The sequence below is a fragment of the Zootoca vivipara genome, chromosome W (assembly GCF_963506605.1).
Source record: "Zootoca vivipara chromosome W, rZooViv1.1, whole genome shotgun sequence".
In the NCBI taxonomy this organism is placed as follows: domain Eukaryota; kingdom Metazoa; phylum Chordata; class Lepidosauria; order Squamata; family Lacertidae; genus Zootoca; species Zootoca vivipara.
This window is the reverse complement of record NC_083293.1, coordinates 2,445,602-2,733,959: the sequence shown is the minus strand read 5'-3', so window position 1 is coordinate 2,733,959 and position 288,358 is coordinate 2,445,602. Positions and strand designations below refer to the sequence as shown.

Here is a 288,358-nt window from a genome sequence, read left to right as displayed (position 1 = left end):
CTTTGTTGAGATATCACCATTGGGAGGTCCAGCCGGCAGCCTCCTCTTCCTTTGTCCCGGTGATTCCCATGGAACACGACTCAAGGTCTTTGTGACCTGAGCACGCAATCAGCAGAGCTCATCTCCAGCGTTAGCGTGGTGTGGCAGCAGCAGCAGCAGCAGAAGGAATACTCAGAGAGAAGTCCTTGCATATTTACAAGCGTTTATTATAAAGCATCTAAAGCATCTCGGAAGATAGACCAAACGTGTCTGTCTCCATCCTCAAAGCGAAAGCAAGACTAACTAACAGCATTTCAATAGTACAACCCACGGAAATATATATCATGTGATACATTCAACATCCTCTGCCAAGCCTGTTCCTATTTAAGGTGGAACAGAATCTACTATGAAATCCTAACAAAAAGTACACATAGCTGAAGAAGTTGGGGCTTGTTCCTGGGGGGGACTTTGAGGAGTCCTGTGGAAAAACCTACAAATTTTCTTTAAAATCAACAGAAGTGGTGACTCATTAGAGGAAAGGAAAGGAGGCAAAAGTTTGTGTCTTAGAGGAACACTGAGGAGGCTTAGTAAGATAACCTGAGGTGTCCACAGGTTGCCAGCGTGAAAAGGGGCAAACTTTTACAGTAAGGGGGAATCAGGCTGAGAGGGACCCTTACTGGTGGCAGGAGGTTATTCTTTCACACAGCCTAGAGCAGGGGTCCCCAGACTACGGCCCCCGGGCCGGATGCGGCCCAATTGGCCTCCCAATCCGGCCCGCGACGACCCCCGCCGCCCGCTGCCGCCGCCCGCTCTTGCGACACGCTACGCGGCGGCGCGCTTCCAGATCCGGAAAAAATCGCCGAAAATCGTTTCTGTGCATGCGTATGGGCCTCTCCCGACCCAGAAGAGGTCATTTCCGGTGCACTTCGGGGTCGGGGGAGGTGCACTTCCGGGTCGGGGGAGGCCCATACGCATGCGCACAAACAATTTTCGGCAAATTTTCCGGCCTGGAAGCGCGCCACCGCGCCTGTAAATGGGTGTGCGCATGCGCACTGGCGCGCACTCCCCCACCCTCCGGCCCGAAGGCGGGTAAGTCTGGGGACCCCTGGCCTAGAGGTTTTTTTTGGATACTGGGCCACGAGCGCTGGAAGGTGTGTCTCTTTATTTACAAACTCCCAAGTATAAAGTGGTTTATTTGGGAGGCGGCGGGATTCCTGTGTCGCGTTTTAGTAATAGAGAGAGAGACATTCGTTACATTTTACATCGCTGTAGCTGATGTCTTGAATGACTGTAAAAGTGTCTGGATGGGACCCAGGTGGCGCTGTGGGTTAAACCACTGAGCCTAGGGCTTGCTGATCAGAAGGTCGGCGGTTCGAATCCCTGTGGCGGGGTGAGCTCCCGTTGCTCGGTCCCAGCTCCTGCCAACCTAGCAGTTTGAAAGCACGTCAAAATGCAAGTAGATAAATATGAACCGCTACAGCGGGAAGGTAAACGGCGTTTCCGTTTGCTGCTCTGCTTCGCCAGAAGTGGCTTTGTCATGCTGGCCACATGACCCGGAAGCTGTACGCTGGCTCCCTCGGACAATAATGCGAGATGAGTGCACAACCACAGAGTCGGTCACAACTGGACCTAATGGTCAGGGGTCCCTTTACCTTTAAAAGTGTCCGGTCTTGGAAATGATCAAAGACTTTCTGGGTGATGTGGAGGGCTGAAATGAGAGGCTCCTTCCCAGCTGCCCACCCTTGTCTCCTCCTGCTTTCGGTGCTGAGGAGGCTCTCCAGCCCAGAATATGAAACCCAATCTAGAACATGATTTGCTTCATGAAGGGATGAGCATGCATCGCATGTCCTTCTTTGCAAATGGTTCATGAAGTGCAGAAAACTGGTTGCAGCCTCCAGTTGTGGCTCCATAGAAGGGATGATGCTCCTGTCCCCACTGGAGAAGGATCCAGAATTGGCCTCCACTGTCAAAATGTGTTTAAGGAAGAGAATCTTACTTGGCTACAAGGGATCGCTGCTGCTGCTGCTGAAGAAGAAGTTTCTCCAACATGAGGCAAAGGTTATTTCTGCAGCAAAATCTGGCATTTCCAGCCTGTGGCAACGTAGGGAAGGCGGGAACCTCACACACAGAGGAGCCTAGGGAAGGAAAGGAGGACAGTTTAGGGAGAATGGGAGGCAGGATGCCCACTTGAGGCTTCCACTAGACCAGTGGTTCCCAACTGGGGGTCCGCGAGCTATGCCAGAGGGGTCCGCAAGATGCTATTAGAATAAAAAATATATTAAATATATTTCGTATGATAACATTTTTTTGTTTTGGCCGCTTCCTGCATGAGCAGAGTCTAGCGCAAAACTAGAATTAGATAGAGGCAGTAGTTCTGCTGTATGCCGTTAGGTGGCGCTTTACAAACACTCCTGTTTTGCAAAGAGGCAGCGCGCGCATTCTACTAACGCTCACCTCCCCAAGATGCTTTGCGCGCGTCGGCTTCATTTGTGCGCTACTGCGCAGGTACCCTGTCTTCTCCATTCCCCTCCCTCCTCCCTGGCGCGCGCTGCCTCTTTGCAAAACAGTAGTGTTTGTAAACAAAGCGTTGTTTTTCGCGGAAGCTACAGTTCGTGTAGTTAAAAATGGACCGTTGGTTAAAAAGTGGTTCGTTAAAACGACAAAGGCCTACAGATGAAGAGGAAGATAATGCATTTGATGTTCAAACAAGTAAGTCAGTGACTCTCGAACCGATCTTGTCAGTGTCCATTGAACCTAAATCGTCGGCGTCCCTTGAACCTAACCCTTCCAAGATCAGTGTTAATCTTACTGGAAAAATTAGATTAGGAATTAGGAATTAGATTTAGGATTAGGAATTAATGGGGGTCCTTGTCACAATAGCGGCTCGATGAGGGGTCCTCGAGAAAATTTTGTTGGGAACCCCTGCACTAGACCTTGTGAATCTGCTTAGCAATTGCAAAACTTAGAGAGGTGTATGCTAAATCTGTCTGCACCACCCCCAAACAATCTTTTTGCCATTGCTCTGCACCTGGGCCACTCGCCGAGGCTAGTCTGCCTTAATTGGTGACAATTAAGTGAGGAGGCAAAAACATGTATGCTATCCAGAGCTCCATTGAGAATATAGGGGCAATAATACGCCGGCTCCCTCGACCAATAATGTGAGATGAGCGGGCAACCCCAGAGTCGGTCACGACTGGACCTAATGGTCAGGGGTCCCTTTACCTTTACCTAATAAACCATAAATAAATATTGAGTCAACATGCTGCCTTCAAGGAAGGGCCCCCAATGTCATTTGGCACCCTCCCAAAAGCTCTGTGAGCTTTTGCGGTGAAGCTGCCCTCTGGACTTGGCTTTCCTAGGTGCAAAGCCAGGAAGGGACCCTGCGAACCCACCCCGGCATCCCTGACAGTGTGCTGTCATGCAGCATTTCATAGCATTTCATGAGGTGTGCATCTCATGCAGCATTTCATAGATGTGTGCAACACACAAGCAACAAGCTGGGACAGGCCAGAAGGTCATGCCAGAATTAAAGGACACATTTGTGGCTGCGAATGATAGAGGCATGGCAGTGTGTGCAACCTTTTTTTTTTTTACAATGGATTGGTCTGTCTGGACTGCAGTGAAACTCTGCTGGCTATGACTACTACCGTGTTTCTCCTATTTTAAGACACGTCTTATATTTATTTTACTCAAGAAAATACCGCATATGGCTTATTTTCAAGGGGTGTCTTAAAATACACTGGGGGAAGACTGGGGGAAGAAGGCGAAAGGCTGTAGCAGGTAAACAGGGCTGGTGAAGAAATCTCAGCCTTTTACCAGGGGACGCTGTGGCTTTAAACCACTCCAAGAAGTGATCGGGTGGGTTTCCTCCCCGCCCTGCTTGAACAAACGTCCCCTCCCTGCTCCGTTGCCTCGCTCACCCGGGCTCCGGTGTCTGATTAAATGAGAAGGAAGTGTGGGAGTGAAGCTCTCCCTTTAAGAGGCAGCCTGCAAAGGCAATTTCAACAATTCGTCATTGCAGGCTGCCTTTGAAAGGGAGAGCTTCGCAGCCTCCACTCCCAAACTTCCTTCTCGTTTAATCAGACATCGGAGTGCAGGTGGGGGGGGGCAGGGAGGAAAAGAGGATCGCTGAAAAGGGGAGGGGGAGGAAGAAAGAAGGACGGGTCGGGGGAGGTTCGCGGAGGTGAGAAAGCGAGCGAGGCAACAGAGCAGGGAGCGGAAATGACAATGGCAATTTCAACATTGCAGGGTGGCATTCCACAGCTCTCGCTCTTCCCCTCTTGTTCACATCGGCAGACTGGGGATGCCGCCACCGCCGCCGCAGCCAAACACCCATTAAAATCGGAGAGGGAGGAGGGGGAACCTTGAGAATCTGGGACCTTTCTCCCACCCCCTGACCAGCAAGGGAGGGCTTGTTTTCTCCTCCTCCTCTCTTTCTCCCCCCCCTCTCTCTCTCTCTCACACACACACACATTCACTCACTCACTCTGCCGTCCGCCTCTCCAAACCAACTCTTCAACCCAGAAATCAAGGGGACGGAGGAAGCCAGCGAGATCCTCGGACTCGCTGCTGCTGGCTCCTGGAGGCAGCCTGCCAGGTCGGCGCGCAGCAGCGCCACGCAGAGCTCCCCAAGCCTCCTGGAGCCAGCAGCAGCAACAGGGCAGGAGGCTTGGGGCGCTCCGCGTAGCGCTGCTGGGCACCGACCCGGCAGGCCTCCTCCTCCTCCTGCCGCGGCCGTCGTGCTTGGTCCCGCTGGCTGGCTGGGGCGCTTGGCGGTCTCGCCCCGCACAGCTCATGGGTGTGGCTTATTTTTGGGGTATGTCTTATATTTTTTTGCCTCTAGAAAATTGTGCCCTGGCTTATTTTATAGGCACGTCTTAAAATGGGAGAAACACGGTAAGGACACCTTTGCGAATTTCACACACAGAAAAGGAAGAGCATTTCCTATGAAGCGTTAGGACTCCCAGTTGCTCAGGGATGTTCTCGGAGCTTGCGAATCAATGCCCCAAGAGACGCTGCAGCCAGAACCTTCATTAACGCTTGAATAGTCCCTCCTTCCTCCAAGGGAGAACAAACAGGTGGACATAACAACATGTTATGGAGACAAGTGGTCACTTTAATGTCTGAAGGCAATCGTGTGATTTTCAGCTCTTTTTGACGCATCTAAGGATATTCAAATGTTTGTTCCATTTCAAGGGACAGAAAAAAGAGACTCTGGACCCATCCACACTGCAAACTTAAAGCACATGGCTCCCCGCAAGAATCCTGGGAACTCTAGTCTACCCCCATGGAGCTACAGTTTCTGGGAACATTCACAAACTACAGTTCCCAGTATTCTTTGGGAAAGCGAAGACATTTTGAATATGTGGAAGGGGCATAAGCTCATTTCTGGTGTCCTTGTTGCCTTGGGGCTGTCACTCCAGTTGTGAACCTGATCAGAATTTGCTTTACCATGTTTGCTTCCTATTCCAGCACACACACACACCTTTTCTCCCCCCTCCAGCATCTGCCCAAGCTGGTATTGATCTGATTGCACTGCTGCTAATCACCCAAATCTCTGTGTGGTGCAAGATGCCAATGGTTCTAGGCAATCAACCAGAGATTGTGTTTCCTTCAGACTGAAGTGACTGTGGTGTCTTTATGATACGTAGCTTGTTCCCTTCTCTATCAGAGCCAAGGGCCATCCAGTCCAACCCCCTGCCAAGCAGGAAACACCATCAAAGCATCCTTGACATATGGCTGTCAAGTCTCTGCTTAAAGACGGGTCAGGGTAAAACGCGGATCCAGATGATTTTAAACGGATCCTCATGAATTCATATGATTTTTTCTTTCAAATAAAAAAACAACACCATGATACTGTAGAGTATGTCTTAGTCTGTAGGCAGCACCAAAAAAATCACGGGAAGAAGGTAAAACGCGGATCTACACGGATCCTCATGGATCCTCCACTTTTTAAATACTAACTCCAACAAATCCAGTGTCATATCACATCTGGAAGCCACGACTACAGACTGGACTATAAAAAATGTGGATCCAAAACGTTGCTGCCCTGCAGCACCACAAAAACTTGTTTCCGAGGCACGGATCCTCATGAATTCATATGAATTTTTTATTCAAATTAAAAAAAAACACCATGATACCGGAAACCATGTCTTAGTCTGTAGGCAGCACCAAAAAAATCACGCACCCACTCTTTCGTGGGGTCGCAATGGCCCAAAAACGTGGTTTTGAAGCACGGATCCTCGCGAATCTTCACCTATTTGCATGGGGCCCCCCAAATTCACCCTTAAATCACATATCATGCCCATGGGTACAGCCTGTACCACAAAAATCAAGGATCCACAGCTTCCTGGTGACACCGTGGCCCAAAAACGTGGTTTTGAAGCACGGATCCTCGCGAATCTTCACCTATTTGCATGGGGGCCCCCCAAATTCACCCTCAAATCACATATCATGCCCAGGGGTACAGCCTTTACCACAAAAATCAAGGACCCACAGCTTCCTGGCGAAACCGTGGCCCAAAAACGTGGTTTTGAACCACGGATCCTCACGAATCTTCACCTTTTTGCATGGCCCCCCAAAAACTCACCCTCAAATCACATATCATGCCCAGGGGTACAGCCTGCACCACAAAAATCAAGGATCCACAGCTTCCTGGCGACACCGTGGCCCAAAAGCGTGGTTTTGAAGCACGGATCCTCACGAATCTTCACCTATTTGCATGGCCCCCCCCAAATTCACCCTCAAATCACATATCATGCCCATGGGTACAGCCTGTACCACAAAAATCAAGGATCCACAGCTTCCTGGCGACACCGTGGCCCAAAAGCGTGGTTTTGAAGCACGGATCCTCGCGAATCTTCACCTATTTGCATGGGGCCCCCCAAATTCACCCTCAAATCACATATCATGCCCATGGGTACAGCCTGTACCACAAAAATCAAGGATCCACAGCTTCCTGGCGACACCGTGGCCCAGAAACGTGGTTTTGAAGCACGGATCCTCGCGAATCTTCACCTTTTTGCATGGGGCCCCCCCAAAGTCACCCTCAAATCACATATCATGCCCAGGGGTACAGCCCGCACCACAAAAATCAAGGACCCACAGCTTCCTGGCGACACCCTGGCCCAAAAACGTGGTTTTGAAGCACGGATCCTCACGAATCTTCACCTATTTGCATGCCCCCCCCCAAATTTACCCTCAAATCACATATCATGCCCAGGGGTACAGCCTGCACCACAAAAATCAAGGACCCACAGCTTCCTGGCGACACCGTGGCCCAAAAAGGTGGTTTTGAAGCACGGATCCTCACGAATCTTCACCTTTTTGCATGGCCCCCCAAAAAACTCACCCTCAAATCACATATCATGCCCAGGGGTACAGCCTGCACCATAAAAATCAAGGATCCACAGCTTCTTGGCGACACCGTGGCCCAAAAGTGTGGTTTTGAAGCACGGATCCTCGCGAATCTTCACCTATTTGCATGCCCCCCCCCAATTTTACCCTCAAATCACATATCATGGCCAGGGGTACAGCCTGCACCACAAAAATCAAGGATCCACAGCTTCCTGGCGACACCATGCCCCAAAAACGTGGTTTTGAAGCACGGATCCTCGCGAATCTTCACCTATTTGCATGGGGCCCCCCAAATTCACCCTCAAATCACATATCATGCCCATGGGTACAGCCTGTACCACAAAAATCAAGGATCCACAGCTTCCTGGTGACACCGTGGCCCAAAAACGTGGTTTTGAAGCACGGATCCTCGCGAATCTTCACCTATGTGCATGGGGGCCCCCCAAAGTAACCCTCAAATCACATATCATGCCCAGAGGTACAGCCTGCACCACAAAAATCAAGGATCCACAGCTTCCTCGAGACACCGTGGCCCAAACACGTGGTTTTGAAGCACGGATCCTCGCGAATCTTCACCTTTTTGCATGGGCCCCCCTAAAACTCAGCCTCAAATCACATATCATGTCCAGGGGTACAGCCTGCACCACAAAAATCAAGGATCCACAGCTTCCTGGCGACACCGTGGCCCAAAAATGTGGTTTTGAAGCACGGATCCTCACGAATCTTCACCTTTTTGCATGGCCCCCCAAAAAACTCACCCTCAAATCACATATCATGCCCAGGGGTACAGCCTGCACCATAAAAATCAAGGATCCACAGCTTCCTGGCGACACCATGGCCCAAAAACGTGGTTTTGAAGCACGGATCCTCGCGAATCTTCACCTATTTGCATGGGGGCCCCCCAAAGTAACCCTCAAATCACATATCATGCCCAGAGGTACAGCCTGCACCACAAAAATCAAGGATCCACAGCTTCCTCGCGACACCGTGGCCCAAACACGTGGTTTTGAAGCACGGATCCTCGCGAATCTTCACCTTTTTGCATGGCCCCCCCAAAAAAACTCACCCTCAAATCACATATCATGGCCAGGGGTGCAGCCTGCACCACAAAAATCAAGGATCCACAGTTTCCTGGCAACATCATGGCCCAAAAAACGTGGTTTTGAAGCACGGATCCTCACGGATCGTCACCTTTTTGCATGGGCCCCCCTAAAACTCACCCTCAAATCACATATCATGTCCAGGGGTACAGCCTGCACCACAAAAATCAAGGATCCACAGCTTCCTGGCGACACCGTGGCCCAAAAATGTGGTTTTGAAGCACGGATCCTCACGGATCCTCACGGATCGTCACCTTGTTGCATGGGTCCCCCTAAAACTCACCCTCAAATCACATATCATGTCCAGGGGTACATCCTGCACCACAAAAATCAAGGTTCCACAGCTTCCTGGTGACACCGTGGCCCAAAAACGTGGTTTTGAAGCACGGATCCTCACGAATCTTCACCTTTTTGCATGGCCCCCCAACAAACTCGCCCTCAAATCACATATCATGCCCAGGGGTACAGCCTGCACCACAAAAATCAAGGATACACAGCTTCTTGGCGACACCGTGGCCCAAAAGCGTGGTTTTGAAGCACGGATCCTCACGAATCTTCACCTATTTGCACGGGGCCCCCCCAAATTCACCCTCAAATCACATATAATGCCCAGGGGTACAGCCTGCACCACAAAAATCAAGGATCCACAGCTTCCTGGCGACACCATGGCTCAAAAACGTGGTTTTGAAGCACGGATCCTCACGAATCTTCACCTATTTGCATGGGGGCCCCCAAATTCACCCTCAAATCACATATCATGCCCATGGGTACAGCCTGTACCACAAAAATCAAGGATCCACAGCTTCCTGGTGACACCGTGGCCCAAAAACGTGGTTTTGAAGCACGGATCCTCGCGAATCTTCACCTTTTTGCATGCCCCCCCAAATTTACCCTCAAATCACATATCATGGCCAGGGGTACAGCCTGCACCACAAAAATCAAGGATCCACAGTTTCCTGGCAACATCGTGGCCCAAAAAACGTGGTTTTGAAGCACGGATCCTCACGGATCCTCACGGATCGTCACCTTTTTTCATGGGCCCCCCTAAAACTCACCCTCAAATCACATATCGTGTCGAGGGGTACAGCCTGCACCACAAAAATCAAGGATCCACAGCTTCCTGGCAACACCGTGGCCCAAAAATGTGGTATTGAAGCACGGATCCTTGCGAATCTTCACCTATTTGCATGGGGCCCCCCCAAATTCACCCTCAAATCACATATCATGCCCATGGGTACAGCCTGTACCACAAAAATCAAGGATCCACAGCTTCCTGGTGACACCGTGGCCCAAAAACGTGGTTTTGAAGCACGGATCCTCACGAATCTTCACCTATTTGCATGCCCCCCCCAAATTCACCTCAAATCACATATCATGCCCAGGGGTACAGCCTGCACCACAAAAATCAAGGATCCAAAGCTTCCTCGCGACACCGTGGCCCAAAAACGTGGTTTTCAAGCACGGATCCTCACGAATCTTCACCTATTTGCATGGGGGGCCCCCAAATTTACCCTCAAATCACATATCATGGCCAGGGGTACAGCCTGTACCACAAAAATCAAGGATCCACAGCTTCCTGGTGACACCGTGGCCCAAAAACGTGGTTTTGAAGCACGGATCCTCGCAAATCTTCACCTATTTGCATGGGGGCCCCCCAAATTCACCCTCAAATCACATATCATGCCCAGGGGTACAGCCTGCACCACAAAAATCAAGGATCCAAAACTTCCTCGCGACACTGTGGCCCAAAAACGTGTTTTTGAAGCACGGATCCTCACGAATCTTCACCTATTTGCATGCCCCCCCCCAAATTCACCCTCAAATCACATATCATGGCCAGGGGTACAGCCTGCACCACAAAAATCAAGGATCCACAGTTTCCTGGCAACATCGTGGCCCAAAAAACGTGGTTTTGAAGCACGGATCCTCACGGATCCTCACGGATCGTCACCTTTTTGCATGGGCCCCCCTAAAACTCACCCTCAAATCACATATCGTGTCCAGGGGTACAGCCTGCACCACAAAAATCAAGGATCCACAGCTTCCTGGCAACACCGTGGCCCAAAAATGTGGTATTGAAGCACGGATCCTCGCGAATCTTCACCTATTTGCATGGGGGCCCCCCAAATTCACCCTCAAATCACATATCATGCCCAGGGGTACAGCCTGTACCACAAAAATCAAGGATCCACAGCTTCCTGGTGAAACCGTGGCCCAAAAACGTGGTTTTGAAGCACGGATCCTCGCGAATCTTCACCTATTTGCATGGGGGCCCCCCAAATTCACCCTCAAATCACATATCATGCCCAGGGGATCAGCCTGCACCACAAAAATCAATGATCCAAAACTTCCTCGCGACACCGTGGCCCAAAAACGTGGTTTTGAAGCACGGATCCTCACGAATCTTCACCTATTTGCATGCCCCCCCCCCAAAATTCACCCTCAAATCACATATCATGCCCTGGGGTACAGCCTGCACCACAAAAATCAAGGTTCCACAGCTTCCTGGCGACACCGTGGCCCAAAACGTGGTTTTGAAGCACGGATCCTCACGAATCTTCACCTTTTTGCATGGCCCCCCAAAAAACTCACCCTCAAATCACATATCATGACCAGGGGTACAGCCTGCACCACAAAAATCAAGGATCCACAGTTTCCTGGCGACATCGTGGCCCAAAAAACGTGGTTTTGAAGCATGGATCCTCAGGGATCCTCACGGATCGTCACCTTTTTGCATGGGGCCCCCCAAACTCACCCTCAAATCACATATCATGTCCAGGGGTACATCCTGCACCACAAAAATCAAGGTTCCACAGCTTCCTGGTGACACCGTGGCCCAAAAACGTGGTTTTGAAGCACGGATCCTCACGGATCGTCACCTTTTTGCATGGAGCCGCCACTAACTCACACATCATGCCCAGGGCACAGCCTGCAACACAAAAACCAAGGATCCACAGCTTCCTGGTGATACCAGGGCGCAAAAACATGAACGGCAGAAGATGAAAATATTGACAGATCAAGTATGGATGTTGGTGATCGGACACTAAGTAAAAGCGAACCGAAAGAAGTGCCATGGTCAGATCACTACCTGGTGCAACTGGACTTCTCCACGACTCTTCCCCTCTCCAGGGAGGTGGGACCAATTCGGACTTGGGGGTTATGTTTCTGCGGTTTTTAGAAACAGAGTTTGGGCATTGGTGACGGAGCGTACTGGGCGAGTATTTTTGGTACGTCTGCAACGCAGCTAAGAATTTGTTCGTAGGCAGATAGATTTCTCTGCTATCTTTCTTTCTCACAAAGCTGTGTTATCGATAATTAGCCAATTACGGGCTATTAATCTAAACAGCCGATTCCCTGGTGGCCCGCTGGAATGTCGAGTTGACCAGGGCTGTTGACTGTTTGGCTCCGAAGCGCCCTCTACAATTGCATGGAGCCCGGACAGCCCTGTGGTTCTCCATGGATCTGAGGGCAATGAAACAATCGTTGAGACGGCTAGAGCGCCGGTGGTGGATAACTCATTCTGAAGCTGACCAGACACTGGTTAGAGCTCAATGTCAAGCCTCCCAATTGGTGGTAGCGACGGCGAAGAAGACTTTCTTCACCGCCTCTATTGCATCTGCGGAAAACAGCAGCAGGAGACTTTTTCGGGTGGTTCGCAGTTTAGTGAAACCACCTGCTCCATTGGGGCCCAGTACGGGCCCCATGATCCCCTGCAACGAGTTTGCAAAAAAAAAATGCAGATAAAGTCGCTCAGATTCGGGAAGAGGTAAACTCCACCGTGGGAGCAGGGCTGGGGCGGGGGAGCGCTGGAGGTCTGTCTGGTCCAGTTGCGTGGGATCAATTCCAATCTGTTACCTCCAAGGATGTGGACAGGCTGCTTGGACGAGTGAAACCAGCCACCTGTCTCTTTGATCCTTGCCCATCCTGGCTTATAAAAGCTAGCCGGGAAGGGCTGGGCGATGGGCTTTGCGGGTTGGTGAATGCTTCTCTCTGTGAGGGAGTATTCCCAGACCCGCTGAAAGAGGCAGTTATTAAACCGCTTCTCAAAAAAACATCTTTAGATGCGGCCAATATGGCCAACTATCGCCCAGTCTCAAATCTTCCATTCTTGGGCAAGGTGATTAAGCGAGTGGTTGCTGAACAATTCCAGGCACACCTGGAAGAAGCGGACCATTTGGATCCCTTCCAGTCGGGATTCAGGCCTCATCATGGGACTGAAACTGCCTTGGTTGCACTGCTTGATGATCTCCGGCGGGCTAGGGACAAAGGTGAGAGCTGTTTCCTAGTTCTGCTGGATCTCTCAGTGGCTTTTGACACCATCGACCATAACATACTTCTGGACCGTCTAGAGGGGTTGGGAGCTGGGGGCACTGTCATACAGTGGTTCCGCTCCTTCCTCCTGGGCCGTGTTCAGAGAGTGGTGGTGGGGGATGAGTGTTTGGACCCCTGGGCTCTCACTTGTGGGGTGCCTCAGGGCTCTGTCCTCTCCCCCATGCTTTTTAACATCTATATGCAGCCGCTTGGAGAAATCATCAGGGTGTTTGGGCTGGGTGTTCATCAGTATGCGGATGATACCCTGCTCTACCTCTCTTTCAAATCAGAACCAGTGAAGGCGGTGAAGGTCCTGTGTGAGTGCTTGGAGGCGGTTGGAGGATGGATGGCGGCTAACAGATTGAGGTTGAATCCTGACAAGACAGAAGTACTGTTTGTGGGGGACAGGAGGCGGGCAGGTGTGGAGGACTCCCTGGTCCTGAATGGGGCAACTGTGCCCCTGAAGGACCAGGTGTGCAGCCTGGGAGTCATTTTGGACTCACAGCTGTCCATGGAGGCGCAGGTCAATTCTGTGTCCAGGGCAGCTGTCTATCAGCTCCATCTGGTACGCAGGCTGAAACCCTACCTGCCTGCAGACTGTCTTGCCAGAGTGGTACATGCTCTAGTTATCTCTCGCTTGGACTACTGCAATGTGCTCTACGTGGGGCTACCTTTGAAGGTGACCCGGAAACTACAACTAATCCAGAATGCGGCAACTAGACTGGTGAATGGAAGCGGCCGCTGAGACCACATAACACCGGTCTTGAAAGATCTACATTGGCTCCCAGTACGTTCCCGAGCACAATTCAAAATGTTGGTTGTTGTTGTTGTTGTTGTTGTTGTTGTTGTTGTTTTTAATTTTTTTTAAAATAAATCTTTATTGATTATTTCAGATAAAAACACACATGAACAATTGCACAAACGTACTCATAGACAGATGTTTGTAAGTTATGTTTCAAAACATTAATAACAAAAACATCTTTGATCGAAAAAGAAAAATATATAGACAATTTAAATAAAGAAACTCGGAAAAATAGAGATAAATAAATAGATAAGCAAGAGAGAAAGAAAGGAAAAGAAGAGAAATGAAAAGAAGGAGTGAAGGGCAGATAGATTAGAGGAAGCAGAAAGAAGTAGAGAAGAAGGCAAAGATTAAGAAGAAAAGAAAAAAAAGAGAAAAGAAAAAAATAGTAATATTGACTTCCACCGCTTCATCGTACAGTAAGTAAATTAATACATTCTTAACTTAACTGTCTTTTTGTCCTTTTGTCGACACTAAAATAATTTTTTCTTATTTTCATCCTATAAACATCTCATTTCATCAACGACAGGGTTAGTCCAAGCATAGCCAGATTTTAGTTCCCAGACCTTGTTTACCTAGGTAATCATTTAAATATCCCCATTGTTTCCTTATCAAGGCTTTAGGTTTATTATTAATTACATCCGTCAATTTTGCTAATTCCAGATACTCGCAAATTTTATTAATCCATTCACCCTCTGTCGGGATGTCTGTGCTTTTCCATTTACTCGCGACTAGCATCCTGGCGGCAGTTGAAGCGTACATAAAAATATTCCTCCTTTCGCTAGGAATTTCATTGTACAAAATGCCCAATAAATACATTTCGGCCTTTTTGGGAGGAGACATTTTAATCAGTTTTTTAATCTCTTCATGGATTAGTTCCCAAAAAAATTTGATTTTGGGACAAGTCCACCATATATGAAAGAAATTGCCCACTGCATTATCACATCTCCAGCATTTATCACTACACGAGTTGTTCATTTTTGCCAATTTGCTGGGCACCATATACCACCGATGGTGCATCTTCATATAATTTTCCTTTAAAGTAATGCTGGCGGTAAAATTTATACCCTTTGTCCAAAATTTACTCCAATTCTCGAGTGCAATTTCATAACCCAAGTCTTGCTCCCATTTCAACATCCATTTTCCTTTTGCTTCTTCTTCCAATTCTGTGGGGCCTAATAATTTGTACATTTTGGCTATTATTTTTTCATTACTTAACAAAACCTCTTTTTCAAATTTAGTTATTTTAATTCCAATTCCATTACGTTTAATATCTTTCTCATATGTCGCTTTTAACTGAAAGAATTCTAGCCAGCTTATTCCTCTTGTTTTTAATATTTCATAGTCTTTTAATTTTAAAGTATCATTTTTTCCCTCGATCATATCTCTATAAGTTGGCCAGACTTCTTTTTTGTTGACTCTCAGAGTGGCATTTGCTTCTATCGGGGAAGCCCAACCGGGTGTTCTATCTATGATTTTATCTTTAGTTCGATCCCATACCTCTAGTAACACTTTCCTTACAAGATGGTTCTTAAAGCCATTATGCATTGGGACTTTTCCATAAAATAGATAACCATGCCATCCAAACAATTTATCCCATCCTTCTAAATTTAGAATTTCTGTGTCTTTCAAAATTAGCCACTCCTTAATCCAACTCCAGCATGCTGCCTCATAATATCTTCTCAGTTCTGGGAGTGCAAATCCGCCATTTTCTCTTGGTTTTATCAGATTCTCCATTTTTATCCTGGCCTTCTTCCCCTGCCAGATGAAGTCGGCTAGATCTTTTTGCCAATTCTTAAAGTGTCTCAATCCTATCACTACTGGAATGTTTTGAAAAAGGAACATCATTTTCGGTAATATCATCATTTTGACCATTGCAATTCTACCACATATTGTTAATTTTAGTTTTTCCCATTTTCCCATGCTCTCTTTGATTTCTTTCCATTTTTTGATATAATTATCTTTAAACAAATTAGAATTATTATTCGTGATCCAAATTCCTAAATAATTCACTTTATTTTCAATTTTGATTCCTGTTAGTTTAGCCAATTTTTCCTTATTCTTCCCTCTCAGATTTTTCACCAATAACTTGGATTTTTCTTTATTTAATTTAAAGCCCGATACTTTACCGAATTCTTTCATTTTTTCTAATGCTTTAATAATACTTTCCATGGGGTTTTCAGTTATTATGATCAGATCATCAGCGAATGCTTTTGTCTTGTAGCAAATTGGTCCTAGATTTACTCCACTGATTTCTTTATCTTTTCTTAGTGCTATTAAAAGCGTTTCAAGTGTTAAGATAAATAACAAGGGGGACAGAGGACAACCTTGTCTTGTCCCCCTTTCGATGTTAAAGTCCTTTGAGATCTCATTATTGATAATTAATTTTGCTTTCTGTTGTTTGTAGATGGCCCGAATTCCGTTCAATATTTTACTCCCCATATTCAGACTTTCGCAGGTCTTAATCATAAATTGCCAAGACACGCTATCAAACGCTTTTTCTGCGTCCACTAAAAGCATTGACATCTCTATACTTGGATTCATTTCCACATACTCTATTATGTCTATGATTGTTCTCATATTATCTTTTATTTGTCTTCCTGGTAGGAAGCCAGCTTGATCTTTTTTGATTATTCTATGTAGAACGACTTTTAATCTATTCGCTAATATGCCTGTGAATATTTTATAATCTATATTAAGTAGCGAAATTGGTCTATAATTCTTTATTAAATTCAAATCTGCTTCTTTTTTGGGAATCAACGTAATAAACGCCTCCTGCCAAGAATTCGGAATCTCACCCTTCTCTAATATTTCATTCATTAATATCCTTAATTTTGGTATTAGTATTTCCTCTAGTTTCTTGTAGTAACTCACCGAAATCCCATCGGGACCAGGAGATTTCCCTTCTTTTAAATTTTTAATAACCTTTTTTATTTCATCTTCTTTAATGTCCGCATTTAGTAATTCATATTCTTTCGCATTAATTTCTGGTATATTATTTTCCAATAAATATTTATTAATTTCATTTTTATCCACGCATTCTTCTTTATATAATCGTTTATAATAACTTACAAATCTATCTTTAATTTGGTCTATCTCGGTTATTTCATTTCCCTCTTCAACAATTTTATTAATTATCCTTTCAATTTGCTTTTCTTTTACTGACCAGGCTAACAATCTTCCCGGTTTATTTGCCTGTTCGAAATATCTTTGCTTCGTCCATATAATTTTATTTTCCACCTCTTTATTAATCAAATCCTCTAGGTGTGTTTGTAACCTTTTGATCTGTTGTTGAATCTCCACATTCTTTGGGCTTTTGACTAATTCCTTCTCTTTCCCTCTAATTTGTTCATTTATTTCCATAATATTTTTCTTTTTTTCTTTTTTAATCCTGGCCATTTGTTGCATTGCAAACCCCCTCATATACGCTTTGCTTGTCTCCCAAATCACATTTTTATCTGTACCTTGACCCTCATTTATTTCAAAAAATTTTTTTAATAACTCTTTGGCTTTATTTACCCTTTGTTCTTCTCTCCATATTTCGTCGTTGAGTCTCCATCTCCCTTTGGTTTTATTCCTAAATTTTATTTCAATTGTCACCGGGTTGTGATCCGAAATTGATTTGTTTAATATATCAGCCTTATCTAAATATAACATTAATTTTCTTGATAGCCAAATGGCATCTGACCTGCCGCCTGATTTCTGCGCGTCTGAGTAATGGGTTATGTCTCTCACACTGGGGTTTTTTGTTCTCCATGTATCATGCAAGTCAAAACTTTCCACCAACTGAAAGAAGGATTGTGGTAGTCTGCCTGAGTTGTTTGTTCTATCCCTTTCTGTTCTGTCCATTTCTGTGGACACTACCCCATTCCAATCCCCCATAATCATTATATTCTCTCTTACTTGGTCCCATAATATCTCCTCTACCTTTTTATAGAATTCTTCTTTTTTATTATTTGGGGCATATATGCCCACCACCGTTATTTTCCCTTCACAAGTGTTTATTTCGATTCCCAGAATTCTGCCTTCGTCATCTTTAAATATCAGTTTTGGTTTCAATTTTTCATTTATGTAAAAGACTATTCCTCTTTTCTTTTCATCTCCCGAGGATATAAATTCCAAGCCCAACCTGCTGTTTTCTAGTACTCTAGCATGATTTTTGGTTATATGTGTTTCTTGTAAACAAATGATATCGTATTTTCCCTTTTTCAATATGCATTCAACTCTGTTCCTTTTGTGTTTGCTGTTTAGCCCATTGACATTCCACGAAATACACTTCATTATAATTGCCCTTTATTATTAAAAGATAAAAAAAGAGAATGTGAAAGGAAAGGCAAATGGCTCCCTTTGAACCCTCCCAAAATTGTTTGTGGGAGAAGACAAAGAGAGTCTTTAAGAAAGAGAAAAAAAAACATCAATTCATAGAAAATAAGAAGAAAAACACAAGCCCCAGTCCAATTTATACATTCGGGTACTAGCTGATTTTCGTTCCTGCACTTATTACTTACTTCCCCCCCCCCGCCTCAGGCAGTTTTTCTCCCCCCAGCTCCTCCCAATATTTCCTCCGAAAACTTCGTGTGTCATCAACCGATCTGAATGTTCTTTTCCTGTCCCTATAGGTAAAAGTTAGCCCCTCCGGGAACTCCCATTTAAATCTTATGTTGTTCTTCCATAGCGCCACAGTCATAAATTTATAATTTTCCCTTTTCTTTAGAATTCTTGATGGGATTTCTTTCATTATCTCCACTGTTGATCCATCAATGATGAGTGGATTAGATCTACCTTTCATGAGGAGTTTATCTTTGAGCAGTCTTGAGTTGAGGAACATCAGGCAGTCTCCTGGCCCTTTCCTAGTTTTATTTTTACTTGAACGTATTCGGAATATTTTTTCGATGTCTAGTTGTAAATCTTCTTCTTCCACTCCCAGCCAATCTGCGATAGCCTTTGTCAACTTTTCTGCGATGTCCTCGTCATGATTTTCCTTGACTCCCCTCACGCGGAGAATTAGATCTTTCTGTTTCATTTCCAAAACTGCCATAGCGTCATATATTTCTTCTTTCATTTTCTTTAATTCATCAATCTCCTCTTTGTTTTTCTCCTGGAATCTTTTTAAATCCCTTTGATCTTGTTGCATTTTTTTCATTTGCTCTTCATGTTTCTGGGTTTTGACTTTGACTTCTTGTACAGTAGTTTCCATCTCTTTGTTTTTGACAGTCAGTTGATTTATTTGTTCCGAGAGGTCTACAATTAGTTTTGAGTTCTTTTCTATTTCAGAACCCATATTGCCCATTTTATTATCGAGTGTCTTTATGTTTCCGTCCATCGTTGTAATTTTATCTGTTATGTTCTTTTCCATCCTCTCCATGAAGGCTATGAGCTCCTTTGTATCCATATTGCTTTCAGGCTCTAAAGTTGTAGATGTTCTGCGTTGGTTGCCTGTAGCAGTGTTCAAACCGCCTGTTAGACCTTTTCTTGATCCCATTGAAGATTATTTCTGGCAGTCTTTTAGTATCTTATCTCTCTTTGTGACGGTCTTTATATGTTAGGGAATTCCCTTCTGAGTCGTTTTTATTTGTCCATTTTAATTATCTATTTAAAAAATAGAAGTCTATTTAACAGTTGGCTTCTCACGACAGTCTTTGGTGTGTAAATCTAATTTTCCAATTCTTTTTTTATTTTTGTTTTATTTTTGTTATTATTATTATTATTTTATTTTTTGGCAAGCTGGTAAATTATTTTGTCAAATTATTTTCACTTGCCTTTCTCTTTTTAGCCTGAAGATGGCGTTTGTCTCGATAGCCTGTGTATCTTCCTATTCTCTATGTTGTCTTTACTCCAGCTGACCACCTGTGTCGCTGTTCTTAGCTGCTGTTACTGCTAGCTCCTCCTGGTTCTCTCTTTGTTATTCCTCTCCTCACCCTCTCTTCCGTTTTGCTCCCTAAGAGCTTCCGGCAATGGCGGGCGCCTTGTTGATTTATTTATTTATTTCTTCGGCTGCCGCTCCCCTGGCGTTTAGGTAAGTCAGAGTTTTATTTTTAGCCAGTTGTGCTCGTATACGTTATGTTGTTTCGCTAGGTGGTTTCTCACACCGTGTCGTTTAGGCTGACAGACAGCCGCTGTACTTTGAAGCGATCCCCCTTTTCGTTTTAAAACCGCACTCTGAATGAATTGCAATTAAAATTCCTTCCGTCACTTCTCCCCCACAGGCTCCGCTTCCACTGCTCGGAGTCTGTTTTAAGTTAATTTTAAGTTGGTAAAAGCGTCCTTAGTTTCGTGGGAGGGACGGTTTAATTTTATCAGTTTTTTCTCGGAGAGTATAGCGCTTCCTCGCCGGGGTGTAGAGCGTTGGCGCTGGGAGTTTAGCTGCCCTTAAGCGCGGAGGCCTCCCTCTTGTCCCTCTCTCGCCCTCCGGTTTGAGCGTGGCTTTGAGGGGACCCCTTGATGCGCAGCTTTGGGTTCACGCCCCCAGAATCCCCCCCTGGGGTTGGGAAAACTCACGCTTAGTTTCCCGTTGTTTTTTTTTCTTCCTCTCACCAGCGTCGGTCTGCCTCAAGATAGCAGGAGCGCAGACCTCCTCCCGGTCTTCGGAGCGCCATTCCGGAAGTCCGCCCTGTTGTTGTTGTTGTTGTTTAGTCGTTTAGTTGTGTCCGACTCTTCGTGACCCCATGGACCATAGCACGCCAGGCACTCCGGTCTTGCACTGCCTCCCGCAGTTTGGTCAAACTCATGTTCATAGCTTCGAGAACACTGTCCAACCATCTTGTCCTCTGTCGTCCCCTTCTCCTAGTGCCCTCAATCTTTCCCAACATCAGGGTCTTTTCCAAGGATTCTTCTCTTCTCATGAGGTGGCCAAAGTATTGGAGCCTCAGCTTCACGATCTGTCCTTCCAGTGAGCACTCAGGGCTGATTTCCTTAAGAATTGATAGGTTTGATCTTCTTGCGGTCCATGGGACTCTCAAGAGTCTCTTTTTTTTTTTTGAACATACTTTTTATTAATTTTACAAAATACAAAAAAACCAAAAAAAAAAACGGTACATACCCAAACCCCCTCTCCACCTCCTTCCCACCCACCCACATGGGTCCTCCCCTGCCACAGAAGCACCCCATGCATGTGAACAGTCAGAGATGGTCCATCCCATGCCCGGATTTCTGTCCTCCCCCCCCTCCCCTGACCCCAAAGCCCCCCCCTGCCACCAGGGAGCTCCAGCAAACCAGGGCAGTACGCAGGAGGACATCTATCCAACCATCTATTATCATACCAAAAAAAGAGAGAAAAATAGATATAAGAAAAAAGGGAAAAAAGAAAGAGCGAAAAAAGAAAGAAAAAAAACAATACAAAACAGAAAAATTTTCTTGCATTCATAGTTGTAAAACCATATTTTGTGGGCTTCCCCTCCCCCCCCCTTCCCCGGTTTTCATCCCTTTTTTATCATCTGCAACAGTTTCTTACTTTATAAAAATACACCTTTGTATCTTATACAACTTATAAATCAATTGTTAGCATTTTCATCTAATATTCAAATCACTGAAAAATCAAACTCCCATTTTCTCTTCCCGTGCCTAATTTTTTTCCCCTCCCTCTATAAGCCTCCATATTTTCACATTTTCCAAAATCCATTCACTTTTAAAACTATAACTATTCTCAATTTAACCTTACATCCCCGGTTACCGGCTCCACCCCCCCAATCCAGCAAATTCCAAAGTCAGCAGACCAGTTATAAACCTATTAATCCATCCTTATAATCAACAACATCACTTTCCCTTCACCCCACCCCCTGTTTACAGTCTTTTGCCATCCAGGCCACCATACAGGACCCCTGGATTTCTTCTCTTCTCTGCATATTTTTTCCTTCTTCCCTGTGGGTGTTCTGGAATTCCAATAATACCAATCGTGCCCCCCTCAAAAGCAGGGCACTCCATCCAACTTTTTGTAGAGTAGAGTCATCATTTTTTCCGTGGTGTGCTTCATTTGGTGTTAAATCGTCACAGTCCTCATCCTCATCTTTTCCTTCTCCATCATTGTCATTCTCACATTCATCTTTTTCAGTGTCAAAAGCTTCATCTCCTAAAAAATCATATTCCGCCATCACCTCCTGGAATTTTTGCTGTAACACTTGCCGTCGTGTCTCCTCTTGACATAGCTCTATTCTTGTTTCCCACATTAAGGTCAAAACAGACCGCTGGAACTCAGGGGAACACTTTTTTGTTGACATATTTCAGTCCTGCCAAGGTCAAAACTTGTCACGTGGGGTGGAATATGATCACAGTTTATTTTCTCGACTCCATTTTAACAAGCTGGCTGCATTCTTCAAGTCTTATTAACAATAAAGTTCGAACTCACATTTCACAAGCACTTAAGTCAAAAAAGAAATTCCACAAAGTCCAGAAATACAAAGTGAAGTAAAGATTGACTTATAAATCCTGATCAACTCACTGGGTTGTCTGGGCTGCCGGCTCCCAAGGGAAAGAGAGGTTTTTCTTAGGCTTACCTCTTGCTGCAGGGCAGTCATAAACCACAGTCTCTCTCCCCTTTTCACCCTGCATCAAAGGGGAGATTCTCTTTGATGCCTTTGAGGGATCCTTTTGAATTACAAATCTTCTGTTTATGGCTTCGGGTTTCTATTTACTGTCTCTTTGTTACCGTGGGGGGGGGTGGCTTCCTCTTTTCTCCCCTCTCTCCCAGATCCAAATTGTGTTTTATAATCCAAATCGTGAGATTACTTACAGTCTTTTCTAATCGTTTTATTTTCGGAAGAATCCAGCGCTCTCCGCCTTCGGCTTGAAGCTTCTCCCTGCTAGAATAACGTTGCCGCTCAAAATGGCCCCCGCGACTTCTACCCTCCTCACTCCGGAGCTCTTATTAGAGCTAGCCGAAGAGTTGGGGAGTCCGGATTGGGTCTGTGCTGAGCAAATTGCCCTCGGGACGCCCTTCCCGAGGTTCTAAGGGGCGCAGCGTCGCTCTCGCTGCCCTCCCCACTCCTAGCAGAGACGGGCCGTCTCGGAGACGAGACGAAACCCCGCCGATCGACGCTGGCGCTGAACCCGGAAGCCTCAAGAGTCTCCTCCAGCACCATAATTAAAAAGCATCAATTCTTCGGCGATCAGCCTTCTTTATGGTCCAGCTCTCACTTCCATACATCACTACTGGGAAAACCATAGCTTTAACTATACGGACCTTTGTCGGCAAGGTGATGTCTCTGCTTTTTAAGATGCTGTCTAGGTTTGTCATTGCTTTTCTCCCAAGAAGCAGGCGTCTTTTAATTTCGTGACTGCTGTCACCATCTGCAGTGATCAAGGAGCCCAAGAAAGTAAAATCTCTCACTGCCTCCATTTCTTCCCCTTCTATTTGCCAGGAGGTGATGGGACCAGTGGCCATGATCTTGGTTTTTTTGATGTTGAGCTTCAGACCATATTTTGCGCTCTCCTCTTTCACCCTCATTAAAAGGTTCTTGAATTCCTCCTCACTTTCTGCCATCAAGGTTGTGTCATCTGCATATCTGAGGTTGTTGATATTTCTTCCGGCAATCTTAATTCCGGCTTGGGATTCATCTAGTCCAGCCTTTCGCATGATGAATTCTGCATATAAGTTAAATAAGCAGGGAGACAATATACAACCTTGTCGTACTCCTTTCCCAATTTTGAACCAATCAGTTGTTCCATATCCAGTTCTAACTGTAGCTTCTTGTCCCACATAGAGATTTCTCAGGAGACAGATGAGGTGATCAGGCAATCCCATTTCTTTAAGAACTTGCCATAGTTTGCTGTGGTCGACACAGTCAAAGGCTTTTGCATAGTCAATGAAGCAGACGTATATGTCTTTCTGGAACTCTCTAGCTTTCTCCATAATCCAGCGCATGTTTGCTATTTGGTCTCTGGTTCCTCTGCCCCTTCGAAATCCAGCTTGCACTTCTGGGAGTTCTCGGTCCACCTACTGCCTAAGCCTGCCTTGTAGAATTTTAAGCATAACCTTGCTAGCGTGTGAAATGAGCGCAATTGTGCGGTAGTTGCAGCATTCTTTGGCACTGCCCTTCTTTGGAATTGGGATGTAGACTGATCTTCTCCAATCCTCTGGCCATTGCTGAGTTTTCCAAACTTGCTGGCATATTGGGTGTAGCACCTTAACAGCATCATCTTTTAAAATTTTAAACAGTTCAGCTGGAATATCATCACTTCCACTGGCCTTGTTATTAGCAGTGCTTTCTAAGGCCCATTTGACTTCACTCTCCAAGATGTCTGGCTCAAGGTCAGCAACCACACTACCTGAGGTGTACGAGACCTCCATATCTTTCTGGTATAATTCCTCTGTGTATTCTTGCCACCTCTTCTTGATGTCTTCTGCTTCTGTTAGGTCCCTACCACTTTTGTCCTTGATTATGGTAATCTTTGTACGAAATGTTCCTTTCATATCTCCAATTTTCTTGAACAGATCTCTGGTTTTCCCCATTCTATTGTTTTCCTCTATTTCTTTGCATTGCTCATTTAAGAAGACCCTCTTGTCTCTCCTTGCTGTTTTTTGGAAATCTGCATTCAGTTTCCTGTATCTTTCCCTATCTCCCTTGCATTTTGCTTGCCTCCTCTCCTCCGCTATTTGTAAGGCCTCGTTGGACAGCCATTTTGCTTTCTTGCATTTCCTTTTCCTTGTAATGGTTTTCGTTGCTGCCTCCTGTATAATGTTACGAGCCTCCATCCATAGTTCTTCAGGCACTCTGTCCACCAAATCTAAATCCTTAAACCTGTTCCTCACTTCCACTGTGTATTCATAAGGGATTTGATTCAGATTGTATCTTACTGGCCCAGTGGTTTTTCCTACTTTCTTCAGTTTAAGCTGGAATTTTTCTATAAGAAGCTGATGATCTGAGTTACAGTCAGATCCTGGTCTTGTTTTTGCTGACTGTATAGAGCTTCTCCATCTTTGGCTGCAGAGAATATAATCAATCTGATTTCGATGCTGCCCATTTGGTGATATCCATGTGTAGAGTCGTCTCTTGTGTTGTTGGAAGAGAGTGTTTGTGATGACCAGCTTGTTCTCTTGACAGAACTCTATTAGCCTTTGCCCTGCTTCATTTTGAACTCCAAGGCCAAACTTGCCAGTTGTTCCTTTTATCTCTTGATTCCCTACTTTAGCATTCCAGTCCCCTGTAATGAGAAGAACATCCTTCTTTGGTGTCATTTCTAGAAGGTGTTGTAGGTCTTCATAGAATTGGTCAATTTCACTTTCTTCAGCACCGGTAGTTTGTGCATAAACTTGGATTACTGTGATGTTAAAAGGTCTGCCTTGGATTCGTATCGAGATCATTCTGTCATTTTTGAGATTGCATCCCATTACAGCTTTTGCCACTCTTTTGTTGACTATGAGGGCCACTCCATTTCTGCTACAGGATTCTTGCCCACAGTAGTAGATATGATAGTCATCCGAACTGAATTCGCCCATTCCCTTCCATTTTAGTTCACTGATGCCCAGGATGTCGATATTTATTCTCGTCATCTCATTTTTGACCACATCCAGCTTACCGCCATTCATGGTTCTTACATTCCAGGTTCCTATGCAATATTTTTCTTTACAGCATCGGACTTTCCTTTCGCTTCCAGGCATATCTGCAACTGAGCGTCCTTTCGGCTTTGGCCCAGCCGCTTCATCAGCTCTGAATCTACTTGTACTTGTCCTCCGCTCTTCCTCAGTAGCATGTTGGACGCCTTCCGACCTGAGGGGCTCATCTTCCAGCGTCATAACTTTTATATGCCTGTTGTCTTTGTCCATGGAGTTTTCTTGGCAGGGATACTGGAGTGGCTTGCCAGTTCCTTCTCCAGGTGGATCACGTTTAGTCAAAACTCTCCACTATGACCTGTCCATCTTGGGTGGCCCTGCATGGCATAGCTCATAGCTTCTCTGAGTTATTCAAGCCCCTTCGCCACGACAAGGCATTGATCCATGAAGGGGTCAAAATGTTGGTGCTGACCTTTAAAGCCCTAAATGGCCTCAGTCCAGTATACCTGAAGGAGTGTCTCCACCCCCATGGTTCTGCCCGGACTTTGAGGTCCAGTACCGAGGGCCTTCTGGCAGTTCCCTCGTAGCAAGAAGCCAAGTTGCAGGGAACCAGGCAGAGGGCCTTCTCGGTGGTGGCACCCACCCTGTGGAACGCCCTCCCATCAGATGTCAAAGAGAAAAACAGCTACCAGAAGACATCTGAGGGCAGCCCTGTTTAGGGAGGCTTTTAATGTTTAATTGATTGTTTTATTTCATTTCTCTGTTGGAAGCCGCCCAGAGTGGCTGGGGAAACCCAGCCAGATGGGCGGGGTATAAATAATAAATTATTTATTATTATTATTATTATTATTATTAATATTAAGTACAGTGGTACCTCACAAGACGAATGCCTCGCGCAACAAAAAACCCGCAAGACGAAAGCGTTTTGCTTTGCACAAGGTATTCGCAAGACTACGAGGTTTTCTATGAACGCCGCTTCATCTTGCGAAGCGCAGCCATAGAAAGACGAAGCAGCAGCGAGTGGCAAAAAAAAGGGGAACCAGCTGTAGCGTGGTAAGAAGGCAAAGGAAGATCAGCTGTCATGATCTTTGCCCGGGCTGGGAGTCTGAAAGGGAGGGAGAGGAAGAACGGGAGTGAGGAGACGTGACAATAAGCACAACTGAGAGGCTGGAAGGCGGTAACAACGGCCAGCGAACAGCGCCTAATTAACAAACAGGAGATTATCAGGCAGCCGGTTGCCAGGCAACGTGCTTTGCTGGTTGCAGTGGACGCGATCTGAAGGCAAGCTTAAGCAGACTCTGAATGCGCTCCCTCCCCCAGTCTCTCCTAGCCTCCCCTAATCGCATTTTACGACTTTTCAGCTGGCTAAAACATTAAAGATGATCCACTAAAGGCCAGGAAGGGGACTCCCACAAGAGGAAAGCAGGACTTGGTCGCGGTACAGCGAGACTGAAACCAATCAGAGTATGCCTTTAAAAAAATATAAGGATCAACAAGGGAATTCAGCAACGATGGCTGGGAACCAACAAAGAAGACAGTCATTGTCAAACCCTAATGGCAATGACGCTCTAGCAGATATAAAGGAATTAATAACGGAGATGAATAAATCTCTAAATGAAAAACTGGACTCTGTAGAATCTAACCTAGAATCTAAGATGGAAGGGAATTCCAAAATGATTGTAGAATTGACGGGCCAAATGAAAGAACTGGCTGGTAAAAACAAGGAGCTAGACAAAGCAGTTAAGGATCTGGGAGCTAAGATGGTGAAACAAGATGAGGCAATAAAGAAAATTACCTTAGAGAATAAAGAAATAAAAGCAGCAAAAGGGAAAGAAGATGAAGAGAAACAAAAAATGAAAAAAATGCAAGAGGACCTAGCGGATCAGATCGCCCTTCTTGAAATGAAACAAAGAGAGCTGGTTCTACGGATGCGCGGAGTTCCGGAGACGGCGAATGAACAGATAGATGAAAAAATAATTAAAGGTCTGGCGAATTGGTTACAGGTTAAAGAAGAAGATCTGGCTTTGGATGTGGATAAAATCTACAGAGTTCGTTTGGACAGAGCAAAAAACATTAAAGGGCCTGGAGATTGCATGCTGTTCCTGAATTCTCTGTTTTTGAAGGATAAGATTCTGCAAAAGAAAAAACATGAGAACTTAACAATTGAAGGAAAATCGATAGCTATATTTAAAGAAATTCCGAGAAGGTTTAGACTCAAAAGACAGGCATATAAGAATGTGACCGAGGCCCTGACTAAGCATGGGATTTGGTTTGTTTGGGAGTTTCCTGAGGGGCTCACTTTTGAATTTAAAGGAAGAAAGAAGACTTTCAGAACGGCGGAAGAAGCAGAAAAATTCTGTACCAGAAATAAAAAAGAATTGTTTAGAGAGGAGGAGGGAAAGAAAGACGAATTAGAATAATTGTTGAATGTACATATTGATCAAGCAATATCTGAGGGTTGGGGGTCCTTTCTTCTCTTAAGTAGAAACAAAACAGCCATAGAAATTTGATTGATAGTGTGTTCCTCTCTTCCTGTAACTTGTGGTGGTTTAGACGGAACCTAATGCGATTTATGCCTCTACCACCTCCTCTTTGATGGTTAAATTCATTTTTGAAGTTGGTATTTAGAAATCAAGTCCGGGATAATTTAATAAAGTTATGGATTTTAATATTATTTCATGGAACATCAATGGTTTAAATGATAAATGTAAACGTAATAAGATTGAACGCTTATTGAAGAAAAATTCATGGAATATTATTGGTTTACAGGAAACGCATATTTCCCAGAAACATGAAAGATTATTGCTTAATAATAGATTGGGGGCGGAGTTTATCTCATCGAATAAGAAAAAAAAAGGAGGGGTGGTCATTTATGTTAAGTCAAGCATTAAATCTGAAAAATTATTCCAGGATGATGAGGGAAGGATGGTAGGGGTGCGCTTATATTTGCCAGAGGGGAATGTAGTAGTGATTAACATCTACGCCCCCAATGGATGTAAGAAAGAATTCTTTAAAAAATTGGGAGAGAAAATGGGGGAACACATAATTGATGAGGAAATAATTCTATTTGGAGACTTCAATGGGGTAATACAACCAGAATTGGATAGATCAAAAAATGGAAAGAAAGGAAGAGGGAGATTGCCGGAGGTTTTTCTAAATTTATCACGGAATTATGAATTAGTTGATATTTGGCGAAGAGATAATCCAAAAGAGGAAAATTTTACATATTACTCAGAGGCTAAAAAAGCAGCATCGAGAATTGATATGATCTGGTTAACACCCGGTATATTACAGAGGGTAGAAAAAAGTGAAATCCTGCCAAAATCTATTACTGATCATAATCCAATAATGACCAAAATTAGAGGATCAAAGAGGAGATTTAACAGATGGAGGATGGATGAGAAAATATTGAATGATGAAGTATTTGTAAAAAAAGTGAAGGAGCTTTTAAAGGAATTTTATAGAAATAACATCTCAGAAGGGGTAGAGCTTACAACGACATGGGAGGCGGGTAAGGCTTTCGTACGGGGTCTGTATATCCAACAAAAGAGCAGAGTAAAAAGAGAAAAAGAAAAAAACCTGGAGAAAATTAAGGAGGAAATTAAGGAGAAAGAAAAGGAGCTAGCAAGAAACCCCAGGGATGAGGAAGTGGGATTGAGAATAAAAATCCTACAAAAGGAGATATCAGCTATAGTAGGCCAGGAGATAGAAAATAAAATTAGATGGGCTAGACAAAAAACATTTGAATGGGGAGGCAAGGCAGGGAAGCTTTTAGCCTGGAAATTAAGGAAAGCACAAAAGGAGAGGCTGATTACAGGAATAATGGATAAGGGTAGAATATTAACCAAAGGAGAGGATATCCAGAAATCCCTTACTCTCTTTTACCAAAAATTATATGAAAAAAGGGAAATAAATGAAGGAGAATTAGAAAAGTTTTTTGCTAAAAGAAAGAGGAGAAAGATAAGTGAAGAGGAAAATGATATGCTCAATAAACAAGTATCAATGCAAGAAATTTATGATTCCATCAGAAGATTAAAATTGGGAAAATCACCCGGGACAGATGGTTTATCTAGTTTACATTATAAAGTTTTTAAAGACGAATTGGGAAGTGCTTATCAAAAATTAGTAAATGGCATTATGGAGGGAGGGGCTGTTCCACGATCTTGGCAAGAAGCTTATATTACATTAATTCCGAAGGACAATGAAGAAATCAAACAACCAGGAAATTTTAGACCAATTTCACTCCTCAACGTTGACTACAAAATATTTGCAGACATTTTAGCTAATAGGTTAAAGAAGATATTAAATAGAATCATAGGTCAGAGTCAACAGGGGTTTCTTCCAGGAAGGAAGATGGCGAGAAATATAAGGATCCTTTTAGATTTAATAGAATACCTAGATTGGACACCAGGTAAAAAAGCGGCCTTCGTATTTTTGGATATAGAAAAAGCGTTTGATTCGTTGGTGTGGACATTCATGAAAAAATCATTAATGGAATTCGGCTTTAAAGGGGAATTCATGAAGGGGATTAATTCAATTTATAATAGACAATTTGCAAAACTAATTCTAAATGGGGATGTGATGGATGAATTCGAGTTATACAAGGGGACGAGGCAGGGGTGTCCTCTCTCTCCATTATTATTCATTTTGGCTTTGGAACCCTTACTAATCGAAATTAAGGAGGATGAAGAAATTAAGGGAATCCAAGTAAGAGACAAAATATATAAAATCAACGCTTTTGCTGATGATATGTTAGTTCTAGTGGAAGACCCAGAGGAATCCATGGGCAATTTGAAAAGAACATTGGGAACATTTGAAAAAATTTCGGGACTCAAAATTAATGAGAAGAAAACTAAGGTAATAGTGAAAAATATAATGAGGAAAGATATTATAAAAATGAGAAGCATAACAAATTGGGAAGTAGTGAAGAGAATTAAATATTTAGGTATTGAAATTAGTGGTAAAAATATAGATCTTTTCGAAAATAATTACGGGAAAGTATGGAAAGAGATAAGAAAGGAAATGGAAAGATGGAATGATTTAAATTTGACCCTTTCAGGCAGAACGGCCGCAATCAAGATGGTTGTTCTACCTAAGATATTGTTTTTATTTCAAATGCTTCCCATTGTGTGGAAGAAAGAGGTATTTGAAAATTGGAAAAAGGACCTGTGCAAATTCATCTGGGGGGGTAAGAAAGCAAGGATTCAGTATAAGCTACTTACCGACGTTAAAGAAAGAGGAGGTTGGGGGGTCCCGGACCTTAGAATTTATCATGCCTCTGCATGTCTTTGTTGGCTCAAGGAATGGCTGTTATTGGAGGACGAAGAGATCTTAGTGTTAGAAGGATTTAGAAATATTACCGGGTGGCATACCTATTTATTACAAGAGGAGAGAGGGGGGTACAAACAATTCTCAGATCATATATTCAAAAAAACAATTCTTAAAACCTGGTTAGAAGTCAAAGATTTAATTGAGCCAAAAACACCTTGGTGGGCCTCCCCCCTAGAAATGACGGCAATGGGGGGAAGATGCAAGAAGGGAACATGGCTTACTTACCAAGATGTAATAGTCAAAGAAAACGAGGAGTTAAAATTGAAACCTTATGATCAGATCAAAACTAGTTGTTCCAGCTGGTTTCATTATGTGCAAATGCAAAGCCTATTTAAAAAGCATAAGGAGACAGGTTTTTCGGAAGGGAAGTCGAAGGTCCAAGAATTAATAATTGAAAATGATTCCAAAATGTTATCCAAAATTTACAGATATCTCTTAGAATGGGAGTTAAAAGATGAGGCGATAAAAAGTACTATGATTAAATGGGCCCAAGACCTGGGAAGGCCAATATATAAAGTCCAATGGGACAGATTATGCAAAAAAACATTAAGATTTACGGCCTGTACCGGGATAAAGGAGAACATGATGAAGATGTTATATAGGTGGCACCTGACTCCGGAAAAATTAGGCAAAATTTATAAAAGAGAAGACAGAAACTGCTGGAAATGCAAAAATAAGGTAGGAGACTATTTACATTGTTGGTGGAGGTGCGAAGGGATATCTAAATTTTGGGGGGAGGTGTACGAGGAATTGAAAAAGATGCTGAAATTTACGTTTAAGAAAAACCCAGAATATTTTTTGCTAAGTTTAATTCCTGAAAACTTTCCAGAGGATAGGGAGAGCATTTTTCTTTATGCGTGCGCAGCAGCTAGGCTGTTGATAGGACAAAAATGGAAAAAAGCAGAGGTTCCTACATTACAAGATTGGCAGATTAAATTAATTGATTTTATGAGTATGGATAGAATGACCGCAGCAATTAGGAATAAACCGAAACAATTAGTAAGTAAGAAATGGGAACTTGTAGAGGATTATTTTAAGAAAAAGGACATTAAAACGGAGCTAAGGATCTGTTTACTTTGAAGTAGCGCGGAGAAAATTAGAGGAAGTGATGTGGAGGGAAGAAATATATTATAGGTTTGAATTGTGAAATGACTGTGAATGATTAAGAACGCAAGAAATTGGAGTATAGTATAGCTAAGCGGTGTGGGCTAGTTGGGAAGTTAATTTTAGTTAATAATAAACAGAGATAAGAATGCAAATGTAATAATTTTTTTTGTGTAAAGTTATGTATTTGGGAAATGTTTTATTTTATGTTGTATTCGATTTTTAAATGTTATAATAAAGTATTTTTTTAAACCAAAAAAAAAAAAAGGAAGATCAGCTGTCAGTGCGGGAAGCTGATCTTCCTTTGCCTTCCTTTCGCCCTACAGCTGGTTCCCCTTTTTTTGCCACTCGCTGCTGCTTCGTCTTTCTATGGCTGCGCTTCGCAAGATGAAGCGGCGTTCATAGAAAACCTCGTAGTCTTGCGAATACCTTGTGCAAAGCAAAACGCTTTCGTCTTGCGGGTTTTTTGTTGCGCGAGGCATTCGTCTTGTGAGGCGTTGTATCATGCAAGTCAAAACTTTCCACCAACTGAAAGAAGGATTGTGGTAGTCTGCCTGAGTTGTTTGTTCTATCCCTTTCTGTTCTGTCCATTTCTGTGGACACTACCCCATTCCAATCCCCCATAATCATTATATTCTCTCTTACTTGGTCCCATAATATCTCCTCTACCTTTTTATAGAATTCTTCTTTTTTATTATTTGGGGCATATATGCCCACCACCGTTATTTTCCCTTCACAAGTGTTTATTTCGATTCCCAGAATTCTGCCTTCGTCATCTTTAAATATCAGTTTTGGTTTCAATTTTTCATTTATGTAAAAGACTATTCCTCTTTTCTTTTCATCTCCCGAGGATATAAATTCCAAGCCCAACCTGCTGTTTTCTAGTACTCTAGCATGATTTTTGGTTATATGTGTTTCTTGTAAACAAATGATATCGTATTTTCCCTTTTTCAATATGCATTCAACTCTGTTCCTTTTGTGTTTGCTGTTTAGCCCATTGACATTCCACGAAATACACTTCATTATAATTGCCCTTTATTATTAAAAGATAAAAAAAGAGAATGTGAAAGGAAAGGCAAATGGCTCCCTTTGAACCCTCCCAAAATTGTTTGTGGGAGAAGACAAAGAGAGTCTTTAAGAAAGAGAAAAAAAAACATCAATTCATAGAAAATAAGAAGAAAAACACAAGCCCCAGTCCAATTTATACATTCGGGTACTAGCTGATTTTCGTTCCTGCACTTATTACTTACTTCCCCCCCCCCCCGCCTCAGGCAGTTTTTCTCCCCCCAGCTCCTCCCAATATTTCCTCCGAAAACTTCGTGTGTCATCAACCGATCTGAATGTTCTTTTCCTGTCCCTATAGGTAAAAGTTAGCCCCTCCGGGAACTCCCATTTAAATCTTATGTTGTTCTTCCATAGCGCCACAGTCATAAATTTATAATTTTCCCTTTTCTTTAGAATTCTTGATGGGATTTCTTTCATTATCTCCACTGTTGATCCATCAATGATGAGTGGATTAGATCTACCTTTCATGAGGAGTTTATCTTTGAGCAGTCTTGAGTTGAGGAACATCAGGCAGTCTCCTGGCCCTTTCCTAGTTTTATTTTTACTTGAACGTATTCGGAATATTTTTTCGATGTCTAGTTGTAAATCTTCTTCTTCCACTCCCAGCCAATCTGCGATAGCCTTTGTCAACTTTTCTGCGATGTCCTCGTCATGATTTTCCTTGACTCCCCTCACGCGGAGAATTAGATCTTTCTGTTTCATTTCCAAAACTGCCATAGCGTCATATATTTCTTCTTTCATTTTCTTTAATTCATCAATCTCCTCTTTGTTTTTCTCCTGGAATCTTTTTAAATCCCTTTGATCTTGTTGCATTTTTTTCATTTGCTCTTCATGTTTCTGGGTTTTGACTTTGACTTCTTGTACAGTAGTTTCCATCTCTTTGTTTTTGACAGTCAGTTGATTTATTTGTTCCGAGAGGTCTACAATTAGTTTTGAGTTCTTTTCTATTTCAGAACCCATATTGCCCATTTTATTATCGAGTGTCTTTATGTTTCCGTCCATCGTTGTAATTTTATCTGTTATGTTCTTTTCCATCCTCTCCATGAAGGCTATGAGCTCCTTTGTATCCATATTGCTTTCAGGCTCTAAAGTTGTAGATGTTCTGCGTTGGTTGCCTGTAGCAGTGTTCAAACCGCCTGTTAGACCTTTTCTTGATCCCATTGAAGATTATTTCTGGCAGTCTTTTAGTATCTTATCTCTCTTTGTGACGGTCTTTATATGTTAGGGAATTCCCTTCTGAGTCGTTTTTATTTGTCCATTTTAATTATCTATTTAAAAAATAGAAGTCTATTTAACAGTTGGCTTCTCACGACAGTCTTTGGTGTGTAAATCTAATTTTCCAATTCTTTTTTTATTTTTGTTTTATTTTTGTTATTATTATTATTATTTTATTTTTTGGCAAGCTGGTAAATTATTTTGTCAAATTATTTTCACTTGCCTTTCTCTTTTTAGCCTGAAGATGGCGTTTGTCTCGATAGCCTGTGTATCTTCCTATTCTCTATGTTGTCTTTACTCCAGCTGACCACCTGTGTCGCTGTTCTTAGCTGCTGTTACTGCTAGCTCCTCCTGGTTCTCTCTTTGTTATTCCTCTCCTCACCCTCTCTTCCGTTTTGCTCCCTAAGAGCTTCCGGCAATGGCGGGCGCCTTGTTGATTTATTTATTTATTTCTTCGGCTGCCGCTCCCCTGGCGTTTAGGTAAGTCAGAGTTTTATTTTTAGCCAGTTGTGCTCGTATACGTTATGTTGTTTCGCTAGGTGGTTTCTCACACCGTGTCGTTTAGGCTGACAGACAGCCGCTGTACTTTGAAGCGATCCCCCTTTTCGTTTTAAAACCGCACTCTGAATGAATTGCAATTAAAATTCCTTCCGTCACTTCTCCCCCACAGGCTCCGCTTCCACTGCTCGGAGTCTGTTTTAAGTTAATTTTAAGTTGGTAAAAGCGTCCTTAGTTTCGTGGGAGGGACGGTTTAATTTTATCAGTTTTTTCTCGGAGAGTATAGCGCTTCCTCGCCGGGGTGTAGAGCGTTGGCGCTGGGAGTTTAGCTGCCCTTAAGCGCGGAGGCCTCCCTCTTGTCCCTCTCTCGCCCTCCGGTTTGAGCGTGGCTTTGAGGGGACCCCTTGATGCGCAGCTTTGGGTTCACGCCCCCAGAATCCCCCCCTGGGGTTGGGAAAACTCACGCTTAGTTTCCCGTTGTTTTTTTTTCTTCCTCTCACCAGCGTCGGTCTGCCTCAAGATAGCAGGAGCGCAGACCTCCTCCCGGTCTTCGGAGCGCCATTCCGGAAGTCCGCCCTGTTGTTGTTGTTGTTGTTTAGTCGTTTAGTTGTGTCCGACTCTTCGTGACCCCATGGACCATAGCACGCCAGGCACTCCGGTCTTGCACTGCCTCCCGCAGTTTGGTCAAACTCATGTTCATAGCTTCGAGAACACTGTCCAACCATCTTGTCCTCTGTCGTCCCCTTCTCCTAGTGCCCTCAATCTTTCCCAACATCAGGGTCTTTTCCAAGGATTCTTCTCTTCTCATGAGGTGGCCAAAGTATTGGAGCCTCAGCTTCACGATCTGTCCTTCCAGTGAGCACTCAGGGCTGATTTCCTTAAGAATTGATAGGTTTGATCTTCTTGCGGTCCATGGGACTCTCAAGAGTCTCCTCCAGCACCATAATTAAAAAGCATCAATTCTTCGGCGATCAGCCTTCTTTATGGTCCAGCTCTCACTTCCATACATCACTACTGGGAAAACCATAGCTTTAACTATACGGACCTTTGTCGGCAAGGTGATGTCTCTGCTTTTTAAGATGCTGTCTAGGTTTGTCATTGCTTTTCTCCCAAGAAGCAGGCGTCTTTTAATTTCGTGACTGCTGTCACCATCTGCAGTGATCATTTTGGTATGAGCTTTCGTGTGCATGCACACTTCTTCAGATACCAAACTTAGTTGGTCTTTAAGGTGCTACTGAAGGAATTTTTTTATTTTACTTCGATCCAGACCAACACGGCTACCTACCTGCAGTGATCAAGGAGCCCAAGAAAGTAAAATCTCTCACTGCCTCCATTTCTTCCCCTTCTATTTGCCAGGAGGTGATGGGACCAGTGGCCATGATCTTGGTTTTTTTGATGTTGAGCTTCAGACCATATTTTGCGCTCTCCTCTTTCACCCTCATTAAAAGGTTCTTGAATTCCTCCTCACTTTCTGCCATCAAGGTTGTGTCATCTGCATATCTGAGGTTGTTGATATTTCTTCCGGCAATCTTAATTCCGGCTTGGGATTCATCTAGTCCAGCCTTTCGCATGATGAATTCTGCATATAAGTTAAATAAGCAGGGAGACAATATACAACCTTGTCGTACTCCTTTCCCAATTTTGAACCAATCAGTTGTTCCATATCCAGTTCTAACTGTAGCTTCTTGTCCCACATAGAGATTTCTCAGGAGACAGATGAGGTGATCAGGCAATCCCATTTCTTTAAGAACTTGCCATAGTTTGCTGTGGTCGACACAGTCAAAGGCTTTTGCATAGTCAATGAAGCAGACGTATATGTCTTTCTGGAACTCTCTAGCTTTCTCCATAATCCAGCGCATGTTTGCTATTTGGTCTCTGGTTCCTCTGCCCCTTCGAAATCCAGCTTGCACTTCTGGGAGTTCTCGGTCCACCTACTGCCTAAGCCTGCCTTGTAGAATTTTAAGCATAACCTTGCTAGCGTGTGAAATGAGCGCAATTGTGCGGTAGTTGCAGCATTCTTTGGCATTGCCCTTCTTTGGAATTGGGATGTAGACTGATCTTCTCCAATCCTCTGGCCATTGCTGAGTTTTCCAAACTTGCTGGCATATTGGGTGTAGCACCTTAACAGCATCATCTTTTAAAATTTTAAACAGTTCAGCTGGAATATCATCACTTCCACTGGCCTTGTTATTAGCAGTGCTTTCTAAGGCCCATTTGACTTCACTCTCCAAGATGTCTGGCTCAAGGTCAGCAACCACACTACCTGAGGTGTACGAGACCTCCATATCTTTCTGGTATAATTCCTCTGTGTATTCTTGCCACCTCTTCTTGATGTCTTCTGCTTCTGTTAGGTCCCTACCACTTTTGTCCTTGATTATGGTAATCTTTGTACGAAATGTTCCTTTCATATCTCCAATTTTCTTGAACAGATCTCTGGTTTTCCCCATTCTATTGTTTTCCTCTATTTCTTTGCATTGCTCATTTAAGAAGACCCTCTTGTCTCTCCTTGCTGTTTTTTGGAAATCTGCATTCAGTTTCCTGTATCTTTCCCTATCTCCCTTGCATTTTGCTTGCCTCCTCTCCTCCGCTATTTGTAAGGCCTCGTTGGACAGCCATTTTGCTTTCTTGCATTTCCTTTTCCTTGTAATGGTTTTCGTTGCTGCCTCCTGTATAATGTTACGAGCCTCCATCCATAGTTCTTCAGGCACTCTGTCCACCAAATCTAAATCCTTAAACCTGTTCCTCACTTCCACTGTGTATTCATAAGGGATTTGATTCAGATTGTATCTTACTGGCCCAGTGGTTTTTCCTACTTTCTTCAGTTTAAGCTGGAATTTTGCTATAAGAAGCTGATGATCTGAGTTACAGTCAGCTCCTGGTCTTGTTTTTGCTGACTGTATAGAGCTTCTCCATCTTTGGCTGCAGAGAATATAATCAATCTGATTTCGATGCTTTCCATTTGGTGATATCCATGTGTAGAGTCGTCTCTTGTGTTGTTGGAAGAGAGTGTTTGTGATGACCAGCTTGTTCTCTTGACAGAACTCTATTAGCCTTTGCCCTGCTTCATTTTGAACTCCAAGGCCAAACTTGCCAGTTGTTCCTTTTATCTCTTGATTCCCTACTTTAGCATTCCAATCCCCTGTAATGAGAAGAACATCCTTCTTTGGTGTCATTTCTAGAAGGTGTTGTAGGTCTTCATAGAATTGGTCAATTTCACTTTCTTCAGCACCGGTAGTTTGTGCATAAACTTGGATTACTGTGATGTTAAAAGGTCTGCCTTGGATTCGTATCGAGATCATTCTGTCATTTTTGAGATTGCATCCCATTACAGCTTTTGCCACTCTTTTGTTGACTATGAGGGCCACTCCATTTCTGCTACAGGATTTATGCCCACAGTAGTAGATATGATAGTCATCCGAACTGAATTCGCCCATTCCCTTCCATTTTAGTTCACTGATGCCCAGGATGTCGATATTTATTCTCGTCATCTCATTTTTGACCACATCCAGCTTACCGCCATTCATGGTTCTTACATTCCAGGTTCCTATGCAATATTTTTCTTTACAGCATCGGACTTTCCTTTCGCTTCCAGGCATATCTGCAACTGAGCGTCCTTTCGGCTTTGGCCCAGCCGCTTCATCAGCTCTGAATCTACTTGTACTTGTCCTCCGCTCTTCCTCAGTAGCATGTTGGATGCCTTCCGACCTGAGGGGCTCATCTTCCAGCGTCATAACTTTTATATGCCTGTTGTCTTTGTCCATGGAGTTTTCTTGGCAGGGATACTGGAGTGGCTTGCCAGTTCCTTCTCCAGGTGGATCACGTTTAGTCAAAACTCTCCACTATGACCTGTCCATCTTGGGTGGCCCTGCATGGCATAGCTCATAGCTTCTCTGAGTTATTCAAGCCCCTTCGCCACGACAAGGCATTGATCCATGAAGGGGTCAAAATGTTGGTGCTGACCTTTAAAGCCCTAAATGGCCTCAGTCCAGTATACCTGAAGGAGTGTCTCCACCCCCATGGTTCTGCCCGGACTTTGAGGTCCAGTACCGAGGGCCTTCTGGCAGTTCCCTCGTAGCAAGAAGCCAAGTTGCAGGGAACCAGGCAGAGGGCCTTCTCGGTGGTGGCACCCACCCTGTGGAACGCCCTCCCATCAGATGTCAAAGAGAAAAACAGCTACCAGAAGACATCTGAGGGCAGCCCTGTTTAGGGAGGCTTTTAATGTTTAATTGATTGTTTTATTTCATTTCTCTGTTGGAAGCCGCCCAGAGTGGCTGGGGAAACCCAGCCAGATGGGCGGGGTATAAATAATAAATTATTTATTATTATTATTATTATTATTAATATTAAGTACAGTGGTACCTCACAAGACGAATGCCTCGCGCAACAAAAAACCCGCAAGACGAAAGCGTTTTGCTTTGCACAAGGTATTCGCAAGACTACGAGGTTTTCTATGAACGCCGCTTCATCTTGCGAAGCGCAGCCATAGAAAGACGAAGCAGCAGCGAGTGGCAAAAAAAGGGGAACCAGCTGTAGCGTGGTAAGAAGGCAAAGGAAGATCAGCTGTCAGTGCGGGAAGCTGATCTTCCTTTGCCTTCCTTTCGCCCTACAGCTGGTTCTCCTTTGTGTTCTGCTGGTCTCTGCCAGTTGCCACAAGCGGTGAGCGGCAACCGGCGGAGACCAGCGTAACGCAAAGGGGAACCAGCTGTAGCTCGGCAAGAAGGCTGACAGCTGATCTTCTTTGTCTTTTTTGCCGCGCTACAGCTGTCAAATCACTTATAATGCCCAGGGGCACAGCCAATGTAGGTCTTTCAAGACCGGTGGTACGTGGTCTCAGTGGCCACTCCCAGTCACCAGTTTAGCCAGGGCCGTCTTAAGCATATCCAGCGCTGTAGTGCAAAGATCCCTCCAGCGCCCCACCCCCTCTGTTTCCCAGAGTTGTCGACCCAGCAAGGTCAGGTGGTACCCGGTGCAGATTTTTTTTGTCACACCCCCCATTGAAATTATTAAAATAAGGAAAAATAAGATACTTACAGTTGCAAGTGTTATTTTCTTATTCTTTTTCTTTTTACATTGTGAGCATGAGCACTTAAAAAACCCTTTTCCTAAAATCAAGATGCATATATTTTTAAGTTCTACTTATTATGGACATGTAAGAAATGGTGCTGAATTTCTAAAGCGACCTCTTTCGGTTTAAGCGCACCTATACATGCCTCTCCCAAAAGCCGTTCCCTTTAAGCTCAGATGTGCAGAGGCTGGTTGTAGCCGTTCAGCACTCTGCCCATGCACAAAGAAACTCTCATTCCTCATTCCTTCGCATGTCCCAGGGTCAAACCCTGACACTGAAAAAAATGGTTCTGGCTGAGTCCTGAAGTCACATTAAATCCCAGTTCAAAGTATTGCCATTTGTCCATAAGAGGTTTTCCTGTTCTGGTCCAGTAAAATGCTTCTGCTGCGCTGCACAGACCAGAAACAGTTCTCTTTGCAGAGCATTAAGCACAGCGGCTGGATTCTTCTTGTGGTAAAATCCTTGCAGCTTTGCAGCAGAAACGACCCACGGAAGCCCAACTTTCGAAGACAGTTTTATTGCAGACAGATAACAGAAACATCTCCAGAGCTTTCAGATATGACTGCTCCACACCCCACAAGCAAACAAAACAAACGCTCTATATATACTGAGCATCTTAACAACAACGACTTAACAACTTAAGTCACATGACCTTGCTAATTTGCCAGCGTCTTAGGTTTAAAGTCCTAACAGTCCAGAGGCGAGCAAGTCCGTTTTGCCTTCCTCTTGATTATCAGCCAATATTTAGTGTATGAATAACTGTATGAATAACCCTTCATGGATCAATGCCTTGTCGTGGCGAAGGGGCTTGAATAACTCAGAGAAGCTATGAGCTATGCCATGCAGGGCCACCCAAGATGGACAGGTCATAGTGGAGAGTTTTGACTAAACGTGATCCACCTGGAGTAGGAACTGGCAAGCCACTCCAGTATCCCTGCCAAGAAAACTCCATGGACAAAGACAACAGGCATATAAAAGTTATGACGCTGGAAGATGAGCCCCTCAGGTCGGAAGGCATCCAACATGCTACTGAGGAAGAGCGGAGGACAAGTACAAGTAGATTCATGCACAAACTACCGGTGCTGAAGAAAGTGAAATTGACCAATTCTATGAAGACCTACAACACCTTCTAGAAATGACACCAAAGAAGGATGTTCTTCTCATTACAGGGGATTGGAATGCTAAAGTAGGGAATCAAGAGATAAAAGGAACAACTGGCAAGTTTGGCCTTGGAGTTCAAAATGAAGCAGGGCAAAGGCTAATAGAGTTCTGTCAAGAGAACAAGCTGGTCATCACAAACACTCTCTTCCAACAACACAAGAGACGACTCTACACATGGATATCACCAAATGGGCAGCATCGAAATCAGATTGATTATATTCTCTGCAGCCAAAGATGGAGAAGCTCTATACAGTCAGCAAAAACAAGACCTGGAGCTGACTGTAACTCAGATCATCAGCTTCTTATAGCAAAATTCCAGCTTAAACTGAAGAAAGTAGGAAAAACCACTGGGCCAGTAAGATACAATCTGAATCAAATCCCTTATGAATACACAGTGGAAGTGAGGAACAGGTTTAAGGATTTAGATTTGGTGGACAGAGTGCCTGAAGAACTATGGATGGAGGCTCGTAACATTATACAGGAGGCAGCAACGAAAACCATTCCAAGGAAAAGGAAATGCAAGAAAGCAAAATGGCTGTCCAACGAGGCCTTACAAATAGCGGAGGAGAGGAGGCAAGCAAAATGCAAGGGAGATAGGGAAAGATACAGGAAACTGAATGCGGATTTCCAAAAAACAGCAAGGAGAGACAAGAGGGTCTTCTTAAATGAGCAATGCAAAGAAATAGAGGAAAACAATAGAATGGGGAAAACCAGAGATCTGTTCAAGAAAATTGGAGATATGAAAGGAACATTTCGTACAAAGATTACCATAATCAAGGACAAAAGTGGTAAGGACCTAACAGAAGCAGAAGACATCAAGAAGAGGTGGCAAGAATACACAGAGGAATTATACCAGAAAGATATGGAGGTCTCGTACACCCCAGATAGTGTGGTTGCTGACCTTGAGCCAGACATCTTGGAGAGTGAAGTCAAATGGGCCTTAGAAAGCACTGCCAATAACAAGGCCAGTGGAAGTGATGATATTCCAGCTGAACTATTTAAAATTTTAAAAGATGATGCTGTTAAGGTGCTACACCCAATATGCCAGCAAGTTTGGAAAACTCAGCAATGGCCAGAGGATTGGAGAAGATCAGTCTACATCCCAATTCCAAAGAAGGGCAGTGCCAAAGAATGCTGCAACTACCGCACAATTGCGCTCATTTCACACGCTAGCAAGGTTATGCTTAAAATTCTACAAGGCAGGCTTAGGCAGTATGTGGACCGAGAACTCCCAGAAGTGCAAACTGGATTTCGAAAGGGCAGAGGAACCAGAGACCAAATAGCAAACATGCGCTGGATTATGGAGAAAGCTAGAGAGTTCCAGAAAAACGTCTACTTCTGCTTCATTGACTATGCAAAAGCCTTTGACTGTGTCGACCACAGCAAACTATGGCAAGTTCTTAAAGAAATGGGAGTGCCTGATCACCTCATCTGTCTCCTGAGAAATCTCTATGTGGGACAAGAAGCTACAGTTAGAACTGGATATGGAACAACTGATTGGTTCAAAATTGGGAAAGGAGTACGACAAGGTTGTATATTGTCTCCCTGCTTATTTAACTTATATGCAGAATTCATCATGCGAAAGGCTGGACTAGATGAATCCCAAGCCGGAATTAAGATTGCCGGAAGAAATATCAACAACCTCAGATATGCAGATGACACAACCTTGATGGCAGAAAGTGAGGAGGAATTAAAGAACCTTTTAATGAGGGTGAAAGAGGAGAGCGCAAAATATGGTCTGAAGCTGAACATCAAAAAAACCAAGATCATGGCCACTGGTCCCATCACCTCCTGGCAAATAGAAGGGGAAGAAATGGAGGCAGTGAGAGATTTTACTTTCCTGGGCTCCTTGATCACTGCAGATGGTGACAGCAGTCACGAAATTAAAAGACGCCTGCTTCTTGGGAGAAAAGCAATGACAAACCTAGACAGCATCTTAAAAGGCAGAGACATCACCTTGCCTACAAAGGTCCTGTGAGGGGGAAAGGGTACAGAGAGCCCCCCCCCATCCTGAGCTCTTCCACCAGCAGTAGCGTCAGCGGGGAGGGGGAAGAGTCCAGTGAGGAAGGAGGAAGGAGGAGACGGGGCTCTAGCAGCATAGGAGAGCCCCTGCTGCACGTGGGACAGGGAGAGAGAGAGGGGGAAGAGGGGGAGAAGGAAAACATGGAAAAGAGACCTTTTTCCCCTCCGGTTCTGGAATTACGCAGAAGGAAACGCAGGAGGAGATTTGGGGTGCCCCGACTCTTATGTTGGAAGAGGACGCGGAGCGCGCCATTCCAGGGTTCTGGGTCAGACTGAGCGGATGTATCCTGTATAGCTCTAGCACTGTAAATAGCCTGCACTTAATAAAAGCATGGAAAAGGCAAAGGACTGGAGAGTCGTTACTCTAGAGTAGTCACAACCCATCGCCTGTGACAGGTCCGTATAGTTAAAGCTATGGTTTTCCCAGTAGTGATGTATGGAAGTGAGAGCTGGACCATAAAGAAGGCTGATCGCCGAAGAATTGATGCTTTTGAATTATGGTGCTGGAGGAGACTCTTGAGAGTCCCATGGACTGCAAGAAGATCAAACCTATCCATTCTGAAGGAAGTCAGCCGTCAGTGCTCACTGGAAGGACAGATCATGAAGCTGAGGCTCCAATACTTTGGCCACCTCATGAGAAGAGAAGAATCCTTGGAAAAGACCCTGATGTTGGGAAAGATTGAGGGCACAGGGAGAAGGGGACGACAGAGGACGAGATGGTTGGACAGTGTTCTCGAAGCTACGAACATGAGTTTGACCAAACTGCGGGAGGCAGTGCAAGATAGGAGTGCCTGGCGTGCTATGGTCCATGGGGTCACGAAGAGTTGGACACGACTAAATGACTAAACAACAACAAAGGTACCCCTGACAGTTAGGTCCAGTCGTGGACAACTCTGGAGTTGCACTCTCATCTCGCTCTATAGGCTGAGAGAGCCTGTGTTTGTCTGGACAGCTTCCTGGTCATGTGGCTAGCATGACTAACATGGGCGTAGGCAGGGGGCAGGAGGGGGCAGTTGCCCCCCCTAGAAGCAGGGCCTCTGGCCAGCCTGCCCCGCTGCCCGCCCGGTGCCGTCTCCCTTCTCCCTGGCTGGCTGTGGGGCGGGTGGAGGAAAATCCCCACAGCCGCGCAAAGCAGTTGCCTGGCTTTCCCTCCGCCCGCCCCACAGCCAGCCAGGGAGAAGGGAGACGTCCCTTCTAGCAATCCGCGCAAAGCTGTTGCCTGGCTTTCCCTCCGCCCGCCCCACAGCCAGCCAGGGAGAAGGGAGACGTCCCTTCTAGCCGGCTGGCTGTGGGGCGGGCGGAGGGAAAGCCAGGCAACCGCTTTGCACGGCTCTGGGGCTTCCCCTCCACCCGTTCCGGTGCCCCCTCACCCCTGCCGATCACGGAGGGGGAGGAGGGAGTCGGAGCAGCCCGATTTCGGGCTGATCCTGGCGCCCCCCAATTTCGGGCTGATGCTGGCGCCCCCTCGCCCTTGCTGGTCGAGGAGGGGGAGGAGGGGGTCGGAGCAGCCTGAAATCGGGCTGCTCTGATCCCCTCCTCCCCCTCCGCGATCGCCGGGGCGGGTGGAGGGAAAGCTGGCTTTCCCTCCACCCGCCCCACAACCAGCAAGGGAGAAGGGAGACATCCCTTCTTCCTGGCTGGCTGTAGGGCGGGTGGAGGGACAGCCCCAGAGCCGCGCAAAGCGGTTGCCTGGCTTTCCCTCCGCCCACCCCACAGCCAGCAAGGGAGAAGGGAGCTTTCCTTGCCCCACTGTGGCCCCTCCCGCCGCCCCCTGGCCCTGCCCCTTGGCACCGCCCCTTGCCCCCCCTAATTTTCATCCTGGCTACGCCCCTGATGACTAAGCCGCTTCTGGCACACCAGAGCAGCACACGGAAACACCGTTTACTTTCCCTGTCTCATAGTCAGTTGGTGATCTGTTTTTTAGGAGTCCAACTTCTCAGCAGCCTGCACTGAATCAGATGCTGGAGCTACTGTTCTATTTTCCTTCAGTCTGAGGAACTTTCTTCCCGATCTACTCTTCTGCCTTTTATTTCGCTTCAACTGTGTGAGCTGCAACCGGTGAGGCTTCCCTGGTTCTGGTGGCATGCCAATAGATTTTTTTGGCAGCTATAATATGGTAGCAAGTCCTGGATGATGGGCAAGAGCAGTTCTCTTTGGGGAAAAGGCAGACAACATAATGCTTTTCTTTACTAACCCTTACCACAAATACACCAAGCTGTGGACAAACATCTATTAAATTGTTCATTACCATGAAGGATCATGGTACCATTTGACAAACTGATGGTGCCTTCTCATAGCTTTCATCTTTCTTAGGCCACAGAAGTTATCCATGATTTGTGATGGATCACAAGCTATATGAGGAAAGACTGTATCTTCTGGTTATTTCAGGGCCGGCTCTAGGTAGACTCCCGGTGGTGCGGTGTGCCAGGGCGCCGGGCTGGTAGGTGGGGCGCTGCGCGACGAAGCTGCGCGGAAACCATGCTGCGCCCTGCGAGGTCGGGAGCGCCGGAGCGATCTCCGCTACTCAGTGCCAGGGCGCCCGACCTGCTCGAGACTGCCCTGGGTGATCTTGAGTGTCTGACAAACTGAGACCGCAAATGAAAGTTTCCAGTGTTACACAGTCCACGCAAAGTTTCTCTCCAGTCAAATTTTTGCATTGCATGTAAGGATAACACCATTGCTTCCACCGTCAATTCTTTCCATTGTCAAAGTATTTTTAGAACTGCATGAAAACTCTCAGAGACATTTGTGGTGATTCCACTTTTTTCATTATATATGTCCAGTCTCTTTAGAATCCAGGCCCCAGCATGCTTTATTATTGTTTGGTGCAGGTCTGCCTTAAAGTAGTCTAAGAACGCTTTGCTCCAATTTATACTGAGTTCATCAAATTTGAATCTGTAGTCTTGCTCAGAATTTGACCTGAGAAGATCAAAAAAGTCAGCAAGGTATAGCTTGGTATCTTCTGAACTGGCCCCATGTTTTTTTCAACCAAAACATGATGTCTCTGCGGATGTGATTCCAGCATACCGCTCTGTGGCTCTTGAGCAAAAGATGCTCCAAAGCATTTTAAATTCCTTTTTCTCTGTCAGACACTATGACAACTTTATCTGAATTGAGCAATGGACACTGTTTTGAAAGGTTTCAAAAAATCTCCTGTGATTGTCCTCTCGCCTGCTGTCATGTATCATGAACATTACAGAAATCAGTGGTGATTCAGCGAAAAGCCTCTCCCCCATGCTTTTCAACATCTACATGAAGCTGCTGGGAGAGATCATCAGGGGGTTTGGGCTGGGTGTTCATCATAGAATCATAGAGTTGGAAGAGACCTCAAGGGCCATCCAGTCCAACCCCCTGCCAAGCAGGAAACACCATCAAAGCATTCTTGACACATGCCTGTCAAGCCTCCGCTTAAAGACCTCCAAAGAAGGAGACTCCACCACACTCCTTGGCAGCAAATTCCACTGCCGAACAGCTCTTACTGTCAGGAAGTTCTTCCTAATGTTTAGGTGGAATCTTCTTTCTTGTAGTTTGAATCCATTGTTCCGTGTCCGCTTCTCTGGAGCAGCAGGAAACAACCTTTCTCCCTCCTCTATATGACATCCTTTTATAGATTTGAACATGGCTATCATATCACCCCTTAACCTTCTCTTCTCCAGGCTAAACATACTCAGCTCCCTAAGCCGTTCTTCATAAGGCATTGTTTCCAGGCCTTTGACCATTTTGGTTGCCCTCTTCTGGACACATTCCAGCTTGTCAGTATCCTTCTTGAACTGTGGTGCCCAGAACAGGACACAGTACCCCAGGTGAGGTCTGACCAGAGCATGAGTATGCAGATGATACCCAGCTCTACCTCTCTTTCAAATCAGAACCAGTGAAGGCAGTGAAGTTCCTGTGTGAGTGCTTGGAGGCGGTTGGAGGATGGATGGTGGCTAACAGATTGAGGTTGAATCCTGACAAGACAGAAGTACTGTGTTGGGGGGACAGGAGGCGGGCAGGTGTGGAGGACTCCCTGGTCCTGAATGGGGCAACTGTGCCCCTGAAGGACCAGGGGCGCAGTCTGGGAATCATTTTGGACCCACAGCTGTCCATGGAGGCTCAGGTTAATTCTGTGTCCAGGGCAGCTGTCTACCAGCTCCATCTGGTACGCAGGCTGAGACCCTACCTGCCTGCAGACTGCCTCACCAGAGTGGTGCATGCTCTAGTTATCTCTCGCTTGGAATACTGCAATGCACTCTATGTGGGGCTACCTTTGAAGGTGACCCGGAAACTACAACTAATCCAGAATGTGGCAGCTAGACTCAGGGGCGTCTTTCCCCTTGGGCTGAGTGGCACCCTGGGCCATGTTGCCTGCCCAGCAGGGGCGCATTGAGGAGGCACACGGAACCACCCGTGTGTCCGCTTCCCCCGCTTCACTCCTTTCCCGGTGGCGGTGGTGGTGGCAGAGCTGCCTCCGTCAAGGGGCTGTGCCCCCACCTGCTCAGCGCAGCCCAGCCGCCTGACGCTGCGCGCTCCTTGGGGTGCAGATTGCTGTGCCTCCGACAAAGCCACCTCGAAGGCAGGGAGGGGCACCTGGAACCATAGTTTTTGGTCTGTTTTTTTTTAATCCTGGTACATCGCTCATGCAAATAAAAGATCCTGCACTGCGTGTCTCAGGCCTGATCGATCAACTTTGGCAGACGCAGTAAGGCTGTTGTTTAAAGAGAAAGTACCATAAACAGAGAAGCAACTCCACACGAGGCAGGCTTTGGAAGGTGAAATAGCAAAAGGTTTATTTGGTAACTGTCACAGTGGCCTGGGTGGGCTACTTCAGAGTAACGACTCCACACAGCTCTGCATTTTATCCTTTTATTGGTGCTGTGTATTTACAGTGCTAAAGGCAGTGCTATTTACAGAGATTGACACATCTTATCGGTCTCCTTCAGTACCTCCGAATGGAGGTTGGCGCGTTCTCCTCCAGCAAAAAAGCTTGGGGAGACCCAGCCTCTTCCCCCGAAGTTTCTTGCGCAATTCCGGAGTCGGTGGGATTGGCCTTCCCCCCTTGCTCCCCCCTTCCTGTCCCACCTTGGGCAGTGGCTCTGCTACCTTGCCTGAGCCTCGGACACCACTTCCTGCTTCTCCACTTGAGTCGGAACTCTCCCTGCTTTCCCCAGCGCTCGGAGATGGGCTGGATCTCAAGATGGGAGGGACCTCCCGATATCCCCTGTCCCTCACAGTAACGCTCTGTCGGAATGCCACTTGATTCGCAAGGACACGTCAATTGCAGCATTTTCATTTTAAACCGTTCTCTCAAAGTGAGGCTCCACTTTTCCAAATGCCCCTGCGAGGCAGGGACAACCACCCACCCACCCACCAGCCTGGGAAAACCAAGACTATGGACCACAGCATGTTCTGGTCAGGGCCCGCCTGTCAGAGCCAGTGTCATATGCCATTGGTTTGCCTGGGTGTCGAGGACATACCCATCCATCCGCAGCCCTTGTATGCAAGAAAATGAATCATGTGATATAGAAAAATATGGGGGAGAAATATCCATTGTGCAAAGCACAACCTGCCCGCATCCTTCACTTCCCTAACTTTGCCTATGGGGGCCGCTATTTTCAAGGGTTGCCCAACTGGGCCGTTGAGCAGAGATGAGTCGGAAGGCACGGTGGTCTCTGTTTCGAAACATAGAATTGTAGAATTGGAGGGGACCATTAGAGTCATCTAATCCAACCCGGAATCTTGCCCAACATGAGGCTCGAACCCATGACCCTGAGATTAAGGGTCTCATGCTCTACCAACTGAGCTATCCAGCAACAGAGGCTGTAATTTTGGAGCTGGCAGTCCTTCAGTCTTGATTACCTATGCCAGTTTCCCCCAACTTGGTGCCCTCCAGACTCCAGCTCCCATCTTCTTCCCAAAGTTCAGGGATGGTGGGAGTTGCAATCCCAAACATCTGGAAGGCAACGAGGTTGAGGAAAGCTGTACTTGAAGGGAGGCCAGCACTGTTTGTGTGAATCTGGTCATTATAATGAAGACAACACCCTCAGCAGCAAGGCACCCACCAAACCAAAATAACAACATTTATTTATTGTGACATTGGCGCTCGGCTGTCAAGGAACCATTTTGTTAGCACCAACGTGGTGAACCTTTAGCCCGCCAGACATTGATGAACCACAACTACCATCAGCCCCAGCAAGCAGAGCCAGCGACCAGGGATGACGGGATGACGGGAGTTGTAGTGCAGTAACATGAGGAGGTTCCCCATACCTGAGTTCAGGGATGTTCTTGATGGATTTCATCATTTTATTAAGGGGTGTCCTTGTGGGGTTTTCTCTTGCTTGCTGTTCTTTGATCCCTTGACTACCTTGTCAGTCCTTGAGAGTGTTCCTGCCCTTTTAAGAGTTCTATGGAAGGAAGTTTTCTTTTTCTGGGATACGTGAGACTTTTCCCAGAAGAGTGCTATACTCATGGAAGAAGTTACAGTGGTACCTCGGTTTATGAACACAATTGGTTCCGGAAGTCTGTTCATAAACTGAAGCGTTCATAAACTGAAGCGAACTTTCCCATTGAAAGTTAAGGAAAGTGGATTAATCTGTTCCATACGGGTCCGCGGAGTACTCAACCTGAAGCGTACTTAACCCGAAGCATGTGTGTAATTGGTTCCGGAAGTCTGTTCATAAACTGAAGCGTTCATAAACTGAAGTGAACTTTCCCATTGAAAGTAATGGAAAGTGAATTAATCCGTTCCACATGGGTCTGCGGCATTCGTAAACTGAAAATTCGTAAACCGAGGTTCCACTGTACACCTAATGGCCTGGCTTCTTCCATGTCCATCGTCAAGGGACAGCAGCTCTCTCAAGTTCTGGCCCTATGGATGGGATTTATACCTACCCCTCCATCTCTGTTCAGCTTTCCTTCAACTGACACCAACTCCTGACAAATCATTGAAAATCCACATGCAGGTTAGTCCTTTGGTAACTCGATTGAGTTACACTAAATATTACACTAAATATTGGCTGATAATCAAGAGGAAGGCAAAACGGACGTGCTCGCCTATGGACAAATGGCATGGCTTTGAACTGGGATTTAATGTGACTTCAGGACTCAGCCAGAACCATTTTTTTCAGTGTCAGGGTTTGACCCTGGGTCATGCGAAGGAATGAGGAATGAGAGTTTCTTTGTGCATGGGCAGAGTGCTGAACGGCTACAACCAGCCTCTGCACATCTGAGCTTAAAGGGAACGGCTTTTGGGAGAGGCATTTATAGGTGCGCTTAAACCGAAAGAGGTCTCTTTAGAAATTCAGCACCATTTCTTACATGTTCATAATAAGTAGAACTTAAAAATATATGCATCTTGATTTTAGGAAAAGGGGTTTTTAAGTGCTCATGCTCACAATGTAAAAAGAAAAGAAAAAGAAAATAACACTTGCAACTGTAAGTATCTTATTTTTCCTTATTTTAATAATTTCAATGGGGGGTGTGACAAAAAAAATCCGCACCGGGTACCACCTGACCTTGCTGGGTCGACAACTCTGGGAAACAGAGGGGGGGGGCTGGAGGGATCTTTGCACTACAGCCCTGGATATGCTTAAGACGGCCCTGGCTAAACTGGTGACTGGGAGTGGCCACTGAGACCACGTACCACCGGTCTTGAAAGACCTACATTGGCTGTGCCCCTGGGCATTATAAGTGATTTGACAGCTGTAGCGCGGCAAAAAAGGCAAAGAAGATCAGCTGTCAGCCTTCTTGCCGAGCTACAGCTGGTTCCCCTTTGCGTTATGCTGGTCTCCGCTGGTTGCCCCTCACCGCTCACGGCAACTGGCAGAGACCAGCGGAACACAAAGGAGAACCAGCTGTAGAGCGGCTGAAAGGCAAAGGAAGATCAGCTTCCCGCGCTGACAGCTGATCTTCCTTTGCCTTCTTACCACGCTACAGCTGGTTCCCCTTTTTTTGCCACTCGCCGCCACTTCGTCTTTCTATGGCTGCGCTTCGCAAGATGAAGCGGCGTTCATAGAAAAACTTGTCGTCTTGCGAGTCCCTCGTGCAAAGCAAAAATCTTTCGGCTTGCGAGTTTTTTGTTGCACGAGGCATTCATCTTGCGAGGTACCACTGTACTTAAAATAATAATAATAATAATAATAATAATAATAATAATAATAATAATAATAATAATTTATTATTTATACCCCGCCTATCTGGCTGGGTTTCCCCAGCCACTCTAGGTGGCTTCCAACAGGGGTCCAAACACTCATCCCCCACCACCACTCTCTGAACACGGCCCAGGAGGAAGGAGCGGAACCACTGTATGACAGTGCCCCCAGCTCCCAACCCCTCTAGACAGTCCAGAAGGATGTTATGGTTGATGGTGTCAAAAGCCGCTGAGAGATCCAGGAAACTAGGAAACAGCTCTCACCTTTGTCCCTAGCCCGCTGGAGATCATCAACCAGTGCGACCAAGGCAGTTTCAGTCCCATGATGAGGCCTGAATCCCGACTGGAAGGGATCCAAATGGTCCGCTTCTTCCAGGTGTGCCTGGAATTGTTCAGCAACCACTCGCTCAATCACCTTGCCCAAGAATGGAAGATTTGAGACTGGGCGATAGTTGTCCATATTGGCCGCATCTAAAGATGGTTTTTTAAGAAGCGGTTTAATAACCGCCTCTTTCAGTGGGCCTGGGAAGGCTCCCTCACAGAGAGAAGCATTCACCAACCCGCAAAGCCCATCGCCCAGCCCTTCCCGGCTAGCTTTTATAAGCCAGGATGGGCAAGGATCAAGGAGACAGGTGGCTGGTTTCACTCGTCCAAGCAGCCTGTCCACATCCTTGGAGGTAACAGATTGGAATTGATCCCACGCAACTGGACTAGACAGGACTCTAGCACTCTCCCGCCCCGGCCCTGCTCCCACGGTGGAATTTACCTCTTCCCGAATCTGAGCGACTTTATCTGCAAAAAAACTTTGCAAAATCGTTGCAGGAGATCATGCGGCCCGTACTGGGCCCCGATGGAGCAGGTGGTTCCACTAAACTGCGAACCACCTGAAAAAGTCTCCTGCTGCTGTTTTCTGCAGGTGCAATAGAGGCGGTGGAGAAAGTCTTCTTCGCCGTCGCTACCGCCACTTGGTAGGCTCGACATTGAGCTCTAACCTGTGTCCGGTCAGCTTCATAATGCGTTATCCGCCACCGGCGCTCTAACCGTCTCAACGATTGTTTCATTGCCCTCAGATCCATGGAGAACCACGGGGCTGTCCGGGCTCCATGCAATTGGAGAGGGCGCTTCGGAGCCAAACAGTCAATAGCCCTGGTTAACTCTACATTCCATCAGGCCACTAGGGAATCGGCTGAAAGGCCATCAACATGGCATAAAACATCCCCTACCACTCTCTGGAAACCATTTGGATCCATTAAGTGGCGGGGGCGGACCATCCAAATTGGTCCACCTCCATAGAGAGGGGAAGAGTTGTGGAGAAGTCCAGTTGCACCAGGTAGTGATCTGACCATGGCACTTCTTTAGTTTCGCTTTTACTTAGTGTCAGATCACCAACATCCATACCGTGTTTCTCACATTTTAAGACGTGCCTATAAAATAAGCCATGGCACGATTTTCTCAAGGCAATAAAATATAAGGCATCCCCCCAAAATAAGACATGCTGGGGTACCGGTACTATACTGTGCTGGGAGCAGGTCCAGATGGCGCTTCCGTAAGGAACAGGAAAAGGAAGATGCCAGTCCTTGCCGGAAGCGGATGTGCAACGTGCGCTGCGTGGAGCTCAGATGCAGCGGGAGCCGGCAGAAGCTGCAGCATGCCCCGCGCCGAGCCCCGACCCAGCAGGACCCAGCGTGACCCGCAGCGTGCACCGCGCCAAATCCCGACCCAGCGGGACCCGGCAAGAGCAGCAGCACGCGCTTTGCCGAGCCCCGACTGAGTGCAAGGTCCCGCTGGGTCGGGAGCCGACGGAGCGGGAGCCTGCAAAGGCAGCAGTGCGCGCTTTGCCGAGCTCCAACCCGGCGGCGGGACGTGGCAAGAGCTGCAGCACGCGCCGCGCCACGCCCCGAACCCGGGGGTGGGACCTGGCAAAAGCCGCAGCGTGCACTGCTTGGAGCCCCGACCCAGCGGGACCCAGCAGCGTGCCCTGCTGAAGCGCCAACAAAGCGACCAGCAGTGCAGCTGCAGCAGCAGCAGCAGCCAGCTCCGGGCGCCAAGCCGCAACAGGAAGAGGAGGTAATTTTTAAAAAATAAGACACCCAAAAAAATAAGCCATAAGCTTATTTTCTTAAGTAAAAGAAATTTAAGACAGTGTCTTAAAATGTGAGAAACACGGTACTTAATCTGTCAATATTTTCATCTTCTGCCGTTCGCGTTTTTTAACCCTGGTGTCGCCAGAAAGCTGTGGATCCTTGATTTTTGTGGTGCAGGCTGTACCCCTGGGCATGATATGTGATTTCAGGGTGAATTTGGGGGGGGGCATGCAAAAAGGTGAAGATTCGTGAGGATCCGTGAGGATCCGTGCTTCAAAACCACGTTTTTGGGCCACGGTGTCGCCAGGAAGCTGTGGATCCTTGATTTTTGTAGTGCAGGCTGTACCCCTGGGCATGATATGTGATTTGAGGGTGAATTTGGGGGGGGGCATGCAAAAAGGTGAAGATTCGTGAGGATCCATGAGGATCCGTGCTTCAAAACCACGTTTTTGGGCCACAGTGTCGCCAGGAAGCTGTGGATCCTTGATTTTTGTGGTGCAGGCTGTACCCCTGGGCATGATATGTGATTTGAGGGTGAATTTGGGGGGGGGGGCATGCAAAAAGGTGAAGATTCGTGAGGATCCATGAGGATCCGTACTTCAAAACTATGTTTTTGGGCCACGGTGTCGCCAGGAAGCTGTGGATCCTTGATTTTTTTGGTGCAGGTTGTACCCCTGGGCATGATATGTGATTTGAGGGTGAATTTGGGGGGGGCATGCAAAATGGTGAAGATTCGTGAGGATCCGCGAGGATCCGTGCTTCAAAACCTCGTTTTTGGGCCACGGTGTCGCCAGGAAGCTGTGGGTCCTTGATTTTTGTGGTGCAGGCTGTACCCCTGGGCATGATATGTGATTTGAGGGTGAATTTGGGGGGGGCATGCAAAAAGGTGAAGATTCGCGAGGATCCGTGCTTCAAAACCTCGTTTTTGGGCCACGGTGTCGCCAGGAAGCTGTGGGTCCTTGATTTTTGTGGTGCAGGCTGTACCCCTGGGCATGATATGTGATTTGAGGGTGAATTTGGGGGGGCATGCAAAAAGGTGAAGATTCGCGAGGATCCGTGCTTCAAAACCTCGTTTTTGGGCCACGGTGTCGCCAGGAAGCTGTGGGTCCTTGATTTTTGTGGTGCAGGCTGTACCCCTGGGCATGATATGTGATTTGAGGGTGAATTTTGGGGGGGGCATGCAAATAGGTGAAGATTCGTGAGGATCCGTGCTTCAAAACCACGTTTTTGGGCTACGGTGTCGCCAGGAAGCTGTGGATCCTTGATTTATGTGGTGCAGGCTGTACCCCTGGGCATGATATGTGATTTGAGGGTGAATTTGGGGGGGGGGCATGCAAAAAGGTGAAGATTCGTGAGGATCCATGAGGATCCGTACTTCAAAACTATGTTTTTGGGCCACGGTGTCGCCAGGAAGCTGTGGATCCTTGATTTTTGTGGTGCAGGCTGTACCCCTGGGCATGATATGTGATTTGAGGGTGAATTTGGGGGGGCCATGCTAAAAGGTGAAGATTCGTGAGGATCCGTGCTTCAAAACCACGTTTTTGGGCCACGGTGTCGCCAGGAAGCTGTGGATCCTTGATTTTGGTGGTGCAGGCTGTACCCCTGGCCATGATATGTGATTTGAGGGTGAATTTGGGGGGCCATGCAAAAAGGTGAAGATTTGTGAGGATCCGTGAGGATCCGTGCTTCAAAACCACGTTTTTGGGCCACGGTGTCGTCTAGTTCAAAAACTAGAACCCTCCTGCCAGCAGGCTGCTGGGATGCTGCTGGGTTATTACTCCTGGGAGTAATAGAAGATGTTGACATTTCAGTCTGATGTTCCAGAATTAAATGTCAAGTTATTCCTGTTCAGAATGTAACATTTGCATTTCTCCCCCTCCAATACTTCATTGCAGCCATATTTTTACATGCTTGGCTGCTCAGGGAGGGTGAGGGTAGTTGTGGCCAGTAGGTGGAGAGGCAGACTTTTCAGAGGAGCCAGGCCAGCTGATGTGTAGAGAAGCAGCGCCTATATTGTGGCTGCTCCTGTTCTGTGGAATAGCATCCCCGCTGAGATACAACAGGCACCCACTACCTGCAATTTCCAGAAGCTGTAGGAAACATTTTTGCTCCAGTGTACTTTCCATGCTGCATGGATGCATCTTGGGTGTGCATTTCTTGGTTGTCATTTTCTGTGCTGTTTTTATTATATCACCTTGAGACATTTATGTAGAAGTAATTTAGTTAACTAATAACACAGGAAGACTTTGCCTCACTAGACGAGTACCTTATTTATTTACTTTAGAATTTATAAATCGTTCTGCATTTAAAAATACTGATGAGGCACTGAGGCATTTAGAGAAAAGTTTTGAAAGAGATGAAACAATAGAAGTTTACAAAAGTTTGCATACAATGGAGAAAATGGAGAAAGAAATGTTATCCCCACCCCCCACGCCTAATGCTAGAATGTATGGACATGCAAGGAAACTGAATGTTGGAAAATTTTGTTGTTGTTTAGTCGTTTGGTCGTGTCCGACTCTTTGTGACCCCATGGACCAGAGCACGCCAGGCACTCCTGTCTTGCACTGCCTCCCGCAGTTTGGTCAAACTCATGTTCGTAGCTTCGAGAACACTGTCCAACCATCTCGTCCTCTGTCGTCCCCTTCTCCTTGTGCCCTCCATCTTTCCCAACATCAGGGTCTTTTCCAAGGATTCTTCTCTTCTCATGAGGTGGCCAAAGTATTGGAGCCTCAGCTTCAGGATCTGTCCTTCCTGTGAGCACTCAGGGCCGATTTCCTTCAGAATGGATAGGTTTGATCTTCTTGCAGTCCATGGGACTCTCAAGAGTCTCCTCCAGCACCATAATTCAAAAGCATCAATTCTTCGGCGATCAGCCTTCTTGATGGTCCAGCTCTCACTTCCATACATCACTACTGGGGAAACCATAGCTTTAACTATACGGACCTTTGTCGGCAAGGTGATGTCTCTGCTTTTTAAGATGCTGTCTAGGTTTGTCATTGCTTTTCTCCCAAGAAGCAGGCGTCTTTTAATTTTGTGACTGCTGTCACCATCTGCAGTGATCAAGGAGCCCAAGAAAGTAAAATCTCTCACTGCCTCCATTTCTTCCCCTTCTATTTGCCAGGAGGTGATGGGACCAGTGGCCATGATCTTGGTTTTTTTATGTTGAGCTTCAGACCATATTTTGTGCTCTCCTCTTTCACCCTCATTAAAAGGTTCTTTAATTCCTCCTCACTTTCTGCCATCAAGGTTGTGTCATCTGCATATCTGAGGTTGTTGATATTTCTTCCGGCAATCTTAATTCTTTAAGAACTTGCCATAGTTTGCTGTGGTCGACACAGTCAAAGGCTTTTGCATAGTCAATGAAGCAGAAGTAAACGTTTTTCTGGAACTCTCTAGCTTTCTCCATAATCCAGCGCATGTTTGCTATTTGGTCTCTGGTTCCTCTGCCCCTTCGAAATCCAGCTTGCACTTCTGGGAGTTCTCGGTCCACATACTGCCTAAGCCTGCCTTGTAGAATTTTATGCATAACCTTGCTAGTGTGTGAAATGAGCACAATTGTGCAGTAGTTGGAGCATTCTTTGGCACTGCCCTTCTTTGGAATTGGGATGTAGACTGATCTTCTCCAATCCTCTGGCCATTGTTGAGTTTTCCAAACTTGCTGGCATATTGGGTGTAGCACCTTAACAGCATCATCTTTTAAAATTTTAAATAGTTCAGCTGGAATATCATCACTTCCACTGGCCTTGTTATTGGCAGTGCTTTCTAAGGCCCATTTGACTTCACTCTCCAAGATGTCTGGCTCAAGGTCAGCAACCACACTTACCTCTCCAAGATGTCTGGCTCAAGGTCAGCAACCCACTCACTATCTCTGACATACCGTATCTTTAGTTGTCAGGCAAAAGCATTCCTCTTCTCCCAGGCCTCATAAACTGTGGGAGGGTTGTATTGTTGCGTTTACTATATTATGCATTTTGTGTTTTTATACTGTAAACCACCCTTCGCTCCTCACTATTTAATATAAAAACAAAAACCATCTAGAAGGCAGTTGGTTTCTATGTGTAAATGTGGCCAAAGTCGTTGCAGTTCTATAATACACCCAAATACTTCCTTTTCATGTTTTAAATCCTAATTTAATTTTTTTTTGTTTGTTTGTTTATCATTTCCCCTTCCTTCACCCCAAGGTACTAGGGCAGGTGACAATAATTAAAACACAGTATCAGAAACAGTCCAAAGCAATGTGAAACAAGGTGGGCCCTGAAAATAGGGTAAAGGGGCACATCTTCAGCCTCTGCAGGGAGGAAGAGACTCAGGGGGTACTATGCAGTCAGCAGCGAGGAAGGGGGGAAAGGACAGGTGAGAGTACCTGCCTGCATCTCCTTATCCCACAACTGCATATTTAATTAGGGTTTAAAATGGCCACCCACTTTGACAGTGGCAGATTTTCCCAGGTGCATCCAACCCAAGAATGCCTCAAACCCATTCCAAGCAAACCCCGGATCAGCCTGATTTGGGATCTGGGATTTTCCTCAGCTGTTGCTAAGCTCTATTGCACATGTTCACACGTAGTTGCTTCTGCATATGTTTCTTTCCGCTCACCCCTCTCAAAGAAATAAAGAAATAATAGAAACATGAGAAGAGCCTGCTGGATCAGGCCAGTGGCATGCCTGGCTCAGCATCCTGCTCTCCCGATGGCCAGCCAGATGCCCCAACGGGAAACCAGCAAGCTGGCCCTAAGCTCCCCTCCTGCAGGTTCTAGTTACTGGTATTCAGAAGCAGAACTGCTTCCCACTGTAGAGCAAATGGTCTGTAAAAACTGGAAGGAGAACTCACCGTCGCTGACAGCTTCCCAGCATTCTTCTGCATGTACGTGATGGCATCTTGTATCAAGGAGGAGAGACTGAGAAGCACATGCTCCATGTTGTAGATGCCCCTCATGCCTCTCGTCAGCCCTTCCAGAGAACAGAGGTACTCCTGCCAATAGCTATCTATCTCCACCATGCTGGCCAGGCACCCCTGCAGCACAGAGCCACAGAACCCAGCACATGGCTGCACCATCATAAGGTCTTGGCAATGGGCACAGTACCACATCTTCAGCAGGGCCCTCCCACAGTCCTTGCTGAACTTCAAGTGGTCAGTGGTGTTCACCACCTCAATGCCAAGGTTGAGCGCCTGGAGGAAGACTCGCGTCACCTGGAGAGACTTGGACACCTGTGTCATCATGATTTTGGGAAAGTTCCCAAACACCTTCAGGTCTCGCTGGGCAAGTCGGAGGCACTCGGTCATTTCCAGCGAAGGATCCAGTGAGCCCGGCTTCACCAGGCGTGGGTAGACCAATGGGAACAAGCTGTCAAAGAATTCATTTATCATGTCATTGACGTTGATGTCTGAGCCCATGATGTACAAGGATATGTCTGTAAAAAACTCCCCCACCAATTTAGAAGCTCTGGCAGCTATATTGCGATAATAGTTTCTGAACATGGAGTTGGTGTAGTTTCTCGCATGCCGCACTACAATTTCAAAGGCTTCTGGAAAAAAAAGAAAGGAGGAGGGGTCAGTGAATCCTGTTTCCAGAAAGCAGAAACAGGGGAGCGAGAGGTGGGTCTTCTTCTACGAGGAGGGTCTTCAACTATGGAATCCATGTTGACAGCCAATCAAAAGCAACCCTGAAGAAATGTGTAACTCTCCCCAACTGGAAATAATTTCACACCCCCTGCCTACCCAACCAACTAGCAACTCTCCCTAGACAGAAGATAAATCAGAGCATTACTGAAGCATGTTTGGAGGACATGAGGCCTTTCCTTTCCACTCCCATTTCTTTAAGAACGTGCCATAGTTTGCTGTGGTCGACACAGTCAAAGGCTTTTGCATAGTCAATGAAGCAGAAGTAGACGTTTTTCTGGAACTCTCTAGCTTTCTCCATAATCCAGCGCATGTTTGCTATTTGGTCTCTGGTTCCTCTGCCCTTTCGAAATCCAGTTTGCACTTCTGGGAGTTCTCGGTCCACATACTGCCTAAGCCTGCCTTGTAGAATTTTAAGCATAACCTTGCTAGCGTGTGAAATGAGCGCAATTGTGCGGTAGTTGGAGCATTCTTTGGCACTGCCCTTCTTTGGAATTGGGATGTAGACTGATCTCCTCCAATCCTCTGGCCATTGCTGAGTTTTCCAAACTTGCTGGCATATTGGGTGTAGCACCTTAACAGCATCATCTTTTAAAATTTTAAATAGTTCAGCTGGAATATCATCACTTCCACTGGCCTTGTTATTGGCAGTGCTTTCTAAGGCCCATTTGACTTCACTCTCCAAGATGTCTGGCTCAAGGTCAGCAACCACACTACCTGGGGTGTACGAGACCTCCATATCTTTCTGGTATAATTCCTCTGTGTATTCTTGCCACCTCTTCTTGATGTCTTCTGCTTCTGTTAGGTCCTTACCACTTTTGCCCTTTATTATGGTAATCTTTGTACGAAATGTTCCTTTCATATCTCCAATTTTCTTGAACAGATCTCTGGTTTTCCCCATTCTATTGTTTTCCTCTATTTCTTTGCATTGCTCGTTTAAGAAGACCCTCTTGTCTCTCCTTGCTATTTTTTGGAAATCTGCATTCAGTTTCCTGTATCTTTCCCTATCTCCCTTGCATTTTGCTTGCCTCCTCTCCCCCGTTATTTGTAAGGCCTCGTTGGACAGCCGTTTTGCTTTCTTGCATTTTCTTTTCCTTGGGATGGTTTTCGACATCCACGGAAACTGAATGTTGGAAAATTTAGGACACATAAAAGAAAGAGGAAATATAAAAAATAAATAAAATGACATCTTCACTCAGCACATGGTTAAAATATGGAACTCCCTCCCACAGGAGGCAGTGATGGCTGCCAGCCTAGATGACTTTAAAAGAGAAGTAAACAAATTCATGGAGGATAAGACCATCAGTGTCTACAAACCATGATGGCTCGGCTCTGCCTCCACAGCTGGAGGCAACAATTCTTCTGAATGCCCATCTCTGGAAGCCAAAGGAGAGGAGAGTTGCTTTTGTGCTCTGGTCCTGCTTGTGGGCTCCCATTGGCATCTGGTTGGCACCTGTGAGAAGAGGATTCTGGACTAGATGAGCTCCCTTGGGACTGATCCAGCAAGCTCTTTACAGGCTGTTTCCCTGACTAGTCTTCTCCAGCCTTGTTTTCCTGCGGCTGCTGTCAATTGAAAAGTGCTACGTGCGCAGTGCAGCCACACACTTCAGAGGAATGTCCAACCATTCCGTCAATCAAAAGTGGCTGGACACCGTTCTTCTGTCTCCTGAAGTCCACCACGAGCTCCTTTGTATTTATGAGCAAGTTATTAACTCTGCACCACTCTGTCAGCCGCTCCACCTCATCTCTATAGTCCGTTTCGCCCTCCTTATCAGAGATGAGCCCGATCACGGTTGTGTCATCTGCAAATTTGACAACCCTGTTACTAGAGTAAGCAGCGACACAATCATACGTGTAGTGAGCATAAAGGAGCGGACTAAGTACGCATCCCTGTGGTGTTCCTGTGTTAGTCCTAAGCATATTAGAGGTGTAATAATAATAATAGTTTATTATTTATACCCCGCCCATCTGGCTGAGTCTCCCCAGCCACTCTGGGCGGCTCCCAATCAAATATTAAAACAATACAGCATCCTATATAATAATATGCAAGTGTCTCTGCGTCCAGTTTCCCCGTGTGTCCCTGGGTTACTGCGCATGTGCCCCTGGGACACAGGGATTGGACGGAGAGACTGCACGCTCTCTCTCTCCCCCCCTGCCTCCTCCAACCGCCGCTCCCGGCCGGACATCGCCTCACTGCAGGGCACGTCAGGGAAGCGAGGCTGGAGGCCGGCGGAGGCCTCCTCCTCACAACCCTCCCTGGCCCGTGAGAGGAGCGGCGGCAGGCCGCGAAGCAGCGGCGGCGAGATAGGTGTTTGTGTCCCGTGTCCTTTCTGTCGGCGGCTGGAGGAGAGGAAGGAAGGAGGAGAAAGCAGCGCTTTCTTCTCCTCCGTTCCTGTCCCCCTGCCGCCGACAGCAAGGACAGGTCCCAGGGTTTGGAGAAGCGCTGCGCAAGGGGCCGGATGCATCCCAATCACCTTCTGAATCCGGCCCGCGGACAGTCTGGGAATCAGCATGTTTTTACATGAGTAGAATGTGTCCTTTTATTTAAAATGCATCTCTGTGTTATTTGTGGGGCATAGGAATTCGTTCATATTTTTTCCCCAAAATATATTCCGGCCCCCCACAAGGTCTGAGGGACAGTGGACCAGCCCCCTGCTGAAAAAGGTTTGCTGACCCCTGTTTTACACCCCAGGTTTACATGGAACATCTGAGGTGAGTTGATTGTAATTGAGCTGTGACTTTGCTGGGTCTCCTTTATGGCGAATCCCTTCCCATTGGAACAGGCTTTACAATATCTGTGTAACATTTAAGAATAAGTGAAATGCACACTCAGGCGTGGAAATAAACATAGCCCAGAGCAGGCCTTGTTTACCCACAGCTGTAAATCAGCCCATAAATTTGAGGTGCGCCTTTGGCTTAATATTGAGGTGGGATACAGAAACCTTTCCCTGCTGTGCTTCAGGCACACCACTGTGTACTAAATAACATAGATATATAGGAATCGGAAGGTTGTGTAAAGGCAAAACAATGTGTCTGGTCACACCATGACTCTATGGGATGCATTGAATTAACCACTGTATTCTGCTCTGGTCAGACCTCACCTGGTGTACGGTGTCCAGTTCTGGGCACCACAGTTCAAGAAGGATACTGACAAGCTGGAATGTGTCCAGAAGAGGGCAACCAAAATGGTCAAAGGCCTGGAAACGATGCCTTATGAGGAACGGCTTAGGGAGCTGGGTATGTTTAGCCTGGAGAAGAGAAGGTTAAGGGGTGATATGATAGCCATGTTCAAATATATGAAAGGATGTCATATGGAGGAGGGAGAAAGATTGTTTTCTGCTGCTCCAGAGAAGCGGACACGGAGCAATGGATTCAAACTTCAAGAAAGAAGATTCCACCTCAACATGAGGAAGAACTTCCTGACAGTAAGAGCTGTTCGGCAGTGGAATTTGCTACCAAGGAGTGTGGTGGAGTCTCCTTCTTTGGAGGTCTTTAAGCAGAGGCTTGACAGGCATATGTCAAGAATGCTTTGATGGTATTTCCTGCTTGGCAGGGGGTTGGACTGGATGGCCCTTGTGGTCTCTTCTAACTCTATGATTCTACTAGTGGATTTCAGCCCGTTCAATAACGGGCGCTAAAATCCTGGGGTTTGGAGAAGCGCTTGCGCTGCTGTCCAATCCCTGTGTCCCTGGGGCCCATGCACAGTGACCCAGGGACACACGGGAAAACTTGGACGCAGGGACACTTGGACTTTATTATATAGGATGATTCTATGATTCTAAGTTCTGCTTTGTAGACCCATTGGCATTAATAGACCTACATTAGTCATGTCCATTAATTTTAGCTGGCCGTTAAGTAAGCAAGTTATTATGTATTATTTAATTAATTAATGAAATTTGTATACTGCCCATCATCCGCAGAACTCAGTGTGAGTTGCTGTACATTGAACTACGTAGCTATCGGAGTAACATTGGATGTGTCATTTTGCCAATGCACACATTATTGCAAATAAGTTCATGAATACAAAATCGTTTTTGTATGTTATATCATAAAACATACCCATTTTGTATCTGTTTTCGACTTGGAGAAATGCATCACAAAATTCAGGAAAGTGGAGATTTCAAAGGGTGACTTTTTGGGTTTGGAAATTGTAAAGTAAGTAGATCTGCCTTGTGAGGCAAACCAAACAATTGTCTGCAATGAGGAGGGGAATGCTGCAGTTTTTACAAGTGAGTTTCAGCCCTGTGTACAAGAAATGTTCCAAGTTTGCATTCATGTCAACCTTCATTTAAACACCCCCTGTTAATATGAAGATGGATACTTGCCTATATGTTCTGAAATGCTAACAAGAAGGTACTTGTCACCTCATGCTCCCCACCGCTTTCCCCACCAGAATGCTAACAGCAAACACTGCACAATACAGACAGAAAAGAAAAAGACTGATATTAGGCTAACATGGCATGCTGAAATTCCAGGTGCTTGTTTGAAAAGAAGTCTCCATGCAAACTGTGTGATGAAAGACGATAGCTTTGTAACCTAGATCAGGAATGTCCAACTGGACGTCTGTGGTAGATCACCGGTAGATCAGTGGCTCCCACCCAAAAAGCTAAAAACTTTGGCTGCCCTAAAAAAAAGCTCAACATCTTTGCCCTGCACCCTTAAAATGACCTGAACCCCCCAAAACAGGGCTTTCCTTCTTAAAAAAAGCTCAACAACTTTGACCTGAGCCCCCAGTTTTTAACTGGCCTAATCACTACCAGTTTTTAACTGTGAGTAGATTGCTGTCTCTTGGAAGTTGGCCACTCCTGCCCTAGATCAATGGTTCTCAAACTTTTTTCACAGGGCCAAACTTTCAGAATAAAAATTTGCTCACACCACACTAAATTTTTTACTGGTAAATAATACATTGGAAAACAAAAAGAAACAACTCCCAGCAGTACTTGCTTTTGAAAAAAAATAAAAAAAATTCCTTCAGTAGCACCTTAAAGACCAACTAAGTTTTTATTTTGGTATGAGCTTTCATGTGCATGCACACTTCTTCAGATACAGTGAAATAGGAGTCCCCAGGCACTTATGTAGAGAAGGGGTGGGGAGGGGGTGGGGATGGGGAGGGGAGGGGGGATCACTCAGAAGGGTGGTGGAAGTGGGTGATTGACTGACTGATAGCTGTTGATGACCGAAAACGACTGCAAATGGTTTTGCATGAAAAAGCAAGGGTTGAGATGGCTGAAGATCGCTTATCATGTATAATGGGATAAGAATCCGATATCTCTGTTCAAACCAGGTCCTTCCATGGTTTTGAGCTTGGTGATAAGTTGTAATTTAGCAACTTCTCTTTCCAGTCTATTTCTGAAATTCTTTTGTAGTAAGACAGCTACTTTGAGATCTTGTATAGAATGTCCTGGGAGATTGAAGTGTTCTCCTACTGGTTTTTCTGTCTTCTGGTTCCTGATGTCAGATTTATGTCCATTTATCCTTTGGCGTAGGGTTTGGCCTGTTTGTCCAATATAGAGAGCTGAAGGGCACTGTTGGCATTTGAAAAGATATCTATCCATATTCTGCAAATAAAAAAAATATTTCCTTATTTATTTATTTATTTATTTATTATTATTATTAATAAAAATAAAAAGATGAATTCTTTAAAAAGGTAGAAGAGATATTATGGGACTATGGAGGAGAGAATATAATAATTATGGGAGACTTGAATGGGGTGGTGTCCATAGAAATGGACAGAACAGAAAGAGATAGAATAAATAAATCAGGAAGACTACCACAGACATTCTTCCAGTTGGTAGAGAATTTCGATCTACACAATACATGGAGAATGAAAAATCCCAATGTGAGAGATATTACTCATTATTCAGACGCACAAAAATCGGGTGGAAGGATAGACGCTATTTGGATATCAAGGAAATTAATGCTATACTTAGATAAAGCCGATATTCTAAATAAATCAATTTCTGATCACAACCCTGTAACAATACAAATAAAATTGAAGAACAATACCAAAGGGAGATGGAGAATGAATGACGAAATATGGAGAGAAGATCAAAGGGTAACCAAAGCAAAATAGACACTCAATGAGTTTTTTGAAATTAATGAGGGCCAAGGAACGGATAAAAATATAATATGGGAAACAAGCAAAGCATATATGAGAGGGTTTGGAATACAACAAATGGGTAGGATAAGAAGGGGGGAAAAGAAAAACATTATGGAAATAAACAAACAGATTAGGGGAAAAGAGAAAGAATTAGTTAAGTACCCAAAAAACGAAGAAATCCAACAACAGATTAAAAGGTTACAAGCACATTTGGCAGATCAGATCAATAAGGAGGTTGAAAATAAAATTGTCTGGATGAAACAAAGATATTTCGAACAGGCAAATAAACCAGGAAGAATGCTAGCCTGGTCAGTTAAAGAAAGGCAAACCAGAAGAATAATAAATAAAATTCTTGATGAGGGGAAAGAAATTACTGATGTAGACCAAATTAAAGATAGCTTCGTGAATTATTATAAGCAACTATATAGAGAAGAACCCGTAGACAAGAAGGAAATTATAAACTATTTAGCAGAGAATTACTTACCAGAAATTAATGAGAAAGACTATGAGTTATTAAATGTAGATATTGAAGAGGAAGAAATAAGAAAAGTTATAAGGAATCTGAAAGAAGGAAAATCTCCAGGGCCCGACGGGATCTCAGTGAGTTATTATAAGAAACTAGAGGAAATAATAGTACCAAAATTAAAAGTATTAATGAATGAAACATTAGAAAAGGGAGAGATACCGAAATCGTGGCAGGAGGCATTTATAACACTAATTCCCAAAAAAGGAGCAGATTTAAATTTAACAAAAAATTACAGACCAATTTCACTACTTAACATAGATTACAAAATATTCAAAGGGATATTAGCAAACAGGATGAAGGTTGTTTTAAACAGAATAATTAAAAAAGATCAGGCCGGCTTCCTCCCAGGAAGGCAGATAAAAGACAATGTGAGGATAAATATAGATTTATTGGAATATGTGGAAATGAACCCATGTATGGAAATGACAATGCTACTAGTGGATGCCAAAAAAGCGTTCGACAGCGTGTCCTGGACCTTCATGATCAACACCTGCGAAAGTCTGAACATGGGGAACAAAATACTGAATGGAATTCGGGCTATTTATAAAGAACAGAAAGCCAAACTAATTATTAATAATGAGATCTCGAAAGAATTCAACATTGAAAGGGGGACAAGACAAGGTTGTCCTCTGTCCCACTTGCTGTTTATCTTAATACTTGAAACGCTTCTAATAGCTTTAAGAAAAGATAAAGACTACTGTGTCCAATTCTGGGCACTACAATTTAAGAAGGGGTTGACCGGCTGGAACGTGATCAAGGTTTGGGAAGCAAAGCCTTATGAGGAATGGTTGAAGGACCAGAGTATGGCTATCCCTGACCAGGACTGACTGTAGTTGAAGCTCTAGATATACTGTACAGGAATATCCCCAAGCTGCACACTGGCTCCTTCAGAGGGAGGGCAACTGCATCCAGAACAGGTAACCAGACAAAATAAAAAAATCCCTTCAGTAGCACCTTAAAGACCAACTAAGTTTTGCTTGTGTGTTGCACATCATCTATGAAATGCTGCATGAGATGCACACCTCATGAAATGCTATGAAATGCTGCATGACATTTCAAATACTAGCTTAAAAACGGATCTGTAATTAGTTCTGAAATGAGCCTTAAAAAAAGAAAAGGTGTTTTGTTAAGGATTGCAGAAGGGGATTCTAGGTGACCTAGAGGGCAGAATGTCCAGGAAGCATTACTTTCCCCGGGGGGAGCCCAGGCCAGCTCTCCACATCACCCAGAGCCCCAGTTCAACACCTGTAAGAATAGGGGCTCAAGGAGTCAGAACCTCAAAAGGAATATGCCCTTGATCATGTGGAACTCAGCATCAATATCTTCCATTTATCTGAATACCACTTTCCCACAAAATTGTGATCACTCTGTACAACATTTCAGGGAGAAAATGCAAATAAGCTAACCTAATTGTAATGGCTTACAAGTAAACAGGAGAGAGAACAATGCCAAACCCAGGAATAAAATGGTAATGTGCAGAACTGGAGGTGAGGATGGTGGGTGAGTGTTCCAAAAGGCATTTCTCAGTTGACTTGCATGAGCTGGATGGTGGCTACACTCAGCTCTCACCTGGGTCTCCTCTCTGTTACTTCCCCAACTCTACCTGGGGAGGTAAATGCTGCCATTCCTCCTTCAAGCCCCACATCTACCCACTGTTTCCTTTTTAAGGACCTAAGAACAGCCTGCTGCATCAGGCCAAATGCCCACCTTGTCTAGGTTGATGGCCACCCACCACTGTTTCTTGTGGGAGGGAGTGCCAACAGGTTAACTATGCGCTTTGTTACACAAAGTCTGTTGTGCACAAACTCTGCTCCAAGTTGTGACACTCCTGTAAGGTAGGCCAGTATCTGTGTGGATTACTCCCCTCTTACGGTGGCAGCATACATGGTTCTCTTCCCCATTCCATCCTCACAACAACCCTGTGAGGCAGGTTAGCCTAAGAGATGGTGACTGACTCCAAGGTCACCCAGGGAGCTTCATAGCTGAGTGGGGATTCAAACCCTGGTTTCCCAGATCACAGCCAACACTCTTGTAACCATTACGCTGCACTGGCTCTCAATTCACAAGCCACCCACTCACCCCCTTCTCTTTAGGACTGCTTTGTATCTGCACCAGGTTATTTCAATCAGAAAATGCTCATTTTCTGCCAAGCCTTGCAAGAAAACTTCTTTGAAGTTCATAACAGATGTACGTACACGCAACTGGAGGCAGGAGGTGAAGAGGGGGGTGGATCAGACTATTTTTCTCAAATGAGAAATGAAAGAAGACTGGGAGAGAAAGAGAGGGAGTAATAAACTGGGAGCCAGAGCTCAACGACCCCCCCCCCCCCAGAATGACTCTTCCCCGAGTCCTGAGATTTATGTAGTCAGTTCTGGAAAGTAGAACTGTTATGTACTGAGCTGAATCCTAGAACAATAGGATTCAGAATCAGCGGGAGCTACCCAATCCAACTCCAGGTGGAAGTGAATCCGCAACCTGATTGGCCTGCGGGAGCAGCCAATCAGGCGGCTGGCAGAAGTGAATCTGCTACCTGATTGGCCTGTAGGAGCAGCCAATCAGGCTGCAGGCAGAAGTCAATCCACAATATAATTGGCCCACAGGTGTAGCCCTGAAGTAGCCAATCACGCAAGGCCCATTGTGTAAATAATGTATATAAGCAGATGGTTTTGGGAAAAGAGCATTCGTCTTCTCTTCTTCTCCCTGATGAATATGAGCTGAATAAAGAGCATGAAATTCACTCTCGACTCCGAGTATATTTCACTGGCGACGAAGGTGGGATCCTGTTGAGCTGACCGCCACCACGCACTGCACCGCAGCACCGCCACCTGCTGCACCGCTGCATCGCACCGTGCATCCAGGCTTCAGCTCCAGGACCCAAGGAACCCAGAATGGCAACCGACAGCAGCTTCTTGCCATTCAAACCAGCATCAGGAGACTGGGAAGGGTACGCCGCCCGTTTCAACTTCCTCCTGCAAGCAAAAGAAGTCACCAACGATGCCATGAAGAGGGCGACATTCTTCAGCGTCTGTGGAGAGGAGACGTTTGAAATCGCCCGGGCTCTCCTTGCACCTAGAGATGTCGCTACCGTCTCTTACAAAACAATAATGGAACGGCTGAAGGAGCACTTTTCACCACAGCCCTCGGTGGTAGCTTGCCGAAATGCCTTCTACGCAAAGCGGCAAGCCCCGGGGGAAACCATAACTAGGTTTGTGACCTCCCTCCGCCAAGCCGCCCGGTTATGCAACTTCTCAGAGTTGGAGAACATGCTTCGTGACCGCCTCGTCGGTGGCCTGAGGGACGAGATGTTGCAACGACGCCTCTACGCAAAAAAAGACCTCACGTTCCAGATTGCTCTGGAGGAAGCCCTGGCAACCGAAGCCGCCGAGAGGTCAACGCAAGAGGCACGACCGGCCCCGCCATCCCAACCGAGGGTCTACCACGAAGACCTCACCGACGAATCCGAATATATTTCAAGAACCATAGAGTTGGAAGAGGGCCATTCAGTCCAACCCCCTGCCAAGCAGGAAATACCATCAAAGCATTCCTGACAGGTGGCTGTCAAGCCTCTGCTTAAAGACCTCCAAAGAAGGAGACTCCACCACACTCCTTGGTAGCAAATTCCACTGTCCAACAGCTCTTACTGACAGGAAGTTCTTCCTAATGTTTAGGTGGAATCTTCTTTCTTGTAGTTTGAATCCATTGCTCCGTGTCCGCTTCTCTGGAGCAGCAGAAAACAATCTTTCTCCCTCCTCCTTATGACATCCTTTCATATATTTGAACATGGCTATCATTTCGCCCCTTAACCTTCTCTTCTCCAGGCTAAACATACCCAGTTCCCTAAGCCGTTCCTTATAAGGCATTGTTTCCAGGCCTTTGACCATTTTGGTTGCCCTCCTCTGGACACATTCCAGCTTGTCAGTATCCTTCTTGAACTGTGGTGCCCAGAACTGGACACAGTACTCCAGGTGAGGTCTGACCAGAGCAGAGTACAGTGGTACTATTACTTCCCTAGATCTAGATGCTATACTCCTATTGATGCAGCCCAGAATTGCATTGGCTTTTTTAGCTGCTGCATCACACTGTTGACTCATGTCAAGTTTGTGGTCTACCAAGACTCCTAGATCCTTTTCACATGCACTGCTCTCAAGCCAAGTGTCACCCATCCTGTATTTGTGCCTTTCATTTTTTTTGCCCAAGTGTAGTACTTTCCATTTCTCCTTGTTCAAATTCATCTTGTTTGCTTTGGCCCAGTTGTCTAATCTGTTCAGGTCATTTTGAAGTATGATCCTGTCCTCTGGGGTATTAGCCACACCTCCCAATTTGGTGTCATCTCCAAACTTGCTCCAAACAAGCCCATCATCCAAGTCATTGATAAAGATGTTGAATAAGACTGGGCCCAAGACAGAACCCTGTGGTTCTTCCCACTAGTCACCACTCTCCAGGATGAGGAGGACTTCCTTTGCTCTGTGCAGCTGTTTGGCTCGTGAGTTGTGGTTGAGCTGTTTCAGGCAGTCACAAGCCATGGGGATGTTGCCTTGGGGCAAGAGGTTTTGCTCAGTGGTACCGGTACGTCTGCTCTGTCCAGCTTCGCTCATCTTTGTTATGACTTTGATTAATAAGGGCAGGCTGGTTGGTGTTTGGTCTGTGGCTTGCAGCTGTGAAAATGGGCACACTTTCCCCCAAGTGTTGTATTACTAGAACTGAGGGTGGGTTCCGTTCTCAGAGGGGGTTGCCAATGAGATAGTTGCAAATAAGGGGGTGTTTTGGGAGACTGCCAACCTAGCAGTTCGAAAGCACGTCAGAATGCAAGTAGATAAATAGGAACCGCTACAGCGGGAAGGTAAACAGCGTTTCCATGTGCTGCTCTGGTTTGCCAGAAGCGGCTTTGTCATGCTGGCCACATGACCTGGAAGCTGTACGCCGGCTCCCTTGGCCAATAACGCGAGATGAGCGCCGCAACCCCAGAGTCGGTCACGACTGGACCTAATGGTCAGGTCTCCCTTTACCTTTACTTTGGGAGACTGACAAGACACAGAGAGATACAGTGGCTTTGAGATGCCCTCCCTACCAACTGTGGGATGTGTCAGTCAACTCCAACATTTCAAGAAGGACCAACTGTCATCTCTGTGCCAGTTTGTTTGGACTGTTGAACAGTTAAGCTGCTGCTGCTGGTAGATGCTATGAAGGAGTTGTTAAGACTCATAGAATCCTAGAGTTGGAAGAGACCACAAGGGCCATCCAGTCCAACCCCCTGCCAAGCAGGAAACACCACCAAAGCATTCTTGACATATGCCTGTCAAGCCTCTGCTTAAAGACCTCCAAAGAAGGAGAGTCCACCACACTCCTTGGCAGCAAATTCCACTGTCGAACAGCTCTTACTGTCAGGAAGTTCATAGAATCATAGAGTTGGAAGAGACCCCAAGGGCCATCCAGTCCAACCCCCTGCCAAGCAAGAAACACCACCAAAGCATTCTTGACTTATGCCTGTCAAGCCTCTGCTTAAAGACCTCCAAAGAAGGAGAGTCCACCACACTCCTTGGCAGCAAATTCCACTGTCGAACAGCTCTTACTGTCAGGAAGTTCATAGAATCATAGAGTTGGAAGAGACCCCAAGGGCCATCCAGTCCAACCCCCTGCCAAGCAGGAAACACCACCAAAGCATTCTTGACATATGCCTGTCAAGCCTCTGCTTAAAGACCTCCAAAGAAGACTCTAACAAGTCAGCAAGCCGTTTTGCTGCTGTGCAGACCTCAGTAAGGAAACGTTTGACTCTGAAACTAAACTAAAGTATATTATAAACCAGGCATCCCCAAACTTCGGCCCTCCAGATGTTTTGGACTACAATTCCCATCATCCCTGACCACTGGTCCTGTTAGCTAGGGATCATGGGAGTTGTAGGCCAAAACATCTGGAGGGCCGCAGTTTGGGGATACCTGTTATAAGCATTCCTCCACCAACCACCTGAAAACAGATCAGAAGATAAAAGCAATCTTTAGGCTAAGGGCAAATAAATTACCGTATATACTTTAGTATAAGCTGACTTTTTCAGCACATTTTTAATGCTGAAAAAGCCCCCCCTGGCTTATACTTGAGTGAGGCAGGCGGTGGCCCCACCTCTCGCAAGGGCTCCTTTCGGGCTGCTCGTCCCTCTGCCACCGCCTCTCACAAGGGCAGGCACAGGGGCCGCGGTTGGGAAAGGTACAGCACAGCGCATCTCCCAACTGTGGCTCCTATGCTTGCTCTTGTGAGCGGCAGAGGCAGAGGTGGAGGAACGAGCAGCGTGAAAGGAGCCCTTTCGGGCTGCTCCTTCCTGCTCCTCCGCTTTTGCCGCTGTTGGCGGAGGAGGAGCGAACAGCCTGACGCAACCCTTTCAGGCCGCTCCTTCCTCCTCCGCCAGTTTGTGGTGTGGTGAACCGGCTTATACTCGAGACAATAAGTTTTCCCAGTTGGGGGGGGGGGTGAAAATTAGGTGCCTCGTCTTATATTTGTCTCGGCTTATATTCGAGTGTATACGATTCGGGTCAGCTTATAGAATCATAGAATCATAGAGTTGGAAGAGACCACAAGGGCCATCCAGTCCAACCCCCTGCCAAGCAGGAAACACCATCAAAGCATTCTTGACATATGGCTGTCAAGCCTCCGCTTAAAGACCTCCAAAGAAGGAGACTCCACCACACTCCTTGATAGCAAATTCCACTGCCGAACAGCTCTTACTGTCAGGAAGAAAACCTCACAGTAGAGCTGCTATGAAGGGGTTCCTGTTCCACCCCCTTCCTCTCTGGGGTCCAGATGCAATGTGCAGCTTGATTGGTGGAAAGAGAGGAAACAGCACAAATATTCCAACCACAGACCAGAGCTCGTCAGTATTCCTTTACCAAAGCACCCAGAGTCTCTGAACATCCCCGGTCCCTGCCTGTTTGAAGACCTGCTCTGTGCTAATGGGATGCTCCCTGATGTTCTGCCCACAGGATCAGATTTGCAGGTATGCCTCCCCAGAGGCCCGACATGCTGCTCCTGGAAAATGGAGGAGAAATACCAAGTCATGGCCCGTTCCGACATGGAGCAGCTCCTGCAGTCGGCCAGCATGAAGCTGAAGTTCCTCATCATCCGGAACGCGGCGACATTACAAGGTAGGTGGCAGCATTGCGTGGGATGGCCACTGGCTGGGGTTAGCCAGGCATGCCAGGCAGGGTATCTTCAGAGGGTCAGGGAGTAAGCCCCCCACCCTTTTTCCTGAGTTTATGAAACATGGCTAAACTGCAACGATGAGAGCTGCAGGTACCCAGCGAGCTGCTCAGGAATTGAGCTTCAGATTGGCACAGTTCATTTTGGGATCTCCTGGTGGAGATCCAATTTGTTGCTGTAGTGCAGAAAACCGGCACTTCCCCTGCCCATAGTTGCCAAGTCTCCTGTTTTTCGTGGGAAACCCCCGTATTTTAAACCGTTTCCCGTTGGCAGCCCGGAATGGAAGAAAATCCCGTAAATCCCCCGGATTTCAGTACCTGCCAGGGAGGTTCCTTCTGCGAATGTCTGGACATGCGCAGAACCGATTTCGGGTGCTCTGCCATGTCTGGGCACCGGAAATCAGGCAGCGCAGTCTCCTTTTCCTTTGCTTTTGCCTAAGAGGCAAGAGCACCTGGCCCCGCCCCTCTCCCCTCCCTGCATTTTCTCCTGATCTCTGGAATGGAAGACAGAGTTTTTGCTGTTTAGGATGGTTTGGAGGTCATCCTCTGAGCGTGCGCACACTACGTTTTCATCAGCACACTGAAGCTCTATGATGGAAGTTACAGTAACCTTACTTTTTGCTTTCAGCCTGCTCAGATTGAAGAGCTTTCCATCTGTTCGATATATGATTTCTACTCCAGTAGGGAGTTTCCCGTCGACAAAGTGTAGGATCATGCCAATGAAAATAATGAATAGAGTTGGGGCAAGAACACAACCCTGTTTAACACCTGATCCCACTGTGAATGGTTCACTTTGAGAGCCACTGTTATCTGCAATTGTTGCTGTCATGTTATCATGGAGGAGCTGAATGATGTTTACAAATTTATCTGGGCAGCCAATTTTCAGAAGGGCAATCCACAGGGCATTTCGATTTATGGTGTTGAAAGCCTTAATCAGGTCAATAAACGCCATATACGGAGGTTGGTTTTGCTCTCTGCATTTTTCTTGAAGCTGTTGAGCGGTGAAAATCATGTCCACTGTCCCCCTAGAATGCCGAAAACCATTTTGGGATTCAGGAACGGTCACCTCGGATATTGTTACCAGACGGTTTGCTAAGATCCTTAGAGAAATGCCTTGATAGTTTTCACAATCAGTTCTGTCAGCGAGCGTGGAGCGTATTAGTCGGTGATCTGTCCAGCAGTCGTCAGTGCTCGTTATAGCTCTGGAAAGGAGCACATCACAGCCATCTTTAGCATGGACAATAACATAGTCTAAGAGGTGCCAGTGGTTTTACCAAGGATGCACCCATGAAGTTTTAAGTCTATTTTTCTGTCAAAAGAGTGTGTTGGTAATAACAAGGTTGTGTGCTGCACATATCATTAAAAGTAAGATTCCGTTCTGGTTTTTGTTGCCAACTCCTTCTTTCCCAATAGTTCCAGGCCACAGAGTGAAATCTCGCCCAACTCTTGCATTAAAATCACCCAGGAGGATAATTTTATCTTCCTTAGGTGTCTGAAATAGCACAGTTCCCAGCTGACAAATTGAAATGAAACAGACAAATTGTAAAATAAAATTAAGTCCAAATCATAAATACATAAGGATAACATAACTTTAAATCATATGTATAATAATAATAATAATAATAATAATAATCAGAAGTAACATATAACAAAAATATCCTAAGATTAAACAACTCTAAAAAAGGCTTCACCCCACACACCCACACACCCCTCCACCACTTGTGACTTCTAGCCTCTCCTATATGCTGATTTATATTACCTTGATATATTGCATACTTTATTCTACTTTTCTTTTATCTTTTGCTTTTTGTTTTTATGCCCTTCATATCTCTGCTACAAGATTCGCTTTCTCTACCTGTTTCTTTAAATATAATTTGAATAATTTCCAATCCTTCCCTGCTTTCTCTTCACTTAACCCTTTCAATATTCCCACTTTTAACTGCTGAATTTTGATAATTTGTTAATTTGGTTAGCCAATCTTCTATATTTGGAATATAAAATATGGAGACCTTTATTCAAAGGGTTGAGAGTCGCTCATTAATGCCGGTAGGAACGTCTGACAGGAGCGTCACAAGGTCGTTTTTGATAGTGAAGCCTACCCCATGTATTTGATGTTCTTGTTCAGATAGACCTTTCCAGAAGAATGTGTAGCCTCCTTTTTCTTCCTTCAGTTGTCCCTCGCCCGCTCTTCGAGTCTCTTGAAGCGCTACAATATCGATGTTAAAATGCCACAGCTCTCTTGCAATGATGGCAGTTCTGCGTTCAGGACGCTCGCTGTCTGCGTTATCTGACAAAGTCCGTATAGTCCATGTTCCAAAGTTCAATTGTCTTTTACGACTGCTAGGTGGTGACCCCACTGGGTGCGGTAATCCGGTCAGGGGGAAAGGGAGGCAGACTATGTTTAGGGCACCTTTTCTAGCCCCTCCCCCTTCTTGGGGTGAGCAGAGTGGATCCTAAAAAGGGCTGCTCAGTCAATCAATCAGTCAATCACTCAATCAATCAATATACTTTATTCGACCGATAGTCAGAAACAAAAAAAACATTTCTCAATACAAAGATAAACATATAAAACTGAAGGCATCAGAGGGATACATAAAAATATAAAAATATAAAACTGAAGGCATCAGAGGGATACATAAATGGGGTATGACCGCGCTACAGATAACCCACATCAAGACATTCGATTATACGTTTCCGACACTTGAGCGCCAGGAAGAGGAATTTAGCCACTGAGAAGGTTATTTTCCCAGTGGGCTTGTTGAGCAAATATGCTGCCTGCCGTTCTCTTGGTCGGGAACTAAACTGAGATAAATACGGGTCTATAAGATATTGCCTTAAATCATTATAAAAGGGACAACTCAGTAGAATGTGTTCTGTGGACTCTACCTCACCCAAGGCACAGTGGCACATTCTGTGACCGTATGGGACTCCTCCAAATCTTCCCCTCAAAACCGCCGAATCAAGGACATTCAGTCTAGCCGCAGTAATTAGTCTGCGGTATTCCACGTAGTGGATATCCGCCAGGTAACGGGCTGGTGCAGACCGATACACCTGCTCCCCTAAAAACATCCCAGATTTCACGCGGGCTATGTCCTCCTGTCTGGCGATATCCCCCAATCTCTGAGCGATCATCGCTTTAGCGCGGCTGTATGTCATGGACTCAATATAAAGGGAGGACAGACCGCACTTTTGCACTTCCTCTATCACTTCCCTTTCCCATGGAGATTTAAAATTATCCCTCAGAATCAGGGGGGCCAAACCCATCGGTCTGAAACATAGTTTGAGCCATAGCCATAATTTCGCTTTCTTTTTTTTTCTTTTCATTTGTAGCATTTAATCTTTTTTTTTCATATTATTTTTTATTGATTTTACAACTGTATACAATAACGGATCACATAAAAAGAAAGAAAAAGCTGTACCAATCACAAAAGTAAAAAAAAAAAATATCCCACAGGTATCCATTTACAATTTACATTTCTCATATAAAATTATCATTTTATACATATTGTCAACCTGGGTTTATATCTCAAGTTATTGCATTTTTCTTCTTGCTCTATGTTTTTCTCTTCACCCCACCTTCCCCAACTCGACTTCCTCCTCTCTCTCTTTCGGTTTTATTTCCGTCCGATTAATTTTGTCCCATTATATGTTTTACCAGATACCCTTTTCCTTTTAGTTTCTTAACTATACGCTTACGTCCTGGTTACATGCCCTCTTGTTGCATTTTGTAATAGCCATCTACTAGTTTTCCCTTTTTCCATTTTGTTTTTTTTCCTTGGTTTTTCTTTACTTAAATTTTACAATAATCTTTCCTATAAGTTATAAATTTTTCCCATTCTTTTTGGAACTTTTGTTGTTTTTGATCTCTGATTCTCCCCGTTAACCTCGCTAGCTCTGAATATTCTATCAACTTCTCTCTCCAGTCTTCTATCGTTGGCACTTCCGTTGTTCTCCACTTTTGCGCTAGAATAACTCTTGCGGCCGTGGTGGCGTACATGAAAAGTTTGTAGTCTCCTTTCTTTATACTTCTACTTAGTATTCCTAATAACATTTCCTCAGGTCTTTTTGGGAACGTGTATCGCAACAATCTTTTAAATTCATTATAAATTTGCTCCCAATAGATTTTTACCTTTTCACAAAGCCACCACATGTGGTAATAATCTCCTTCTTTGATGTTACACTTCCAGCATTTTTTATTGTTAGACTTGTTGATTTTTGCAAGTTTGACCGGCGTAAGATGCCATCTAAACATCATTTTCATGATGTTTTCTTTTAAAAGAGTGCAGGCTGTGAATTTAATTTGGTGTTTCCATAAGTTCTGCCATTGATCAATACTAATGTTGTAACCTAGATCTGTCGCCCATTTGATCATGCACTCTTTAGTAGCTTCATCTTTCGTGTTCCAGTCTAGGAGGAGGTCATACATTTTAGTTAACAATTTTTCTTTACCTTCCAATATTTCTAATTGGAATTTAGATTTTTTATTCTCAAATCCGTGATTTTTATTATCTTGTTTGAACAAATCCTGTATCTGGTAGTACTGTAACCAGCCTACACCCCTTTCTTTCAGTTGTTCGTAGGATAAGATTTTCCATCCCTCTTCAGCTTCTACAAGAATGTCTTCATAACATAACCAATTTGTTTCCATGTTCGTTTTTTTAATTGTTAAAATTTCTGTTGGCGACAGCCACCTTGGAGTTCTCCTTTCTATTAAGTTTTTGATTCTACTCCAGACTTCATACAGTGGCCTCCTAAACACATGTGATAGGAAGCCTCTATGCGATTTTACTTTTTCATGCCAGAGGTAGCTGTGCCAAGTAAACCTATTATTAAATCCTTCCAGATCCAAAAGATCGGGGTCACTTAAAGTTGCCCATTCTTTTAACCATACCATGCATGAGGCCTCATAATAGATTTTGAGATCTGGCAGTGAAAACCCCCCCTCTCTTTTCTATCTGTTAGAATCTTGTACCTTATTTGTGGGGGTTTCCCCTGCCATATATATCTAGAAATTTCCTTTCTCCACTCCTCAAATATGCTGACACCTTTTACTACCGGAATCATTTGGAATAAAAATAAAAGCCTTGGTAGTATATTCATTTTCACTGTGGCAATCCTACCCCACAGTGAGAGATATAATTTTTTCCATGTTTCTAAATCCTTTTTGATGTCATTCCAGATTTTTATATAATTATCATTAAACAAATTTATATTTCTTTCTGATAACCATACTCCTAAGTATTTTACTTTCTTTACTATTTCAATACCATATTTTCTTTGCAGATCTTCCCTTTCCTTCTTTCAGGGCCACATACGTAAAGGCTTGGCAACCGGTCTCCAATCTCATGATCGCACCCGCAACAGAAGGGGGGATCCTGAGAATGGCCCTGAGGAATTGTGATTGGATAGATTCCAATCTTACAAAGTCCCTACGCGAACCCAAGGCAATGCTCCTTGGTAGCAAATTCCACTGCCGAACAGCTCTTACTGTCAGGAAGTTCTTCCTAATGTTTAGGTGGAATCTTCTTTCTTGAAGTTTGAATCCATTGCTCCGTGTCCGCTTCTCTGGAGCAGCAAAAAACAACCTTTCTCCCTCCTCCATATGACATCCTTTCATATATTTGAACATGGCTATCATATCACCCCTTAACCTTCTCTTCTCCAGGCTAAACATACCCAGCTCCCTAAGCCGTTCCTCATAAGGCATCGTTTCCAGGCCTTTGACCATTTTGGTTGACCTCCTCTGGACACGTTCCAGCTTGTCAGTATCCTTCTTGAACTGTGGTGCCCAGAACTGGACACAGTACTCCAGGTGAGGTCTGACCAGAGCAGAATACAGTGCTACTATTACTTCCCTAGATCTAGATGTTATATTCCTATTGATGCAGCCCAGAATTGCATTGGCTTTTTGAGCTGCTGCATCACACTGCTGACTCATGTCAAGTCTGTGGTCTACCAAGACTCCTAGGTCCTTTTCACATGTACTGCATGTATTTCACATGTATTTTCCAGTGTTGTTTATTTCAATATTTTCCCATACTGCTTAATACTTACAACACTCTCTTAGTGTATTGTTATAAGTATAATGAAATGTATTATTTTTCTCCCCACTTATGTTCAAATTTTCATTGTTTAGGAAACGCTCCTCCCCTCAAAATAAAAAGCAATGGTGAGACAGCACCAATGTGTCAGAACCATATGGCAATACTAAAGGCTTTACCTGAGCTTTAGGAGAAAAATATTTTGTAAAGGAAAAAAAGGCAGGAAAATAAGTCCTGAAGCCTCTTTGGCCTGTTGTGGGTGGAAGGGAGGAGTCTGCTGCCTTGTGATTTCAAAAATGCATCTTTGTTCCTTCATTGAGTGTAAATACTGCAATACAAGAGAAAACATTGTGCCTATGAAGCATCTCTCTAAAATGCTGCATAAAGGACTTCCGAAACAGTGCTCTGAGGATCGGGTGGGGATCTGCGCTTCTGCTATCTTGAGGCAGACCCGACACTGGGAGAAGGGGAAAAGGGGGGGGGGGACAAGGAGTAAGTTGCCCAGCCCCGACCTCAGAATATTAGACGTAGAAATATATACAAAAGAAGGGAAAATAATCTGTAGTGGGCATTTACGCACTGAACAATAAGAAGGATGAGTTTTTCAGGAAGGTAGAAGAAAAATTATGGGATTATGTGGGTGAAAACCTAATAATTATGGGGGATTTAAACGGGCTGACTTCCAAAGAAATGGATAGAACGCAAAGAGACAGAACAAGAAAACAGGTAGACTCCCTTCTTCCTTTTTCTGGTTAATTGAAAATTTTCATTTGTATGATGCTTGGAGAACGAAAAACCCAACCGTGAAGGAAATTACTCATTATCCGGATGCGAAAAAATCATGGGATAGAATAGATGCAATTTGGCTATCAATAATAATAATAATAATAATAATAATAATATTTATACCCGGCCACTCTGGGCAGCTTCCAACAGAAAAATAAAATGCAATAATCTATTAAACATTAAAAGCCTCCCTAAACAGGGCTGCCTTCAGATGTCTTCTAAAAATCTGGTAGCTGTTTTTCCCTTTGACATCTGGTGGGAGGGCATTCCACAGGGTGGGTGCCACTACCGAGAAGGCCCTCTGCCTGGTTCCCTGTAACTTGGCTTCTCGTAGTGAGGGAACCGCCAGAAGGCCCTCGGTGCTGGACCTCAGTGTCCAGGCAGAACAATGGGGGTGGAGACGCTCCTTCAGGTATACCGGACCGAGGCCGTTTAGGGCTTTAAAGGTCAACACCAACACTTTGAATTGTGCTCGGAAACGTACTGGGAGCCAATGTAGGTCTTTCAGGACCGGTGTTATGTGGTCTCGGCGGCCGCTCCCAGTCACCAGTCTAGCTGCCGCATTCTGGATTAGTTGTAGTTTCCGGGTCACCTTCAAAGGTAGCCCCACGTAGAGCGCATTGCAGTAGTCCAAGCGAGAGATAACTAGAGCATGCACCACTCTGGAGAGACAGTCAGCGGGCAGGTAGGGACTCAGCCTGCGTACCAGATGGAGCTGATAAACAGCTGCCTTGGACACAGAGTTGACCTGTGCCTCCATGGACAGCTGTGAGTCTAAGATGACTCCCAGGCTGCGCACCTGGTCTTTCAGGGGCACAGTTACCCCAATCAGGACCAGGGAGTCCTCCACACCCGCCCGCCTCCTGTCCCCCACAAACAGTACTTCTGTCTTGTCAGGATTCAATCTCAATCTGTTAGCCGCCATCCATCCTCCAACCGCCTTCAAGCACTCACACAGGACCTTCACCGCCTTCACTGGTTCTGATTTAAAAGAGAGGTAGAGCTGGGTATCATCAGCATACTGATGGACACCCAGCCCAAACCCCCTGATGATCTCTCCCAGCGGCTGCATATAGATGTTAAAAAGCATGGGGGAGAGGACAGAACCCTGAGGCACCCCACAAGTGAGAGCCCAGGGGTCTGAACACTCATCCCCCCCCACCACTTTCTGAACACGGCCCAGGAGGAAGGACACTGCATGACAGTGCCCCCAGCCCCCAGCTCCCAACCCCTCTAGATGGGCCAGAAGGATGTTATGGCCGATGGTGTCAAAAGCCGCTGAGAGATCCAGCAGAACAAGGAAACAGCTGTTACCTTTGTCCCTAGCCCGCCGGGACAACAACAATTACCAGACCTTTAGAAGGCATCTCAAGGCAGCCCTGTTTAGGGAAGCTTTTAATGTTTGATGGATTTCTGTATTTTAATGTTTGATGGATTTCTGTATTTTAGAATTTCTGTTTTGTTGGAAGCCGCCCAGAGTGGCTGGGGGAACCCGGCCAGATGGGCGGGGTATAAATAATAAATTATTATTATTATTATTATCAGATCATAATCCGGTTATGATACATATGAAATTCAAAAATAGCACAAAGGAGAGATGGAGAATGAATAATGAGGTATGGAGAGAGGAGTCAAGGGTAGTAAAAGCAAAGGAAGTATTGAAAGAATTTTTTGAATTAAATGGAAGTCAAGATTTGAATAGGGATTTGATATGGGAAACACTTAAGGGATACATGAGACAATATGGAATACAGCAAATAGGGAGAATAAAAAGGGAGAAAGAGAAAAATATTATGGAAATAAACAGGCAGATAAGAGAAAAAGAGAAAGAATTAGTTAAAAACCCAAGAAATGATGAATTAGTACAACAGATTAAAAGACTGCAGGCCCATCTCTCGGATTTAATAAATATAGAGGTCAGAAATAAAATTTAATGGACAAAACAAAGATATTTTGAACAGGCAAATAAACCGGGAAGAATGTTAGTTTGGCTTAATAAAGAAAGGAAAATTGAAAGAGTAATAAATAGAATTATAGATGAGGGAGAAGAAGTATTAGATCCAGAACAGATTAAAGATAGATTTGTAAACTACTATAAAAAAATTGTATAAAGAAGAACAGAAAGAAGAAGGGAAAATTCAAAGAAATCTATCAGAAAATAGATTACCAGAAATCAATGAAATAGAATATGCCATTCTAAATGCAAGTATTCAAGAAGAAATTTAAACGTAATAAGAGGTATGAAAGAAGGGAAATCTCTGGGCCCTGATGGAATATCAGTATTAGAGGAAATAATTGTATCCAAACTCAAAGCAGTTATGAATGACATACTAGAAAAGGGAGAAATACCAAAGTCTTGGCAAGAAGCCTTAATAACGCTACTCCCCAAACAAGGGTCAGATTTGAATTTAGTGAAAAATTACAGACCAATTCTTTATTAAATATTGATTATAAAATATTTACGGTAATTATAGCAAATAGAATGCAAATTTCCCTAAATGGAATAATAAAAAGAGACCAAGCTGGATTCCTTCCGGGAAGGCACATAAAAAATAATACAAGGATAATTATAGATCTATTAGAGTATGCGGAAATGAAGCCTAGTATGAAAATAGCAATGTTGTTGGTGGACGCCGAAAAAGCTTTGACAGTGTTTCATGGAGGTTCTTAATCAAAACATGTGAAAGTCTATATTTAGGGAATAGAATTATGAATGGAATTCAAGCAATCTATAGAGAACAAAAAGCAAAATTTATTATAAACAATGAAATCACAGAGGGATTTAATATTGAAAGGGGGACAAGACAAGGCTGCCCCCTGTCACCACTTTTGTTCATTATGGTACTGGAAATGTTATTAATTGCATTAAGAAAAGATAATGAAATAAGGGGTATAAATTTGGAAAAATTATGTTATAAAGTTAAAGTGTTCGTCGATGACGTGATTATAACAACAGAAACACCAGAAGTAAGTATTCAGAAGGCACTAGGTAAAATGAAAGAATTGGGTGAGGTCTCAGGATTTAAATTGAATAAGGAGAAGTCAAAAATGTTGATTAAAAAATATGAGAGCGAAAGATGAATTAGAGCTGGAAAAGATGACAGGAGTTAAGATAGAAAACAAGGTAAATTATTCGGGGATACAGTTTACAAATAATAACAATACAAACTTATTTAAAGATAACTACATCAAGAAGTGGAAAGAAATTAAGGGAAGTATTGAAAAGTGGAAGAGTTTGAAAATTTCTCTATGGGGAAGAATACCAATGATAAAAATGTTGGCGTTATGGAAAAATTTATTTCTTTTTCAAAACATCCCAACTGTGATCGAAACAAAACATTTTAAGGATTGGCAAAAAGATCTTGCCGATTTCATCTGGCAAGGGAAAAAAGCAAGAATAAAAACAGAAGTAATGACGGGACCAAAAGAAATTGGAGAATTTACAGTTCCAGACCAGAGAAGATATTACGAAGCTGCGTGTTGGAGTTGGTTGAGGGAGTGGTTGCTTTTATAAAATACTGAATTACTAGAACTGGAAGGATGGGATAAAATCTTTGGCTGGCACAGGTATCTGATGTATGGGAAAATACAAATGCATAAGGGATTTAAGAATCATCTGGTAAGAAAAGCTCTATTTGAAGTATGGGAAAGAACAAAAGAGAAAATAATAGATAAAACTCCATGGTGGATGTCTCTAATAGAGGCAAATTCTACATTAAAAATTAATAGGAGAAAAAATTGGCCAGTTTATAGAGATTTGATAGAAGGATCAAGTCGAAATTATAAAGGGGGGGGGGAACATATGAGTTGATATGATTGCACGATTAATCACAAAAATGGGCAGTTTTACTGGCTATAATTGGGGAGGGGGGACGTTCTTACAGATTCTGCAGATATCATAAAGCAAGGGAAATGTGTAAAATACAAAGCATTATGCATAGTACTAATGCATTCCTTTAAAATAAATAAGAAGAATTAAAAATATTGTCCTCCATGACAGCTGGATACTGTAACTTCATTTGTTTCTTTTCTGGCTTCAAGCATACATTGCAGGCGACTGCTTAGTCAGCTGCATAACTAACAAAAATATATCTCACATTGTCCAGCCACATTGCTGGTTTGTATACTAGCCAACACATATATGACTAATGCAAATCATTGGACAATTTATTTCTGTTCCACTTCAGTTTGTTTGCATTTGGCTTTCACGTGCCAGAAGCCTCTTTTCTTTATGGAGGAAAGTGAGTCTTCCTCTGGATTCCCAACAGTTTTGGTTAGTGCACATTAATAGGAATTAAGTGCGAGAGGCATGTAAATTTTAAGTGTATTGTAGCTGAACCCCTCTAAGGGGATATTACGGTAGCAAAATCAGGTGGCAATTGAAGTTGTTCCACAAAATTCCCTAGTTCATGTGCCTTCCCTTCACTTCCCTTCCCTAAGACATTAGAATAGAATAGAATAGAATAGATACTTTATTGTCATTGTACAACAAAATTGAATGCCATCCCATAAAAAACAAAATAAAAACGCAATTGCAGCCACACACATACATACATACACACCCATTCCAACTCCCCGGGATCATATTATTTAGTTACAGCATTTAAGATGGTTATAGCTCTTGGATAGAAACTGTTTTTTAATCTATTTGTTCTTGATCTAATTGTTCTGTATCTCTTGCCCGAAGGCAATGGTAACATTGCAGTCTAGTGGGTGAACTGTGGTTTGGCGACAGATGAACTATGGATTGATGCTCACACTCCCCTCCTCTCCCTTTGCTGGTTAGTGACACCTGTGGTTTATTGTAGTGTCTGAATTGACATAAGCCTTATCATTGCCAACTTTTGTTTTGCTTTCAAACTGGAGTGTCAAACCAGGAGCTCTAATCTCGGGTGTTTATTTTAATTAAAAGTGGATCATTTGTCAGAATAAGCTATTTTTAAGGGACCCAGGTGGCGCTGTGGGCTAAACCACTGAGCCTAGGGCTTGCTGATCAGAAGGTCGGCGGTTCGAATCCCTGTGACGGGGTGAGCTCCCGTTGCTTGGTCCCAGCTCCTGCCAACCTAGCAGTTCGAAAGCACGTCAAAATGCAAGTAGATAAATAGGAACCGCTATAGCGGGAAGGTAAACGGCGTTTCCATGTGCTGCTCTGGTTTGCCAGAAGCGGCTTTGTCATGCTGGCCACATGACCTGGAAGCTGTACGCCGGCTCCCTCGGCCAATAATGCGAGATGAGCGCGCAACCCCAAAGTCGGTCATGACTGGACCTAATGGTCAGGGGTCCCTTTATGAGCTAATTAAGCTTAAGCTGAAAGTGAAACCACTCATTGGAGTCTAAATCTTGGTCCAAAGTAAACAAGATTTTTCCTGGAGAGTTCTGGATGGCTGCACCTTAACTTATCTACTCCCCTGTGTGTTTTAGATATCTCTGGGGAAAGGACTCTTCAAAAGGGGCAGGTTCCATGCCTTCAACTTGGCTGGCCCATTCCCAGTGCCTCCGTTGGGCTTCTCCTTCCTCTTCACTTTCTCTGGTCGGCTCTGTCTCCCCACCTGGACGTCTTTCTTTCCATCAAGGAGATGAATTAAGAGTGGCTGCATGGCAGCTGCTTCTTCCACAAGCTAGAGCTTCCAGGCTATGTCCGAACAGTCTTCTCAGCAGCCATTGCTTAGCTTGGTTTCCCTCTTTTTGAGAGATGACTTTGTTGTGCAGCATCAGGAGGAAATTGGGGGTGGAGAAAACAGAGGGAAGGCAGAGGGACAAGTTTGCAATCAATTTCATAAAGATTTGCAAGAGTTTAACTTCTAGGATTTTACGTCACCCAGAATTGTATGTTGAGTTCAAATTTCCAAACAGATAGAACAATGCTGCTGTTCCCCTCACCCCATTTTAATCTTTTTGCTGCCACAGCAGCAAAATTCATGAGTCTAAACATTTTAATAATGGAGATGTATATTTAAGAGTCTTCAATAATATATTCTCTGTTGGTTTCTGCATGTAAACATTATGAAATATGTATTCATAGTGTGGGGATGATTACATCTCAACTCTACTTTTGATAGCATGTTTTCATCTTCCAACCCCTTTCCTTATTCCAAAGCACCTTGATATAATTTATTTATAAATCAGACGTTCTCTTGATCTTTGAAACCTGGCTTCTGCAGACTTTCATGAGCTGTGTCTCCATCAGCAGAAACTCTGCAATTCTGGCAAGTCCTCCTCCTTGAAGAAAGTCAGTGTGGGTTTTTAATTGCCTGAAAACTCTTTCTAAACTATCTTGCATGTTCAAAAAATATTATCAGATCCCATTGCATTTTTAGCTCGCCATCTTATTTTATTTAATTTTGTAGTGTAACAATAATAAAAATGAATTTCTTCATTTTTATTATTGTTACACTACAAAATTAAATAAAATTCCCAGGGATAACATGGCAGAAACTGCTACTGGAAGTTTGTCCTCATATTTCCTGTGAATATAGTGTCTGCTTGTGTTTGCAGAGTAAAACAATTTCTGCTAAACTGTCATTTGTTGTGGTAAGCTTAACCACTTGACAGAATTTTCATGCACATCCACAACACCCGATAACTATGGCATTGAGGTCCATCCTTTGGAAATTAAATGATTGTCTAGCCTTGCATAATCTTTTTACCTGGCAGACATGTTTGAGCAGTCCCTAAGGTCAAGGTTAGCTACTCTCCAAGCATCTACCTGTATTTCTTGGCATCCATCTGTCTTGAGAGACAATGGAGTGCGCCTTCGGGGGTGAAGTCAAACCGCTGCATAGCAGCACCGATGTGAGCTCTCTGGGGTGCAAGCTTGGGCTGTGTGTCTGGAGGTCCAGGTGACAAGACCCCCCTCTTGGCCTCACTGATGTGATCCAAAGGAAAGCAGAGCAATACTTTTGGCACCAGCTTGGCTGCAGGAGTTGCCGGAAGGAGGTGTACAAGGCACCATGCAACCATCTTAGGGACTCCACTCTGGATTTGTGTCGGGTTTACTCCTTAGCCTTTTCTTCTCCCAAAGATACCTCACAAGGCAGCAGAGGTTTAGGACCAGAGTTTTCCTTCTCCCTTCTCAGGTGGATGAGCCCCACCTTCCCTCACTTCCCTCTACGGCACATGCAGGAACTGCCAACTTTACTGTTGGACCCACTCTTGGTCTTGCCCACTCCAACCGCTGGAGCCTGTTTTTGCATTCATGGTGTGTGTGTGTGTGTGTGTGTGTGTGTGTGTGTGTGTGTGTGTATCCTATATAATAAAGTCCCTGTGTCTCTGCGTCCAGATTCCGTGTGTCCCTGGGTTACTGCGCATGTGCCCCAGGGACACAGGGATTGGAGGCAGAGACAACCGCCAACCGCCGCTCCGCCAACGGGGGGGGGGGGGGAGCTTGGGCTTGGGCTGCTCTGCATGCCTTGGCTGCTGCCAGCCCAAGGGGGGGGGAGGCGCAAATAACAAAGGAATAACAACAATGTCCCTTGGGGGTTCTTCTGCTTTAGGTTTTGGACATGCCATAGATTCTTTCAATTGTTTCAAACTCCAGAGCAATATCATGAAGCATTTCATTAATACTGCAAAAGCTTCCCATCAAGTTGATTCTGCAAAGTGCTCTGGTGCTCCACAGATACAGACGTTAAGGCAGTGGTCTCTATCCTGTGCATTTCTCAACAGTAATTTGATGTCTGCCTGCATTATTTTGATTCATTTGATTGCAGGCCAGTTTTTCAGCCTGAGCTCCATAGCTTTGTTTGCTGCTATCACAACACCTGCAACTGTTTGAATACATTCGGACGTGAGGTTTTTGCCCAATCTTGGGGCAACTCCTTCCAGAGGGGCTAACACTGTTGCATCAAGTGACTTTTCTTCTCATTCTGAATTATTTTTGCCAATCCTTTGAGGCTGTGCTGCTGTAGTGGGACTGCCGCATTCCCGTTCCAGCGGTTCTCTGCTGGTCTGAGAAAGAGTCAAAAACCAGTCGTCCAGTGTGGTGTTATTTGGGAGTTTTCAGCTTCTACAGTGCAGAGCCCTTAGCTGTCAAGTATCCCGTTTTTCATGGGAAACTCCCGGATTTTAATCCGTTTCCCACTGTTCTCCCGAATGGAGAAAAATCCCGGAAACCCCCCCCCCCGGATTTCCTACCTGCCATTGAGCCTACATTTTGGGTGCTGCTCTGACCATATGTGGGCACCGGAAATAGGGCAGAGCGGCACCGGAAGTCACTTCTACGCATGCTCAGCGGCCATCTTGGTGGTGGCCGCATGCTTCTACACAACTTCCGGTGGCCGCACTGCTGCTGATCCCGCATTTTTCAGCAGGAGACTTGGCAGGTATGTGGGGGGGGCGTGGCACAGTTTAAAGCAAATTTAATTTAATTTAATTTAATTTAATTTAATTAAAGCAGACTGTGCTTCTAATTGCCTTCAGGGTGAGAGGGAGTCATGGTTTAAGATGCCCTTTTCACTCCGTGATGTAACCACTCCCCTTTAATAGTTTTCAGTTTTGACTTCTTTTTCTCCTTGTGTGGTTCTGCAGATGTGCCTTCAGAAGGCATGGGAGATGAATCTATACATTGCCTGAAACTGGTTTAAAGTTAAAGTTGCAAGAGCGATTTTGTTGTTGTTTAGTCGTTTAGTCGTGTCCGACTCTTCGTGACCCTATGGACCATAGCACGCCAGGCACTCCTGTCTTCCACTGCCTCCCGCAGTTTGGTCACACTCATGTTCGTAGCTTCAAGAACACTGTCCAACCATCTCGTCCTCTGTCGTCCCCTTCTCCTAGTGCCCTCAATCTTTCCCAACATCAGGGTCTTTTCCAAGGATTCTTCTCTTCTCATGAGGTGGCCAAAGTATTGGAGCCTCAGCTTCACGATCTGTCCTTCCAGTGAGCACTCAGGGCTGATTTCCTTAAGAATGGAAAGATTTGATCTTCTTGCAGTCCATGGGACTCTCAAGAGTCTTCTCCAGCACCATAGTTCAAAAGTATCAATTCTTCGGCGATCAGCCTTCTTTATGGTCCAGCTCTCACTTCCATACATCACTACTGGGAAAACCATAGCTTTAACTATATGGACCTTTGTCGGCAAGGTGATGTCTCTGCTTTTTAAGATGCTGTCTAGGTTTGTCATTGCTTTTCTCCCAAGAAGCAGGCGTCTTTTAATTTTGTGACTGCTGTCACCATCTGCAGTGATCAAGGAGCCCAAGAAAGTAAAATCTCTCACTGCCTCCGTTTCTTCCCCTTCTATTTGCCAGAGCGATTTTAGAATTTCTAATTAGGCAGTGTATTCCCGCAAATTCCTGCCCCACTCGCTGCCAGCATTACACATGTCAAACAAGCCCTTGATGGGTGCCTGGTGCTCCCTCCCTCCCTCCCTTCCCTCTCAGCCCAGCCACCAGCCTTGGGGGTGGGGTTTGCTTGTTAGTTTGGCCCAGTTCTCCAATCGGATTCTGTATTCTGCGGCTTCAGCTACCCCCTTCAGTTTGGTGTTGCCTGCAGATTTAGCGAGCACCACCTCTATCTCTTCATCCAAGTCATGTATAAAGAAGTTGGACAACAACAGGTCCAGGACAGATTCCTGTGGCACCCCACTTGCCATTTCCCTCCAGGACGACAACCACTCTTTGGGTTTTGGTCAAATCCACCTAACTGTGGCATTTCCTAGCCTTTCTGCAAGAGTATCATGGTTAACTTTGCTAAAAGTATTAAAGCAAAAAACTCTTGTTTGTTAGCCTGTAATTTATAGGCAGTTATTCCTTTCAGCTTCCTAAGCGACTTAATGCAAGGTTCTGGCTGCTGTTGCAAGCTCTGTTGCAAAGGCTCCCATAACTCTCTCTCTCTTCAGCCATAATTTGAGCAAGGGGCCGTGGGCAGGATTGGGAGGAGACATGAAACCTTATGCTTTTGAAACTTTAATAGATATATAGATATATATGTTTAATATTTCATGTGAATCATTTTCATGCCTGCTGCATCCATTTCCCCCTCCCCCACATTCCCAGGGTGGCAGAATAGAAAGCTGTTACTCCATTTGGATCCCTTCCAGTCAGGATTCAGGCCTCATCATGGGACTGAAACTGCCTTGGTCGCACTGGTCGATGATCTCCGGCGGGCTAGGGACAAAGGTGAGAGCTGTTTCCTAGTTCTGCTGGATCTCTCAGCGGCTTTTGACACCATCGACCATAACATCCTTCTGGACCGTCTAGAGGGGCTGGGAGCTGGGGGCACTGTCATACAGTGGTTCCGCTCCTTCCTCCTGGGCCGTGTTCAGAAAGTGGTGGTGGGGGATGAGTGTTCAGAGCCCTGGGCTCTCACTTGTGGGGTGCCTCAGGGTTCTGTCCTCTCCCCCATGCTTTTTAACATCTACATGCAGCCACTGGGAGAGATCATCAGGGGGTTTGGGCTTGGTGTCCATCAGTATGCTGATGATACCCAGCTCTACCTCTCTTTTAAATCAGAACCAGTGAAGGCGGTGAAGGTCCTGTGTGAGTGTCTGGAGGCGGTTGGAGGATGGATGGCGGCTAACAGATTGAGGTTGAATCCTGACAAGACAGAAGTACTGTTTGTGGGGGACAGGAGGCAGGCGGGTGTGGAGGACTCCCTGGTCCTGAATGGGGTAACTGTGCCCCTGAAAGACCAGGTGCGCAGCCTGGGAGTCATTTTAGACTCACAGCTGTCCATGGAGGTGCAGGTCAATTCTGTGTCCAGGGCAGCTGTCTATCAGCTCCATCTGGTACGCAGGCTGAGACCCTACCTGCCTGCAGACTGTCTAGCCGGAGTGGTGCATGCTCTAGTTATCTCCCACTTGGACTACTGCAATGCGCTCTACGTGGGGCTACCTTTGAAGGTGACTCGAAAACTACAACTATTCCAGAATGCAGCAGCTAGACTGGTGACTGGGAGCGGTCGCCTGAAAGACCTACATTGGCTCCCAGTACGTTTCCGAGCACAATTCAAAGTGTTGGTGTTGACCTTTAAAGCCCTAAACAGCCTCGGTCCGGTATACCTGAAGGAGCGTCTCCACCCCCATTGTTCTGCCCGGACACTGAGGTCCAGCTCCGAGGGCCTTCTGGCGGTTCCCTCACTACGAGAAGCCAAGTTACAGGGAACCAGGCAGAGGGCCTTCTCGGTAGTGGCACCCACCCTGTGGAATTGCCCTCCCACTAGAGGTCAAAGAACCCGGGGAACCCGGCCAGATGGGCGGGGTATAAATAATAAATTATTATTATTATTATTATTATTATTATTATTATTACCTGTGAACTGCAAGGGCTGTTTGTGACTTTGCCATCACTTTATTAAGGGTGCCCTCGAGAGCTGAGCAGCCATGGAGCTGTGTGGTTATTTAGCATTAGAAAGAATATAATATGTATCTGTCATGATAAGCCTCCCCTCTTTTAACATGTTCCTTTTATGTCTTGGTGGGTAGAAAGAGTTTGTCATTTCGTGTCTCCTGAGCAGGGAAGTTCTGCATGACTCTGGGTGCAGAATTATACAACTGGGCCAAAATCTATGAGAAATGTGCATGTGCTTTTTCCATCTAGAGGTTTTTTTTGGGGGTTCCATAGGCTTCACTTGCTTCAGTTTGACTCAATTCAATGTGCTTACTTCCTGTGGATGTCACAAGGGACTTCAAAGCAGTTTACATATAAAAATAGAATAAATAATAAAATTACAAATCACAGAATGCAGTTAAGGTATCAAAAAAAGGTTCCAGCAACATCAATATCAACAGGCACAAAATTTGTTCTATAAAAGCAAATGGGCTCAAGGCTGGAAAACAGTCTTAACAATAGACTCCATAAGCCGGAAAGAAGCAAGGAAATTTCCATAGAGGAATGAACTCCCAATAACCATCCAGAAGGTTTGTGTTCCAGAACTGGGGGGCTACCGCTGTGCCAAAGCCATTGGGTTCTTCGTCTCCTCCATCTCTGTACATAGACTGCTTGAATTAATAGTCCCTTAATTTCCTCCTTCACCAGAAGCGGCTTAGTCATGCTGGCCACATGACCCAGAAGCTGTATGCCGGCTCCCTCGGCCTGTAAAGCAAGATGAGCGCCGCAACCCGAGAGTCGTTTGCAACTGGACTTAACTGTCAAGGGTACCTTTACCTTTACCTAATGTCCTCTCCATCTTAGGGGCCAACTGCTCAGCCTCAAGTGAGAGCCCCAGGGTGAGACCCTTTGGGTTGGGCACCAGCTTTACATGGGACCTGGGAAGGTGGGAGAAGGAGAAGAAACAGTTCTTCTGAATCAACCCACTTGGCACACACTTGACCCTTGCTTGACAGGAGCTGCTGGTCCAATATGGCTCAACAGAAGGGGAAGAGGTCATGGCAGCAATTGGATACAGTGGTACCTCTACTTACGAATTTAATGCGTTCCGAACACACATTTGTAAGTCGAAAAAAATTGTAAGTCGAATCCCATAGGAATGCATTGGGAGAAAAAATTCGTAAGTCGAAGCAACCCTATCTAAAAATTCATAAGTAGAAAAAATCCTATCTAAACCGCATCCAAGATGGCGGACGGAGCTCCATGTATTGTGATCTGGCTCCATTAATGTAACTAGGGTAGCATTATTGTGACTCTTTCTCCAATCTGTGTGAAGATGCCAGGTAGACCCCAAAGGTGATATTACCTAATATTGATCCTCTCAAATGATGTTAAATGCTCTTTTTTTAAAAATGCAAAATGCTAAATTTCCATAAAGGGACAGCTTTCCAAAATATTACTCTTTCATTAAATGTGTAATAAATACATAAGCATATGTCTGTGGTTACATGTTAAAAATTAAAATGATGCTTTAACCTAGGATAGAGTATAACATTTCAATTTAGTAAAAACAAAATGCAGAATTTAAAAACTCTATGTTAACTAGAGTGGATTCAGCATATTTAACAGCATCATTATTAAAATGATTCCAAGTTACAAGAAATGAGATATTGACTAAACATTTGGAAAAACTTTCTGACAGTAAGAGCTGTTCAGCAGTGGAACAGACTCCCACAAGAGGTGGTGGACTCTCCTTCCTTGGAGGTTTTTAAGCAGAAGTTGGATGGCCGTCTGTCATGGATGCTTTAGCTGAGATTCCTGCATTGCAGGGGGTGGACTAGATGACCCCTGGGGACCCCTTCCAACTCTATGATTCTAAAAATGACCAAAGTCCACGATACCCTATTGGTCAGCAAAAAAAGAAAGGGAAAAAGCAAAGCCACATACCTGTGTTGGAGCATATTGGCATATATTAAATGTAGAGTGGAAAGGAAAGGCCTCATGTCCTCCAAACATGCTTCAGTAATGCTCTGATTTATCTTCTGTCTAGGGAGAGTTGCTAGTTGGTTGGGTAGGCAGGGGGTGTGAAATTATTTCCAGTTGGGGAGAGTTACACATTTCTTCAGGGTTGCTTTTGATTGGCTGTCAACATGGATTCCATAGTTGAAGACCCTCCTCGTAGAAGAAGACCCACCTCTCGCTCCCCTGTTTCTGCTTTCTGGAAACAGGATTCACTGACCCCTCCTCCTTTCTTTTTTTTCCAGAAGCCTTTGAAATTGTAGTGCGGCATGCGAGAAACTACACCAACTCCATGTTCAGAAACTATTATCGCAATATAGCTGCCAGAGCTTCTAAATTGGTGGGGGAGTTTTTTACAGACATATCCTTGTACATCATGGGCTCAGACATCAACGTCAATGACATGATAAATGAATTCTTTGACAGCTTGTTCCCATTGGTCTACCCACGCCTGGTGAAGCCGGGCTCACTGGATCCTTCGCTGGAAATGACCGAGTGCCTCCGACTTGCCCAGCGAGACCTGAAGGTGTTTGGGAACTTTCCCAAAATCATGATGACACAGGTGTCCAAGTCTCTCCAGGTGACGCGAGTCTTCCTCCAGGCGCTCAACCTTGGCATTGAGGTGGTGAACACCACTGACCACTTGAAGTTCAGCAAGGACTGTGGGAGGGCCCTGCTGAAGATGTGGTACTGTGCCCATTGCCAAGACCTTATGATGGTGCAGCCATGTGCTGGGTTCTGTGGCTCTGTGCTGCAGGGGTGCCTGGCCAGCATGGTGGAGATAGATAGCTATTGGCAGGAGTACCTCTGTTCTCTGGAAGGGCTGACGAGAGGCATGAGGGGCATCTACAACATGGAGCATGTGCTTCTCAGTCTCTCCTCCTTGATACAAGATGCCATCACGTACATGCAGAAGAATGCTGGGAAGCTGTCAGCGACGGTGAGTTCTCCTTCCAGTTTTTACAGACCATTTGCTCTACAGTGGGAAGCAGTTCTGCTTCTGAATACCAGTAACTAGAACCTGCAGGAGGGGAGCTTAGGGCCAGCTTGCTGGTTTCCCGTTGGGGCATCTGGCTGGCCATCGGGAGAGCAGGATGCTGAGCCAGGCATGCCACTGGCCTGATCCAGCAGGCTCTTCTCATGTTTCTATTATTTCTTTATTTCTTTGAGAGGGGTGAGCGGAAAGAAACATATGCAGAAGCAACTACGTGTGAACATGTGCAATAGAGCTTAGCAACAGCTGAGGAAAATCCCAGATCCCAAATCAGGCTGATCCGGGGTTTGCTTGGAATGGGTTTGAGGCATTCTTGGGTTGGATGCACCTGGGAAAATCTGCCACTGTCAAAGTGGGTGGCCATTTTAAACCCTAATTAAATATGCAGTTGTGGGATAAGGAGATGCAGGCAGGTACTCTCACCTGTCCTTTCCCCCCTTCCTCGCTGCTGACTGCATAGTACCCCCTGAGTCTCTTCCTCCCTGCAGAGGCTGAAGATGTGCCCCTTTACCCTATTTTCAGGGCCCACCTTGTTTCACATTGCTTTGGACTGTTTCTGATACTGTGTTTTAATTATTGTCACCTGCCCTAGTACCTTGGGGTGAAGGAAGGGGAAATGATAAACAAACAAACAAACAAAAAATTAAATTAGGATTTAAAACATGAAAAGGAAGTATTTGGGTGTATTATAGAACTGCAACGACTTTGGCCACATTTACACATAGAAACCAACTGCCTTCTAGATGGTTTTTGTTTTTATATTAAATAGTGAGGAGCGAAGGGTGGTTTACAGTATAAAAACACAAAATGCATAATTTAGTAAACGCAACAATACAACCCTCCCACAGTTTATGAGGCCTGGGAGAAGAGGAATGCTTTTGCCTGACAACTAAAGATACGGTATGTCAGAGATAGTGAGTGGGTTGCTGATCTTGAGCCAGACATCTTGGAGAGTGAAGTCAAATGGGCCTTAGAAAGCACTGCTAATAACAAGGCCAGTGGAAGTGATGATATTCCAGCTGAACTATTTAAAATTTTAAAAGATGATGCTGTTAAGGTGCTACACCCAATATGCCAGCAAGTTTGGAAAACTCAGCAATGGCCAGAGGATTGGAGAAGATCAGTCTACATCCTAATTCCAAAGAAGGGCAGTGCCAAAGAATGCTCCAACTACCGCACAATTGCGCTCATTTCGCACGCTAGCAAGGTTATGCTTAAAATTCTACAAGGCAGGCTTAGGCAGTATGTGGACCGAGAACTCCCAGAAGTGCAAGCTGGATTTCGAAAGGGCAGAGGAACCAGAGACCAAATAGCAAACATGCGCTGGATTATGGAGAAAGCTAGAGAGTTCCAGAAAAACATCTACTTCTGCTTCATTGACTATGCAAAAGCCTTTGACTGTGTCGACCACAGCAAACTATGGCAAGTTCTTAAAGAAATGGGAGTGCCTGATCACCTCATCTGTCTCCTGAGAAATCTCTATGTGGGACAAGAAGCTACAGTTAGAACTGGATATGGAACAACTGATTGGTTCAAAATTGGGAAAGGAGTATGACAAGGTTGTATATTGTCTCCCTGCTTATTTAACTTATATGCAGAATTCATCATGCGAAAGGCTGGACTAGATGAATCCCAAGCCGGAATTAAGATTGCCGGAAGAAATATCAACAACCTCAGATATGCAGATGACACAACCTTGATGGCAGAAAGCGAGGAGGAATTAAAGAACCTTTTAATGAGGGTGAAAGAGGAGAGCGCAAAATATGGTCTGAAGCTCAACATCAAAAAAACCAAGATCATGGCCACTGGTCCCATCACCTCCTGGCAAATAGAAGGGGAAGAAATGGAGGCAGTGAGAGATTTTACTTTCTTGGGCTCCTTGATCACTGCAGATGGTGACAGCAGTCACGAAATTAAAAGACGCCTGCTTCTTGGGAGAAAAGCAATGACAAACCTAGACAGCATCCTAAAAAGCAGAGACATCACCTTGCCCACAAAGGTCCGTATAGTTAAAGCTATGGTTTTCCCAGTAGTGATGTATGGAAGTGAGAGCTGGACCATAAAGAAGGCTGATCGCCGAAGAATTGATGCTTTTGAATTATGGTGCTGGAGGAGACTCTTGAGAGTCCCATGGACTGCAAGAAGATCAAACCTCTCCATTCTTAAGGAAATCAGCCCTGAGTGCTCCCTGGAAGGACAGATCGTGAAGCTGAGGCTCCAATACTTTGGCCACCTCATGAGAAGAGAAGAATCCTTGGAAAAGACCGTGATGCTGGGAAAGATTGAGGGCACTAGGAGAAGGGGACGACAGAGGACAAGATGGTTGGACAGTGTTCTCGAAGCTACGAACATGAGTTTGACCAAACTGCGGGAGGCAGTGGAAGACAGGAGTGCCTGGCGTGCTATGGTCCATGGGGTCACGAAGAGTCGGACACGACTAAACGACTAAACAACAACAACAAATGTCAGAGATGGGCAACCTTTTGAGCTTGGTGTGTCAAAATTCGCCAAAAAACAGAGCATAACTCGGGTGGTGTGTCACTTCGAGAAAAAACACCATAATTTCATGATATTTATAGTTTAAATAACAAAAACGTATACTTGTAATATATAACTGTATTTAATAAACAAAAAACTAATTATTTAAGCAAACCAAACCTAAACCCCCTTATTTATCACAAAGTGCCCAGAGTTGTTGAGCTTTTGGGGGGGGGAGCTGCTGACCAAAGTTTTGGAGGTTTTTATGTGGGGTGCCCCAAAGCTGCTGCGCTTTGGGGGGGGGGGGGAGAGAACAGAAATAAATGACGCATAATACCTTCGCTGGAACTAACACGCAGCACCAACATAGTCTGCCAAAGCGCCAAAAAAACCAGCACAGAACTGGTTAAAAAATGGATGGCCCTTGGGGTCTCTTCCAACTCTAGAATTCTATGATTCTACTATATCCATTCTTTGCTTCTTTAGATGTGAAGTGTGCTGTGATCTTTGTAACGCAGACATTTATTACTCTAAACCAGGGGTGGTGGCTCTCTCACCCTCCTGGTTTTAAAATAAAAAAATTCCTTCAGTAGCACCTTAAAGACCAACTAAGTTTTTATTTTGGTATGAGCTTTCGTGTGCATGCACACTCCTGGTTTTGTTGAACTCCCACTGGCATGGAAACCGGTCAGGGATGATTTGTTGTTGATTTTACTTGCCACATTTATATCTTGCATTACCTTCAGGGAGCTCAAGGTGGCATGTGTTGTTCTCTTCCTCCTCATTTCATTCCTCACAACATCCCTGTTTGGCTGAGAGACCTGAGTGGACCAAGGTCACCCAGGGAGCTTGATGGCTGAGGATATATTCAAACCCTAGTCTACCAGGCCAGTACTCTGATTACTACATTGCACTGTAGTCCAACAACTGGACCACACAAGCCATAAACACTGGATGCATTCAGGTAGCATGGGAGTCAACATAGAATCATAGAATCATAGAATCCTAGAGTTGGAAGAGACCCCAAGGGCCATCCAGTCCAACCCACTGCCAAGCAGGAAACACCATCAAAGCATTCTTGAAATATGCCTGTCAAGCCTCTGCTTAAAGACCTCCAAAGAAGGAGACTCCACCACACTCCTTGGTAGCAAATTCCACTGCCGAACAGCTCTTACTGTCAGGAAGTTTTTCCTAATGTTTAGGTGGAATCTTCTTTCTTGTAGTTTGAATCCATTGCTCCATGTCCGCTTCTCTGGAGCAGCAGGAAACAATCTTTCTCCCTCCTCCATATGACATCCTTTCATATATTTTAACATGGCTAGCATATCACCCTTAACCTTCTCTTCTCCAGGCTAAACATACCCAGCTCCCTAAGCCGTTCCTCATAAGGCATCGTTTCCAGGCCTTTGACCATTTTGGTTGCCCTCTTCTGGACACGTTCCAGCTTGTCAGTATCCTTCTTGAACTGTGGTGCCCAGAACTGGACACAGTACTCCAGGTGAGGTCTGACCAGAGCAGAATACAGTGGTACTATTACTTCCCTTGATCTAGATGCTATACTCCTATTGATGCAGCCCAGAATTGCATTGGCTTTTTTAACATGACAGCTAAGAATATCCATCTGTTTAAAAACAATTATGAAAAGTTGTGGAATGAAATTAAGAGGGACCTAGATATACGGACACGATTGAAATTGTCGTTGCTAGGTCGCATTTCAGTGATAGATAGATAGATAGATAGATAGATAGTTTATTACGGCCATAGGCCCATATTCAATACCAATATACATTGTACAACAAAGCAAATATGACAAAATAAAATTAAAAAATTAAAATACATATCTAAAATCATAAATTTCTAAATTCCATTAAAATAAGAGCCATACAGCACTTAAAATATCAGATTATCACTATAAATCAGTATTATTTAAACGAGATCAATAATCATAAAGTAATCCATTTTTTCTCTTATAAGCTAAAACTGTAATCAGAAACCTGGCAACAAAATGGGACCTACTCGGATCAGAATCTTGCAGTAAATGTGTTAACTGTGTTTCCAAGGAGTCACCCGAGGTTTCCAATAATAAAGGGGACAAAAATCTGGTCCGAGAAACTGAATACAGTGGACAGCAAAATAGTATATGTTGTAAGGATTCAATAGATCTATTATCACATACACACACAGCTGAAATCTGACCTTTGGAAAATCTATTGTTCATAACATTAGAAGGAAAGGCATTAAATCTTGCCTTAATAAAGGCGTATCTGTGGACCGCTACAGACAAGGAAGTCAAATAAGATGGTATCTGCTGGGAAGGCACTATGCCAAGATTTAGTGGTGAGCAAGTGCCACTACCCAGAATGGTGTTTTGTTGGATGTCAATCTCCTCAAGTTTTTGAATGAGGGTTCTTTTAGCCGTGGCTAGGTCCAGTTTTAATAGTTCTGATGGGGACAATCCATAGATCACTACTTTAGAATGGATCTCTCTTGCCCATGGGCTGGGAAAATCATCCCTCCAAAGACATTGAATCAGGTACAGATTCGGGAGCCTATGCCATAAGGACAACCAATAACAAAGGCTGCGCCTCCAAAGAGTATTTTCTAAAGATGTAGTTTTCAATTCTAAGCGAATAGCCGCATTGCTAACGCACTGAGGGAGTTTTAACAGCCGTCTTAGGAATTGGTTTTGAATAACCTCCCAGGGCATCAAATTTACTGCGGTCCCCCATAAAGGGACAGCATATGCCAGTGTCGCGATCACTTTGGCTTTAAATACCTTCAGGGCGGATGGCACATGAAGAGCCCCATTGGAAAAGAAAAAGCGCAAGAGCGCAAAAGAAAGGACTTTAGCCTTATTTGAAATATATGCAATATGCGCCTTCCAACCCAGATTGTATTGGAGAAAAACTCCCAAATATTGAAATTTATAAACCTGTTCAATAGGTTTTCCATCTAATTGCCACTTATAGGATTTTCGACTTTTTGAGAAAATTAGTACTTTTGATTTAGATTGATTTATAGTGAGGGAATTGGTTTTACAGTATGAAACAAAGATTTTAAGTGCTCTCCTGAGGCCAATTCTTGAAAAGGACAAAATTACTGCATCATCAGCATAGAGTAGTAATGGGCATCGATAGTTTGCAAGACGGGGGGCATGAATGGTTGTCTGAGATTCAGCCAATGGTATCCTCATGTCACTAATAAATAAATTGAAAAGAAAAGGAGCTAGGATACAACCTTGACGGACTCCTCTGTTGATGGGCACAGAGTTTGTGAGATCGCCGGCTGGGGTTATTCTCACCCTAGCAGCCGACCCCTCATGCAGCTGAGTTATTAGCCACAGAAGTCTTCTGTCAATTCCCCATCGAACCAACTTTTCCCAGAGTAACCTTCTGGGTATGCTGTCAAATGCAGCCTTAAGGTCGATAAAAGCCGCACAGAGTTGGCCTTGGTTTGAAGAAGAATATTTTCGGGCTAGATGGTGCAAAACTAACACATGGTCCGTTGTTGACTGGTTCGGTCTGAATCCTGCTTGCTCAGGGCCTATCAGTTTCTTTTCTTCAGCCCATTGAGTAAGTCTACTCAACAGAAAACGTGCGGATATCTTTCCAATTATTGACAATAGGCTAATATTCCTGTAATTCTCCGGATCATCTGGGGAGCCTTTTTTATATATAGGAATTATAATAGCATCCTTCCATATTTTTGGTACCCTTCCAGTTGCATTAATGGCATCGAAGGTAACAGCCAGGATTTTTGCCCACCAGTCAGAATGTAGTTTTATGGCTTCCGCCGGAACCAAATCTGGCCCGGGGGCTTTGCCAATTTTAAGTTTAGAAATTAGATCCAAGATTTCGTCAGGATCAATAGGGGACCAGATGGGGAGATGCTCAAATACATCATCAAGAGTGTTGGTATTGGGTTCTGTTGATGCAAAATATTTCCTTAGGAAGGATTCCCAGACTGGGGCAGGAATAATTGTTAGGGGGTACCTCTTTGATCTTCTATTAACCAATTGCCAAAATCGCCGTGAACTATGTGAACTAGAGGCGACTATGAGCGCCTGCCAGCAATTTTGTTGCCACTCTTGTTTAGCCATTCTCTGGGCTTCCTTATATGCTATTTTTGCTTGTTGGTAATTTCTAGGTAATACTAAAGCACCAGAAGATTTATATTCTTTGTAAATGGCACAAAGATGCTGCCTAGCTTGTTTGCAATGTAAGTTAAACCAGGGGGCACCGGTCTTGAAATGGGCCCAATTTACCTGAATAGCTGGTACTGTAAAAAAGGACATAAGATCTTCCGTAAGCAGAGAGAATGAATTAATAATTTGTTCATACCCATACAGATCTAAATCTAAAACAGCATGGGTTTGAACTATCTCTTGTTGGAAAAATTCAATATATTTCTGGGTTTGAGTTACAGACCATTTTGTTCCTCTCACTTGTTCTGCAGCATTTATTCCCATATATATGGGGTGCCTAGACTTGACTGGCTGCCAGTCTAGGGAGAGCTTGGCACTCAAGGGAAGATGGTCGCTCATTTGAACGTTTTCTATTTTAAAATAAGAAAAATTTGGAAATAAATCTCTGGAGACAATAAAATAATCAAGAACACTATTTGTATGTGTGCTCAAATGAGTAAATTCACCCGGAATATCCGGGGGGCAGTTCCCGTTTAAAATTATTAAATTCATACGTAAAATCAGCTGATAAAGGAGGGTGCCCGCTTCATTGACCCTATTATCTTTCGATTTTCTTTGTACGTGGGGGGATAAATCCAAGTTCTGGTGATCAGGGGGGACCCACCATTTGGCCTTGCCTAACGCTTCCCAGTTTGCAGCTGTACGAGCATTGAAATCACCTCCCAAGACTGACGAGGTATTTGGATAGCAGAAAGCTAGATGTTCTTCAAGTGCTTCCCATTTGGAGTGGAGGTCTGCTGCTTGCCCCCCAGGGGGGAAATAAACATTTGTTACCAATAATTCAAATTTCCCTCCTGAAATCAAGCCTGTAATCGCGTAAGGAGGGAGTGATTTCACAAGTGTAAGTTTTGCTTGCAGTTTGAGGGAAATGGCTATCGCCAAACCTCCTCTGGGGCGTCCACCTTTAAGAGAGGGACAAGCTGGAAGTAAAATAATATCATATCCGTTTATATCAATCACCTCCTCTTCCCAAGTTTCTTGTAAAAGAATTACTTGGAATAAGTTAACAAATTTTAAGAAGTCTGGATCGAGTTTCTTCCCCCTCCATCCCGCAATATTCCAGCATAGAAATGACATGAAATGGTGACTAGGTTGGTCGTTAGGTAGTCAAATTGAGTGGGAATGGGATTCTGAATTTGGGGGAGTTTCAGCTTCAAAAAATTCAGTTATTTTTCTTTGAGAAGGTGGCAATCATGTTATACATCCCAATCGTTTAGATTTACTGGGATGGTTTGACTGTAAAATCGAGCCACTCGTCTCACTAAAGGCAGATTTTAGGCCTAAAATAGTCGGCTTTTCAGAGCCAGATGGTAGAATTAGAGGGGTATTACTTAGGGAGAGAGAAATTAAGTCAACAGAAGTAGTGCCACTAGTTGGATTTTCATTAATTGTTTGAGTAATTTTGTTAATACGACCCGTTGGGTCTTCAACCAGATCACTCTTCGGGGCTGAGAATAAAATAGGGTCGTCTCTCATTTGTTGAGCTGGTTCAGGTGGTTCTGTTACCAGTTCGATGATATCTATGGATGTATTCAGCTTGCTCACGTTGGAAGAGAGTGGGTTAATAAAGTTGCAAGTAAGCGCACCCATATAGGGCACTTTATATGGAGAGCCCAATTCGGATTCATTAAGTTCTCTCATTTTATCCCAGGCAGATGTTGTGGCCCTATTTGCCTCAGAGGGGGGTTGTGTGGTGCATGAGTCTGGTGGAGAGGTTTTTGCCTCCAGATTATGGAAGAGTGGGTTCATCTCAGCAACAACCTGTTGGCTGGAAGGGGTGGGTTCCTTCCCAACCCACAAGTCCAGCTCTTGGTGGTATAAGAATGGAGCAGAATCTGAAACACAGTCAGGCATGTTTTGTTTAGGTAGTCTCAGCTGTTCCTTCATCACTTTTGTCAGGCAGAGGCGGAGAGTGTCCATTTTATGGAGTATTTCTTTCTGAGCTTCTTGTGGGAGAGCACTATAAGAATGGAGTAAGTTATTTTCAAAGCTGTCAAGGACGATTCCCTGATTCACCGCATATGAGTGCCCAGGGGAGTCCATCTTTTGAGGGTCCTTGACAACCAGACCAGTAGGGTGATTAAAGGTGTCATCCATAGAGTTTATGTCAATTAGAACATGTTGGTCAATCTTATGTTGGAGAGTTTTTGGCAAAATTACAGTATGGGGGATAAGTGGAATTGGGGGTGCTTCATTTTTAAAGTACCTTGAGATTCTTACGCCACTTGTCTTCAGGTGTTCTCGACATTTGTACACCAGTTTTGCCAGTCTCCCGTCATAAAATGAGACCACCGCTCTGGCAAGGAATCCACTTGGGCCAAGTCAGTAGGGTTATTAAGGATACCTGGCATATAGATCTTTAGAAAGTTCAATAGATGGGCTTTACGCTCTTCTTGTGACGAGTCCTGGGGGTTTAGGATAACGAGCTTGTTTCGGTACAGCACCAGATTCCAGTTATTATTTGTCAGATTCCTCTTCTTAGAGGGATTGGTTTTATCTGCAGATAAAACGTGAGACCATGGATCTTGGATCAAAAGGTCTTGCTTGGAGTTAGGTGTTGGGGTAGGCGTTAGGGGTTCCAAGCGTTCCAATGCAGCATCAGGGCAAGGGTTTATAGAAAGTTCTTGCTTAGAAGGCTTCCTGGCAGGAAGTTTCTTGGTGTTCCCACTGATCCCGGATATTGAGGAACTCTTGAGGAGTTTAAAGAGCTTTTTAAAATCCATTTTTTTGTAACGCACTGCCTTAAAATTTTTAACATTTTTGCTCTTTTTTGCACTTATGGGCCTCCTTTTCAAGGCGATGGCCCTGCTGGATCTCTTGGCCTTCCTTGGTGATCTATTTTTGCAGGTGGTAGGAGGGAAGTTGTTGTTACTTTCCAATTCTGCAGTCACTCCGCCAGGTTCCCTGCAGAGGATTTTACAAGTGTCCATCATTATAGTGAGGATTTTTGTACAGGTGTCCAGGTAGGATTTTATATGTTCAATATCCTCAGTTAAAAGCACAAGCCATTTGATTACGGATAAATCATCACCATTTGTTTCATGGGATTGGAAGCAAAAATCTTTTGATGTTTTAGAGTTTCCCGAAGACAGCTCTGCAATTTGTTTTAACATTAGTTCCTCCACTTCTCGGTCTTGGGATGGTTCAGGAGAAGCTAGGGATTTAAATCTCTGTTTCGGGAGTACTTCGGTGTCTGTACCAGTTATGTTTGAAATTACTTTGAGCTTTCTTGGCCCTTTGTTGTGGCATTCCTCCGCACAATCCTCTCTCTGCACTGCCGGCCCTTCGTTGTGGCTGGCAGAGGACTCGGTGCAGAGGGGGGAAGTTTCAATTTTCTGCTGATTCTCAATCAGCTCCACTTTACCCCTATTCTTATAGGGCCGAGTGATTTTTGTTTGTGCTTCCTTTAGAGTGGCTCTTTTAGAGAGAGGTCTTAGATTACTCCGAGGAAAGCCTGAGGTTTTACAGCCATTCCGGGTCGTCACCATTATTTATTTGGTAAAGTTCAAGTTGGTAAAAGTCTCGCTTCAGTTCATTTGCTTGGATAGCAGAATGGTAGAGCAGGGAGTAAATGCAGGGAGATAACGATAAGAGCAGTCACAACTTGAAAGGTTTCTTCTTTAAATACCGCTGAGGCCCAGACGCTCCCCCAAGTGAAGGTCAGGAAGACTTTAAACAACTCCCTACTGTACTTTAATTCCTTAAAACCTATGACTAAAACTTAAAACTTAAAACTGAGCTAAATTAAGTAGATAAGAATAAAACGAAGATAAAATATAAACACGGTATAAAACAGTAAAAAACTAAAAAAAAACAGACCAGTAAAGTACGGAGGTCAGAAGGGAGGATGTTAATACTCCGCCATCTTGAAAGGTCCCTTCTTTCAGTGATAAAAATGAATGTATTGCCAAAAATGCTATTTTTGTTTCAAGCGTTACCTATTGTAGAGAAATCTGGGTGTTTTAAAGAATGGCAGAAGGTCCTATCAAGATTTATCTGGCAGGGAAAGAAACCTAGAATTAGATATAAACTATTAACTGATGTTAAAGAAAGAGGAGGCTTCTCCCTGCCAGACTTAAAGATATATTTAGAAGCTGCGGCATTTTGCTGGATGAAATAATGGTTTATGCTTGATAACACTGATGTTTTAGATTTGGAAGGCTTTGATAACGCATTTGGTTGGTGTGAGGGGCAAGGGGTATCGCGAAGCCCCTCCCCTCCTGAGTTCCAGCCCAGCCCAGAGCACGACTGAGAGCAGGGAAAGCTCCAGCTCCAGTGGGGAAACAGGAAGTGGGGTGCAAGGCTCTGGCAGGGTAGAAGAGCCAGCGTCCCAGGTGGGACAGGAAGGAGGAAAGAGGGGGGGCAGACCCATCCCCCCAACTCCGGAACTTCGCAGAAAGCGTCGGGGGAAGAGGATGGGGCTCCCCAAGTTGTTATGCTGGCGCAAGACGCGCCAAAAGCCATTCGGAGGTTCTGATGAAAGCTGAAAAGATGTGTCTCTGTAAATAGCTCTACCTTTAGCACTGTAAATACGCAGCACCAATAAAAAGATAAAATGCAGAGCGGTGGAGAGTCGTTACTCTGAAGTAGTCCCATCCGACCACTGTGACAGCAACCTCCGAATCTTTTTTGGGCTACTTTGGAGTTGCAGGGATGAGCGCGCCAGAAGCGGAGACATGGCGGCAGATCGCGGAGAAAGCCCAGCAGGACCTGCAGGAACTGGCGTTGCAGGCACAGGGGGAATTAAAGGCGGCGAAGCAAGAAACGGAGAAAATTAAAGAGGACAGGCACAACCTTGCTGAACAGGTGAGAGCACTTCAGGAGAAAGAGCAGCAGTTAAGGGCGGTAGCCGTGGACCTCCAAAACAAGTTGGATGCAGAGAGAAACAAGGGAGGAGGGGGAGCCCAACTCCAAGTGCTGCCAGGAAGGAGAGCAGGGACCCTAGTAAGCAAGTTCAATGGAGACCCGAGGGAATATCATGGCTTTGAGACTGAGATCGTGTATGCTCTTGAGCTGCACCATGATGAGTTCCCTGATGATGGGCACAGGGTAGCGTTTATTGTGGAACACCTTACCGGGGCAGCCAGGGAGTGGCTCAGACCGTTAATCGCGACAAAAAATCCTTGCATGAAGAATGTCAAACTATTTTTGGAGGCTTTAAAAACCATGTATGCGTCCGATAGCCATATGGACCAGACCAAAGAGGAACTGCATAATTTAAGACAAAGAACAATGACAGTTCGCGAATATTGGTCGAGATTCACCATGCTGGTGCACAGACTGGGGTGGGAACTGCACTCGCCTCCGATGGAAGCGGCGTTCTACCTGGGGTTGAATGAGGATGTGAAAGATGAGCTCTCGAGAGGTCCAAAGCCCAGTAATATGGATCAGCTGAGCAAAGCGGCTCTGGCGGTGGGGGTGAGACAGGAATCCCGGTGGAACGACAAGCAAGCAACGCGCGCAAAGCGGGCTTGGTTCCCACGGTCGCAGGAGAAGCCACTCCCCCAACAGCCATCTCACGCCATGCCAGGGGCCAGCCAAGACCAGGAACCCATGCAAATTGATAGCGCGCGCGCGGGCTTTTCAAACCCCAGCGGCGCCAAGACGCAAGGAGGGAAGAGGCGGGAATTGCTTTCTCTGCAACTCCCCTCAGCATCTCGTCAGAGACTGCCCACATCGCAGGGAATGGCAAGGAAAGGCGGGAACGGTTGTGCCCTCCCCCACTGACGCAGCACCACAGCAGGGAAACGAGACAGCCTGGCTGCAGGAGACAAGGGGCAGCAGCCAGGCGCCGTCAGCACACAACAGCCCCAACCCACCCGCCCGCACAGCGAGGAGCAGCGCCAGCCCACCCCCCCCCCCAGAGCAGGGGTGGTTCTAGAAGTGACGCTAACGCTCCCTAATGGGTATCCCCTGACGGTCCTCGCGTTAATCGATTCGGGGGCGTCGGCCAACTTCTTTTCGAGAAACTTTGCAGAAGCGCACCAGATCCAACTTCTGCAGCTGGATTTTCCCCTGCACGTCTCCACCATTGACGGCAGGGAGTTGCTGGGAGGGGCCATCACCCACCAGACCCCCCCCATGAGAATGACGGTGGGGCGACACTCAGAGACACTGGCATTCAACGTCACCACCATCTCAGACCCCCCCATCGTCTTGGGCATGAGCTGGCTGGCGCGCCATGACCCCTCCATCAGTTGGCACCAGAGATGCATCACGTTTGGCTCAGACTATTGTCGGGAGCATTGCATGCAACACCAACCAGGGGAGGGGCCTCCAATAGCCACGGTGGCCACCATGCACGTCAAGGGGGGTGAGGCGATACCCAAGCAGTACTGGGACCTGCAGGAGGTCTTCAGTGAAGCGGAATCCGACCACCTGCCCCCGCACAGGTCATTTGACTGCCAGATCAACCTGGTGCCGGGGGCCACGCTACCCCCAGGCAAGCTGTACTCCATGTCAGATCAGGAGCTGGAGGATCTGCGTGCGTTTATAGACAAGAACCTCAAGAGGGGGTTCATCAGAGAAAGCAAGGCAGCAGGGGGCAGCCCGGTCTTCTGGGTGGACAAGAAAGACACGCAACAGCGCCGTCTGGTGGTGGATTTCAGGCGCCTGAACAACATGACAGAACCGGTGGCTTTCCCGATGCCCAGAGTGGACGATCTGCTGACAGCGGCACGCAGGGGCAAGATCTTCACCAAGCTCGACCTGAGGGGGGCGTACAACTTGATCAGGATCCGGGAAGGCGATGAGTGGAAGACCACGATGTTCACGCCTCTCGGCTCTTTTGAATATCTGGTGATGCCCTTCGGTTTGCAAGGGGGCTCAGCATGCTTCCAGGCCTTCATGCACCACGTCCTGGGGTCCCTCCTCTTCAAGAAATGCCTGGTCTTCTTGGATGACATCCTTATTTACTCCAATGACCGAGAGCAGCATGTGAAGGATGTCAGAGAGGTGTTGCAGCGCCTGAAGGAGCACCACCTGTATGTGAAGCTGGAGAAGTGTAAGTTTCACACCAAGGAGGTGGACTTCCTGGGCTACAAGCTGTCCGACAAGGGGCTAGCGATGGACAAGGACAAGGTGCAGGCCATCCTGGACTGGCACAGCCCCAGGACGCGCAAGGATGCCCAACGCCTACTAGGCTTCGCCAACTTCTACAGGAAGTTCATCAAGAACTTCTCTCGCGTTACGGCTCCCATCACGGACTGCCTGAGAGGCAAGCAGAAGTTCAGGTGGACACAGGAAGCGCAAGCAGCGTTCGAAAGCCTCAAGAGGGTGTTCGCTTCCGACCAGAACCTGTTCCACATGGTGCAGGATGCGCCCCTACGCGTTGAGACCTATGCTTCAGACAGAGTTTTGGGAGCGATCCTGTTGCAACTGGATGCCAACAGAGAGTGGAGACCCTGTGCCTTTTTCTCCAGAAAGCTGACACAGCCAGAACGCAACTACACGGTGTTTGATAAGGAACTTCTCGCGATCCACGCTGCGTTTAAACACTGGAGACATTTCTTGGTGGGCGCCAAGCACCCCATTCAGGTGTGCACGGACCACAAGAACCTGGAGTTCTGGAGAACGGCCAGGGTGCTCAACCAGCGGCAGATACGGTGGGCAGAGTTCTTCTCGCACTTCAACTTCTCCATCCACTACATACTGGGGGAGCAGAACGTCAGGGCGGATGCCCTATCCCGCAAGCCAGAGTACATGGAGGAGGAGTTGCCACCAGCACCCCGACACATTTTCCCCCCATCAGCATGGTCCTGCGGAGCAGCAGTGGTGAGCGAGGCAGAACTCACAGCACTGACAGCAGCCGATGAGTTTGCCACCCGCATCTTCAGAGAGCTGCGAGGGGGGAGGGAACCGGCAAAAGACTTTGAGGAAAGGAGGGGGTTGCTTTTTTACAGGGGAGCCCTGTACCTGCCCACCAACCAGCTCCGAGGTAAGGTCCTCAAGCAGATGCACGACAACCCGACGGCGGGTCATTTTGGAAGGGACAAAACCACTCACCTAGTCATGAGACACTTCTGGTGGCCAGGGGTGCGGGAGGATGTTCGAGACTATGTACGGGGCTGTGACACCTGCCAGCGGGCAAAGGTAGTCAGAGCAGCACCAGCAGGGTTGCTGGAGCCATTAGCCACCCCGCACAGGCCGTGGGAAGTAGTGTCAATGGACTTCATCACAGACCTGCCGTCGTCCAGGGGCAAGACCGCAGTGTTGGTGGTGGTGGACCTTATGTCCAAAATGTGCCATTTTATACCGTGTGCCAGGGCGGTCTCTGCAGAAGAGACAGCCAAACTGTTTGTTGACCACGTATTCAGACTGCATGGATTACCTTTAAGAGTTATTTCGGATAGAGGCCGCCAATTTGTTTCCAGGTTCTGGAGGCGGCTCATGAACCTCCTGCAGGTGGAGGTCAGCTTGTCGACGGCTCGGCACCCGCAGACCAATGGACAGGCGGAGAGGGTCAACGCCATTCTGCAGCAGTACCTGAGATGTTACGTCAGCCAGAGGCAAACGGACTGGGTGGATCGCCTGCCAGTGGCAGAATTTGCCTACAACAATGCGGTGCACGTCTCCACAGGGGTGTCGCCCTTTAAGGCCAACTACGGGCGCGACCTCAGATCTTTCCCGGAGAGGGAGGGGGAGGAGGAGGAGGAGGGCCCGCAGGCAGAGGATTGGGCAGAGGAGCTGGAGACGGTGCACCAGCAGCTCAGAGAACACTTGGAGAGGGCCAAGGAAGCGTACAAGAAGGGGGCAGATCGCCACAGGCGACCGGGGGAGGTCATCAGGGTGGGGGACAAGGTTTGGCTGTCCTCGGAGGGCCTTCCCACCAGAGGGAGGTGCAAGAAGCTGGCACCCAGAAGGTTGGGCCCCTTCACGGTCACGCAGCAGGTAAACCCGGTGGCATACAGGCTGGCACTGCCAGAGGACATGAGGGTGCACCCAGTGTTTCATAGATCGCTGCTGTCTCCGTACAGGGAAAGTAGCAGATTCCGAGACAGCGCACAGACCCCCGAGGGAGGGGGGGAGAGAGGAGGCAGGGAGCCACTCAATGAAGCAACAGCCATCCTCGATTCACGAAGGGGGGTGGGGGGCCTGGAGTACCTAATGGCATGGGAGGACGCCCCGCCATCCCAAAATGAATGGGTCCCAGCCACCCAGATACAGGAGGAATTCTTAGTGGAAGAATTCCACGCCCTCTTCCCACACAGGCCCAAGCCCTGGCACATGGAAAGGGAGGGGGAGGAGGAGGAAGCACAGGAGGGGGAAAGCAGTTCACCATGGAGATGGGAAGCAGAGTTTGAGGACACGGAGGAGGAGATGTGGGTATCTCCGAGGTCCACTCAGTCAGGAGAAGACGTGGACTGGCAGCAGATTTTCACCCCCACCAGCTCTGAGGCCACGGACTTTTTGGGCTTTCCCTCTTCCCAGGAGGAAGGAGGGGGCCAAGGGAACTGGGGGGAGGTGTTCACACCAACTGGCTCGGACAGCACGGAGTTTATAGGCTTTCAGTCACCACCAACACCCGTGCAGCCGCCCGGGAGGGAGGAAGGGGGGCCTGGGAGGGGGATGGATGTGAGGGGCAAGGGGTATCGCGAAGCCCCTCCCCTCCTGAGTTCCAGCCCAGCCCAGAGCACGACTGAGAGCAGGGAAAGCTCCAGCTCCAGTGGGGAAACAGGAAGTGGGGTCCAAGGCTCTGGCAGGGTAGAAGAGCCAGCGTCCCAGGTGGGACAGGAAGGAGGAAAGAGGGGGGGCAGACCCATCCCCCCAACTCCGGAACTTCGCAGAAAGCGTCGGGGGAAGAGGATGGGGCTCCCCAAGTTGTTATGCTGGCGCAAGACGCGCCAAAAGCCATTCGGAGGTTCTGATGAAAGCTGAAAAGATGTGTCTCTGTAAATAGCTCTACCTTTAGCACTGTAAATACGCAGCACCAATAAAAAGATAAAATGCAGAGCGGTGGAGAGTCGTTACTCTGAAGTAGTCCCATCCGACCACTGTGACAGTTGGCATGCTTATTTATGGTATGATAAGGTCAAGGTTCATAGAGGTTTTAAATGCCATATTATAAGGAAATCACTGTTTAATGTTTGGGTTAGATATAAAGATCTTTTGGCGAGGAAAACACCCAGGTGGATATCGCCTTTAGAGTCAAAAGTCAAGAAAAAGTTGAATATGGAAGATAAATGGCTAAAATATAAGGATATATTGATAGAAGTAAACGATCAGATGAAGTTGAAACCATATGATCAGATGAAAAACCAATTGAGTGATTGGCTGCAGTATCACCAGATTAATGAAATTTATAAAATGGATAAAAAAAGTGGTTTTCAATTTGAGAAATCAAAGTTGGAAACAGAATTAATAGAACCAAAAGTCAAAAATCTTTCAAGAATGTATAAGTTATTGTTGGAATGGCATACGAAAGATGAACAAACAAAATCAGTAATGATTGAGTGGGCAAAGGATTTAGGACATAATATTATTGTCAGAGGGCCTGGTATGGCTACTCTAGAGTAACGACTCCAGCATGGTCTTTTAAGGCTTTTATTAAGTGCTGATTATTTACAGTGTTCAGAGCAGTAAAAATGCATCCTTAAGGTGAGGTGTCAGAACTCCCGAATGGCGATTGGCGCGTTTTCTTCCAGCACCACAGCTTTGGCAGACCCAACCTCTTCCCCCTACGTTTGCGTCGCAATTCGGGAGTTGGGGGGATTGGCCTCCCCCCCGTGCGTCCAACTTCCTGTCCCACCTGCGGCCTGGGCTCCACAACCTTGCCTGAGCCTCGGACACCACTTCCTGACTCTCCGCTGGAGGCAGAGCTCTCCTTACTCTCTCCAGCGCTTGGGGATGGGCTGGAACTTAAGATGGGAGGGACTTCCCTGTATCCCTTGTCCCTCACATCCACCCCCCTCCCAGGCTCCTCTCCCCCCCTCCCTAGTGGCTCTCTGCTTGCTGGGGACGAGTGAAACCCCAAGAAGTCTGTGGCATCCGAGCCTGTGGGTGTAAAAATTTCCCCCCAATCCTGCGATCTTTCTCCTTCCCCCTGAGAAGACGGGAATCCCAAGAAGTCAGTGGCGTCAGAGCTGGTGGGAGTAAAAATGTTCTGCCAGTCCTCTCCTGCCTCTGACGTCGTCGACCTCGGTGAAACCCACACCTCTTCTTCCGTGTCCTCAAATTCCGCTTCCCATCTCCATGGAGAGCTGCTGCCTGCTATCCCTTCCTCCTGCCCCTCCCCCTCTCCCTCCCTTTCCATGTGCCAGGGCTTGGGCCTGTGGGGGAACAGGGCGTGGAACTCTTCCACTAAAAATTCCTCAGGTACTTCCGTGGCCGGTATCCACTCATTGTGGGACGGCGGAGTGTCCTCCCATGCTATCAGGTACTCCAGCCCTCTCACCCCTCTCCTTGAGTCTAAAATCTCAGTTGCCTCATTGAGCTGTCGGGCGTCTCCCGTCTCCCCCCCTCCCTCTGGAGGCTGATCGCTGTCCCTGAACCTGGTACTTTCCCTGTACGGCGACAGCAGTGATCTATGAAACACTGGGTGCACTCTCATGTCCTCCGGCAGTGCTAGCCTGAAGGCTACCGGGTTGACCTGTTGCGTGACCGTGAAGGGGCCCAGCCTCCTGGGTGCTAACTTTTTGCATCGCCCCCTGGTGGGAAGACCTTCCGAGGATAACCAAACCTTGTCCCCCACCCTGATGACCTCTCCCGGTCGCCTGTGGCGATCTGCCCCCTTCTTGTACGCTTCCTTGGCCCTCTCCAAGTGTTCTCTGAGCTGCTGGTGCACCGTCTCCAGGTCCTCTGCCCAATCCTCTGCCTGTGGGCCCTCTTCCTCCTCCTCCCCCTCCCTCTCCGGGAAAGATCTGAGGTCGCGCCCGTAGTTGGCCTTAAAGGGCGACACCCCTGTGGAGACGTGCACCGCATTGTTGTAGGCAAATTCTGCCAGTGGCAGGCGATCCACCCAGTCCGTTTGCCTCTGGCTGACGTAACATCTCAGGTACTGCTGCAGAATGGCGTTGACCCGCTCCGCCTGTCCATTGGTCTGCGGGTGCCGAGCCGTAGACAAACTGACCTCCACCTGCAGGAGGTTCATTAGCCGCCGCCAGAAACTGGAAACAAATTGGCGGCCACGATCCGAAATAACTCTTAAAGGCAATCCATGCAGTCTGAATACGTGGTCAACAAACAGTTTGGCCGTCTCTTCTGCCGAGACCGCCCTGGCACACGGTATAAAGTGGCACATTTTGGACATGAGGTCCACCACCACCAACACTGCGGTCTTGCCCCTGGACGACGGCAGGTCTGTGATGAAGTCCATGGACACTACTTCCCACGGCCTGTGCGGTGTGGCTAATGGCTCCAGCAAACCTGCTGGTGGCGCTCTGACCACCTTTGCTCGCTGGCAGGTGTCACATCCCCTTACATAATCCCGAACATCCTCCCGCACCCCTGGCCACCAGAAGTGTCTCATGACTAGGTGAGTGGTTTTGTCCCTTCCAAAATGACCCGCCGTTGGGTTGTCGTGCATCTGCTTGAGGGCCTTACCTCTCAGCTGTTTGGTTGGCAGGTACAGGGCTCCCCTGTAGCTGTCAGAGGGCCTGGTATGGCTACTCTAGAGTAACGACTCCAGCATGGTCTTTTAAGGCTTTTATTAAGTGCTGATTATTTACAGTGTTCAGAGCAGTAAAAATGCATCCTTAAGGTGAGGTGTCAGAACTCCCGAATGGCGATTGGCGCGTTTTCTTCCAGCACCACAGCTTTGGCAGACCCAACCTCTTCCCCCTACGTTTGCGTCGCAATTCGGGAGTTGGGGGGATTGGCCTCCCCCCCGTGCGTCCAACTTCCTGTCCCACCTGCGGCCTGGGCTCCACAACCTTGCCTGAGCCTCGGACACCACTTCCTGACTCTCCGCTGGAGGCAGAGCTCTCCTTACTCTCTCCAGCGCTTGGGGATGGGCTGGAACTTAAGATGGGAGGGACTTCCCTGTATCCCTTGTCCCTCACAATTATGATTGAAGATTGGGAAAGGTTATGGAAAAGTAATATGAAGTTGTTATAAAAAATTATATGGGGGGAGAGCAGGACACCATTATTAATGAACAGAGAGGGGTGACAGAATTTGACAGCTGCAACTACCCAGAATCCTGTTGGAAATGCAAAGAATCGGAAGGGATCTTTTACCACATGTAGTGGTCTTGTCCCCGAGTAAAGAGCTTCTGGGATAAGATTTCATAATGAGTTGAAGAAAGTGTTTAAAAACACGTTTGTTAAGAAACCAGAAGCTTTCTTACTCGGAATTACAAGGAAAGAATTGCCAAAGAAAGATGTTACTTTTTTTCTGTATGCCACAGCAGCAGCAAGGATTCTATTAGCAAAGAATTGGAAATCTGAAGATCTACCGTTCCTCCGGTGCCGGCTCGGAGCTTCACTCTGTGACGGTAGCGATTTGCTCGAAAATGGCGCCCGCAACTCTGCACTCTGCTCGCTCTCAGGGTTCTTAAAAGAGCTTACCGGGCAGCAGAGGAGTCATTTCTGGGTGCAGCCAAAGTCTCCTGTCCCCAGAAAGCTCGATCTGGTTTTTTTTGGGGGGTCTGCGGCGCTCTTGCGGCTCCCCCTACCCCACAGTGCCAGGAACCTCAGAGCTCGAGGATTCCTCGAGGAAGTCGCTCTCTGTGCACTTTAGACTAGTTCAGCTGGAGTTACACTCCTCTGGGTGCACTCTGGTTTGTCAGTGTCCTTCTTGAAATGTGACACCCAGAATTCGGTGCTCCAGATGTGTTCCAGATGTGGTCTGACCAGCACAGCATAGAGTAGAAGCACAGCTCCTTGCAATCTTGACACTGTGCTTCTGTTAATACAGCCAAAGATGTAAGGGTGGTCCATGGGGTCGCGAAGAGTCGGATACGACTAAACGACGAAACAATAACAAGATGTAAGGGGCAATGCTAAGATAAATTGCTGATCCAGGCATCCCAGGTGTGACTCATGGGATGCAATCAGCCTTCCTCCACCTGGTGCCTTCTAGGTCTTTTGAACAACAATGCACACCAGCCCCAGGCAGTATGGCCAATGGTCAGAGATTACCGGTATGTGAGTTATGGTCCAAAGCATATTGAGTGCACTGGGGGTGTGGGGGTGGAGGAGGCTGTCACTTCCTACCCTGTAAGCCCCCATTTTGTGACTGGTGAGCGAGGTCCTTGCACAAAAAGTATACTCTGCATGCTGGAAATCTGCTCATGCATGGTTTAGGAACAGCTGTATGCATTGCTTTTAGCGAAAGGCATTTCCCAAATGTACAATGCAGTCAATAAAAAAATACAAAGTGGTACAAAATATAAAGGGGACGCGGGTGGCGCTGTGGGTTAAACCACAGAGCCTAGGGCTTGCCGATCAAAAGGTCGGCGGTTCGAATCCCTGTGACGGGGTGAGCTCCCGTTGCTCAGTCCCAGCTCCTGCCAACCCAGCAGTTTGAAAGCACGTCAAAGTGCAAGTAGATAAATAGGAACCGCTACAGTGGGAAGGTAAACGGCGTTTCCATGTGCTGCTCTGGTTTGCCAGAAGCGGCTTTGTCATGCTGGCCACATGACCTGGAAGCTGTACGCTGGCTCCCTCAGCCAATAACGCAAGATGAGTGCCGCAACCCCAGAGTCGGTCATGACTGGACCTAATGGTCAGGGGTCCCTTTACCTTTACCTTTTACAAAATATGAAATACAAGTTCTTTAAAATTAGGTTCTTGCCATTTGCTCTCACCAGTTTCAGACAGGAAACAAAATTATATTTATTGGGTGAAGACACCCCTTGCACAGTTAACAGGTCCTTTTGCTAAATCAATTTTTTCATTGAGGAATATCAGAATAATAGTATGGGAAACAGCCTTACTAGAAAAATTAACCAATAAGCTAAAACTGACACAGGGACGAATAAAAGAAGATGGCTTCACCCCGGTATGACTCCCCTTTATCACATACACAGTCCAACAAGACAGCGACAAAAATCCACCAACAGCATACAAATCTATATGGCTAACCTGATCCAAAACACTCACCCACCCCACTCACCCATGAAACAAAGAACACCACAGCCAACCACAAATGAACAACCATATCCTAGGCCAACCCCAACATCTCTCACCACCAAAGGAACACAAGCGAACAGCAGAGAATCTACACAAGCGATGCTGACAAAAACCCCCACATATACTAAGCAAAATAGAAACACCACCACCTGATCCCTCACCCACCTACCTCTTTTTCCCCTTTCTTCCCAATGTCTCAACAAATGAAACTGATTTGTAAAAACATTATGAGAGACATTGCACATATTTTTGTAAATCAAGAAAATCTGTAATAAATAAAATAAAATAAAATAAAGAAGCTGCCTCATAGTAGAACCCAAACTCCATTTCCATCTAGTCCAGTGATGGGCAACCTTTTGAGCTTGGTGTGTCAAAATTCGCCAAGAAACCGAGCATAACTCAGGTGGTGTGTCACTTCGAGAAAAAAAAACATAATTTGGTGATATTTATAGTTTAAATAACAAAAATGTATAATTGTAATATATAACTGTATTTAATAAACCAAAAATGAATTATTTAACCAAACCAAACCAAAAACCCCTTATTTATCACAAAGTGCCCAGACTTGTTGAGCTTTTTTGGGGGAGCTACTGACCAAAGTTTTGGAGGTTTTTGGGGGTGTGTGTGTGCAAAAGTTGCTTTGCTTTTTGGGGGGGATGCCCCAAAGCTGCTGCACTTTTTTGGGGGGAAAGAGAACAGAAACAAATGACGAATAATACCTTCGCTGGAACTAACACGCAGCACCGACATAGTCTGCCAAAGCGCCAAAAAACCAGCACAGAACGGGTTAAAAAATGAGCGCTGTTACACCCAATTATAGTTTGCCAAAGTGCCAGAAAAAACAGCACAGGAAGGGTTAAAAAACCAATCTCTGGCTACCAGCAACAACAACAACAAAAAAGGATCCGGGTTTTAACAGCAGAGACAAGCTCTAGCGGAGACAAGCTGTAGGAGGAGCGGGAGAACAAATGGGGGGGGGGGGCAACAACAAGAACAGCGCGAATGGGCCGATGGGGTGCGTGCCAGCAGTGAGGGCTCTGCATATCATGTCTGACACGTGTGTCATAGGTTCGCCATCACTGATCTAGTCTGACTGACCATGATTCCTCTTCCCCAGGCATTCCTGGAGATTGAGCCTGGGACCTTCTGCATGCAAAGCAGATGATCTGTCTTGGAGCTACATCCCCTCTCCATAGTTGTAATCCAGTAAAAGTCACAGCTCTCTTCGATGTGCGTCAGAATTGCATCTGGCTCCATTTCTGCTTTGTATCGTTGTTGGCACATTTGACATCACTGGCTGACTTGAGTGTCCGTAATCCTGCTGCGTACACACACACACACCAGCCTTCTCCCTCCCCCAATGCTGACACCTTTCTGTGATTTTTACTTGCTGCTGAAGACAGCTTCCTAATGGGTTGTTTCTGTTCTGCACTTAACCTTTCTAATTCTCTTGCAGCAGCCTCATGCCATGTCTGCTGGTATGCAAATGCTTAGAGTCTGCTAATAAGCAATTGAATATGATTTGCATAGGAGGGTGGGCTCAGCACAGCAGGTCTGCTAAATCTCAGCCGCCACCCCCCCCCCTTCAAGCATTGCTAATTACTTGCTAGAATGTAAATTGCTCACAAGCAAAGAGAATCCTGTTGCTTTCATTGAGGCAGATTTGCAAGGCCTGAAGAATGAATGGACTCCTGTCTCCTCAAGCAGCTCATACCTGAGACTGCCTGTGTGTGCACACACTCACATGTGTCTGCATGCACCATTGGTCCAGTAGGGTCCAATATTACGGAGGTCTGGCTGGGCAGAAACATTGCAGAATCTGAGCCAGGGAAAAAATGTAGGCTGTAGTTCAGTGGAAGAGCGGCTCCTTTGTAAAGTCCATTACACTCATAGAGTGTAGTGGCGTTTGCGGGCAAGCCTGAGAGAAATCTGGGAGGGGGTGGGCTGTGAGCTAGGAGGAGTCACGGGGCGTGACTAGGGTTTGATTGACAGTCACTTCCAATTTAACGATCCACACTCCTTTCGGTTTCTCATTCTTGAAAAAGCTCGCGAATTCCCGCCTGCCCTCCGCTGCTTTTAGGCTTAGCTGGCACTGCTTGCCCGACTAGCGGGGATCGCCTGTATTCAGGGGCCCCAGTAGGAATTTTGCCACTTGGCTGATTGGCTGTTGCCTTGTGGTTTTTGCCTACTGTCAAGCAATTGTCACAACTTGTTAGGATGGCCGTTAGGCTTTGGTTAAATTGGTATAGGAGGGGCATGGCTTAAAATGCCTACCCCCCCCCTTAATTGCTCCTTATAGAAGTATTCCGTTAAAGGAATCCTGGGGCTCAGGGACTCTAGTCCATCATCCTGCCATAGGCAGGGTTGGTGTGTCCATTACAGAGCCGAGCCTTGGGGAACACTCCTAGGGGGAAGGAGAGTACAGCAAAACCGTACCTCCAAACCCTTGGGGTGTTTACTTGACTTACCAACCCCTAGGTAAGTCAGAGCTGGTCCTGACCCAAATGGTCAGATGGAATTGGTCCTGCCCAACTGGGCAGATGGTATGGTCCTGATCCAATGGTCAGATGGAAATGGTCCTGTCCCTTAGAGTGGACAGAAGGATTAACCAAAGCCTAAGCCAACACTCAAAATTAATTTGTATTTTAAATAAAGTTGTGGCCAAAATTAATGCCCAAAAACCAAACCAAAAATATTGTGTCAGTTGTGAGTTATTGGGATTTCTTGGGGCTTTGTCACGCAAGTGAAAGGTCCCAGGCGCCATGATTCCTATGGAGCTGGCTTGGAGGGGAGGGTCAGATCAGGACAAGGGGTGAGAGGAGCCCAAAGAGAGGGAGGCTGGCAGCCCAGGGATCCAAGTAGGCTGGGGAGGACATGATGGGTGGTGAGTCAGATCCCAGGGAGAAACCTAGTGGACGGTCACACTGAGCCAGCCCATGCAAGCCTCTCCAGAAGCCCCCGTTCTGCTGCCTGTGCCATTAGATCCTTCCTCCCTGCCCACTTCAGCTGAGACATCTTTGCCTAAAGAGGAAGTGACAGGAGTCTGGCTCCCTGGAAGGAAGTGCTGGCTTTCTTCCCATCACCTGGGACACGGACAGTCTGGTGCAAACAGTGGTGCAGCCCCAGCCCACCAGAAGGAGTTCCATTTTGCTTGCCCAGCCCAGAGAAGCACCCTGAGCAGCATGCTAAAGCCATGCCCTCCCTGCTCCTGTATAACAGGAGTCTGAGGGTGTGTCAATGTCTTTGCTTGCTTAGCTATGTATTATACCTGCTGGTGTGACGGATTGGTCTGGTTGGCAATAGAACCCCAGGGTGTAAAGAGTTAAAACCCCAACCTCCTAGATAAATGACGCATTCCATTCCTGAGGGGCGGGACTGCCAGGAGTTTAAAAGGGATGGGAGGCAGTTTGTTGGGGGGGGGGATTAGGAGAGGGTTGTGGGAGTGAAGAGGGAGCGAGTGGGTAGGAGTAGGAGATCTTAGAGCAGGTGTGTCAAACTCAAATTCATCGGGGGCCGCATCAGCAGTTTGGTCACCCTCAAAGGGCCGGTTCTATCTGTAGGACTATGTGTCCACTCTTTATTATCATAAATTATTGTCACTGCATTCAATTATTACTGTTTTTTGTAATAATGTAAGTAATAACTAGCTCTGAAAGCAGAAACATAGTCAGAATAATGGCAAGTAGATATTCAAATGTACAATTATTGTACAATTTATTGAAAAATGATCTTTGGTAACTGCACTGGGTGGTGGAGGCTCGCTAGGGTTTCATGCAGGACCTTTGCAGAGCTACTAGTACCTGGAGATGCTGGGGTCCTTCTGCATGCAGGACAGATGTTCTGCCAGTGAGCCACCACCCTTCACCAAAGGGACTGGCTGAGGTTGACTCACTGGAGCTGCTCTCCTGGTTCTAGGGTTTAAGGGCCAGAAGTATAAAGCAGCATCCTATGTTTCTGAGGAGAGGGAGAGGGGAGGGGAGGGGAGGGGAGGGAGGAAGAAAAGAGGCAGTGGGAGGGAGAGAGGAAGGAAGGAAAGAGGGGAGAGAAAGAAGAGTAGGAAATAAGGAAGGGAATAAAGAAGGAAAGAAAAAGAAAGAGGGAGAGAAGACGGAAAGGGAGAAATAAGGAAGGAAGTAGAGGGAAAGAAGGATTAAGAATGAGGGAGAGGAAGAAAGATGGGAAGGACAGAAGGAAGAAAGAAAGAAAGAAAGAAAAGAGGGAGCAGGAGGGAGAGAGGAAGGAAAGAGGTGAGAGAAAGAAGAGTAGGAAAGAAGGAATAAAGAAGGAAAGAAAAAGAAAGAGGGAGAGAAGACAGAGATAAAGAAGGAAGGAAGGAGAGGGAAAGAAAGAATAAGAACGAGAGAGAGGAAGAAAGAAAGGGAAGGGGGGGTCGCCGCCTTGATTCAGCGCCAGAAAAGAGCGCGAAGGGACCCAGGGGCAAAAAGCATTTCCTGTGCAGCGTGAGGCAGCGGGTGTCCGTTTTAGGAGAAGTGCGTAAAGCCTCAGAGTTGCACGTTCGTGAGGCTGAGCCGCGGCAGGAGGAGGAGGAGGTGAGGCAAGAGGAGGAGGAGGAGGCGGCTTGCCGGGTCGGTGCCCGGCAGCGCCGTGCGGAGAGTCCCGAGCCTCTGGGATGCAGCAGTGCACTGTAGCACCTTGAATCCTCCTCCTCCTCCACGCGGCGCTGCTGGGTGCTTTGTCTGTGCTTCAGCAGCAGCAGCAACAGCAGCCGTTTCCAGGCGCCGAGCCGTGGCAGGAGGAGGATTCAAAGTGCTACAGAGCACTGCTGCGCCGCAGAGGCTCGGGACTCTCCATGCGGCGCTGCTCCGGCCGCCTTTCTACCCCCCCCGCCCCCAGCTGTTTGTCAGCGCTTTGTCGGCATGGCGCTTCAGCAGCAAGGTCCCGCTGCTGGGTCCCGCTGGCTGGGGCGCTCGGCGGGCCACATGACGAGGTCTGGCGGGCCGGATTTGGCCCCCGGGCCTTGTGTTTGACACCCGTGTCTTAGAGTGTTCTGAGGAGTTTAATTGAATTATATTATCTAGCCATTGTTAAATGAAACTAAGAATATGATCTAAGAGCCTGTACACATGAAACCATTACGCGTTTAAAAGTCCTCTAGTTTGAATAAAGCTTTCTTGAATGTTATATTAAAAAGTGGATGTTCCGGGTTATTCCAGCTGGGTATCAAAACTCACAGAGGTGGTGGCTCAATAGAGGACAAAACCTACCTCGGGAATAGAGGCGACGGTTTGTGTCTTAGAGTTACACTGAGGAGGCTTAGGAGGATAACCTGGGGTGCCACAAAGTTGCCAGAGTGGAAAGGGCAAACTTTTGCAGTGGGGAATCAAACTGAGTGAGACCCTTTACTGTAGGCAGGAGGTTATTCCGTCAAACAGCCTAGAGTTTCTCAAGATACCAGGCCACGTAAGCTGGAAGACACTCTTTACTAAGAAACCCACAAGTACAAGGGGTTTATTTTAAGGCGGCAGGAGAAGAGGGAGGGTGGTTTCACCCCTGGATTCCTGTGTCACATTTTTAGTAATAGAGAGGGAGGACATTTCGTCACATAATTGGTGGCAGCGGATCCTCGAAAGTTTAGTGACAACGCCGGGACTGGGTTTGTCGCATATTAATTGGTGGCAAAGTCCTTGGGTTCGTCACATTATTGGTGGCAGCACGATTCCTGGAATTATGTGGAAGTGAGGAACAGGTTTAAGGATTTAGATTTGGTGGACAGAGTGCCTGAAGAACTATGGATGGAGGCTCGTAACATTATACAGGAGGCAGCAACGAAAACCATCCCAAGGAAAAGGAAATGCAAGAAAGCAAAATGGCTGTCCAACGAGGCCTTACAGATAGCGGAGGAGAGGAGGCAAGGAAAATGCAAGGGAGATAGGGAAAGATACAGGAAACTGAATGCAGATTTCCAAAAAACAGCAAGGAGAGACAAGAGGGTCTTCTTAAATGAGCAATGCAAAGAAATAGAGGAAAACAATAGAATGGGGAAAACCAGAGATCTGTTCAAGAAAATTGGAGATATGAAAGGAACATTTCGTACAAAGATTACCATAATAAAGGACAAAAGTGGTAAGGACCTAACAGAAGCAGAAGACATCAAGAAGAGGTGGCAAGAATACACAGAGGAATTATACCAGAAAGATATGGAGGTCTCGTACACCCCAGGTAGTGTGGTTGCTGACCTTGAGCCAGACATCTTGGAGAGTGAAGTCAAATGGGCCTTAGAAAGCACTGCTAATAACAAGGCCAGTGGAAGTGATGATATTCCAGCTGAACTGTTTAAAATTTTAAAAGATGATGCTGTTAAGGTGCTACACCCAATATGCCAGCAAGTTTGGAAAACTCAGCAATGGCCAGAGGATTGGAGAAGATCAGTCTACATCCCAATTCCAAAGAAGGGCAGTGCCAAAGAATGCTCCAACTACCGCACAATTGCGCTCATTTCGCACGCTAGCAAGGTTATGCTTAAAATTCTACAAGGCAGGCTTAGGCAGTATGTGGACCGAGAACTCCCAGAAGTGCAAGCTGGATTTCGAAAGGGCAGAGGAACCAGAGACCAAATAGCAAACATGCGCTGGATTATGGAGAAAGCTAGAGAGTTCCAGAAAAACGTCTACTTCTGCTTCATTGACTATGCAAAAGCCTTTGACTGTGTCGACCACAGCAAACTATGGCAAGTTCTTAAAGAAATGGGAGTGCCTGATCACCTCATCTGTCTCCTGAGAAATCTCTATGTGGGACAAGAAGCTACAGTTAGAACTGGATATGGAACAACTGATTGGTTCAAAATTGGGAAAGGAGTACGACAAGGTTGTATATTGTCTCCCTGCTTATTTAATTTATATGCAGAATTCATCATGCGAAAGGCTGGACTAGATGAATCCCAAGCCGGAATTAAGATTGCCGGAAGAAATATCAACAACCTCAGATATGCAGATGACACAACCTTGATGGCAGAAAGCGAGGAGGAATTAAAGAACCTTTTAATGAGGGTGAAAGAGGAGAGCACAAAATATGGTCTGAAGCTCAACATCAAAAAAACCAAGATCATGGCCACTGGTCCCATCACCTCCTGGCAAATAGAAGGGGAAGAAATGGAGGCAGTGAGAGATTTTACTTTCTTGGGCTCCTTGATCACTGCAGATGGTGACAGCAGTCACAAAATTAAAAGACGCCTGCTTCTTGGGAGAAAAGCAATGACAAACCTAGACAGCATCTTAAAAAGCAGAGACATCACCTTGCCGACAAAGGTCCGTATAGTTCAAGCTATGGTTTTCCCAGTAGTGATGTATGGAAGTGAGAGCTGGACCATAAAGAAGGCTGATCGCCGAAGAATTGATGCTTTTGAATTATGGTGCTGGAGGAGACTCTTGAGAGTCCCATGGACTGCAAGAAGATCAAACCTCTCCATTCTTAAGGAAATCAGCCCTGAGTGCTCCCTGGAAGGACAGATCGTGAAGCTGAGGCTCCAATACTTTGGCCACCTCATGAGAAGAGACGAATCCTTGGAAAAGACCCTGATGTTGGGAAAGATTGAGGGCACTAGGAGAAGGGGACGACAGAGGACAAGATGGTTGGACAGTGTTCTCGAAGCTACGAACATGAGTTTGACCAAACTGCAGGAGGCAGTGGAAGACAGGAGTGCCTGGCGTGCTATGGTCCATGGGGTCATGAAGAGTCGGACACGACTAAACGACTAAACAACAAGATTCCTGGATTCCCCAAGTACCATGCTGATTTGAGCATGCTTGGTGGGGGCGCAGGAAAGGGCTGCTCCCAGGCTTTGGAACTGCCTTCCTGGAGAAGTCAGGCTGGCTCCTGTCCTTCAGCCAGTTTTGACCGTGATCTCTCTGGAGGCAGAGTCCAAGGGTACCTCCCCCTGCTGCCATCACACTCTTCTACTTCTAGGAAGTGTTAACCCTTTCCTGGGTGCCGCACTCTCTGCTGACCAGAATCAAATACCCCTTATTTATCACAAAGTGCCCAGAGTTGTTGAGCTTTTTGGGGGGAGCTGCTGACCAAAGTTTCGGAGGTTTTTTGGGGGTGTGTGCAAAAGTTGCTTTGCTTTTTTGGGGAGGATGCCCCAAAGCTGCTGTGCTTTTTTTGGGGGAAAGAGAACAGAAATAAATGACGAATAATACCTTCGCTGGAACTAACACGCAGCACTGACATAGTCTGCCAAAGCACAGAAAAACAGCACTGGACGGGTTAAAAACCAATCTCTGGCTACCAGCAACAACAGCAACCCAAAAAAGGATCCAGGGTTTAACAGTGGAGACAAGCTGTAGGAGGAGCGGGAGAACAAATGGGGGGGGGACCAACAACAACAGCATGAATGGGTCGGTGGGGCGCGTGCCAGCAGTGAGGGCTCTGCGTGTCATGTCTGACATGCGTGTCATAGGTTCGCCATCACTGCCCTGAAGCAAAGTTCTTAACCCGAGGTACTGTTTCTGGGTTAGCGGAGTCTGTAACCTGAGGTCCCACTGTAGTTCCATTGCCCTTCAGCTTGCAGGAAGCAGCATTCCTCTGAATGCCAGTTGCTGGGGTTCAAAGGTGGGAAGAGTGTCGCTGCTGCCCACAGGTCCTGCTTGTGGGCTTGTCCACAATGAGAACAGGATCCTGTGCTAGGTGGCCTCAGTGGCGTAGCATGGGGGGTGCAGGGGGGGCCGGCCGCACCGGGCGCAACATCTGGGGGGGCGCGCTCGCGCTCGCAGCTCTCTGCCCCTGCCTGGCTCACTCTCTCTCTCTCACTGCAGTGCTGGCAGGGCCTCCCGATGTTTCTGGCCTCGCCCCTCGCTTCTTCCTGGTGGGGCAGAGGCAAGGGGCGGGCCAGAGAGCAGCGTCAGCAGCGGCTGCTGATGCCCCCGCCACTCCGCCTCCGCCTGAGTAGGAAGAAGACAAAGCGCGTGGCAAGCCGATCCATAGCGCGCTTTGTCTTCTTCCTACTCGGGAGGAGGCGGAGCGGCGAGGGGCGTCAGCGTAGATGCCCCTCGCCGCTCCGCCTGAGTAGGAAGAAGCACACGTGTGGTCCAGCGCCCGGATCCGAGGCACCTGGCAACCCGCTCCGTAGCGTGACATGTGCGTCGTGCCGTGTGCGTCAAGACACGTGACGCGTGCGCGCGATGGACGCCCCGTCCCCTTTGGGGGTGCCTTCTGGATTGCCGCCCCGGGCAGCCAGAAGGCTAGCGACGCCCCCGGGTGGCCTTTTGGCCTGATCCAGTGGGCTCCCCCCCCCCCCACACACTTACTTTTTTAAAGTACTAGAATTGAACCACTTAATAGATTTTCTGCCGCCACCCCCTGCCCGCTCTGTGTGTCTAATTCTGTATTACTGCCACACCACTTAACCCAATGCTGGCATCTGTTGTGGTCGTGGCCATGATGTCAGTAGCGTGTTTTTCAGGAGAGAGTGTTAAAACTGCTGTGACAAAGACTGTGTTATTCAAAGCATTTATCTTTTGATGCTTTGACATGTTTTGACAATGAATTATTGAAAGCTCTTGCATTATTGAACTGTCTGCTAGGCACAGGGTGTGTTTCCTTCTCCTGTGGCATGTGAGGTCATGTCAGAAGGACTTAAATTTTAAAAGTTGCTTTTACATAACTTTGTCCGATTCACTGCCTTTCAAATCAAATCAAATCAAAAATTTTATTGCATTAGCCGGTTGGCCATAGCACATAACACATAAAACATTAAAAAATCCTAGCGGTAACCTACCGCTATTATACAGAGCGTGTATCTAAAGCACTTACAAAACATCAGATATAAAAACATGCGATATAAAACAGAATTTGGTAAAAACTAGGGTGCATCATGTGTGTTTTGTCCATTGGAGAATGTTTAGTGAAATCTGCGTCTAGAGAGAATTAGCCAGTCGAAAGAGCTCAGAGTTTCAGGGGCTGCAAGATATAAATGGCCACTCCGCGGGTAACCCTGGGGTTAGCGTCCACCAATAGAAATTTCATGCAGTCGTCTTCCAAGGCGATAAGCGAAGGAATTAGTTTGAGGAGCCTCGGTCTTATTGCGTCGTATAGGGGGCAGTGAAAGAAAAAATGGATAAAATCCTCCATCTTTCCCTTGTTGAATGGGCAGAGTCGGAGATCGGGGGGAAGGGGAGTGTTGGAAAATATACCCTGTAAAAATGCTGTGGGAATGGAATGGAAGCGGGCAAGTGAAGGGTTCTTTGTGAAGGGTTCGTCAGGTCGCTCAAATAGTGAGCCATAGTTCTTACTGCCTTCACGCGAGGATACCACGTGGATAGGTTGGCCGCATTAGATAGGGCCAGGTCCAGCGCTTCGTCCCTATCTAGAATCCATTTACGGATTTTATCATTGTCCCAAGCGATCAGAGTGGAGAAAGCTGGGAGGGAATAGCGTTCACAGATGGCCTCCATGCCTTTTGACCAAATGCGGCTGCCAGTAAAGGCTTGTTTGGCAAGAAGCGAGTTGGGGGCTTCTGCAAGAGATTTATAATAAGTGATTATCCTGATGTGAGCTCTTGCCACAATAGATGGCAGGCCCAGTTCCATTCTTAATTGGGCGGGGATGGTCCTGTTGGGGAGACCCAAGATCTTTCTTACCAGGAGGTTTTGCAGGGTCTCCAGGCGTTGGAGTGCTTTCAAATTCCACCCCCATTTTTCCACCCCGTATAGCAACATTGGAGGGATTTTGCTGATATAGACCTTTCTTATTGGCACCACCAGCTGACCTCCTTTGGCATAGAAAATTTTTACCAGGGCCTCCATGGTTCGGCGGCCGGCCAAAATGATCGTGTTTAGGTGAGCTGACCACGATAGCCTATGATGGAAAGTAATGCCCAAGTATTTAAATACTGGGCATTGTTCTATGGTGTTGCCCTCGAGAGTCCACACAGGACTCGGTTTACGCGTGCCAAAGGGTATGATTTTGGTTTTGGAATAATTGATTTTCAAGGAGTTTTCCTCACAAAATTGCATAAGCCCTTTCAACATGTTATTAAGTCCTAGCTTTGTTAACAAGCGGACTGCCATATCATCAGCATAGAGTAAAATGGGGACTTTAGCCTGATTAAAAGATGGGGCAGGTTGGTTAAGGGCTTTTATAACTGGTACAATATCGTTTGTATAAAAATTGAACAAAAAGGGAGCCAAAAGGCAGCCTTGTCCATCTCAACTTGGGGGACTTTTGTCAACCTATCTTACCTAGAGGTTATTCAAAATCAGTTTCTAAGAAGGATATTGAAACTGCCCAACTGTGTAAGTAATATAGCGTTACGCATGGAACTTAACACTGTATCCCTGGAAAACGCCCTGTGGAAGCACATATTTTGTCACTGGTTATCACTATGGCACAATCTCCCAAACCTGTATTTGATACAATGTATGTGGAGAGATGATTTCCAGAGCCCATGGGTAAAAATTTTACAACTGAAAATTACGGCAATGGGAATCTCCTCATCTAAATTACTAGAGCAGGACATAGTTCCAGCTAAAAAAATAGTAACCTGTAAACTAGAGGAGATGGACTTGCAGCAGAAAATGGTGTTGGGCAATGGTACCTGCTCACCTCTAAACCTTGGTTTATTACCCCCTTTAAAGCTCCCAAATTATTTGAATTCCTTAACTTCTTCAGCTCAAAGATACGCCTTTATAAAGGCAAGATTCAACACCTTCCCATCGAACGTGCTGAGAAATAGATTTTCCAATGGACAGATATCGCTCTTATGTGATTGTAATTGTGGGACACCGGAATCGTTGCATCACATAATCCTTGATTGTGCTCTTCTCTCATTGGCCAGGAGCAAGTTTCTTGCTCCATATCTAAAGGGAATCGCCGATGATTCGAATGAAGCCAAACTTTGATATCTACTAAATGATGAAGACCCCTTAAGATCACTCACGGTTGCCAGATTCTTGATCAGCGTCCTATCCCTAAAGAAGAAAAATGGACTCCTGTGCGGCTCGGATAACCCTTTTAAACCATGATTTATGTTTTAGGATGTAATTAGGTGAAATTTTATGAAACAAATAAATATGTAGCTGGATTTAAAAAAACAACGTTCAAAAGGCCTGTCTGAACCTACAGTTCATTTTTTAAGAGATGCCATTAAAAAAAGCAGTCTGACTCTTGCTGGACGTCTGTTGGCAATGAGTTCCACAGGGCAGGGTTTGACAAAGGTCAGTTGAAACTCAGGGGTGTCGGGAACCACCAGTGGTGCCAAATCATGAGATCTCAGTGTTTAATGCAGAGCATAGAAAATTGGGGGTCCTTGTAAGTGATGCAGTCCAATCAGGACAGTCCCCCTCAAAAAGGATATTTTGCAGAGCTCAAAATGGTTGAGAAATAATTGAGGGGAAACAGAGAAAAGGCAAGCAAGAGGGTACATGATGGGGTGCATAATACGGTATTATGCATGATTCTAAGGATGTGGATGAAGGAAAGGTTTTCTCATGCATAATGCTAGAACTTGTGGACATACAATGATGTGATGCAGCAGCTAAAAAAGCCAATGCAATTCTGGGCTGCATCAATAGGAGTATCGCATCTAGATCTAGGGAAGTAATAGTACCACTGTATTCTGCTCTGGTCAGACCTCACCTGGAGTACTGTGTCCAGTTCTGGGCACCACAGTTCAAGAAGGAGACTGACAAGCTGGAACGTGTCCAGAAGAGGGCAACCAAAATGGTCAAAGGCCTGGAAACGATGCCTTATGAGGAACGGCTTAGGGAGCTGGGTATGTTTAGCCTGGAGAAGAGAAGGTTAAGGGGTGATATGATAGCCATGTTCAAATATATGAAAGGATGTCATATGGAGGAGGGAGAAAGATTGTTTTCTGCTGCTCCAGAGAAGCGGACACGGAGCAATGGATTCAAACTTCAAGAAAGAAGATTCCACCTAAACATTAGGAAGAACTTCCTGACAGTAAGAGCTGTTTGGCAGTGGAATTTGCTGCCAAGGAGTGTGGTGGAGTCTCCTTCTTTGGAGGTCTTTAAGCGGAGGCTTGACAGGCATGTGTCAAGAATGCTTTTTTGGTGTTTCCTGCTTGGCAGGGGGTTGGACTGGATGGCCCTTGTGGTCTCTTCCAACTCTATGATTCTATGATTCTGGTATTCTGCTCTCAGGCTTCCACTCTTCCAGCTGGCCTGTTTAAGTGATTTGGGCCACTAGTCCAGGCAAAGTGTTCCTTTTTCTGGTGTTTTTAAAGAAGCGTTAGCATGAATTTTCTTACTTTTCCCATAAGTCCCCCAACCCAAGGTAGGAAGAAGTGGGGGAGGAGCACGATTCCTCTTGCTCCCTCTCTTTATGAAAAAAAAATGTGTATAATGATGACAGGCGTGCAACAATAAGAGGGTGATTTGAGGTGGGGGCAGTGAGAAGTTTATTCACTTTGGTCTTAATCAGTATTCGCTGGGGAGAAGAGCCTTTGCAGAAAGCGATGCAATCCATTGAGAATCCTGGCAGATTTAAATCTGCAATAAAAGCCCTGGGGAAATTAAGAAGACAAAACATTAACCACAGACTAAACATTAACATATATTAGCATTTTTATTACACCTGTAGAAGTGTTAAATGGAGCTGGTTACTACTTGTTATGTACTGAGCTGAATCCTAGAACAATAGGATTCAGAATCAGCGGGAGCTACCCAATCCAACTCCAGGTGGAAGTGAATCCGCAACCTGATTGGCCTGCTGGAGCAGCCAATCAGGCGGCTGGCAGAAGTGAATCTGCTACCTGATTGGCCTGTAGGACCAGCCAATCAGGCTGCAGGCAGAAGTCAATCCACAATATAATTGGCCCACAGGTGTAGCCCTGAAGTAGCCAATCACGCAAGGCCCATTGTGTAAATAATGTATATAAGCAGATGGTTTTGGGAAAAGAGCCATTCGTCTTCTCTTCTTCTCCTTGATGAATATGAGCTGAATAAAGAGCATGAAATTCACTCTCGACTCCGAGTATATTTCACTGGCGACGAGGATGGGATCCTGCTGAGCTGACCGCCACCACGCACTGCACCGCAGCACCGCCACCTGCTGCACCGCTGCATCGCACCGTGCATCCAGGCTTCAGCTCCAGGACCCAAGGAACCCAGAATGGCAACCGACAGCAGCTTCTTGCCATTCAAACCAGCATCAGGAGACTGGGAAGGGTACGCCGCCCGTTTCAACTTCCTCCTGCAAGCGAAAGAAGTCACCAACGATGCCATGAAGAGGGCGACATTCTTCAGCGTCTGTGGAGAGGACGGCGACGATTCCCAGGAGGAACCCGGGAGGAGAGCGGGACAGAGGGGTCCCAAGGGGACAGCAGGGCAGTGAGGCCTGTAGAGCGAGAGGGGTGGGCAGGGGAAGCAGAAGCAGTAGGCACAGAGGGGCGCCCCGAGGCTGGAAGGACACCGGAACCAGAGTCACAACCTAGTGGTTCAGTGGCGCCAGACCAGACAGCCCCGGCACAGCCAGCAGCCTCGGAACACGAGCCAGAACCAGAACCCCTGACCAAGGAACACCCCAGGCCACAACGCACACGGAGGCGGCCAGCAGACCTTGGGGACTACGAATGCAACTTCCCGGGCAGGACTGGAACTTAGAGGGGAGGGGTGTTATGTACTGAGCTGAATCCTAGAACAATAGGATTCAGAATCAGCGGGAGCTACCCAATCCAACTCCAGGTGGAAGTGAATCCGCAACCTGATTGGCCTGCTGGAGCAGCCAATCAGGCGGCTGGCAGAAGTGAATCTGCTACCTGATTGGCCTGTAGGAGCAGCCAATCAGGCTGCAGGCAGAAGTCAATCCACAATATAATTGGCCCACAGGTGTAGCCCTGAAGTAGCCAATCACGCAAGGCCCATTGTGTAAATAATGTATATAAGCAGATGGTTTTGGGAAAAGAGCCATTCGTCTTCTCTTCTTCTCCTTGATGAATATGAGCTGAATAAAGAGCATGAAATTCACTCTCGACTCCGAGTATATTTCACTACTATTAAAAAACTTTATGCTCTACACCCCATCGTTCCAATGTATGTTTTAAACATTTCCCTTAAAAAAAAAAAGAGAGGGGAATTTAATTAAACTGACTTTTATAGCAGTAAGTGCTTAATGGAGTTGAGGGTCACCTTATGGTAACTTTAAATGGAAGAAAGGCACTTACAGTATTTGCACTGCAGAGCATTCTGCTAACAGGCATGGTCAACAGGTAGATCAGGATCTACCGGTAGATCCCCAGGATGTTTCTGGTAGATCCCGGGTAGATTGTGGGTTCCTTAGTGATCGCCAGCCTAAAAGAAAATAAAGAGCTCTCCCCCTAAAAAAAACCCCTCAAGAACTCTTGTCTCTCCCCCACAAAAAAGCTCAATAACCATGGGCAATTGCAGGGAGAGCTCCTTCCCTCTTCCCGATACTGAGCTTCCCAGTATGTGTGTGACTGTGTTAGTGCGTTGCACAGAATGGCTGGATTGCTCCCTGCCCCTCTTGCCTGCCTAGAGCTCCCCTGCTCCTCCTCCCTCATCAGCTAGCGAGAGAGGGGTGGGTGGGTGCCCCTAGCTGAGGGAGAGCGAGAGCGAGAGCGAGAGCGAGAGCGAGAGCGAGAGCGAGAGCGAGAGAGGTTGGATGGATGCCCCTAGCTGAGGGGGTGGGGGAGAGAGAGAGAGGTGGATGGGTGCCCCTAGCTGAGGGGGTGGGAGAGAGAGAGAGAGAGAGAGAGAGAGAGAGAGAGAGAGAGAGAGAGAGAGAGAGAGAGAGAGAGAGAGAGAGAGAGAGAGAGAGTGGATGGGTGCCCTTAGCTGAGGGGGTGGGGGAGAGAGAGAGAGAGAGGTGGATGGGTGCCCCTAGCTGAGGGGGTGGGGTAGAAAGAGGGGGGTGGATGGGTGCCCCTAGCTGAGGGGGTGGGAGAGAGAGAGAGAGAGAGAGAGAGAGGTCGTGACCGACTCTGGGGTTGCGCGCTCATCTTGCATTATTGGGTGAGGGAGCCGATTTACAGCTTCCAGGTCATGTGGCCAGCATGACAAAGCCGCTTCTGGCGAACCAGAGCAGCACACGGAAACGCCATTTACCTTCCCGCCGGAGCGGTTCCTATTTATCTACTTGCACTTTGATGTGCTTTCAAACTGCTAGGTTGGCAGGAGCTGGGACCGAGCAACAGGAGCTCACCCCGTCACAGGGATTCGAACCGCCAACCTTCTGATCAGCAAGCCCTAGGCTCAGTGGTTTAACCCACAGCGCCACCTGGGTCCCCAAACTTACAGTTAGGGACAGGCAAATCTTCCGGTTCCGGTTTCCCTGTTTTTCATTTTAATAATAATAATAATAATAATAATAATAATAATAATAATAATTTATTATTTATACCCCGCCCATCTAGCTGGGTTTCCCCAGCCACTCTGGGCGGCTTCCAACAGAAATATTAAAATACACTACTTTCTTAAAGATTAAAAGCTTCCCTAAACAGGGCTGCCTTCAGATGTCCTCTAAAAGTCTGGTAGTTATTTTTCTTTTTGACATCTGGTGGGAGGGTGTTCCACAGGGCGAGTGCCACTACCGAGAAGGCCCTCTGCCTGGTTCCCTGTAACTTGGCTTCTCGCAGCGAGGGAACCGCCAGAAGGCCCTCGGCGCTGGATCTCAGTGTCCGGGCAGAGCGATTCTTAAATCATTAAATACAATTTAAATTCCATTCTTAAATCAAGTTCTTCACCATTCTGCAGAAATTTGCAATGCTTAAAAAGAAAAGAAAAAGAAAATACCACACAAGGGCCAGTGTCATAGCTAGGCGGTGGGGGCGGTGGTTTTTTTTTGCCCCGGGTGAACCCAGGCAGGACACTGAAATAGTCCTTGAGATATTTCTCAGCTGATACAAACAGGCTGATGGAAGACTCAGTGGTCAGGCTCCTCTTCTTTGTTTGAAGGTCTTTCAAGATGATAGTCTCATTTTAAGCGTAATTTGTATATTATGTTCTTATTTTAAACACTTGTGTGTTCTACACTCTCATGCCTTTTTATTATTTGTATTTGATTTTGCAGTCGGTTGTCTTGAAATATTTTCAGAGTTGTAATGTGAATTTCTCCTCATAAACACACTTTTGTGTGTATTTTAAACTAGTGTGCACATTTTGTCAAGCTGTTCCCACTAATATAATGTAATTAGTGAAACTGGTGGGGGAAATTGACCTTCTTTGGTAGAATCATAGAATCGTAGAGTTGGAAGAGACCACAAGCGCCATCCAGTCCAACCCCCTGCCGAGCAGGAAACACCATCAAAGCATTGACATATGGCTGTCAAGCCTCTACTTAAAGACCTCCAAAGAAGGAGACTCCACCACACTCCTTGGCAGCAAATTCCACTGCCGAACAGCTCTTACTGTCAGGAAGTTCTTCCTAATGTTTAAGTGGAATCTTTCCCTTGATCTAGATCAGGCATGTCAAACATGCGACCCTCCAGATGTTTTGGCCTACAACTCCCATGATACTCCTATTGATGCAGCCCAGAATTGCATTGGCTTTTTGAGCTGCTGCATCACACTGCTGACTCATGTCAAGTTTGTGGTCTACCAAGACTCCTAGATCCTTTTCACATGTACTGCTCTCAAGCCAGGTGTCTCCCATCCTGTATTTGTGCCCTACTGTGTTCTGGTGGTTGCCAGAACACAGTAGGGCTTATTTAGCAATTTCCTTGCCTGTGACTTGGTAGCAGGAATGGGGGGGGGGAGATGGCATGTTGAGGAGAAGAATTACAGAGAGAGTTGGATAAAAGAAAGAAAGGAAGGAAGAAATGATTGCAGAGAAACTGAAAAAGCAAAAGCTGCTGTGGAGTGGAAGCTGTTTCATAGAGGATGGTTTCAGGTGCCGAGGAGCTTGTTGCTAGCCAGCTGAGATCTAACTAGTAATAAAAATAATAAAAAATAATAATTTTTTATTTATACCCCGCCCTCGCCAGCCAAGGCCGGGCTCAGAGCGGCTAACACCAAATATTTTGTTGTTTAGTCGTTTAGTCGTGTCCGACTCTTCGTGACCCCATGGACCAGAGCACGCCAGGCACTCCTGTCTTGCACTGCCTCCCGCAGTTTGGTCAAACTCATGTTCGTAGCTTCGAGAACACTGTCCAACCATCTTGTCCTCTGTCGTCCCCTTCTCCTAGTGCCCTCAATCTTTCCCAACATCAGGGTCTTTTCCAAGGATTCTTCTCTTCTCATGAGGTGGCCAAAGTATTGGAGCCTCAGCTTCACGATCTGTCCTTCCAGGGAGCACTCAGGGCTGATTTCCTTAAGAATGGATAGGTTTGATCTTCTTGCAGTCCATGGGACTCTCAAGAGTCTCCTCCAGCACCATAATTCAAAAGCATCAATTCTTCGGCGATCAGCCTTCTTTATGGTCCAACTCTCACTTCCATACATCACTACTGGGAAAACCATAGCTTTAACTATACGGACCTTTGTCGGCAAGGTGATGTCTCTGCTTTTTAAGATGCTGTCTAGGTTTGTCATTGCTTTTCTCCCAAGAAGCAGGCGTCTTTTAATTTCGTGACTGCTGTCACCATCTGCAGTGATCAAGGAGCCCAAGAAAGTAAAATCTCTCACTGCCTCCATTTCTTCCCCTTCTATTTGCCAGGAGGTGATGGGACCAGTGGCCATGATCTTGGTTTTTTTGATGTTGAGCTTCAGACCATATTTTGCGCTCTCCTCTTTCACCCTCATTAAAAGGTTCTTTAATTCCTCCTCGCTTTCTGCCATCAAGGTTGTGTCATCTGCATATCTGAGGTTGTTGATATTTCTTCCAGCAATCTTAATTCCGGCTTGGGATTCATCTAGTCCAGCCTTTCGCATGATGAATTCTGCATATAAGTTAAATAAGCAGGGAGACAATATACAACCTTGTCGTACTCCTTTCCCAATTTTGAACCAATCAGTTGTTCCATATCCAGTTCTAACTGTAGCTTCTTGTCCCACATAGAGATTTCTCAGGAGACAGATGAGGTGATCAGGCACTCCCATTTCTTTAAGAACTTGCCATAGTTTGCTGTGGTCGACACAGTCAAAGGCTTTTGCATAGTCAATGAAGCAGAAGTAGACGTTTTTCTGGAACTCTCTAGCTTTCTGCATAATCCAGCGCATGTTTGCTATTTGGTCTCTGGTTCCTCTGCCCTTTCGAAATCCAGCTTGCACTTCTGGGAGTTCTCGGTCCACATACTGCCTAAGCCTGCCTTGTAGAATTTTAAGCATAACCTTGCTAGCGTGCGAAATGAGCGCAATTGTGCGGTAGTTGCAGCATTCTTTGGCACTGCCCTTCTTTGGAATTGGGATGTAGACTGATCTTCTCCAATCCTCTGGCCATTGCTGAGTTTTCCAAACTTGCTGGCATATTGGGTGTAGCACCTTAACAGCATCATCTTTTAAAATTTTAAACAGTTCAGCTGGAATATCATCACTTCCACTGGCCTTGTTATTAGCAATGCTTTCTAAGGCCCATTTGACTTCACTCTCCAAGATGTCTGGCTCAAGGTCAGCAACCACACTACCTGAGGTGTACGAGACCTCCATATCTTTCTGGTATAATTCCTCTGTGTATTCTTGCCACCTCTTCTTGATGTCTTCTGCTTCTGTTAGGTCCTTACCACTTTTGTCCTTGATTATGGTAATCTTTGTACGAAATGTTCCTTTCATATCTCCAATTTTTTTGAACAGATCTCTGGTTTTCCCCATTCTATTGTTTTCCTCTATTTCTTTGCATTGCTCATTTAAGAAGACCCTCTTGTCTCTCCTTGCTGTTTTTTGGAAATCTGCATTCAGTTTCCTGTATCTTTCCCTATCTCCCTTGCATTTAGCTTGCCTCCTCTCCTCCGCTATTTGTAAGGCCTCGTTGGACAGCCATTTTGCTTTCTTGCATTTCCTTTTCCTTGGGATGGTTTTCATTGCTGCCTCCTGTATAATGTTACGAGCCTCCATCCATAGTTCTTCAGGCACTCTGTCCACCAAATCTAAATCCTTAAACCTGTTCCTCACTTCCACTGTGTATTCATAAGGGATTTGATTCAGATTGTATCTTACTGGCCCAGTGGTTTTTCCTACTTTCTTCAGTTTAAGCTGGAATTTTGCTATAAGAAGCTGATGATCTGAGTTACAGTCAGCTCCAGGTCTTGTTTTTGCTGACTGTATAGAGCTTCTCCATCTTTGGCTGCAGAGAATATAATCAATCTGATTTCGATGCTGTCCATTTGGTGATATCCATGTGTAGAGTCGTCTCTTGTGTTGTTGGAATAGAGTGTTTGTGATGACCAGCTTGTTCTCTTGACAGAACTCTATTAGCCTTTGCCCTGCTTCATTTTGAACTCCAAGGCCAAACTTGCCAGTTGTTCCTTTTATCTCTTGATTCCCTACTTTAGCATTCCAGTCCCCTGTAATGAGAAGAACATCCTTCTTTGGTGTCATTTCTAGAAGGTGTTGTAGGTCTTCATAGAATTGGTCACTTTCACTTTCTTCAGCACCGGTAGTTGGTGCATAAACTTGGATTACTGTGATGTTAAAAGGTCTGCCTTGGATTCGTATCGAGATCATTCTGTCATTTTTGAGATTGCATCCCATTACAGCTTTTGCCATTCTTTTGTTGACTATGAGGGCCACTCCATTTCTGCTACAGGATTCTTGCCCACAGTAGTAGATATGATAGTCATCCGAACTGAATTCGCCCATTCCCTTCCATTTTAGTTCACTGATGCCCAGGATGTCGATATTTATTCTTGTCATCTCATTTTTGACCACATCCAGCTTACCTCCACTCATGGTTCTTACATTCCAGGTTCCTATGCAATATTTTTCTTTACAGCATCGGACTTTCCTTTCGCTTCCAGGCATATCCGCAACTGAGCGTCCTTTCGGCTTTGGCCCAGCCACTTCATCAGCTCTGAATCTACTTGTACTTGTCCTCCGCTCTTCCTCAGTAGCATGTTGGACGCCTTCCGACCTGAGGGGCTCATCTTCCAGCGTCATAACTTTTGTCTGAGGGGCTCATCTTCCAGCGTCATAACTTTTTGCCTGTTGTCTTTGTCCATGGAGTTTTCTTGGCAGGGATACTGGAGTGGCTTGCCAGTTCCTTCTCCAGGTGGATCACATTTAGTCAAAACTCTCCACTATGACCTGTCCATCTTGGGTGGCCCTGCATGGCATAGCTCATAGCTTCTCTGAGTTATTCAAGCCCCTTCGCCACGACAAGGCATTGATCCATGAATTTATCCAGGATATATTTATCCAGCCCAATATATAGCCTAGTTACCAATAAGATGCTTGTCTTGCCTGTTTAGTCCCCTGTCGCTTTTCGTGGGAATTCCCCAGGCAGAGTCCTTATCCCAGCATTAAAGCAATATCTAGCTCAGAAATAATAATTCCAACAGTGTAGTCTTTGCTCCCACTCCAGTCTTTAATAACCACTTTCAGCTAAGTGAGGAATAGAGGATCCAGATGGCTTCGTGCCCACTAGATGTCGCCGCCTGGTGAGTGCCTAAGTAGGTATGTCTCTCCACTTCCGTGAAGACGGAGGAAACCATGATATTACTGAGTCATGGAGAGGGATTCCTCCATTTTGCTCCCCCTTTTCAATGTACTCATTCCTTTCTTATGGGTGAATTCCCCTTGCAAATCTGTGGCGTTATTTCCAGTTTGTTTTAACTTAGTCCACTCCTTGGGGGATAGCTGCTCTTCCTACTCGACCCCGCTTTATTATCCCTTTGTTCTCCCTTTAGTCACCTCCTCCTCCTCCTCCTCCGTCCCCGTCTCTGGCTTCCAACCTCCGGGCGAAATGCTTTGATTCGTTCTCTCTCTCCAACAAGCTGTTATTTTGAAACAGTCACTCCTCCCGATACAGAGTATCTCTCTGATTTCGCTCTCCTCCCCCGTGTTTTAAAAACTCTCAGTAACAAAGTCTCAACGTCTTTGGTGGAACTCTGATGGAACTTTACAAGGTCTCCCCTTTTTTCCACGGGGGGGGGGGGCTTTCGCTATCACTCCTTTCAATCAGAGGGTCCCAGACGCTTACCAGGCAAGCTCTTGGGCGTCGCGACGGTAGGTTTAGGGGTGTAGAGCGTGGGCTCCTCTCCGCTGCCTCTCACAGCTTCACTGTGCCAGCGCGGAGTTCCGCCCTTCTTCGCTGCTTTCCCTTATCTTCTGGCAAAAAGCCCCGTGCTTTTGCCTTTCCTGGGGGGTGAATTTGACGCTGAACACCCCCCCCCCCCGTTTTTTCTAGCCGATACCGTCTTTGCGCAGAGCACACGGAGCTCGCGTTTTTGCGGCTTGCTCCCAGCACGTCTGACCCGGAAGTCCTTTCCCCCATTTGTTCTCCCGCTCCTCCTACAGCTTGTCTCTGCTGTTAAAACCCCGGATCCTTTTTTGTTGTTGTTGCTGCTGGTAGCCAGAGATTGGTTTTTAACCCTTTCTGTGCTGTTTTTTCTGGCGCTTTGGCAGACTATGTCGGTGCTGCATGATAATTCCAGTGAAGGTATTATTCGTCATTTATTTCTGTTCTCTTCCCCCCCCCCAAAAAAGCGCAGCAGCTTTGGGGCACCCCCCCAAAAAAGCAAAGCAACTTTTGCACCCCCAAAAAAACCTCCAAAACTTTGGTCAGCAGCTCCCCCCAAAAAGCTCAACAACTCTGGGCACTTTGTGATAAATAAGGGTTTTTTGGTTTGGTTTGGTTAAATAATTAGTTTTTGGTTTATTAAATACAGTTACCAGTATATATTACAATTATACATTTTTGTTATTTAAACTATAAATATCACAAAATTATGTTTTTTTCTCTCAAAGTGACACACCACCCGAGTTATGCTCGGTTTTTTGGCGAATTTTGACACACCAGACTCAAAAAGTTGCCCATCACTGGTCTAAAATTATGTGTGATGTAGGGGAGAGTGGAAGATGATTTCTTTTTGTGTGTGTTAAATAATGGAACTCAGGGTCACCCAGCGAAATCAGTGGGCAGGAGGTTCAGAGCTGACATGAGAAAGTACTCTATGTAACACGCGTAATTTATGGAATGCACTGCCACAAGCTGTGGCGACAGCATCTGGCATAGATGGCTCCAAAACATGGCTGGTCACGTTAGAGTTCCACCAAGGAGGAGAGAGATCTATCCATGGCTAATGATCGTGACAGCTGAATGGAGCCTCCACATGTTCAGAGGCAGAATACACCTGGGAGTGACAAGGAGAGCTCGGTGTCTTGCTTGTGGACTCCCTGGAGGAATCTGGTTGGCCACCACAGGAAGCAATGATGCTAGACTAGACTTCAAACTATGGTGTAAGATCCTGGCAAACCTAGTTTCCTGGTTTGGACGCAATGAGAAACCATGGCCAACTGCACCCAGGAGGTGTTGAACTGCAGCAAGCCAATAAAGAATGAGAGAACAGGCAGCAAGGGTGAAAGGCTCACATAACCTTGGCTTAATAAATTGAAAAGGATTTTTTTATTATTTTGTTTTGACTGGACCATAGTTTAGTGTTACACATACCATTTTTTTCAAGCATCAGGCTCAAGTGCTACCTCCCACCCACACCATAGCTGCAAAGTACCCCGTTTCCCCCGGGAAACCCCCGTTTTTACTTAAGTTTTCCCGGTGGTCCCCCGTATCACTTCGTCTCCCGTTTTTCTTTGTTATTTTCTCCTGCCGGCAGCCATTTTTTTTCTTTCCGATTTGCCCTTCTATGGGCACCAAAAATGGCCGCCGCCGGCTTCAAAAGTCGCACCGACGCATGTCCGGAAGTGCGTAGACGCAACTTCCGGTGTCGGCGGCGGCCATTTTTGGTGCCCATAGATGGGCGGAGCGACACCGGGTGTTGCGTTGACGCACTTCCTGACATGCGTCGGTGCGACTTTTGAAGCCGGCGGCTCCGTATAGTTCAGGTCCGTATAGTTAAAGCTATGGTTTTCCCAGTAGTGATGTATGGAAGTGAGAGCTGGACCATAAAGAAGGCTGATCGCTGAAGAATTGATGCTTTTGAATTATGGTGCTGGAGGAGACTCTTGAGAGTCCCATGGACTGCAAGAAGATCAAACCTATCCATTCTTAAGGAAATCAGCCCTGAGTGCTCCCTGGAAGGACAGATCGTGAAGCTGAGGCTCCAATACTTTGGCCACCTCATGAGAAGAGAAGAATCCTTGGAAAAGACCCTGATGTTGGGAAAGATTGAGGGCACTAGGAGAAGGGGACGACAGAGGACAAGATGGTTGGACAGTGTTCTCGAAGCTACGAACATGAGTTTGACCAAACTGCGGGAGGCAGTGCAAGACAGGAGTGCCTGGCGTGCTATGGTCCATGGGGTCACGAAGAGTCGGACACGACTAAACGACTAAACAACAACAACAACAAATATCCTTTCTTTTGGCAACTGGACTGCATACAATATAATGGGATCAAGAGCAAGAGCAAACACTGCAATGGCAAGGAGACAATCAACATCTAACCCCAACGACAATGACCAACTGGGGGACATCAGAGACTTGATAACGGAAATGAACAAGTCGTTGAATGATAAGCTGGACTTAATGGAGACTAAAATGGACTCAATGGAGACCAAAATGGACTCAATGGAGACTAAAATGGAGAACAATTCTAAAATTATCATGGAAATGACCAGACAGATCAAGGACCTATACGGCAGAAACAAAGAGGTTGAAAAATCAATAAAAGACTTAAATGTTAAGGTTAATAAACAGGAGGAAAATGTAAATAGACTAATAAATGAAAGTAAAGAAGGAAGGAAACTGAGGGCAGAAGAAGAGAAAGAAAGACAGGAGATAAGGAAAATGCAAGAGGATTTAGCAGACCAACTTGCCCTAGTAGAAATGAGGCAGAAAGCTCTGGTGCTGAAGTTGAGGGGTGTGCCGGAAAGGTCTAATGAAAGGATAGAAGAAAAACTATTTAAGGAATTGGCGAATTGGTTAAAGGTAAAAGAGGATGATTTGATGATGGATGTAGACAGAATTTATAGAATCAGAGGAGAGAAATCAAAGAAATCAAAGAAATTTAAAGGCCCAGGAGATTGTGTGCTGGTCCTAAATTGAGGTTTATTGAAGGATAAAATTTTGCAGAAAAAGAAGCAGGAGAGCCTAGTAATTGATGGTAAAGCCATAGCTATTTTTAAAGAAATCCCAAAAAGATTCTTGTTTAAAAGGCAGAAGTACAAGAAATTGACGGATGTCCTGATAAAGGAAGGAATATGGTTTGTGTGGGAATTCCCGGAGGGCTTGACATTTACTTTTAAGGACAAACGAAAAACAATTAAGTCAGCTGAAGAGCTGGACAGTTTTTTCGAAAGGTTTGGGGAGGAGTTGCTGGGGGTAAAGGCAGTGGGGGAATAGATAAAGAGAATAAGCCATCCAAACAAACTTTGCTTAAAATTTCTGGGAAATCTTTAATCTATTTAATTACTTCATAAAATAACATTTTCCCACCTCACCTCCTACCCCCCTTTTTTCCTTCTTTCCCTTTTTTTAAAATTTTATTTTCTTTTCTCCCTCCTGCCTTCCCTTCACCCCTACCCCCCCTTCCCCATCCCCCTTCCCTCCCTTTCTCTCTCTTTTTTTTCTTTTTTCTTCCCCTCCTGCCTTTCCTTTACCCCTACCCCCCCTTCCCCCATCCCTCTTCCCTCCCCCTTCCCTTTTTTTCCTTTTCTTTTCTTCTTTTAATAAAAAACACATACAAACACACACACCTTTGCCTCCCCCCCGACCTACTTGAGGAATTGTGTTTAGAGTTTTGGTGAACCAGAGTGTTGGTGAAAGCATATTAGCGAATTTTTAAGGAGTTTATTTTGGCTAGAGTCTAGAGTCAAACGAGTTATCTGTTTTGAGCTGATCTGAGATAATAAAGAGATGGAACTTAATATAATCTCATGGAACATCAATGGGTTGAATTGTAAATTGAAAAGAAACAGGGTTGAACACATTCTGAAGAAAGATAAGTGGGATGTAATTTGCCTACAGGAGACGCATGTGACCCAGAAACATAAAAGAGTCTTGAAAAATAATAGGTTAGGAACTGAATACATATCGGCAGACATAAAGAAAAGGAGTGGTCACATACGTGAAAAATTATCTGAAAGCTGAAAAAGCCTTCCAAGATGAGGAAGGGAGGATAATAGGAGTAAGGATACATACGTTAAAAGGGAAGGTCATGGTGGTGAATGTGTATGCTCCGAATGGCTGTAAAACCATTTAAAAAAAAAATGGAAAGAATCCTAAATGAATGTATTGAGAGTGAAGAGATTATCCTGGCAGGAGATTTTAACGGAGTGGTTTTACCCAAGATAGATAGATCAGATGGGGCCAGGAAAGAAGGAGGGAAGCTACCCGGGAGTTTTTTTCGATTAGTTGTGTGAGGGACAGGGGATACCGGGAGGTCCCTCCCATCTTAAGTTCCAGCCCATCCCCAAGCGCTGGGAAGAGCAGGGAGGGCTCTGCCTCCAGCGGAGAATCAGGAAGTGGTGCCCGAGGCTCAGGCAAGGTTGTGGAGCCACTGACCCAGGTGGGACAGGAAGGGGGGAGCCCGGGGGGAAGGCCAATTCCCCCGACTCCGGAATTGCGCAGAAAACGTCGGGGGAAGAGGCTGGGTCTCCCAAAGCTTCTTTGCTGGAAGAAAACGCGCCAACCTCCATTCGGAGGTACTGACACCTGACCGAAAGCATGTATATAGATCGCTCTGAGCACTGTAAATAATCAGCACTTAATAAAATTCTTTGAGGACTATGCTGCGAGGAGTCGTTACTCTAGAGTAGCCGCATCAGCGCCTTTGACAGCTACCTCCGAATCTTCCTGGCTACTTTGGAGTTGCCGCGATGAGCGCGCAAGAGGTTGAGCATTGGAGGCTGGAGGCCGAAGCAGCGAAGCAGGAGATACGGAACCTGACAGCGCAGGCCCAGCAGCAACAAGCTGGTGGAGCAGGTGAGGACGAAAGATGAGACCGAGAAGCAGCTAAGGGTGATGGTGTTGGAGCTACAGAAAAAGTTGGATGATGAAAGAGCCGCGAGAGGTGGGGGGGCGTCCCAGCAACAGCTAGTCCAAGTGAGAAGGGGGCAGACCCTAGCCACCAAGTTTAGCGGCGACCCTAGGGAGTACCTAGGATTTGAGACGGAAATAAACTATGCACTGGAATTGCATGAGGTGGAATTCCCAGATGACGCGCACAGAGTCTCCTTTATTATAGAGCATTTGACAGGGGCCGCCCGCGAATGGGTCAGACCGCTAATCGCGCAAAAAAATGAGTGCATGAAGAACGTAAAATTATTTTTAGAAGCTTTAAAAATAATGTACGCTAGTGACAGTGAAATGGAAGCCACAAAAGAGGAACTTCATAACTTGACACAAGGGAAATTAACAGTCAGAGAATACTGGGCAAGATTCACCATGCTGGTGCACAAACTGGGGTGGGACCTGCACAGTGATCCAGTGAAATCAGCTTTCTATCTGGGCTTGCACCCAGACGTTAAGGATGAGCTTGCGAGAGGTCCGAAACCGCGGACTATGGATGAGTTGAGTAAAGCAGCGCTAGCGGTGGGGGTGAGACAGGAATCCAGATGGAACGACAAACAAACGACGCGCGCCGCAAAACCTTGGTTCCCACGCTCCCAGGACAGACCTCATCACCAAACCCTACCCCAGGGCCCACCCCAAGCCCCGCCCAGACCAGGCCCAGAGCCGGAACCGATGGAGATCGGAGGAGCGCGCGCGGGGGCTTTTCAAACCCCGGCGCCACAGAAACGCAAGGAGGGGAGGGGAGGAAACTGCTTTTTGTGCCACTCCCCCAGCCACCTCGTCAAGAATTGTCCGCATCGCAGGGAATGGCAGGGAAGGGCGGGAACTGTTATGCCCGCCCCCACAGACTCAACGCAACAGCAGGGAAACGAGACAGCCTGGCTGCAGGAGACAAGGGGCAGCAGCCAGGCGCAATCGACGGAAACCAGCCCCCTCCCACCCTCCCTTCCACAGAGGGGCAGCGCCAGCCCACACCCCCCAGAGCAGGGGTGGTTCTAGAAGTGACTCTGACACTCCCTAATGGGTACCCACTGACGGTTTTAGCGCTAATCGACTCGGGTGCCTCTGCCAACTTTTTTTCGAGAGATTTTGCAGAAGCACACCAGATCCAACTGCTGCAGCTGGACTTTCCCCTGCACGTCTCCACCATTGACGGCAGGGAGTTACTGGGAGGGGCCATCACCCACCAGACCCCCCCCATGAGAATGACAGTGGGAAGGCACTCAGAGACACTGGCTTTAAACGTCACCACCATCTCAGACCCCCCCATCGTGCTGGGAATGAGCTGGCTAGCACGCCACGACCCGTCCATAAGTTGGCACCAGAGATGCATTATGTTTGGGTCTGACTTTTGTCTGGAACATTGCATGCAGCGCCAACCAGGGGAGGGGCCACCGATAGCCAAGGTAGCCACCATGCACGTTAAGGGGGGAGAGGCGATTCCCTAACAGTATTGGGACCTACAGGAGGTCTTCAGCGAAGCAGAGTCCGACCACCTGCCCCCACACAGGTCCTTTGATTGTCAGATCAACCTGGTACCAGGGGCAACGCTACCCCCAGCCAAGCTGTACTCCATGTCAGATCAGGAACTGGAGGATCTGCGGGCGTTCATCGACAAGAACCTCAAGCGGGGGTTCATCAGAGAAAGCAAGGCAGCAGGGGGCAGCCCGGTCTTCTGGGTGGACAAGAAAGACATGCAACAGCGCCGTCTGGTGGTGGATTTTCGGCGGCTGAACAGCATGACGGAACCAGTGGCGTTTCCAATGCCCAGAGTGGACGATCTGCTGACAGCAGCGTGCAGGGGCAAGATCTTCACCAAGCTCGATCTACGGGGAGCGTACAACTTAATCAGTATCAGGGAAGGCGATGAGTGGAAGACCACGATGTTCACGCCGCTGGGCTCTTTTGAATACCTGGTGATGCCCTTTGGTTTGCAAGGGGGCTCAGCATGCTTCCAGGCCTTCATGCACCACGTCCTAGGCTCACTCCTCTTCAAGAACTGCTTGGTCTTCCTAGATGACATCCTTATCTACTCCAATGACCCAGTACAGCACGTGAAGGATGTCAGGGAGGTCTTGCAGCGCCTAAAGGAGCACCACCTGTATGTGAAGCTGGAGAAGTGCAGGTTTCACACCAAGGAGGTGGACTTCCTGGGCTACAAGCTGTCAGACAAGGGGCTAGCGATGGACAAGGACAAGGTGCAGGCCATCCTGGACTGGCACAGCCCCAGGACGCGCAAAGATGCCCAACGCCTACTAGGCTTCGCCAACTTCTACAGGAAGTTCATCAAGAACTTCTCTCGCGTTAGGGCCCCCATCACTGACTGCCTGAGAGGCAAGCAGAAGTTCAGATGGACACCAGAGGCGCAAGGCCTCAAGAGGGTGTTCGCCTCAGACCAGAACCTGTTCCACGTGGTACAGCACGCGCCCCTACGCGTCGAGACCGACGCTTTGGATCGAGCGGTGGGCGCCATTTTACTGCAACTGGATGCCAACAGAGAGTGGAGACCCTGTGCCTTTTTCTCCAGAAAGCTGACCCAGCCAGAGCGCAACTACACGGTGTTTGATAAGGAACTTTTGGCGATCCATTCGGCGTTTAAACACTGGAGACACTTCCTGGTGGGCGCCAAGCACCCCATCCAGGTGTGCACGGACCACAAGAACCTGGAGTTCTGGAGAACAGCCAGGGTGCTCAACCAGCGGCAGATACGGTGGGCAGAGTTCTTCTCACACTTCAACTTCTCCATCCACTACATACCGGGAGAGCAGAATGTCAGGGCGGATGCCCTCTCCCGCAAGCCAGAGTACATGGAGGAGGAGTTGCCACCAGCACCCCGACACGTGTTTCCCCCGTCGGCATGGTCTTGTGGAGCAGCAGTGGTGAGCGAGGCAGAACTCACAGCACTGACGGCAGCAGATGAGTTCGCCACCCGCATCTTCAGAGATCTGCGAGGGGGGAGGGAGCAAGCAACAGACTTTGCAGAACGAAGGGGGTTGCTTTTTTACAGGGGAGCCCTGTACCTGCCCACCGCACAGCTCAGAGGTATGGTCCTCAAGCAGATGCACGACAACCCAACGGCGGGTCATTTTGGAAGGGACAAGACCACTCACTTGGTCATGAGACACTTCTGGTAGCCAGGGGTGCGGGAGGATGTTCGGGACTATGTAAGGGGCTGTGACACCTGCCAGCGAGCAACGGTAGTCAGAGCAGCACCAGCAGGGTTGCTGGAGCCATTAGCCACACCGCACAGGCCGTGGGAAGTAGTGTCCATGGACTTCATCACAGACCTGCCTTCTTCCAGGGGCAAGACCGCAGTGTTGGTCGTGGTAGACCTCATGTCCAAAATGTGCCATTTTATACCGTGTGCCAGGGCGGTCTCTGCAGAAGAGACAGCCAAACTGTTCGTGGACCACGTATTCAGACTGCATGGGTTACCCTTAAGGGTTATTTCGGACCGAGGCCGACAATTTGTTTCCAGGTTCTGGCGGCGGCTCATGAACCTCCTGCAGGTGGAGGTCAGCTTGTCGACGGCTCGGCACCTGCAGACCAATGGACAGGCGGAGAGGGTCAACGCCATTCTGCAGCAGTACCTGAGATGCTACGTCAGCCAGAGGCAAACGGACTGGGTGGATCGCCTGCCACTGTCAGAATTTGCCTACAACAATGCAGTGCACATCTCCACAGGGGTGTCGCCCTTTAAGGCCAACTATGGGCGCGACCTCAGATCTTTCCCAGAGAGGGAGGGGGAGGAGGAGGAGGAGGGCCCACAGGCAGAGGATTGGGCGGAGGAATTGGAGACGGTGCACCAGCAGCTCAGGGAGCAATTGGAGAGGGCCAAGGAAGCGTACAAGAAAGGGGCAGATCGCCACAGACGACCGGGGGAGGTCATCAGGGTGGGGGACAAGGTTTGGTTGTCCTCGGAGGGCCTTCCCACCAGAGGGAGGTGCAAAAAGTTGGCGCCCAGAAGGTTGGGCCCCTTCACGGTCACGCAACAGGTAAATCCGGTAGCCTTCAGGCTGGAACTGCCGGAAGACATGAGGGTACACCCAGTGTTTCATAGATCGCTGCTGTCGCTGTACAGGGAAAGCACCAGGTTCAGAGACAGCGATCAGCCCCCCGAGGGAGGGGGGGAGAGGGGAGACACCCAGCAACTCAACGTGGCCACTGAGATTCTGGATTTGAGAAGAGGTGTGAGAGGGCTGGAGTATCTCATGGCATGGGAAGACACTCCGCCGTCCCACAATGAGTGGATACCAGCCACGGAAGTACAAGAGGAATTCTTAGTGGAAGAATTCCACGCCCTTTTCCCCCACAGGCCCAAGCCCTGGCACATGGAAAGGGAGGGAGAGGGGGAGGGGCCGGAGGAAGGGGTCGCAGAAAGCAGCTCTCCATGGAGGTGGGAAGCGGAATTTGAGGATACTGAAGAAGAGGTGTGGGTTTCTCCGAGGTCGACCACGTCAGAGGCAGGAGAGGACTGGCAGCACATTTTTACTCCCACCAGCTCTGACGCCACAGACTTTTTGGGCTTCCCGTCTTCTCAGGGGGAGGGGGAACGATCGCCGGATTGGGGGAAAATTTTCACACCCACGGACTCTGACAACACGGACTTTTTAGGTTTTCAGTCGTCCCTGGCACCCTTGGAGCCCCTAGGGAGGGGGGAAGGGGGGCCTGGGAGGGGGGTGGATGTGAGGGACAGGGGATACCGGGAGGTCCCTCCCATCTTAAGTTCCAGCCCATCCCCAAGCGCTGGGGAGAGCAGGGAGAGCTCTGCCTCCAGCGGAGAATCAGGAAGTGGTGCCCGAGGCTCAGGCAAGGTTGCGGAGCCACTGACCCAGGTGGGACAGGAAGGGGGGAGCCCGGGGGGAAGGCCAATTCCCCCGACTCCGGAATTGTGCAGAAAACGTCGGGGGAAGAGGCTGGGTCTCCCAAAGCTTCTTTGCTGGAAGAAAACGCGCCAACCTCCATTCGGAGGTACTGACACCTGACCGAAAGCATGTATATAGATCGCTCTGAGCACTGTAAATAATCAGCACTTAATAAAAGTCTAAAAGGACTATGCTGCGAGGAGTCGTTACTCTAGAGTAGCCGCATCAGCGCCTTTGACAAGTTGATATTTATGAGCTAAAAGATGTGTGGAGACTGAGGAACCCATCAGAGAGAAAATATACATTCTACTCTGGAGCGAGAAACTCTGCTTCGAGAATTGATTCAATTTGGCTCACAGGGGGCTTAGTAGCGATGACTAGGAAATGTGAGATCTTGGCAAAGTCCATTACGGACCATAATGCGATTACGGTCAGGCTAAAGGAGAATACCCTAGACAGAAGAAAGTGGCGTTTAGATGATAGAGTATTGGAGGACGAATTATTTGTAGGCAAGATGAAGGAATTGATGAATGAGTTTTTCCAACTCAATGTATCTCATGAGATGGAACTGTCAACCGTCTGGGATGCGAGCAAGGCATATGTTAGGGGAATATATATTCAACAGAAAAGTAGAATTAAAAGAGAGAGGGGGGAAAGGCTAGAGAGGATAAAGAAGGAAATAGAGGAAAAGGAAAAGGAATTGGGGAAGAAACCCAAGGACAGGGATCTAACAACACAATTAAAAATATTACAGGAAAGGCTGACTCAGGTATTGGATGAGGAAATAGTAAATAGAATCAAATGGTCCAAGCAAAGGACATTTGAATATGGAGGCAAAGCAGGGAAGTTACTGGCTTGGAAATTGAGCAAACAACAAAGTGAAAGATTAATAACAGTGGTGAATGAAGGGGGAAAGAGATGGACTAATTTCGAAGATATACAAAATTGCTTCGTCAAATATTATAAGAAATTGTACAAGGGGAGAGAGTTAAATGAAAAGAAATTGGAGGATTATTTTAGAAAGTTTAAAGGGAACCCCATTACCTCAGAAGAAAATGAGATATTAAACAAAGCGGTGTCGAGGCAAGAGATAGAAGAAGCCATAGCCAAAATCAAACTGGGAAAATCACCGGGGCCGGATGGCCTTACCGGCAGCCATTATAAAACCTTCAAGAATGAGTTAACAGGGATATATCAAAAACTAATAAATGAAATATTGGAAAAGGGGACACTCCCAAAGACATGGCAGGAAGCATTTGTAACCTTAATTCCCAAGGATAAAGGGGGGAAGGAGGAGGTAGGAAATTATAGGCCTATATCACTGTTAAATGTTGATTATAAAATTTTCACGGATATCTTAGCCACCAGAATAAAAGGAATATTAAATAGACTCATAGGACATGAACAACAGGGTTTTTTACCCAAAAGGAAAATGCATAATAATCTAAGAATTCTCCTAAATTTATTCGAATATATAGATTGGAACCCCAGCAAAAAAACTGCATTCATTTTTTTAGATGCCGAAAAGGCTTTCGATAACTTAGAATGGGGATTTATGAAAAGAGCATTAGGAAAATTGGGAATAGGGGGTAAATTTATGAAAGCAATTGAGGCAATCTATAGTATACAATCGGCTAGACTGATCATTCATGGAAAGCTATCGGAGGAATTTGGAATATTCAAAGGGACACGCCAAGGGTGCCCCCTATCGCCGCTATTATTCATCGCAGCATTAGAATTTCTAATCTGCGATATTAGGATTTTTTTTTAAAAAAAATACATTTTATTCCAATTTTCCAAATTCAACAAATTAACAAAACCAATCTTTTATACAAAATCTTATATTCACATCTTTTACCTTGCTCCGCCGAGCTATGACTTCCCCCCCTCCCTTCATGCGGGTTTCTTGTTAATTCCTTTTTTTGCAGTTCCTTTTTTAACATATTGGTCAATTCGTAAGGTTTATTTTAATCCTGCGAGAGTTTTTAATGATCTACAGTTTTTCTCCATATAGTCCACATATTTACTCCAGTCCTTTTGAAACCTTGTCTCCCCCTGGTCACGAATCTTGCATGTCAATCTAGCAAGTTCAGCATAGTCCATCATTTTTATCTGCCACTCCACAATTGTAGGTAATTCCTGTAATTTCCATTTTTGGGCTAACAAAGTCCTAGCCGCGGTTGTTGCATACATAAACAGTGTTTGATCTTCTTTTCTAATCTCTCCTCAATCTGCGATATTAGGATTGATGAGGAATTTAAAGGCATCTCAGTAGGGAAAAGGATTTTTAAATTAAGAGCGTTTGCTGATGACATTATTGTAATGATGGAAGATCCAATTGACATGATGGGAAAGCTAGAACAGAAATTGTTAAATTATGGAGAATTAGCGGGATTTAGAGTAAATGGGGAAAAAACTAAAATAATGACAAAAAATTTGAAGAAAGATGAACTGGACAAATTGAAGAGTATTACTGAGTGGGAAATAACGAACAAAATAAAATACCTGGGAATAGTAGTAACACCAAATAATGTTAACCTATTCGAAGACAATTATGTTAAAATTTGGAAAGCAATTAGAGAAGATTTGGACAAATGGGGAGGCTTAAATTTGACCTTTCCAGGGAGAATTGCGGCGATCAAAATGATGATTTTACCCAAAATTTTATTTTTATTTCAAATGATACCAATTAGAATTAAAAAAGAGACATTTGACACGTGGCAAAAATATATTAGCAGATTTATTTGGCAAAAGAAAAAAGCTAGGGTCCAATATAGGCTGTTGACAGATGCTAAAGAGAGGGGAGGATGGGGGGTCCCCAATTTGAAGATCTATCACGCAGCAGCGTGCATATGCTGGATGAGAGAGTGGTTTTTACTAGAGGATCGGGATCTACTGAACTTGGAAGGCTTCAGGAATACACGGGGATGGCACTCGTACCTGTTAAAAGGAAAAATAGGAGATTACAATTCCTTCTCAGATCACGTCTTTAAAAGATCTCTATACAATGCCTGGAATGAATATAGGGAATTATTAGAACCAAAAGTCCCTTGGTGGACCTCCCCTTTGGAGATGGTCTCAATGAGTAAAGAGCCCAAAGGAGGAAGGTGGGTAACATACAAAGAATTAGTAGACAAGGTTAACGACCAATATGTACTAAAACCTTACCATCAAATAGAACAATACTGTCTGAGCTGGCTACATTACTGCCAGGTGTCAAGCATCTTTAGTAAACACAAAGTGGTCGGATTCGTTGAAAATAGGTCAAAACTACAGGAATTACTATTAGATAACCCCATAAAACCTTTGGCAAAAATTTATAAATACTTACTTGAATGGGATATGAAAGATGAGATGACCAAACACGTGATGATAAGATGGGCACAGGACGTTGGAAGAACGATTTATAGCTCTCAGTGGGATAAATTGTGGGGGGAGGATATTAATTTCACGGCTTGTATGGGGATAAAGGAAAACATATGGAAAATGGTATTCAGGTGGCATCTGACACCGGCCAAACTAGCTAAGATATATAAAAAGGAATCTGACAGATGTTGGAAGTGCAAAGTGGAAGCAGGAGACTATCTCCATTGCTGGTGGAATTGTAGTAAAGTGAGCATATTTTGGAATAACGTATATGAGAAATTAAAAACAATGCTGAAGTGGACATTCCCCAAAAAACCGGAGATCTTTCTCTTAAGTCTACTACCTGAGAATACCCCCAAGGATAGGAGAAGTATTCTCCTATACGCATGTGCAGCGGCAAGAATAGTGCTAGCCAAAAACTGGAAAGGAGATAAAGTCCCATTAATCGAAGATTGGCATTTAAAACTAGTAGAATATATGAACCTAGCCAGAATTACAGCAATAATTAGGAAAACTTCTAAACAAAAATTAAAAACAGAATGGAGCTATGCAATAGATTATTTTCACAAAGAGGGATTAAGCCCAAAATGGGTGATATGCCTAGAATAAAACCAACAAGTCATCAGACAGATATTCAAATTAAGGAAGATGGAAGTGAACAAAGATATAAAGATAATATATTTGAGGAACATATAATTATTAAAAAGAACCATATTGAGGAAGAAACACAGCGATGTAGGAATGGTGAAAGGGAACCGATTTCATTATCTGGAAGTTTCTTTTTATTGTGGGATATTTTTTCTTTTTTTCATTGTACTTTGAATTTGTACTTTCTTTTCTTTCTTTTTTCTTTCCTTCCTTTTTTTTTCTTTTTTGCATTTTGTATGTTTTGCGCCTTTGATCTGCTTGTCATCATTTTACCTTTTTACTTTTTGATTTGACCATTATATGTAAATTACTGTTATCTTACATATCATCTTTTGTATGACCTTTTAAAGAAGAAATAAAGATGTTTTTAAATCAAAAAAATAAATAAAAAATAAATAAAAATGGGGGAAAAACAACAGCAACAAGAGCGCGAATGGGCCAATGGGGCGTGTGCCAGCAGTGAGGGCTCTGTGTGTTTTAGACGGTTGATGGCCTAACCTTAATTGTTGCCCTGTTTTCCTTTGTAAACTAATAAGAAACAAAATAAGCTTCTCTTTGGGAAAAAAATGGGGGCTCCAGCCTCTGAAGGAAGGCCGCAAATGAGGTTTTAGCAAGTGTTTCACAGTGCGCTGCTTGTTTGTATGTCTCTTTCCCTTGAGCTCAGCAACCTAGAAAAAGGTTCAGATAAATAGAGACTGTTGATTGATAGCATTGACATCTCCCTTTAACATCAATTCACTGCAGTGCTCCTCAGGAACAGCTGGACACAGCCAGCTGGCTGGGCCAAGAACATAAAAATTCAGTAATGCCATTCACTATCTGTAAAAACAACAACAACCCTGCTCTTGTGGATGAATGAACCATCAGAGTGCAGCCAGTGGCATGCCGTGATTTAAGTCCCCGGAGCCTAACAGGTGGTTGCACACAACATGCTGTGGACAGCATTAATACAGGAGAGGTTGTGCACCTCGCAAGACAAGCTCTGTCAGTTGGGGTTGTTTATAGCAAATAGAGCCCTCCCTGCCCAGTGCCCCTGCTCTTTCTGACTGACTTGGGCTGTCAAATACTTAAACTGATGTGCTGCTTTAAAGTAAAGGCTAAAGGGACCCCTGACCATTAGGTCCAGTCGTGACCGACTCTGGGGTTGCGGTGCTCATCTCGCGTTATTGGCCGAGGGAGCCGGCGTATAGCTTCCAGGTCATGTGGCCAGCATGACAAAGCCGCTTTTGGCGAACCAGAGCAGCACACGGAAATGCTGTTTACCTTCCCGCCGGAGCGGTACCTATTTATCTACTTGCACTTTGACGTGCTTTTGAACTGCTAGGTTGGCAGGAGCTGGGACCAAGCAACGGGAGCTCACCCTGTCGTGGGGATCCGACGGGTTTATTCCACCCATAATGGTTGAAATCCAAGGATACATTTAATGTTGCAAAATATTGGACCTACGTGTCACGGATCAGCCTGTTCCCCATGATTGGCCATGCACAGAGGGCCTGGGAGAGGGTGTCTATGAAGCCAGGGGATGCAGGGGCACCACGGAGGAGGAGGAGGAAACTGACACTGATGGTGAGGATCACCGTTTGATGCTCTCCTTGAAGGATCGCTGGCAACGGAGAAAGGTACTGTGTTCCGGTGTACTGAGACCCGAAAAGAGGATCTCTAGGTCACGTGCAGCGCTTAAATAGTGGTCCCTCTAATTCTTTGACTGGCATGCCCATAGCCCAATTGCTCCCCGTTAGAGGGACCACCAATAGGGTGGTGTGGCTGCTCCAGTTGTCCCCGCCCCAACACCTAGGCCTGATGGCCGGGTCCCACCGCAACACGTGTCCTCTCTTGCAGGGAGGACCCGATTTAACATTACACTAGAAAAAGAAGTGTCAATTAGGAGAGTACTTTCCATCTTTTTAAGTACAGCATCTTAAACAATTTAAGATCAATGGGGCATAGACAGGTTTGGGGAAACGTAAGACCTGTCTATAGGGCAAAATCCTAGGGGAAACATAACAAAATAAAGATTTAGGTTATTCACGTTCACACAGTTAATGTCATGTCTAGCTTGACCCAATTTTTGTTTCTTTTTATCATTTTTACCCTGCATTCTTTCTCAAAAGGTTTACTCAAGGTGGCTTCCATCCTTCAACAGATGCCAAGCACCCCTACAGAAACCTGATATATGTATAGCTCAGGTAGAACACAATTTCCGGTCCCTTTAAAACAAAGCCTTCAACAGGTAGGATCTGTCCATAATAGTAGTGCCTAGACCCACTGGGAGAGAGAGTTATAGCTCCTTTCCCCTAGAATTATAGTATTGTAGAGTTGGAAGGGACCCTGTTGAGGATCATCTAGTCCAACCCTCTGCAATGCAGGAATATGCAGCTGTCCCATCCTTTTACATTTGCTGTCAGCCCTCATTTGCCATCCTCCTGCTGTGTAAATTTACATCTCTCTCTCTCTCTCTCTCTCTCTCTCTCTCTCTCTCTCTCTCACACACACACACACACACACACACACACACACACACACACACACAGGTTGCCTCGGATGCTAGTCCTACTCAGAGTAGACTCACTGAAATGAATTAAAAATCCAAACATTAATTTCAAAGGGTCTGCCCTAAGTAGGATTTAGCTGGATGTAGCCTGGCAAATAGAAGAGGAAGAAATGGAGGCAGTGAGAGATTTGACTTTCTTGGGCTCCTTGATCACTGCAGATGGTGACAGCAGTCACGAAATTAAAAGACGCCTGCTTCTTGGGAGAAAAGCAATGACAAACCTAGACAGCATCTTTAAAAGCAGAGACATCACCTTGCCAAAAAGCTCTGTATAGTTAAAGCTATGGTTTTCCCAGTAGTGATGTATGGAAGGGAGAGCTGGACCATAAAGAAGGCTGATCGCCGAAGAATTGATGCTTTTGAATTCTGGTGCTGGAGGAGACTCTTGAGAGTCCCATGGACTGCAAGAAGATCATAGAATCATAGAGTTGGAAGAGACCACAAGGGCCATCCAGTCCAACCCCCTGCCAAGCAGGAAACACCATCAAAGCATTCCTGACAGATCAAACCTATCCATTCTTAAGGAAATCAGCCCTGAGTGGTCTCTGGAAGGACAGATCCTGAAGCTGAGGCTCCAATACTTTGGCCACCTCATGAGAAGAGAAGACTCCCTGGAAAAGACCCTGATGTTGGGAAAGATTGAGGGCACAAGGAGAAGGGGACAACAGAGGATGAGATGGTTGGACAGTGTTCTTGAAGCTACCAACATGAGTCTGACCAAACTGCGGGAGGCAGTGGAAGACAGGAGTGCCTGGTGTGCTCTGGACCATGGGGTCACGAAGAGTCGGACACGACTAAACAACAACAACAAAGCCTCTTATTATGACTGAAGTATCTTACCCAATAAAATCTGCACGAACCAGTTTATCTGAGTGCATTATTCTCAGGGTGGGGACTCATTTATTTATAATTGTTTAATCATATGGGACTAAACTGTGTTATGTTGTAAGGACCTTTTTATTAAATCTTAGAATTGTAAAGTTGGAAGGGACCCAAGGGTCATCTAGTCCAACCCACTGCAATGCCTGGAACCTGGCATTGGGCTGCAAGAATGTACTGTAACTATCACATTTTCAAAATGTCTGCTAGCCAAGTTCCACTACTTTTCACAGGCTGGGAGTAGTGGCTCCCTCGGATTGTAACCACTTTGAATTAGACTTGAAAAGAAAGTTTGCTTCTGTTTCTGGAAACAGAAAGAAATGCCTAACATATTGGAATGGCAGGAGAAGCTATTAAGTTAATTTGGATCTAGATAATTTGACTAATTCAATTAAAGGGCACACTAATAAAAAATTTCAGCAAAATTGGGAAAAATTTGGGGAGTACATGAAGGGACAGTGCCCCATGGTAAAGTCTTGGGTCTATTTCTAGTATTCTGTATCGAGCCACAGGGAAGTAAAACATATGGAGATAAGGGAAAAGAGAGATTTATTCCTCTATTTTATTACATTTTGTCTTACAGCCTAATGGTTAATTGAGCTTATATTTTTATGTGATGATTTTTGGAGATATTTATTTAATTATTTTGGGAATGCAGTAACAGGGAAGAATATTTAAGGAAATCTGGGAATAGAGATAAGTGGGAGTCTTTAGTGGAAGGAACATAGGTATGAGATCGAGATCTTTGATGAATTTAGAGGATACTTGTCACAGTGGCCGGAGTGGGCTACTTCAGAGTAACGACTCTACACAGCTCTGCATTTTATCTTTTTATTGGTGCTGCGTATTTACAGTGCTAAAGGCAGTGCTATTTACAGAGACACATCTTATCCGCTTGAATCAGAACCTCCGAATGGCGTTTGGCGCGTTTTTCTCCAACATAACAACTTGGGGAGACCCATCCTCTTCCCCCTACGTTTTCTGCGCAATTCCGGAGTTGGGGGGACAGGTCTGCCCCCCTTGCTTCCCCCTTCCTGTCCCACCTGGGACGCTGGCTCCGCTACCCTGTCTGAGCCTCGGACCCCACTTCCTGCTTCCCCACTTGAGACGGAACTCTCCCTGCTTTCCCCTGAGCTCGGGGATGGGCTGGAACTCAGGAGGGGAGGGACTTCGCGATATCCCCTGTCCCTCACAATACTGTTATTGGTTGTTTTTGGACGTGAATGATGAGATAAATGTATGTTTTTCTCTTTTTTCTTTTTTTCTTCTTCTTTTTCTTTCTTTCTTTCTTTTTTCTTTCTTTATGTTCTGGAATATTATGTTTACTATATGATTTATATGATTTTGTATATTATGATTTATATACGGTATGATTTATATATGAATTTGTGTTGGTTCGGTATGATTGTGGTCTTCGAGTATGCATGGATTGTATTTTAACCTAAATCTTAATAAAGTTTATTTTTAAAATTAAAAAAGAAAAAAGAAAAGAAAAGAAAGTTTGTGTTGGGGCTATGCTACTTCCCTAGTTTACTTGACGTGGTTCAGACTATCCAATGCATTGTTTTCAGTGACAGTCTGTAGCAGTTGAAGCTGTGGAATGTGCTAGGGGCAAGCATTTTGGTGGTGTGAATTCTACTGATGTTAACAATGTTTTCTGACCAGTAGTATGCAAAATCTCTTAACTGGGATTTGAAGCATACAGCATGTGCTAATGAGATGAAAGCAAACTAACCGTGGCTCCAATTGAAAAAATGTTTGATATAGCTACAGTGGTACCTTGGTTTATGAACACAATTGGTTCCGGAAGTCTGTTCATAAACTGAAGCGTTCATAAACTGAAGCGAACTTTCCCATTGAAAGTAATGGAAAGTGGATTAATCTGTTCCAGACGGTCCGCAGAGTACTTAAACTGAAGCGTTCATAAACTGAAACAAACTTTCCCATTGAAAGTAATGGAAAGTGGATTAATCCGTTCCAGATGGGTCTGCGGAGTACTCAACCTGAAGCGTACTTAACCCGAAGCATGGGTGTAATTGGTTACGGAAGTCTGTTCATAAACTGAAGCGTTCATAAACTGAAGAGAACTTTTCCATTGAAAGTAATGGAAAGTGAGTTAATCCGTTCCAGATGGGTCCGCGGCGTTCGTAAACCGAAAATTCGTAAACCGAGGTGTTCATAAACCGAGGTTCCACTGTACTGTACATTGACTTTTAGTGACTTTTTGTGGGTTGATTCATTTTCCACATTGAACTCTGGGGAACCTTTCCTTAAAAAGGCCAACAACTCTGGGAAAGGGGGGGCGCCCGAGGGATCTTTGCACCACGGTGCCAGATATGCTTAAGACTGCCCTGGGGTGGGTGGCTCCAGCTAGAGAACCCCCAAGGGCCGCCCCAGAACAGGAAGGCTCAGAGCCAGGGAGATGGTGGTGGGACACGGAAGACAGGTCAGAGGATGAAGGAGAAGGTTAAGGGGTGATATGATAGGCATGTTCAACTATATGAAAGGATATCATATGGAGGAGGGAGAAATATTGTTTTCTGCTGCTCCAGAGAAGCGGACACGGAGCAATGGATTCAAACTATGGAGCAATGGATTCAAACGACAAGAAAGAAGATTCCACTTAAACATTAGGAAGAACTTCCTGACAGTAAGAGCTGTTCGGCAGTGGAATTTGCTGCCAAGGAGTGTGGTGGAGTCTCTTCTTTGGAGGTCTTTAAGCAGAGGCTTGACAGGCATATGTCAAGAATGCTTTGATGGTGTTTCCTGCTTGGCAGGGGGTTGGACTGGATGGCCCTTGTGGTCTCTTCCAACTCTATGATTCTATGATTCTATGATTCTATGAAGCGGGGGCAGAATGGTTGGATGCTGAACAAGCAAGAAGCTTGAGTGACAGAGATGTATCTGCTAGGTATCCTGAATAATTGTATACCCAGCGAAAAAGTTAGTGTTTATATGTACGCTTCAACGGCTGCAAGACTTTTAATAGCCAGCAATTGGAAAAGCTCCAATATTCCAACAAGAGGAGAATGGGTTGATAAACTCTGTGAGTATTTAGAATTGGCTAAGCTGACTGATATAATCCATCAAAAACCAAAGGATAAAATTGAAAAACAATGGGAGTGTCTAAATGAGTATTTAGGGAAACAAGACACGGGAGCAAAAATCCGGTTATGTTTAGAATAACTTTGTCGGAAATAGAGAATAGATAGTGTTTGAATGTACAATGCTGAATAGCTTTAAAACAACAATCATGGAAAGACAGGAATATATATGTTAAATAACAACTGTATGAAGTAGCGGCGGAAGTTGCAACTTACCTTAGAGGACTCCATATAATGTCCTCGTTTCTTCTTCTCTCTTTCTTTCCTCTTTTCTCCTTTGTTTTCTTCCTATTTCCTTTTATTTCTCTCTTCTTTTCATCTTTTTTCTTCTTCTTTTCTTTTTCTTTACTGTTTTATTTTCCTATTCTCTTTTATCTATTTTCATTTCAGGTATTTAGGTAAAAAGCAAGTGTGTAACAAGTCACAAAGTTACAATGGCTTATGTTTAGTTTAATCTTTATGCAATAATGTTTTGTTTTGTACTGTTTTGTATCGACGCTTTCTGTTTCGTTTTTAAAGAGAATTTATCAATAAATAAAAAGAAGGAGAAGAAGCTTGAGTGTGAGAGAGTAAGATGAGGCAGAAAGCACTCTAGGACAGGCAGAAAGTAGAACAAGCAGCTTCACAAGGAGCCTGGTCCTAATGGATCCAGCTGCCCTCCTCCCTTGTCTCCATGGGCCGGGAGGACCTTGCATCTAGGAGAACAAAGAGCACCTGCCAAGTCTCCCGCTGAAAAATGCGGGATCAGCAGCAGTGCGGCACCGGAAGTTGCCTAGAAGCAACTTCCGGGGCTACTCTTCCCATGTGTGGGCATCGGAAATAGGGCAGAGCGGCACCAGAAGTCGCTTCTACGCATGCCTGGCGGCCATCTTAGTGGTGGCCGCATGGCGGCGGCCATCTTGGTGTCTAAGATGGCCGCCAGGCATGCGTAGAAGCGACTTCCGGTGCCGCTCTGCCCTATTTCCAATGCCCACACATGGGCAGAGCGGCAGCCAAAATGGAGGCTCCCCGGCAGGTAGGAAATCCGGGGGATTTCCGGGATTTTTCTCCATTCAGGACAACAGTGGGAAACGGATTAAAATCCGGGGGTTTCCCCGCGAAAAATGGGATACCTGGCAGTTAAGACAGGGGGCCTCTCCCTGATGGAGTTCAAGGTAAAAACATCTGGTTCAGGAGACGTAGAGGGAAGTGGGAGGCACAGATCGTCAGTTCTGGCAACTGCTTTACTAGGAGACAGTATTGCCGATGGGTTTCTCTCTATTCTGTTTCCTAGAACAATGAATCAACTTTATTGCTTGTCCTTGAGTCTCTATGCAGCTGAACCAGCCCTGACAATCGCTAGCATTTCAGCAACTATATCAGGGAGGGAGAGAGGTTCATGGTTCTTCGGTTTTATTATTTTTTTCCAGATTGGCAAGCTATGCATCCCTTCTCAGAAGAGGCATTCCCGGTCAGCTTGGTATCCTGAGGACCTTTTCGTTGAGGAGAAGATGACACGGGTTGCTCCTGTGGAACATGAAGAAACTTTGTCCACTAGAAGGAGGTGAGAAAGCCAATGTCAGTCATCTTCGTAAGATTCCCATTTATTTTCAATATGTACGTATTATATTTTTATCCCCACCCCCTTCCTGTAAGAAGCTCTGGACTGTGTGCATAGAATCATAGAATCCTAGAGTTGGAAGAGACCACAAGGGGCATCCAGTCCAACCCCCTGCCAAGCAGGAAACACCATCAAAGCATTCCTGACATATGGCTGTCAAGCCTTCGCTTAAAGAACTCCAAAGAAGGAGACTCCACCACACTCCTTGGCAGCAAATTCCACTGTCGAAAAGCTCTTACTGTCAGGAAGTTCTTCCTAATGTTTAGGTGGAATCTTCTTTCTTGCAGTTTGAATCCATTGCTCCGTGTCCGCTTCTCTGGAGCAGCAGAAAACAACCTTTCTCCCTCCTCTATATGACACCCTTTGATATATTTGAACATGGCTATCATATCACCCCTTAACCTTCTCTTCTCCAGGCTAAACATACCCAGCTCCCTAAGCCATTCCTCATAAGGCATTGTTTCCAGGCCTTTGACCATTTTGGTTGCCCTCTTCTGGACACGTTCCAGCTTGTCAGTATCCTGCTTGAACTGTGGTGCCCAGAACTGGACACAGTACTCCAGGTGAGGTCTGACCAGAGCAGAATACAGTTGTACTGGGCTTCCGGTCCGTCGCGCCGGTGGAATAGGACGCAGGGACTTCGCGCTACGAAGTCCCTGGCTTCGTGGAGGGGGGGGAAGTCCGTAGAGTGAGCGGACTCCCCGAAAAAACACCGGGTAGAGAGTCCCGGTGACATAGCCGCCCAGCTGTTTGCTCCAGACGCGATTCCTCCGCTGCCTGAGAGCTCCGTAGAGCGATCGAGAGCCAGCGGAGTGGAGTCGCGGGAGCCATTTTTTGGGTATCATCTTACCTCCTTGAAGTGAAGCTCCGAGTCCTTAGCCTGCAAGCGGCGGATTCTTCCAAGAAAACAAAAGATTTCTATAAAGTAAGTCAAATCTTTATTTGGACTTTAAAAATATCAATTTTGAAGATAGGAAGAGATTCCAAAATAACGGAAGCCGATCTCTTCCAAATGGCTAATCGGGAGGCGCATTAAATATTCTCAAGCCGAAAGGGGAAAAGTTTTCCAGATTGTGGACCCGAGAGAAAGAAAGACTTTTTCAAACCTTCCCAGCCCCCGGTGTCGGTACCCCTTGAGGTTCAGCATTAATAAGGGGGAAGGTGCCTTGACAGCTGTCAAAAGCTGTCAAACTGCTAAAAGACTAAGAAAATCGATTTTATTGTTGTGGATTGTAAAAACTGGTTGAAGATGATTCAGAAGTAATTTAATTGGAATTCAAATTTGATTTGTGATGAAGTTAAAGACAAAGGAGAAGATCAGCCAAGATGGAGCCGACAACGTGGTAGAGAGGAATTTTCCAGTACCCTTTGGCCCTTATCTCCTGTCTGCCTGTGGTTAAGTGAAGTATGAAAACAAAGTTTTCTCGAGCCTTCCAGGAGGCTGTGTTGAACTATCTACAAATATGGGAAGACATTTACAAGGAACGGCAATATTTGAATCCAACAGTAACGGAGATTGAGGTGCAAGACCAAGATTTAGAGGACAATTTTGATTTTGAGACTGTGTGTGAGGAGCAACAATTTCATGATAATTTGGAGACTGATTTGGACCAAAAAAAATATGTGTTGGATGATGAAAAACAAAGATTTGAACAAGGAGACGAGGCCGACAAGGAGAAGCAAAGTGAAATAAAGATTGATGGAAATGAGGACCCTGGAGGGACTGAAATGTGGAGTGGTGTTAGTGAGGGAAGGGAAAGGCAGAGAGAGGGGGGAATAAAGGCCTGGAATTGGAAGTGGGAAAGAATTGGTGTGGGGTGAAAACTTTAGTTAAAGGTGTTTTTTTTTTGGCTGGTGAATAACGGTTTCTGAAATCTTGGCTAGCTAAAGGAAATGCTGATCCAATTGGGGGAAAAGACATTGGGAGGGGGGGAAGGAGAGTGTCTTATAAGTTTAGGGTTAGGAGTTTTCTGGAGGGATTAGAAGAATGGTTGAGGAAATATTTTAGAGTTTTGTTTCTAATATTTTTTGTGTTAAGAGAGGTGTTTGGGTAGAGAGCTGCCTGTCTCCCTCTCTTTACTCTTTGCACCCAGTGGCAGGGGGTGCTCTGAGGGGAGAGGGAGGGGTAGAAGGAAACCCAGACACAAAAATGGAACCTTTAGAGTGCTGAGCCCCTCGGGTTATCCTCGTGGCAGGAGGGGACTCGGGGGGGGGGGAGCAGCATGAAGAAGGAGGAGGATTAAGTTATTATGATAAGAATAAGATTTTGAATTAGAATAGAAAACCCGCCATAATCAATCAAAGAAGTCAGGGAAACCAGGAGGAAGAGAATCGAGGAAGCCACAAACATATTGTTAAGAAAATAAGATTTGAGAACTTATAATTTTTTATTTTTTATTTTTCTTTTTTCTTGTTTTTTCTTTCTTTTTTCTTTTGTTGTTTTTTTGTTAAGTAGATTGTTATGTTGAAGAATTAGCTGGGGGAAAAAAAACAAACCTCAGAGAACCTCCGCCTCTGTCCTCTCAGTGGCAGGGGGGGGATGGGGGTGGAGGAGGGAGGGGGGAGGTCAAACCCAGCTTAAAATGGACCCCTTTGTTTCTCAATGCCCATGGGTACCACTGGTGGCAGAAGTGGTCTTGGGGGTGGAGGGAAAATGAAGGGACAGAGTTTATTTTGTATGTTTTGTCTGTCTTGTTTCTATAAAAACTAATAAAAATTATTATATAAAAAAAGAATACAGTTGTACTATTACTTCCCTTGATCTAGATGCTATAGTCCTATTGATGCAGCCCAGAATTGCATTGGCTTTTTTAGCTGCTGCATCACACTGTTGACCAGGGCCGTCTCTCATCCTGTATTTGTTCCTGTCCTCCCCTCCCCCCCAAGTGTAGTACTTTACATTTCTCCCTGTTAAAATTCATCTTGTTTGCTTTGGCCCAGTTGTCTAATCTGTTATGGTCATTTTGAAGTGTGATCCTGTCCTCTGGGGTATTAGCCACCCTTCCCAATTTGGTGTCATCTGCAAACTTGCTCAGGATGCCCTCAAGCCCATCATCTAAGTCATTGATGAAGATGTTGAATAAGACTGGGCCCAAGACAGAACCCTGTGGCACCCCACTAGTCACTACTCTCCAGGATGAGGAGGAGCCATTGATGAGCACCCTTTGGGTTCGGTCAGCCAGCCAGTTAAAAATCCACTGAATGGTAGCATTGTCTAACCCGCATTTTACCAGCTTCTTTACAAGAATATCATGGGGCACCTTGTCAAAGGCCTTGCTGAAATCAAGATAGGCTACATCCACAGCGTTCCCTTCATCTACCAGGTTTGTAATTCTGTAATTTTTAGTTCTTTCAACAAGAAAAAAAATGTTTCATCATGAGTACAACCAGGTAAACAAGAAAGCACTGGTCCAGTTACAAGTCTTATTTTCTGTGCCTTTAAGGTCCAGCCCACACTGTAACTATCACATGCAAAATCCTGAGATTTACTAACTTTTAACATATCCTGTCCACGTCAAAGGTTGGGTAGCAGGTGGAGGCAGATTGTTCTCGCTTGCATTGATGCGTGAAAGAAAAAGAAGCCAGGCTCCAGCAAAAGCGTCTTATTCTGAGGAGCCTCTTACAAGTCTTCCTTGTCACATAAGTGCTGCAAACAATTTGAGCTAGCAAGGCAAACATACTTGGTACACTTTGACCTGTGAATCTTTGCTGACGAAGAATAGTCGAAACAGGGCCTTGTCCTGATTTTTACTGGAATTTATCTTTATTTGCCTTCAACATTGGGATTGATTCCCATTTAAACTCCACATCACATCAATAAAACCTTGTGAAGATTTTTTTTAAATCCATCTTCTTTTGGCCTGAGTTCTTGCAATTTATCATTTATTTCCTTGTCACATAAGGCATTCTGAGCATTGAATAGTAACTTTTTTTAGAGTTCCATTGTTGCACTATCACCAAGTGGGGAGCAGATCATAGGAAGCTGACCAGCTCCCTGTGCTGCAGAACTGAATTGATATTAATGTCCAATGACAAAAGTGTTAACACTTGATCCAACTTAATAGATTGCTCTGTAACATTAGAAATGGGTTCAAATACCATGTTTCCCCTTTTTTTAATACGTAGTCACAAAGTAAGCTATGGCAGGATTTGTAAGCATTTGCGAAGTGTAAGACATACCCCGAAAATAAGACATACCTTGTTGCTTTTCTTTAGAGCCTCGGAGAGGCTTGAGACCAGGTGGGAGGGGGTGCATGAATTGAGCGCGTCGCCAGGCGAGCCCTGCTGGGAGCCTCCCCCCTCTTGCCAGGACTTTTTTCCACTCGGGCCGAGCGCCTGGACGGGGAAACCCCTCGGCGTCAGGAGGCCTGCTGGCCCCTTCCGCACTGCCGGAGCATCGTGGGCTGCATGGCCCGAGGCTGAGCAGCGGCGGGAGCGCTGCTGGCCCTTTCCGCACCGCCGGAGCATCGTGGGCTGCGTGGCCCGAGGCTGAGTGGTGGCGGGAGGCCCGCGGGCCCTTCTGTGCTGCCGGGGCGACGGACAGCGGCAGGAGTGCCGCTGGCCCCTTCCGCGCCGCCAGAATTTTGTGGGTTGCATGGCCCGAGGCAGAGCGGCAGTGGGAGGCCCGTGGGCCCTTCCGTGCCACCGGGGCGACGGACAGCGGTGGGAGCACTGCTGGCCCTTTCCGCACCGCCGGAATGTTGTGGGAGGCCCGCTGCCCCTTCCCCAGCCAGCCAGCGGGACACAGCACACCGGCTGTGGCAGCAGCAGCAGGAGGAGACCTGCCAGCTCAGACTGGAACTGGCTGCTGCTGCTGCTGCTGCTGCGAGCGCGTGGAGCACCCAGCAGCGTTGTGCAGAGCGCCCGAGACAATGGCCTTGCCTCTTCCTGGCCCGGCCAAGGAGGCCTGCTGCCCCGCCGCCCGGAACTGGCGGCTGCAGTGCGGAGTGGAGCACCTGAACCAGCGGCCTCGCCTCCGCCTGGCCCGGCCGAGGAGGCCTGCCGCCTCGGCGCCTGGAACCGGCAGCTGCTGCAGTGCCAAGTGCTTGGAGAGTCCAGCAGAGCCGCGTGGAGCACCCAGCAGCTCCCCGAGCCAGCGGCCTGGCCCAGCCGAGGAGGCTGTAAAACCTAATAAAAAAATTAAGACATCCCCTGAAAATAAGCCACCTTGTGTGTTTTTGAGGGGAAAAGTTATAAGACGGTGTCATAAAAAAGGGGAAACACGGGTATGTGAGATAGTTCCCCCTCTTTATCCTTGCAGCATCTCTTGTGTGAAATGAGCTCTGTTATGAGTAAAAAACTGCCCCTTTTTCCCTTATGGGGTACCCAAGAGCCCATATAGAGTCCTTTTGTAGGTTCTCTATCGGTAGGGGAAAATAACAGAGACCAACAGAGAATATTTAGAAGCAAAGCAGCTAGTAAGCCTGATCTTTATTAAAGCTGTTGCAACAGGGTGCTCCCTCACAGGCAGGATAAGGAGGAGGACCCAGAACCATAGCTGCGGAGTCTCCCGTTTTCCCCGCGAAACCCCCATTTTTAAAGCCATTTCCCGCTGTCATCCCGAATGGGGAAATATTCCGTAATTCCCCTGGATTTTTTCCCCCCAAACAGAGCCAGGAAGTGTGCCAGGGGTCCCCAAACTAAGGCCCCGGGGCCAGATGCGGCCCAATCGCCTTCTAAATCCAGCCCGCGGACGGCCTGGGAATCAGCATGTTTTTACATGAGTAGAATGTGTCCTTTTATTTGAAATGCATCTCTAGGTTATTTCTTGGGCCTGCCTGGTGTTTTTACATGAGTAGAATGTGTCCTTTTATTTAAAATGCACCTCTGGGTTATTTGTGGGGCATAGGAATTTGTTCATATATTTTTTTTCAAAATATAGTCCGGCCCCCCACAAGGTCTGAGGGACAGTGGACCGGCCCCCTGCTGAAAAAGTTTGCTGACCCCTGATATAGACGTTTAAAATTGCCCACCCTCAAACTCCAGACCACCCCCAGAAACATCATACATACATCACAGAAGGGGTGTATCCCAGGACCACCTCCCCCATTGCATTATACCTACATCACAGGAGGGGCGGACTAGAACAGAAATCTGAGTGCGTTGTATTTTTCTCTTGTCTGCTAAGTTGCTTTATTGGATTACCTGGGCATCCTGGCCACTCTTTTGTTATTCAATTCCTGAATCCAGGTCACAGGCTCACACCCTATTCATATCTTAAATGTGCCCTTCAGACAGGATTTGTGAAAGAGACAATGGGGAGATTTCCCATTTCCTTGGATCTTGCAGAGAAATATTTGAGGTCATTTTGGGAGAGAGAAAATGGTTTCAGGACTTTTCTGTGGGTTTCAGACATGTAGTTTACATATTTGTATGTGTTTGCTTGGTACATTTATGAACATCTATTTTATATATATAAGGCCTTAAAATTCTTATAACAGCTCCTTCTCCTCAGTTCTGTTCCAGGGAAGCCATGCCGCAAACCCAGCCTGTTACGAGTTTTGTGCAAGGTTCCTGTTGGTGTTGCGGGCAAGTCACCCTGAAGTAATCTTAGATCTCATGATTGCATAGTGGCAGATTACAAGGACCCACAAGGACCAAAAGCAAACCATTTCCTCTGCCTGTTTGAAAGGGGCATTTAAGTGGACAGCCACATTCCCCTCTGGGTCACTTTCAGTTTATAGTCTCTCAGTGACAGATGAAGATGAAGGCATGGCTAGCATTATACAGTCATACCTCGGTTTACGAACCGCTCGGGTTGCGAACAGTTCGGGTTACGAACTCCACAAACCCGGAAGTGTTTTCGGCACTCGGTTTGCGACCATTTCGGGTTACGAACTGCGACCCGACCCGGAACAGATCGCGTTCGTAACCCGAGGTACTACTGTACTCAGATTAGAAAAGCGCTAGCTTAGGAAAACTAATGAAAACTAATAAAAATTCGAATGCCACTCATTAACTGAATTTTGTTTACTGCTGGAGATGTGTAGCAGCTCCGCGCATTACCCTCCATGAATGGGTTGCCTTACTCCTACATAAAAATAGTAGATCCATATTTCATTTTCTCTCTGTGGCTTTTTTTTATTGCAAAGTCTGTGTGCAGTCTGCCAGAATCTGATTGTAGTGGGGGAACCTGGGTGGCTTATTTAAAGAGGGGGGAACAAATTGAGAGAGAGATGAGAACTCCCACTGGTAGCATTGCAAAGCTTTGTGTTTGTTAAGGCTGCCCCCAGCTGGGTGCTTCACAGCTCACAACTAATCTGCATAGGAGTTTCCTTCAGCCTGAAGAGGATATACTGCCTCAAGCTGTCTCTTTAAGCAAATAGCTGAAAATACCAGGAAGCAAACAGCAGCCATAGTTTATGCATGTTGCCAGAAAGTCCATGAGTGAAAAGAGTCCTCCTCCTCTTCTTTTGCTTTTGGGAACTCTACAAAGCAGGTAATTGTGGCAGGTGCCACAATTGTACAATTCAGTACAATTCAGTACAATTCAGCCACGCTGGGGGGAAGCTGCACTGTGTGGAAATCCTCACCCCATCTTCCAAAATTGGGCTAGTTCAAGGTGGTGTGGCCATAGGGGAGGATGCGTAAGCCTTCGACAGCCAGGGAGCCAGCCAGGGCAGAGAATGTTTCAATGGGCAACTTGATTTCTGATCATTAAACAGTTGGGGGGGGGCAGGAGCCTTTCTGATACAGCGCAAAGCACCTAGAGATCTTTCATCATCATCATCATCATCATCATCATCATTTTTATTATTTATTATTTATCCCTCGGCGCTGGATCTCAGTGTCCGGGCAGAATGATGGGGATGGGGACGCTCCTTCAGGTATACTGGACCAAGGCCGTTTAAAGGTCAGCACCAACACTTTGAATTGTGCTCAGAAACGTACTGGGAGCCAATGTAGGTCTCTTAGGACCGGTGTTATGTGGTCTCGGCGGCTGCTCCCAGTCACCAGTCTAGCTGCCACATTCTGGATTAATTGCAGTTTCCGGGTCACCTTCAAAGGTAGCCCCACGTAGAGCGCATTGCAGTAGTTCAAGCAGGAGATAACTAGAAATGGACCACTCTGGTGAGACAGTCCGCGGGCAGGTAGGGACTCAGCCTGCGTACCAGATGGAGCTGGTAGATAGCCGCCCTGGACACAGAATTGACCTGCGCCTCCATGGACAGCTGTGAGTCCAAAATGACTCCCAGGCTGTGCACCTGGTCCTCCAAGGGCACAGTTATCCCATTCAGGACCAGGGAGTCCCCCACACCCGCCCGTCCCCTGTCCCCCAAAAACAGTACTTCTGTCTTTTCAGGATTCAACCTCAATCTGTTAGCCGCCATCCATCCTCCAACCGCCTCCAGACACTCACACAGGACCTTCACCGCCTTCACTGGTTCTGATTTAAAAGAGAGATAGAGTTGGGTGTCATCCACATACTGATGAACACCCAGCCCAAACCCCCTGATGATCTCTCCCAGCGGCTGCATGTAGATGTTAAAAAGCATGGGGGAGAGGACGGAACCCTGAGGCACCCCACAAGTGAGAGCCCAGGGGTCTGAACACTCATCCCCCACCACCACTTTCTGAACACAGCCCAGGAGGAAGGAGTGGAACCACTGTATGACAGTGCCCCCAGCTCCCAACCCCTCTAGATGGTCCAGAAGGATGTTATGGTTGATTGTATCAAAGGCCGCTGAGAGATCCAGCAGAACTAGGAAACAGCTCTCACCTTTGTCCCTAGCCCGCTGGAGATCATCAACCAGTGCGACCAAGGCAGTTTCAGTCCCATGATGAGGCCTGAACCCCAACTGGAAGGGATCCAAGTGGTCCGCTTCTTCCAGGCGTGCCTTGTTAGGCAACTACTCGCTCAATCAATCACCTTGCCCAAGAATGGAAGATTTGAGACTGGGCGATAGTTGGCCATATTGGCCGCATCTAAATATGATTTTTTTTTTTAAAGAACTGGTTTAATAACTGCCTCTTTCAGCGGGTCTGGGAAGGCTCCCTCATAGAGGGAAGCATTCACCAACCCGTGAAGCCCATCGCCCAGCCCTTCCCGGCTCGCAAGGGTCAAGGAGACAGGTGGTTGGTTTCACTCGTCCAAGAAGCCTGTCCACATCCTCGGAGGTAACAGATTGAAATTGATCCCATGAAACATGACTAGACAGGGCTCCAGCACTCTCCCGCCCCGGCCCTGCTCCCACGGTGGCGTCTACCTCCCTCCGAATCTGAGCGACTTTATCTGCAAAAAACTTTGCAAAAGCATTGCAGGAGATATCGGGGTCCCTACCAGGCCCCGATGACGAAGGTGGTTCGGATAAATTGCTGCTGTTTTCTGCAGATGCGATAGAAACGGTGAAGAAGGTCCTCTTCGCCGTCGCTATTGCCACTTGGTAGGCTCGAAGTTGAGCTCTAGCCCGTGTCCAGTCTGATTCAGAATGAGTTTTCCGCCACCGGCGCTCTAGCCGTCTCAGCGACTGTTTCATCGCCCTCAGCTCCGGGGAAAACCACCGGGCTGTCCGGGCTCCATGCAATCGGAGAGGGTGCTTCGGAGCCAGACAGTCAATAGCCCTGGTTAACTCCACATTCCAGCGGACCACCAGGGAATCAGCTGAAAGGCCATCGACATGGGATAAAACATCTCCTACCACTCTCTGGAAGCCAATTGGATCCATTAAGTAGCAGGGGCGGACCATCCGAATCAGTCCCACCTCCCTGCAGAGGGGAAGGTGGGATCATGATCAGTAGATCATGACATTTTAGGGGTGTTTGTGCGTGCAGCAGAATCCCTGTCTCCAGCATTCTGGAGCCACATAGTCAGCAGGAAAGGGGAGCTTTTCAGCCCCAAGAAGAAGACAGTTCACCCTTTGTGCATATAGCAACCCATCAAGGGGGAAGGAGGTGAGTTGGCCATGAAGGATGGGCATTGAAGGTCACTCTCTGGAGAAAGCAAACAAGATGAATTTTAACAAGGAGAAATGTAAGGTACTACACTTGGGCAGAAAAAATGAAAGGCACAAATACAGGATGGGTGACACCTGGCTTGAGAGCAGTACATGTGAAAAGGATTTAGGAGTCTTGGTAGACCACAAACTTGACATGAGTCAGCAGTGTGATGCAGCAGCTAAAAAAGCCAATGCAATTCTGGGCTGCATCAATAGGAGTATAGCGTCTAGATCTAGGGAAGTAATAGTACCACTGTATTCTGCTCTGGTCAGACCTCACCTGGAGTACTGTGTCCAGTTCTGGGCACCACAGTTCAAGAAGGATACTGACAAACTGGAACGTGTCCAGAGGAGGGCAGCCAAAATGGTCAAAGGCCTGGAAACAGTGCCTTATGAGGAACGGCTTAGGGAGCTGGGTATGTTTAGCCTGGAGAAGAGAAGGTGAAGGGGTGATATGATAGCCATGTTCAAATATATGAAAGGATGTCATATGGAGGAGGGAGAAAGGTTGTTTTCTGCTGCTCCAGAGAAGCGGACACGGAGCAGTGGATTCAAACTACAAGAAAGAAGATTCCACCTAAACATTAGGAAGAACTTCCTGACAGTAAGAGCTGTTCGGCAGTGGGATTTGCTACCAAGGAGTGTGGTGGAGTCTCCTTCTTTGGAGGTCTTTAAGCAGAGGCTTGACAGGCATATTTCAAGAATGCTTTGATGGTGTTTCCTGCTTGACAGGGGGTTGGACTGGATGGCCCTTGTGGTCTCTTCCAACTCTATGATTCTATGATTCTAGGGGCATGGGAAGAACACCGAGGAGCAGTTTTCTCCATGTGCTCCACAACTAAGGATTTTGGGACACTGTAAAGAGAAGTGGCTTAAGTTTCCAGAGCATAGTGTGCAAGTTCCATTACGAACCCTGGAAGTTCAAGGAAAACCCAACTGAAGTCACTGCAAAAGAAGACATTGGAGCGAGCCAAATCATTTGCCTATGCACACACACACACACACACACACACACACACACACACACACACACAGGAAGCAGTAGGTCCAGCTCAAAGGCAACACATGGAGATCTGTATTGGATTGTCTCAGTGCATCCCTAATCAGTATTATTGAATAGTTACAAAATTATTGGATCATCTTAAAAGGTTGTATATCTTCCGCCCCGCCCCCCCTGGGGCAGATAGCGCATTCCACATGCAGGCTCATTCCCTGGCAGCATCTGCACTGAGATAGATCTGGGTGTTGGGGAAGGGAAGGAGCCTCTTCCCATAACCGGGAGGGTGGCCTCTGCCCAAAAGCAGATCATTCTGGTCTGGATGCACAAATAGCACCATCTGGGATAAGGCAGCAGCTTTATGAGCAGGCTGTGTGTGCCATAACAAATGTGTTGGTCTTCGGGGTGCTGTGGGGCGCTGTGTGGGTTCTGCTGCAACAGGGAAACTTTTTCTGTAGTTGACATTTGCTATGTGCTTAATGCTACTTTTCTGCATACTCTGCCTATTGCAGAAGCCAAAACTGCTGCATTCCTCCAGCAGCACCTAGCGGCAGAGGAAAACATTACAGCGTCATGTTTAAATATTGGTCAAAGCCAGGGGTAGGCAACCTAAGGCCCGTGGGCCGGATGCGGCCCAATCGCCTTCTCAATCCGGCCCACAGACGGTCCGGGAATCAGTGTGTTTTTACATGAGTAGAATATGTCTTTTTATTGAAAATGCACCTCTGGTTTATTTGTGGGGCATAGGGAAATAATAGTCTGGCCCACCACATGGTCTAAGGGACGGTGGACCGGCCCACGGCTGAAAAAGGTTGCAGACCCCTGGTCAAAGCTGTTGCAGGAGGAATCCCCAAAGCATCTCTGTAGGATTTCAGTCCACTAAGCCACACAGAGACTGTAAACCACTTAAGGTAAAGGTAAAGGGACCCCTGACCATTAGGTCCAGTCGTGACCGACTCTGGGGTTGCGCGCTCATCTCGCATTATTGGCCGAGGGAGCCGGCGTATAGCTTCCAGGTCATGTGGCCAGCATGACAAAGCCACTTCTGGCAAACCAGAGCAGCACATGGAAACGCCGTTTACCTTCCCGCTGGTGCGGTTCCTATTTATCTACTTGCATTTTGATGTGCTTTCGAACTGCTAGGTTGGCAGGAGCTGGGACCAAGCAACGGGAGCTCTCCCCGTCACAGGGATTCGAACCGCCGACCTTCTGATCAGCAAGCCCTAGGCTCAGTGGTTTAACCACAGCGCCACCTGGGTCCCACTTAAATCACCATGCAAATCCAAGGAACCAAACACTGGAGGACAAGCATATGAACTCATTGTATGTTTGCGTCTGCTAAATGCTTTCTGTTGTGATTCAAGACTGGTTTGTGAACTAGTTTAAAACAATAGCATTCCTTGTTTAAGCCTTTAGTTTCAATTTTGGCACCTCTGCTTTGTTTCAGGGAACTTATCACAAAACTCAGAGCCCACAGTGGTTTCTACAGCAGTTTGCCAGAATACATCTGCAGCCACAGCTCCACTGCACAGAATAATACCCATTGCTGGAATGGCCAAGAAGTTGTAGAAAGGTAAAATGAATCCATTTCTTTTGTTTCCTTCTCCATTAGTGATCCTGCATTTCTGAGATGTTGTTGTTGTTGTTGTTGTTATGCTTGACATTCTTAGTAGTAGTATCATGCTGTCCATCTGCAGCAGATTTTCCGTGTGTCTTTGGACCATAGCTGTCAAGTTTTCCCTTTTCTCGCGAGGAAGCCTATTCAGCATAAGGGAATTTCCCTTTTAAAAAGGGAGAACTCGAAGGATGAAGTTGATGGAATATATGGAATTGTCTGAACTGACTGGGAGAATCCGCGAAAAGGGAAAGAAGACGGTGGAAGAAGACTGGAAGAAATTTAAGATTTATTTGGAAAAGAATTATAAATTAAAAAATGGACAATAAGGGTTGTGGAAGTACAAAGATGCCATAGAAGCAATAGTTTAAAGAAGTAAGGAGTAAGATTTGTGACTTTTAGAGTACAAGAGCTAATGTATAAATGCATAGATTTAAAATAAGAATTGGGTTGATAATAGTTGTAAAAAGTTTGGTATTAGAAAAAGTGAAGAATGTTGAAAACGTTAGCGCTGAAATAGCAACTATTAGAAACGTGGATGGGGGGATGGAGGAAGTCACTGATACAAGAATTACAATAGTAAATGATGTCTGGAATTTTTTGTTTTTCTTTATTCTTTCTTATTTTTTTCTTGTTGTATTTTTCTTTTTGTTTGTGTATTTTTCTATTTCTATTTTGTATCTTTTTTTGAAAAACTTAATAAAAATAATCATAAAAAAATAAATAAAAAGGGAGAACTTGACAGCTATGCTTTGGACTCCAAATCCGATCATGAGAAGAGCTTGGATGCTGGATGAGGCGTTCAGCGAGAAGCAGGGTCAGCGGAGGAGATGCTGGCTGGCTCTTCCCCACCAGCTCCGTTTGCAAAAACAAGTCTGCTTCTGCTAACGGAGGTGGTGGGGAGGAGCCAGCAAGCATCTCCTTCGCCGCCTCCCCCGTGTTCAGCGAGAAGTGCCTGCTGTCAACGGCAAAAGCGGGGGGGGGGAGGGATGAGTGGAGCCGCTTGCAAGAGCAAGCACAGGACCCGTCTCAGGGTTCGGAGAGGCGCATGCCACTGACAGCGACATGGGGGGGAGGTCCTCCCCCTTTGCTCCTGTGTAAGCAGCTCCCACTCCGCTCGCTTTACAGGGAGCCGGGAGGAGGGGTCCCGTCTCCCGGTTCCCTGTAAAGCGAGCAGAGCAAGAGCCACTTACACGGGAGCCCCTTCCGACCTTCCTCCAAGCTTCCACCCTTCTTTCCATCCTTCCTTCCTTCCTTCTCCCTCTTTCTTTCACTCTCTGTCAGGGTGGATTTGATTTAAATCAAACTCATTTAAATCACGATTTAAATCACGATTTAAATCACTAGTCAGTAAGGCTTGATTTAAATCATAGTTTTCTACATAAAGACTAATTCTTGCTGGTATAACTTTAATATGCAAGTAGATGAAGATTTTTAGAATAACAACTTTTCATATTAGTTTTTTATCCCCAGTTTAATGGGTTATTCATATTTGGACAACTTTACTGTTGTACTTAGGAAGGAGAAAAATAATCATTACCTTAATAATAATAATTTAAATAGATTTATTCAACTGAAACAATAACATTACAACATATGTTATTTGCTTAAACAAACATCCATGTTTGTTAACTAATTTGGCTAAACAAAAACAATATATATATATTTTAAGAAACTTAGACTGTCAGCCCAGCCTATACATGAAAAACCTAAATACTGTCCACTCCAAACAATCAGAAAAATATTGTTTCTATTCTATTCACTGAACTTCTTGAAACTTAGCACTGAAGGGGTTGTTTCTGTATTCATAGGTTTGTTGAACAATAGGATTAAGGTCTTTTTCTCAACTCTGTTCATGTTATAACATTTTTGCTGTGAAGAAGAGGCATGTGATCTCTGTTGAGTCAAATTCAGTTTTGAGAACTGCAAAAGTAAACCAAGCATCTGTGATAATATCTTGTAGGCAGAGAAACTGCCCAATAATCTTACAAAAACCTCTGGAAGAGCATGACATTGTGAATGGATTAATGGAATTTATTTACCCCAAAGATTAAACATATACAACCTTATTCTACATAATTAAAAAACTAATCTTTATTTCATGATGGAATAACCTTTGGATGGTAATATATTTTCCTCAAACAGCATTTTATTTAAAAAAAATCCAATTTAAATCAAAAAAATCGATTTAAATCCGTTTTTTTTATTTTTTAAAAAAAATCATTGATTTTTATCCACCCTGCTCTCTGTCACCCCTTCCCTCCCTCCCTCCCCCCTTCCCTCTCTCTTCTTCTCTCTCTTGTTTGTGTGACTTGTTTGTGAGGATTTTTCAGTTTTTTGGCTGTGACTTGTTCTTCATTTTATGGGACTGACTTGTGACTTGTTTTTGTGACTGTGTGGAACCCAGTTCAGCTACTGGTTGATTGTGTGACTGCAGAAATGGATAAAAGCCCCCCATCCAAACTGACTATCATCAGTGCACATAAGAAAAAACAAATACATGTTAAAAAAATTTCATCTAAAATACTGTCTTCTTTATTTTATAGTACAGTACATTGATTATTGCTGTCATTTTATGGATCAATGGTCTCATTAGACAGTAAAATTCATGTTTTTTTTTTAAGATTAAAAAGAATTTTATTAGTTTCCATTTAAAAGATCACAATGAACAACAACATTACAAAAGCAATAATCACCACATATATCTATCCCAGATGAATCTAAAGAAAAGAAAAAATACATAGTCACAATAAAAAAATACAAACAAATAAAAGCATATACCTCATCTAACGGGCTCAGAAAAGACGAGAAAAAGAAGAGAAAAAAGGTAAAGATAAACAGAAGGGAAAAAGCAAAAAAGAAAAAAGAAAAAAAAGGAAGGAAAAAAAAGAAAAAAAATGGAAAATTGAGGTTTGACTTCCAGTTACCTCTCTGTACCTCATAAATTACATTCTATTTCATGGCACGATTCTTAATTTATTTACATCATTATTCCTCAAATAATCTATTTTGGGCTCAGGTACGCTCTGCTGGTTGGCTTAATTATTTAATTTGATTCTAAGTATTCATAAAATAACCTCCATTCCTTTTTAATTTTTTGTTTCGTCTGTCCTCTAATTCTTCCTGTAAATTTTGCTAGCTGTGCATATTCTTTCATTAATAGTTGCCACTCAAGTTTGCTGGCTATGTTGTTACTTTTCCAAATTCTCGCTAACAGAATTCTTGCCGCTACTATTCCGTACATCATCAACGTTCTGTTAGCGCTTTTTACATTTTCGGGAATTATATTCAATTAGAAAACCTCTGGTTTCTTTTTAAATGTTGTTTTTGTCATTTTCTTGAGTTCCTCATAGATCACGCTCCAATACTTATTTATCATGGAACATTTCCACCACATATGTATTTGTGTACCTGTTTCTGTTCCACACCTCCAGCATTTATCTGATTGATTTTTGTATATTTTGGCTAATCTATCTGGTGTTTGATACCACCTGTACATCATTTTTAAGATGTTCTCTTTTAGATTGTAGCAGGCGGTAAACTTCAAGTCCTGTCTCCACAGCCTCTCCCATTGCTCCATGAGGATGTTATACCCAAAGTCTTGGGCCCATCTCACCATTGATGATTTGGTTTGTTCTTCTATAAGGTCCCACTCAAGCAATAGATCGTATATATGTGAGATATATTTCCCCTCTTTATTCATTAAGATTTTTTCAAATTTAGATTTTTCTTTAGCAATACCCAATTTTTTGTCGTCATTAAATCTTTGATTTATTTCGAAGTATTGGAGCCAGACCGAAAGGTGATCTTTGATTTCATCATATTGTTTCAATTTAATTTCATTTTGGTTGATTTCCAATAGATCATGGTAGGTAGCTAATTTCTCATCCATATTTATTTTTTTAACTGTTATCATATTTATTGGAGAGGCCCACAGGGGTATTTTTGTTTCTAAAATTCCTTTATATTTTGTCCAAATTGCATATAAAGATTTTCTTACCAAATGGTTTAAGAAACCCCTGTGGGCTTTAACCTTCTCATGTAGCAGATAAGAGTGCCATCCAAAACGGTTATCAACTCCCTCCAAGTCTAGAAGTTCTGGATTTTCCAAGGTTATCCATTCTTTCACCCATACCAAACCTGCTGCTGCGTGATATAGCTCAAGGTTAGGTAGCGCGAAGCCCCCCCCTTTCTTTTTTATCGGTGAGTAGTTGATATTTAATACGGGGTCTCTTACCACTCCAAATAAATTTCGTTATATCTTTATGCCAATCTACAAAGCATTTCATTCCTCCCAGTATTGGTATTACCTGAAATAAATACATTAGCCTAGGGAGTACATTCATTTTAATTACTGATATTCTGCCCCATAATGATAGTTGTAGCTTACTCCATTGCTCCATATCCTTTTTTATCTCATTCCACACTTTTTTATAGTTGTTTTCATATAGGTTTAGGCTCTTTGCTGTAATCCAGACCCCCAGATATTTAACTTTCTTTCTTATTTCTAGACTTGTTAGTTGTTGTAATTCCTCCTTTTCTTTTTTATCCAGATTTTTTGTTAATAACATAGTTTTCTTATAATTCATTTTTAGACCTGCTACCTTCCCATATTCGTTAATGATTTCTAGTACTTTCGGAATACATTTAATAGGGTCCTGTGATGTTATTATTATGTCGTCCGCGAAGGCACGAACCTTGTATGTCCTTTTGCCGACCGTTATGCCCTTTACCATCTCCTCATTTCTGATGTTGTTTAGTAATACTTCTAATACCATTATAAATAGCAGGGGGGATAGTGGGCACCCCTGTCGTGTGCCCTTTGTTATCAAGAAGCTGTCCGTCACACTTCCGTTCAATATTAGCCTGGCTTTTTGTTGGTTGTAGATAGCTCCTATGGCATTTTGCATTTTTTCCTTAAACCCCATCATCTCTGTTTGTTTCCTTAAGAACTCCCAGGAGACATTATCAAATGCCTTCTCGGCGTCTAATAACAATAATGCTGCTTTTTTATCAATTTTAAATTCCAGGTATTCTAAAATATCAATTACATTTCTTGTATTGCTCGCTATCTGCCTCCCTGGTAAAAATCCTGCCTGGTTTGGATGTATTACTTCTTTAAGGATGTTTTTTACTCTTTGCGCTATTATCCCTGTGAAAATTTTATAGTCGCTGTTTAAAAGGGATATCGGTCGGTAGTTTGCTATTATTTCTGTGTCTGTATCTGTTTTTGGTAGTAACGTAATATATGCTTCCTTCCACGACTCTGGTGTTAGTCCCTTTTCTAGTGTCTGGTTCATTAGGTCTTTTAGCGGATTAAGGAGAATGCCTTCCAATTTTTTATAATACTCTACCGGAAGCCCATCTGGACCCGGCGATTTTCCTGGTTTGCTTTTCTTCATTATGTTTTTTATTTCCTGTATTGTGATTGGGCTTTCTATCTCTTTTGTTTTTTCTTCTATATTTACTTTCAATCTATGTATCTCTAGATATTGTTTTATTTCTTCCCTATCCTCCTCTTTTTGCTTATATAATTCTCCATTATCTCCTGTGGTTTGTCTATTATCTTTCCCCCTTCTCTTATTCTATTTATCATTTTCTCACTTTTTCTTTTCTTTAATTGCCAGGCCAGATATTTACTAGGCTTATTAGCAAATTCAAAGGTGTTCTGTTTCCATAGTCTTATCTTCCAATCCATTTCTTGTTCTATTTTAGCTTTATAATCTACTCGTAACATATTAATTTCTTTCTTTAATCTTTCGTTATTCGGATTTTTATTTAGATCTTTCTCTTTTTTCTCTAGCTCTTCTATTATTTTCTTTTTTTCTTTTTCTTTTTCTTTATTTACTATGGCATTTTGTTTTATAAAGTAACCCCTGATTACTGCCTTACTGGCGTCCCAAACAGTTCTATTTTCCACTTCTTTGTTGTTATTCAATTCAAAAAATTCACAAGTTTTATTTATTTATTTACTCGTTTATTTATTGGTTTAACTTTTAAAAAAAACGGGGAAAAAACAGTTGGAACTCTTCTTTCTATTCAATTTCTTCACTTTCCTCCCCTTCCTCTTTTTCCTGATCGGTTTCTCCTTCTATTGGGATTTTTTCTCCACCTAGTTGTGATCTGTATCTCCTATAAAATAGATCAGCGTCTTCAGGGGTTACAAATTTTCTCCACCTCCCTTTATAACTAAATGATAAACCCTGAGGGTATTCCCACTTAAAAAAGATAGAATTGGCTTTGAGTACTTTAGCAAGGAACTGATATTTCTCCCTCTTTTTCAAAAAGCGGGGAGGCACCTCCTTCATCACTATAATTCTTTGTCCTCCAATTTTTAGTTTCCTCTCCTTTTTTTCTGCAGCATTCTATTTCTCAATCTTTTTGTGTAGAAGGTGATTAAACAATCCCCTGGCCAGTTATTTTCCTTAGCTTTCTTTGAATTCACTCTAAAGAGTGACTCAACATTTCCTGTCACTACTTCTTCTTCTATTTCTAACCATGCCGCTATTTCTTTTATAATTACCTCTTGCAAGTTCCCCTCTAACTCTTCTGGGACACCCCTCAATCTGAGCGATTTCTCCTGGGCCTGCATCTGTAGCATTGCCAACGCATCCCATGTAGCTTCCTGACGTATCCTTTGTTCCTCTCTTTCTTTCCTAGCTTTTTCCCACTCTTTTTTTACCATCCCTTACTTCTTTCAAGGTTTTTTTTTGTCAAGTCATCCACCTGCTGCACCTTATCTTTATTCTCTTGAGTTGTCTTCCCCAACTCTTTATTTTCTTCCTCTATTTTTTTAACCTGTGTTTCCAATTCTCTTATAGACTTTGAATTCCCTTCTATTTTTTCATTCACTTTACCCAATTTTTCCTCCAACCCCCTCATCTTCTCATTTACATCTAATTTAAGTTCACCAAATTCTTTTCTCATCTCCATTATATCTCCCTTCAAGCTTAGGATCAGTTCTTTCACCTCCATATCTCCTCCTTGCCCGGAGTTCCTTCTTCCTTGTTGCAGGGTAAGCAATGTGCTTTGGTTAAGTTTTTTACTTCCCATTTTAAACCTCCCCCACTTCCACACGACCTGGTTGATACAGTTCCGACTTGACTTCTGATATCGTTGCTCCTCCTTTTTTAAAGTTTTAAGTCCCTTTGCAGTTCTTCCTGTCACTTTATTCCCTTTGGTAACACTCTTGTTGCAATTCCGGCTATGGTCACTGATGTCGCTGCTCTGCTCTCCCGTCGTTTCACCTTTCTACACAATCTTTCTCTTCCCCGCAGTTCCTCTTTACGCCTCTGATGTCGCTGCTCTGCTCTCCCGTCGTTTCGCCTTTCTACACAGTCTCTCTTCCCCGCCGTTCCTCTCTCCGCCTCTGACGTCGCAGTCCTTTGTTAGTCCCTTAGTTCCCTGTTTGTTCTAGTAGTCTCCGCCCATCCCTGTCCCACGCTGCTCCATTTTGTCTCAGGTAACGCTTTTAGCTTTTCCCTCGTTCTTAAATTAACTTTGCAGTTTTAGTAGCTCTCCATTCTAAATCCCACACAGTCTATCTCCGTCGCTGTGAGGGGCCCTTTCTTTATTATTGCAACTTACAGGCGATACGCTGTGCATTCGTCTACAGCAATCACAAATAGTTCGTTAACAGCAGTCTGTGCTCTCCAAATTTAAGCTCTAATCCAGAGAGTCTTTCTCTTTTCGACCTTCAAACAGAAACTGAGCCTCTGGTTTTCGTGCCCGGTTGTTTTATATACAGAGAGAGTAAGCTCCTTTAACAATCGCTATCCCCCGATTTTAAAAATCTTTCTTCTCAGCTCAGCACCGCTTGTTTTATCCTTTCCTTCCCTTTTATGCACTCCAGTTTTCCTCCATATTTCTTCACCACCCTTATTATTTCTCAGTGCTGAGTACGCGTCACGGGTTTAATATTAAAAGGGGTTTTTTACCGCTCTCACGCCGATTCAGGCTTAGGGGCTTCTTGCTGAGAGGTGTTTGATTCCCTTTTGCGTCTGGGTCTCTTCGCTCTCTTGCCGCTGGCTGGAGAATGCCAAGAGTCCCGTCCAACGCCGCTGGAAACGATCAACCAAGAGTCACCCCCTTGGCCTTTTTTGGGGTCGTGCAGCCCTCATTACCCCCAAAAATCCTCTCTCAGCAATCACCCTGTTGTGGAGCTCGCAAAGGGTGCTGCTGTCTCGGTGGCGATAGAAACCGGAAATTCATGTTAAATTACAGTGGTACCTCGGGTTACGAACACAATCCATTCCGGGACGCATTTCGTAACCCGAAATGGTTGTAACCCAAAGTACCATTTTGCGCATGCGCAAAGCGCAATTTCCGTGATTTTCGTGCTTTGCACATGCGCAAACCGCGCGCGCCGCTTCTGTGCATGCGCAGAACGCACATGCGGTGAAAATACTTCCGGGTTTGCGGAGTTCGTAACCCGAGGTACGACTGTACTGTTTTAGAGTGTGTTTTTCATCGTCTGCAACGGATTAATCCACTTTCCATTACTTTCCATTACTTACAATGGGAAAGTTCACTTCAGGTTAAGTACGCTTCAGGACTTCAGGGACCAATTAAGTACTTAACCTGAGGTACCACTGTACTTCAAGCACAAGAGCGCCATCTAGCGACTTAATTAAGGTACTGACATTGAATGTAAAAGGGCTTGGAAGCCTGGTTAAAGGGCAGGAATCGAAGCGTTTCCAAAATAATAATAACCGGAAACTGTTTCTTCAGGAAACTGAGCAAAAGATAAATTCTGGGTAGAGAACCTCAAGGGAAGGTGGCTAGAATCACAAATAGGTGGAGCTGGCACATCAAAAGCAAGAGGGGTGACAGTTATTATTACCCAGAAAAGCTCCTTTGTAATGCAGTATACAGTACCATCACAGATCTTAATGGCAGATTCGCCTTTCTTAAAATGGATGTTTTTGTAAAGGGGATGCTTCAGCCTCTCCGGTGCTCGTGGGCCTGCCTTCCGTGAGCTCCTCCTTTAAAGCAAGCGCTTTGCTTGCTTTATGAATTGGGAATGTGACACCCGGGAGAAGTATATATTGCCAACATTTTGCCATCAACGGAGAACATCTTTTGTAAACACAGCCCTGTTACTTTTCACCCCTCCAGATGAGTTTCTCCAACAATTCTGCAATTTCACAGCCAAGAGCCTCTACACCCTACAGAGATTTGAAGAGAATGTATATACAAAGGCTGGGACGCGGGTGGCGCTGTGGGTTAAACTACTGAGCCTAGGGCTTGCCGATCAGAAGGTCGGCGGTTCAAATCCCCGCAATGGGGTGAGCTCCCGTTGCTCGGTCCCAGCTCCTGCCAACCTAGCAGTTCGAAAGCACGTCAAAGTGCAAGTAGATAAATAGGTACCACTCCGGTGGGAAGGTAGCTGCTCTGGTTCGCCAGAAGCGGCTTTGTCATGCTGGCCACATGACCTGGAAGCTGTACGCCGGCTCCCTCGGCCAGTAAAGCAAGATGAGCGCCACAACCCCAGAGTCGGTCACGACTGGACCTAATGGTCAGGGGTCCCTTTACCTTTACTTTTATACAAAGGTTATTAGGCTTGGAGAATTCTTTGCTAACTGAAGGATTTTACACAGTGCCAGGGTTTTCCCAGTTCTTAAATCTCAAATCCTAATATGTGTTCATATTCACAAAGTTTCATAAGCTTCTTAGTGGTGGTTTATTCTTGGAATTCTCTCCTGAATAAGATGACAGACACAGTTCCCTTTTCAAAACAACTTTCCCCCCAAGCGCATTGTGAGAATGGGCTGCTGTTACCAAACAGTAAAGAAGAGAATTGGATCCTGCATAAATATAATTGATCTTAAATTTTCCCTTTTATCAGTTTATCCCCTCATCACTTAAAAGACTTCAACCACTTCCCTAAACTCCTTCTGCTTTGCTCCTGGAGATGAATTCGTTTCCAATTTTGCTTTTGTTGCCAACATATTGTGTGAGGGTTTTATATATACAAATCATAAGCAAACAAGGCAGAAGTGGAGGTGGGTTCCCTGGAGCTTGGCAGACACTCTGTCCTCTTCTCTTTGTTTCCTTTCCATTTCCCCTCCCATCTTCAGGGATTCGAAGCCAAATTCAGCTGCATATGGTGGCCCACCAGAGGCTCAGGCAAGCTGTACACAGGGCCGGCCCTACGGCCAGGCTGGGTAGCACAGGGCACCTTCTTTGGAGGTCTTTAAGCAGAGGTTTGACAGCCATCTGTCAAGAATGCTTTGATGGTGTTTCCTGCTCGGCTGGGGGTTGGACTGTATGGCCCTTGTGGTCTCTTCCAACTCTAGGATTCTATGATTCTAAGGGTAGAAATGGCTCTGTTGCTCTTAGAATTCGTATGGTATCTTATTACCTGCTGCTCTGGCTGTGTGGTTTATAAATCTGTAGAATGAAATAAATAATGAAGCACCGGGGACCCAAATGGGCCTATTTTCCCTCTTGCCAACTTTGCCAACTGTTCACAACCAAAGAAGAAGCCCACTTGGTGCCAACTATTTGTGAATGTGGGTGTGGCGATTCGCCACCTAGACAAGACCCAGCGTGTAAGGGGTTAAGCTTGGAGCAGATAGAACCCTCGGGGGCGGGCTCAGCCCAGGGATAAAAACCCCTCCCGAGTGGCAGTTAGTCGGTGGAGGGCAGTTGGAGTTAGAGGTGGAGTTGAGACAGTGAGTGAGCTAGTGAGTCAGAGTTGGTTAGTTAGTGAGAGGCAGAGAGAGCTAGGTGGTGTATTGGAGGGTAGGAACATACAGACGGGATACAGAGTTGTGAGCTTATCCTATATAATAATATGCAAGTGTCTCTGCGTCCAAGTTTTCCCGTGTGTCCCTGGGTTACTGCGCATGTGCCCCAGGGATACAGGGATTGGACGGAGAGACAACCAGGGACACAGGGATTGGACGCGCGCGCTCTCCCCACCCCCCCACCTCTCTGCCAACTGCTGCTCCCGGCTGGACAAGCACCTCACTGCAGTTGCGCTAAAGCGTGAGGAGGAGAAGGGTGCTTTTCCCCCCTCCTACGCTCCCCGCCGCCCGGCGACCAGCAGCAAGTCCCCCCACCCCTCTGCCTACCGTTTCGTCGGCGGAACTGCCTCCGTCAAGGGACAGTGCCCCCACCCACCCACTCAGCCAGCCCAGCCGCCTAACACCGTGCGCTCCTCGGGACGCAGATCGCTGTGCCTCTGACAAAGCCGTCTTGAAGGTGGGGAGGGCCACCGTGGATGTAGCCGGGATGGTGCCGCTGCCCACCGGGTTCACAATGGGGCGAAAGCGGGTGACTGCTCCTGGGAAAGTCAGCATCTCAGGGTGTGAAGGAGGGAGGGAGGCTCATCCCTCCAAGACAAAACAAACTTCGCCGTCGTACTGGAGGTGGGGGAAGAGAGACACCTTTCTCCCATGAGCGCGGCTCGCCTCAAGTGCAGAAAAGATACCCGCTCCGTTGCCACCGTCCCAGAAAGCCCCTGTTTGCCTTTGTAATTGTTATCGCCACTCATTATGGTAGTACCTTACAGTATTTGTCTCAAGCCTCACACACTGACGAGGTGTGGAAGCCCCGCCTAGGAGCAGGCAGGACCCTGCCCGCTTCTCCCCTGCCCTCTGCCCCGCCCAACCCTCTCCTGATTTCAACCTCCCAACCAGCAGCTGCGCACGCACGCTCCTGTGTCCTGCTCCGAGATTTCAAGTAAGGATTCAGTGAGATGGGTCACGGAGCAGCACGTGCGCCTGCGCGGAAACACGCCGATTCCCTCCGCTCTCACTCTCCCCCAACCTCCCAACTGTCATGGTCCGGTCGGCGGGCGTCAGGACCAGAGGCAAGATGGTGGTGAAGAAGCAGGAACAGGTGCAGGGCTGAGGGTCCAGCAGCAGGCAGTTGCAGGGTCAAGGAACAAGGCAGAGACGAAGGTCCAAGGGTCGAGGAGCAAGGCGAAGGCAAAGCAAGGGTCCCAGGAGCAAGGAGCAAGGCGAAGGATCAAGGAACAAGAAGCAAGGCGAAGGTCCAAGGAACAGGAAGCAAGGCGAAGGTCCAAGGGTCGAGGAGCAAGCGAAGGCAAAGCAAGGGTCCCAGGAGCAAGGAGCAAGGCGAAGGATCAAGGACCAAGAAGCAAGGCGAAGGTCCAGGGAACAGGAAGCAAGGCGAAGGTCCAGGGAACAGGAAGCAAGGCAAAGGTCCAGGGAACAGGAAGCAAGGCAAAGGTCCAGGGAACAGGAAGCAAGGCAAAGGTCCAGGGAACAGGAAGCAAGGCAAAGGTCCAAGGAACAAGAAGCAAGGCGAAGGTCCAAGGAACAAGAAGCAAGGCGAAGGTCCAAGGGTCGAGGAGCAAGGCGTCGACAAGGCAAGGGTCCAAGGAGCAAGGCGTCAACAAGGCAAGGGTCCAAGGAGCAGGAGGCCAGATGCAACCAGGCAGGGATAGCGTTGCTGTGGCAACAAGCTGAAGGGAAATGCTGGGCTTTTATCCCTCCCAGCTCCTGCCACCAGGTGCAGTGAGATCTCAAGTGGCCTCACCTGGGTGACTACTCCTTGCCTCTCCAGCACAAGCTGATGTCTTCACCTGTGTGGCCACGCCTTGCTTCTCCAGCACAAGCTGAGGCAGGCCCCAGTCCTGCAAGGCACTACAGGCCCCAGAGCCCGACTCCTGCCCATACTCCTGACACCAACCAGCAGCCGCGCGCGCATGCTCTCGCGTCCTGCTCCGAGATTTCAAGTAAGGATTCAGTGAGATGGGTCACCTCTCACATATCCTCTAGTGCCCGCTTTCTAAACGGGCTGAACAACACTAGTTAATAAATATTTACTTAGTTGACTTTAGCGGTAATAGGCCGGTAATTTATAATTAGAGGTAATAGGCCGGTATAGGTAACATTTCAAGTTCATGTACAAGATTCTCAATCCAGTAACCGCACGCTTATGTAACAATCAATAAACTAAACTTGTTGTGTTTAAATCACATCCTGGTCTGTGTCCTTTGAGAAGGGAATAGCAAGTATCCAGCTGGCAGTCTGAGAGGAGCTGCAGCCTGGGATACAACGTGTCATTGGTGCAGCACCAATCGATCTTGAAAACATCCAGGGGTGCTGTACAGGCCCAGGCAGGGCCGTGACAGTGGGTGCCATTTCTTATGTGAGAAATGGAAGATCTGAAATACTATCTATACCTTTATGTGATGAAATAGTTGTAAAGTGATCACAATTTAAATCACTAGTCAGTAAGGCTTGATTTAAATCATAGTTTTCTACATAAAGACTAATTCTTGCTGGTATAACTTTAATATGCAAGTAGATGAAGATTTTTAGAATAACAACTTTTCATATTAGTTTTTTATCCCCAGTTTAATAGGTTAATCATTCATATTTGGACAACTTTACTGTTGTACTTAGGAAGGAGAAAAATAATCATTACCTTAATAATAACAATTTAAATAGATTTATTCAACTGAAACAATAACATTACAGCGTATGTTATTTGCTTAAACAAACATCCATGCTTGTTAACTAATTTGGCTAAACAAAAACAATATATATAAATTTTAAGAAATTTAGACTGTCAGCCCAGCCTACACATGAAAAACCTAAATACTATCCACTCCAAACAATCAGAAAAATATTGTTTCTATTCTATTCACTTAACTTCTTGAAACTTAGCACTGAAGGGGTTGTTTCTGTATTCATAGGTTTGTTGAACAATAGGATTAAGGACTTTTTCTCAACTCTGTTCATGTTATAACATTTTTGCTGTGAGGAAGAGGCATGTGATCTCTGTTGAGTCAAATTCAGTTTTGAGAACTGCAAAAGTAAACCAAGCATCTGTGATAATATCTTGTAGGCAGAGAAACTGCCCAATAATCTTACAAAAACCTCTGGAATAGCATGGCATTGTGAATGGATTAATGGAATTTATTTACCCCAAAGATTAAACATATACAACCTTATTCTACATAATTAAAAAACTAATCTTTATTTCATGATGGAATAACCTTTGGATGGTAATATATTTTCCTCAAACAGCATTTTATTTAAAAAAAATCCAATTTAAATCAAAAAAATAGATTTAAATCAAAAAAATCCGATTTAAATCAAAAAAATCCGTTTTTTTATTTTTTATTTTAAAAATCATTGATTTTTATCCACCCTGTTTTTAACTGCCTTGAATCTTCCAACATGCATTCCTCTTCATTGGATGCCCTTGGGTTCAATGAGAGAGAGAAACTTTTTCTCTCTCCACTTTCTCCATGCCATGCATAATGTTACGAAGGTCTTATCATGTCACCTCTTCCTTGTTTTTTCTCTAAACTATAAAGTCCCAGGTGCTGTAACTTTTCCTTGAGGGGAATTACTCCATCCTCTTGGTCATTCTGTTTTGCATGTTGCTCTGCTCACTCCCACCCCCACATACTTTTGCTGTTATTGTTTTAATTTAATGAGGGTATTTGCTAAAAATAGGTGTGTTCCGAGCTGACCTTTTCTTGCCTGCCTTTGCTGCTGCAAAAAAAGATGAAAAGATGAATTTTAACAAGGAGAAATGTAAAATACTACACTTGGGCAAAAAAAAATGAAAGGCACAAATACAGGATGGGAGACACCTGGCTTGAGAGCAGTACATGTGAAAAGGATCTAGGAGTCTTGGTAGACCACAAACTTGACATGAGTCAGCAGTGTGATGCAGCAGCTAAAAAAGCCAATGCAATTCTGGGCTGCATCAATAGGAGTATAGCGTCTAGAATCAAGGGAAGTAATAGTACCACTGTATTCTGCTCTGGTCAGTCCTCACCGGGAGTACTGTGTCCAGTTCTGGGCACCACAGTTCAAGAAGGATACTGACAAGCTGGAACGTGTCCAGAAGAGAGCAACCAAAATGGTCAAAGGCCTGGAAACGATGCCTTATGAGGAACGGCTTAGGGAGCTGGGTATGTTTAGCCTGGAGAAGAGAAGGTTAAGGGGTGATATGATAGCCATGTTCAAATATATAAAAGGATGTCATATAGAGGAGGGAGAAAGGTTGTTTTCTGCTGCTCCAGAGAAGCGGACACGGAGCAATGGATTCAAACTTCAAGAAAGAAGATTCCACCTAAACATTAGGAAGAACTTCCTGACAGTAAGAGCTGTTTGGCAGTGGAATTTGCTGCCAAGGAGTGTGGTGGAGTCTCCTTCTTTGGAGGTCTTTAAGCAGAGGCTTGACAGGCATATGTCAAGAATGCTTTGATGGTGTTTCCTGCTTGGCAGGGGGTTGGACTGGATGGCCCTTGGGGTCTCTTCCAACTCTATGATTCTATGATTCTAAAAGCAACAGGAACAGAGCACTTACAGATTACTGTACTCAAAGCATAAGACACCTGCACCGGGTGCCATGCACTGTGGCTGTTGTTCCACAAGATGGAACCAAGGGAATTGTTACCTATCAAGACTCGGAAACAGCAAAGGGAACTTGGGTAACTCAGAAAACGAAGGTTCTCCCCAAATCCCAACTTCACTGCTCAATTTCTGCCTCTTCAAGAAACCTTTGGACAATCTGCCTTACTCTTGGGGAGGGGCATTCCTTCTGGGACCCTCAAACTCAGCATCTTCTTATGTCTTGTTTCTTGCACACCATTTGTGTTGCTCATGCTTGTCATGCCCTTGCAGGTACACCCCCAAGGCGGTGAGGAACGGAGGGAAGGCCCAGCTCAGCAACCATGAAGTCAAGGTGAAAGGACCTGAGCCTGTCATTAGCCAGATCATTGATAAGCTGAAACACATTAATCAGGTAAGCTCATGGACGGTACTCTCTCTTAGATGCTTATGGCTGAATCATTGATGAACACTGAATGTTCAGAATGACCCAGTTGTCCGACTTAGTAAATCTGCATTCACAAACCCACGGAGAGACATTGTTCCCTGTTTAGAAATTATGAGGAACAGCTTAGGGAGCTGCGTATGTTTAGCCTGGAGAAGAGAAGGTTAAGGGGTGATATGATAGCCATGTTCAAATATATAAAAGGATGTCATATGGAGGAGGGAGAAAGGTTGTTTTCTGCTGCTCCAGAGAAGCGGACACGGAGCAATGGATTCAAACTTCAAGAAAGAAGATTCCACCTCAACATTAGGAAGAACTTCCTGACAGTAAGAGCTGTTCGGCAGTGGAATTTGCTGCCAAGGAGTGTGGTGGAGTCTCCTTCTTTGGAGGTCTTTAAGCAGAGGCTTGACAGGCATATGTCAAGAATGCTTTGATGGTGTTTCCTGCTTGGCAGGGGGTTGGACTGGATGGCCCTTGTGGTCTCTTCCAACTCTATGATTCTATGATTCTATGATTCTATGAAATTATCCCATACTGGAAGCCAGAACTGTGCATAGCTGAGGCCAGGGTTGGCTGTGGCTGTACCTGAATCTAGACCTGAAGAGTGTATTTTTCCAGGTCAGATGCTGAGGCTAAATGCTGTTCCTTGAGGAACTGTTCAGTACTTAAGAGATTTTGAGTCAGGGGAGACCTTGTTGAGATATATGAATGTATGGAGTAAGAGACCACAGACATGATGGTGTAGAGCTGGTTGTGTTGCTCCTAATAGGAATGTGTAATGCAACAGCACCATCTGTTGCTGTTGAGGAAGGTAGTGATGTAAGCCTTAGGAGCTTTAAGTCACATTCCTTTTAAGGTGTCTTCCCAATAGATTTCCTTCTTATTTCTTCCACATGATGTTAACATATTTGTAGAAAGGCCAGGACTCCTTCCTCAACTCATAAATTCATAGTAGGAAGGTAAAAACAGGACTCCTTCCTCAACTCATAAATTCATAGTAGGAAGGTAAAAACAGTGGTGGGTGGGTGCAAAACAGAGGTTGGAAGAGAAGAAAATTGTGGCATTTGGATCAGCCATGGAACAAAGCGCTCTTCCGGTGTAATTTCCAAACAGTTATGCTTAAGGTCTCTGCCAAAGAAATGTCCATACTCTCTATAGCAGGGGTGGCCAACTCCCAAGAGACTGTGATCTACTTTCAGAATTAAAATTTGGCGGTGATCTACCCCCATTTTGGGGGGTTCGGCTCAAAGTTGTTGAGCTTTTTTTAGGGAGAAGGAAAGGGGGATGACTCAGATTTTTGGGGGGAGCACTGCCCAAATACTTTTCTTACGGGGGACAACAGAAACTTTAAGAGATTTCTTGGGAGAGAATGGCATAAAAGCACTCACAAAACTGTACACCGCACAAACTCTTTTACCCACTCCATTAACCTACCTATCAAGATTTCTTAAAAAATACATGCCTTCATCCATTGTTAGTGTGACACCTGCATCACCATTTTGGTAACCAACTGTTCGATATCAGGCGAGTACTGTGTCAGGGCCAGCTTCAGGGAATCCTTAAGGAGCTCATCTGTCATGTTTGAACGTTGCGCTCTCTCTCTCTCTCTCTCTCTCCCACCCCCTCAGCTAGGGGCACCCATCCACCCCCCTCTTTCTACCCCACCCCCTCAGCTAGGGGCACCCATCCACCTCTCTCTCTCTCTCCCCCACCCCCTCAGCTAGGGGCACCCATCCACCTCTCTCTCTCTCTCTCTCTCTCTCTCTCCCACCCCCTCAGCTAGGGGCACCCATCCACCCCCCTCTTTCTACCCCACCCCCTCAGCTAGGGGCACCCATCCACCTCTCTCTCTCTCTCCCCCACCCCCTCAGCTAGGGGCACCCATCCACCTCTCTCTCTCTCTCTCTCTCTCTCTCTCTCTCTCTCTCTCTCTCTCTCTCTCTCTCTTTCTCCCCCACCCCCTCAGCTAGGGGCACCTATCCACCTCTCTCTCCCCCCCTCTCTCCCCCCTCTCTCTCTCCCCCACCCCCTCAGCTAGAGGCACCCATCCACCTCTCTCTCTCTCTCTCTCTCTCTCTCTCTCTCTCTCTCTCTCTCTCTCTCTCTCTCTCTTTTTCTCCCCCACCCCCTCAGCTAGGGGCACCCATCCACCTCTCTCTCTCCCCCCCCTCTCTCCCCCCCCTCTCTCTCCCCCACCCCCTCAGCTAGAGGCACCCATCCACCTCTCTCTCTCTCTCTCTCTCTCTCTCTCTCTGGCTCCCAGTGGCTCAAAGAGACAGGGACAGGGGGGAAATCCCTCTGTGAGTCGCAGCTCCCGCTTTCCTCCCACGCACGCAAACTCACACACACCCCTCCCTCTCTGCCGGCATGAGGGAGGAGGAGACGGGGAGCTCTAGGCAGGCAAGAGGGACAGGAAGCAATCCAGCCATTCTGTGCAACACACTAACACAGTCACACACATACTGGTAAGCTCAGTATCGGGAAGAGGGAAGGAGCTCTCCCTGCAATTGCTCACGGTTATTGAGCTTTTTTGTGGGGAAGAGACAAGAGTTCTTAAGGTTTTTTTTTTAGGGGGGGAGCTCTTTCTTTTCTTTTCTTTTAGGCTGGCGATCACTAAGGAACCCACAATCTACCCGTGATCTACCAGAAACGTCCTGGCGATCTACCAGTAGATCACGATCTACCTGTTGGCCATGCCTGCTCTATAGTATTAGACAATTAAGTTCCAGAGGCTACTTTCCTGCAAAAGGCAAAGCATTTGTTTCAAATGTGGACCCCATTCCCTAATTATCAGCCTTGAAGACAGCAATTAAAACATCAGAGGGTAATCGAAGAGCGAGTGTGTCTTTATTCAGTTCCCGAGCTTGAAGCTGGAGGTGGTAAAGGGGGGGAGCAGAGAGGGAGGGAGGGAGGGAGTTATAGTCAAATGCCTATTGCTGTGATCAAATGCACAGTTTCCATAATTTATAATTCATCAGTCAACTTAAGGCTGTGACTCTGGAAAAGAAATTGCATCGGGCAGGCCAGGATCATTAGCAGGTTGAAAGGCTTTTAGAAGGGAAATGGTTTCTCTTCCAGAGGTTATGGTGCAGCCGATGGTTGGAAATATTTCAGGCCTACCATATCTTGACAGATCTTTGGAATGCACATGAACCAAATTATAACTTAGTTTGCAGAATCAGCCTTTCACTTAAGGAAGGGGGGTGAGGGGGTGGAATGGCTTTTTCAGTCTCCAATGTTCTTGAGGGATAAGGGGCGCAAACAGCATGGGAACCCAAAACCTGGCAAGAAGTTTGCGCAAGTGCTGCGAAGCTGATAAGCCGCAAGTGTATCCTGGTCCAGCAGCACCTTCAAGACTAATTAATTTTCTTAATGGAGCATAAGCTGCCATGAGCTTATTGGCTACTTCTTCAGAAAACCAGAGGGACGTTTGTTAATAGCATGGCTATTCCTTCCTTGATTTTAAAGTATTGCACCCTCTGATACTCCTGGGGCATTGGCTGTGCTGACTGGAGCTGATCAGAATTGCAGGCGTGTAGCGTAGGGGGCGGGCTGCCCCTAGCTCCAGTCTGGCAGGGGCAGCACCCCCGGCCCACCCCTCACCTCCGCCGCCCTCGCTGCTGCTGCCCTCGCCGCCACCACCACTGCCCGCTTATTTCTCTCCTCATGCGCGACGGCTCTTCTCGCTCCCTCAGTCGTTGTCGTGGAGGGAGGGAGGGAGGGCTGCAAAGGCCAGGCGCCCCACCGCTCTCCCACTGTGGTGCCCTCACGGCAGCAGCGGCAGGCAGACCCGAAAGACGACACCAGCCAATCAGGAGCTCCACTTTCCCTATTGACTGGAGGCAGCCTTTTTCACCACGAGTGCCCGTCTCCAGAGCGGCCTGGCAAGCGCAGGGCGGTGGCGGTGGCGGTGGCAGTGGCGGGGGGGGGGGGAGAGAAAGAGAGGACGTGGGCTCAGTTGCACAGGCCAGTGGCCCTCGCTCCCTTGTGTTTATGTAGTACAGTGGTACCTCGGTTTATGAACACAATTGGTTCCGGAGGTCTGTTCATAAACTGAAGCGTTCATAAACTGAAGCGAACTTTCCCATTGAAAGTAATGGAAAGTGGATTAATCTGTTCCAGACGGTACGCGGAGTACTTAAACTGAAGCGTTCATAAACTGAAGTGAACTTTCCCATTGAAAGTAATGGAAAGTGGATTAATCCGTTCCAGACGGGTCTGCAGAGTACTCAACCTGAAGTGTACTTAACCCGAAGCATGGGTGTAATTGGTTCCGGAAGTCTGTTCATAAACTGAAGCGTTCATAAACTGAAGCGAACTTTCCCATTGAAAGTAATGGAAAGTGAATTAATCCATTCCAGATGGGTCCGCGGCATTCGTAAACCGAAAATTCGTAAAGCGAGGTGTTCATAAACCGAGGTTCCACTGTATTGCACTCTAGGGCACGCCCCAGAAGCTGCCCCCTTTTAACCCAGCAGCCGAGGGAGCCACACGTTGTTCTCCTCCCGCCCACCAGCAGACTCTCCTTCGCTTTCAAAGCCTCCTTCGCCACCCCCACCAGCTCCGGAGGGCAGATGCTGCTTGGTGCGGGGAGGGGGGGGGTCTCTGAGGGCTTTGTGGGGGCTTTGCTGTGACGAGGAAGGGGCGGGACGCAGTTTGGCTTCAACCCTCGAGCAAGAGGGCCGCGGCGGCCCTGTGTCGCTCTTCTGCCGATTGAGGGGCTGGCGCTCTCTGGCACCGATCCGGCTGTGCGTTTTCCTCGCTGTGTTCGAGGTGCAGCAGGAAGAGATGATTATCTCAGCAAGATTATATCTTTGTGATCGAAACAGCGGAGGAAACCCGGTATTGTTCCCGCACCGTGACGGTGAGGTGCTGCAGAAAGCTTGCAGGGCACGGCAACCGGTATCCTCGTGCTGCTCACAGAGAAAGGAATGCCCTTGTTTTGAAGTTTTGAAGCCTCGAGATTTAACTGATGTCTGCACTCACCCCAACTCTGTGTGCAGGCGGCTGAGGCCAAAACTGCACCGAGTGCGCCAGCCAAGCAGAGCAGCAGTGCCAAGGCTGGGCTCGTCCTGGCACGTGCATCGTGCGTCATGACGCCCCGCCCCAGGGGGTGCTGCCCCAGGCAGCCAAGGAGCACCGTTCGCCACTGGGGAATTGTAGTCTAAAGCATCTGGAAGGCACCAGGAGGGCTGTGTAGTAGAGCTTGTCGGCAATAAGTGCTAGGAAGAAGGTGCATTTCTCAGAACCTAGAAAGGTGATCCACAGAAATTCCCCCCAGAGGTATGTCAGTGAATTCCAGTCTAGTTTCTGCCTATCCTGTGCTAAGATTACTATAAAATGGCATGAGGCAAATTTGTGGAGGGCAGGTCTGTCAGCAACCATTAATGGTTAAAGACAAAACTCCATGCTGAGATGCAGACAACCTGTTGCCGAAGGTGGAAGAGCCGTTGCTTTTAAGCCCGCCTGGTGGGTATCTCACTAGGGCATCTGACTGCCAGTTCTGGGGAAATTGGATGCTATAATGGTCCAGGTTCCAAGACCCATGACTATTTCTGTAGCAGGATCCCGAAAGGGTCCCTGTCATCAACAACCTAGAGCCACCCAGTCAGTAGGAAGGAGACCCTTTTATTTTTATTTTTTTAAATGTACTTATTGGCGCTGTGGTCTAAACCATTGAGCCTAGGGCTTTCCGATCAGAAGGTCGGCGGTTCGAATCCCCGCGACGGGGTGAGCTCCTGTTGCTCAGTCCCAGCTCCTGCCCACCTAGCAGTTCAAAGGCACATAATAAGTGATTTTTTAAATAAATGTATATTTCAACATCTTTTTCATCTCATTATATCATTTCTCAGAAGCTTTTCACCTTCTTACATTCCCACCACAAGTGATAAAAAGTACCTCCGTTTTCCTTACATTTCCAACATTTAATAATTATTTTATACATTTTAGCTAATTTCACTGGTGTAATATACCATCTGTACATCATGTTCATCGCATTTTATTTCAAAGCATTGCATGCTGTGAATTTTATTCCTACTTTCCACAATTTCTCCTAGGAAGAATTTTCTGATGGTAAGAGCTGTTTGACGGTGGTCGGCGGTTCGAATCCCCGCGACGGGGTGAGCTCCCGTTGCTCGGTCCCAGCTCCTGCCAACCTAGCAGTTTGAAAGCATGTCAAAGTGCAAGTAGATAAATAGGTACCAATACAGCGGGAAGGTAAACGGTGTTTCCGTGCGCTTCTGTGGTTCGCTAGAAGTGGCTTTGTCATGCTGGCCAGGTGACTCGGAAGCTGTCTGCGGACAAACACCGGCTCCCTTGGCCTATAGAGCGAGATGAGCGCCGCAACCCCAGAGTCGTCTGTGACTGGACCTAACGGTCAGGGGTACCTTTACCTTTACTTCTTCATACAGCATGAAGTCAGACGATGGAATTCCCTCAGACTGAAGGCAGTGAGAGCCACTTACTTCGATGGCTTTAGAAGAGCATTGGACCAATTCATGGAGGAGGAGAGAGCTATCTGAGGCTACTAGCCGGAATGCCTTATGCTCCGTCTAATAATGCTTCTGAATGCCAGTTGCTGGAAACCACAGAAAGAGAAAGTGCTGCTCTTGTGCTCGGATCCCATGGGCATCCGGTTGGCCACTGTAAGAAAAGGATGTCAGGCCAGATGTGGGATACCGTACACCAAATAAGAATGTAAGAAGTGCCCATTTCTGTGAGGGTGGAGGGATGATGGTGGCCATTTGAATTGAACACAGCTTATTATTGCTGCATATTGAATATATCCCTGTTCAAGCTCAGAGAGGAACCAAGTAAAAGGCTGACTTAGGAATCCCAAAGCGGGGCCTGACTCATAGTCCCTTTCACCCTGTGTTATGCCAGAGGCCCCAATGAAGTAAAAGCCTTGAGAAAGAGACATTGCAGGAAGACAGAGCAGCCTTGCCAGAGGAAAACATTCCTAGCAAAAGGATTCCCTTATCAGAAGGGAATGATGCGCTAAGCTGCCCCAGACAGGGAACATGCCCAAGGGCACAGGGAGAAAGTCAGAGATAAGTAACTGACGGCATGCACAGATGATGTGGAGGAAGGGGAAAGGATGCACAGACCACCATAGTGCGTCTATGTTCTATGTTTCTGACCTTTTGCCTTTACGTGGACGCTTTAGACCCTGCGTCTGTGTCTTAAGAAATCATAGCAAGGGCGTACCCACCATGCGGCAAGTTAGGGCAGCTGCCCTACTCTAGAAGCAGAGCTGGTGGGCAGAGGCGGAGCACAGCCCGGCGGAGCGCGAGTTCGCCATTCCCGCCGCACCGCGCCGCACCCTCCCTCCAGCTCCCCGGCGCGCCCTCAGGCAAGGCCAAGCGCGGCGGGGAACCAGGGAGCGCGGCGCGGTGGGCGGGAACGCCGAACTCGCGCTCCGCTGGGCTGGGCTCCGCCTCCGCCCACCAGCCCTGCTGCTAGGGAGGGGCACAGCCCGGCGGAGCGCGAGTTCGCCGTTCCCGCCCGCCGCGCTGCGCCCTCCCTCCAGCTCCCCGTCACGCCCTCTGGCAAGGCCAAGCGCGGCGGGGAACCAGAGAGCGCGGCGCGGCGGGCAGGAACGCTGAACTCGCGCTCCGCTGGGCTGGGCTCCGCCTCCGCCCACCAGCCCTGCTGCTAGGGAGGGGCACAGCCCGGCGGAGCGCGAGTTCGCCGTTCCCGCCCGCCGCGCTGCGCCCTCCCTCCAGCTCCCCGTCACGCCCTCTGGCAAGGCCAAGCGCGGCAGGGAACCAGAGAGCGCGGCGCGGCGGGCGGGAACGCTGAACTCGCGCTCCGCTGGGCTGGGCTCCGCCTCCGCCTCCGCCCACCAGCCCTGCTTCTAGGGAGGGGCACAGCCCGGCGGAGCGCGAGTTCGCTGTTCCCGCCCACTTTGTGGCCCCTCCCCTTCCGTGCCTTGGCCCCTCCCCTTGCCCCCCCCTAGTTTTGATCCTGGGTACGCCCATGAATCATAGTCAGAAAAAGGTATAAGAACTGAGTTCGAAAAACCATTCTTTGTACTTGCTTTGTGAGTTGTTACTTGCCAAGTACCTTATTTGCAAATAAAAGGCCTTTCTCCTTTAAAGAGAAACCCCAGAGTCTCCATTGGCTGCTTCCTGTCATTTTCTTACTGGGTGCAACACAGAACCCGGAGACAGCAATAAGGCTGCAAGGGCAGAAGGGCATGGCAATGCACCTGGGACACAGCCAAAAACAGGTTTCTGGCTCCTTATGGATAGTCAGGGTGGGCAACGCATGCCGAAAAGTCAGAAGCCAGGGTAATGGCTGCTGGGTCAGATTTGCAGAGTTGGAACTACAGTGTCTCCATGTGCATCGTTGCCTGTGGAAATTAGGCAGAACTGTTAGGGATGTCTCCAGACTTTTCTTGTTGATTTTGCTGCAGCAAACAAATACAGCTAGTTCTTTGAGAATGTTCTCATCAGTATTTTATATTCTGCCCTTTCTCCCTGAAGGAGCCCAGGGTGGCGAACACAGGCACAATTTAAATACAAAAACAAAGCAAAAAAACCCATTATAAAGCAGTTTTAAACATTGCATTTCAAAACATTTGAAAGCAGTTGCAGTCAAAAACTTTCTAAAAGCAATTGCAATTTGAAACATTTTTCCATCCTATGATCTTAGAGTTGCCAGGAGCAGTATTCTTTAGCCACCAAATTCCTGGGTAAAGGAATTCCTCCGGTCACATTCCTCCTGAAAGTTAAAGATAGTGGCAGGCATGTCTCATTTGGGAGGGCATTCCACAACCAAGGAACCACCACTGAAAAGTCCCTGCCACAGGTCAGCCAGCCAGGCAGCCCCCAATGGTTGCACCACCAACAAGGCCTACTAATTGTGGGTTCTGACGTGGCTGATATTCGGGAAGGAACTGTTTGAGGTGCTTGAGTGCCAAGCTATTTAGGGCTTTGTATGCCAGTAGTACGGTAGCACCTTGATTTTTGACAAGCTGGGTCTGGAAACCAAGGCTTATGAGGAATGGTTGAGGGCATTAGGTAAGCTTAGCCTGGCTCCTGAGAGGAGATCATAAAATCATAGAGTTGGAGGAGACCCTAGGGCCATCCAGTCCAACCCCCTGCCAAGCAGGAAACACCATCAAAGCATTCTTGACATATGGCTGTCAAGCCTCTGCTTAAAGACCTCCAAAGAAGGAGACTCCACCACACTCCTTGGTAGCAAATTCCACTGCCGAACAGCTCTTACTGTCAGGAAGTAAGATAAAAGAGCCATCTTCAAATAGCTCAATGGCTGACACATGGAAGATGGAGCCAGCTTGTTTTCTGCTGCTCCTGAGTGTTGGACTCAAGCCACTGTATTCAAGTGACAATAAAGGAGATTCTGACTCAACATCAGGAAGAATTTTAGTTTTTCTTTATATTTTTATTAGTTTTTATATATTTTTTTCCAAACAGAACATAACATCTCCTTTCATCTTATACAAAATTTTGGCTGTAGGCCTAGGACTTCCATCAACCACATCTAATGATTTTCAACCTTTCTCATTTAACCATACATTTCATCATTTTCACTATTACTTTTAATAGTCCATAACGTATAAGCCATTATCATAAATTTTCCCTGCAATATTTTGTATCGTTCTCCTTACAAAACGTCTTGTAGTCCTACAAGCATAGTCAATTGATTACAATTGTTTTTCAAATAGTTTGCATATTTACTCCATTCTTCCAAGAATTTCTGGTCTCGCTGGTTTCGAATTCTCTCTGTCATCTTATCCAGTTCTGCACATAGTCCATTAGTTTCATTTGCCATTCCTCTTTCGTCAGTAGTTCTTCCTGCTTCCATTTTTGTGCCAATAGTACTCTTGCTGCCGTTGTCACATATAAGAACAGTTTACTATCTTGTCTGTTAATATCCTTGCCCACAATACCAAGTAGAAATGCTTCTGGGTTTTTTTTTTAAATAAATGTATATTTCAACATCTTTTTCATCTCATTATACAGTACTAGTGTATTTTAGCCCGTTCAATAAACGGGAGAGAGAGAGAGAGAGAGAGAGAGAGAGAGAGAGAGAGAGAGAGAGAGAGAAGCGAGCGGGGTTTCTCCGGGACGCGTTGCCTGCGCGAGCGAAGGGGAAAAGAATCAGCCGTGAGAGGGGAAAGTTGCGGCTGCGTTTCCCTCTAGTGACTGCCTGAGGTGGTTTGCTGTGGCGGCGGGCGGGCGGTTTGTGTGTGTGTGTGTGCGCGCGAGAGAGAGAGAGAAAGAGAGAGAGAAGCGCACGGGTCTATCTCGCAGCCTCCTCCTCCTCGCACTGCTGCTTAGAAGCGAGTGGTTGGCGGCTGCAGGTAGGTAAATGGTAGGCAGAGGGGTTGGGGGGGAGAGCGCGCGTTCCAAGTCTCTGGTCCAATCCCTGTGTCCATGGGGCACATGCGCAGTAGCGCGGAAACGGGACACAGGGAATCTGGACGCAGAGACACAGGGACTTTATTATATAGGATATCATTTCTCAGAAGCTTTTCACCTTCTTACATTCCCACCACAAGTGATAAAAAGTACCTTCTTTTTCCTTACATTTCCAACATTTATTACTTACTGTATTTTATACATTTTAGCTAATTTCACTGGTGTATTATACCATCTGTACATCATGTTCATCACATTTCATTTCAAAGCATTGCATGCTGTGAACTTTATTCCTTCTTTCCACAATTTCTCCCAGGAAGAATTTTCTGATGGTAAGAGCTGTTTGACAGTGGAATGGTCTCCCTCAAGAGCTGGCGGAATCTATTTCCTCGGATGTTTTAAAGCAGAGATTGGGTGGCCACCTGTCAGATACTTTAGCTGAGATTCCTGCATTGCAGGGGGTTGGACTAGATGACCCTTGGGGTCCCTTCCAAGCCTACAATCCTGATTCCCTGGCCACATAACATTGTGATGCTGAAGCAGAATGAAACCAGTTCAGTGTGAACAGTAAGGAAGGGCAGATCACTCGAATCAGATGGAACCACAGAGATATTGTTTGCAGAAGACCCAATATGCATTAAATCAGGGGTGGCTAATGCCTGGACAGAGAAACTGACCTGGCTCTCTATAAACATTTCCCCCAGACCTCAATGCCCAAACAATTTGGGACTGACAAAAAGCGGGGTGGGGGTGCTGCTGGAGGGACTACACTGGGGGATAAAGAATCATCTCCTCCCTTGCCAGGCGATGGGTGATCTGCACTCACCTTCTCAGTGGATCTGCACAGATCAGCTTAGGGAGGAGGTTTTTTTGTCCTTGCATGGGAGGGCATCTCAGCAATGGCCAGAGGATTGGAGAAGATCAGTCTACATCCCAATTCCAAAGAAGGGCAGTGCCAAAGAATGCTCCAACTACCGCACAATTGCGCTCATTTCACACGCTAGCAAGGTTATGCTTAAAATTCTACAAGGCAGGCTTAGGCAGTATGTGGACCGAGAACTCCCAGAAGTGCAAGCTGGATTTCGAAAGGGCAGAGGAACCAAAGACCAAATAGCAAACATGCGCTGGATTATGGAGAAAGCTAGAGAGTTCCAGAAAAACGTCTACTTCTGCTTCATTGACTATGCAAAAGCCTTTGACTGTGTTGACCACAGCAAACTATGGCAAGTTCTTAAAGAAATGGGAGTGCCTGATCACCTCATCTGTCTCCTGAGAAATCTCTATGTGGGACAAGAAGCTACAGTTAGGGGAGTGCTCGGAGGGGTGAGGAGGGGATATAATGGAACCTTGGAAATGCTGTGCCCTACAGGTTCCTCTTGTGGCAGGAGGGGGCCTGTGGGAGGGCAGCATGGAAAAGGAGGAGGATTGAGTTAATATTATAAGAAAAGGATTTTAAACTGAAATAGAAAACCCGCTGTCACAGTGGCCGGATTGGACTACTCCAGAGTAACGACGCTACGCAGCTCTGCATTTTATTCTTTTATTGGTGCTGCGTATTTACAGTGCTCAAGTCATTGCTATTTACACGGAGCGATGTTGTCAGTCGGTTTCAGAACCTCCTAATGGCTTTTGGCGCGTCTTTCTCCAACACAAAAGCTTTGGCAGACCCATCCTCTTGCCCCTCCTCTTCCTGCGTAATTCTGGAGTTGGGGGGATGGGTCTTCCCCCCTTGCTTGCCCCTTCCTGTCCCACCTGGGACCTTGGCTCCTCTACCTTGCCTGAGCCTCGGACACGACTTCCTGCTTCCCCACTGGAATCGGAACTCTCTCTGCTTTCCCCTTTGCTCGGGGACGGGCTTGAACTCAGGAGGGGAGGGACTTCGCGATATCCCCTGTCCCTCACATCCACCCCCCTCCCAAGCTCTCCTTCACCCCTCCCCAGGCCCCCCCCAGGTGTCGGTGACGACTGGAAGCCTAAAAACTCGGTGCTCTCCGAGCCCGTTGGTGTGAACACCTCCCCCCAGTCCTGCGAGCCCCCCCCTTCCGCCTGGGAGGACGGGAATCCCAAAAAGTCCGTGGCGTCAGAGCTGGTGGGGGTAAAAATGTTTTGCCAATCTGCTCCTTCCTCTGACTGGGTGGATCTTGGCGACACCCATACCTCATCCTCTGGTTCCTCAAACTCCGCTTCCCAGCGCCATGGTGAGCTGTTCTCCCGTGCCTCCTCCTCCTCCCCCTCCCTTTCCATGTGCCAGGGCTTGGGTCTGTGGGGAAAGAGGGCGTGAAATTCTTCCACCAAGAATTCTTCCTGTATCTGAGTGGCGGGGACCCATTCATTCTGGGACGGTGGAGCATCCTCCCATGCCATGAGGTACTCCAGGCCCCCCACCCCCCACCTTGAATCCAGGATGGCCGTGGCCTCATTGAGTTGCTCCCTGCCTTCCCTCTCCCCCCCTCCCTCGGGGGTTTGTTCGCTGTCTCGGAGCCTGCTGCTTTCCCTGTACGGCGACAGCAGCGATCTATGAAACACTGGATGCACCCTCATGTCCTCTGGCAGTGCCAGCCTGTATGCCACCGGGTTGACCTGTTGCGTGACCGTGAAGGGGCCCAGCCATTTGGGTGCCAGCTTTTTGCACCTCCCTCTGGTGGGAAGGCCCTCCGAGGACAACCACACCTTGTCCCCCACCCTGATGACCTCCCCTTGTCGCCTGTGGCGATCTGCCCCCTTTTTGTACGCTTCCTTGGCCCTCTCCAAGTGTTCTCTGAGCTGCTGGTGCACCGTCTCCAGTTCCTTTGCCCAATCCTCAGCCTGCGGGCCCTCCTCCTCCTCCTCCCCCTCCCTCTCTGGGAAAGATCTGAGGTCGCGCCCGTAATTGGCCTTAAAGGGCGACACCCCTGTGGAGACGTGCACTGCATTGTTGTAGGCAAATTCTGCTAGTGGCAGGCGATCCACCCAGTCCGTTTGCCGCTGGCTGACGTAGCATCTCAGGTACTGCTGCAGAATGGCGTTGACCCTCTCCGCTTGTCCGTTGGTCTGCGGGTGTCTAGCCGTTGACAAGCTGACCTCCACCTGCAGGAGGTTCATGAGCCGCCGCCAGAACCTGGAAACAAATTGGCGGCCACGATCCGAAATAACCCTTAAAGGTAATCCATGCAGTCTGAAAACGTGATCAACAAACAGTTTGGCTGTCTCTTCTGCCGAGACTGCCCTGGCACACGGTATAAAGTGACACATTTTGGACATGAGGTCCACCACCACCAACACTGCAGTCTTACCCCTGGACGAAGGCAGATCTGTGATGAAGTCCATGGACACCACTTCCCACGGCCTGTGTGGCGTGGCTAAGGGCTCCAGCAACCCTGGCGGCGCTGCTCTGACCACCTTCGCCCGCTGGCAGGTGTTACAGCCCCTTACATAGTCTCGAACATCTTCCCTCACCCCTGGCCACCAGAAGTGTCTCATGACTAGGTGAGTGGTCTTGTCCCTTCCAAAATGCCCCGCTGTTGGGTTGTCGTGCATCTGCTTGAGGACCGTACGTCGAAGCTGGGTGGTGGGTAGGTACAGCGCACCCTTGTAGAAAAGCAGCCCTCTGCGTTCTGCAAAGTCTTTTGCCTGCTCCCTCCCCCCTCTCAGTTCTCTGAAGATGCGGTTGGCAAATTCATCCGCTGCCGTCAGTGCTGTGAGTTCTGCCTCGCTCACCACTGCTGCTCCGCAGGACCATGCCGACGGGGGGAAAATGTGCCTCGGGGCTGGTGGCGCCTCCTCCTCCATGTACTCTGGCTTGCGGGAGAGGGCATCCGCCCTGACATTCTGCTCTCCCGGGATGTAGTGTATGGAGAAGTTGAAGTTCGAGAAGAACTCTGCCCACCGTATCTGCCGCTGGTTGAGCACCCTGGCAGTTCTCCAGAACTCCAGGTTCTTGTGGTCTGTGCACACCTGGACGGGGTGCTTGGCGCCCACCAGGAAGTGCCTCCAGTGCTGGAACGCCGCGTGGATCGCAAGAAGTTCCCGATCGAAAACTGTGTAGTTTCGCTCGGGCTGGGTCAACTTCCTGGAGAAGAAGGCACAGGGTCTCCACTCTCTGTTGGCGTCCAGTTGCAACAAAATGGCGCCCACAGCCTTATCCGAAGCATCTGTCTCAATGCGTAGGGGCGCGTCCTGAACCACGTGGAACAGGTTCTGGTCTGAGGCGAACACCCTCTTGAGGCTTTCGAACGCTGCTTGCGCCTCTGGTGTCCACCTGAACTTCTGCTTGCCTCTCAGGCAGTCAGTGATGGGAGCCGTAACTCGAGAGAAGTTCTTGATGAACTTCCTGTAGAAGTTGGCAAAGCCTAGTAGGCGTTGGGCATCTTTGCGCGTCCTGGGGCTGTGCCAGTCCAGGATGGTCTGCACCTTGTCCTTGTCCATCGCTAGCCCCTTGTCTGACAGCTTGTAGCCCAGGAAGTCCACCTCCTTGGTGTGAAACTTGCACTTCTCCAGCTTCACATACAGGTGGTTCTCCTTCAGGCGCTGTAACACCTCCCTGACGTCCTTCACGTGCTGCACTGGGTCGTTGGAGTAAATAAGGATGTCATCCAGAAAGACCAAGCATTTCCTGAAGAGTAGGGACCCCAGGACGTGGTGCATGAAGGCCTGGAAGCATGCTGAGCCCCCTTGCAACCCGAAGGGCATCACCAGATATTCAAAAGAGCCCAGAGGCGTGAACATCGTGGTTTTCCACTCATCGCCCTCCCGGATCCTGATCAAGTTGTACGCCCCCCTCAGGTCTAGCTTGGTGAAAATCTTGCCCCTGCGTGCCGCTGTCAGGAGATCATCCACTCTGGGCATGGGGAAAGCCACTGGCTCTGTCACCGAATTCAGCCGTCTAAAATCCACCACAAGACGGCGCTGTTGCGTGTCTTTCTTGTCCACCCAGAAGACCGGGCTGCCCCCTGCTGCCTTGCTTTCTCTGATGAACCCCCGCTTGAGGTTCTTGTCGATGAAAGCGCGCAGATCCTCCAGTTCCTGGTCTGACATGGCGTACAGCTTGGCTGGGGGTATAGTTGCCCCTGGCACCAGGTTGATCTGGCAGTCAAAAGGCCGGTGTGGGGGCAGGTGGTCGGACTCCGCTTCGCTGAAGACCTCCTGCAGGTCCCAGTATGGTTTGGGTATCGCCTCACCCCCTTTGACGTGCATGGTGGCCACCGTGGCTATCGGAGGCCCCTCCCCTGGTTGGTGCTGCATGCAATGTTCCAGGCAAAAGTCCGATCCAAAAGTGATGCATCTCTGATGCCAACTTATGGAGGGGTCGTGGCGCGCCAGCCAGCTCATGCCCAAAACGATTGGGGGGTCTGAGATGGTGGTGACGTTGAATGCCAGTGTCTCTGAGTGCCTTCCAACCGTCATTCTCATGGGGGGGGTTTGATGAGTGATGGCCCCTCCCAGCAGCTCTCTGCCGTCAATGGTTGCCACGTGCAGAGGAAAATCCAGCTGCAGAAGCTGGATCTGGTGCTCTTCTGCAAAGTTCCTCGAGAAGAAGTTCGCTGACGCCCCACTGTCAATTAAGGCGAGGACTGTCAGGGGATAGCCATTTGGGAGCGTGAGCGTCACTTCTAGAACCACTCCTGCTCTGGGAGGGGTGGGCTGGCTCTGCTCCTCTCTGTGCGGGTGGGTGGGCTGGGGCTGTTGTCTGCTGACTGTGCCTGGCTGCCGCCCCTTGTCTCCTGCAGCCAGGCTTTCCCGTTTCCCTGCTGTGGTGCTGCGTCAGTGGGGGAGGGCACAACCGTTCCCGCCTTTCCTTGCCACTCCCTGCGATGTGGGCAGTCTCTGACGAGATGCTGGGGGGAGTTGCAGAGAAAGCAATTCCCACCCCTTCCCTCCTTGCGCCTTGGCGCCGCTGGGGTTTGAAAAGCCCGCGCGCGCGCGCTATCAATCTGCATGGGTTCCTGGTCCTGACTGGCCCCAGGCGTGGCTTGAAAGGGTTGTTGAGGGAGTGGCTTCTCCTGCGACCGTGGGAACCAAGCCCGCTTTGCGCGCGTTGCTTGCTTGTCGCTCCACCTGGATTCCTGCCTCACCCCCACCGCCAGAGCCGCTTTGCTCAGTTGATCCATATTACTGGGCTTTGGACCTCTCGAGAGCTCATCCTTCACCTCCTCATGCAACCCCAAGTAGAACGCCGCTTGCATCGGGGCCGACTCCAGATCCCACCCCAATCTGTGCACCAGCATGGTGAATTTCGCCCAATACGCGCGAACTGTCATATTTCCTTGGCGTAAATTATGAAGTTCCTCCTTAGTCTGGTCCATATGACTATCGGACGAATACATCGTTTTCAAACCTTCTAGAAACAGTTTGACATTCTTCATGCAAGGATTCCTTGTTGCAATTAACGGTCTTAGCCACTCCCTGGCCGCCCCTGTAAGGTGCTCCACAATAAACGCTACTCTGTGCTCATCATCAGGGAACTCATCGTGGTGCAGCTCAAGAGCATACACAATCTCAGTCTCAAAGCCCTGAAACTCCTTCGGGTCTCCGTTGAACTTGCTTACTAGGGTCCCGGCTCTCCTTCCTGGCAGCACTTGGACTTGGGGTGCCCCTCCCGCCTTGTTTTTCTCTGCATCCAGCTTGTTTTGGAGGTCTACCGCCACCGCCCTTAAATGCTGCTCTTTTTCCTGAAGCTCTCTCACCTGTTCCGCAAGTTGTAGCCGGTCGTCCTGGACCTTCTTAGTCTCCTCTTTAGCTGCCTTCAATTCTCCCTGCGCCTGCAGCGACAGCTGTTGCAGTTCTAGCTGGGCTTGCTCAGCGATCTGCCGCCACTTCTCCGCCTCTGACCCGCTCATCCCGGCAACTCCAAAGTAGCCCAAAAATGATTAGGAGGTTGCTGTCACAGTGGCCGGATTGGACTACTCCAGAGTAACGACGCTACGCAGCTCTGCATTTTATTCTTTTATTGGTGCTGCGTATTTACAGTGCTCAAGTCATTGCTATTTACACGGAGCGATGTTGTCAGTCGGTTTCAGAACCTCCTAATGGCTTTTGGCGCGTCTTTCTCCAACACAAAAGCTTTGGCAGACCCATCCTCTTGCCCCTCCTCTTCCTGCGTAATTCTGGAGTTGGGGGGATGGGTCTTCCCCCCTTGCTTGCCCCTTCCTGTCCCACCTGGGACCTTGGCTCCTCTACCTTGCCTGAGCCTCGGACACGACTTCCTGCTTCCCCACTGGAATCGGAACTCTCTCTGCTTTCCCCTTTGCTCGGGGACGGGCTTGAACTCAGGAGGGGAGGGACTTCGCGATATCCCCTGTCCCTCACACCCGCCATAAGCTTTTAGATTTTGTTCAGGGAAAACCAGGAGGAAGACTATCGAGGAAGTCACAATTATAAGGTTAAGATAATAAGAATTGGGGAGTTAAAATTCTCCCCTACTATTGTTATGTGTATATTTGTTTAAGTATGTTTATGAAAGAGCTGGGGGAAACCAATCCTCAGAGCTCCTCCATTCCTGTCCCTTCAGTGGCAGGGGGGGGGGGGAAGAGGGGGGAGGAGGGAGGGGGGAGGTCAAACCCAGCTCACAATGGACCCCCTTTGATTCTCAAAGCGCACGGGTTTCACTGGTGGCAGAGGTGGACCAGTGGGTGGAGGGAAAACGAAGGGACAGTGTTGTATTGTATGTTTGTGTAGTTGTGTAGTTTGTTTAGTTTTGTTTGAAAATTAATAAAAAATTATTATTAAAAAAAGAAGAAGCTACAGTTAGAACTGGATATGGAATAACTGATTGGTTCAAAATTGGGAAAGGAGTACGACAAGGTTGTGTATTGTCTCCCTGCTTATTTAACTTATATGCAGAATTCATCATGCGAAAGGCTGGACTAGATGAATCCCAAGTAGGAATTAAGATTGCCGGAAGAAATATCAACAACCTCAGATATGCAGATGACACAACCTTGATGGCAGAAAGTGAGGAGGAATTAAAGAACCTTTTAATGAGGGTGAAAGAGGAGAGCGCAAAATATCGTCTGAAGCTCAACATCAAAAAAACCAAGATCATGGCCACTGGTCCCATCACCTCCTGGCAAATAGAAGGGGAAGAAATGGAGGCAGTGAGAGATTTTACTTTCTTGGGCTCCTTGATCACTGCAGATGGTGACAGCAGTCACGAAATTAAAAGACGCCTGCTTCTTGGGAGAAAAGCAATGACAAACCTAGACAGCATCTTAAAAAGCAGAGACATCACCTTGCCGACAAAGGTCCGTATAGTTAAAGCTATGGTTTTCCCAGTAGTGATGTATGGAAGTGAGAGCTGGACCATAAAGAAGGCTGATCGCCGAAGAATTGATGCTTTTGAATTATGGTGCTGGAGGAGACTCTTGAGAGTCCCATGGACTGCAAGAAGATCAAACCTATCCATTCTTAAGGAAATCAGCCCTGAGTGCTCCCTGGAAGGACAGATCATGAAGCTGAGGCTCCAATACTTTGGCCACCTCATGAGAAGAGAAGAATCCTTGGAAAAGACCCTGATGTTGGGAAAGATTGAGGGCACTAGGAGAAGGGGACGACAGAGGACAAGATGGTTGGACAGTGTTCTCGAAGCTACGAACATGAGTTTGACCAAACTACGGGAGGCAGTGCAAGACAGGAGTGCCTGGCGTGCTATGGTCCATGGGGTCACGAAGAGTCGGACACGACTAAACGACTAAACAACAACAATGGGAGGGCATGCAAGAGTGTGAGTTGGTTGCCCCCACCATCAAGCTCAGCTAAGGCTGAATGTGGCCCTCAGGCTGAAATAGATGAGGCATCTCTGCCCTAAATAAAAGCTTAGCACAGTGGTTCCCAACAGGTGGTCCGCGGACCCTGAGCTATGCCAGAGGGGTCCGCAAGATGCTATTAGAATAAAAAATATATTAAATATATTTTGTATGATAACAGATTTTTTGTTTTGGCCGCTTCCTGCATGAGCAGAGTCTAGCGCAAAACTAGAATTAGATAGAGGCAGTAGTTCTGCTGTATGCCGTTAGGTGGCGCTTTACAAACACGACTGTTTTGCAAAGAGGCAGCGCGCGCATTCTACTAACGCTCACCTCCCCAAGATGCTTTGCGCGCGTCGTCTTCATTTGTGCGCTACTGCGCAGGTACCCTGTCTTCTCCATTCCCCTCCCTCCTCCCTGGTGCGCGCTGCCTCTTTGCAAAACAGTCGTGTTTGTCAACAAAGCGTTGTTTTTCACGGAAGCTACAGTTTGCGTAGTTAAAAATGGACCGGTTGTTAAAAAGTGGTTCGTTAAAACGACAAAGGCCTACAGATGAAGAGGAAGATAATGCATTTAAAGACTTGCTGTGTAAGACTTGCTGTGTTTGCTGGCAATAAGGAGGGAGGCAGTCTGGGAAGTGTCTGCCACCTGTCTTGGGCTCCATGGTGAGAGAAAGGCGGGAGGGTAAAAATGGAAGAAAATAAAAGATTTTGACACAGGAGGTGTTGGGGTGGGTGAAGGATAGTTTGAGGAGCTATACACCCCCCCCAAAAAAATCCTTTGCTGACTCCATTGATACAGCTTGTCTGTCCTACACTCCTGTTATATTATTGGGGTTGGCAAATGCAGGCACCCTGGTGTGTGTGATTAAATGAGAGCTAGTATGGGGTAGTGATTAGAGTGTTGGACTCTTACCAGAGAGACTAGGGTTCAAATCCCCCACCTTGGAACAGTCACTGCACCTCAGCCTAGCCTACCTCACAGGGTTGGTTGGGGTGATTAAACGAGGAAGGGGAGAACCCTCTTGTATGCCACCTTGAGCTTCTTGGAGAAAAAGTTACAGGTAGGTGGTTGTGGGTGTGGACAATAATACAACCACCAGACTTAACATGGACACTGGTACCAGAGCCTGCAATAAACCCAGATGCCAACTTTGCTGCCACATACACCCGGTTAAACCACTGAGCCTAGGGCTTGCTGATCAGAAGGTCAGCGGTTCGAATCCCTGTGACGGGGTGAGCTCCCGTTGCTCGGTCCCTGCTCCTGCCAACCTAGCAGTTCGAAAGCACGTCAAAATGCAAGTAGATAAATAGGAACCGCTACAGCGGGAAGGTAAACGGCGTTTCCATGTGCTGCTCTGGTTCGCCAGAAGTGGCTTTGTCATGCTGGCCACATGACCTGGAAGCTATACGCCGGCTCCCTCGGCCAATAATGCGAGATGAGCGCGCAACCCCAGAGTCGGTCACGACTGGACCTAATGGTCAAGGGTCCCTTTACCTTTACCTTTACACCCGGACAACACCATTACTGGCCCCAACAACATCCAACATACCATCTCAGGACTACTCAATTGCTCATCTTCTAACATTGTGTATGCCATCAAATGCCAACAGTGCCCTTCAGCTCTCTATATTGGACAAACAGGCCAAACCCTACGCCAAAGGATAAATGGACATAAATCTGACATCAGGAACCATAAAACAGAGAAACCAGTAGGAGAACGCTTCAATCTCCCAGGACATTCTATACAAGATCTCAAAGCAGCTGTTTTATTACAGAGAAATTTCAGGAACAGACTGGAAAGAGAAGTTTCTGAATTGGAACTCATTACCAAGCTTAAAACCATAGAGCCACCTGGGATGAATAGAGACAATAGATTCTTATCTCATTATGCATGATCAAGCTTTCTTTAGCGCCTCAGCCCTTGCTCCCCCCCCCCAAGGACTAATTGCAGCCATCAGCAGCCGTTAACAGCCATCCACAGGTTTACCACTCCCATCACCCATTCCCACCCACCCCCACCACCCTCTGTATATATATATATATATATAAGGGTCTGACACTTCTGTTTTCAGTGTATCTGAAGAAGTGTGCATGCACACGAAAGCTCATACCAAAATAAAAACTTAGTTGGTCTTTAAGGTGCTACTGAAGGAATTTTTTTATTTTGCTTGGAGAAAAAGGTGGGATATAAATGCAGTGAAAAATAAATTTGGCTCAGAAAGTGCAACCTTGCTGATCTGTAAGTAGACCTTTGTTTTGATATAACAAGGGCTAGATAAAGCAATCAGGATATGTTAAGAATGCCCCTCTATATGGAGTTACCCCGTGCCATAAGGTGATCATTGGGGACGCTGCACTACATCTCTGTCTACACAGCCTTTTTGGTGGTGGTGCTAAGGCTGCCCAGTCGCCTCCATGCCCTTTCCCTTGCCTCATTTTGACAGGTGAAAGACTCGCTGATTCAAGCAGGCTTTATGCTATTTCTTACTGCTTTGGGGCAGGGGCGTACCCAGGATCAAAACTAGGGGGGGGGGCAATCCATGGTCGTTCAGGGGCGGGGCAAGGCATGGGGGGAGGGGCCACAAAACGGCCCTCTCTCGGCAGGGGCAGCAAGGGAGAGCGGCTGGGGGGGGCGCATTGGAAAGAAGGAAACAGCAGCCAATGCCTGGAGAGGGCAATGCACGCAGGGGGAGCGGAGAGCTGTGCCGCCCCCCAAGACGGCTCCTTTCCTATTGCCCAGGGTGGAGGGTGGCGAGAAAGGGTCTCTGGGCTACTCCTGCCACTGGCAATCCGGCGCAAACGCCCCTACGCAGCTTCCTTGCAGCAGCCGCGACCACCGCCTTCGGGAGCCGCCCCCCACTCCTCCTTTGCGGGCTTCTGGTGCGTCTGCCCGCTGAGGCTGAACTGGCTCCTGTCGGTGCACTTCCTCTCCCGGCCCAGGAGGAGTCTCAGTACCAACTCCTAACTCGGGGGGGGGGGTAGGTGGGGGTGCAGAGGGGGGGAAGGGGGCGATTCCCAGCCCACGGCGCCGGCGATCGCAGTGCAGCCTACCGGGAGGCAGATAGCGGCAGTGGCTGCAACCAATGCAGGGAGCCGCGTCTCCTTCACTTGCCAGCCCGGCAGAACTCTTAGGCAGGAGAGGTTGCCGCCCGGCAGGGCTTTCTATTGGGAGGCGTGAAGGCTTTAGTGGGCGGGGATTTGTGCAGATGTAGGCAGGGCAGGCTGAGAGGAGGAGCTGCCGCCGAGGAGCTGCAGCACCAGCAGCGTTTCCTCCCCCCCTCCCCTGTCAACAAGCGGGGCGCCAGGTATTTGCTTCCCTAGTCGGGCCCGTGGTTTGGCCTTCTGGGGGGGCAGCTGCCCCTCTCTGCCCCATGCTGGGTACACCCATGCTTTGGGGGAAGGGTTGTCACTCAGTGGTGGAGCACATGCTCTTTCATGAAGAAGGTCCGGTGTTCAGTCCCCGGTGACATCTCCTTGTAGTGCTGGGAATGTTCCCTGGCTGAAACCCTGGAGAGCCACTGCTGCCAGTTAGTGTAGACAGTACTGAACGAGGTTAATCAATGTTTTGATTCAGCATAAGGCAGCTTCTGGTCTTCTTGGTTTTTGAGCTGCTTTTTCACAGACCAGCTGGGCACAGAGGAATGGTGGGAGGCCCCAGCTGGGGAGCCCCCAAGGGAATCATAGAATCATAGAATCATAGAGTTGGAAGAGACCACAAGGGCCATCCAGTCCAACCCCCTGCCAAGCAGGAAACACCATCAAAGCATTCTTGACATATGGCTGTCAAGCGTCTGCTTAAAGACCTCCAAAGAAGGAGACTCCACCACACTCCTTGGTAGCAAATTCCACTGCCGAACAGCTCTTACTGTCAGGAAGTTCTTCCTAATGTTTAGGGAAGAAGGCTCAGAGCCAGAAGAGTGGTTTTGGGATGACAATGAGCAGTCAGGGGGAAAAGAGGGAGAAGCCTGAGAGGAGGAGGTGTTGGAAGCTGAAGAGGTCACAGGGTATAGTGAGCATAGCTGCCAAGTTTTCCCTTTTCTCACGAGGAAGCCTATTCAGCATAAGGGAATTTCCCTTAAAAAAAGGGATAACTTGGCAGCTATGATAGTGAGCAGGGAGAGTCTGTGGCAGAGAGCAGTCAGAATCAGAGACAGAAGCCAAAGCAGGAAAGGAGTCAGGCTGATGAAGAAGCATCGGTGTCTCCCCTTCCTGCTGTGATAAGCTCCCCTGCCTTCCAGTCTACCAGGACCAGAAGAGGTATGAAGCGGCAGGAACAAAAACAGGCAAGCTAACATAGTCTCCGATTACTTGAGAAGGACCCAGAAGAGGAGGAGACTGAGGCAGCTGTGGGAAGGCGGGAACCTTCAGTCTCCACAACTGGGGCAAGATCTACTAAGAAGAGTTGTTGTGCTCATTAGGTCTGACACTCCTGAGCTGACCATGTTTCTGCAAATAAAGAGTTAATTGCTCTTACTCTGTGTGATTTACTGCTGGCTCACTCCTGATGCTGCTATGGTTTTGATGTGAGGCATGTATTGCATGTGTTTTTCCCCTTTGTTTTTTTTAATTATAATTGAAACAATTAGCATAGCTGCCAAGTTTTCCCTTTTCTCGCGAGGAAGCCTATTCAGCATAATGGAATTTCCCTAAAAAAAATGGATAACTTGGCAGCTATGACAATTAGCACAGTTTTTGCTGCTTTGGGAACTAAGATTTTGGAGCATTGTGGGATCTTATTAATATTGTGTATTAAATGTGTATACTGCCCTTCAGGCGAAGATCCCAGGGTGGTTCAGAAAAGGAAAAAGCAAAATGAGAAAAATACAAAATAACCCCCTCGCACAAACATTTTAAAAGCCATAGAATGTCAATCAGTCCGAAACTTAGAATCATAGAGTTGGAAGAGACCACAAGGGGCATCCAGTCCAACCCCCTGCCAAGCAGGAAACACCATCAAAGCATTCTTGACATATGCCTGTCATGCCTCTGCTTAAAGACCTCCAAAGAAGGAGACTCCACCACACTTCTTGGCAGCAAATTCCACTGTCGAACAGCTCTTACTGTCAGGAAGTTCTTCCTAATGTTTAGGTGGAATCTTCTTTCTTGTACAGTAGTTTGAATCCATTGCTCCGTGTCCGCTTCTCTGGAGCAGCAGCAAACAATTTTTCTCCCTCCTCCATATGACATCCTTTCATATATTTGAACATGGCTATCATATCAGCCCTTAACCTTCTCTTCTCCAGGCTAAACATACCCAGCTCCCTAAGCCGTTCCTCATAAGGCGTCGTTTCCAGGCCTTTGACCATTTTGGTTGCCCTCTTCTGGACACGTTCCAGCTTTTCAGTATCCTTCTTGAACTGTGGTGCCCAGAACTGGACACAGTACTCCAGGTGAGGTCTGACCAGAGCAGAATACAGTGGTACTATTACTTCCCTTGATCTAAATGCTATACTCCTATTGATGCAGCCCAGAATTGCATTGGCTTTTTGAGCTGCTGCATCACACTGCTGACTCATGTTAAGTTTGTGGTCTACCAAGACTCCTAGATCCTTTTCACATGTACTGCTCAGGATTGATTTGTTGTCCTCCGTATGTGGTGTTGGGTTGGTGGTTTTTTTTTCCTGCCATCCTGGTTCGGCAGAAGGGGGCGGGGAGAAAGTTCTGGTTAAACTCTTGCAGCTGGATAAATTATCATTAAGTTATAACCTGCTTATTGTTACATGTTGCTTTCAGTGATTATCGGGTTGCATATTTTCCTGCCTCTTGCCACAAAATGAGAATCAGCCGTAATGCCAGGGTAGCAACTCAGCAAGAGCAGCTATTTAAAGGCAGAGAAACCACCAGATGCATCCCCCCCCCCCCCCGGCGAGAGGGAGGGAAACAGCTGTAATTGTTACTTAATAGGAAATTGTCATGGCTTGTGGGTCTGACTCTTGCAGAAGCTGAAAGACTGAAACATTCTTGTCAAGCCGCGCTGTGGGGAAATAGAACACTTTATTACAAACGCAAGTTGAATAACAGCCTTAAGCTATGTGCAAACGATAGGATTCTCCCCCCCCCCCCCCGAGATTTGAAGGAAGTGTAATGGAGCCATCATTGCCCCGAGTCTACTTTATATTGTTGCTGTTGTATTATCCTTGTATGGTCTCAGCAGTTTATGACTTTTTTTCTGTTGCTGCACAAGCCTCAAAGCCTGATTGGCTGGAGATAGTAGCAGGACAGTGACAAATGTAGCAGGTACAGGTGTCTATGTACAGGTGTGCAGCTGCTGTTTTGCTAACATGCAAAGCACCCCTTACTGATTGCAGGGAGTGCTTGGCTAATTAGGTAGTACTGAAGGACAGAGGTGGACTTCGGGCCCTCAAATTTCAACCATACCCTGTGCAACATGGGCGTAGTCAAGGCGGGGCGAGGGGGGCAGTCCCCCGCCCCGACCAAGCAAAACAATAGAAATGCTTAACTGAGTAATCACGTCGGTTCTGCCCCCCCCCCAAGTCCTGCCCCCCACAACAAAAAAACTTGGCTACTCCCATCCTGTGCAACACTAAAATTCACACACACACACCCGCCGCCTCCTCCTGTGCTCCATTCTACAGTGTTATTCTGGTGCCCCCCTGCAGCGGGACGCCCAGTGCAGCTGCCCCCTACTCTAAAATTGTTGCAGATATTGATATTGTGCAGTTTGAAGCAACTAGAAGCATAATAACTGAGTCCTTTTGGAATAAATCATTGTCCATGCCCATAAAAGTATTATTCAAATTCTTTAAAATAGTACAAGCCAGTTACAACCCTCCAACATTTCTCTGATGAAAATAGGGGTGATAATAACAACAACAATAGCAATAACAATAACAATTTTATTTATACCCTACTACTCTGGACGGCTTCCAACATATATAAAAACATAAAAAAATATTTTAAAACTTCCTGATAAAGGGCTGCCTTCAGATGTCTTCTAAAGGTTGTAGAGTTACTTATCTGCTTGGCTCGGGGGGGGGGGGGGCGCATAACTGAGCCATACCCTCCAACATTTCTCTGATTAAAATAGGGACGTCCTAAGGAAAAGTAGAAAATTCTGGGTTCACATAAGAAACCGAGATGGCTTTTGTAAATCCTGAACTGTCCCTGGAAAATAGGGGCCCTTGGGGAAGTCTGCAGTAGTCTAGGGGCTGCTTCATTTCCTGATGCTTCAACATCAGATCTCTGACATGGGTTGTTCATGGGCCACAGAGATGGTTCAGGATCAGCATAGGGCTGCTGCTTCCTGTGATTACGTAGCCATCCATTCCTTGTCAATCAGTGAGTGTATATAGAATCATAGAATCATAGAATCGGAGAGTTGGAAGAGACCACAAGGGCCATCCAGTCCAACCCCCTGCCAAGCAGGAAACACCATCAAAGCATTCTTGACATATGCCTGTCAAGCCTCTGCTTAAACACCTCCAAAGAAGGAGACTCCACCACACTCCTTGGCAGCAAATCCCACTGTCGAACAGCTCTTACTGTCAGGAAGTTCTTCCTAATGTTTAGGTGGAAGAACCCCATGTTTGCAAAGGCTTCCTAGGAGCCCTACAAAACTCCACAGAACCTGGAAAAGTTTCTGTGACTTTCTTGCCAGTCTGGGAACAAGGGTGAGGCACGAAACCTTGAATTATCTGGTGTTGGTTTCCATGGGGAGAGGGTTTAAATATTTATTGTGCACTGTGAACAAACCCATTACTTGCTGTGATTTTTTTTAAAGCAACTTTTAAAAAGATGTTCTCTTATAAATATTTAAGAAAGAAACTTATAGCAGTGGAGAGAATACAAAATGAACCAAAGGACTCTTAGTGAAAGTTTGCTCCTCTAAGACAAACAAAAGGGGAAGTTTTTTATATTACTGCGGACATATGAGACGAGATGCCACAAGTATAACTCCACAGCCTTGCAAACTTCAGACTCCGCAAAGTTTTTCAAAACCTGGCTCGACATATTCAAAGTATTTCAAAAATACTCAAAGAAGTAGCCTTTTGCCATGAAATGAAGCAGGCTAAATCCTTGGATAGTCCATAATAACTCCCCATTTTAGAATATATTCTTAAAATATTGATGCTGGTATTTGAGCCCCTCTTTATAGAAGAAAAAGAAGAGTGGTACGGTAAATTCCAGAGCTCTGAGTCTCACAGTGGAAGTAACCGATACTTCTCAGTCTGCATGAACCTTCATTTGAACAATTCAAGAATGTCACTGGTTAGGAGGCACTGGTTCAGCTATTTTGAAAACTGCTGCAATCTTTGGCAGTTGGCACCCCTACTTAAGGACTCAAGAGTGGCCCACCCGTTGGCCAATCATTTCAGTGCTGGGGAAGGGCCTTAGCTCAGTGGCAGAGGTCATGCTTCGCTTGCAGAAGATCCCAAATTCAACCTCTGGCACCTTCCTTGAAATAGAATCTAGGTATATAATAATATAATAGTAAAGGTAAAGGGGCCCCTGACCATCAGGTCCAGTCATGTCCGACTCTGGGGTTGCGTTCTGTAGGCTGAGGGAGCCGGCGTTTGTCCGCAGACATCTTCCGGGTCATGTGGCCAGCATGACAAAGCTGCTTCTGGCAAACCAGAGCAGCGCATGGAAACGCCATTTACCTTCCCGCCGGAACGGTCCCTATTTATCTACTTGCACTTTGATGTGCTTTTGAACTGCTAGGTGAGCAGAAGCTGGGACCGAGCAACGGGAGCTCACCCCGTTGCAGGGATTTGAACCACCGACCTTCGTATCAGCAAGCCCTAGACTCTGTGGTTTAACCCACAGAGCCACCTGGGTCCCTTAATTTATTATTTATACCCTGCCCACCTGGCTGGGTTTTCCCAGCCATTATGGCCGGCTCCAAATTGAATATTAAAACAATACAGAATTAAATATAAATAAGCTTCCCTAAACAGGGCTGCCTTCAGATGTCTTTTAAAATTAGGATAGCTGCTTATTTCCTTGACATCTAAGGGAAGGGCATTCCACAGGGCGGGTGCTGCTACCGAGAAGGCCCTCTGTCTGGTTCCCTGTAACCTCATTTCTTGCAATGAGGGAACCGCCAGAAGGCCCTCAGCGCTGGATCTCAGTGTCCGGGCTGAACGGTGGGGGTAGAGACACTCCTTCAGGTATACAGGACAGGGGCCGTTTAGGCCTTTAAAGGTCAACACCAACACATTGAATTGTGCTCAGAAATGTACTGGGAGCCAGTGTAGATCTCTCAGGACCAGTGTTATGTGGTCCCGGTGGCCACTCTCAGTCACCAGTCTACCTGCTGCATTCTGGATTAGTTGCAGTTTCCGGGTCACCTTCAAAGGTAGCCCCCCATAGAGCGCATTGTAGTAATCCAAGCGGGAGACAACCAGAGCATGCACCACTCAGGTGAGACAGTCCACCGGCAGGTAGGGTCTCAGCCTGCGTACCAGATGGAGCTGCCCTGGACACAGAATTGACCTGTGCCTCCATGGACAGCTGTGAGTCCAAAATGACTCCCAGGCTGCGCACCTGGTCCTTCAGGGGCACAGTTACCCCATTCAGGACCAAGGAGTCCTCCACACCTGCCTGCCTCCTGTCCCCCACAAACAGTACTTCTGTCTTGTCAGGATTCAACCTCAATCCGTTAACCGCCACCCATCCTCCAACCGCCTCCAGGCACTCACACAGGACCTTCACCACCTTCACTGGTTCTGATTTGAAAGAGAGGTAGAGCTGGGTATCATCCGCATACTGATGAACACCCAGCCCAAACGCCCTGATGATCTCTCCCAGCGGCTGCATGTACTGTAGATGTTAAAAAGCATGGGGGAGAGGACAGAACCCTGAGGCACCACACAAATGAGGGCCCAGGGGTCTGAACACTCATCCCCCCCCACCACTTTCTGAACACGGCCCAAGAGGAAGGAGCGGAACCACTGCATGACAGTGTCCCCAGCTCCCAACCCCTCTGTTGTTGTTGTTTAGTCGTTTAGTCGTGTCCGACTCTTCGTGACTCTTCGCAGCGCGCACCAGGGAGGAGGGAGGGGAATGGAGAAGACAGGGTACCTGCGCAGTAGCGCACAAATGAAGACGACGCGCGCAAAGCATCTTGGGGAGGTGAGCGTTAGTAGAATGCGCGCGCTGCCTCTTTGCAAAACAGTCGTGTTTGTAAAGCGCCACCTAACGGCATACAGCAGAACTACTGCCTCTATCTAATTCTAGTTTTGCGCTAGACTCTGCTCATGCAGGAAGCGGCCAAAACAAAAAATCTGTTATCATACAAAATATATTTAATATATTTTTTATTCTAATAGCATCTTGCGGACCCCTCTGGCATAGCTCAGGGTCCGCGGACCACCTGTTGGGAACCACTGTGCTAAGCTTTTATTTAGGGCAGAGATGCCTCATCTATTTCAGCCTGAGGGCCACATTCAGCCTTAGCTGAGCTTGATGGTGGGGGCAACCAACTCACACTCTTGCATGCCCTCCCATTGTTGTTGTTTAGTCGTTTAGTCGTGTCCGACTCTTCGTGACCCCATGGACCATAGCACGCCAGGCACTCCTGTCTTGCACTGCCTCCCGTAGTTTGGTCAAACTCATGTTCGTAGCTTCGAGAACACTGTCCAACCATCTTGTCCTCTGTCGTCCCCTTCTCCTAGTGCCCTCAATCTTTCCCAACATCAGGGTCTTTTCCAAGGATTCTTCTCTTCTCATGAGGTGGCCAAAGTATTGGAGCCTCAGCTTCATGATCTGTCCTTCCAGGGAGCACTCAGGGCTGATTTCCTTAAGAATGGATAGGTTTGATCTTCTTGCAGTCCATGGGACTCTCAAGAGTCTCCTCCAGCACCATAATTCAAAAGCATCAATTCTTCGGCGATCAGCCTTCTTTATGGTCCAGCTCTCACTTCCATACATCACTACTGGGAAAACCATAGCTTTAACTATACGGACCTTTGTCGGCAAGGTGATGTCTCTGCTTTTTAAGATGCTGTCTAGGTTTGTCATTGCTTTTCTCCCAAGAAGCAGGCGTCTTTTAATTTCGTGACTGCTGTCACCATCTGCAGTGATCAAGGAGCCCAAGAAAGTAAAATCTCTCACTGCCTCCATTTCTTCCCCTTCTATTTGCCAGGAGGTGATGGGACCAGTGGCCATGATCTTGGTTTTTTTGATGTTGAGCTTCAGACCATATTTTGCGCTCTCCTCTTTCACCCTCATTAAAAGGTTCTTTAATTCCTCCTCACTTTCTGCCATCAAGGTTGTGTCATCTGCATATCTGAGGTTGTTGATATTTCTTCCGGCAATCTTAATTCCGGCTTGGGATTCATCTAGTCCAGCCTTTCGCATGATGAATTCTGCATATAAGTTAAATAAGCAGGGAGACAATATATAACCTTGTCGTACTCCTTTCCCAATTTTGAACCAATCAGTTGTTCCATATCCAGTTCTAACTGTAGCTTCTTGTCCCACATAGAGATTTCTCAGGAGACAGATGAGGTGATCAGGCACTCCCATTTCTTTAAGAACTTGCCATAGTTTGCTGTGGTCGACACAGTCAAAGGCTTTTGCATAGTCAATGAAGCAGAAGTAGACGTTTTTCTGGAACTCTCTAGCTTTCTCCATAATCCAGCGCATGTTTGCTATTTGGTCTCTGGTTCCTCTGCCCTTTCGAAATCCAGCTTGCACTTCTGGGAGTTCTCGGTCCACATAATGCCTAAGCCTGCCTTGTAGAATTTTAAGCATAACCTTGCTAGCGTGTGAAATGAGCGCAATTGTGCGGTAGTTGGAGCATTCTTTGGCACTGCCCTTCTTTGGAATTGGGATGTAGACTGATCTTCTCCAATCCTCTGGCCATTGCTGAGTTTTCCAAACTTGCTGGCATATTGGGTGTAGCACCTTAACAGCATCATCTTTTAAAATTTTAAATAGTTCAGCTGGAATATCATCACTTCCACTGGCCTTGTTATTAGCAGTGCTTTCTAAGGCCCATTTGACTTCACTCTCCAAGATGTCTGGCTCAAGGTCAGCAACCACAGTACCTGGGGTGTACGAGACCTCCATATCTTTCTGGTATAATTCCTCTGTGTATTCTTGCCACCTCTTCTTGATGTCTTCTGCTTCTGTTAGGTCCTTTCATATCTCCAATTTTCTTGAACAGATCTCTGGTTTTCCCCATTCTCTTGTTTCCCTCTATTTCTTTGCATTGCTCATTTAAGAAGACCCTCTTGTCTCTCCTTGCTGTTTTTTGGAAATCTGCATTCAGTTTCCTGTATCTTTCCCTATCTCCCTTGCATTTTGCTTGCCTCCTCTCCTCCGCTATTTGTAAGGCCTCGTTGGACAGCCATTTTGCTTTCTTGCATTTCCTTTTCCTTGGGATGGTTTTCGTTGCTGCCTCCTGTATAATGTTACGAGCCTCCATCCATAGTTCTTCAGGCACTCTGTCCACCAAATCTAAATCCTTAAACCTGTTCCTCACTTCCACTGTGTATTCATAAGGGATTTGATTCAGATTGTATCTTACTGGCCCAGTGGTTTTTCCTACTTTCTTCAGTTTAAGCTGGAATTTTGCTATAAGAAGCTGATGATCTGAGTTACAGTCAGCTCCAGGTCTTGTTTTTGCTGACTGTATAGAGCTTCTCCATCTTTGGCTGCAGAGAATATAATCAATCTGATTTCGATGCTGTCCATTTGGTGATATCCATGTGTAGAGTCGTCTCTTGTGTTGTTGGAATAGAGTGTTTGTGATGACCAGCTTGTTCTCTTGACAGAACTCTATTAGCCTTTGCCCTGCTTCATTTTGAACTCCAAGGCCAAACTTGCCAGTTGTTCCTTTTATCTCTTGATTCCCTACTTTAGCATTCCAGTCCCCTGTAATGAGAAGAACATCCTTCTTTGGTGTCATTTCTAGAAGGTGTTGTAGGTCTTCATAGAATTGGTCACTTTCACTTTCTTCAGCACCGGTAGTTGGTGCATAAACTTGGATTACTGTGATGTTAAAAGGTCTGCCTTGGATTCGTATCGAGATCATTCTGTCATTTTTGAGATTGCATCCTGTGAGGGACAGGGGATACCGGAAGGTCCCTCCCATCTTAAGTTCCAGCCCATCCCCAAGCGCTGGGGAAAGCAGGGAGAGTTCTGCCTCCAGCGGAGAATCAGGAAGTGGTGTCCGAGGCTCAGGCAAGGTAGCGGAGCCATTGACCAAGGTGGGACAGGAAGGGGGGAGCAAGGGGGGAAGGCCAGTCCCGCCGACCCCGGAATTGCGCAAGAAACGTCGGGGGAAGAGGCTGGGTCTCCCCAAGCTTCTTTGCTGGAGGAAAACGCGCCAACCTCCATTCGGAGGTACTGATACCTGACAGACAACATGTATATAGATCGCTCTGAGCACTGTAAATAATCAGCACTTAATAAAAGCCTGAAAGGACTATGCTGTGAGGAGTCGTTACTCTAGAGTAGCCGCATAAGCATCTCTGACAGCTACCTCCGAATATTTCTGGCTACTTTGGAGTTGCCACGATGAGCGCGCAAGACACTGAGCGTTGGAGGCTGGAGGCCGAAGCAGCAAAGCAGGAGATACGGAACCTGACAGCGCAGACCCAGCAGCAATTGCTTGCCGCTCAAGAGGAAGCACGCGGAACGCGGGAGGAGCTGAACAAGCTGGTGGAGCAGGTGAGAACGAAAGATGAGACCGAGAAGCAGCTAAGGCTAATGGTGTTGGAGCTACAGAAAAAGGTGGATGAGGAGAAAGCCGCGAGAGGTGGGGGGGCGCCCGAACAGCAGCTGGTCCAAGTGAGGAGGGGGCAGACCCTAGTCACCAAGTTTAGCGGAGACCCTAGAGAGTACCTAGGATTTGAGACGGAAATAAACTATGCACTGGAATTGCATGAGGCGGAATTCCCAGATGACGCGCACAGAGTCTCCTTTATCGTGGAGCATTTGACCGGTGCCGCACGCGAATGGGTCAGACCGCTAATCGCGCAAAAAAATGAGTGCATGAAGAACGTAAAATTAAATTATTTTATTTCTAAAATTATTTTTAGAAGCTTTACAAATAATGTACGCTAGCGACAGTGAAATGGAAGCGACCAAAGAGGAACTTCATGACACAAGGGAAATTAACAGTTAGAGAATACTGGGCAAAATTCACCATGCTGGTGCACAAACTGGGGTGGGATCTGCACAGTGACCCAGTGAAATCAGCTTTCTATCTGGGCTTGCACTTAAGGATGAGCTCGCGAGAGGCCCGAAACCGCGGAATATGGATGAGTTGAGTAAAGCAGCGCTGGCGGTGGGGCTGAGACAGGAATCCAGATGGAACGACAAACAAGCGACGCGCGCAGTCCGACCTTGGTTCCCACGCTCCCAGGACAGACCACATCACCAAACCCCACCCCAAGCCCCGCCCAGACCCGTCCCAGATCCGGAACCGATGGAGATCGGAGGACGCAGGCTTTTCAAACCCCGGCGACGCAGAAACGCAAGGAGGGAAGGGGAGGGAACTGCTTTTTGTGCCACTCCCCCAGCCACCTCGTCAAGAATTGTCCGCATTGCAGGGAATGGCGGGAACGGTTATGCCCGCCCCCACAGACTCAACGCAACAGCAGGGAAATGAGACAGCCTGGCTGCAGGAGACAAGGGGCAGCAGCCAGGCGCAATCGACGGAAACCAGCCCCCTCCCACCCTCCCTTCCACAGAGGGGCAGCGCCAGCCCACACCCCCCAGAGCAGGGGTGGTTCTAGAAGTGACTCTGACACTCCCAAATGGGTACCCCCTGGCGGTTTTAGCGCTAATCGACAGCAGAGCGTCTGCCAACTTTTTTTCGAGGGATTTTGCAGAAGCACACCAGATCCAACTTCTGCAGCTGGACTTTCCCCTGCACGTCTCCACCATTGACGGCAGGGAGTTGCTGGGAGGGGCCATCACCCACCAGAAACCCCCCATGAAAATGACGGTGGGAAGGCACTCAGAGACACTGGCATTCAACGTCACCACCATCTCTGACCCCCCCCATCGTGCTGGGAATGAGCTGGCTGGCACGCCACGACCCGTCCATCAGTTGGCACCAGAGATGCATCACGTTTGGGTCTGACTTTTGTCTGGAACATTGCATGCAGCGCCAACAAGGGGAGGGGCCACCGATAGCCACGGTGGCCACCATGCACGTCAAGGGGGGAGAGGCGATTCCCAAACCATATTGGGACCTACAGGAGGTCTACAGCGAAGCAGAGTCCGACCACCTGCCCCCGCACAGGTCCTTTGATTGTCAGATCAACCTGGTGCCAGGGGCAACGCTACCCCCAGCCAAGCTGTACTCCATGTCGGATCAGGAACTGGAGGATCTGTGTGCGTTCATAGACAAGAACCTCAAGAGGGGGTTCATCAGAGAAAGCAAGGCAGCAGGGGGCAGCCCGGTTTTCTGGGTGGACAAGAAGGACACGCAACAGCGCCGCCTGGTGGTGGACTTTAGGCGCCTGAACAGTATGATGGAACCAGTGGCGTTCCCAATGCCCAGAGTGGACGATCTGCTGACAGCAGCGCGCAGGGGCAAGATCTTCACCAAGCTCGATCTGCGGGGAGCGTACAACTTGATCAGGATCCGGGAAGGCGATGAGTGGAAGACCACGATGTTCACGCCTCTGGGCTCTTTTGAATATCGGGTGATGCCCTTCGGTTTGCAAGGGGGCTCAGCATGCTTCCAGGCCTTCATGCACCACGTCCTAGGCTCCCTCCTCTTCAAGAACTGCTTGGTCTTTCTAGATGACATCCTTATCTACTCCAATGACCCAGTGCAACACGTGAAGGATGTCAGGGAGGTTTTGCAGCGCCTGAAGGAGCACCACCTGTATGTGAAGCTGGAGAAGTGCAGGTTTCACACCAAGGAGGTGGACTTCCTGGGCTACAAGCTGTCCGACAAGGGGCTAGCGATGGACAAGGACAAGGTGCAGGCCATCCTGGACTGGCACAGCCCCAGGACTCGCGAGAATGCCCAACGACTATTAGGCTTCGCCAACTTCTACAGGAAGTTCATCAAGAATTTCTCTCGTGTTACGGCTCCCATCACTGACTGCCTGAGAGGCAAGCAGAAGTTCTGGTGGACACCAGAGGCGCAAGCAGCGTTCGAAGGCCTCAAGAGAGTGTTCGCCTCAGACCAGAACCTGTTCCACGTGGTGCAGGACGCGCCCCTACGCGTCGAGACCGACGCGTCTGACCGAGCGGTGGGCGCGGTCTTACTGCAACTGGATGCCAACAGAGAGTGGAGACCCTGCGCCTTTTTCTCCAGGAAGCTGACCCAGCCGGAGCGCAACTATACGGTTTTCGACAATGAACTTTCGGCAATACACGCTGCGTTTAAACACTGGAGACACTTCCTGGTGGGTGCTAAGCACCCCATCCAGGTGTGCACGGACCATAAGAACCTGGAGTTCTGGAGAACGGCCAGGGTGCTCAACCAGCGGCAGATACGGTGGGCAGAGTTCTTCTCGCACTTCAACTTCTCCATCCACTACATACCGGGGGAGCAGAACGTCAGGGCGGATGCCCTCTCCCGCAAGCCGGAGTACATGGAGGAGGAGTTGCCACCAGCACCCCGACACGTGTTTCCCCCGTCGGCATGGTCCTGCGGAGCGGCGGTGGTGAGCGAGGCGGAACTCACAGCACTGACGGCAGCAGATGAGTTCGCCTCCCGCATCTTCAGAGATCTGCGATGGGGGAGGGAGCAAGCCAAAGACTTTGCAGAACGAAGGGGGTTGCTTTTTTACAGGGGAGCCCTGTACCTGCCCACCACCCAGCTCAGAGGTAAGGTCCTCAAGCAGATGCACGACAACCCAACGGCGGGTCATTTTGGAAGGGACAAGACCACTCACTTAGTCATGAGACACTTCTGGTGGCCAGGGGTGAGGGAGGATGTTCGGGACTATGTAAGGGGCTGTGATACCTGCCAGCGAGCAAAGGTAGTCAGAGCAGCACCAGCAGGGTTGCTGGAGCCATTGGACACACCGCACAGGCCATGGGAAGTGGTGTCCATGGACTTCATCACCGACCTGCCTTCTTCCAGGGGCAAAACAGCAGTGCTGGTAGTGGTGGATCTCATGTCCAAAATGTGCCATTTTATCCCATGTGCCAGGGCGGTCTCGGCAGAAGAGACAGCCAAACTGTTTGTTGACCACATATTCAGACTGCATGGATTACCCTTAAGGGTTATTTCGGACCGAGGCCGCAAATTTGTTTCCAGGTTCTGGCGGCGGCTCATGAACCTCCTGCAGGTGGAGGTCAGCTTGTCGACGGCCCGGCACCCGCAGACCAATGGACAGGTGGAGAGGGTCAACGCCATTTTGCAGCAGTACCTGAGATGCTACGTCAGCCAGAGTCAAACGGACTGGGTGGATCGCCTGCCACTGGCAGAATTTGCCTACAACAATGCAGTGCACGTCTCCACAGGGGTGTCGCCCTTTAAGGCCAACTACGGGCGCGACCTCAGATCTTTCCCAGAGAGGGAGTGGGAGGAGGAGGAGGAGGGCCCACAGGCAGAGGATTGGGCAGAGGAACTGGAGACGGTGCACCAGCAGCTCAGAGAGCACTTGGAGAGGGCCAAGGAAGCGTACAAGAAGGGGGCAGATCGCCACAGGCGACCGGGGGAGGTCATCAGGGTGGGGGACAAGGTTTGGTTGTCCTCTGAGGGCCTTCCGACCAGAGGGCGGTGCAAAAAGTTGGCACCCAGAAGGTTGGGACCCTTCACGGTCACGCAACAGGTTAATCCGGTAGCCTTCAGGCTGGAACTGCCGGAAGACATGAGGGTGCACCCAGTATTTCATAGATCGCTGCTGTCGCCGTACAGGGAAAGCAGCAGGTTCAGCGGCAGCGAACAGCCCCCCGAGGGAGGGGGGGAGAGGGGAGGCACCCAGCAACTCAACGTGGCCACTGAGATTCTGGATTCCAGGAGAGGTGTGAGAGGGCTGGAGTATCTCATGGCATGGGAAGACACTCCGCCATCCCACAATGAGTGGGTACCGGCCACGGAAATACAGGAGGAATTCTTAGTGGAAGAATTCCACGCCCTCTTCCCCCACAGGCCCAAGCCCTGGCACATGGAAAGGGAGGGAGAGGGGGAGGGGCCGGAGGAAGAGGTCGCAGAGAGCAGCTCTCCATGGAGGTGGGAAGCGGGATTTGAGGATCCTGAAGAAGAGGTGTGGGTTTCTCCGAGGTCAACCACGTCAGAGGCAGGGGAGGACTGGCAGCAAATTTTTACTCCCACCAGCTCTGACGCCACGGACTTTTTGGGCTTTCCGTCTTCTCAGGGGGAAGGAGAACGCTCGCTGGATTGGGGGGAGATTTTTACACCCACGGGCTCCGACAATACGGATTTTTTAGGCTTTCAGTTGTCCCCGGCACCCTCGGAGCCCCTAGGGAGGGGGGAAGGGGGGCCTGGGAGGGGGGTGGATGTGAGGGACAGGGGATACCGGGAGGTCCCTCCCATCTTAAGTTCCAGCCCATCCCCAAGCGCTGGGGAAAGCAGGGAGAGTTCTGCCTCCAGCGGAGAATCAGGAAGTGGTGTCCGAGGCTCAGGCAAGGTAGCGGAGCCATTGACCAAGGTGGGACAGGAAGGGGGGAGCAAGGGGGGAAGGCCAGTCCTGCCGACCCCGGATTTGCGCAAGAAACGTCGGGGGAAGAGGCTGGGTCTCCCCAAGCTTCTTTGCTGGAGGAAAACGCGCCAACCTCCATTCGGAGGTACTGATACCTGACAGACAACATGTATATAGATCGAGAGGTATTAGAGGATTTCGCAATAAAGAGGGGAACAAGACAGGGCTGCCCTCTATCCCCGTTGTTATTTATAATATCAATAGAATTTTTAATAGTGGATATTAAGAAGGAGGAGGAAATTGAAGGAATCAGAGTGAAAGATAAAAATTTGAAGATAAAAGCTTTTGCGGACGATATGATTGTAATGTTAGAAGAACCAGAGATTTCAATCAAAAAATTAGAGGAGATATTAAATTCTTTTGAAGAAATATCAGGATTAAAAATTAATGAAAAAAAGACAAAAATGATGTTGAAAAATGTGGGACAATTGGACAAAAGCAAATTGCAACAAATTTCAAATTGGGAAATTGTGAATAAATTTAAATATTTGGGTATCATAATTAGTATTAATAATATAGATTTATATGAAAATAATTATGGAAAATTATGGAGGGAAATAAAGAAAGATATGGAGAGATGGAGGGGCTTAAATCTCTCTCTCTCAGGTAGGATAGCAACAATAAAGATGGCAATTTTACCAAAAATTTTATTTTTATTTCAAATGTTGCCTATATTGGGGGAGAGAAAGATTTTTGAAGAATGGAGGAGAGATTTAAGTAAATTTATATGGTTGGACAAGAAACCAAGGATCCAGTACAGATTACTTACGGATGTTAAAAGTAGAGGGGGGTGGGGGGTACCAGATTTGAGACTCTATTATGCATCATCGTGTATGTGCTGGCTTAAAGATTGGTTAATATTAGAAGATGAAGAGTTACTAGAGGTGGAAGGATTTAGAAATGTTGGGGGATGGCATACATATTTATTAGAAATAGAGAAAGGGAAAAATAAACAATTTAGTAATCATGTGATCAAAAAATCAATATTTAAGATTTGGAAAGAATTTAAAAATCTAATGGAACCGAAGATACCATGGTGGGCCTCGCCCTTCGAGATGACAGCCCTAGGGAGAAGGTGGAAAAAAGGAAGATGGTTGACGTACCAAGAGGTTTTGGTGAGTGAAGAGGGACAATGGAAACTAAAACCATATGAAGAGATCAAGCAGTACTGCAACAGTTGGTTGCAGTACGTACAGATTCAAAGCCTTTTTCAGGAACATAAAAAAATAGGATTTACTATTGGAAAGTCAAAATTACAAGAATTATTAATAGAAAATAAGGAAAAGCCATTATCAAAAATATATAAATTCTTGTTAGAATGGGAATTAAAAGATGAAGTAGTTAAGGAGGTAATGATAAAGTGGGCACAAGATTTAGGGAGGCCGATCTATACAGCACAATGGGAGAGTATATGGAAGGTTTCAATGCGATTCACGGCTAGTATGAATATAAAAGAAAATATCTTAAAACTCATTTATAGATGGCATTTGACTCCCAGTAAATTGGCCAAAATATATAGGAATGATTTAGATAATTGTTGGAAATGCGGCGAGAAAGGAGGAAATTTTTTTCATTGTTGGTGGGCCTGTGGAAAAATATATAAATGGTGGGACGAAATCTATGAAGAAATGAAAAAAATGTTGAGGTTGACTTTTAGAAAAAAACCAGAGTATTTATTATTGAGCATTATCCCAGAAAATATTCCTGAGAACAAAAGAAATATTTTTTTGTATGCGAGCGTGGCAGCGAGACTAGTGATAGCTAGGAAATGGAGGAAGGAAGATCTACCCACAATCCAAGAATGGCAATTAAAACTGATTGAATTTATGAATCTAGAAAGAATGACGGCAGCAATTCGGAATACTTCTAAGCAGAAATCTAAATTGGAATGGGGAGTGGTAGAGGAATATTTTAAAAGAAATGGTGTTAAAACAGAGTTGATGATCTGTTTAAATTAGATAGTCATGAGGAAAATTAGAATCTGGAAAATGTTAGTGTGATAAAACAAAATTAATCGAAATTAAGATAGACATGATAAATGAAGGAACGCAATTTTTAAAATATATTTAGAAGACAAGCGGTGGGAAATGACTCGGAAGGTAACTCTTTTATCCTTTTTCTTTATTTTTTTCTTTTTTCTTTTTCTGTTTGTTTTTCTTTGATTGGGAATAAGTGTATGATTGTATGATTGTGTATGATTTTATGATTTTAACTTGTTATGCTTTTTGAAACTTAATAAAGATGAATTTTAAAACTTAAAAAAAAAAAATAAAAATAAAATAAAATAAAAAAAACATGTATATAGATCGCTCTGAGCACTGTAAATAATCAGCACTTAATAAAAGCCTGAAAGGACTATGCTGTGAGGAGTCGTTACTCTAGAGTAGCCGCATAAGCATCTCTGACACATCCCATTACAGCTTTTGCCACTCTTTTGTTGACTATGAGGGCCACTCCATTTCTTCTACAGGATTCTTGCCCACAGTAGTAGATATGATAGTCACCCGAACTGAATTCGCCCATTCCCTTCCATTTTAGTTCACTGATGCCCAGGATGTCGATATTTATTCTTGTCATCTCATTTTTGACCACATCCAGCTTACCTCCATTCATGGTTCTTACATTCCAGGTTCCTATGCAATATTTTTCTTTACAGCATCGGACTTTCCTTTCGCTTCCAGGCATATCCGCAACTGAGCGTCCTTTCGGCTTTGGCCCAGCCGCTTCATCAGCTCTGAATCTACTTGTACTTGTCCTCCGCTCTTCCTCAGTAGCATGTTGGACGCCTTCCGACTTGAGGGGCTCATCTTCCAGCGTCATAACTTTTATATGCCTGTTGTCTTTGTCCATTGAGTTTTCTTGGCAGGGATACTGGAGTGGCTTGCCAGTTCCTTCTCCCCAACCCCTCTAGATGGTCCAGAAGGATGTTATGGTCGATGGTGTCGAAAGCCGCTGAGAGATCCAGCAGAACTAGGAAACAGCTCTCACCTTTTGTCCCTAGCTCTCTGGAAATGGTCCGCTTCTTCCAGACGTGCCTGGAGTTGTTCAGCAACCACTCGCTCAATCACCTTGCCCAGGAATGGTAGATTTGAGACTGGGCGATAGTTGGCCATATTGGCCGCATCTAAAGATGTTTTTTAAAGAAGTGGTTTAATGACTGCCTCTTTCAGTGGGTCTGGGAAGGCTCCCTCGCAGAGGGAAGTGTTCACCACCCCGCATAGCCCATCGCCCAGCCCTTCCCAGCTCGCTTTTACTAGCCAGGATGGGCAAGGATCAAGGAGACCGGTGGTCGGTTTCACTCGTCTAAGCAGCCTGTCCACATCCTCGGAGGTAATGGATTGAAATTGATTCCATGCAACTTGACCAGACAGAGCTCCAGCACTCTCCTGCCTCAGCCTTACTCCCTCCGGTGGTGTCTACCTCCTTCCGAATCTGAGCAACTTTGTCTGCAAAAAACTTTGCAAAATTGTTGCAGGAGATCTTGGGCCCTGATGGTGAAGGTCGTTCTGTTAAATTACGAACCATCTGAAAGAGTCTCCTGCTACTATTTTCTGCAGATGCAATAGAGGCAGTGAAGAAATTCTTCTTTGCCGTCGCCGTCGCCACTTGGTAGGCTCAGCGTTGAGCTCTAGCCCGTGTCCAGTCTGATTCAGAGTGAGTTTTCCGCCACCAGCGCTCTAGCCGTCTCAGCGATTGTTTCATCACCCTCAGCTCCGGGGGAAACCACGGGGCTGTCCGGGCTCCATGCAAATCGGAGAGGGCACTTCGGAGTCAGACAGTCAATAGCCCTGGTTAACTCCATATTCCAGCGGGTCACCAGAGAATCAGCTGAAAGGCCATCAACATGGGATAAAGCATACCCTACTGCTCTCTGGAAACCATTTGGATCCATTAAGTGGCGGGGGCGGACCATCCAAATTGGTCCTACCTCCCTGTAGGACCGCAGAGAAGTCCAGTTGCACCAGGAAGTGATCTGACCACTGCACTTCCTTTGTTTCACTTTTACTTAGTGTCAGATCACCCCCGTCACTAGAGTGAACACCAGGTCTAAGGCATGTCCTTATGAGTTGGGCCAAACTTATTCTGGGACAGCCCCATGGAGGCCATACTTTCCACGAAGTCCCGAGCGGCCCCTTGTAAGGTCATGTCAGCATGGATATTAAAATCCTCTAGGACAACCAAACTAGGTGTCTCCAGGAGAACACCCGCCATGACCTGAAGCAGCTCAGGTAGGGAATCCTTGGTGCAGCGAGGAGGTTGGTATACCAGAAGGAGTCCTGTAGTGCCCCTATTGCCCAACTTCCAGAACATGCACTCAGAGAACTGGGTCTTCCCAATAGGACGCCTGGTGCAAACTAATGACTTCCTAAAAATCACTGCAACCACCCCTCCCCGCCCACATGCCCTGGGTTGCTGTGCGTAAGAGAAACCTGGTGGACAAGCCGCAGCAAGGACGGGCTCATCTGCTTCCTCCAACCAGGTCTCTGTCACACATGCCAGGTCAAATCCTCCATCCACAATCAGGTCGTGGATGGCAGTGGTCTTATTCATCATTGACCTGGCATTGCACAGCAACACTTTCAGGTCCCTTGTTGATTTCAGTATCCTTCCAGTCAGGACCAGACCTGGAGGCAGGGATAATAATAATAATAATAATTTATTATTTATACCCCGCCCATCTGGCCGGGTTCCCCCAGCCACTCTGGGCGGCTTCCAAAAAAACAGAAATTCTAAAATACAGAAATCCATCAAACATTAAAAGCTTCCCTAAACAGGGCTGCCTTGAGATGCCTTCTAAAGGTCTGGTAATTGTTCTCTTTGACCTCTAGTGGGAGGGCATTCCACAGGGTGGGTGCCACTACCGAGAAGGCCCTCTGCCTGGTTCCCTGTAACTTGGCTTCTCGTAATGAGGGAACCACCAGAAGGCCCTCGGAGCTGGACCTCAGTGTCCGGGCAGAACGATGGGGGTGGAGACGCTCCTTCAGGTATACCGGACCGAGGCCGTTTAGGGCTTTAAAGGTCAACACCAACACTTTGATAGTCCTCAAACAACGACTGAGCCTGCCTCCTCAGTAATGACATGGTCTGGTCTCAGCATAACTCCTCCTCCTGCCCATGACCACTGAGATCGGGGGTACCAGTACATCTCCCCCCCCCCCCCCCGTGGAACCTGCCCCAGGCACCCTGTTCACTGAGGCCCCCTCCCAGGTAGCCCTGACCCTTTCCCCTTAAAAAGCAAAACACAAACTATACAACAACTTTTTAAAAAAATACTTTTTATTTTTCCAATTAAACAAAACATAAAACAAAACAAAACACACATACACAAAAATGAAACGTATTGATTACATCGTATCTTGCTCATCTAATCTCCTTTCGATCTGCCGAGCTGTGACCTCCCTCCCTCCCTTCATACGGCTTTATTATTCCACTTCTATCTCGCAGTTCCTTTCATGCATTCAGTCTCACTTCGTAGGATTTATTTCAGTCCTGCAAGTGTCTTTACGCTTGCACAGTTTTTCTCCATATAGTCAATGAATTTACTCCACTCTCTCTGGAACTTTGTCTCTCCCTGCTTTCGGATCCCACAGGTCAACTTTGTCAGTTCAGCATAGTGCATCATTTTTCTCTGCCACTCCTCAATAGTTGGTACATCCTGTGTTTTCCACTTTGGGGCTAATAAAGTTCTCGCCGCAGTTGTAGCATACATAAAAAGTCTCTGACTTTTAGCAATCTTAGCAATCTCATCGCCCATTAGTCCCAATAAGAACACTTCGGGTTTTTCGGTGAAAGTATACTTAAATATCTTTTTCAGCTCATTGTATAAATTTTCCCAAAATCTTTTTACAGGCTCACATGTCCACCACATATGGTAAAATTGTCCATCTTTCTCTTTACATTTCCAGCACACTTTGCTACTCTTCCTATAAAGGTAAAGGTAAAGGGACCTGTCACAGTGGTCGGATGGGACTACTTCAGAGTAACGACTCTCCACCGCTCTGCATTTTATCTTTTTATTGGTGCTGCGTATTTACAGTGCTAAAGGTAGAGCTATTTACAGAGACACATCTTTTCAGCTTTCATCAGAACCTCCGAATGGCTTTTGGCGCGTCTTGCGCCAGCATAACAACTTGGGGAGCCCCATCCTCTTCCCCCGACGCTTTCTGCGAAGTTCCGGAGTTGGGGGGATGGGTCTGCCCCCCCTCTTTCCTCCTTCCTGTCCCACCTGGGACGCTGGCTCTTCTACCCTGCCAGAGCCTTGGACCCCACTTCCTGTTTCCCCACTGGAGCTGGAGCTTTCCCTGCTCTCAGTCGTGCTCTGGGCTGGGCTGGAACTCAGGAGGGGAGGGGCTTCGCGATACCCCTTGCCCCTCACATCCATCCCCCTCCCAGGCCCCCCTTCCTCCCTCCCGGGCGGCTGCACGGGTGTTGGTGGTGACTGAAAGCCTATAAACTCCGTGCTGTCCGAGCCGGTTGGTGTGAACACCTCCCCCCAGTTCCCTTGGCCCCCTCCTTCCTCCTGGGAAGAGGGAAAGCCCAAAAAGTCCGTGGCCTCAGAGCTGGTGGGGGTGAAAATCTGCTGCCAGTCCACCTCTTCTCCTGATTGAGTGGACCTCGGAGATACCCACATCTCCTCCTCCGGGTCCTCAAACTCTGCTTCCCATCTCCATGGTGAACTGCTTTCCCCCTCCTGTGCTTCCTCCTCCTCCCCCTCCCTTTCCATGTGCCAGGGCTTGGGCCTGTGTGGGAAGAGGGCGTGGAATTCTTCCACTAAGAATTCCTCCTGTATCTGGGTGGCTGGGACCCATTCATTTTGGGACGGCGGGGCGTCCTCCCATGCCATGAGGTACTCCAGGCCCCCCACCCCCTTTCGTGAATCAAGGATGGCCGTTGCTTCATTGAGTGGCTCCCTGCCTCCTCTCTCCCCCCCTCCCTCGGGGGTCTGTGCGCTGTCCCGGAACCTGCTACTTTCCCTGTACGGAGACAGCAGCGATCTATGAAACACTGGGTGCACCCTCATGTCCTCTGGCAGTGCCAGCCTGTATGCCACCGGGTTTACCTGCTGCGTGACCGTGAAGGGGCCCAACCTTCTGGGTGCCAGCTTCTTGCACCTCCCTCTGGTGGGAAGGCCCTCCGAGGACAGCCAAACCTTGTCCCCCACCCTGATGACCTCCCCCGTTCGCCTGTGGCGATCTGCCCCCTTCTTGTACGCTTCCTTGGCCCTCTCCAAGTGTTCTCTGAGCTGCTGGTGCACCGTCTCCAGCTCCTCTGCCCAATCCTCTGCCTGCGGGCCCTCCTCCTCCTCCTCCCCCTCCCTCTCCGGGAAAGATCTGAGGTCACGCCCGTAGTTGGCCTTAAAGGGCGACACCCCTGTGGAGACGTGCACCGCATTGTTGTAGGCAAATTCTGCCAGTGGCAGGCGATCCACCCAGTCCGTTTGCCTTTGGCTGACGTAACATCTCAGGTAATGCTGCAGAATGGCGTTGACCCTCTCCGCCTGTCCATTGGTCTGCGGGTGCCGAGCCGTCGACAAGCTGACCTCCACCTGCAGGAGGTTCATGAGCCGCCTCCAGAACCTGGAAACAAATTGGCGGCCTCTATCCGAAATAACTCTTAAAGGTAATCCATGCAGTCTGAATACGTGGTCAACAAACAGTTTGGCTGTCTCTTCTGCAGAGACCGCCCTGGCACACGGTATAAAATGGCACATTTTGGACATAAGGTCCACCACCACCAACACTGCGGTCTTGCCCCTGGACGACGGCAGGTCTGTGATGAAGTCCATTGACACTACTTCCCACGGCCTGTGCGGGGTGGCTAATGGCTCCAGCAACCCTGCTGGTGCTGCTCTGACTACCTTTGCCCGCTGGCAGGTGTCACAGCCCCGTACATAGTCTCGAACATCCTCCCGCACCCCTGGCCACCAGAAGTGTCTCATGACTAGGTGAGTGGTTTTGTCCCTTCCAAAATGACCCGCCGTCGGGTTGTCGTGCATCTGCTTGAGGACCTTACCTCGGAGCTGGTTGGTGGGCAGGTACAGGGCTCCCCTGTAAAAAAGCAACCCCCTCCTTTCCTCAAAGTCTTTTGCCTGTTCCCTCCCCCCTCGCAGCTCTCTGAAGATGCGGGTGGCAAACTCATCGGCTGCCGTCAGTGCTGTGAGTTCTGCCTCGCTCACCACTGCTGCTCCGCAGGACCATGCTGATGGGGGGAAAATGTGTCGGGGTGCTGGTGGCAACTCCTCCTCCATGTACTCTGGCTTGCGGGATAGGGCATCCGCCCTGACGTTCTGCTCCCCCGGTATGTAGTGGATGGAGAAGTTGAAGTGCGAGAAGAACTCTGCCCACCGTATCTGCCGCTGGTTGAGCACCCTGGCCGTTCTCCAGAACTCCAGGTTCTTGTGGTCCGTGCACACCTGAATGGGGTGCTTGGCGCCCACCAAGAAATGTCTCCAGTGTTTAAACGCAGCGTGGATCGCGAGAAGTTCCTTATCAAACACCGTGTAGTTGCGTTCTGGCTGTGTCAGCTTTCTGGAGAAAAAGGCACAGGGTCTCCACTCTCTGTTGGCATCCAGTTGCAACAGGATCGCTCCCAAAACTCTGTCTGAAGCATCGGTCTCAACGCGTAGGGGCGCATCCTGCACCACGTGGAACAGGTTCTGGTCGGCAGCGAACACCCTCTTGAGGCTTTCGAACGCTGCTTGCGCTTCCTGTGTCCACCTGAACTTCTGCTTGCCTCTCAGGCAGTCCGTGATGGGAGCCGTAACGCGAGAGAAGTTCTTGATGAACTTCCTGTAGAAGTTGGCGAAGCCTAGTAGGCGTTGGGCATCCTTGCGCGTCCTGGGGCTGTGCCAGTCCAGGATGGCCTGCACCTTGTCCTTGTCCATCGCTAGCCCCTTGTCTGACAGTTTGTAGCCCAGGAAGTCCACCTCTTTGGTGTGAAACTTACACTTCTCCAGCTTCACATACAGGTGGTGCTCCTTCAGGCGCTGCAACACCTCTCTGACATCCTTCACATGCTGCTCTGGGTCATTGGAGTAAATAAGGATGTCATCCAAGAAGACCAGGCATTTCTTGAAGAGGAGGGACCCCAGGACGTGGTGCATGAAGGCCTGGAAGCAGGCTGAGCCCCCTTGCAAACCGAAGGGCATCACCAGATATTCAAAAGAGCCGAGAGGCGTGAACATCGTGGTCTTCCACTCATCGCCTTCCCGGATCCTGATCAAGTTGTACGCCCCCCTCAGGTCGAGCTTGGTGAAGATCTTGCCCCTGCGTGCCGCTGTCAGCAGATCGTCCACTCTGGGCATCGGGAAAGCCACCGGTTCTGTCATGTTGTTCAGGCGCCTGAAATCCACCACCAGACGGCGCTGTTGCGTGTCTTTCTTGTCCACCCAGAAGACCGGGCTGCCCCCTGCTGCCTTGCTTTCTCTGATGAACCCCCTCTTGAGGTTCTTGTCTATAAACGCACGCAGATCCTCCAGCTCCTGATCTGACATGGAGTACAGCTTGGCTGGGGGTAGCGTGGCCCCCGGCACCAGGTTGATCTGGCAGTCAAATGAGTATGTGATCCAAAAAAAGATAAAACAGGGAAGGGGAGAGAAAGCAAGAAAGGGAGACTGCCGCAAACCTTCTTTAACCTAGTAAGAACTTTAGATATGAAAGATGCTTGGAGGTTCAAGAATGAAATGGAAAAGGAGTATACATATTTCTCTAATTCTAAAAGCATGGCAAGCAGAATCGATGCTATCTGGTTATCGACAGATGGGAAAGGCTGTGGAGAAAAGATATAAAATTTACCGCCTGTTATGATCTGCGGGAAAACATTTTTAAGATGATGTACAGGTGGTATCAGACCCCTGAAAAACTAGCCAAGATGTACAAAAACAAGTCACCAAACTGTTGGAGGTGTGAGAAGGAAATAGGAACTCAAATGCACATGTGGTGGAAATGTGCAGAGATAAGTAAATATTGGAATAACATCTACGAAGAATTAAAGAAAATGCTGAAATGCAAGATTATAAAAAAAACCAGAAATGTTCCTATTAAACATAATACCAGAAGAAATAAAAAGTGCAAATAGAATATTACTTATGTATGGTATTGTAGCCGCGAGAGTCTTAATCGCAAGAAACTGGAAAAATAAGAACACACCCAATGTATCAGATTGGCAAATTTTAATGAAGGAATACTCACAGCTAGCCAGGGTCACTGGGAGAATTAGAGGACAAACAAAACAAAAAATAAAAAAGGAATGGAGGATTTTTGACGATTATATATCAATGAGTAAAGTAACAAGATCATGAAAGCAGATTGGAACTGAACCTATTGGAAAATAAAAGGAAAAAAACAGAGGTGAACCTTTTGTATATAATAAGATGGACTAATATAAATTGTATAGGATATGATTGGAAGACCGCTGTTATCTTTTATTTATGTATTCTTTATGTATATTTTTTGTGTATGTTTCCCCCCCCCTTTTTTTTCTTTTTTGTTCCTGTGGGTGTGTACTTTTTTTTTGTTTATTTTTCTACCCATTTTGCCTAGAGGAGATAATTTGTGTATAGATTAGGATATGTTATGCTCAATACAGCCACATCCTTTTCTTTTTCTTTTTCTTTTTTTCCCTTTTTCTTTTCTTTTTTCTATTATTTTGTAAATGAAGATCCATTCTTTTGTATGGTTTTAAAGATTGAAATAAATAAAAAACATTTTTTTAAAAAAAGATCCACATTCTTTAACTCCATCCATTCTTTCAACCACACTAAACCAGCTGCATCGTGATATAATTTCAAATTCGGCAAGTTAAAATCTCCTCTCTCGCTTCTATCTGTAAGAATTTTATATTTAATTCTGGGTTTTTTCCCATTCCAAACGAATTTTGCCAGATCTTTCCTCCATTCTTTGAAGCATTTCGCATTTCGCATTTCCTAATATGGGTAAATTTTGAAATAAAAAGAGCATTTTTGGAAGGACACTCATTTTAATTACTGATATTCTTCCTAATAGAGAGAGCTTTAATTTGGACCAATTTGCTAAAAAAAAATTATATATATTTCCATGCTTTCTCATAATTTTCCTGATATAAACCTATATTTTTTGTTGAAACCTGTATTCCCAAATACTTCATTTTCTTTTTGATTTCAATACCTGTTATTTATTGTAATTGTTCTTTTCCCTGATTTTCCATATTTTTTGTTAATATAGTTGTTGTTTTTTATAATTTATTTTGAATCCTGCCAATCTTCCATATTCATTTATTCTTTGAAGTGCTTTTGGTATGCCAATTAAGGGATCCTCGGTGGTAATGAGCACATCATCAGCGAATGCCCTTATCTCATATCTCCTATTTCCATCACAATTCCCTTAATGCCCACATCCTTTCTGATATTCTTCAATAATATTTCTAACACTATTATAAATAATATTGAGGATAAGGGGCAGCCCTGCCATGTCCCTTTTTTATATCTATATTCCCTGTCCTGTAGTCATTCCATTTATTATTAATCTTGCTTTTTGGTTTTGATAAATAGCTCCAATTGCTCTTTCCAATATTTTGCCGATGTTTAAACTTTTAAGGAATTTTTTCATAAACAGCCAAGATACGTTGTCGAATGCTTTTTCTGCATCTACTGCCATTATCGCTGCTTTCCCCCCTCTATTATTTTCCAGGCATTCAAATATATTTATGATGTTTCTTATATTATCTTTTATTTGCCTTCCTTTACGAATCCAGCTTGGTTATTATGAATTATATCCTTTAATATTGTGTTTAATCTTTTGGCTATGACTCCTGCGAAGATTTTATAATCGCAATTTAGTAGAGAGATGGGTCTATAATTTGTGGGCAGTTCCAGATCAGTATTTGGCTTTGGCAAGAGTGTTATTAATGCTTCTCTCCATGTATCCGGAATATCTCCTTTTATTAGGGTTTCATTCAATAATTCTTTCAGGGGTGGTATTAATACCTCTTCCATTTTTTTGTAATATTCTATGGGAATTCCATCGGACCCTGGTGATTCACCTTTTTTCATTTTTTTAATTACTTCTTTAATCTCCAATGTTATTTTTTCATTCAATATTTTAATTTTTTTCTGCTGGTATTTCTGGCAATTTATAATTTCTTATGAACTCCTCTATCTCCTCCTCATTTATTTTCTCTTTCCTATACAGTATTGTGTAATATCTTTCAAATATTTTTATACTTTCTTTTGGTTTATCTATAATTTTCCCCTCTGATCTCAATTTATTTATTGTCCTCTCATTTTTCCGTTTTTTTAATTGCCAAGCTATAATTTTCACAGGTTTATTTCTCCATTCAAAATTCTTATATCTCCAAAATTGGAGATGCTGCTCCATCTCATGGTCTATCATTCATTCTGCTCTTAATATACATATTTCCTGATTGATTTCTTTCCGTCTGGTTTTATACAATATTTTTTCTTTCTTTCTTTTATCTCCTCTAGCAATTTTTGTTTTTTGGTTGTTTCCTAATTTTTTTTTAACTTTGAATTTTGTTGAATAAAATTGCCTCTTGCCATTGCTTTCCCCGCATCTCAAACTGTCCACAAATCCACTTCTCCATTACAATTTATCTCAAAATATTCTTTCATTAATTTACGAGCTTCTTGGACTATTTTTTCATTATTCAATAGAAAAACATTCATTTTCCACCCTTTTTCTCCCCTTTGGATTTTTTCATTTATTGTTAATGTCACTGGATTATGATCTGACAAAGTCTTCGCTTGTATTTCAACTTTCCCAATTCTCATTGCTAACTCTCTCGATCCCCATATTCCGTCAATTCTGCTTGCCGATTGGTGTAATGTAGAATAGAAAGTAAAATCTTTTTGGATTGGGTGTTTGTATCTCCAACAGTCAATAAAGTCCAAATTTTCTACCATTTCTAAGAATTTTTTTGGTAATTTGTTCTCTTTTTTCTTTTTATTATATAGTGATATATCCAATTCTGGATTTGTCACGCCATTTAAATCTCCCATTATTATTATTTTTTTAATCCATATATTCCAATAGTTTATTTTCTAACTTTCTAAAAAACCCAACTTTATTCCATTGAATTGTGCTTGGAAACGTACTGGGAGCCAATGTAGATCTTTCAAGACCAGTGTTATGTGGTCTTGGCGGCCGCTCCCAGCCACCAGTCTAGCTGCCGCATTCTGGATTAGTTGTAGTTTCCGGGTCACCTTCAGAGGTAGCCCCACATAGAGCGCATTGCAGTAGTCCAAGCAGGAGATAACTAGAGCATGCACCACTCTGGCGAGGCAGTCTGCAGGCAGGTAGGGTCTCAGCCTGCATACCAGATGGAGCTGATAGACAGCTGCCCTGGACACAGAATTGACCTGCACCTCCATGGACAGCTGTGAGTCCAGAATGACTCCCAGGCTGCGCACCTGGTCCTTCAGGAGCACAGTTACCCCATTCAGGACCAGGGAGTCCTCCACACCTGCCTGCCTCCTGTCCCCCACAAACAGTACTTCTGTCTTGTCAGGATTCAACCTTAATCTGTCCGCCGCCATCCATCCTCCAACTGCCTCCAGGCACTCACACAGGACCTTCACCGCCTTCACTGGTTCTGATTTGAAAGAGAGTTAAAGCTGGGTATCATCCGCATACTGATGAACACCCAGCCCAAACCCCCTGATGATCTCTCCCAGCGGCTGCATGTAGATGTTAAAAAGCATGGGGGAGAGAACAGAACCCTGAGGCACCCCACAAGTGAGAGCCCAGGGGTCTGAGCACTCATCCCCCCCCCCACCACTTTCAGAACACAGCCCAGGAGGAAGGAGCGGAACCACTGTATGACAGTGCCCCCAGGCAGACCCCAACCCCTCTAGCGTTAGCCAAAAATCCCCCAAACCCAGCCCATTTTAGTCTGTTGATCTCCATCCTAGGATGACAGGTGAGTTAGTCCACCCATTTGTTTCTATGACAACAGAGCAATCTATTTAAGATGCTAGTGATAGATACTTAGCTGAGCAGCTGTGGCCATTATCTTTACAAAATAGCTGGTTTGACTGACTTCCTTTTCTAGATAGATAAAGGATCACAGGCCTAGAAGGGGACCACACATACATCCAGACTAACCCCCTAAAAAACCCCTATAACAATAGAAAAGAAATAGTTTCAAAGTAACATGAAAAAAATAAAATACAACAATAAAAGCAATTTAAAATGTAAAACAACAAACAATGCTATATTTAATGTTCATCCAGTAATGTATTAAAAAGCACGAGCCCTACACACTCACCTGAAAAGATGGATTTTGGCAGGATTGGGTCCACTGCTCAAATCTGGCCAAAAGCAGGTTGGATCTGGCCCGCTGGACAAAAGTGGTCCCTCAGTTCTGTGGTCTGTGGATAGTGGTCTATCCATTTCTTCAGACTGGCAGAAATGTTCTAGGGTCTCGAGCAGAAAAGTGTCCTTTCTGTCGCCTGCCTGCAGCCTCAATCCTTAATCCTGGAAAGGCTGACGAAGCTATGAGATGGAGCACAAGAGAATATTTGGCATGACTGTCTGCATTATTAGATGGGAAGCCCAGAGATCAGTGCTAGAAGAAGGTTGTTTTGGAAGCCTGGTGGAGGAGCCCTGGCTGTGAAGCTTGTTGGAATTAGGCACTTTGATTGCAATGTACTGGTAATCAATTTCTGGTTGAGAAAGTCTGAATCATAGAATCATAGAATCATAGAGTTGGAAGAGACCACAAGGGCCATCCAGTCCAACCCCCTGCCAAGCAGGAAACACCATCAAAGCATTCTTGACATATGCCTGTCAAGCCACTGCTTAAAGACCTCCAAAGAAGGAGACTCCACCACACTCCTTGGTAGCAAATCCCACTGCCGAACAGCTCTTACTGTCAGGAAGTTCTTCCTAATGTTTAGGTGGAATCTTCTTTCTTGTAGTTTGAATCCATTGCTCCGTGTCCGCTTCTCTGGAGCAGCAGAAAACAACCTTTCTCCCTCCTCCATATGACATCCTTTCATATATTTGAACATGGCTATCATATCACCCCTTCACCTTCTCTTCTCCAGGCTAAACATACCCAGCTCCCTAAGCCGTTCCTCATAAGGCATTGTTTCCAGGCCTTTGACCATTTTGGTTGCCCTCCTCTGGACACGTCCCAGCTTGTCAGTATCCTTCTTGAACTGTGGTGCCCAGAACTGGACACAGTACTCCAGGTGAGGTCTGACCAGAGCAGAATACAGTGGTACTATTACTTCCCTAGATCTAGATGCTATACTCCTATTGATGCAGCCCAGAATTGCATTGGCTTTTTTAGCTGCTGCATCACACTGTTGACTCATGTCAAGTTTGTGGTCTACCAAGACTCCTAGATCCTTTTCTGTTTAATTGCAATGTACTGGTAATCAATTTCTGGTTGAGAAAGTCTGAATACCAGCTCAGGAGGAACAGCAAGCAGCTTCCCTCTGATTGGCCTTTGTGAGGTAGTATGCTGCACCCAGCGGGCATTTGTTAGATTCTTAACTTTTCTGTGCTCCTTAATCAAGTCCCAGGGAACATCTACTTGCTTTTTTTTTGTTTGATAAGGTTTCTCTTGACCAAGAGAATTGACATTCTTTTCAATGAGAAACGCAAAGCTTGTAACCCATGGAAATAGTTCGGTTTGCAGCAGCTGCTGCACAAATAAGTTACAGTAATTTAGTTAAATCAGATGCAGAAAGTTTTTGCCATTTCAAGATTTAGGTCATCTGTGTGTTTCTGGGATGACATCTGTATCTGGATTGTGTGTTTTTGTATATGGAGAAGCAGAGGGGTGTGTGTGAAAAGTGACTCTGTGGTCGTCTGGCCAGATTTGTTCATTTCATTTTTTAAAAAAATATTTATTAAAATTTCATAACAACAACAAAATACAACTACAAAACACACTCTACTACACAATATAAAAATACAAAAATACAAAATACAGAAATACAAAAAACAACAAACATACACAAAAAACATAAAAATAAAAAAACTCTCACTTTGTTGTTGTTGTTGTTTAGTCGTTTAGTCGTGTCCGACTCTTCGTGACCCCATGGACCATAGCACGCCAGGCACTCCTGTCTTGCACTGCCTCCCGCAGTTTGGTCAAACTCATGTTCGTAGCTTCGAGAACACTGTCCAACCATCTCGTCCTCTGTCGTCCTCTTCTCCTAGTGCCCTCCATCTTTCCCAACATCAAGGTCTTTTCCAAGGATTCTTCTCTTCTCATGAGGTGGCCAAAGTATTGGAGCCTCAGCTTCACGATCTGTCCTTCCAGTGAGCACTCAGGGCTGATTTCCTTAAGAATGGATAGGTTTGATCTTCTTGCAGTCCATGGGACTCTCAAGAGTCTCCTCCAGCACCATAATTCAAAAGCATCAATTCTTCGGCGATCAGCCTTCTTGATGGTCCAGCTCTCACTTCCATACATCACTACTGGGAAAACCATAGCTTTAACTATACGGACCTTTGTCGGCAAGGTGATGTCTCTGCTTTTTAAGATGCTGTCTAGGTTTGTCATTGCTTTTCTCCCAAGAAGCAGGCGTCTTTTAATTTCGTGACTGCTGTCACCATCTGCAGTGATCAAGGAGCCCAAGAAAGTAAAATCTCTCACTGCCTCCATTTCTTCCCCTTCTATTTGCCAGGAGGTGATGGGACCAGTGGCCATGATCTTGGTTTTTTTGATGTTGAGCTTCAGACCATATTTTGCGCTCTCCTCTTTCACCCTCATTAAAAGGTTCTTTAATTCCTCCTCACTTTCTGCCATCAAGGTTGTGTCATCTGCATATCTGAGGTTGTTGATATTTCTTCCGGCAATCTTAATTCCGGCTTGGGATTCATCTAGTCCAGCCTTTCGCATGATGAATTCTGCATATAAGTTAAATAAGCAGGGAGACAATATACAACCTTGTCGTACTCCTTTCCCAATTTTGAACCAATCAGTTGTTCCATATCCAGTTCTAACTGTAGCTTCTTGTCCCACATAGAGATTTCTCAGGAGACAGATGAGGTGATCAGGCACTCCCATTTCTTTAAGAACTTGCCATAGTTTGCTGTGGTTGACACAGTCAAAGGCTTTTGCATAGTCAATGAAGCAGAAGTAGACGTTTTTCTGGAACTCTCTAGCTTTCTCCATAATCCAGCGCATGTTTGCTATTTGGTCTCTGGTTCCTCTGCCCCTTCGAAATCCAGCTTGCACTTCTGGGAGTTCTCGGTCCACATACTCCCTAAGCCTGCCTTGTAGAATTTTAAGCATAACCTTGCTAGCGTGTGAAATGAGCGCAATTGTGCGGTAGTTGGAGCATTCTTTGGCACTCCCCTTCTTTGGAATTGGGATGTAGACTGATCTTCTCCAATCCTCTGGCCATTGCTGAGTTTTCCAAACTTGCTGGCATATTGGGTGTAGCACCTTAACAGCATCATCTTTTAAAATTTTAAATAGTTCAACTGGAATATCATCACTTCCACTGGCCTTGTTATTAGCAATGCTTTCTAAGGCCCATTTGACTTCACTCTCCAAGATGTCTGGCTCAAGGTCAGCAACCACACTACCTGAGGTGTACGAGACCTCCATATCTTTCTGGTATAATTCCTCTGTGTATTCTTGCCACCTCTTCTTGATGTCTTCTGCTTCTGTTAGGTCCTTACCACTTTTGTCCTTTATTATGGTAATCTTTGTACGAAATGTTCCTTTCATATCTCCAATTTTCTTGAACAGATCTCTGGTTTTCCCCATTCTATTGTTTTCCTCTATTTCTTTGCATTGCTCATTTAAGAAGACCCTCTTGTCTCTCCTTGCTATTTTTTGGAAATCTGCATTCAGTTTCCTGTATCTTTCCCTATCTCCCTTGCATTTTGCTTGCCTCCTCTCCTCCGCTATTTGTAAGGCCTCGTTGGACAGCCATTTTGCTTTCTTGCATTTCCTTTTCCTTGGGATGGTTTTCGTTGCTGCCTCCTGTATAATGTTACGAGCCTCCATCCATAGTTCTTCCGGCATTCTGTCCACCAAATCTAAATCCTTAAACCTGTTCCTCACTTCCACTGTGTATTCATAAGGGATTTGATTTAGATTGTATCTTACTGGCCCAGTGGTTTTTCCTACTTTCTTCAGTTTAAGCTGGAATTTTGCTATAAGAAGCTGATGATCTGAGTTACAGTCAGCTCCAGGTCTTGTTTTTGCTGTCCGTATAGAGCTTCTCCATCTTTGGCTGCAGAGAATATAATCAATCTGATTTCGATGCTGCCCATTTGGTGATATCCATGTGTAGAGTCGTCTCTTGTGTTGTTGGAAAAGAGTGTTTGTGATGACCAGCTTGTTCTCTTGACAGAACTCTATTAGCCTTTGCCCTGCTTCATTTTGAACTCCAAGGCCAAACTTGCCAGTTGTTCCTTTTATCTCTTGGTCCCCTACTTTAGCATTCCAATCCCCTGTAATGAGAAGAACATCCTTCTTTGGTGTCATTTCTAGAAGGTGTTGTAAGTCTTCATAGAACTGGTCAATTTCACTTTCTTCAGCACCGGTAGTTGGTGCATAAACTTGGATTACTGTGATGTTAAAAGGTCTGCCTTGGATTCGTATCGAGATCATTCTGTCATTTTTGAGATTGCATCCCATTACAGCTTTTGCCACTCTTTTGTTGACTATGAGGGCCACTCCATTTCTTCTACGGGATTCTTGCCCACAGTAGTAGATATGATAGTCACCCGAACTGAATTCGCCCATTCCCTTCCATTTTAGTTCACTGATGCCCAGGATGTCGATATTTATTCTTGTCATCTCATTTCTGACCACATCCAGCTTACCTCCATTCATGGTTCTTACATTCCAGGTTCCTATGCAATATTTTTCTTTACAGCATCGGACTTTCCTTTCGCTTCCAGGCATATCCGCAACTGAGCGTCCTTTCGGCTTTGGCCCAGCCGCTTCATCAGCTCTGAATCTACTTGTACTTGTCCTCCGCTCTTCCTCAGTAGCATGTTGGACGCCTTCCGACCTGAGGGGCTCATCTTCCAGCGTCATAACTTTTATATGCCTGTTGTCTTTGTCCATAGAGGGTTGTTGTGGGGATTAAATGGGGAGGAGAGAATGGCAACTATGAAATGAGGTGAGAGATAAATGCAACAACTTTAAAAATGTGGCCTAACAGGGTCTTGTGCTCAGAGGGAGCTTGATTGTCGCATGTTGAGCCTGGAGTTTTTGTCACATCAGGCTTAGGGAGCTGGGTATGTTTAGCCTGGAGAAGAGAAGATTAAGGGGTGATATGATAGCCATGTTCAAATATATGAAAGGATGTCATATGGAGGAGGGAGAAAGGTTGTTTTCTGCTGCTCCAGAGAAGCGGACACGGAGCAATGGATTCAAACTACAAGAAAGAAGATTCCACCTAAACATTAGGAAGAACTTCCTGACAGTAAGAGCTGTTCGGCAGTGGAATTTGCTACCAAGGAGTGTGGTGGAGTTCTCCTTCTTTGGAGGTCTTTAAGCAGAGGCTTGACAGCCATATGTCAAGAATGCTTTGATGGTGTTTCCTGCTTGGCAGGGGGTCGGACTGGATGGCCCTTGTGGTCTCTTCCAACTCTATGATTCTATGATTAGTTTGCTGGGCCAAAGTCCATTCTGACCTTTCAGGATTAATTTTAGAACGTTCCTGTTTACCCAGGTGCCGGGCGACTTAACGATACTTGAAATTAGCAGCTGTGGGGGTAGGTGCTTGCTCTTAAATGTGTTTAGAAGTTATGGGTATTTTTAGATTTTTCTTAATTGTTTCAAAATAGTTTAATTTTTTTTTGTTTTGTTTTTTGGGAAAAAGAAATATTGTTTTAACTTTTTGTTGTTTGCCATCCTGGGCCCTTTTGGGAGGAATCATGGGGTAGAAGTCAAATAAATAAATGAACAGACTACCTGGACAATTTAAAGGTGAGTGTTATGTACTGAGCTGAATCCTAGAACAATAGGATCTAAAATGCAGCAGTCTGTTTGGTTCGCAGGAGCCACCCAATCCAGCTGGAAGCGAATCAGCAATCTGATTGGCCTGCAGGAGCAGCCAATCAAGCTGCTGGCAGAAGTGAATCTGCAACCTGATTGGCCCACAGGTGCAGCTCTGAAGTAGCCAATCACGCAAGGCCCATTGTGTAAATAATGAATATAAGCAGACGTATTGGGGAAAGAGCCATTCTTCTTCCCCTCTTCTCCTCTTGCTACTACAAGCTGAATAAAGAGCATGAAATTCACTCTTGACTCCGAGTATATTTCAGTGAGGTTGTTCCTTAACAGCTTGGGACCAGTTTACCTGCAAGATCATCTTCCCCTCACATGCACCCACTCAGTGGCTTCAGTCTGTGGAACTAGTGCTGTTGCAGGGCAGCATAGCGCTAAGAAGTCAGCCTCTGGAACTCCCTACCTATTGACATCAGGCAGGTGACTTCACTGTACTAATTTTGCACCTGCTAAAAGCTTTTTTTGCTTTCACAAGCCCACACAGATATGTGATGTGTGATTTAAATTGGTTTTCAGCTAATATTTGATTTTAATAATTTTTAAATGTTTTAAAATGTTGTTTTTACTGTTTTACTTTATTCTTATATTACTTTTGTAAATTGCTTTGTGGTTTTGTTGCAGTTAAGTGGTATATACATCTTGGGAAGTATATAAATCTTGGGAATATATCTATATCTATCTACCTACCTACCTACCTACCTACCTACCTATCTATCTAAATGTTAAAGGTGCATGTGTGTGACTTCCAACCTTTCTCCGAAACTTCTTCACCAATTGCATTCAAATTTTGACACAACATCCCAAACGAATACACAAGGTATCTTAGGCAATTCGTGTAGAAATATGTCACACCTGGGCCACGTAAAACCCCCAAAACCCCGTGTTCCAGAACTCACAACTCACCCTAAAGTGCATGCTGGGGGGAAAAGGAACAGGAGAGCTTGCAAAACAGCACCCTCTAGCACCGACCACACTGGTACTGCACCTCCAGTGGACAATAACGGAACCGGCACAACCCACCCACTCCCTCCTCCTCCTAGGTCATGTCCTAATGGCCCTCTCGAGCTCACCTCGCACCACTGATGCCTCAATCCCACCTCTGACGCACCCCAACGGCCGCCTGGAGTCCACCTCCGATGCAAGCCACACCCCAAAGTTGCTGCCACCAGTGCCTCCAACCTACCTCTGACTCAGGCCGCACCCCAAAGTCAGGCCGCAGGCAAGAGACAGACTGGCCGCCAACACCTCGAGAGCCGGGCCCCGCCCTGCGCTGCTTCAGCCAACATTGCAAGCCCCACCCCAAAGTTGCCACAGCCACTGCCTCCAGAACAAGGGGGGGGCACTCACAGGGATGTGCCGGGGGGGTCGGGGGTCGGAGACTCTGCGAAAGCTCATGGGTCGGGACAGGGTGGGGACAGTCACAAGGATGAACCAGGGGTAGGGGGAGAGTGGGGGGACTCACAGGGATGACCCAGGGTGGGGGGAGGAAGGGGTGCAATACCTCATAGGTCGGGACAGGGTGGGGGGAGTCACAGGGATGACCCTGCATCAACAGAACATGCGTAAAACATTTCAACAAAATGAAGTGGTACTCTCAAGGTGAGGGGAGTCTGAAGGGGGACTCTGAGGATCCATTTAACAGACTGAGCCACAGCAACACGTGGCCGGGCCAGCTAGTATATATTTATATATACAGTGGTACCTCGGTTTATGAACACAATTGGTTCCGGAAGTCTGTTCATAAACTGAAGCGTTCATAAACTGAAACGAACTTTCCCATTGAAAGTAATGGAAAATGAATTAATCCGTTCCAGATGGGTCCGCGGTGTTCATAAACCGAAAATTCATAAACCGAGGTGTTCATAAACAGAGGTTCCACTGTATAATGAAAAGAAGCGAAGAACCAATTTCCTGGCAAGCTAGCTGAAAATGGGATGGAGAATGATGGTTTTATATATTTTTGAATTTATAACCTGCACTTTCATAAGGCAGAGTACAACATGTAAGGATCAAATCAACACAGCATTACAAAATACAATCAATAAAGCATTGGTGATAGTATGACCAAAACGGAGGCTGACCTTGTGAGGAAGAGGAAGAGCTCAGTGATAGAGCACCTGCTTGGAATGCAGAAGGTCTCAGGTTCAATCCCTGGCATCTCCAGGAAGAGTTGGGAGAGACTTCCTGCCTGAAGTCCTGGAGAGCGTCTGCCAGTCATTGTAGACAATAAAAATGTAGTATAAACACTACATGCACTACTGGCCTGCAAGCACTCCAGTTGGAGAACAGCCTTGACCAAAGGGGTCATGGGCTTTGAAGACGCTTGAACTCAGGACAAAAGGGGGAAACATGCTAAGAGGAAGGCGTGCTTGGAAAACCCTCACTGTGATCCTGCCCGGAAACCAATGTCCCCACAGTGGAAGGACGTGTGGATCCAGAATTGGCTTCCACAGTCACTTATGGACTCACTGTTAAGGCTGTTTTCATGGAATACAATCTTACCCGGCTACGAGGGATCACCAAAGAAGAATAGACAATACTGAGCTGGAGGGACCATTAGTCTGGTTCAGTATAAGGTGACTTCCTGTGCTCCTTGCCTTGAAGCAGTTTGGGTGCAGCCTTTGACAACCTGGCAACCACCCACCCCAGTCAGTGGCCAGGGGGATGGGGTGGGAGTTGCAGTCCAAAACATCTGAAAGGGGGGGGGGGAACCAGACATGGGAGACTAGGGTTTGAATCCCCACTTGACTGTGAATCTCAATGGGCAAACTTGGGGGGCCAGTCAATGCCTCTCTCAGGCTAACCTCCCTCACAGGATAAAAAAATTCCTTCCAGCAGCACCTTAGAGACCAACTAAGTTTGTCATAGGTATGAGCTTTCGTGTGCATGAACACTTCTTCAGATACACTGAAACAGAAGTCACAAGTCATATAAGCATCTGGTGACTTCTGTTTCAGTGTATCTGAAGAAGTGTGCATGCACACGAAAGCTCATACCTATGAACATGAAAGTGTGCATGCACATGAAAGCTCATACCAGGATGGCAAAGCCTGCATTCAGCACCCCCATCCTACCATGTTTCTCCAAAAATAAGACACTGTCTTATATTTATTTTTCCTCAAAAAAAAACCCCACTATGGCTTATTTTCAGGGGATGTCTTATTTTTTTCCTCCTCCTTCTCCTGCCGTGGCCGGCATTGCTGCTGCGCCTATTACTGTGTCTTATTTTCGGGCTATGGCTTATATTCCTTGAATGCTTAAAAATCCTGCTACGGCTTATTTTATAGCTACGGCTTATTTTCGGAGAAACAGGGTAGTAGTGAATCTGGCACCTTGTTTCAGCCTCTCCTTGTTGTTGTTGTTTAGTCGTTTAGTCGTGTCCGACTCTTCGTGACCCCATGGACCAGAGCACGCCAGGCACTCCTGTCTTGCACTGCCTCCCACAGTTTGGTCAAACTCATGTTCGTAGCTTCAAGAACACTGTCCAACCATCTTGTCCTCTGTCTTAAGTGCAGCCTCCTCCTCCTCCTCCTCCTCCTCCTCCTCCTCCTCCTCCTCCTCCTGCTTGCTTTGGGCATGAGAGGGGTTGCAACTGCCACTATTTTGGGTCTCTGAAAGGTGCTTCCTGTTCTAGGAATTCACTCTTTCAAACAGCTGTTATGGGGGAGGGGGGGTTAGAGTGGGGAGAGCCTTTCCTGTTCCTATTTGCCATACCGCTCAAGCTGCCGGGTGGGACTTCTGCTTATTATCAGGATATCAGTAATATCTCTTCCCTCTGCCCCCACTCCCAATGTTGTGTTTCTCTCTGAGCTCCATCAGTTCGCTGCGGCTGTTTACTTTTTGCTCTCCATCATCCCCCCCCCCCCCGAAACTCCTCTGTGTTAGGCAAAGCTCATAACATAGCTACGTACCTGGGAGTTATTGTGTGCTCCCTAAATCACGCTGGAGGGCAACCGTTGTACAAAAGACAGTAAATTAATTTTCAAAATAAAATAAAATACTGCCTGTCTCACTTTGCCTTTTCAGGCACAAATTGTACCTAGTGCTAAACACACAAACAAAGGTACCAGTCATTTTTTTTCTGCACAAAGTTAATTTTGAGTAGCTGGAGCTGACGGTTATCACTTATGAAACAGGATTTTGCTTTGAATACCGTATGAGATCTTGTAAAACTCCTGTCAAAATCTTTGGAAGGGTATTTTTTGGGGGGGGGAACCGGACATGGGAGACTAGGGTTTGAATCACCACTTGACTGTGAATCTCAATGGGCAAAATTTGGGGGGGGGCAGTCAATGCCTCTCTCAGGCTAACCTCCCTCACAGGATAAAAAAAATCCTTCCAGCAACACCTTAGACCAACTAAGTTTGTCATAGGTATGAGCTTTCGTGTGCATGAACACTTCTTCAGATACACTGAAACAGAAGTCACCAGATGTTTATATGAGGTTAGACTGAAAGACATTGACTGTGCTCAAGGTCACACCCAGTGAGTTTCATAGCCCAGCGAAGATTTGAACCCTGGTTTCCCAGGTCCAGGAACCCAGGTGGCGCTGTGGGTTAAACCACAGAGCCTAGGGCTTGCTGATCAGAAGGTCAGCAGTTCGAATCCCTGTGAGGGGGTGAGCTCCCGTTGCTCGGTCCCAGCTCCTGCCAACCTAGCAGTTCGAAAGCACGTCAAAGTGCAAGTAGATAAATAGGAACCGCTACAGCGGGAAGGTAAACGGCGTTTCCGTGTGCTGCTCTGGTTCGCCAGAAGTGGCTTTGTCATGCTGGCCACATGACCTGGAAGCTATACGCTGGCTCCCTCGGCCAATAATGCGAGATGAGCGCTGCAACCCCAGAGTCGGTCACGACTGGACCTAATGGTCAGGGGTCCCTTTACCTTTACCTTACCTTTCCCAGGTCCTAGTCTGATTCTCTAACCACAAACCACACTGTGGCACTCAGGAAGCAAAACAACCCACTTTCCTTGATCTGTGTACTCTGATGGAGAGGTGGAGCTCCCCGCCCCGCCCCCGCAGTTGATTTCAGTGTAGAGTTGGGCTATATAGGGAGCTGCCCTAGGCTGAGCAAGAACATCAGTCCATCTACTTGAGTATTTTCCAGATTTTCAGGCAGGATTGTCTCCCAGCCCCATCTGCAGATGCGGACAGGAATTGAACCTGGGACCATATGCATTGTGCTTTGGAGACCATGCCATCTGCTGCTGAACTAGAATGGAGTGGCAATGGTGTTTGAGTAGGACCTGGGAGACCCAGGTTCCAGGTCCTCCTCACCCATGAAGCTCGCTGGGTGACCTTGGACCAGCCACAGTCTCCCAGCCTAAGCTGCCTCATAGGGGTTGTTGTGGGAATAAAATATGGAGGGGGGGGGGGAGAGCTCTGTGCATTTCCTGAAAGAAAGGTAGGATATTTTTGTAAACAAGAATAAGAGGCACACCTTTTTGTTTTCTGGAGCAGGGGTTTTTAGGAATTTAGAGAGGTCTGGGTTTGCCTGGCACCTGTACCTTAGCGATTGGTTCCATCAGTCTCGGAGGGGAGATGGTGTCATCCAGAAAAGCAGATGGAAAGAAGTGTTTGAGCAGCCAGAGGTCCAGAAGCAGACATCCTTGCCAGATGCTGGAAATAGCCAGCAGCAGATGCTGCATTGTGTGTACGCATGCACTCTCCTGATGATGCGACTTTTGAATAGGGAGCTAATTCTGGTGACTGGTGTTCCCACTCTTGCCCTGCTCTCTCTCCTCCCAACCCCACTTGAAATCCAGATTTATCATTCCACAAACATCCAGCCTGGGAAACAAAGGGAACCTCAAAGGCAGCATGCTTTGATGCACAAGGTTTCAATGCTTGTGTGTTGCCCACGGCACACACAGATGGCCTCCATGCCACATTTAGCATGCCACGGTTGGAAGAGAAAAATCAGGCACAGGCAAGGTCATAGAATCATAGAGTTGGGAGAGACCACAAGGGCCATCCAGTCCAACCCCCTGCCAAGCAGGAAACACCATCAAAGCATTCCTGACATATGCCTGTCAAGCCTCTGCTTAAAGACCTCCAAAGAAGGAGACTCCACCACACTCCTTGGCAGCAAATCCCACTGCCGAACAGCTCTTACTCTCAGGAAGTTCTTCCTAATGTTGAGGTTGAATCTTCTTTCTTGTAGTTTGAATCCATTGCTCCGTCTCCGCTTCTCTGGAGCAGCAGAAAACAACCTTTCTCCCTCCTCTATATGACATCCTTTTATATATTGGAACATGGCTATCATATCACCCCTTAACCTTATCTTTTCCAGGCTAAACATGCCCAGCTCCCTAAGCCGTTCCTCATAAGGCATCGTTTCCAGGGAAGATCAAAACTTCCCCAAGTACCAAGATCTTCTTGCCATTGGAATATGCAATTGTCTGGGGAACTTGAAAGAGGAAGGACTGTCCCTCAGCATCAGAGCATCAGGTTTGTTTGCAGAAACTCCAGGTGCAATTCCAGGTATAGCTGGCAATGGTTCCCCCCCCCATCCTTTTAAAGCCATCTTAGTTACATGGTACCCATCACTGCTTCCCATGGGAGTGAGTTCCATTGCTCCACTGTGTGGAGATGTACTTTCCTCCCTTATTGAATCTCCCAATGTTCAGCTTCATGGTACGTCCACTTTCTCTATCAGCCTTCTGTGTCTGCTTCTCTATGCTATGCATACTTTTATAAACTTATATCATGACATCTTACTCTCCTTTTCTCTAAGCCAGTGGTTCCCAACAGGTGGTCCGCGGACCCCCAGGGGTCCGCGAGCTATGCCAGAGGGGTTCGCAAGATGCTTTTAGAATAAAAAATATATTAAATATATTTCGTATGATAACAGATTTTTTGTTTTGGCCGCTTCCTGCATGAGCAGAGTCTAGCGCAAAACTAGAATTAGATAGAGGCAGTAGTTCTGCTGTATGCCGTTAGGTGGCGCTTTACAAACACTACTGTTTTGCAAAGAGGCAGCGCGCGCATTCTACTAACGCTCACCTCCCCAAGATGCTTTGCGCGCGTCGGCTTCATTTGTGCGCTACTGCGCAGGTACCCTGTCTTCTCCATTCCCCTCCCTCCTCCCTGGCGCGCGCTGCCTCTTTGCAAAACAGGAGTGTTTGTAAACAAAGCGTTGTTTTTCGCGGAAGCTACAGTTCGCGTAGTTAAAAATGGACCGTTGGTTAAAAAGTGGTTCATCTCATTAAGAACTGAAAATTAAAACTAACTGTATACTGATGGAGTACTCTGTTGTAACTGTAAAAAACTGTAAAAAAATATAAAATATAAAAAGACTCTTAATTTTTATATAAAATATAAAAAACTCTTAATTTGGCTCTCACTTTTTAATTTTAGGATTAGGAATTAATGGGGGTCCTTGTCACAATAGCGGTTCGATGAGGGGTCCTCGAGAAAATTTTGTTGGGAACCCCTGCTCTAAGCTAAAAAGTCCCAAATGCTATCACTTCCCTCCACGGGGTGTGTGTGTGTGTCTCTCTCCCCTCCACGGGGGTGTGTGTGTGTGTTTGGCTGCCCTTTTCTGAACCTTTTCCAAACATGAAATATCCTGTGCACAATAACTCACCCCAAGCCTTTGCTTCTGTGAAATTGCCATGCGGGGCTGCACAGAGGAATATCCCCCCCAGCAGTGGTATGCCCCATTGTGTTTATGCAGATGTCAGATACAGGCTAGTTGCTTGTGTTGTAAAATTTAGACTGGTTCCTATGAACCCAGAGAAATGGATCTTGACCCAGGGAGAGCCCGAGGATCCAGGCAAGCAGACGAATTTAAGCGTCTCCTGCCCACCAAATAACAGAGACCAAACCAGGACGTACGAAGCAAGGCACTTTTATTTTCGCTGTTGCAACAGGGTCCTTCCTCTCACACAGGAGAACAAGGAAGGAACCCCAAACAAAGATGTCTTGCCCTTAAAAAGAGATTTGAAATTGGTTTCAGCCCACCCCCCAGAAGCATCATCCATATGTCACAGAAGGGGTGTAGCCCAAGACCCCCCCTCCCTAGATTCATCATAGGTACATCATGAAAGGGGAGGTCTGGTGGCAGTAATCTGAGCATCCTGGACCCTGCCCCCTGCCCCCAAAACCTAATCAACAAAATTGAGAGATATTTACATTTCCCTGTTTCCCAGCCAAGTTAATCACACCCTTTTGTCTGGCAGTCAGGTATCAGGATGCCAGGGATTATCACTTTAATTCCTGAGACAATGAGAAGGTTCCCCCCACCCCACTTCTTCCTTGCAGAGGAACACCTGGTCAGAGAGAGTCAAAATGGTGTCAGTCAGGCCTGTTTTCCTGTGCTGCTTCAGACATGTTTCTGTACATTCATGTACATGTTTTATGAACAATTATTATATATATATATATGACCTCAAAATTCTTATAACACTTGTGAGATCAGGCTTCTCCCCCCCCCACCACTCTTTAAATGTGTGACCTTGCTTATATAAGGATGCAAATATATTGGGGTCCTTCATGAAATGGAACACCCATTTTGAAACTGTTGCATGAGTGCTTAGCTCCACCTCTTTTTTATCATGGCATTCTCTCCCCCCCCTTTCTTCCCACCTCTCCAGTTGATATTGCACCCATTAACATACATAAATGAGCATTTTTACAAGTGTCAGTCTTTTAATGCTGCTGGAGGTGGAGGGGGGAATTTTAAAAGGGAGGGGGGAGAGGAATGTAAACAGAATGAAATTCTGAAGCAAGATCATTGATATGACAGGACTAAAGCGCAGTGGCTCGTTCTCTGAAAAGCCCCTCCTTTCATCCCTCTAATAAGTCCATTACTTGTCCTAGCGAATATTTGAAGGCCCTTTTCATGGGGAGCTGAGGAGCGGAGCATGCTTTGCATTTCAGGGCTTTGTCTCCAGGCTCGGGAGAAACCAAAGTTATTTCTGCTTTAAAATAACAGGAGCAAAGGAACAGCTAAGCTCCTTTCATTCCGAGCCCCTTACATTATTTTACTGGACAAAGTTTGTGTTGGCTACAAAACAGGCCCATTCACAGGACCTAAGAGGAGGAATTTAGGTAAGAATGAAGCCAGGATTGTGCCATATATAAAGGCTCCTTTTGCGAAGGCCATTAAGAAATTGCAAATCACGAGCCTGGCTGAATGGTGACATTAAAATTAGCCTTGCTAATTTTCAGTCATTCGGGCCCATTGGGCTGAGCTTACAAGTCCACCCCAGGAGATGTTCCCATAATTGCAGTCTCAATATCTGTTTCAGTTAAGGTGAGTCTGCTTTAAAAAAGGGAGAGAGAGTTAAGTTGGGGAGAGGCGGGCATCCTGACCAAGTTTTAAAAGTCAGATGTGGTATGACCAAGCAGGTAATCAATTGATTTAGGGATAATAAAGGCTTTGAGACAACCATGGGTCATACTTTTTGCTACTCAAAAATACATGGGAGATTTTAAAAGCACAACATCAGGCGATACCAATGAGACGGAAACATGGAAGGTGCCTAAAGAAGCCAGGGTGGCTATCTAAATAACTTTTAACTGAGTTAAGATTTAAAAGGGATATGTACAAAAAATGGAAAAGGGGGGAAATCACCAGAGAGGAATTCAAACATATAGCCAGCACGTGTAGAGACAGAGTCAGAAAAGCTAAAGCACAGGCTTGCTAGAGAGGTTAAAAGCAACAAAAAGGGCTTTTATGGGGATGTCCGTAGCAAAAGGAAGAACAAGGAAACAGTGGGGTCACTTAGAGGAGAAGATGGTGAAATGCAAACAGGGGACAGAGAAAGGGAAGAACTCCTCAATGCCTTCTTTGCCTCAGTCTTCTCCAAAAAAAGAAAACAATGCCAGACCTGAAGAATATGGAGCAGATGGTTCAGCAGGGGAAACACAGCCCAGAATAAGTAAGGAGGTAGTACAATAATACTTGGCTAGTTTAGATGTATTCAAATCTCCAGGCACAGATGAACTACATCCAAGAGTATTAAAAGAACTGGCAGAGGTGATTTCAGAACCACTGGCAAGAATATTTGAAAATACCTGGAGAACAGGCGAAGTTCCAACAGACTGGAGGAGGGCAAATGTTGTCCCTATTTTCAAAAAGGGGGAAAGAGAGGACCCAAACAATTACCGCCCAGTCAGCCTGACATCAATACCAGGAAAGATTCTAGAGCAGATCATTAAGCAAACAGTCTGTGAGCACCTAGAAAGAAACTCTGTGATCACTAAAAGCCAGCATGGGTTTCTGAAAAATAAGTCATGTCAGACTAATCTGATCTCATTTTTTGACAGAATTACAAGCCTGGTAGATGAAGGGAACGCTTTGGATGTAGCCTATCTTGATTTCAGCAAGGCCTTTGACAAGGTGCCCCATGATATTCTTGTAAAGAAGCTGGTAAAATGCGGGCTAGACAATGCTACCATTCAGTGGATTTGTAACTGGCTGACTCACCAAACCCAAAGGGTGCTCATCAGTGGCCCCTCTTCATCCTGGAGATAATTGACTAGTGGGGTGCCACAGGGTTCTGTCTTGGGCCCAGTCTTATTCAACATCTTTATCAATGACTTGGATTGAGGGCATCCAGAGCAAGTTTGGAGATGACACCAAATTGGGAGGGGTGGCTAATACCCCAGAGGACAGAATCACACTTCAAAATGACCTTAACAGATTAGACAACTGGGTCAAAGCAAACAAGATGAATTTTAACAAGGAGAAATGTAAAGTACTACACTTGGGCAAAAAAAAATGAAAGGCACAAATACAGGATGGGTGACACCTGGCTTGAGAGCTTTGTTGTTTAGTCGTTTAGTCGTGTCCGACTCTTTGTGACCCCATGGACCATAGCACGCCAGGCACTCCTGTCTTGCACTGCCTCCCGCAGTTTGGTCAAACTCATGTTCGTAGCTTCGAGAACACTGTCCAACCATCTTGTCCTCTGACGTCCCCTTCTCCTAGTGCCCTCAATCTTTCCCAACATCAGGGTCTTTTCCAAGGATTCTTCTCTTCTCATGAGGTGGCCAAAGTATTGGAGCCTCAGCTTCACGATCTGTCCTTCCAGGGAGCACTCAGGGCTGATTTCCTTAAGAATGGATAGGTTTGATCTTCTTGCAGTCCATGGGACTCTCAAGAGTCTCCTCCAGCACCACAATTCAAAAGCATCAATTCTTTGGCGATCAGCCTTCTTTATGGTCCAGCTCTCACTTCCATACATCACTACTGGGAAAACCATAGCTTTAACTATACGGACCTTTGTCGGCAAGGTGATGTCTCTGCTTTTTAAGATGCTGTCTAGGTTTGTCATTGCTTTTCTCCCAAGAAGCAGGCGTCTTTTAATTTCGTGACTGCTGTCACCATCTGCAGTGATCAAGGAGCCCAAGAAGGTGAAATCTCTCACTGCCTCCATTTCTTCCCCTTCTATTTGCCAGGAGGTGATGGGACCAGTGGCCATGATCTTGGTTTTTTTGATGTTGAGCTTCAGACCATATTTTGCGCTCTCCTCTTTCACCCTCATTAAAAGGTTCTTTAATTCCTCCTCGCTTTCTGCCATCAAGGTTGTGTCATCTGCATATCTGAGGTTGTTGATATTTCTTCCAGCAATCTTAATTCCGGCTAGGGATTCATCTAGTCCAGCCTTTCGCATGATGAATTCTGCATATAAGTTAAATAAGCAGGGAGACAATATACAACCTTGTCGTACTCCTTTCCCAATTTTGAACCAATCAGTTGTTCCATATCCAGTTCTAACTGTAGCTTCTTGTCCCACATAGAGATTTCTCAGGAGACAGATGAGGTGATCAGGCACTCCCATTTCTTTAAGAACTTGCCATAGTTTGCTGTGGTCGACACAGTCAAAGGCTTTTGCATAGTCAATGAAGCAGAAGTAGACGTTTTTCTGGAACTCTCTAGCTTTCTCCATAATCCAGCGCATGTTTGCTATTTGGTCTCTGGTTCCTCTGCCCTTTCGAAATCCAGCTTGCACTTCTGGGAGTTCTCGGTCCACATACTGCTTAAGCCTGCCTTGTAAAATTTTAAGCATAACCTTGCTAGCGTGTGAAATGAGCGCAATTGTGCGGTAGTTGGAGCATTCTTTGGCACTGCCCTTTTTTGGAATTGGGATGTAGACTGATCTTCTCCAATCCTCTGGCCATTGCTGAGTTTTCCAAACTTGCTGGCATATTGGGTGTAGCACCTTAACAGTATCATCTTTTAAAATTTTAAATAGTTCAGCTGGAATATCATCACTTCCACTGGCCTTGTTATTAGCAGTGCTTTCTAAGGCCCATTTGACTTCACTCTCCAAGATGTCTGGCTCAAGGTCAGCAACCACACTACCTGGGGTGTACAAGACCTCCATATCTTTCTGGTATAATTCCTCTGTGTATTCTTGCCACCTCTTCTTGATGTCTTCTGCTTCTGTTAGGTCCTTACCACTTTTGTCCTTGATTATGGTAATCTTTGTACGAAATGTTCCTTTCATGTCTCCAATTTTTTGAACAGATCTCTGGTTTTCCCCATTCTATTGTTTTCCTCTATTTCTTTGCATTGCTCATTTAAGAAGACCCTCTTGTCTCTCCTTGCTGTTTTTTGGAAATCTGCATTCAGTTTCCTGTATCTTTCCCTTTCTCCCTTGCATTTTGCTTGCCTCCTCTCCTCCGCTATTTGTAAGGCCTCGTTGGACAGCCATTTTGCTTTCTTGCATTTCCTTTTCCTTGGGATGGTTTTGGCTTGAGAGCAGTACATGTGAAAAGGACCTAGGAGTCTTGGTAGACCACAGACTTGACATGAGTCAGCAGTGTGATGCAGCAGCTAAAAAAGCCAATGCAATTCTGGGCTGCATCAATAGGAGTATAGCATCTAGATCAGGCATGTCAAACATGCGGCCCTCCAGATGTTTTGGACTACAATTCCCATCTTCCCCAACCACTGGTCCTGCTAGCTAGGGATCATGGGAGTTGTAGGCCAAAACATCTGGAGGGCCGCATGTTTGACATGCCTGATCTAGATCAAGGGAAGTAATAGTACCACTGTATTCTGCTCTGGTCAGACCTCACCTGGAGTACTGTGTCCAGTTCTGGGCACTACAGTTCAAGAAGGATACTGACAAGCTGGAACGTGTCCAGAGGAGGGCAACCAAAATGGTCAAAGGCCTGAAAACGATGCCTTATGAGGAACGGCTTAGGGAGCTGGGTATGTTTAGCCTGGAGAAGAGGAGGTTAAGGGGTGATATGTTAGCCATGTTCAAATATATAAAAGTAGGGCCGGCTCTAGGTATAGAGTAGACGGTAGGCGGGGAGCTGTGCAGCGAAGCCGCGCGGAAGCCATGCTGCGAGGGCGGGGGCGCCCGACCTGCTCGAGACTGCCCTGTTTAAAAGGATGTCATATAGAAGAGGGTGAAAGGTTGTTTTCTGCTGCCCCAGAGAAGCGGACACAGAGCAATGGATTCAAACTACAAGAAGGAAGATTCCACCTAAACATTAGGAAGAACTTCCTGTCAGTAAGAGCTGTTCGACAGTGGACTTTGTTGCCAAGGAGTGTGGTGTAATCTCCTTCTTTGGAGAGGCTTGACAGGCATATGTCAAGAATGCTTTGATGGTGTTTCCTGCTTGGCAGGGGGTTGGACTGGATGGCGCTTGTGGTCTCTTCCAACTCTATGATTCTATGATTCTATGATCTCAGAAGTCCACTCTGCACAAACTTGTGGCAGGGCTTTTAGTGTGGCTGCCCCTATTCCCTCTTGAGACGCAGCTTCTCTGGAAACAACTGAAGATGCTTTTGTTCCAACAGGCTTTTCCCAGCTGGATGGGTTTAATGTGCATCAATTTAAGCATGAGATTTAGCTATGATTCCTGCATTGCAGGTGTTGTGTATTGAGTCAAAGGATTTTATATATGTATTACTATTGCGTGTATTTGCATTAGGGTAAAGTAACTGCCTTTTGGTTCCAGAAGGTACAGCTACTATTGGTTAATTTAAGCTGCTGTATTTGGATCCTCTGTCTTATTGGTTCCCTCCAAAAGGCAGCACTGTGATTGCCTGATATTGTTCCCTCCAAAATGTCTCCCTTTCTAGCTAGTCCCCCGTCCCTATAAATGTAGCTTTCCTCTCCTCAGAGCTCAGTCTTGTTTGCTTTAATAAAGAAGTGTTACTAGAGAACTGTCTCCAGCATATTATGTCAAGAGAGCTGAAATCACGAACCCCACGTCACAACAGCAGGGGATTGGACTAAATGACCATTTGGATCTCTTCCAACACTTATGATTCTATGTCTTTGTCTCTAACATACTCTTGCTGCTGCTGCTGCTGCTGCTGCTGGGGTCTGATCCTGGCATCTTCTGCACACAAATGACTTGACATGAGTCAGCAGTGTGATGCAGCAGCTAAAAAAGCCAATGCAATTCTGGGCTGCATCAATAGGAGTATAGCATCTAGATCAAGGGAAGTAATAGTACCACTATATTCTGCTCTGGTCAGACCTCACCTGGAGTACTGTGTCCAGTTCTGGGCACCACAGTTCAAGAAGGATACTGAAAAACTGGAACGTGTCCAGAGGAGGGCAACCAAAATGGTCAAAGGCCTGAAAACGATGCCTTATGAGGAACGGCTTAGGGAGCTGGGTATGTTTAGCCTGGAGAAGAGAAGGTTAAGGGGTGATATGATAGCCATGTTCAAATATATGAAAGGATGTCATATGGAGGAGGGAGAAAGATTGTTTTCTGCTGCTCCAGAGAAGCGGACACGGAGCAATGGATTCAAACTACAAGAAAGAAGATTCCACCTAAACATTAGGAAGAACTTCCTGACAGTAAGAGCTGTTCGGCAGTGGAATTTGCTACCAAGGAGTGTGGTGGAGTTCTCCTTCTTTGGAGGTCTTTAAGCAGAGGCTTGACAGCCATATGTCAAGAATGCTTTGATGGTGTTTCCTGCTTGGCAGGGGGTCGGACTGGATGGCCCTTGTGGTCTCTTCCAACTCTATGATTCTATGATTAGTTTGCTGGGCCAAAGTCCATTCTGACCTTTCAGGATTAATTTTAGAACGTTCCTGTTTACCCAGGTGCCGGGCGACTTAACGATACTTGAAATTAGCAGCTGTGGGGGTAGGTGCTTGCTCTTAAATGTGTTTAGAAGTTATGGGTATTTTTAGATTTTTCTTAATTGTTTCAAAATAGTTTATTTTTTTTGTTTTGTTTTGTTTTTTGTTTTGTTTTTTGGGAAAAAGAAATATTGTTTTAACTTTTTGTTGTTTGCCATCCTGGGCCCTTTTGGGAGGAATCATGGGGTAGAAGTCAAATAAATAAATGAACAGACTACCTGGACAATTTAAAGGTGAGTGTTATGTACTGAGCTGAATCCTAGAACAATAGGATCTAAAATGCAGCAGTCTGTTTGGTTCGCAGGAGCCACCCAATCCAGCTGGAAGTGAATCAGCAATCTGATTGGCCTGCAGGAGCAGCCAATCAGGCTGCTGGCAGAAGTGAATCTGCAACCTGATTGGCCCACAGGTGCAGCTCTGAAGTAGCCAATCACGCAAGGCCCATTGTGTAAATAATGAATATAAGCAGACGTATTGGGGAAAGAGCCATTCTTCTTCCCCTCTTCTCCTCTTGCTACTACAAGCTGAATAAAGAGCATGAAATTCCTGACAGTAAGAGCTGTTGGGCAGTGGAATTTGCTACCAAGGAGTGTGGTGGAGTCTCCTTCTTTGGAGGTCTTTAAGCAGAGGCTTGACAGGCATATGTCAAGAATGCTTTGATGGTGTTTCCTGCTTGGCAGGGGGTTGGACTGGATGGCCCTCGTGGTCTCTTCCAACTCTATGATTCTAGGATTCTATGATTACCAGCAACTGGCATTCAGAGCGCATGCTGTCTCCAACAGGGGAGGTAAACCTCACCATCCTGTCCATGTTTTCTCCATGACACTAAATGGCCGCTTGTGTATTGGAATCCATGGCAGCTCCAGGAACGACTGGGCAAACGCAAGGGGAGAAGTCTGCATGCCTTCCTGGGTTACCACTGTTCTAGCTATCTTTGCTCCTATGCCTTTAATGCCCCATGGTGCTGATGAGCACTCTTTCTCTGTCTCTGTCCCTCTCTGGGTGAGAAGCAGCTTTTTTTCATTTTCTCACAATCCACTGCATTTAAAAGTGAACACCCCTTTTAAATTGGAGTGGGGAGGGGTAGAAACCACAAATTCTCTGGGTGCCACGACACTTGCCCACGATGCGACTCAACATGCAGGATAATTGCAAACTGGCACCCAGCAGCTTTGTTTCTACCTGGAGACCCTGCCATGCAGCAGGATTCTAAGAAGATGTAGAAAAGAACTGGGTACTGCCAGGGCCAGATTATGCCCTTTAGAAGCCCTATCAGGGGTCAGCAAACTTTTTCAGCAGGGGGACGGTCCATTGTCCCTCAAACCTTGTGGGGGGCTGGACTATATTTTGGAAAAAAATATTAACAAATTCCTATGCCCCACAAATAACACAGAGATGCATTTTAAATATCTGTATCTGAAGTATCTGAAGAAGTGTGCATGCACACGAAAGCTCATACCAAAATATAAACTTAGTTGGTCTTTAAGGTGCTACTGAAGGAATTTTTTTAAATAAAAGAACACATTCTACTCATGTAAAAACATGCTGATTCCCGGACTGTCTGCGAGCCGGATTTAGAAGGCGTTTGGGCCACATCCGGCCCCTGGGCCTTAGTTTGGGGACCCTGCCCTAAGCACGGAACAGATTGTGGTGGGTTCTACATGCAATTCAAAATAAGAGCACTGCACTGAAAAATAAAATTTTGCTTTTGAAAAGGCACAGAATTTACATGTATGCTGAAATAGAAATGCATGTGTGTTGTGTGTAACATGAAGCATGGTTAACAGGGCAGTCTCGAGCGGAGATCGCTCCGGCGCCCCCGCCCTTACAGGGCACAGCATGGTTTCCACCCTGGGGCACCGCACCACTGGGGGTCTACCTAGAGCCGGCCCTGATGGTTAAACTATGGAACTCCCTCTCACAGGAGGCAGTGGTTGCCACTAACCTAAATGACTTTTTTAAAGGATTAGACAGATTCATGGAGGAGAGGACTATCAACAGCAGAATACAGTGGTACTATTACTTCTCTTGATCTAGATGCTATACTCCTATTGATGCAGCCCAGAATTGCATTGGCTTTTTTATGTCAAGTTTGTGGTCTACCAAGACTCCTAGATCCTTTTCACATGTACTGCTCTCAAGCCAGGTGTCTCCCATCCTGTATTTGTGCCTTTCATTTATTTATTTTTGCCCAAATGTAGTACTTTACATTTCTCCTTGTTAAAATTCATCTTGTTTGCTTTGGCCCAGTTGTCTAATCTGTTAAGGTCATTTTGAAGTGTGATCCTGTCCTCTGGGGTATTAGCCACCGCTCCCAATTTGGTGTCGTCTGCAAACTTGCTCAGGATGCCCTCAAGCCCATCATCCAAGTCATTGATAAAGATGTTGAATAAGACTGGGCCCAAGACAGAACCCTGTGGCACCCCACTAGTCACTACTCTCCAGGATGAGGAGGAGCCATTGATGAGCACCCTTTGGGTTCGGTCAGTAAGCCAGTTACAAATCCACTGAATGGTAGCATTGTCTAGCCCACATTTTACCAGCTTCTTTACAAGAATATCATGGGGCACCTTGTCAAAGGCCTTGCTGAAATCAAGATAGGCTACATCCACAGCGTTCCCTTCATCTACCAGGCTTGTAATTCTGTCAAAAAATGAGATCAGATTAGTCTGACATGACTTATTTTTCAGAAACCCATGCTGGCTTTTAGTGATCACAGAGTTTCTTTCTAGGTGCTCACAGACTGTTTGCTTAATGATCTGCTCTAGAATCTTTCCTGGTACTGTATTGATGTCAGGCTGACATCAATCAGTGTTAGTAGGATACCCCCTGGCTTAGGCAGGGATAAGTAATAAAAAGAGAAGAGGAAAATGGGGAGTTTAAGGAAGTCCGGCTAAGTTTTTATTTTCCCTGTGGTGACTAATTCTTTTGAAGCATCAAATGCCAAGTTCTGTTTTGCTGGTGGCCTAAACATGTGCTCAGCCTGCCTGTTGGGCTGTCCAGAACTCGATGCTCTCCAGCAGCCAGGTATGAAGGGGGTGTGGTTCTTGGGCAGAGTCCATGGAAATGAGAGGAAATAAGAGGTCCATCTCATGCCTGCATCATCATCAGCATCATTAATAAAAATTAATATACCAACCATCACAGGGCTGTTTACAAAACACAAAATGCATTGCATAATGATGATGATAATAATAATAATAATAATAATAATAATAATAATAATAATAATTGTTGTGTATTAAAGTAATAGCACAGCCAAGTATGTACTGTAATATAGAGTTTATTGTAGTGTATTACAGAGTTTATTTGAATGTACACGTTCCAGCGGGAACGTCTATCATTTACTGGTTCAGGGTGCAGGCTCTTACCTGTTCTTTGAAGTAAAGAGATGTTGTACTCTCCTCCTCGCCTCCTGTTTCTTATTGGCACTGAGCTGAAATCACTGAAGACCCACTACCCTATAATAATAATTGTCAGAGATGCAGATGCGGCTACTCTAGAGTAACGACTCCTCACAGCATTGTCTTTTTAGGCTTTTATTACGTGCTGATTATTTACAGTGCTCGGACCGATCTATATACATGTTGTCAGTTAGGCGTCAGTACCTCCGAATGGAGGTTGGCGCGTTTTCTTCCAGCAAAGAAGTTTGGGAAGACCTAATCTCCTCCCACGACGTTTCTTGTGTAATTCCGGGGTCGGCGGGATCGGCCTTCCCCCCTTGCTCCCCCCTTCCTGTCCCACCTTGTGCATGGGCTCCGCTACCTTGCCGGAGCCTCGGTCACCACTTCCTGAGTCTCCGCTTGAGGCATAACCCTCCCCGCTTTACCCAGCGCTTGGCGATGAGCTGGTACTTAAGATGGGAGGGACCTCCCGGTATCCCCTGTCCCTCACATCCACCCCCCTCCCAGGCCCCCCTTCCCCCCTCCCTAGGGGCTCAGAGGGTGCCGGGGACGACTGGAAACCTAAGAAATCCGTGTTGTCAGAGCCAGTGGGTGTGAAGATCTCCCCCCAATCCGGAGAGCGTTCTCCTTCCCCCTGAGAAGACGGAAAGCCCAGAAAGAGGTGGATTCGCCCTGCCAGACTTGAGACTTTATTATGAAGCGTCTTGTATCTGTTGGATAAAAGAATGGATAACTCTAGAGAATACGGACTTGTTAGATTTGGAAGGTTTTAACAATAGATTTGGATGGCATGCATATTTATGTTATGACAAAAAGAAATCACATACCGGGTTTACGAATCATGTGATAAGAAGATCTCTATACGAGGTGTGGGAAAGAAATAAAAGGCTGTTAGAGACTAAAACACCCTGGTGGGTCTCACCAGCAGAGGTATTAACAGTTAAGAAAGTAAATATGGAGAAGAGGTGGGCCACGTATGAGGAAATCTTGACGAAAACTGAAAAAGGATGGAGTTTAAAACCTTTTGAGGACATTAAAGGAGTGTTAACAGGATGGATAGAATACCATCAAATAAATGATGTGCTTAAAGAAGATAGAAAAATAGGTTTTGAGGATAAAAGATCCAAATTTCAAATAGAAGTGCTAGAAGGCAAAACAAAGCTTTTGGCAAAGATGTATGATTTGTTGTTGGAGTGGTATACAAAAGATGAGTTGACAAAAGAAGTGATGATTAAATGGGCAAAAGATTTGGGGCATAATATTGAATATGATGCATGGTTGAAATTATGGAATCAAACTTTAAGATTTACAGCATGTACTGCCTTGAAAGAAAATGTATATAAGATGATGTACAGATGGTATTTAACTCCAGTTAAATTAGCTAAAATGTATAGAATGAGTGACAAAAGTTGCTGGAAATGTAAAGAGAAAGATGGTGAATTTTATCATATGTGGTGGACATGCGAAAAAGTTAAAAGATTTTGGGAAAGTTTATATAACGAATTGAAAAAGATGTTTAGATATACTTTTCCAAAAAAACCAGAAGCATTTTTGTTAGGAATAATGGGAGGAGAGATTAGAAAAGAAGATCAAACACTGTTTATGTATGCAACAACCGCGGCTAGGACTTTGTTAGCCCAAAAATGGAAATTACAGGAATTACCTACAATTGTGGAGTGGCAGACAAAAATGATGGACTATGCTGAACTTGCTAGATTGACATGCAAGATTCGTGACCAGGGGGAGACAAGGTTTCAAAAGGACTGGAGTAAATATGTGGACTATATGGAGAAAAACTGTAGATCGTTAAAAACTCTCGCAGGATTAAAATAAACCTTACGAATTGACCAATATGTCAAAAAAGGAACTGCAAAAAAGGGAATTAACAAGAAACCCGCATTAAGGGAGGGGGGGAAGTCATAGCTCGGCGGAGCAAGGTAAAAGATGTGAATATAAGATTTTGTATAAAAGATTGGTTTTGTTAATTTGTTGAATTTGGAAAATTGGAATAAAATGTATTTTTTTTTAAAAAAAAAAGAGAAGACGGAAAGCCCAAAAAGTCCGTGGCGTCAGAGCTGGTGGGGGTAAAAATCTGCTTCCAGTCTTCCCCTGACTCTGACGTTCCTGACTCCGGGTAAACCCACACCTCTTCCTCAGGTTCCTCAAACTCCGCTTCCCACCTCCATGGAGAGCTGCTCCCTGAGACCCCTTCCTCAGGCACCTCCCCCTCTCCTTCCCTGTCCATGTGCCAGGGCTTGGGCCTGTGGGGGAAGAGGGCGTGGAATTCTTCCACTAAGAATTCCTCCTGTATTTCCGTGGCCGGTACCCACTCGTTGTGGGACGGCGGAGTGTCTTCCCATGCCATGAGATACTCCAGCCCTCTCACACCTCTCCTGGAATCCAGAATCTCAGTGGCCACATTGAGTTGCTGGGTGCCTCCCCGTTCCTCCCCTCCCTCTGTGGGCTGGTTGCTGTCGGTGAACCTGGTGCTTTCCTTATAGGGCGACAGCAACGACCTGTGGAACACTGGGTGTACCCTCATGGATTCCGGCAACTCCAGCCTGAAAGCCACCGGATTGACCTGCTGCGTGACCTTAAAGGGACCCAGCCGTCTGGGTGCTAACTTCTTACACCTCCCCCTGGTTGGAAGCCCCTCTGAGGACAGCCACACCCTGATGACCTCCCCTGGTCTCCGATGGCGATCCGCCCCCTCCTTGTACGCTGCCTTAGCCCTTTCCAAGTGTTCTCTGAGTTGCTGGTGCACCGTCTCCAGATCGTCCGCCCAATCCTCAGCTGCGGGACCCTCCTCCTCCTCCTCCCATTCCCTCCCCGGGAACGATCTGAGATCCCGCCCATAGTTGGCCTTGAAAGGTGACACCCCTGTGGAGACATGCACTGCATTGTTGTAGGCGAACTCCGCCAGTGGCAGGCGATCTACCCAGTCCGTTTGTCGCTGGCTGACATAACATCTCAGGTACTGCTGAAGAATGGCGTTGGCCCGCTCCGCCTGTCCGTTTGTCTGCGGGTGTCTTGCCGTGGAGAGGCTGACCTCCACCTGCAGGAGGTTCATGAGCCTGCGCCAGAACTTGGAAACAAATTGGCGCCCCCTATCTGATATAACCCTTAAAGGCACTCCGTGCAGCCGAAAAACGTGGTCTACGAACAATTTGGCAGTCTCTTCCGCCGAGACCGCCCTTGCACAAGGTATGAAGTGGCACATTTTGGAGAAGAGGTCCACCACCACCAGCACTGCCGTCTTGCCCCTGGACGAAGGCAGGTCGGTGATGAAGTCCATGGAGAGGACCTCCCACGGCTTGTGGGGGGTGGGTAGGGGTTCCAGTAATCCCGCTGGCGCTGCCCTGACCACCTTGGCCCTCTGGCAGGTGTCGCAGCCTCTCACGTAATCCTGAATGTCCTCCCTCACCCCCGGCCACCAAAAGTGTCTCATGACTAAGTGTGCGGTCTTGTCCCTACCAAAGTGGCCTGCCGTCGGGTTGTCATGCATCTGCTTGAGGACCTTACCTCTGAGCTGGGCGGTAGGCAGGTATAGGGCTCCCTTGTAAAAGAGTAGCACCCTACGCTCCTCAAAGTCCTTGGCTTGCCCCCTCCCCCCTTGTAGCTCTCTGAAGATGCGAGTGGCGAACTCATCTCCTGCCGTCAGGGCTGTGAGTTCTGCCTCACTCACTACTGCTGCCCCACATGTCCAAGCTGATGGTGGGAAAATGTGCCTGGGTGCCGGTGGTAACTCCTCCTCCATGTACTCAGGCTTGCGGGAGAGGGCATCCGCCCTGACGTTCTGCTCCCCCGGTATGTAGTGGATGGAGAAGTTGAAGTGCGAGAAGAACTCTGCCCACCGTATTTGCCGCTGGTTGAGCACCCTGGCCGTTCTCCAGAACTCCAGGTTCTTATGGTCCATGCACACCTGTATGGGGTGCTTAGCGCCCACCAGGAAGTGTCTCCAGTGTTTAAACGCAGCGTGCATTGCCAAAAGTTCCTTGTCGAAAACCGTGTAGTTGCGCTCCGGCTGGGTCAGCTTCCTGGAGAAAAAGCCGCAGGGTCTCCACTCTCTGTTGGCATCCAGTTGCAGTAGGATCGCTCCCACAGCTCTGTCAGAAGCGTCCGTCTCGACGCGCAGGGGTGTATCCTGCACCACGTGGAACAAGTTCTGGTCTGAGGCGAACACTCTCTTGAGGCCCTCAAACGCTGCTTGCGCCTCTGGTGTCCACCTGAACTTCTGCTTGCCTCTCAGGCAGTCAGTGATGGGAGCCGTGACGCGAGAGAAATTCTTGATGAACTTCCTGTAGAAGTTGTCGAAGCCTAGTAGGCGTTGGGCATCCTTGCGAGTCCTGGGGCTGTGCCAGTCCAGGATGGCCTGCACCTTGTCCTTGTCCATCGCTAGTCCCTTGTCGGACAGCTTGTAGCCCAGGAAGTCCACCTCCTTGGCGTGAAACCTGCACTTCTCCAGCTTCACATACAGGTGGTGCTCCTTCAGGCGCTGCAAAACCTCCCTGACATCCTTCACGTGTTGCACTGGGTCATTGGAGTAGATAAGGATGTCATCTAGAAAGACCAAGCAGTTCTTGAAGAGGAGGGAGCCTAGGACGTGGTGCATGAAGGCCTGGAAGCATGCTGAGCCCCCTTGCAAACCGAAGGGCATCACCCGATATTCAAAAGAGCCCAGAGGCGTGAACATCGTGGTCTTCCACTCATCGCCTTCCCGGATCCTGATCAAGTTGTACGCTCCCCGCAGATCGAGCTTGGTGAAGATTTTGCCCCTGCGCGCTGCTGTCAGCAGATCGTCCACTCTGGGCATTGGGAAAGCCACCGGTTCCGTCATGCTGTTTAGCCGTCTGAAGTCCACCACCAGGCGGCGCTGTTGCGTGTCTTTCTTGTCCACCCAGAAGACTGGGCTGCCCCCTGCTGCCTTGCTTTCTCTGATGAACCCCCGCTTGAGGTTCTTGTCGATGAACGCACGCAGATCATCCAGTTCCTGATCTGACATGGAGTACAGCTTGGCTGGGGGTAGCGTGGCCCCTGGCACCAGGTTGATCTGACAGTCAAAGGACCTGTGGGGGGGCAGGTGGTCGGACTCCGCTTCGCTAAAGACCTCCTGCAGGTCCCAATATGGTTTGGGTATCGCCTCTCCCCCCTTGACATGCATGGTGGCCACCGTGGCTATCGGTGGCCCCTCCCCTGGTTGGCACTGCATGCAATGTTCCAGACAAAAGTCAGACCCAAACGTGATGCATCTCTGGTGCCAACTGATGGACGGGTCGTGGCGTGCCAGCCAGCTCATTCCCAGCACGATGGGGGGGTCTGAGATGGTGGTGACATTGAATGCTAGCGTCTCTGAGTGCCTTCCCACCGTCATTTTCATGGGGGGGGGGGTCTGGTGGGTGATGGCCCCTCCCAGCAACTCCCTGCCGTCAATGGTGGAGACGTGCAGGGGAAAGTCCAGCTGCAGAAGTTGGATCTGGTGTGCTTCTGCAAAATCCCTCGAAAAAAAGTTGGCAGACGCTCCGCTGTCGATTAGCGCTAAAACCGCCAGGGGGTACCCATTTGGGAGTGTCAGAGTCACTTCTAGAACCACCCCTGCTCTGGGGTGGGTGGGCTGGCGCTGTTCCTCTGTGGAGGGGAGGGTGGGAGGGGGCTGGTTTCCGTTGGTTGCGCCTGGCTGCTGCCCCTTGTCTCCTGCAGCCAGGCTGTCTCGTTTCCCTGCGGTTGTGTCGAGTCCGTGGGGGCGGGCATAACAGTTCCCGCCTGTCACAGTGGTCGGATGGGACTACTTCAGAGTAACGACTCTCCACCGCTCTGCATTTTATCTTTTTATTGGTGCTGCGTATTTACAGTGCTAAAGGTAGAGCTATTTACAGAGACACATCTTTTCAGCTTTCATCAGAACCTCCGAATGGCTTTTGGCGCGTCTTGCGCCAGCATAACAACTTGGGGAGCCCCATCCTCTTCCCCCGACGCTTTCTGCGAAGTTCCGGAGTTGGGGGGATGGGTCTGCCCCCCCTCTTTCCTCCTTCCTGTCCCACCTGGGACGCTGGCTCTTCTACCCTGCCAGAGCCTTGGATCCCACTTCCTGTTTCCCCACTGGAGCTGGAGCTCTCCCTGCTCTCAGTCGTGCTCTGGGCTGGGCTGGAACTCAGGAGGGGAGGGGCTTCGCGATACCCCTTGCCCCTCACACCACCCTTCCCTGCCATTCCCTGCGATGGGGGCAATTCTTGACGAGGTGGCTGGGGGAGTTGCACAGAAAACAGTTCCCTCCCCTTCCCTCCTTGCGTTTCTGCGCCACCGAGGTTTGAAAAGCCCCCGCGCGCGCTCCTCCGATTTCCATCGGTTCCTGGTCTGGGACGGGTCTGGGCGGGGCTTGGGGCGGGCCCTGGGGTGGGGTTTGGTGATGTGGTCTGTCCTGTGAGTGTGGGAACCAAGGTCGGACTGCGCGCGTAGCCTGTTTGTCGTTCCATCTGGATTCCTGTCTCACCCCCACCGCCAGTGCTGCTTTACTCAACTCATCCATATTCCGCGGCTTCGGCCCCCTCCAAAGCTCATCCTTCACGTCTGCGTGCAAGCCCAGGTAGAAAACGGATTTCACTGGGTCACTGTGCAGATCCCACCCCAGTTTGTGAACTAGCATGGTGAATCTCGCCCAGTATTCTCTGACCGTTAATTTCCCTTGTGTCAAATGGTGAAGCTCCTCTTTGGTCGCCTCCATCTCACTGTCGCTTGCGTACATTACTTTTAAAGCTTCTAGAAATAATTTTACGTTCTTCATGCACTGATTTTTTGACGCGATTAGCGGTCTGACCCATTCGCGTGCGGCACCGGTCAAATGTTCCACGATAAAGGAGACTCTGTGCGCATCATCTGGGAATTCCGCATCATGCAATTCCAGCGCATAATTTATTTCTGTCTCAAATCCTAGGTACTCTCTAGGGTCTCCGCTAAATTTTGTGACTAGGGTCTGCCCCCTCCTCACTTGGACCAGCTGCTGTTGGGGCGCCCCCCCACCTCTCGCGGCCTTCTCCTCATCCAATTTTTTCTGTAGCTCCAACACCATTAGCCTTAGCTGCTTCTCGGTCTCATCTTTCGTTCTCACCTGCTCCACCAGCTTGTTCAGCTCCTCCCTTGTTCCGCTCGCTTCCTCCTGAGCGGCAAGCAATTGCTGCTGGGCCTGCGCTGTCAGGTTCCGTATCTCCTGCTTCGCTGCTTCGGCCTCAAGCCTCCAACGCTCCACGTCTTGCGCGCTCATCGCAGCAACTCCAAAGTACCCAGAAAGATTCGGAGGTAGCTGTCAGAGATGCAGATGCGGCTACTCTAGAGTAACGACTCCTCACAGCATTGTCTTTTTAGGCTTTTATTAAGTGCTGATTATTTACAGTGCTTGGACCGATCTATATACATGTTGTCAGTTAGGCGTCAGTACCTCCGAACGGAGGTTGGCGCGTTTTCTTCCAGCAAAGAAGTTTGGGAAGACCTAATCTCCTCCCACGACGTTTCTTGCGTAATTCTGGGGTCGGCGGGATCGGCCTTCCCCCTTGCTCCCCCCTTCCTGTCCCACCTTGTGCATGGGCTCCGCTACCTTGCCGGAGCCTCGGTCACCACTTCCTGAGTCTCCGCTTGAGGCATAACCCTCCCCGCTTTCCCCAGCACTTGGCGATGAGCTGGTACTTAAGATGGGAGGGACCTCCCGGTATCCCCTGTCCCTCACAATAATAATAATAATAATAATAATAATAATATAGAAATACATTTAAAAGGACATGGTTGTTTAACAGCTTCCCCTAGATGAAGATGGTCTTCAGGAAGTGAAAGCATTCACTAGCGCCCCCTGCTGGTTAGAAGCATCTGCCCTTCAGGCCCTTATTGTTGACTGTGAAGCAATCTGTGCAAAGACCTTTGCGTTTTCTTCTGAGCCTTCCTGGGAGTACAGTGGGTTTGCTTTGTTCTGCATTTGCTGCTTTATCTGTTTCCTTTTATCTGTTGCTTTACACTTGTGAGAGGCATAGCTCAGTGGCAGAGGGGCAGAAGATCCATGGTTCAATCCTGGCATCTCCACTTAAGAGGGTGGGGTCTCATGGGATGGATGGGTAAAGACCCTTCTCTGCCACAGCCCTGGGGAGCTGCTGGTGGTCAGAGCAGGTCACAAATGGGCAGGATGGGCAAATAGTTTGGCCAAATATGTGACAGCTTCCTGGGTCCTTTTTATGATATTGATTTGTTGCTGAATTGGCTATTTTTTCAATCAGTAGTTTTGTAATTTTGCACCTTTTTAGTTGTGTTGTGTTATTGCTGCAAGTGGATTTTATTTTATTTTAAAAAGCAACTTGGCAGCAAGATGAGCTACAATTGTTGAAAATAAATGGAGGGGGAGTTGGGGCACTAGGGGCCACTACAGAGATCTCCCTTCCCATCCCTCCTCCCACTAATGCAGGACTGTTGAAACTTATAGAATCATATTAATTGTACCTAGCAAATTGGCGAAAATGAACAACTCCTGTAGTAATATGTGTTGGAGGTGTAATAATGCAGTGGGCAGTTTTTTCCATGTATGGTGGACATGTCCTATAATCAAAAACTTTTGGGAATTAATCCATGAAGAAGGTAAAAAATTGTTGAAAACATCTTTTCCCAAAAAACCCCGAAATGTATTTATTAGGTATTCAGAACAACGAGATCTCCAATGAAAAGACAAATATCTTTATGTATGCCTCCTCAGCCGCCAGAATATTGATTGCGAGTAAATGGAAAAGTACAAACATCCTGACAAAGGGAGAATGGATTAATAAATTATGTGAGTATCTGGAGCTAGCTAAATTGACAGACGTAATTCACCAAAAACCGAAAAATTTAGTTAGAAAACAATGGGGACATCTAAATGATTACTTGGGAAAACAAGGTCTGAGATCCAAAATTTGGCTATGTTTAGAATAACCTTGCCGAGGAAGAAAAATGAAAGATAATAGGAAAGATGTATGGTGAAATAGGTTTTACAATACAAACAAAATAGAAAAAGACAGATAAGTTTGATAAATGTTAAATTACTTACTGTATGATAAAGCGGTAGAAGTCACGATTGTTCATCTTAGTCTTCTTTCTCTTCTTTTTTCTCTTCTTTTCTTCTTCCTCCCTCTCTCTCTCCTTTACGTTCTTTTTTCGCTTTCTCTTTTTTTCCCTCTATCTCATATCCTATGCTTTTATTTCTTTGTCTTTTCTAACTTTCTTGTTCCTAAATTTTTGGTCATGATCTATATTTTTGTTTATTTGACCTATAACTGCATTTTATATGGATATGTATGGGCAAATTGTTCATATGTACTTTTAATTGAAATTCCTAATAAAGATTTTTTTAAAAAATAGAATCATATTCATTGTACTCTCAGATTGAGACTCGGTGGAGCTTGGTGAACAATGAGCTTCTGGGGAGCTGGAGAGGGAGAGGAAAGGGGCTGGAATGTGTGAGGCCAGGACATAACAACAACAGCAGAGAGAGGTAGGGCTTGCACCTCTGAAACACCAGGGATACGTCACACCCACAATATTCTGTGTGCTGCTCAATGAGGCACCATAGGGTTGTACCCAATGCTAGGCCTTAGGTTCATTTATTTTAATGGGTTTCCCCCTTGAGTAGGACTTGGGTGGATACAGCCTGTAAGAGTTGGATGGGTTGTCAGAGGTCATCTAGTGCAGCCCTCTTCTGCACGCGTGTTGGTGAAACCAAGGCTGGTCCATTTTGGGGGTTTTCAGTTGGCTCCAAAGTCTGCCAAAGTATTCCATCTTCTGTTGCCTTTGCACTCATACTCTGCACTCGCATTCACTGCCATGTGTCCGTGTGTGTGTGTAAGAGAGAGAACGTTTGTAAACTGGAATGGGTACAGTAAAATGTTAAATTTCATAGAATCATAGAGTTGGAAGAGACCACAAGGGTCATCCAGTCCAACCCCCTGCCAAGCAGGAAACACCATCAAAGCATTCTTGACATATGCCTGTCAAGCCTCTGCTTAAAGACCTCCAAAGAAGGAGACTCCACCAAACTCCTTGGCAGCAAATTCCACTGCCGAACAGCTCTTACTGTCAGGAAGTTCTTCCTAATGTTTAGGTGGAATCTTCTTTCTTGTAGTTTGAATCCATTGCTCCGTGTCCACTTCTCTGGAGCAGCAGAAAACAATCTTTCTCCCTCCTCCATATGACATCCTTTCATATATTTGAACATGGCTATCATATCACCCCTTCACCTTCTCTTCTCCAGGCTAAACATACCCAGCTCCCTAAGCCGTTCCTCATAAGGCATCGTTTCCAGGCCTTTGACCCTTTTGGTTGCCCTCTTCTGGACACGTTCCAGCTTGTCAGTATCCTTCTTGAACTGTGGTGCCCAGAACTGGACACAGTACTCCAGGTGAGGTCTGACCAGAGCAGAATACAGTGGTACTATTACTTCCCTTGATCTAGATGCTATACTCCTATTGATGCAGCCCAGAATTGCATTGGCTTTTTTAGCTGCTGCATTTCCTGCCTCCTCCTTCCCAGTGACAAAATGCCCTGTTGCAGGAGAGCCTGAAGGAGCCCCTGCTGCTGATCCAGCTGCATCAGAGTCCATTGACAAAATCCCAGACCCTCCCTAACTATCTGTTTGATTTTAAAAAAATAAATGGGCTCGATGCAGTGGCCCATCTTGTTTTAATTTAGATTTCAAAGTGGGTTGTTACTTTCTTTTTCCCAAAAGAGAGGCAGCAAAGGAATACTGAAAATTAAATATTTAGCCTGTCAGAAGTGCAAAGGGACTTAAGCTTCACAAATGCCCTTCTGAGGCAGGGAGTATTAATGTTCCCATTTCCCAGTTGACAATGGTCCGAGGACACTCAGTGTCACCATTATTGGGTAAACCAAGCAAGGCTCAAAAGTTGTTATCTTTTCAGCAACATGCAGGTCACCCTTGCTTTTCTTGCCTCTTTGATAGCTGTGCCTTGGTAGCACTGCCCTTCTTGCTCATCTGTGGGTCAACATCCCCACCTTTCTCAACCTCCTGATTCAATTCATCCTTGATGGGTGTTAGGTGTCAAAGAACAAATAATTATTTCCCCTCCATGCTCATGGCACAGTCTTCATGGCAGCAATGCAATTACGGGAGAGGATAAGATGTTGCTCAGCTTAATGCTCTGTCCAACCTCAAGGCCATCCACCAGACTGTGCTTGGCATCTCCTTCAGAAGGCCCAGAGGCATGGCAACATGAAGGCATTCTCTGGCATTGGCACCTAGCAATCACTCCCCCCCCCCAATTCTCCTGTGGCTGCCTGGCTGGGTGCCAGCCTCACATTGCCTTTCATGTTCTCCTTTTGCTTGCAAGGCATGAGCAGAGGGGAGAGCAGAAGGGAGCCAGGCACAGATATATAAAACCCCTGCCATATACCCTACCCACTAGGTTTATTTTTACATTGTGTGTGTGTGTTTTCTCTGCTGCAATGCACAGGCTTGCTATGGCAGCTCAAAAGCAAATCTCCTTCTCTTCCTGGCTTTTGGCATGACTTTATCTGCCCTTGCAGAGCTTTCCAGAAATGTTAGCGTCCAGCAAAAGGCGGCTGGTTGGTGATGACTCGGTACCTGGAAAGTTTGTGCCAAGCGAGATGAGAGGCATAATTCAAATTGTGTTTCCCCTGTGGAATGTCCCCCACCCCTTAACCCTTCCCCCATTTTTTGTTGTTGACATGGAAAGCACATATTTGAAGGCTTACAGCTGCTGGTCGCTGTCATTCCTGTTGCATGTTGAAGCAAGTCCAGAAGATCTTTGCATTTGATGTGCTACCAGTTTGAAAAACCAAACATCCAAGCCCAGCCAGCCACTCACCACTAGAAGGGAGCTTTTACACACACAAATGCACTCGGAGAGAGTGGGTGTGTGCTGGTGCTTTCAAGAGAAGAGTTGCTGGTGTGAGGAGGTGCCTCTTCTCCTGCTCGAAAATGCCAGCGGAGCTAACGAATATCCTTGCAAAAGGTCTGTCTAACTAGAAGCACAAAGTACAGGACTGGAGCATAAGAGGAGGGAGGCTGGGGAAACTGAATTAGCACAGGTTGTCAAAATTGCCACCTGGGTGTAGCCTGCCTGGTTCAGCTCCGGAGCTGATTTTGGGAGGCTGCCTGGAAGGAGAGAATCTTGGCAGGACCAAGAGATTTAATTGAGAACTGGCTCCCTGGCAGGAATGTTTGCATCATACAGAAGCCATTAACGTGATTGGGCTCCCTTGTCCTCTGCGAATGTGCCATGTGGTGTGTGGTCTGTGCTCCCCAATGGAATCCTGCTTTGTGGTTGCTTTTGCTGGAGTGAATAGAGAAGAATTCTCAACACTACGTAAGGTGTCTGGATTCTTCTCTCTCTCCATCCCCCCCACCCTCAACCCACTTCTCCCACACCTCAGGCTGCTCCTTTAAAGGAAAGGAATGTTGTGGTGAAAACCTGGGAATTTTGAAATGCAGTTCTTCTGCCAAAATGAATCTAGTAGGGCAAAGTGTGTGTAAAAATACATATGATATAAGTGAAAAATGGCACAGGAGAGTCAGCATTACATTAGGGAATGTTGGTTTGCAAAACAAAATGTGTGCATTTGGCAAAATTGTGCAGTGAAATGTGTGTATTAGGAGAGATTTTCACGACAATCCTGATGAATTTTCATGAAGAAAAGTTGTGCAAATGTGGAGAACTGAAGATTGTAAAAATGGGAAATGGACACCCCTCCAAAAAGGTAGAGCAAGATTATCCCAGAACTGGTGTGCCAAGAGAGCCTTAAAAGCTCCCCACCTTACTAGCATTTAACTTGTGGAATTTCAACCAGCCAGGCTTCAGCAGCATATGGTTGAAATCAAGATGTGGGTATATTGTACTGATAGACCTGGAGTCCTCAAACCCTCTCTTAAAGTCATTTGAACCACTAGCAGTAGGTTCACGCCCATATTCAATATTCTTTCCTTTCTTTATTCTAGAGCTGGCTTATGATCTGGACACAGACAACATCCCTTCAAACAAGCAGCTCTGGGATCAGAAAAGCAAAGAGGTGTCAGTGATTCACAACCTTGGAACAGGCATCGTGATGCCGGGTCTGGATCTTTTGGCCTCTGTCCTAACGGTCCTACTTCTTCTGCTTGCCAAATAGTTGTGGAACTATCTCCTCATTGAATTTGTGACATTCCTTTTGTGAAGATTGCTCACAAGCTCTCTTTCTCCTCCCAAGGCATGTGGAAAGAGCAGCTTCAAATAAGTTTCATTTTTTAAACATTCAAATAAGACTCGAGGGAGGGACTCGTTGTAGATGTAGTGAACAAAGGAAAGTTCTTGTGTTTTGGAGAAGTCTTGCCTAATCATAAGAGGGTAAATATACCTCAACATTTGCATCCCTTAAGAGATTTATGAAGATGGAAGTTTTTCATTGCTTTTTAGAACAACGGCCTTGTTTCATCTTGAGTTAATTGGCATGGTCACTTAAAAATGGCATTGAGCTTCATCCACTGGCTTTTAAGTACAGCATATACATATTCAGTAACTGGACTAATTTTAGTGGACACTCACCTGAGAAACCTACAATGGGAATATTACAATGTCCCAAAGCAGCGATGACATGTTTTCACTCTGAGGGCTGGACCCCTGTACTGAATTTTCAACATCTGTAGCAAGATTGGCATGAGGCATCCAGACTGAGCTTTTGTTGTTTTGGAACTCTGGATTGTGGTTAATTATGAGCTACATATACAAATGTTGGAGAAATGTTTATGTGTGTTACATGGCTGCCTAGACAGCTCCCTGAATTGCAAACAAACAGATCACTTCCTGGAAAAGATGGGTGCTGGGAGTTGGGAAGAAAATGGGCAGAACTAATGCAAAGCCTGCCCTTGTGGAGCAGACCTGATTGGTGATGGGAAGATAGGCAATTCTGGAGAGGCCTCCACGCTGTAGGAGAGGCAACAAGCCCTTTGCAGAGAATACAAAACAGCAAGCATGTCATTTTAAATAAATTTCTAAAAAACAAACCACCGACAACTAAATGGTGTTTGATTTATCATTGGTGTTGTGCTCAGAGGCTGCATTTTGAGTCTTTGGAGGTCAGCCCAGTTGGGCTGCTTTGGGTTTATAATTTGCTGTTGAGGCAGCCAGGCAGTATTTTTAGGAGAAATAGATTCCAGCGCCACATGAGGCAAGTTGATCTATAGTGGTGGGTGTGCATGTGTGTGTTTCTGCATTCATTGCAGCTGCAAGACTACACACACGCTTCAATGTCTGCCTTTAAAGCTGCGATCCCATGCACAGTTTTATGTGGGGAAAGGCCTATTGAATTCAGAGGGACCTACATCTGAGTAGCTGCACATCAGGGAACCTGCAGACCTCTAGGGGTTGCTGGACTAAAACTCCCATCATCCCTGGCCATTGATCATGCTGGGAGTTGGAGTCCAGCAGCATCAGGAGAGCTGCAGGCTGCACCATCTCTGATCTAAGAAGATAAACTCCTCTTTTGAATAGGGGCAACCCTCCCTCCCTCCCTTGCATACAGCAGGCAAAGCTTCGTCTTAGATCACAGGTGACCCTCCTGGTATTGTGGGGTTGCAACTCCTAACAACCTTGACTGTTGGCCAGGCTGACCAGGGCTGATAAGAGTTGGGCGTCCCACAGTATCTGCAGAGGGGGCACCCTCCCTGCAATAAGGGGTTTGGGTGGGAAACATTTGCAGACACCAACACAAATGTCTCAACTTTCCATCTGCCCTGGCTCTCGTTTGCGGGGATTTAATTTTTTTAAAAAAGTTCCATATCTGAAGCTCTTTCCATTAAATTCTCATTTGTGATGTGAACACCTTACCTCACCTCCACACTTTTTTTTGGCAAATAACTCTTGAAATTCATAACACATGAGATGCACTTTGTTTTAACGCAACTTTGCTATAAGGTTGTGGTTTTTTTGTTTTTTGTTTGCTAGGCATTTGAAGAAGAGAGAGGAATAGCATTCTGGTGTTTTTCTTTTTTGCATTGTTGTTCCTAGCTAGGGATAAAAGGGTGTGGAGAGCTTTCCTCAACAAAAATGGATCACAGGAATGTGCAAGAAACAGAAGGTCTCCCCAAAAGATAAAGGAAATGTTTGAGGAAGGTAAGAACTGGAGAGTGTCCGGTTTTAAAATGAACCAGTAACCTTCCATAAATGCAGCCTAAGTTGTAAATGCTTGCTCATGATTTCACACAAGAACCCATTGCAGCCCTGGGAAGCCCCAGTGGCTGAATGCATGCAGTGTGTGTGTGTGTGTGTGTGTGTGTGTGTGTGTGTGTGTGTGTGTAAAAGGCATGTGGGTTTGTGTCCACTTTTCACCGAAACCGCTTGACCGATGGCGTTCACACTTTGACACAACGTCCCAAGCGAATGTCCAAAGGTTCTTATAAAGTTTGCTAAGACAGATGTCACACCTGTGGCAGGTAAAACGCCAAAAACCCCGTGTTTCAAAACACACCACTCAGACGAAAGTGCATGCTGGGAAAAGAACTAGGTTGCAAACCAGCGCCCTCTATCAATGACTTGGATGATGGGCTTGAGGGCATCCTGAGCAAGTTTGCAGACGACACCAAATTGGGAGGGGTGGCTAATACCCCAGAGGACAGAATCACACTTCAAAATGACCTTAACAGATTAGACAACTGGGTCAAAGCAAACAAGATGAATTTTAACAAGGAGAAATGTAAAGTACTACACTTGGGCAAAAAAAAAAATGAAAGACACAAATACAGGATGGGAGACACCTGGCTTGAGAGCAGTACATGTGAAAAGGATCTAGGAGTCTTGGTAGACCACAGACTTGACATGAGTCAGCAGTGTGATGCAGCAGCTCAAAAAGCCAATGCAATTCTGGGCTGCATCAATAGGAGTATAGCATCTAGATCAGGCATGTCAAACATGCGGCCCTCCAGATGTTTTGGACTACAATTCCCATCTTCCCCAACCACTGGTCCTGCTAGCTAGGGATCATGGGAGTTGTAGGCCAAAACATGTTTGACATGCCTGATCTAGATCAAGGGAAGTAATAGTACCACTGTATTCTGCTCTGGTCAGGGGGTTGGACTGGATGGCCCTTGTGGTCTCTTCCAACTCTATGATTCTATGATTCTATGATTCTAGTACTGCACCTATAAAACCTTCTCTCTCAACAGCCCCTCGGCTCCCGTTTACATACTAGGCCGAAGCCTTTACAGACTAGGCTGAATGGAGGTACTGACTTGCCTGGGTGGGGGGTGGGGGGAGAAGGGGGTGTGATACGTCATGGGTCGGGACCATACCTGCCAAGTCCTGGGCGGAAAGATCCGGGATCGGCAGCGTGCGAAAACCGGAAGTTGCGTGAACGCAACTTCCGGTGGCGCTTTGCCCTTCTATGGGCACCAGAAAATGGCGGCGCCAGCGCCGGAAGTCGCTTCCGCGCATGACCGGAAACACGTAAAAGCGACTTCCGGCGCCGGCGGCGCCATTTTCTGATGCCCATAGAAGGGCAAAGCGGCACCAGAAAAATGGCCGCTGTCAGAAGCCGATTTAAGGGAGAATATCAGGATTAAAGACTAAACGGGAGACCGCCGGGAAACGGTAGGAAAAAAGGGGTTTTCCCGGCGGAAACGGGATACTTGGCAGCTATGGTCGGGAGAGGGAGGGGGAAATCACAGGGATAAGCTGGGGGTTGGGGGCGGGATACTTCATGGATCAGCACAGGGTGGGGGAAATCACAGGGATGAGCCACAGCAATGTGTGGCAGGGCCAGCTAGTTTAAAATAAAACAGGAACCCTACTCGATCATACTCAAGGGCACTCCCAGCTGAGACTTGCACTCACATCGGCTATCCAGAAGCTTCCAGGAAGGCCATAAGCAGGGCTTGGTGGCAACAGTCCTCTCTGGCTGTTGCTCACCAGCAGCAGGTATTTACAGATAGACTGTCCGTGAACATGGAGTCTCCATCATATATATATTATGGCTAGTGATAACTGATAAGACATCTCCCCTATGAATTTATTTAATATTTTAAAGCAGGGGTACTTACCTTCCAAGTTCCGGACTGCAGAATCCGGGATCGGCAGCCATTTTACACCAGAAGTTGCGTTGATGTAACTTCCGGTGTTACTTTGCCCTTCTATGGGCACCCAAAATGGCCGCCGCCGGCTTCAAAAGTCGCTTGTACGCATGTCAGGAAGTGTGCCGACGCAACTTCCGGTGTCGCTTCGCCCATCTATGGGCACCAAAATGGCCGCCGCCAACACCGGAAGTCACGTCTATGCACTTCCGGACATGCGTGTCCAGTTCTTTTTGAGCTGCTGCATCACACTGCTGACTCATGTCAAGTTTGTGGTCTACCAAGACTCCTAGATCCTTTTCACATGTACTGCTCTCAAGCCAGGTGTCTCCCATCCTGTATTTGCGCCTTTCATTTTTTTTTACCCAAGTGTAGTACTTTACATTTCTCCTTGTTAAAATTCATCTTGTTTGCTTTGGCCCAGTTGTCTAATCTGTTAAGGTCATTTTGAAGTGTGATCCTGTCCTCTGGGGTATTAGCCACCCCTCCCAATTTGGTGTCACCTGCAAACTTGCTCAGGATGCCCTCAAGCCCATCATCCAAGTCATTGATAAAGATGTTGAATAAGACTGGGCCCAAGACAGAACCCTGTGGCACCCCACTAGTCACTAACTCGTTAGTCATTTAACTCGTAATGCTGCTGGCATCAACTGGGGGCTTGCCATGTCTCCCCACCCACAGCAGTGCCAGTTGGGGATTTAACCTCTTATTAGCACCAGATGATTCTTTGCGTCCACACATGAATTTCAAAGTAGAAAAGCTATAGCTCAGTTGGGAGAGCATGAGACTCTTAATCTCAGGGTTGCAGGTTCGAGTCCCACATTCGGCAAAAGATTCCTGCATTGCAGGGGGTTGGACTAGATGACCCTCGTGGTCCCTTCCAACTGTCAGGAGTGTGGGCAGGAGTCAGGCTCTGGGGCCTGTAGTGCTTTGCAGGACTGGGGCCTGCCTCAGCTTGTGCTGGAGAGGCAAGGAGTGGTCACTCAGGTGAGGCCACTTGATACCTCACTGCACCTGGTGGCAGGAGCTGGGAAGGATAAAAGCCCAGCATTTCCTTTCAGCTCTTGGCCACAGCAACGCTATCCCTGCCTGGTTGCATCTGGCCTCTTGATCCTTGCTCCTTGGACCCTTGCCTTGCCGACGCCTTGATTCTTGCTCCGTGGACCCTTGCCTTGCCGACGCCTTGATCCTTGCTCCATGGACCCTTGCCTTGCCGATGTCTTGATCCTTGCTCCGTGGACCCTTGCCTTGCCGACATCTTGATCCTTGCTCCGTGGACCCTTGCCTTGCCGACGTCTTGATCCTTGCTCCGTGGACCCTTGCCTTGCCGACGTCTTGATCCTTGCTCCGTGGACCCTTGCCTTGCCGACGACTTGATCATTGCTCCGTGGACCCTTGCCTTGCCGACGTCTTGATCCTTGCTCCGTGGACCCTTGCCTTGCCGACGTCTTGATCCTTGCTCCGTGGACCCTTGCCTTGCCGACGTCTTGATCCTTGCTCCGTGGACCCTTGCCTTGCCGACGTCTTGATCCTTGCTCCGTGGACCCTTGCCTTGCCGACGCCTGGATCCTCGACCCTTGGACCCTTGCTTTGCCTTCGTCTTGCTCCCCGACCCATGGACCGTCGCCTTGCTTCTTGTTCCTTGAGCCTTCGCCTTGCTTCTTGCCCCGTGGACCTTCGTCTCTGCCTTGCTCCTTGACCCTACAACTGCCTGCTGCTGGACCCTCAGCCCTGCACCTGTTCCTGCTTCTACACCACCATCTTGCCTCTGGTCCTGACGCCCGCCGACCGGACCGTGACACCAACTCTACAATACTATGATTCCATGCAGCTGGCTGAGTTGTGATTAAAAAGAATTCCCAAAGCCCCCATGCTCCTGTAGGCAGCTGGAAGCTTGGGGGTCCAATGCTCCCTGGCAATGCTATCCGTTTCAGTCAAGGAGGCAACTGACAAGGGGCTGTCCTCCACACTACGTATTGTTATGGTCTTCCAGGAGAGATGGCTTCCAACGACGACTGGAGCAGAAAAGCAGCAGGAGCCTGACGAGAGAGAGGATGGCTCTACTGAGACATGAAGGGCATCCAGACTTGGAACAGCTTCCTATCTGCTGAGTGTGATCCAGCCAGCGCAAAGAAAGCAACCCCGAGCAACTTCCGGTCTGCCGCGCTGGCGGAGAGGCGCAGAAACCTTGAGCTCCAAGGTTTCTGGCTCCGCGGGAGGGGGGAATCCCGCGAGGGCCACGCGGATCCCCGTAAGAACCCTGGGTAGAGCGTCCCGGGCGAAGTAGCCCGGCAGAGCCCCAAGGTGTCAGGAGTATGGGCAGGAGTCAGGCTCTGGGGCCTGTAGTGCTTTGCAGGACTGGGGCCTGCCTCAGCTTGTGCTGGAGAAGCAAGGAGTGGCCACTTGATATCTCACTGCACCTGGTGGCAGGAGCTGGGAGGGATAAAAGCTCAGCATTTCCCTTCAGCTCTTTGCCACAGCAACGCTATCCCTGCCTGGTTGCATCTGGCCTCTTGCTCCTTGCTCCTTGGACCCTTGCCTTGCCGCCGCCTTGCTCCTTGGACCCTCGCCTTGCCGCTGCCTTGATCCTCGACCCTTGGACTTCGCCCTGCTGACACCTTGCTCCTTGACTCCCAGACCTTCGCCTCTGCCTTGCTCCTTGACCCTACAACTGCCTGCTGCTGGACCCTCAGCCCTGCACCTGTTCCTGCTTCTACATCACCATCTTGCCTCTGGTCCTGACGTCCTCAGTCAGGGCTTCAATCGCCCGCCGACCGGACCGTGACACAAGGCGACTCCTCCGCTGCCCGGTAAGCTCGTTAGAGCCCCGAGAGCCAGCAGAGTGGCAGTCGCGGGAGCCATTTTGGGAGCCATTGTTACCTCCACAAAGCGAAGCTCCGAGCCTACAGCCTGCAAGCGGCGGATTCTTCCTGTTAAAAGATCAGATTTGGACCAAGTAAGTCAAAATTTGTGAATTGGACTGAGAAATTTGGCGCTGGCAGGAGGCTTAAAAGGGAAGTCGCCCCCCGCCCCCCAATTGAGTAACGGACGATGCAGTAAAGCTATGGAAAGCTCAGAAACTTAGCTTTAAAAGAAAACTTTTTCCTGATGCAGAGTAAGGGAAAAGGACAAAGTGTTTATAAATCTCTGTAAAAGACTGTGATTTGTTAAGGGGAAACCCCCCTGTGAACTTGGAGTCTGGTCAAAGGAAGGACTGGCTAGCCGTCTTTATGACGTCACAATAGAAAAGAATGTGACTGTCTGTATAAGCCTGAGACTGAGAGCTGCAGACAAGTAAAAGAGGAAGTTTCAAAAATAAATCTTAAGGCTGCTCAGTGCTGAATTCGAGACTGAACATTAAGAGAAAAGTAATGAAACAGAGGTTGGATCCAGTTCAGACGGGATTTTATTTTATTTTTATATTTGGAAAATATAAGACAAGGACAACAACAATACCACTTCCTGCCTGCCACAATTATGGAGGCGGAGAGCACCAACAGGTTGGAAGAGAAGGTTCTGGACTGTGAGAAGAATGCTACACAGTGGGACTAGATTTTGACAACAATTTTGGAAATGACAGAGGAGATCCGTAATCCTAAAGGAGCTGTAACAAGTATGGATGACGGGATTGATGAATTAATAGAACCGAACTTTGAAATAGACAATCCACATGAATTTAGTGAGGAAGAAAAGGAAGAAGAGGAAGGATTAGAAGAAGACGCATGCTGTGATATGACTTCAGGGAAAATTCTGGAAATGGCAGAGGAGAACCGTAACTCTGAAGGAAACGCAACAATTACGGGAGAGCAGATTGCTGAACCAACAGAACTGATTTCTGAGACAGAAGAGGATGAAGAAGAAATCACTGTTTCACCGGTGGGAGGGGTGGAACAGGGACGGGTTTTGATTCAAAAGTCCCTCAAAAGGGGGAAAAACAAAAAGGTTGTTACCCCAGTGAGAGAGGGGGAGAAGGAAGCAGGAGGGGGGCAGAAAGAGAATGAGATTGAAAATAAAATGTTGGGAATACAGCAGGGGGGGGAAGGGTTGAGCAAAATTTAGGTTGGGACAGAGCAGGAGTGGGGTGAAGAGGAATTGAAGTAATTTTTACAGGTTGATAAAACACGGTTTGAACTCGGAAAGCATCAAGGAGCTGGCTGAAATCTCTGGAGACATCGATTCCAAGGAAAGGGGGTAGATTTAGTTTCGAGGGTGGGAATAAAAAGGGGGGGAAGAGATTTTGAAAATTAATCTTGAATATTTTTGGGTAAAAGAGTAGAGAATGTTGGGTAATAAAGGTAAAGAGAAGTATGAAGGGTAAATGGTTAAAAAGAAGTTACATATTGGAAGAAAGAATGTAATTTTAGATTTGGAAACTGCAATAATTAGTGAACAATAAGGAACTCAAGAAGGGGGAATGAGGAAGTTCGAAATGCTTAGATTAGAAATTGACAAAACATGATTATGTCTTTTTACTATTTTTGTGGGTTTTTCCTTTCTACTTTTTCTTCACTCTTCTATACAAAATGAATAAGAATTATGTATGAACTAGTGTCGTTCAGCCTGTTTAGAAAACGGGCGCTGGAGGATATGTGAGAGGAGCAGCGGGGCCGCGGCCTTCCTTCTCTCTCTCTGCGCTCGGCCGCGGGGCGCGCCGGGAACACAAGTAAACAAACTCACTCTCCCGTCGTGCCCCGCAGCTGAGCGCAGAGAGGGCGGGAAGGCCGCGGCCTCGCCGCTCCTCTCACGGGCTCCTCCGTCGCTGCCCATGGAGGCCGGCCCCCTGAGGGCGAGGAGCTCAGGACGGGCAGAGGCCAGGGAAGGTGAGGCACGCTTGGCCCGGGCTGCTCCCGCTGCTGCTGTTACCGCCGCCGCCGCCTCCTTCCTTCGCCAGAACAACGGAGGCTGGTGACGAAGGTGGCTCCGGGGGCGCCCATGGCTGTCGCGGGGCTGAAGCCGGGGTGGCAGTGGCGGGAGGGGGCGGGGATCCTCTAGGCGCCCATGGAGGCCAGCGCTGGGAGCGGCCCGCTAGCATAGCCTCCAGGCCGCATGAGAGTGTCCTGGGCGCACGACCGAGATATTGTCTCTGCGTCCAATCCCTGTGTCCCTGGGGCACATGCGCATTAGCGCGGAAAACGGGACACACAGAATCTGGACGCAGAGACACAGGGACTTTATTATATAGGATAAGATATGAAATGGGAGTTAAGATGTAATTTTTTGATGTCTACTTAAGAGTGGAGTTAATTATTAAAGGACGGTAAAAAGGGGAAGTGAAGAAGTTTGAAGAAACAAGATGTGATTATATTGTTCTGTATTTTTGTATTTTTCTTTTTGTTTAATTTCCCCCCCCTATATGTGAAAATCAATAAAAATTATTTATAAAAAGAAAAAGAAAAGAAAACAACCCCGAGCATGCTGTCATTTTGGTCCTCCAGAGGACCATCTGCTTGCCTGGAAGCCACGGAGCCTTTCTGTCAATTGTCGTGGCCTTTGGTCTGCACTGCACCCCTGATTGGACCTTCTGTCATCCCTCCCCCCCCCGGGGGGGGGGGCTGCTGTACTGCTTTTATCTTACATAAGATCAGAAATAAGTATGGGTGTTTTTTGCTCAGAAGTGGTCAAAGTGGTTACAATGCTTTCCCCTTTACTGTTTGATCAACAACCCTGCGAGGTAGGCTAGGCTGTGGGACTGTGGCTTGCATCCAAAGTAGTGCTAAGTCACTAGCTCTGTTAGCGCAAGGATTTCTCCTTGTGTGATGGAACACACCCCATTCTCTCCCCCCCCCCCCCGGTGATTCCTGTAAACCTGCTTGGGGCGGGGGCTCCCAACCCTCCAGAGCAGATTTGAGATGGGCATGGAGGAGAGAAAGGGGAGCAAGTTCCATTTCACCAATGTAAATTCTTGCACTAGAGAACAATGACATTGGATACCACCCAAGGTCCAAAATCGCCCATTGAGCTTCATGGCTGAGCAGGGATTTGAACCTTGCTCGGCCAATAATGCGAGATGAGCGCGCAACCCCAGAGTCGGTCACGACTGGACCTAATGGTCAGGGGTCCCTTTACCCTTTACCTTTACCTCCCAAGTCCAACCCTCTAACCACTACACCAAGCTGCCTCTTGTGGTACTTGTACAGAGTAACAAGCTCAGAGATGCTTCCCCTGCTGACAAGGAGACAGAATCTAGAGAGGCATTCTAAGGGGAGAGGCAGTGAAAGTGGCTTTCACACACACTAGCTATAGTCTGTGGGGCGTGCTTTCGAACCACTCTCATCATGCTCAGAAGCCCTCTTCACATATACTCATGTGGAGGCGGAGGGGGCCCCACTGCTGGCCCCACCCACAACATCCACAGAGTGGGTGCATGGGCACCTGAAAAGAAGTCACTTCACCTGAGTGCATTGGGCCACCACATGATCAGAACACCTGTGTCCACTGCTTTTTTCTGGGGGGACGCAGGGGTACACATACCCCTAAACATTTTGTGAATCTTTGTACTTTTGTCCATTTACTGTATTTATTTTTCCTGATTTGAACTATAAAATGGTTTTCTTGAGTCAAAATGAGAGTACCCCTAAACATTTTTAAAGAAAAAAAGTGTCATAATCCATGGAGATGCTGACTGCTAAGGTGGCATGATGCCCAGGGAAGTGGGAGGTTGCCACATCGTGGTCACCCAGAGAGGGATGAACAGCAAGAGTAGGCAAAGACAGCATCTTGGAGGGAGATGAAGATGTGGGTTCAGGACCACAGGTAGCACAGCTGAGCCCAAATGTCCTTGTTGGGCCATGGAGCAACAGGCTGATTTTATCACAGGGCTGGGTAATCATTGATTGGAGGCCTCACACCTTAACTTTTACCTTCTGGCTAAAGGGTTTCTTCGAGGTTAAGGGGTTTCCAGCTATGAGGGCTGTCAAGCAAGCGTTTTTCAGGCCACCCTCCCTCACTGTGCTGTGTCATCTCTTACACGAAATGGGATTCGTCTGCTGAGCTCTCCAAATCTCCTGCAACTTTATATCAGAGGCTGGTTCGGAATAGGGTCTTCAAGGCAAAGACAACTGGCTGGATGTGCCCATCCTCCTGGCACAGCAGCAGTACAGCTCCTAAAATGTAAGGTGAGGCACCTGTGGAGACAATAGTCTTTTTCTGTGGGGCAATGTCAAAAGAATAGGCACCACTCTTTGGTCATTTTAAAGGAGCATTCCTGACGCAGGCCCCAGACAAATGCATTGTTCAGTTTTAACAGCTGACAGAGTGGGCCAGTAACATTAGATAGGCAGGGCAAAATTGCACCAAGAAGTTCAGAATTCCTAGAAACTGGCAGGCCTCTGTGGTAGATTTAGGTGGTAAATACTTGAGGTGTTGTGTTCCTTGTGTTTCTGGTTATGGTCTTTGGTCCTGTCCTCTGTTCTTGGTTGGTCTTTGGTCCTAACTCCAAGCTCATGACTTGCTCTGGACTGCTGCTCATGACACAGCCATGATGCAAAAGGACAGCCTTGGGGGCCTTCCAGATGTTCTGGACTCACATCAGCCCCAGCTGGTCTGGCAAATGCTCTGGGGTGAGAGGGCATTGCAATTCAACAACAGAGGATCTCAGGGTTGGGAAGACAGTCCAAAGAGTTTCATGGCCAAGCGAGGATTTGAACCTGGCCCAGTCCTAGTCTGATGCGCTAAGCACTACACCCCACTGCTTCTCTGCTTCCACTGTTTCTGCCACTGCTGCTAGGGCTGTCTCCAGATTCCAAGACAAGAAGAGCTATCACACAGGCAGTACC

The 288,358-nt window shown here is 46.6% G+C and overlaps 2 protein-coding genes across 2 annotated transcripts; one reads left to right on the top strand and one right to left on the bottom strand.

Annotated features, from left to right (window-relative positions):
- Positions 1 to 57,447: 57,447 nt before the first annotated feature.
- On the bottom strand, positions 57,448 to 69,546 carry LOC132591464 (glypican-3-like). Its single transcript, XM_060270088.1, has 2 exons — positions 69,384 to 69,546; positions 57,448 to 58,231 (listed from the first exon to the last, which is right to left on the bottom strand). The coding sequence occupies exons 1-2, from the start codon at positions 69,544 to 69,546 to the stop codon at positions 57,459 to 57,461; spliced, it is 936 nt and encodes a 311-aa protein (XP_060126071.1). The 3' UTR covers positions 57,448 to 57,458.
- A 2,348-nt stretch (positions 69,547 to 71,894) lies between these two features.
- Positions 71,895 to 266,364, top strand: LOC132591463 (glypican-3-like). Its single transcript, XM_060270087.1, has 6 exons — positions 71,895 to 72,081; positions 92,488 to 93,182; positions 158,805 to 158,938; positions 171,375 to 171,500; positions 187,166 to 187,286; positions 266,008 to 266,364. Exons 1-6 carry the CDS (start codon positions 71,895 to 71,897, stop codon positions 266,362 to 266,364), a joined length of 1,620 nt encoding a protein of 539 aa, XP_060126070.1.
- The last annotated feature ends 21,994 nt before the right edge of the window (positions 266,365 to 288,358 follow it).

Coding starts and splice junctions, on each gene's coding strand:
- LOC132591463 (XM_060270087.1), top strand. CDS start 71,895: ATGCTCCCTGATGTTCTGCCCACAGGATCAGATTTGCAGGTATGCCTC. Junction 158,939..171,374: donor ACTTTGTCCACTAGAAGGAG/GTGAGAAAGCCA, acceptor GCTTTGTTTCAG/GGAACTTATCACAAAACTCA. Junction 187,287..266,007: donor AGCTGAAACACATTAATCAG/GTAAGCTCATGG, acceptor CTTTCCTTATAG/GGCGACAGCAACGACCTGTG.
- LOC132591464 (XM_060270088.1), bottom strand. CDS start 69,546: ATGAGCGAAGCTGGACAGAGCAGACGTACCGGTACCACTGAGCAAAAC. Junction 58,232..69,383: donor CCTCCTCATCCTGGAGAGTG/GTGACTAGTGGG, acceptor TTTTTTTTCCAG/AAGCCTTTGAAATTGTAGTG.